Genomic DNA, 275,210 nt, shown 5'->3' on the forward strand with positions numbered 1-275,210 from the left:
TCACTGAATTTCACCCCAAACAACTCCAAAAATCAACTGGGCTCCTAATGACTGCATGGTGCAGAGACTGGATTCTAATGCATGCATATTATTTGAGGGCAAGAGGCAATTAGATATATGGTTATAGTAATTGGGGAAATATATTTTTTGATATTTCGATAGATAAATATAATTATATTAGTCTAGGCCGTATATGTGATTATGGTAATATTGTACCAATTTGCTAATGTCGGAGATAATTGCTGCTGAATTAAGACAACCCATTTATGTAATATCTTTGTACTTTCCATACTAGAACAATCTTTTTCACTGGTCCAAAAAGAAAAAAACCATTTAATGTTTTTAGAAATTAAAGATTAATTGGAAATTTGATATTTCCAATACTATTTTTGATGATTTGGAGCTAACATGCATGTTCTTTATTGCTTTAACCTTTCAATCTTTTTATTATTAAGATTTAGGGTTTCTGATTTCGTCTCATGCTTACAGAAGTAAAAAGGTGAATGCTTATGTGTTTCTTTATCTTTTTCCAGCCACAGTTCAGGCATACTTCAGACTGGAAAAGCCAGTTATTGACCTTGTTCCACACATCAGAAGATTAGAATATGATATCAATGGGGAAATAGGTGTCCCAGGTACAAAGGTACAATTTCAAGCTTTTGCATTATATACCATATCATATTGCTTTCATGCAAAGTGAATCGTCAAACTGAAGTATGCTTATTCTCAACAGGTGGCTATTTTGTCCATGCACCAAAATGATGCATATAACTGGACTGATGTGGTTTTTGGGGTTCTTTCCGATCCAATAAATGCTCCAATGATTCCAGTGTCCTTAAGTGTACTGAGGTCATCTTTCGTTGAGCTGTTCCTTAAGCAAACCAATCTTACGGTGACAACATCAATTTTCGGGCAGCCATCTATGTTTGAGATTCTGAAGTATCCGGCGGGAATCACTGTGATTCCTGGGCAATCTGCTTCGATCTGGCAGATACCCCAGATCCTATTTAATTTTACTCTCAATAATTCTACATCAGACATAGTGGAAAACTTTGTTCAGTTAAAGGAGCAGTTGAGGTTTGGATTGCATCTAAGGTCTTATGAGGTATAACACCACTATTTGAGTAACTTTTCGCACAGTTATTTCCAGGCACCAACTTTTGGGCTTTTGATTTATGAACTTTGGTTCAGCACTATTTCCTAAAACTTTAGCTGTTAGAACATGGGGCAACAGTTTATTTAATATTCTAACATGTTGGAATCATCATTTCAGATCCAAACCTTTCTTATAGCTGCTAAGTTCTGCACCATACATGAGATCTATGCAAGAATTGTTTTCAGTTATGAAATATAAAGCCTAATCTTAACAGTTATGGAAACAAAGACACCAAAAAGGTAGCAACATAGAGTACCGACCTTTCTTCCTGAAGATTTAAAAGGATAATGTGTATACAAGTGTGCATTTTCCAAATCTAAATGTCCATCTGGATTTTCATAGTTGTTAAGGACCCATATTATCAACTTAAACAATCTTGGTACTGGATGATGCTCTCAAGTTTGCATTGTACTTTAGTGATAAATAAGTGCAATTTTTCTCTTCATGCAGAATGTATTTTTGCAAATTACAAACAAATTGGGTTCAACTACAGATGCCCCAGTTGTAGTTCAAGCGTCTCTCATGTCTGAGTTTGGGGGCATTGTGCCACAGAGATTGAAGCAGTTGGCTCAAACAATCACTGGTTCTCCAGCAAAAATCTTGGCCTTGATAATTCAGTCTTTGGCAAAGTTAAAAGTATCAGTTTATCTTCTTACCTTAAGGGTACACTTACTGCAACCCCTCCTACTCCTTCTCCCGCTCCATCTCCAGAGCCAACAATTTCTCCATATCCTGCTTCTCCAGTTCACTCTCCAGCACCCTCACCTGACAGTAATCATCTCCCACCAGCACCATCCAAGGTACCTCCACATCCTCGTCCATGTCCATACCGCGGTTCTGGAATTCCTCCAAGCTCCTCACCAACTTCTCATCCTAACCCTACTGTTCCTCCTACTTATGCACCTAATGGTTCCCCTTACTCGCCTTCTACGAGTCCCTCATCTCAATTGTCTCCCCATGTGTCACCTGCACCTGTAGTGTCCAATGCTCCGAGTCCAGGAAACAAGGGAAGTGCACAAGACTTAATTTCTCCATCACCTTCCCCATCCTTGTCATGTAAGTTACAAGCAGTAAGATTTATATTTTTTTTCCTCCTGTTTTTAGTTGGCATGTATGTTTGGTGACTTAATGCATTATGTTGTTTGTTTTTTATGGTTTTGGCAGTGTTAGTTATTCATATAGAATGCAGGCTCAGAGTTAGAGTTTATAAGAAATTATGATTCTTTGCTGTGTTAATAAGATTTTAAGCATCTTTATTCATAATTTTGTCTTTTGGCAATAGATGTTCTTCTTAATTGAAAATAGGCCCCTCTGTAGTTGAGGTGTTGGTAGTCAGTTTATGTGACTTCTGATCTCATGAGTTTGATAAGAGTAGAAATTGCCCTGCTTTACTAATGCCGGTTACGAGAAGTTAATCCTATAGACCAAAGAAATACTATTTGAGGTTTAGCAAGATTTAATTTTGAATCTGGTTATTTCTGCTAAATCCTTTGATTGGCTTTTCAATGCAATTAGTCATATGGCATACAGTTCATATTCAAATTACATAGGTATTTTATACAAGAATATACATTTGGAATTATATGAACTTGTCTACAAAACAAATATTTGAAGCAGATTTTGGAATCCTTTTGGATAAACAAATATACAAACTGAAATTTGGTGCAACCTTAATGGAGACTTGAGAATAAACTTTGAGTTAAAACTGGTGGGACTAATGTGATATGATGATGAACCGAAATCAGTAATGGAATTTTAATACTGACCTGATCTGTAAAGAGCCAAATGAATGTAATAACTTAGGAATGCTGCAGCCATTTGACAACCAAAACAAATAAGCTAATGTTTTGTTAGATGCATCCATGGACATTGTCTTTTGCTGATTTCATTTACTTTTTGCCTTACTTTGCATGCCAAATTATTTGATATTTACATCTGATATGCAAGTTAATCACATGATGTATGCATTTTGCAGCTTCAGCAGTAGGACCTTTCTACAAGGAGATCCGTTTCTTGGAATTTTCAGGACTCTTGATCTTTTATCTCCTCTGTTGGTTACGTTGATGGTTCGTTTCTCTATGCAAAGGAGAATTTGCAAGGCATACAAAAACACAACAGCACAATGATGTGCCATGCTCAGTTTTGTTTTGGCGAGGATGGTAGAGTGCCCATGTGAAAAGTTTGACACAACAGGTTCTTTATGCAACAACACATATAAAAGTGAATCAGGAGATGATTGCAGGTCAAAGCCAAAAAGGTGGCAGGCCTCTCATCTCTCTTTTACATTTGTAATGTCGCGACTACCGGGCGGTCATTCCTAAGGGAAAACCTCCTAGAGATAGTGTGACCAGTTGAAGAATACCTAGCTTGCAGAATTTTCAAAGAGAACCTTATCTTTCTTGAAATCAATTGTAAAATATGCAGGCTCTTTTTGAGCATTTGCAATGCAAGGCAAAGTAAAAATTGATACACAATTTGTATAGGTTAGTATACTTGTGAAGGGGCGGTGACTACATCTTTATATGAAAAAAAATATATCATGGTGAATCATTGAGTGGCCTGATCCTTTTTGGGTGCCTTGTGTTTTTAATTACAAAGTGAATCAAAAAGCCAAATAGTTCCTCAAAGAGGCCTTGGTATATGCCCTGACCTTGGGATGGGGTAGTCTCCTCTCTCCCTAAACTTTTCTTCTTTAAAAAAAAAAAAAAAAACCAAAATAGTTTTAGTAGTGTTTTTTGAGTTTTTATTTGCACCCACAAAATGCTCATCTCTCCAACTTATCTACACTCAACATGAAAGCTTAAATTTTTTACTTCATCATACGTTCTATAACCTGTAAATTACCCTTAGTAGGTCTACTTTTATTTTCTTGCTTTGGTGGTGGTGACAAATTCTATTTGTTTGGTCTATGTTTTGGCACCAACGCAGGGTTTCAGTTGGCAAATGCCCAAGCGCCAACGTCGACAAAAGAATTAGTGTTGATGTTGACCAAAAAGCTCACGGCCATGTTTACAACCAGAAATTTGTTGGTGTGATTTTTACACATCATGATGCTATCAATCTGCTATCGCTAAGGTGTATTTATTTATTAGGCTTATGTTCAAATACCCAGTGGTTTACAAATTGTCTCATATTACCATCTGACTTTTATATTGGCTCAATTTCCCCCATGAACTTCCATTCCGTTTACTAAGGTTGCCCCATTCTATTAATTTTCAACGAAAAATTGTTAACTCAGCTGATATGACAGGGGTAGTTCAGTAATTTCAAACGCGTGACAAAAATTGATCACCAAGTGGCAACCAAGTGGCATCAATGTGGCTATTAATGGGACCCATGGGAGATTATGTAATATTAGGCTTTTTTTTAATGGAATGTAATACTCGGCTGGCTAGCTAGGGTTTCGAAAATATTAGATTTGGGAAGTGAAGAAATTTGAATGGCTCAGCTGCTCCAGCCAAAGGAATCTTCAATAGAGAGGGTTCTTGGCTTTTAGGTAGCGAATCTTTAAATTGGGTTTAGGAATCGCTTTTATGTGTGTGCATAGTGCTGACTGCTATCATATGCTTTGCAACTGTATTAAGCCTGAAATTGTTACGCCTAATCATGAGAAAGAGAGAGATCAGACAGATCTTCGAAACTTATATTTTATTCAATAATATGTGAAAAATTTGTAAAAAACATGTGTATTAAACATGAAAAATACATACGTACGTGTACAATATGTGTATTGAATGTTTGATTTTTAAAATATATGTATTTTATCGAGTCTTTAAAACGTGTATGGAAAATAGAAGTATTATTGAAAAATATGTACTTACATGTATAATACAAGTATTAAATGGAAAAATGCTAAATTCTTTATATGGGTAATAAGTAAAAAATCAAAAAGGGACAATAGAGACTCGGGTAATGACATAATAGTAATGGATAATACTCTAAATTACTCTTATTGATCAAGGAAAATTAGGGGAAAAAAAGAAGAAGAGTGAAAATATTATTTAAGCAGTACAGCCGCGCGGCTACACTAGTTATTTTTTTAAAAAAATATAGGACCCGCCTAGCCCGCCTAGGCGGCCGATTTTTCAGAAAACTTGAATCGGGTTTTTTTTTTTTTAGATTTCTTTTTTCCTGTCGGGTCTGGCATCTCTGCAAATACTTCAAGCTAGGGTTTTAGCGACTCACTCCTTCTCACCGTTTATGAACAACGTAAAGGTTAGCGCTTCCCAACAATTCACTCATAAATTGAGCGGTGAAGCCATGTCTGAAAGTAATTGTAGTTTCCAATGTGCATGCCACCAAATATCACACTCACCGGAGGAAGGTAAGCGGAGGGATTGATTTGAGAATGTAGTTCAAGAACTGAAGCATCAAGTACGCATATAGTTCCATATACCGTCTGGCCATCACCTTGAGTATGTTGCATGGGAAATGGATGCAGAAAATCTGGAACCCACTGGAAATACAGCACACAAGACTTAAATCATCTGTATCCTCAAACAACATGAGAGACATGGTTAACACATGCTAGTTCTTTTACTTCATATACTGCAAGGTGAGTCTTGTTTATGACAAGGAGTTGCAGCTCATTCTGATGAATTTGGATGTAAGTATCTGACAATGATCTCAACTCCTTCCCATCTGGAATCTGCAACAATTTGCTTCTCTGTTTTTCCCACCCAGCCCCACACAAAAATCTGCATGGCCAAAACGACGTCGATCGTTAAATAACAGAAGTCACATTAGAGTAGAAGCCATGCCTGAAAGTAATATTGTAGTTCCAATATGCATCAGCACCAGAAGAAAATAGTACATACAGAGTGTTCAAGAAGGCATGGCTTGTGACTCTTTTGGCGTGACCCTCAAGCTTCCTTGTAACCTGCAAAATCTGTAAATCAAGGCAATGACAAACTTTTTGGGTTTGCTTCATCACAACATCGAGCATGATTTTTTTTTTTTTACAAGAACAAACAAATTACCTCGTCTGAGTGGAGATTGTATATTACAATGATGGAATTGTTCATGCCAATAGCAACTATACTGTCATCTCGGGGGGAAAAGCAAGACATGTTGCTGCAGGTGGTGGTGGCATGACTTTCTCCATCGTCTGCATTTTTACGCAACAGATTTTTATGAGTACAATGAGTTAGATCATGAGAAATTTGCAAACAGAACCTAAGCATGTTGACAAACAAGATTTGGGAAGTTTTGGCTGGGAAAAGAAAATTTCAAGAACACTATTTGTGTTGGGTTTACCTTAAATCTTGTCATGCCTAAAATGGAGATTCATCCCTCCTGTTGGTGATATGAGATATGAATCATTCTTGGACAAATCAAAAATGGAGATCATCCCTCCTGTTGGTGATACGAGTCCCTCATCTCAATTGTCCCCCCATGTGTCACCTGCACCTGTAGTGTCCAATGCTCCGAGTCCAGGAAACAAGGGAAGTGCACAAGAGTTGATTTCTCCATCACCCTTCCCATCCTTGTCATGTAAGTTACAAGCAGTAGGATTTATATATATTTTTTTCTTTCCTGTTTTTTAGTTGGCATGTATGTTTGGTGACTTAATGCATTATGTTGTTTGTTTTTTATGGTTTTGGCAGTGTTAGTTATTCATATAGAATGCAGGCTCAGAGTTAAGAGTTTATAAAAATTATGATTCTTTGCTGTGTTAATAAGATATTAAGCATCTTTATTCATAATTTTGTCTTCTGGCAATATAGGTTTTTCTTAATTGAAAATAGGTCCCTCTGTAGTTGAGGTGTTGGTAGTCAGTTTATGTGACTTCTGATCTCACGAGTTTGATAAGAGTGGAAATTGCCCTGCTTTACTAATGCCGATTACGAGAAGTTAATCCTATAGACCAAAGAAATACTATTTGAGGTTTAGCAAGATTTAATTTTGAATCTGGTTATATCTGCTAAATCCTTTGATTGGCTTTTCAGTGCAATTAGTCATATGGCATACAGTTCATATTCAAATTACATAGGTATTTTATGCAAGTATATACATTTGGAATTATATACACTTGTCTACAAAACAAATGTTTGAAGCAGATTTTGGGATCCTTTTGGATAAACAAATATACAAACTGATAGTTGGTGCAACCTTAATGGAAACTTGAGAATAAACTTCGAGTTAAAACTGGTGGGACAAATGTGATATGATGATGAACCGAAATCAGTAATGGAATTTTAATACTGACCTGATCTGTAAAGAGCCAAATGAATGTAACATTTGACAACCCAAACAAATAAGCTAATGTTTTGTATGAGTGGAGATTGTACATTACAATGGTGGAATCGTTCATGCTGCCATCTTTTTATTTGGGTGGGGTGGGGTGGTGTGTGAAAAGCAAGACATGTTGCTGCTGGTGGCGGTGGCATGACTTTCTCCATCGTCTGCATTTTTACGCAACAGATTTTTATGAGTACAATGAGTTAGATCATGAGAAATTTGCAAACAGAACCTAAGCATGTTGACAAACAAGATTTGGGAAGTTTTGGCTGGGAAAAGAAAATTTCAAGAACACTATTTGTGTTGGGTTTACATTAAATCTTGTCATGCCTAAAATGGAGATCATCCCTCCTGTTGGTGATATGAGATATGAATCATTCTTGGACAAATCAAAAATGGAGATCATCCCTCCTGTTGGTGATACGAGTCCCTCATCTCAATTGTCCCCCCATGTGTCACCTGCACCTGTAGTGTCCAATGCTCCGAGTCCAGGAAACAAGAGAAGTGACAAGAGTTGATTTCTCCATCACCTTTCCCATCCTTGTCATGTAAGTTACAAGCAGTAGGATTTACCTTTTTTTTTCTTTCCTGTTTTTTAGTTGCATGTATGTTTGGTGACTTAATGCATTATGTTGTTTGTTTTTTATGGTTTTGGCAGTGTTAGTTATTCATATAGAATGCAGGCTCAGAGTTAAGAGTTTTATTCTTTGCTGCGTTAATAAGATATTAAGCATCTTTATTCATAATTTTGTCTTCTGGCAATGTAGGTTTGAGTTAAAACTGGTGGGACTAATGTGATATGATGATGAACCGAAATGATCAGTAATGGAATTTTAATACTGACCTGATCTGTAAAGAGCCAAATGAATGTAATAACTTAGGAATGCTGCAGCCATTTGACAACCAAAACAAATAAGCTAATGTTTTGTTAGATGCATCCATGGACATTGTCTTTTGCTGATTTCATTTACTTTTTGCCTTACTTTGCATGCCAAATTAGTTGATATTTACATCTGATATGCAAGTTAATCACATGATGTATGCATTTTGCAGCTTCAGCAGTAGGACCTTTCTACAAGGAGATCCGTTTCTTGGAATTTTCAGGATTCTTGATCTTTTATCCCCTCTGTTGGTTATGTTCGTGGGTCGTTTTCTTTATGCAAATTGGAGAATTTGCAAGGCACACAAAAACACCACAGCACAATGATGTGCCATGCTTAGTTTTGTTTTGGCGAGGATGGTAGAGTGTCCATGTGAAAAGTTTGACACAACAGGTTCCTTATGCAACAACACATATAAAAGCGATTCAGGAGATGATTGCAGGTCAAAGCCAAAAAGGTGGCAGGCCTATCATCTCTGTTTTACATTTGTGATGTTGTAACTACCGGAAGGTCATTCCAAAGGGAAAACCTCCTAGAGATAGTGTGACCAGTTGAAGAATACTTAGCTTGCAGAATTTTCAAAAAGAACCTTATCTTTTTGAGAATTTGCAATGCAAGGCAAAGTAAAAATTGATACACAATTTGTATAGGTTAGTATCATATACTTGTGAAGGGGCGATGACTACATCTTTGTATGAAAAAAAATAAATTCATGGTGAATCATTGAGTGGCCTCATCCCTTTTTGGGTGCCTTTTGTTTTTAATCAAGTGAAGAATTAAAAAGCCAAATGGTTCCTCAAAGAGGCCTTGGTATGCCCTGACTTTGGGATGGGGTAGCCTCCCCTCCTCCTAAACACATGCTAGAGCTTTCACTTCATATACTGCAAGGTGATTCTTGTTTATGGTAAGGAGGTGCAGCTCATTCTGGTGAATTTGGATGTAAGTATCTGACAATGATCTCAACTCCTTCCCATCTGGAATCTGCAACAATTTGCTTCTCTGTTTTTCCCACACAAAAATCTGCAGGGCCAAAACAACGTCGTTAAATAACAGAAGTCACATTAGAGTAGAAGCCATGTCTGAAAGTAATATTGTAGTTTCCAACATGCATCAGCACCAGAAGAAACTAGTACATTCAGAGTGTTCGAGAAGGCAAGGCTAGTGACTCTTTTGGAGTGACCCTCAAGCTTCCTTGTAACCTGCAAAATATTTAAATCAAGGCAATGACAAACTTTTCGGGTTTGTTTCATCACAACATCGAGCATGATTTGTTTTTTTGCAAGAACAAACAAATTTCCTTGTCTGAGTGGAGATTGTATATTACAATGGTGGAATTTTCCATGCCAATAGCAACTATACCATCATCTCGGGAGTGAAAAGCAAGACATGTTGCCGCAGGTGGCGGTGGCCTGACTTTCTTCTTCGTATGCGTTTTTACGCAACAGATTTTTATGAGTACAATGAGTTAGAGCATGAGAAATTTGCAAACAGAACCTAAGCATATTGACAAACAAGATTTGGGAAGTTTTGGCTGGGAAAAGAAAATTTCAAGAATACTATGTGTTGGGTTTATCTTAAATGTTGTCATGTCAAAAATGGAGATCACCCCTCCTGTTGCTGATATGAGATATTTTTCATTCTTGGACAACTCAAAGCAGGACATAGAGTCTTCAGGGTTGGTGCTGGGAAGGTCATTGTTCATCAACTCTAAGCCACTCCTTGGTTTCCATAAATTAGGGTGAACCTTGGGAGTTGCCTGCGTTCAATCAATATCATTAGAATCAAATGACTGTCGCTTCGGTTTCAATTCGAAAGGAAAGAGAGGAGAAATCTAATAGGAAAGAATTATAAAGCATGTCATTCTTTACCACTCCACTAGAATTAAGGTCCTGTGGCCATTTCCAGAGAAAATGAATGCCATTTGATGCTAACACCAAATGGCATCACCTCCATTTGTGTAGAACAGCCTTGATATAATGAGAACCTACCAAAACATTTTAATGGCGAAATTTGAAACTTAAATATTAGATATTCTCATGTTGATATGCTCCCAATGCATAGGCAGAGAAAAACTATAAATCAGTCTCAGAATTGAGAGACCTCATATTGAATTATTTATTTTTCTTTTTCTGAAAATAGAGTATTTTCAGACAGAATTGCAATTATGAGACTAGTATAGCCGATCGGCTATACTATTTATTTTATTTATAAAAATAAAAATAAAAATAATTATATATATATATATATTTTGTTTTATAAAATGAAACCGCCTAGCCCGCCTAGGCGGCCGATTTTTCAAAACTTGAATTGCATTTTTAAAGATTTCTTTTTGCTCTATTGCAATTATGAAACTTAAATATAGTATAGCTATACTATTTATTTATTTATTTTTAAAAAGAACAGCCCGCCTTTTTTCAAAAACTTGAATGGAGTTTTTTTTCAGATTTCTTTATTCCTGGAGGGTCTAGCATCTCTGCAAGTACATTTTGGCAATTCTCAGTACCATAAGATGGGCAAAAAGAGTAAATCAAAAACTCCCAGAGAGATGCAAGATAATGTAGTCATGGTATCGGTGGCAGCTTCTGGTCCTCTTCAAACAGGTTTAGATGATTCTTTCCATGCATATATTTTGCAGTCTTGTTTACTATTTAGTGTGAGTTTCCTTGTGAAAATGATTAAGATTTTGCAGTCTTGGCTACACGCGGTTTTTAATTTTTTTAAAGAACCTATACCAGGTTTTGCTAGATTTTGCTAATTTTTTATTATAAAGAAATAGTATAGCCGATCGGCTATACAGTTTTGCTATTTTTTTTAAAAGAAATAGTATCGCATACTCGGTTTTTCTAATTTTTTTTTTGAAAGAAATGGCGTCGTTCTCCTCGCCTCCAAGACTTCCTCAAGCGGCTGAGTCTTGTCAATAACAAGACTCCTAACACACCAAACAAATCGAAACCAAGCTCACGATCTTTGTGTGTCTTTCTTGCTCTCTTCTATTTTCATTTTTTTCTTTTTAACCTCATGAAAATTTGTCTCCTTGATTTTGTTCTCTCTCTCTCTCTCTCTCTCTCTCTTTTCTTGAATATGTAATTTTCTGTATTTTATGTTTGCTCACTGAGAAAATTTGATCATAGTTTGTTGATCGAGCACCCAAATAGTTCAGTCCGTTCTTTTCTTTGAACTCGGTCCGCTATAATCCGCTATACTCGGTTTAAGAAATAGTATAGCCGCCTATACTCGGTTTATTATTTTTAAAAGAAATAGTATAGCCGCTATGCAATTTTTATATAAATGGCGCGCTATCTGGTTTTAAATTTTTTAAAGAAATCGTATAGCCGCACGGTTAAACCCAATTTTTTAAAATTAGTCTAGCCGCCCGGCTCTAAGCTGTTTTTAATTTTGTAAAACAAATAGTATAGCCGCGCGGCTATACTTCGGTTTTTCCTTCATTTTTTTTACCTTATTAATCGTATCAAATCCTAATCAATAAACATTTTCTTGAGTTAAACCTAATCATGAGACATTCATTAAATGATGACAAAACTTCACAAACAAAAATCTATATACTCTGAACCATTTAAACTAAGATTCATTCAAACCTACCATAATTCAAAACTAAAACATAGTATGGAGCTCTAAGAAGTCGTGGGAGCCATGCTATATTGTGTAATCACCACCATTACAAAAGCGGCACCAAAACAAGACAATCATTCTTGTGCAGGAAAGCTTTACATTGCTCCTAATCAAACATACTACCCTCAAAGGAAATACTTGTGCAATCTTTGTTGAACAAGCATAAAACAGAAAACTATAGGCACCGCCAAACTTCAGCACATGAGTGTTCTGTAAAAGCTAAGTAACAATTTATAGCTTGTGCAAATATTTCCAACTAAAATAAGTACAGGCACCGCCCATTCTCTTTACAACTTTCTTTTGTGTGGTCTTGTATAATTTATTAATTTTCATTACAGAAGCCCATCATCAGAACTTACATTCAAAATCAATGTAAAGAGACATCGTTGCTACTTACTTTGGATGGTGGCGATGGCAGCTGCTGGTAGTGTTGGCTCATGGCGATGACGATGGCTGCTGCCCTAGGGCTAGGAACATAAAACGATGAAATAGAGAGGGGAAGCAAGAAGGAGCGGCTATGAGAGAGTTATTGACAAATTTTTTAAAGAGTTTGGAGCAGATTTCTAGTTTCCTGATGATACAGAGTCCCACGTCGGTAAAACAAGTGACCACACAAAGGTTATAGGGACTTACATAACACTTCAAATTGCCGAGCCTAGTAGCATAGCCTTGTAACTAAGCAGGGCTTTAAAGCGATTGGTTGCTATGGAAACCTTCTTAGGTGTGAGACATATTGGTCTTGGGCTGTTCACCTTGGCATTAGTGGTGAAGTTGGGCTGTTCACCTTGGCATTATTTTTCTTTTTCTGAAAATAGAGTATTTTCAGACAGAATTGCAATTATGAGACTAGTATAGCCGATCGGCTATACTATTTATTTTATTTATAAAAATAAAAATAAAAATAAAAATAATTATATATATATTTTGTTTTATAAAATGAAACCGCCTAGCCCGCCTAGGCATTTCTCGAAAACTTGAATTGCATTTTTTAAAGATTTCTTTTTCCTGGCGGGTCTATTGCAATTATGAAACTTAAATATAGTATAGCCGGACGGCTATACTATTTATTTATTTATTTTGAAAAAGAACCGCCTAGCCTAGGCGGCCGATTTTTCGAAAACTTGAATTGCATTTTTTTTAAAGATTTCTTTTTTCCTGGCGGGTCTATTGCAATTATGAAACTTAAATATAGTATAGCCGGACGGCTATACTATTTATTTATTTATTTTTAAAAAAGAACCGCCTAGCCCGCCTAGGCGGCCGATTTTTCAAAAACTTGAATGGAGTTTTTTTCAGATTTCTTTATTCCTGGAGGGTCTAGCATCTCTGCAAGTACATTTTGGCAATTCTCAGTACCATAAGATGGGCAAAAAGAGTAAATCAAAAACTCCCAGAGAGATGCAAGATAATGTAGCTGTTGGTATCGGTGGCAGCTTCTCAGGTCCTCTTCAAACAGGTTTAGATGATTCTTTCCATGCATATATTTTGCAGTCTTGTTTACTATTTAGTGTGAGTTTCCTTGTGAAAATGATTAAGCTTTCTTTGGAACACTGGTTTGATTACATTTTGCAGATCCAGAGACTATCGAAACAGCAAGGGGAAGGCAACTGCATTTGTAAGTACTTACGTATCAATTTTTAAGTGATTATTTTCCAGTTCTCTATATCAATGAATTAAGAGCCGGTAAGATGCTAATGGTATGAATCCATGTCTTGAGGCTTTTGAAGTGATTTCCCACTACTGCTGTCAAACATTGCGGATTAGCTTTCTTTTAGCTCCTTCATTTTAGGACCTACCTGATTGGAACAATGAGATTGTCTGTGTTCATGAGTTTATTTCAGTGGCATAGTTCTTGAAGGAGGGATGCATTCATCTGTTAAAGACATGTAGAGAAGCATTTTGTATTTGATACGGCACATAGGATATTAGGACATGGCATGCTTTTGCTTATGCTTTCAAATTTTCTTTGTTTTTTTATTTTTGAAAGCAACCTGTATTCTGTGTGTTTGGTTGTAGTTGTGGTGGTTGAAGAAACATAGCCCCTATATTCAGAGACTATGTTAGATGCATTCTCTGTATAAATATTTGGTTGTAGTCTTGGAAGTTGGGTTAAGGGATCAGATGCGTTCTGTAAAAATCCACTAACATGGCCCATAAAGAGTGGCAGTATTCCATTTCTGATATTTGCAGTTGTGGTAGTTTCGAAGACCTTTACAACAGCTGAAACTATGTTGAATGTTTGAACCCTTAGGGAATGGATTTCATCTTCTCTCGGGTATGCTAGCACTTCTTCAAGCGTATGAACACGTTGTTTCAGTTCAGGATTTTTGCTTAATAATCTTTGGGTTAATTTAAACAAACGTGAATGAGCTTGGGGGTGGGCGGGAATGAATCATATTTGGAATAGCTTAGTAATTTTATAATTGAATAATTTAGTCCTCAAGATGGCATGATGGAGTGAAGGTTTATTATGTCTTTGTAGTTAATCATTGAGTTTGTCAGATAAAATGTAAGTTTTGAAGATCTGCCTGCCCCTCTCTCTTTCTCATGATTGAGCGTAACAATTTCAGGCCTGATGCAGTTGCAAAGCATATGGAATGGTAGCAGTCAGCACTAATCTTACAGTATGGAAATTTCCTTTGTTCTCTTGCCTTTAATTGATTAAACATTCAGATTATCACTAAATTTAATTAACAATATTTCATTATCCGTTGGTAACTCCGAATTTATGTGCTTTTTCATTTCGATGTTGACAGTGATGCTATTTATTGAGTTCATGAGGACGAAGGTTCGAAAGATATCCTTGTTATTTCTATTTCATATTGACATATTGGAGACATCAAATCAGGTTGAGAGGAAAAATGTGAGGGTCATTTTTTGAAGAATTAAACTTAGTTTAACTAGAGTGCAAAATGGTTCTTTTTCATTGCTCATGAGTTTGACTCCAGCTCTTCAGTTAACTGCATCTAGAATATTGGTTTTGATTTTTTTCATCCCTTTCAATCATATTTCAATGGATTCAGATGTTGAAGAAATGTTCAACGAGCATAAAGATCAATTTTCTCCTATATGAGCAGTCGAGTCAGTGCAAAACTATGAGGGACATCAGCCTAAGTTATGCATCTGCAGCGGCAAAGTAAGATGCTTGAAGATGTATTCTCCTTTGAGACATTAAGCAATTTAATTTTCATCAAATTGACTGTAATGTTTAACTCAAGTAAATATGCATTTCATGAACCCTCATAGGGTTCCTCCTGCTACCTTCCGATTTCTTATATAGAGATGAGATCTTATTATGTTCAGGCCTCTATTATCTAGAGATCACACACCAATGGCTTTTTCAAGCTGGGGGGGTGGGGCTTATAGCCGATCGGCTATACTCTTTAAATATATTATTCAAGAAGTGCAGCCGCTCGGCTATACCCTTTCAATGTATGATTTAAAAAGTACGGCCGGGCGGCTATACTATTTATAAATAAGCCTAGCCCGCCTAGGCGGCCGATTTTTCGAAAACTTGAATGGCGTTTTTTTTTTTGGATTTCTTTTTTCCTGGCGGGTTCAGGCATCTCTGCAAATACATTTTTGTCAATTCTGAGTAACGTAATCTGGGTAAAATTCAGCTTTTGGATCCATAAGATGGGCAAAAAGAGTAAATCAAAAACTCCCAGAGAGATGCAAGATAATACAGCTGCTGTAGAAGAGGAAAACCCCTCATTTTCGGCCAAGAAATTGCTGAATCATTGGTTGAGATTCAGTTCAGGTTTACCTAAAAACAAACATAACACTTAATAGTGAGTTTGAGAGGATACTGTTGGACTACTCATGGCAACGTGCCACGCCTGAAACCTTGGAAATTGGCAGAGGTGGGGTTGGCCCATTCGTAACTAGTGTCTTTTTGTGTTGTGTGGTGGGGGGGAGAAGGATTGGGTGAATATAGTGTTTTCTAATTAATGTTGTCTATGCCACAATGCAGGCTGCATCCCTCAAAGAAAAGATTAACCGAATGTTTGGTGGAGAGCATGTACGTTTCAAGTTTATCTTCCTTCGGTCGAGTATTATGTGGATAATACATTTTTTTCAATTCTCAGTAATGTAATATGGGTGAAATGCAGCTTTTGGATCCATAAGATGAGCAAAAAGAGTAAATCAAAACTCCCAGAGAGATGCAAGATAATACAGCTGCTGTAGAAGAGGAAAAACCCTCATCTTCGGCCAAGAAATTGCTGAATCATTGGTTGAGATTCAGTTTAGTTTTACCATGCATATATTTTGGTTTTAATTTATGTTTCAATTACTAGGCATATATATGAAGCCTCATCTGATCCTACTTTCTGCAACAGGAACACTTGGAGAGCAATGAGGGTGATCCTGAAGGATGTCATTGCTGTTGGTATCGGTGGCAGCTTCTTAGGTCCTCTTCAGACAGGTTTAGATGATTCTTTCCATGCATATATTTTGCAGTCTTGTCTACTATATAGTGTGAGTTTCCTTGTGAAAATGATTAAGATTTCTTTGGTATAAACTTTGGGTAGTGTTCACTGGTTTGATTACATTTTGTAGATCCAAAGGCTATCGAAACAGCAAGGGGAAGGCAACTGCATTTGTAAGTACTTACGTATCGATTTTTAAGTGCTTAGGGTTTCTAATTTTCTTTTTGTTTATATTTGAAAGCAATCTGTATTCTGTGTGTTGATTGGAGTTCTGGTGGTTGAAGAAACATAGCCCATATTCAGGATTCAGGGACTATGTTAGATGCATTCTGTGTAAATATTTGGTTCAAGTCTTGGTAGTTGGGTGCGCGTTAAAGGATTATATGCGTATGGATGATTCTGGTCGAAGGGTGTTCTAATAATTTGTTTTACCCTGTGTGCAGTCTTGCAAACGTTGATCCTATTGATGTTGCCAGAAATATTACAGGGTTAAATCCAGAAACTACCCTTGGTAAGCATTAAGTTTACTTACGTGTATAATACAAATATTAAACGGAAAAATACTAAATTCTTTATATGTGTATTATTATTCTTTACTGAAATCTTGTGTTGTTTCATTAAGCTTAAAATTTTGTTATTATATATCCCTTGATGTTAACCCTTATGAAATTTGGTGCCAATGTTTGCACTTGACAGCTTTTCCAGAAGTTGTATCCAAATGAAGAATTCTTTCTCGAGACACCCTCGCCTAAGAATTTGGAGGATGACACTCCGATTAATCTAGAGGACTAATAGTATTAGGCCATTACCTGAGTCTCTGTTGTCTCCCTTTGACTTTTCAATAATAGATCCGTGTTCTGTACACTTCTTAAGACTTGGTAAAATTCACTTTTTAAAAAAAGGCAAACGTGCAATACGCGTATTATACATGTAAGTACATATTTTTGATGTTTAATACATGTATTTGTTTTTAAAATTTTCAATGATACACACAAATTTACGTATTATACATATTATTGAATAAACAAATATATATTAAAAAATGTATATTAATTATATATATTTTTAACAAATAGTATAGCCGGATGGCTACACGCTTTTTAATTTTTTTAAAGAACAGTATAGTTAAGACGGCTATATCGAAGTTTTAAACCAAGATAGCCGCTATACCAGGTTTTGCTAAATTTTTTAAAAAGAAATAGTATTGCCGCTCGGCTATACTCGGTTTTTCTAATTTTTTTTGTTGTTGAAAGAAATGGCGCCGTTCTCCTTGCAAGACTTCCCGGGGCTCAAGCGGCTGAGTCTTGTTGACCGTAACAAGACTCCTAACACCGCCAAACAAATCGAAACCAAGCTCTAGTTCGCCGATCTTCGCCGACAGGTCTTCTTTCTATCTCTCTTCTATTTTTATTTTTTTTTCTTTTTAACCTCATGAAAATTTGTCTCCTTGATTTTGTTCTCTCTCTCTCTCTCTTTTCTTGAATTTGCAATTTTCTGTTTGCTCATTGAGAAAATTTGATCATAGTTTGGTTGATCGAACGACTGAGCTAACCCAAATAGTTCACTCAAGAACCGTTCTTTTCTTTGAACTGGGTCCGGCTATAATCCAGCTATACTCGGTTTAAGAAATAGTATAGCCGCCCGGCTATACTCGGTTCATTATTTTTTTAAAAGAAATAGTATAGCCGCTCTGCTATGCACGGCTTGTTCCTATTTTTACTTTATAAATAGCCGCGCGGCTATACTGGGTTTTGCGAAAAATTTAAAAGAAATCGTATAGCCGCACGGTTAAACCCGAATTGTTTAAATTAGTATAGCCGGCCGGCTCTACGCTGTTTTTAATTTTTTAAAACAAATCGTATAGCCGAGCGGCTATACTTCGGTTTTTGGATCTTTGGCGATGGCAGCTGGTAGCGTTGGCTCGTGGCAATGACGATGGCTGCTGCCCTAGGGCTAGGAACATAAAACGATGAAATAGAGAGGGGAAGCAAGAAGGAGCGGCTATGAGAGAGTTATTGACAAATTTTTTAAAGAGTTTGGAGCAGATTTCTAGTTTCCTGATGATACAGAGTCCCACATCAGTAAAACAAGTGACCACACAAAGGTTATAGGGACTTACATAACACTTCAAATTGCCGAGCCTAGTAGCATGACCTTGTAACTAAGCAGGGCTTTAAAGTGATTGGTTGCTATGGAAACCTCTAGGTGTGAGACATAGTGGTCTTGGGCTGTTCACCTTGGCATTAGTGGTGAAGTTGGGTAGCAACCAAACCAGAAATATATGAGAATTTGATTGGGGGGTTACTTCCCCACACAGACCAAGATTCCGCTTGCCTCAGTGTGCTACCCGGGAATAGAGCCCCTCATCACACAATCACTTTTTGCAGAGACGTTGCATTGCCGTATGGTACAGTTGTCGTGTTTAAAGAGTCATGCCAAACGCCAGCGTCTTGTTAATTTTAAGAACATAACATAAGCCTCAGGTCCCGCTTCCTCCATTCCTTCACAATAAAAATTTATTAAATTAATTAGTGCTTTTTGTTTTATGTTCTCTCTCCCCCTTTGACTAGCTCTCAGCCATCCAACCACCCACCAATTTCTAACGGGAGCCTCTCCTTCAATCTATTCAAACAAGATGTGAAGCCTATCTTATAAATTTGACTTCATATCCAATCTATGACTGTCTAAATCAATCTAGGGCTAAAGAGAGGCTTGAATTGTTTCGATTTATGAGTCAATGACCTCACAATATATATGGATCATATGTTTTACATATTATTAACACACTAATATATTTTTATTTGTAATAATTGAATGTTCAAAAGGTTTACTCCTTGTTTTGCAGATATAAGATACTTTGTTTCAACGCCATGCTTTTCAAAACATTGATACAAGTACTTCTTTTTCTTTTTCTTTTTTTTTGGGGTAAGGAATTTAGGAAGAAGATATGTGACTCAAAGGACATATCATATTTTTGTTGAATAATTAACGGTCACCATCCATTCGGGTTAACCCCAAAGCCTCTTGTTTTTTTTTTTTTTTTTAAAAAAAAAATACAACGGAAGTGTAAACCAAAACAATAGTATAGCTACGTGGCTAGACTCGGTTTTGCCCTTTAAAAAAAATAAAAGAAATAGGCTATACTCGGTTTTGCTAATTTCCTTAAAAGAAATAGTATGGCCGTGGCTAAACTCGGTTTTTTCAAAGAAATAGTATAGCCGCTCGGCTACACTCGATATTAAAAATAGTATAGCCGCGCGGCTATACCATTGTTTTCATATTTAAAAGGTATAGCCGTTCGGCTAGACTATTTATTAAAATAAAAAAAATAAAAAAGAACCCGCCTAGCCCGCCTAGGCGGCCCATTTTTCGAAAACTTGAATGGCGTGTGTTTTTTTTTTAAATTCTTTTTTTCGGGCTTGATAACTCAGTCCTTGGTAAAGTCAAAAGTATCAGTTTATCTTCTTATCCAACAATTTCTCCATATCCTGCTTCTCCAGTTCACTCTCCAGCACGCCATCACCTGAAAGTAATCATCTCCCCCCCAGCACCATCCAAGCTACCTCCACATCCCCGTCCATGTACGTACCGCGGTTCTGGAATTCCTCCAAGCTCCTCACCAACTTCTCATCTTAACCCTACTGTTCCTCCTAGTTATGCACCTAATGGTTCCCCTTACTCGCCTTCTGCGAGTCCTTATACGAGTCCCTCATCTCAATTCCTCCAAGCTGAATCACTGGTTGAGATTCAGTTCAGGTTTACCTAAAACAAACATAACACTTAGTGAGTTTGACGGGATAGTGTTGGACTACTCACGGCAACGTGCCACGCCTGAAACCTTGGAAACTGGCAGAGGTGGGGGAAGGATTGGGTGAATATAGTGTTTTCTAATTAATGTTGTTGTCAATGCCACAATACTGGCTGCATCCCTCAAAGAAAGGATTAACCGAATGTTTGGTGGAGAGCATGTACGTTTCAAGTTTATCTTCCTTTGGTCGAGTATTATGTGCATAAATATGGAATTAAAATGCTAATTTGAACACTTTTTTATCTGCAATTAGCGAGAAGTGTTTCCTATTTTTTTTTTTTTAAAAAAAAAATTCTGATATGGGGAAGCGATTAAAATTTGGGACCTCTTCCAACAAAGGAGAGAGAAGTACAATAGCTAGTTGGTGTCTCCTAGATGCCCAAATTTCTGACCTTTAACTGTCTGAAATCACAAAAACTTATATTTGATAGCTTTATAGGATTTATGGTAAAGATCATGAGACCAGCTTATTTCTGAAACCATTGTCATGTGATCCTTTTGCATTCTGTTTTTCTTTTTCTGGGTGGTGCCTTCTCATAAACAGCACAGAAAATAGATCAGTGCTTCATGTAGCTCTTCATGCTCCAAGGGATGCAGTCTTGTTTACTATTTAGTGTAGTGTTCTCTTGTTTGATTACATTTTGCAGATCCAGAGGCTATCGAAACAGCAAGGGGAAGGCAACTGCATTTGTAAGTACTTACGTATCAATTTTGAAGTGATTATTTTCCAGTTCTCTATATCAATGAATTAAGAGCCGGTAAGATGCTAATGGTATGAATCCATGTCTTGAGGCTTTTGAAGTGATTTCACACTACTGCTGTCAAACATTGCGGATTATCGTTCGTTCATTGCTGAAACTACGTTGAATGTTCGAAGACCTATACTTTTTAAATATATTATTTGGGAAGTACAGCCTCGCGGCTATACCGTGCACATATATTATTTGAGGAGTACAGCCGTTCGGCTATACGTGTTAAATATATTATTTAAAGAGTTTAGCCGCCCGGCTATACTATTTATAAATAATAATAAAAAGGAGCCGCCTAGCCCGCCTAGGCGGCCGATTTTTCGAAAACTTGAATGGCGTATTATTTTTTGGATTTCCTTTTTCCTGGCGGGTCTGGTATCTTTGCAAATACATCAAGCTAGGAAAAATGTGAAGACATCAAATCAGGTTGAGAGGAAAAATGTGAGGGAGAATAAATTTTTTTAGCGACTGCAAAATGGTTTTTTAATTTTCATTGCTCATAACTTCGACTCCAGTTCTTCAGTTAACTGCATCTGGAATATTGGTTTTGATCATTATTTCATGCCTTTCAATCATATTTCAATGCGTTCAGATGCTGAAGAACTGTTCAACGAGCGTAAAGATCAATTTTCTCTGGTATGAGCAGTTGAGTCAGTGCAAAACTATGAGGGATAGCTGCGTAAGTTATGCATCTGCGGCAGCAAAGGTAGATGCTTGAAGATGTATTCTCCTTTGAGACATCCCGCAATTTAATTCTCGTCAAATTGACTGTAATGTTTAACTCAAGTAAATATGCATTTGATGAACCCTCATAGGGTTCCCCTGCTTGTCGATTGACATTAATAATGGATGCCCTCTGATTTCTTATTAGTTGCAGATCAGATCATGTATTGGGTTATCTTTAATTTCTCTTAGAGATTCAATCCCACTCGAGCCTAAACTTGTAACTAATGATCCCGATCAATCGTCTCCACTCTCTTTGTCTTCTATAATTTTTGGCATGGCCGGAATGAAGTTGCGAAAGAGAGATTGGTGAGTTTTGGCTCAAAAATTACTGTTGAAATGTGGTCAAGATCATGAGAGAGAGAGAGAGAGAGAGAGTGCGCAAGAAAGAGTAGTTGAAATTTAAAAGAAATAATGGCTGCAAATTTTCCAAGAAACTTCTGAATTTATTTTGTTGAGGAAACATTAAATTCGCCGACACAGGTCTATGTTAAGTCCAGTTACGTTGTACTAACCCAAGATTGAGATCGAAACATTAATCGTAAAGCCCTAGGTGAAAGTTATGTGACTATCGAAGCCTAATCGAGTCCTACCGTGGGTTTACAATTAAGTTTTGAGGCTTGGGTTAAGGGTTTGGAGGCTAAAATTCATTTTTAGAATACTAAAATAATTTTCTAGTATTTTTAAATAATTGAAACTATTTTTAAAATATAGAAGGAAATTAAAAATAATTTTTAAGTTCACAAAATTATTTAACATAAGTAAATATAACAGCAAATGTTACAATAGTCAAGTGGCCACACCCAAAAAGTTTTCGTTTACAGCAGGACATTGTGTGACTTAGAACGTGGATGCTCTGCCTAATTTGAGGTGAACTTTTAAATTTACAACACCTTAACTTAAAAAAAGAGGTCAAAGTAATTTAAATCTTCTTTATAGTGAGAAACAACATTACACTTGGATGATACAGCCTACCAAAGTAAATTAGGGCTAAGGGCTCTGCTTCCCTACAAAGTCTGTTGATCACAAAAAGTTTAGGGAAGGCAATATGCTTCCATAGGAATAAAAAGTCTAGGATCTCTTCTTTGCGTTGATGAGGTAGAAAATAGGAGCCTTGTCAGAAAAGATTCTCCGACCATCACTGGAGGGAGATTCGTACTTCCATGCAGGACCTAGAAGCCATGATGTGGCAACTCCACCGAGCAAGCCTCCAAACTGAGATTCAAATGTCACACTCAAAACAAAGATGAGGATAACACAAACAAGAAGGAATTTTAGTGCAGACATGGAAGGAACCATATGCAAGCTCGTGTGTTTCAATTCGTCTAACAGATCCAGATAGGTTGCCTCAAATGATTATTTCACCAATACAACGCTATCCATAGAGACTCTTCATATTTGTTACAGTTTTATGGCTAATCTAAAAAAGGCAGAAAAGAAATAATCAAGAAACTCAATCCTTGGCACGAAAATTAAAGATTGTGCTTTACCATGGGACTCAGAATTCAAATGCAACTGAAAGTTGAAAGAGAGAAAAATGAGGTCCAAATGTTCCACAACCCTAATTAGCCACATGTGCATGTATGTGTGTGCACATGCGCAAGTGTGTGCATGTGACAGTGTGGGGAGGGAGCGGAGATGGGAAGAGAGAGATCCACACACACACACTCACACACTAATTAGCCACTTTTCTTTGTCTATTGTCAAAAATTAATCAAGGGATACATAGTGAAGGAGGTTCATTGAAATTCAACGCTCCTAATTTCTAAACAAAGCATTAATTAGGAATGAAAAAGAGAGCAAGCATTCTTGTTCTACTTACATGTCCCCAGTTATCAATGCCTTTGAAGAAAAACCCCATAGCCTGCAAAAACAAAAACAAAAACAAAAAGTTATGTTTATTTATCCATTTATCCAGCCAACATAAATTGGAAGGGGAGCTGATTAAGTTATTAAGATAGATAAAGGACTGAGTTGGGCAAAACTTAAAGACATAGTAACCAGAGAAGGAACATACCATATTTACGGCAATTACATGTGCTATGTGCTGTAGATCTTCTTTGCCACGTCCAACCAGACCTCTATGCCTCATGACGAAGACAGCAAGAGATCCAACCTAAATCAAAGATCAGAGCCAGCGGTTTGATTAATTATAGGAGATGAGAAAGAGCAATACCATGCCAGAATAGCTTGAAAGAAGATTCACTTGGCATTCCATAACACTGAGTAGGTACATAGGCAGATTTTTAAATTTCAATATATGAAGATATGAACTAATCTTCCTTTTCTCAAAGCAGCGTGACACTCACAGAAATGTTCCTTTTTCATTTATACTTATTGTTTCTCTTTTGGCGGAGGAAATCCTGTAAAATGATATTCAGAAGTTGCAGAGGTTTATTTTGAAACAAATTTAATAAGTTTGCAGCTGACAAATTTCATGAAAACTGTAAAAGATGAAGCTATATATTAAATGGTGAAATACAGGAAAAGGAAAACATTAAATCTTCTGAAGACAGATGAATAAGAAATGGGGAAAAAATAAACAAGAAGGTAATAATTGCAGGAATATCAACTTTGCTTGTGTGACTGCATGACAATGAACCTGATTTTACTGGATTCCTCTACTCTATTGCCATAAATGAATTAAACCAAGATTATCTGGCAGGTTATATGGTGCATCTAGGAAATCCAGAAAAAGAGTCCGGCTAAGGAAAAACAATAAAATGTCTTACTAATCCAAAGACTGCCCCTGATGCACCAACTGCAGGTGCCTCACTGAACCAATAACTCATCGCTGAACCTGATTTTCTCGAAACCACTGAATCAGAATACTAGTCGCTAAGCAATTTTTATTGGCTATTGTAGATAGATCATAAAGCTGTTACTTGCAATTGCAGAGGCGAAGTAGAGTGCAAGATATCTATTAGGACCACTGATCTTCTCCATGGTAGGACCAACTGAATTTAAAGAATAACAATTAACCTGAAAACATATGCAGAAACAGACAAAATCAGATTGAAATGCAGACATTAGAATGCCAAGCCGTAAGATTCAAAGCATACCATTAGGTGCCCAACATTTGCATGTAAAAAGGAAGATGTGACCAGCCTCCACAATTGCCCTTTGTTGATGAGCCTATTTATCTACAAATATATCAAAACAACGGAAAAAAAAATCCACTTAGTGCCTGTTTCAATACTGAAAATAATGTGCCCACATTTTGTTTTGCCATCTTACCTTGGCTCCCCATAGGAGTAACTCATCTTGTGTTGCAATTTGTGCAATGTAAACTCTGTTCACGCGATTTAACAAACAATAAGTTGTACAGTGGATTGCTGGATTCAATTCGAAAAAGGTCAAAAATGAGGCACATGTATTCAAGTATCAAATGGAAAAACAAATTTCTTATTGGATTATGTTCATAATAAACTACATATCATTCATCCTTTGTTTTGGAAAGGTGATGAAATGGAACTTACAAGATATTAAGAGCAAGGAGGACATTAGTCCATTGCCTCCCATTGAAGAAGTTTATACTGGACACCTTAGAGTTAGACGTCCCTTCATTTGTGGAGTCGTTGCTAGTTTCTCCCCCATTAAAGAAACTAAAGCAAGGTGAAGCATGACTTGACAATGGCAGAAAATTAATTCCTTTCTTCAATCTATGCAGAGGACTAAGATGAGCAAGCTTCTGATTTCACAACAAACAAGAGATAGAAAACCCATAAACCAAAAATAACAAAAACCCATCTTTTATATTGCCCATTTACATCAAATTAAGACATTTAATCTTCAAGGGCACCATAGAAATTGAAGAAAATTGAATGAAATGATACCTGAAAGTAGGAACGAAAAAGAGAATCAAGGCGGAATTGGTGATGGGCGAGATGGTGGCCCAGGCGGATAGAAGCGGCGGCGGTGATGTGATGAATGGGGGTTGGAGTGGGACCCACTTTGGGTAATGGGAACCACTGCCCCTGAAGCTCAAATGATCTTATCATAATTGCTATTACCTAACCATCAAACCATGAAAATGGAAAAGAGGGCAAAGGCAGAGAGAGGCTCTGTTTGCAATAAGCCAGTTTCCTCTTTGGTCCAAAAGGCTCTGTTTATGTAGCCCATTAAAATCCCTCGATCACAACTGCTTCTCAAAATACATTAACTACCATTTGATAACATTTTTGTTTTTGACTCGTATTAAATTTTTGTTTTGTTTTTTATTCTTGGTTTTTATTTTTAACTGAAGATATATAGAGGGAAAAGAAAATGTAAGTTAAGTTAGTTGATTAAGGCAGTGTGTTCGTTCCTTTGAACTCGAGTTCGATATTCTCTTATCATATATTAGATTAGTTTAAAATATAAAATTTTCAAAATAAAATATATAGAGGGAATAAGAAATGAGATGGTGGTGATGACAAGTTAGATAATACATTTGCCTCCAATGAAAGTTAGCGACACAGAAGAAAATGATCATGGTTATAATATATTTGGTATTTTTTTTTCTCAATATTTTAACCAAAATATCCAAAACCCAAAATATAAAAGTGATGTCAACAAAATGCCATTCTTTTTGGGTTTGCATGATATTCAGATTAAAAGTGTAAAATAAAATAAAATAAAGGAAAAACAGGATAGACATAGAAACAATTTATAAATGAGGCAAGAGATGCCATTCTTTTATTCATGTACAATTCTGTTTGAGGTCGGAACCAACACAATTCCTCAAATTTTTTAATTTTTTTTATTTGTATCGAACCATTGCAATTCTTTGATAAAGAAATCCCATAAAATTAAATTAGGAAGTGCTTCAAAGTGCAGAATTTGTCCTAAAAAGAAACTGCAACAAGCAAAGTAGTTAACTATTAACATTTCTACACATTAAATTATAGGTTAAAGAGAGAATAATAGTCACATAGATTCATACCTGTTGAACTTTAATATCTTCTTTACATTGAGTGCTTGAAAAGCAAGTAATATTCACAAGTTTGTGCAATATGTTTTTACCTCTAAGCTGGCTATAGAAAGATCCAAGAGGTCCACCAGGTTCTGTCTGCAAAAGATCACGATCTGTTCGACAAAAGTTCCCAAAGAAAAAGCTACGACTCGTTATCATTATATCAAATATGTGCAGGTGTTAGAATGTTAATTACCTTGTTGGTTATCAAGGTAACGTTGCCACCAATTAACCAATGCGCGAAATGGCCACAAGCATAGGAATTGATTCCACCACCAATTTATGTTTTCTACGAGATTATTTTCATCACTATAATCCTCAAACTCATTGTTATTGTTGTCACAAGAAGTGCCTTCTTCTTGCAGCTCATAGCGGCAAACTGGACAAGTATTGTGTATGTGAAGCCATGGGAGTATGCAATCAGAATGGTAGAGATGCTTGCATGGCATTTCCCTCACTTCCCCACCAACCGCAAACACTTCCTTGCACACGGGGCAAGTGGGATCGTTCATCACCTGCCCTTCCGTGACTTTCACCAAGGGCAAAGCTCGAATGGCTGAAGCAGGTGCTGGAGGGGGACCTGGGCGGTCATTTTCAACTGTCCAGGTGCCCCCAGTGACATCATTTACCATATCTTCGCTATTATTTGCTAGAGGAACCAGAGGGGGAACAATTTGTCTCGGCGACGAGCGAGGTGGTCTATCAAATTGGAGGGTGATCCAAGACCGTCCATGATCTTCGTTTTCTGTTTGCTCTCGAGCTCTTTGGTGCATTGGATCGAGGATGAGCGACAAGGTTTGCAATAACTGGGCAGCTGGGGACGGTGTAAGGTGATCATTGACAAGCCTAGGGCTCAGTATATCAAGCTCATGATTGAACTCAGTTGAGCAAAATGGGCATAGAATTGCATATGGGTTGGAAGACGCAATCCTTATAGTACGTTGGCAATGTTGGCACCAAAAGTAACGGAAGGTTCTCATTCGTCTTATTCCGTTGACGATAACACGAGGACGATGAGCCTGCAGTGACATTGGTTACAATTTGAATAGGTTTTGGTTTGTCTTTGAAAGAAATAAGAAGAGGGAAGGTTTATTTATACACGTGGGTTTCATGCATGAAGAGATCAAAGGAGAGAAAAGGATGGCTTTGGGTGGTACAGTTGGAGATTCCTTTTTCGAAAACTGTGGTTTGGTTTTCTGCTTTCTTTTCTTCATCACTTTCTCTCTATCTCTACTCTCTCTCTTCTTCTCATCTTGACAAAGCAAAGGATGATTCAAATGTGATGCAAAGTCATAGCGTTTAATTAGTCATTGATTGATTTGGACGAGGGAAATAGACATGAGATTTTGACAAAAATTAGAATTTTTAAATTGACATAAATCAATTCTCACGTTTAGAGAATAAAATAAAGAAATTTAGAAATTCTGCATGGAAAAAAACATGAAATTTAAAGGTCATAATTCCCAACTTTAGATTCTCTTTAAATAGTCATCATTTCTAAAATTCCCAAAGAGATTGAGAATTAAAAACAAATAACTTTACAAATAAACGTTAAATTTCGTGTTTAAATTTGTTAACCAAAAAAGAAACTTACAAATTCTAAAACATTAAATTCCATCATTTATGACTTCATTTGTACTTTTAAATTTCGTGTTGTACTTTTAACACACTGTAAATATTGAAGACAAACTGATGACTCCAGCGAGGAGCCCAAGCCTCTGCAGGGTGTGTTTGGGCCAAAAAGTTTTCAAGAACAAATTGAAGCTTGGGCTCAAGGGGACCTAGCAACTGGCTGGCCCGAGCTCGGCCTGAGTTTTGGTGCTTATGTCAACGAGCTCTGATGCTATGCGCTACTGATCTTTGCCAGTCCACGTGTAGCACTCTGGGCTCTCAATCAGATTTTTTCTCCAATCCAACGGCAGCCAATTTTATGCAATAAAAATGACAAAAAATCAAAATTTTTAAAAAAAAATACCAAAAAAATCACTGAATTTTTTTTTCTTTCTATAAATACCAACAAATACTCTTTACTTTTAACACCAAATCCTCATACATTTTCTTCTCCTTCTACTATTATTCACTTTTTACTCAATATTTTTTTTTCACTTTCAAGTTTTATTTTTCTCTATTATATTATGGCTTCTTCTATTGAAAACAGAGGCGCATGGAGCATGATATCTTATCCGAAAATTTGAAATTTGAAACCAAAAATCTTATCCGAAAATTTTATCCGATTATGAGATAAGAATAGTATTGACACATAAGAACCCAAAAATCTTATTCAAAAATATTATCCAAATTAATTATTAAGGTAAAAATATTTGTGAAAAAAACAAAAAATGAATAGTAATTGCCTTTGCCATGGCAACGGGAGGAAACACAATACAATTTGCAAGGGCAACCACTATTCACGTGAATAATGTCTGCCCTAGCCCCCCTCTATGGCAAGGGGCAAATGAGTGGAGTTGCTCTAACCAAGTCGAAATAGCCCAATAGCTTGACTTTTTAAAAGTTGTTGCCTACATTTCAAAAATGCCTTTACCCAGGTAAAGGCGCGTTTACCCAAATAGAAGCTCAAGCTTGGAAGAAAGGACTGATAGCAAACTTAACCATCCTTTCACCAAGCGTGCGGATTCAACAACCAAGAGGTATATATACTAGCAGAACGCAGCTCCCAAAACACACAACTTTTCTCTCAGAAAAAGACGTAATCAACGTTCAACTTAACCAATCTCTTTTGTATTAAGATATCCAGCTCACAACTCCTGAGTTATCTTTTAAGTTTAGGGTAAACTGCCAAAAAGCACCTTGAACTGTTTCGACTGTCGAACTTCACACCTTGAATATATATATATTACTGATTCAGCCCCCGGGACTATTTTAAATGGTCAATTTAGCACATATTGTCAAGTTTTTACACTTCCATTCAATTTTTTTGTTAATTATAAGAGTTGGTTAGTCATTTTACAAGGACAACAACAAAACGATGATGGCGACAACAATGATCAACAAGTTCTCCATCGACGATTGCAATTTTCCAACAAGTGCATTTCGAATTTTTTTTTTTCAAAGTAAACAAAACCCTACCAACAGCAACGATTCTAGAGTGACTGAAATGAGATCTCGTAAAAGTTTTGTTGGATAAACATAAATCTCACAAGGTTTGGAACATTAAAATAACTTATATTAATTACGATAATAATGACCAAATTACACTATACAAATCGATTTCTTTGAAACCCTAACTTAAATTAGGGGCATATAAATCCTTTTCTTACAAACATTTAACCACAACATTTATTTGAAATTAGAGTTAGAAGGAGAGAGAAAAATGAGATTTTGTATCTTAACCTTGATGAATAATCTGTTGTGCAATTAAGGAAGACACCCTGGAAAGAGTGATCTTGAGAGACACCATAAAGGCAAAAAGAGAGAGAGAGAGAGAGAGAGAGAGAGAGAGAGAGAGAGAGAGAGAGAAGAGAGAGAGAGAAACATAAAAGTGAGAAAAAGATGATAAGGGTGAGATATGATGTAATTAGAGCATCTCCAACCACAAGGGCTAAGTCTAGGGTAAGGGCAAGCAAGGGCTGCCACTATTCACGTGAATAGTGTCAGCCTTGCCATTTGTGGTTCCACCCATGAGGGTTAAGTCTAGGGCAAGTCTAAGGCAATTACTATTCACTTAAATTTATTTTTTATTTTTTATACTTAAACTATTGATTTTGATAAGCTTTTCGGATAAGATTTTCAATTCCCAAGTGTTAAAATTTAGGGAGTTTTACTAAAACACCCAAAATGGGGTCTGAAATTATAAAAAAACCCAAGCACTATTTAAACATATAAACACACCCAAAACCCATCATTACACACACTCAAAACCCATTTATAAACACACCCAAAAAGTTGAATTTGGGGTTGATTTTGGGTGTGTTTCTATGTTTAAATAGTGCTTGGGTTTTTTTATAAATACATGTCTAGGATTGGGTTTATTTATAAATTTGTATTAAATTTATCGTAAAATCCTCACCTAAAAATGAAGATAACATTTTCGAATAAAAGTTTGAAATTAAATTGGTGTGGATAGTGAATAATATTGGTAGGTATGTATAGAAAAAATTTCCAAAATTTTTTGATATTTTTTTCAATTTTTTTTAGCCAAAAATTGGGCAACCGTTGGATTGTGCAAGATTTTTTGATCGGAGGCTCCAAGAGAAGCCACATGGCTTGTAACCATTGGGCAATGTGGGTTGGTGGGTCCAACAATAAAAAAAAAAATTGAAAATCAGCTTGACGTCAACAGCCCGAGGGCAACATCCCAGGCAGGATTAGCCTGTGGGCTTGCCTAGGCTGGTGGGACTCAAACCTTGCCCGGGCTCATTGTTGCGTGCTGGAGGCAGGAATGGGCTGCCAGGAGGGCCTTTTGCCCAGGTTTGGTGCAGCGGTGGACATGCTCTTATAGAGATCATTTTACGAAGTTTTAAGAAAAAGGGTCATTTGAGCAATATTTACTGGAGCCAGGGTCAAAACCGCTAATTTCCCTACCTTTTATTGGTCGTGAAATTCATTTTGTAGTGGATTTGGTGCGCGACTTGAACAATGTGGCAATGACAAATAGACAACTAAATTCCCACGCAAACCGGGCCGGCCGAGTCGACTCATCCAAAAGTCCTAGTCAACTCACCTGGTCTAGGAAAAACCCAAAAAACCGAAAGAAAAGAAAAAGAAAAAAGGAACTTCGCTTTCGGATTGGGTTGTCGTCGTTTAGTCGGCTATCCTCCTCTCAAAACCCCCAATACCCCAACCCCTTGCTCCCCCTCTTTGTTTCTTCACTTCTCTCTCTCCAGAGAGAGAGCCAAGAAAATTCACGAGAAAATCATCACTTGATTTTCTCAGTATCCAAACAGAAATAAAAAACATCAAAAAGAGAGAGAAAAAATGTCGCACGCAGTGTTTCAAACGGCTCAAATCATGCCGATAAACACCCAGCTCCCGACGAAGCCCAAGCTGATGGGTCCCATCCAGCTTCGGATGTCGGAGCGGAGAGGTCTGGTGTTGAAGGCCAATTGCGCGGCTCCGTCTACTTCTGGTTTTGTGGATGGAGACTCCATGGCTTTGTTGGAGAGGTGTTTTGTGGGGCCATCCGTCACTGGCGGTTTTGGTCCGGTTATGAAGGGACAGTATGGTGCGTTAGGTGCGGTTACTCTTGAGAAGGGCAAGCTCGATATGTCTCAGAAGCAATCCAAGTCTAGCCCCGAGGTCAGTTTGAGTCTCTGTCTCTCTCTTTGTTTGGCAATGAAATTTTGATTATTCTTGTTTGCTCAAGTTAATTGAGTTGTTTGGTTAGTGAGAAATTGTGGGAAATAAAAAAGAAACTGAGAGTGGCACACTGACCTGAATTGAGCGTTTAACGAAGTAAAGATAGATAAAGTGCTTCACCTAGGTGCTGGAGACTGCAGTAATTTGGATATCGTAAACAAGATTCCATTTTTAGGTTATTTTATCAAAATCATTAGTGTAATATGGCCGCCTTGCTAATTTACAATTTTCACATGCGCACAATATAAGAAACTTTCAATGTTTACGGTTTGGTAAAATACGATCCTTAAAGTTGTGCTAAGTTGCTAACTGATCGATTGAAATGATTCAATTCTTCCAGTATTCTGGTTTTTTCCTTAGTGTTAGAATTTTTATCTTCTTTCTCATTCTTGTGTGTGAAAATGCATTAGATTTCACACCATATTGATTATGAGAGTAGAAATTTATTAATTTTTTTTACTTCAAAGAAGATATAGAGGATGCATAGGAAAGCTAACTGTGATGAGTTCTCTACAGATATCACCAACAGTGATCTGCCAACATGTGGTTTGTTTGGTTTTGAGAAAAGAACTAGCTCTATTTTAATTTCTTATGATATTGTAATTCATGGGTTGTAATGTTTTTTTAATTAAAAATTTAAGTTGGATGCAAAGATTGAATGTATGCTGAAACTGACATCAAAATTTATGCAGAATTTTTGAAGGGAGTTGAGTGTATATGTATACTTTAGAATCGAGAAAGAACATAGGAGAAAAGAAAACAGAACCAAAATGTATGTTTACTTGAACTTTAGTAACAGACTTTAATCTTATATTCTCAATATCAATAGGTATGGATTGAAGTATCAAGAGTGACCTAGTTATATAGTAATCTGAATAGACAACGAATAAACCATACTTATCTTTTCTGCAACTACACCCAATAGTTACACCGACTGCCAAGATTCCAATTTCTGTATGTGTGAGTGATATTTTCATATTGAATTTTGTAATTTTTAACTTTCAATCTAGCTCATTACTTTCAATAATTGCCGGGGAATTTTGACATCTGAAACTTCAATGTAAATGTCGTATTAGCTACCCATTAGTATTATGATAATAGTTATAAACTGAGGAAAGAAGAAATTTAATTAAGGCAATAAGTCAAAGTTCTTGAATGCAACGGAAAGAAAGAAAGAAAGAAACAGTTAAAAGGCATCAATATTTTTGTCCTTGGTATTGACCATCAAATTAATCTTTGTACCCTAATAATGGTTGTTCTAAGGCATAGGTCTGCAAAATGGAACACTCTTTCTAACCATTCATGTGATACTGCATTAGACAATTGTCTGAGTACTCTGGCCTCTGCTTTCATTAAGCAATTCTGGCCATATAAATTGGAATGTTTCATTTACTTCCCTTCATTCTGTTCAGTATTTTGTGAAAATCCTAATAATTGAAATTGCAGACTGCAATTGGGGGAGGTGGCGGAGATATTGGAAAGAGGATAAATAATGGTGGTGGTGATGGAGGTGACGATGATGGTGATGATGATGATTATTTTGATGACTTCGATGATGGTGATGAGGGTGATGAAGGTGGTCTGTTCAGAAGACGGATGTTTCTTGAAGAGGTTAGGAATTTATGCACATAAACAATATTGCTTATTTGTTGAATTTTTTTTCTTTCTCTTTGCTGATGTTAATTTGTAATGTATAGATGTACTGATGCTTTGTGATATTTTGTCCAGCTGTTTGATCGAAAATTTGTAGATGCAGTATTGAATGAGTGGCAGAAGACAATGATGGATTTACCTGCTGGATTCCGGCAAGCTTATGAAATGGTGCAGTACTTTTGATATCACATTTTGTCTGAAATCTCTAAGCTAGATACTACAAATCCCCCCAAATTATAAAAAAAAAAAAAAAGAAAGAAAAAGAAACACTATTGGCTAATTAACTGAAATATTGCCTCCAGGGACTGATCAGCTCCGCTCAAATGGTTAAATTCTTAGCAACCAATGCCAGGCCAACCACTACTAGGTTTATTTCTCGTGCACTTCCTGATGGAATATCAAGGGCATTCATTGGCAGGTAAGTTTATTTATTTCTCAAGCTATTCCTTAAGTCTCAAGTTTATCCTTTTTGCCAATAAGTAGCTTTTGGACTGTTCTAGGTGATAATATCTTTAGCATTTTTCCTTGTTTGATTAATGTTGGCATGTTAGATTCTCACTGTCGTACCGACTAATGTTTCCATACACAAAGTTGTTGTTTTTTTTTTTGTTTAATGGTAGGAAGGGGTAGTAGAAATGTGCAGAAAAACTTTATTTGCATACCTCAAGACATTGTGATGGCATCAATGCTTGATAGCGTAGAAGTTAGCAGGCTATTAAGAAATCAATTCTCTATGATCCATATAAGTAGGGAATTGTCTTGTTGTATTGTTGAAATAAATCATATTTTTTGGGTGGTGTTTAAGGAAATAGCGACAGGATGAAATACATTAATCATAATTCTTAAAGGGTTTTACTTACATAAATCATGACCCTAAATGGATTTAATAAGGACCAATGCTGATCCCCAAAGCGAACTAGCTATTATCATAGGAAACCAGTGTTCTCATAATCCTAATTATTTTTTTATTCTCCACACTTCAAAATATAAAAGAAACTAAAAACACAAAACAAAAAAGAAAAAGTAAACTGGATTTGTGCTTATGCTGCCTTAAATGCTTTGTCATACCACCTTGAATTTCTCTGTATATGATCTTCAACATGGTCAATACTCCCTTGCAAATTTATCACACATTTTGAGCAGAAGTGTCTAGATTTTGGATTTGGTTTTTTCCCTTGTAAAAACTAGATATATTACCAGTCTGCTTCAATAACTTAGGCATCTACGCCTGGAAATCTGATGGCATCATGTGCCTCAAAAACATGAAGCGATCATGTGTCTTTTTGAAACTCTAAGTTTGATATAAAGTGCTTCCACAATGGGCCTGAAAAAAATATATATATTTCAGAAAACTCTGAAAAAATTTCCCATCATCGATTGCATTTTTCTTAGCATCCCTGCAAAAAATCTCGTCCAAATAACTTGTATTTATATTTTTAGAGCCCATTATGACTCCTCTTACTTTTAAATTTGCGGGCATAAATATAGTGGACCAACAAACTCCTACTCTAACTTGAACAATCAAAACAATTGAATTTAATCTAATTTAGTGACCCAACATGAGTAATCAATGGTCAACTATTAATTAAGGAGCAACCAAACGACATTTAAGTAGCCCAGCATACAAATGTAACCAAAAGAGCAGTTTCAATAAGGTTCTTGTTGAACACTTGCAAGCAAACTGAAACATGCACCAATCCACCAAGAGTTTTTCCTGTGAAGACCACGATTGGGAACACAACAAAAATGAAGAGACAACAGAGGAAGTTAGTAAATAAGTCTGAAAAATAAGATATGAAACGACGAAAGACGAGGAGCCATGGATAGATAAATAAATAGAAAACATAACTTGACTGATTTTATTACGTAATAATTTATATATTTTCGTAATTCAGTGGCAATGCTTTTATATGTCCTCCCTTCCTGTAATGCTTTCTACAAGTGAATGAGGGTTATGTATTGGTGTCCGTTGAATTCTCTAATAAACATAAAATGGTGATTTGTTTCCTTAAATTTGATGTGTAATATAATTTGTTGTGCAGAATGCTTGCAGATCCCGCTTTCTTATATAGGTTTCTTTTAGAGCAGGCTGCAACAATTGGTTCCTCAGTTTGGTGGGAGTTAAAGAATCGTAAGGGCAGGTGTGTTCATGTTATGACAGAAGCATCAAATTTTTTCCGAAGCCTTTTAAATATTGGACTCATTGATGTTTATTTACTTTGAGAATAGGATAAAGCAAGAATGGGATTTGGCGCTTATAAATGTGCTCACAGTAACAGCATGCAATGCTATTGTTGTTTGGTCACTTGCTCCTTGTCGTTCATATGGGAACACATTCAAGTTTGATTTGCAAAATACGTTACAAAAGCTCCCCAACAATATATTTGAGAAGAGCTACCCACTGAGGGAATTTGACTTGCAAAAGAGAGTTCACTCGTTCTTCTACAAGGCTGCTGAGTTGTGTATGGTTGGACTAACAGCTGGAGCTGTGCAAGGTTCTTTATCAAATTTTTTGGCCCATAAAAAAGAGGGAAGGTGAGCAGTGTATTGCTGACATGTTTTTGTTATCCATATTGGGCTTATATTAGAAATGCAGAAGAAGTCAAAGAAGGAATTTGTCTGACTTTTCCGTTAAAGAACCATGAGTACTATCGTTTCTTCATAGAACACTGATTCTTTACCAATTGCTGATAAAGTAATTTATGCCACTTTTACACCCTAAAACTTTGTGTTTGTCTGTCTTTGCTCCTTCTATTTTTATGTTTTGTTTTTTTCCTTAACCAGTACAATTTCTGATGAAATAATTTATACCACTTTAACCCTATTACTTTTTCTTTGGTTGACTTTATCGCTAATTCTTTTGATTTGGCCGTCTTTTCTGCATTTGTTTGTTTTGTTTTTTCTTTTCCATAGCCACTTAAAATAAACAATAAGTCTATACTCTATAAGAAAGTGTAGATAGGTGTTAGCTGTTCACTGGACTGATAATATGCTTGTTAAAGTTACTTCGTTTAATCAGACCAAAAAAGAAGTTACTTCGTTTAATAAGTTTCTTTGCCAATTTATTGAATGACAAGTGAACTTGTAATAAAAATCTCAGTATTTAATTTTTTTTTAATGATTTGGTGACCTTATTAGTTTGGAGTATGTTTTCTTTCTTTGTTATACGTGGTATACTTTGATGTTCTAAGCTATTTCATTAAAGCTATTCATAGCTTTATTATATAGATTATTTGCAATGTATATTTGGATTACATATCCTTATCCATTAATATCATTATTTGTTATAACTTTCTCTCCTCCTTTCCCCTTTCTCCTTTCATACTCTTGCATCTTTCTTAGTGATGTTCTCATCCCCGTAATGAGGTGATATTATTGCAGCAGTAATTTAGGTGTATTACTTTTATGTGTGTTTTTAATTGAGTTCTGTTACATGTATTACTTAACCATTAAATTTAGTATTAATGGATACTGTTCGTAGCAATAGGAATTGAATTTTTGTGGTTTAAGCGTACTTTGTAACTATGATGTAAATACAAGCATTTTTTTTACTTTGAGATATTGAAGTTTTACTGTAATAATAGGTTGGTTTAGTTTTTTTACATTTACCAATAACGGTTCCATACTTGATAGTTACGATTTGGTAGAATGTCTTTGGCCAAAACAAAAATAAAAAATTTACACTCTGTTGAGTCTGTAATCTTTTCTTTTTAGACTAAATGACGTAGTTTGGTTTGTTTTTGTTGTGAATAGTAAAAGGGTTCCACTCAAAGAAAACATTAGTAGGGAGAATGCTTCAACTTCTTTGAGATTAATTTTCACTCCTCCCTCCCCTTATAAAAAAGACAGTTGTTTATTATTAGTCGAACTAATTTAGTAGTTCCTATGCTTGCTCGAAGAATTTAGTTCATATTGAATTTTTAACTTTTCAACAGGTTATCTGTGACGATCCCAAGTGTGAAAGCCAATGCACTTGGTTATGGTGCATTCCTTGGACTTTATGCGAACCTGAGATATCAGCTGTTATGTGGATTTGACAGAGCTGTGATGAACCATTTTGATGTTATTGGAGTGGCACTGTTTCTAAGCACGACACTAAGGTATGCTTTTCATTATATGTGGGGACTTGCATTCAAAGCTTACACTGCTAAATTTCTTGTACAAACGTAACCCCGTGCTAGGGAGGGTTGTCCTTTCATGCTTATGACATTCTTACCGTTTTCTGTTAACCTTTTTGTTGAAGTATTGATGAATGTTACTTTCCACTCTGCCCTTTTCTACCTTCTCAATTTTCTCTGGCCTTATGCATTTATTATTCACTTAAATCTAAGCATTTAATATTTTGAAAACATATATTTTTTCCCATAGTTTTCCTTAATAATCTAAAAGTGTAAATCCATAATGAAAAATGCTTCAGTTCTCTCATCATTGTCTTTACTGGTGCCTGGTGGAGCCAGCATAGTGCTTTTATATATGTTGCTTTGATGTTTTGCATGGGAATTGGTTGAATTCTCATGTATGGATATACCTAGTCAATGTCTTTCCTCCAAGTGCAGAATCGTGGCAATCATTTGTAACTTATTTCCACTGCAACTCCCTTAGGGATTCTGCCTTTCTGTCCCTATTTACTTTGCCCTGTTGTGAGAAACTTGGTAGACTTAAGTTGCAACGGAGATTGTTTGGTTCTGTGATTCTCTCAAGAATTTGTAGATATCTAAATCTGAATCAAATTAGTGGGCGGATCCAAATCCGAATATATGCTGTCATCAAAACATTAATTGCTTGGTTTGAACTTTGAAATGCGTTGTGGTGTGATTTCATCCCGTGACATTTACTTTTGTAGTTACCTCTGCATGTCAGAGATATGGTTCTGTCATAAAACCAAGGCCATCTTGGTCTAACTATACTGGGTTTTTCTTTTTTCTTTTCTATTAAAAAAAACCCTACTGGGATTTTCTTTTTATTGAGAAAATCTTAGGTCTTGCTTTTAAATGGTAATTGCTGCACATATGTCGACTACTGTTAAGATATATTCTTTTGACTCTTAATTGGGAATGTGCACAGGCTTTTGAATGTACAAGTAGGGGAGAGATCAAGGCTGGCTTGGCTTGGGGTGGAGGCTGATCCACTGGTTGACTCTGATGATCTTTTGAAGGTTTACAGTAGGCCTTCTGACAATCTTGAAGGGCCATCTTCAAAATGGTTTATTTCGAAGAATGCCATTGTTTCTGGGCTCGGTCTCCTTGGCATCAAACAGGGGAATGCTGACTCCGTTGCTGATGGGGAATCATCAACCCCTAAGACACGTAGAAAGAGGATTGTCCGGAAGAAGGTGACTGCAAGTTCAGCGTAGTTTAGTCAAATGTAATCACCAACAGAGTCCAATTTTGTTGCCAGGGGAGATACAACCACTAAACAAGAGGAGCTAAGGAGGTGTTGTGCAGAAATTTCTGGCATCTCTTGCGTAGGATTGCTGAATGACAAGATATAAGGAGAAGATTTCTAATTTTTTTTCCTTCTATAGTTTCTCCCTCTTGATCGCAAACCAAGTGTATTGTACTACTGTGCTGATCTTGAAATTTTAGTAAATTAGAAGCTTTCGATTCTTTTATCTACACGTGCATTTTTGAAGAAGACTTAAAAATTCTTGCTGTTTGTAATTACAGCAGCGCTAGTTTGTCATGTTACTGAAAAATTAACGGTTCAGATTATAATATATATCATAAAGTTGTGCGTGAATTATGTCCGACTTATTCTATTTTTTCTCGTCAAAATGGAACTTTGTTATGGCAAAACAAAAGATCCACCACAACAGAGAACCCCCATTTGCTAGGGCACAACAATCATATCTAACTTGGCACCTTTTACGAATGTGTACGGCAATTTCATGTTCCTAGCAAAGATACTGTGCTTCCTTCTGGAAGGCCAGAAATTCCTTGAGATGTACGAGCATGACCAGCATTATAAGTTGTTATACGACAGTGTTTGTGATTTTTTTGTGGAGAACCTCAAGTCTGATATTGAAAAATTGAAGCGGCAGAAATTAAAGCATCCTGATATATACCCTGGTATGGATAATCTCTTCGGCCGGAATATAAGCACGGCCGGATATTCTTATTTTGACTACCCAAACATGTGCCCCATTTCGATGTTCCGAAGCATTGCTTTGAAGCTTTTCCCTCGAGAATCAGACCCGGAATTCCAAGGTCTTGAAGAAGCTGATTACAAGGGTAGAGTTTGGTCACAGCTCTTCGAAGTTTTGGCCCCCTTGGTTCACGCCTGCGGCACTCAATACGAATATCGTGATCCAATAGAGCCGCCTGCTCATAAGACGTATTTGGAGCGCTTGAAAGCAGACAAGTCCAAGCTTCAGGCCGATGCTTTGCTTCCACACCAGATCATAGCTTATGTGCATCACTGGGATTTCGGGAAGGTGGCTGAGCTTCAGTGGAACGCAATGGTGGAGGACATAAAAAAGCAAGGCAATAACGTGATACTCAACAATTGCTTTTGGTTCTATGCGGCGGTGTCGACCCGAAATTCATGTGTGAGGACTCCGTGGAAGTGTCGATTGCTTTGGGACTCTTGGTTTCTCAACTGAGTCAAGAGCCATGGAAAGGGAAGTTGATCAATTACCATGAAGTTCGCCTTAGCTAGAATTGATACAAGGCGGCCACGATCTTAGTACGAGTTTGTGAGTAGGAGGATGATAACATGCAATCATACTGCTTTTAGAGAAATGTTTGATTTGATTCTTGAAGAGGCTGTGAAGAGGAATTTGAAGCCAGAGCAGATGGTCAAGAAGGTGTTTGTGTTCAATCACCCTGGCTTTAAACGTTTTGTGGAAGTCCATGACTGGAAGTATATTTATAATAATATAAAGTCCAAGTTTGAGGACAAGGGGTACGGGAATGTGGTGCCACACTTTGTGCATTGGAATTTGTCAGAGTACAACAAGAATAAGCCGGCGATACCTTATAAAGGACCATGACGGTGTTGACTGGCTTCTCCAACAAATTGCTCGAGTTGTTCCTGGAAAACGATGGAGAATTTGGCCCTGAACATGTCATGGAAGTGGCCATCTCTGGCGACAAGTTTCAAAGCTTGGCTGTAGTGGACTGATCCATGATCCATCATCTCTGTCTCCTTCCATCCTTCTAATAATCTTGTTAACATGTTTCGACATAGATTCTGGTCATGTTCTTTGTTTGTTTAGGTAACTTCATTCAATGATATTTCGAAACAAACATGTTTAGAGAACTCTCCCAAGATCTAATGATACTTCAACCAGGTCAACACTACTTCAAACAGACAGAGAGCATAAACGAATATATGTGTAGAGTGAGTATTTTCTGTTATGAATATTGTGAAAAATCGTTACGAATGGGGGATTTATGGATGAATGATTGCTTGGTTGCATATATTGAGAAACACATTTTTAATAGTATAGCTAATGAGGTTGTTATGCAAAGACTAAAAAGTATGAAAACTCGTCGAGAACAATTATGATTGTAATGAACAGGGAATATGGTTTTTGATGTTTTGAGGTATATAGTCCAACTTCGGCAAGTCTTCTTGCATACATCGATATTCAGAGAGTCTTAATTATTGCAAAAGATAGATGTTCCATATATCTCCCCATTTACAGCCTTTTATTTATTTATTGAATGGAAAGTAAAATTGTTTCGCATACACAACGCACATTTGAGGTCAAGGCCTTGAAGCAGAAAACAAAAGGAACAAGCCAGAAACAAACAGTAAGAGCAAAAGGAATTGGGCTGATTTCACATATTGTTTGCACCACCACCACCCTCTGCTGCTGTTACCGGCGAAACTAAAGTCTCTAGGTAAGTAGTTGCTTGGAATTCATCAGCCTCTTTACCCTTTATAATATTCCTAAATGTCCTAGTCTTGGTATTATATGATACCAAGACCTTTCCTTCATGATCCATCAAAACTTCACCATTCTCTAAAATGCAGACAACCTTCAGCTCAAGTTCATCCACTTCCACGAAAACCTGTTGAGCCAAAATCTCTGATGAAATTTTTATGACTCTAGTCCAAGATTTCTTGACACCATATTCCTTCATAATCCATATGCAAAAATCTGTGTCTTCGGTCGGGTCATTATACAGACAAAGACAATTTAGAGCACTCGTAACTCCCTCGAAGCTATAATCCGTGTTGCCACAATAGGGTAATGGCACAATCTCCTTAAATTCCTCATCTGCTAAATCCAGAGAGGTGATAGTTCCAGACGTTATCCAATGAAGAGCTCCTTTTAAGAAGCACCCCTGCTGATCAGTCGTTCTCAAATCAGCAAGATATTCATAAGTCCTCCATGAATTCCTTTTTAGTGAAAAGACATTCATCATAACTTCAGAAGGCCCCTCAGTGGCCAACATTATCTTGTAATCTCCAGCTAAAGAATCATAACCGAATCCGTAAAACATCTTGTCTTGGAAATGATATGGAGGTTGTGCTAACACCTTGGTTTCTCTAGTACAAGGGTTCCATAATATAATAATGGAGTTGTCGTCGCCGATTTCTAGACATACCAAGCCATTGCAAGAGCCCAAAATACACAAACACACATCTGGGTCCATTACTGCAGGATGGTCAACCTTCTTGATTGCGAGATGACTACCGTCTCCATCCTTGGATCCTTCGCAGTACATCGAAAGAAGAGAGTCATTATGTGAGACCAAGAGGTTCATGTTCATGTTCATGTTGATGCCTGTGACTGTGTTGTTGAGGTGAGTCATAACAAAGCGAGGATCGAAGATGAGACTACGCAATGACTTGCACACACAACCACGTCGTATTAGAGATTCGACGGGTAGCCTTAAGAGTGTGTCGACAATGAGTTCTATGGGGATGCTGAAACACCTACACCAGAAAGAACAAAAAAAAAAAAACTTGGTTCAAAACTTAGTTTTTGCTTGGCTTCAGAAAATAACGTCTGTGTAGATCAAAACTTCAATGAGCAATAAGAAATCTACTCAAAGTATGAAATCCCAAGGAAAGAAAAATAGAAAACAAAACCAATTTGAAATATGAGAGATATCTAATAGGGTTATATAGATTTCTCACTTGGGAAATAATAAACCTCTAATGCTTCTTTTGCGAAGCTTAAATAGTAAATCATTATAGCTCTGTATACCTCTAATCTTTAAATATGGAAATTAGACAATAAATCACTGGTATATATATCTAACACAAGCGTGTCATATGCTTCATGGAGGCTCTTGATGTATATTACCGAACATTTGAAAAAGAACGTTAAAAAATTCCAAATTAAATTACTCATAAGTGCACGAATCAACGGTAGTCACAAGAAATATATACATGAAAGAAAATAATAGAACCTGGAATAACGAATGGTGGTGTGTCTAAAGCTCTCTTCTTCTCTTCAATCTCCACTTGTGTAAGGAGGTCTAGTATAGAGAGCTTAGGCTGGCCTTATATAGTATAATAGAACATAAACTTACTCAAAAAATGTCTGGAAAAACCTACCAAAACAAAACAAAACCCTAAACAACTTAAAGGAAACTAACTGTCTGACAAAAAAAGGAAGCTAACATCTAACTTCCACGCACGTTTTGGGGTTGTTAAACCTTCTAAAAAAATTCTGGAAAAATATGGGAATTGTAGCTCTGTCTCTTAGCTTTCCAGGCATGTATCACACGTCACTTGGAGAAATAGGGGAAGTCTCCAACTCTTGAATCTCCACAGCAGTTGAGTTTTGACGGGAGGCTGTCTTGACTGGAAATTATAGAACAAATGGCTTGATGGAAAATTCTCAAAAATTCACATAATGATATTCAATGTCTTAGTTTTCTTTTTCAATTGGCGTCGCTCTAAAATTCCTCCTAAAAATCAATTTCCGGACAAAAACCTTATAAGTGCACAGAAAAGATGAAAATAAAGAAAGTAAAGTAATAATACTCTTTTTAATCAACTTTGCGTACAAAAAACTAGGTCTAAAGAATATAAAATTATAAGGAGAAGATTTCTAATTTGTTTTCTTTCTATAGTTTCTCTTCTCTTGATCGCAAACGAAGTGTACTACTGTGCTGATCTTGAAATTTAAGTAAATTAGAAGCTTCCATTTTTTTAGCTACAATCATACAATAAAAGCACTTTAGTTGAAAGAACTACAACACTACATACCCCATTTTATAAATTTTTCAAGGAGCCAAATTTCTTGGAATATAAGATTTATTCTAAATTTTTGTATATTAACTGTAAACAGGCTAATGAATGGATTTTCAAAACGATAATTTTAATATCATAGAAAACATTTGTAGTACATGAGACTTTTGTGACTTAAATTACATGTTTGAGTATGTCTTGAAAAGGACAAAGACGAACAACATTCCGGTTTCACACAAGTTTTTCTTCAAAGTTAATATTCTAAAATTAATAATAATAATTACCATTGAATTCGACAGTGGATTTAACTGAGAAAGAAATTACACATCTCATCAAAAGATAAGAAAATATCCAAAAAAAAAGGCATCAAAAGATAAGAAAATATCCCAAAAAAAGGGCTAAAAAGAAGGTTGGTAGCACATAGCCATCGTCAGTACCAATGAGTTTCCCACTCCCTCATCTTATCTTAACTCAGCAGAAGACCCCATAGTTCCCCCTCTCAACTACAAACTACAAACTCAGAACTCACTCCCACTCACTCACGGCAGCGCGTACGATGAACGCTATTTGGTCAACGCTCCAATTCTGGCTGGTCAACCACCCATCCATCCTCCACTTCTCATGGGCTCCAGGCCAAACCCCAGCCTCCACCCCGCTCTTCCTCACTCTCTCTATCCTCTCCTACCTCTCTCTCACCTTCCTCCTCACCCGCCTCCCGCTCTCCCCCATCAACCCTGCCCTCCTCAAACCAATCACAGCCGCCCACAACCTCCTCCTCTTCCTCCTCTCCCTCATCATGGCCGTTGGATGCACCCTCTCGATCCTCTCCCCCGACACCCCAAGCCTAGACTGGATCCTCTGCTTCCCACCCCACATTTCCCCAACTGGGCCCCACTTCTTCTGGGCCTACATCTTCTACCTCTCAAAAATCCTCGAATTCCTCGACACCCTCTTCATCATCCTGAGTGGCTCCATCCAACGGCTGACCTTCCTCCACGTGTACCACCACGCGACCGTGCTGGTCATGTGCTACCTGTGGCTGCGCACGTGCCAGTCCTTGTTCCCGGTGGCGCTCGTGACCAACGCGTCGGTGCACGTGCTCATGTACGGATACTATTTCCTGTGCGCGGTTGGGATCCGACCCAAGTGGAAGCGGGTGGTGACGGACTGCCAGATCGTGCAGTTTTTGTTCAGCTTCGCGGTGTCGGGTCGGATGCTGTACCTGCACTTCTCCGGGTCGGGTTGCTCCGGGATTTGGGGCTGGTGCTTCAATGCGGTCTTCAATGCCTCTCTTTTGGCTCTTTTCGTTGACTTTCACGTCCAGAGTTATGCCAAGAGAAAGAAAATGGGTCAAAAGGATAAAGGGTCCTGATCTTTTTGATCAGAGTGTGGTAGTTGTGGTTGTAAGCTTGTAATGATGCTAATTTTTAATGCCATTTATGTGGACGGCAGCGATTGGTTGGATGCATTTTTCCTTCATTTATTTCTCCCCTTGTATCTTGGCTTCTCATGTACCATTGTTTTCTTTTGTTTTTTCTCGCCCAACCAAAAAAAAAAAAGTGGAACCAAAGCCCGGACATATATTATATATAGATGAGAGAGAGAGAGAGAGAAAGAGAGAGAGAGAGAGAGGGTGGTTGGAAACTGAAGTACATTCCTGGTTACCAACAGAACAATATGGAGAAGCTTAAATGTGGAGCTGCCCAATAACCTTAATTCGTGAACCATATGCGATGGTCAAACATTGAAGACAAGTGAATTCACACATAATGGGCTCCATTCAAATGGATTGTGACCATCACATGCTCCCACTTATATCCTTTAATTGATAAGAGCGTAGACCTAGCTACTCCAAAGCTTCATGGACCGGTGTCTGATTACTAATACGGATATTGTCTCCAATTTAACTATTGTAATCATACAAAATGTGTATCGATGTTATTAATAATTAAACCACTCATGATATGTTTTAGTTTATTTCGTGATGTTTTCGATAAAATTTAAAACCAAACCAACCATATCAACCTCCATTAATTATATATCTATGTATATGATTCAAAGAAAGCAACAGTTTGAAGCTTCAGTAGCTAGCTATATCATCTACTACTGGCATTCAGCTCATGGCTCATGAATGCAAGAATTTAAAGATTTTGACTTGTCAATAGTTTACTCACACACACACACTCAACAAATAAGGAAATCAAACTCATCATCTCAACTTCCACTTCTTAGTAAATTGAATGAAAAGGCCATTTTAGCTCGAAGTGATGAACAATTTTGTCAACAGTTTGAGTTATAAATAAAAATTCGTTTAACAAATTAATTATTCCGTGGAAAGCAGACAATATTACAATTAAGTACTATTTATCAGTTATTAAACATGAAAATGCTAAAAACATTTGAACTTTTGCAGACAAATTTTGATTTTGTATAAAACATTATGCAACGCGGCACTTTGAGCAAAACGAAAAGATACACGTTGAAAAAACTTCAAGCTCTGCTAATTCTAAGAATACTCATAATAAGGAGAGAGTGTAGATTTCCAAGCTTTGTTGATTCTAAGAATATTTTGTGTCCTAGCAAACTCTTCAATTTAATTAATGCAATGTTATGAAAAAGAATATAAAAAAATATGAAAACATGTTTTAAATGTCTATATATTTATTGTTTGAAAAGAAAAATTGCACCTTTTTTTACATTTTCAAGGTAGGTTTTATTTTTCCAAAGTAAAATTAAATGTTTAGAATAGCCAAGATTAACTTACCAGTACTAAAGAAAGAGAGAAAGAAGTTGCAGCTTTGGTGACTGAGTTTGACAAGGCTGTTGAAGAGAGTTTTGATTGATTATGTGGCTCACCTATTTTAGCATTCTAAAGCTATTGAAAAGACCGTTAGAGATGCTCTTAAACTAACAACTATTTATTCATATAAGGAAGATATCCCTAACATTGAACCAAATCCCCTTATTTATTATAGATAACTATATCATGAACCTAGATAATAATCCCAAAATGCACGAACAAGTATTTATTCCAAATGCATGAACACTTTCTTCATGTATGTAGTCTATCCCAATAGCCCAAGTATACCAAAGGACTAATCTGTCTGCATCAAAGCATCTAGATGATTTTTATTGTCATGAATGATCATGAGTCACATATGTTTCTTAGAAGGGTAAACCATTTTTTTGGTGCATGTGTTTTTACTCAAAATTACTTCTAATTTCAAAACACTCAAGGACCATGAAGTTTATTATACTACTCAAAATTACTTTTAACATCATGGTCTTTGTTTGTGTTTTTACTCATATTACTTTTAATTGCATGTGTTTTTAAATATGATATTTTTTACTATTAATTTTTAGTAGAGTCCACATGAGCATAAAAATGATACTCAAATTTGCGTGGTTCGCAGTTAACACCTCACTAAAAGTTTGGTTGACGAGGTGGTTTAAATGCAGGGTTATGAGATAGAAGCTTGTGTATAAGTTTGTCAATCGTCATCTTCCCCAAGCTCTCAAATCTACTCTCACTCTTCTCACACAACAAATCATACACATAATGCTCGGTGGACGGTAGACTTACAGTCTGCTCGGTAGGTTTTAGGCGATGCATCCACTCAAGACAGTGGAGTTGCGCTATTATATATGTTGTTGTGATCTCTAGTATGGTCACCGTTCACGGTGATAGATTTCCCAAATAATTATATACACGGCGATGAATAATCTTTGACTAAATACTCGCCAGGAAACAGAAATTAATGACACTACATACTCGAAGAAGATCCAATACAACTTGATTGCCACCTCTATTCATCCTAGATTATAAACTTTGTCATGCAAAATTGAAGGGCGACGATTGAATCTTGATGGTAAAAAGTACATACATAGATCATCAACCCCCCATATAAATAAATAAAGCGTCGAACTAAGGCTAGAAGTGGAAGATATTGACTTCTGGATTGGAATAAACTTGAGAAGAACACACTGCATGTGATGACACTGACTGACTGGACTTTGTAATGAATTTGTGTTAGTGACTTTGAATTGGTGAGAGTGATAAGATAGATGGGCGGCACAACAGCAATCTGAACTTGAGAAGGACGAAGAAGAAATAGACATCGATGGCTAAAATCAAATTTCACAAAAGTAGAAGTAAATAAAAGGTACGTACGACTATAAATTTACATATAAAAGATGTGCATGAATTTGTATTCATATGTGCAAGTGAGACTCCAAACTGGTTGAAGATGGAAGGTCGATCCATCATTACGCAGAATTTGAAAAAGTCTAGCTACTTCCTCCTCAAGCCCATTTATCTCATACGTGGTAGAAATCTGGTTATATTTTAATTTATCACACAGAAATAAATGGAGATCAGAGATGGGCGTTGGTTCAGGGTTTTACTTCTTTTACTGCAGCCAGCTTGCAGAGCTGCCACCTGCTTTTGTGGGTCCCACTTGACCCAAAGATGGTTAAATTTTGGTTTCTTAGAAATCCCCAACACCAGTCCTATGCTTCCCGCACTTCAACACACACACACACACCATCTCTTCTCTCCCATAGCTTTCACTTAAAAAAATTCTCAAGAATCTCCCTTCCTGTTTGCCCGTTTGCCTGTTTGGCCTTCCGGCGTCGCCTAAACCATTGTTTGACAACCGAGAAACGGCGCCTGAGCCTCCCCGTTCACCATGGACCTCAACATGAACCTCAACATCTCAAATACCTTTCAGTATTGGCTTGTGAAGCACCCAGCCATCCTGCACTTCTCATGGAGCCCTAGTGAAACCCCGGCCTCAAGCCCACTCTTCTTATCCCTAACTATCATCTCCTACCTCACCCTCACTTTCCTCCTCTCCCACCTCCCTCTCCCACTTATCAAACCCCGCCGCCTCAAACCCATCACCGCCGTCCACAACCTCAACCTCCTCCTCCTCTCCCTCATCATGGCCGTTGGTTCCCTGGTCTCCATCTTCTCCTACGCACCTTACCCTTTCTGGATCATCTGCTTCCCACCCAAAACCCCACCAACGGGGCCTCTCTTCTTCTGGGCCTATATCTTCTACCTCTCCAAAATCTACGAGTTTGTGGACACCTTCTTGATCATCCTTAGTGGGTCCTTTCAACGGCTGACATTCCTCCATGTGTACCACCACACAATGGTGCTGGTCATGTGCTACATTTGGCTCCACACCTCACAGTCTCTGTTCCCGGCGGTGATCGTAGCAAACGCCACGGTGCACGTGGTGATGTACACCTACTACTTGCTGGCTGCGCTTGGGGTGAGGCCTAAGTGGAAGAGGAGGGTCACCGAGTTTCAAATATTTCAGTTCATGTCAAGCTTCGTGGGGTTGGTTTGGATGCTCATCTATCACTTTAACGGGTCGGGTTGCTGCGGGATCTGGGGATGGTGGTTCAATATTTTTTTCTATGTTTCTCTTTTGGCTTTGTTCATGGACTTCCATGCTAAGAGTTATGGCAGCTCCAAGAAGGATTTGTGATCAGCATCATGATGATGTGGACAAATCTACCGCTAATTACGATCCATATTTGATCAGTACTCAAGAGATCAAGTAGTTCCCTTGAATGTATTTTGTGTTATTGATTTATAATGCATCAATTAATTGCTTTCTATTAATTTTCATATTTGAGTAATTTTTTTTAGTTAATAGTGAAGTGTTGAATCACAGATCTTCTTCTCTGTTATAAGAATATATTTTAGTATTATTGTTGGCATATTAGTAGTATATATACAGCTGCTATATTTTTTTTTTGTCAGCATCATCTTTGCCATAGTAGTAGTACATAATTAAGAAAGTGGTTAACACCTCATTTTGCTTTTTTATTTATTTATAAAGTTGTTTTTTTTTTGTCCGGTCATAGTTAGGAAGGGGAGGTGGATTTTCTTACACGCTACCAAAGTACTTAGGTGTCATAGGAATTCAAACATGAGATCGCTGATCATTTTTCACCGGATTAGACCTCTTGGCTTGTGTTTTAATTTGTTGAGTTTATATGAAGGTTTGGAAGTCATAAGATGCAAAGAGACATGCATCCCTTTTCTTGGAACGCAGTCCTTTTGTGGTAATAAGTCAAGTGTTAATTGCGCACACAGGGGACAGAGCCAAGCTGGGGCTGCCATACACTTTTTTTTTTGTTCAATACCCCAATGCAATTACTAGTAAGTGGTTAAATGCAAACCCTATAGTCGTCACTTCATAATAATTTTATTAACAATTATATAGTAAATGTTTATTTGAAAATAAAAAGCGAATGTACAGCCATACCAGTCTATTAAAAGCTCCATATTCAAGACCAACGTCCTTTTTTAGTCTATTATTTACTGTTGTAAGATTGAATTTTCCTTTCAAAAATTCTTGTTATTAATTCGGCCCCTCCACACATACAATCCTAGTTCCTTGCATATATGATATCAATTGTTCATACGATGGGTCCTTATAGCCAGCTATATCATTAAACACATGTGATGTGATTGGTGCTTTATATTTCTTTAACCAAAACTGAAAGTTAAACTTGAAATCTTTGCTGGTTGGTATGCAACTATTAGGAATAGTTTTGTGTGGTTTGAAGTGCCTTTGATATTATTTAGGACGTCCTCTCAGAAGAACAATAATCAGAATCAAGTTCATTCATTTATTCGTATCGTCAAATTTATATTAAAACAAATTAAAGGTTAGATTATAAATGTATAATAGTACTACAAGGATAAACATTAAGTAATGCCAAGACATGTAGAGAGGAGCCAAATTCTTTGACTTTATTTTTTCTTTTCTTTTTGAGTTTAATAATTGCTAACTATATACGGTACACCATCACCACTCATTATTCCATGAGTTTATTGGTGGGCAGGGGTCAGAATGTAGGCAATGTCCATTCCCCTCACAAACTCAGAACTTCTTCGAGCTCCATCCCTAATGGATATATAAGGGCGGCTTTGAGGATGTGCAGGTGGTGTTACCACACAAGATCCCCACTTTTTGAGGATTGCACAGAGCATCAGTGAACCCATGAGCAATCATACAACATTAACACTCCTTACCACTAGACCATTCATGTCTTAATGAAAGATAATTTTGTTCATTATACTTATATTGTTTATGACATCAATTCATGGTAGTTTTAGTTTTAATATTTTCATGTTAGATAATGTGAGTGTTCAACTTAAATTTTGCACGTAACTCTCAAAATCGCACTGTTGTCCAACGAATACTTTATGATATATTCTTGTCCCTCAAGAAAATTAATGCTTCAAAATATATAGGTAGAATCCGACACAAAATATAAATTAAGAAAAAGATAGAAGTGCCACCAAATTAATTTTGTAGGGAAAGTTGTAAAAGACTCGAGCGTCAAAGGTTCAGATACTCTCACCATGAGCAAAAACAATGTATCTCACACGTTTGGTTTGTCAGTGATTGCATATATTCATTTGTTTTTCATCTCTTTCAAGCGATTTTTAGCGTAGCAATTTAATTTTGTAATTAAGCAAAAGATATAAATAAAATTAAAATTATATGCATCGCTACACTTTTACCTCTAGCTAAGTCATAAGTTCATAACTGTCACTTATTACCTCTAGCTACCACCATCACTCCAACCTTCTCTCTTACTCATTTACTTTCTGAAGACTGTTCTTTGAAACCAGTATATATACTTTCTGAAGACTGTTCTTTGAAACCAGTATATATATATATATATATATATATATATATATATATGAGAGCTTTCATTCTTCCATTGAGGGAGGGATCCTTCAAATAAACTTATTTGAGGGACATCCTTGTCAGGCCTATTCCGCATTGTATTTCACTTATATATATATATATATATATATATATATATATATATATATGAGAGCTTTCATTCTTCCATTGAGGGAGGGATCCTTCAAATAAACTTATTTGAGGGACACCCTTGTCGGGCCTATTCCGCATTGTATTTCACTAATCCAAACCATCTATACTTTTTAGATAATCATTCAAAGATAATCTCTACCAAAAAAAAAAAAAAAAACTTGAATCTGATATCATTTGACCATTCAATTGAGTTATTGAAATTTTAATACGATGTCGAAATGGTTTCCGATTTGTCTAATTTTTTGCAAGGATTATCTATGAATGTAGACTTTAAAAATAGATAGTTTGGATCGTTGAATTTTTTTTTTGTAGAGGACCCTAAAGGGTATCCCTCAAATAATAGTTGAGGAATTTATCAATAAAAGGAGACTATATATATATATATATATATTAATTTAGACACATTTTTATTTGAATGATGTAATGATAGTACTTGCACTATTTACTATTTAGTAGGTGTTGGGTAAAGAGAAGAAAGACCAGAAGGAAAAACATAAATAGAGTACTTGCAGTATATTTGGTATAGGGATATGGTTATATGTATTAGCTATACACATATATGTAATACATGGCAGAAAAGCACATGCATGCATCAGAGATCCATTTCAAACAACGATTGAATTGAATGATGAGTTGATTATCAATAAAATGGTTTTTTTTTGTTTTTGTTGGATATCTATCAGGCTGCAGTGCAGAGAGGGGTATCGACTTAAATGTTGTTGGTTGGTGATCGAGGAGTAGGCAGCTGCAGCTAATGGCTTTGATGATTTTACGGCCTCATTATCAGTCCTGAACTACATTCCGTTTCTTTTTTGTTTTCCTGCTAACTCCTTTAATAAGTCGTGGAGCTCCATCTACATGCTTGTTTTTAGGCATTAACCAAATGGTCCTGAGTTTTCAAGTCTAGTTGGGGTTAAAAATCGTAAAGATAGCATCTATTAGTTCCACAGTAAGATACTCACAGCAATATTTTTGTTTACAAAAACGATTGGTAGAAGTTGGCTTTAGTTTACGAATCACTCAAATAAGGAATACTCTTATTGGGTCACTTTGCATTCTATTTCAATGATCCGAACTATCTATCTTTTAGGCATTCCTTCCAGGATTTTTATGCAAAAAATCATTTTGAATCCGAAACTATTTGATCACTCAATTAATGATGATTGTCATTTTAGTATTTTATTGTGTTAGTCAATTTTGTTGGTCATAATTAGATGTCTTAATTTGTCTAATCTTTTGCAAGAATAACCTATAAATAAAAACTTAAAAAATAAACGGTTTGGATCGTTAAATTAAAATACGTAATTTGTTTAACTTTCAATAAAATACTATCTTTGCTTTTTTTTTTAAAGGCCTCTGTTTGAACAAGCCTAGTAATTTCTAATTACGAATTATGTGTTACAATTTTGTTGGAAGTTGAAAGAGGACAGCTTCATCATTAATCATACGTTATCTTTGAAATTAAACTAAAAATCTTGACCAATAAAGTTAAGTAGGGCTATTGATCTAGCCGCTTTCTCCTTGTGTGAATCCTAAAGAATAACTTCACAAAGCGGGCAGGAGGAAGAAGCGTCATTGCTCCTCGTCCCCTCCTCTCTCCTTACCTTTTTCTTTTGGGGTAGTGAATAAGTCCACAAGAGTGTCCCTTTAGGTCTACATCATCTTTGACAGAGGTTGCTGCAAATCACCAAATTGTTCTTTTTCAAAATAGTTGTTTTTCGCTTATTTGTTCAGTAGAGGCCACCCACACCCTCTAATAAATTTGACAAGGACAACCCACAATGCCTAGGGCCAGTGTAGCCAGGATTTTGTATTAGTGGGGTATAAAATAATTCGAATAGGGGTGCTCAAGCGCTAACAGGTTAATAAGTTAATACGATACTAACTTACTCGGTTTAGCCCACTTCATAATATCATCTCATATTGATTAATAATTTATCCATTCATTACAATCATAATTGTCCTTTAATTTTATATTATAAAATGGTTGAATATTAATCTCATCATCTACACTATTAAAGACTCAAAAGTTAATAATTTATATTCCAACAAAGAGGAAATACAAAATAAAATAAAATAAAATAAAAAAATAAAAAAATCATAAATCCCTCGTTTGTAAACAAGGGACCAATTCATGCATCCAATGAATATTTGTGTAAACCCCTCGTTTGTACTATAAAAAAACACTAATACCCCTATACATGAAATATTGTGTAATTAGAATACAAATTAAACATCGAGCATGGCAAAATGCATGTGGGGCAAAAACTAAGGTTTATCATGTTCATGATTTGATTATGTTGTCGACCTTTAAATGTATATGAGTGCTCTAATACCACATGCAAGACTAAAACAGAACGGAAAAAGAAGGCTAAACTTGAATTGTAAATGTTTGTTGAGAATATTTAAAGCTTGGTCTGAGTTCAGGCTAACCATCAATAAACCGGTCCAAATAATTGTAAACACTGTACCTATAAATACATGTTCTCTGTACGTATCATAAACACATGAAGGTACATATATATACCTTGTGAAGTCATTGATGAACTCAGCAAAAACCAAAAGCAAAAGTTCTAAGATAGTGTTTACCAAAAACCAATCTTCAAGCCTCAGAAATAGGATAAAGATTAAGTTAAATTGTGAGCGTGCCAATATGAGTAGTGTAAAACCCTAATATACTTGAATGAATAAAATTAACTTATGAGCCAAGAAACTGGATTTCTAATCAAACCATCGTGCATTGAATGGGGAATTGTTTTAATATAGGTTCTTTTCTATGCCTCAAAAGGTCTGCAAAATGTAATAACAATCGGAAAAGAGGGTCAGAACCTGCACTACAAATGAGAACAACACCTTCAAAATGATAAGGATCAATTGGAAATTGATACCAGAGTCGGAACTTGCAGAGCTGTTATCAAACCTTGAAGATTCAAGCCACGGAAGGCTCAAAGTCTAGGAATCAAGCAAGGGATTCTAATGTACGCCTTGAATTCCTTGGAAAACCTATATGTCTTGAGAAAGGAATTAGGGTTTGTGTAGGGCCGGGCCAGGCCAACTGATTGACCCAATCCTTTTATAATTGCCATGGATTAAAATCCTTATACTCACAAGTCATATATAGTTATAGTTAATTGGATATTGTGATTGTTACGTTGTGTAAACTCATCTTTGTCTGGTTGTTATGCCAGTCACAAATTTGCATGATTTAAGAGCATTATTCTAAAGCCTATTTCATGTCAGATGATAATAGAGCTTTTGTTCTAATCCACAACATGCTACAATCAGGGTCGGCTTGACTTTTGGGTGGCCTAGGGGCATAAATTAAAATGAGACCTCTTTTTCTTTGTATATAGTTTAACAAAAGAAAAAAAAAATTATGCAATGTGCACGTATATATATATATTTGGCTTAATTATGGTAACTCTAGTAAACTAAAATAACAAAAGAACATGAATCATAAAACATAAAAAAAATAAAAATAAAAATAAAAATTCATAAAATAGTTGAGAACAAAAAAGTTATCAAACTAGAAGAACTAAACATTTTATTGAAGGGAGTAAACAATCTCCACATGATGTTGTGATTTTTGCTCAACAATATGTGCATGAATTTATTACGGTAAATGACACTCTATTCAAAGTAACTAATCGAGTGTGGGATGCTATTAGATGGGCAACACCATCGTCAAGCCACCTCGAACTCAACCTTGATGGAGCGTTTGATCCTACTTCGGGTAGAGGGGTTGTTTGGGTTGTTGCTAGAGACGCGGATAGAGGTTTTGTGGCTGCAATGGAGAAGTTAGTTGGGGGAAGTGATGTCGGCTGAACATGCATGCGGCTCGTGAAGGGTGGCGCTTGCTCTCTCGAGCATCTCCAGCAGTCGGGCTAGGGAAAGGCTGCCCGCGCGGCCGAGTTCACTCCAGCGAGGGCCCGTAGCCTTTGGTGGCGGGTCCCACGAGCCGAGAAGCCCAAGGGCAAGTCTTGCGGGCTGAAGCCGAGTTGGTGGCGTCGGGCGGCGTCACGCGCGGCCGCGTCGACAGCTCCAACGGCGGGTGCCACGTGGTGCGCGGGGACTCTCCGATAGAATTTTTCCGAAATCCGGCGGTCCTCGTTTTTGGCTAAAAAAATCGAAAAAAATCTGAATTTTTTTTTAAAAAATACCCAAAAATTCTGTATTTTTTCTCTATAAATACCTAACCATTTTATTTACTTTCCACACTAAAATCTTCATACAATTTCTTCTCCATCCCATATTTTTTACTCTTTACTCACATTATTCACTTTCCACACCAATTCTTCATACAAACTTTTCTCCTTCCAATTTTTTTGTTCATCTCCACTCACATTTTTCACTTCCACACCAATTCTCCATACAAACTCTTCTCCTTCAAATATTTTTTACTCTCTTTCTACTACTTTCCATTTGTATAAAAAAAAACAAATGGCATCTTCTATTGAAGTCGGAGGCTCGTGGTCAACGAATGAAGATATTGCGTTGTGTCAATCTTGGGTGAACATTAGTCATGACCCTATCACGGGTAATGAGATGAAGTTTCATCACATGTGGAGCAAAATTCATGGAGAATTTTGTCAAAGATCGGGTTCTATTCGGACCGAAATGGCGTTGTCTAGTAGATGGAAACTTCTTAATAAAGAGTTAGGGAAATGGAGAAATGCCTTGACAAAAGCAAAGGCGAACATTCAAAGCGGTCAAAATTTAACCGATGAGGTAAAATATTTATAATTGCCATTTTAATCAATTCAATGTCACTTTTTTTATTGCATATTCTATTTGTTTTTCTTGCATAATTTCTTTTTCTTGGTGCACCTTTAATTTGTCTATATTTTCTTGCATAATCAATTTTATTTTTGCATTTCAAAATAGTTTATATTTTCTTGCATAATAATTTTTGTTTCTTGCACTTCCAATTATTTATTTTTAATAGATGGTACAAGCACAAATGTGGTTCGGTGCCATGGGGCAAGGCAAAAAAAGTTTCGTGCATTTCCAATGTTGGGAAATTGTGAAGGATTGTTCGAGATTCAAAATTATTCCCACCGGTCCGCCGGTTGTGATGAATGAGACGCCACTCCACGATTCAACATCAACCGATTCTCCATTGGACTCCCCAATGGAAACGGAGTCACCATTTGTGCCACGTCCGCCAAGACCTATTGGGAGAAAGGCGGCAAAGGCCAAGAGAGGGGCCACTTCGACCAATGATTGTGTACAATTATTGGAGCATATAGCTAAGAGCGCCTCACTAAGAATGGAGAGAGACTTGAAAAGAGATGAAATGGACAAGGCACGAGAGGAAGCATTTGTTCTCCAACAACAAATGGCACAAGAAAAAGACATAGAGGATAGAGAGATTAAAATCATGGCTATGGATACGAGCCATATGTCTCCCGAAACAAAGGCTTATTGGAAGCTACGACGAAGAGATGTGATGAGGAAAAAACTTTTCAATGACGACGGACCTAGCAATACGGATTGGTTAAATGATGAAAACCATTAGGAAGCAATTGAAACACCTTTGCCATATGTTGTATTGTTGTATTGTTGTATTATCCTTTAAGTTGTTGTATTGTTGTATTTTCCTTTCATTTGTTGTATTGTTCCCTTATCCTTTAATTTGTTGTATTGTTCCCTTTTTATTCAATCAAAAAAGCATTAAATTAAATGACTATTTATTAAAAACATTTGAGCATCAAAACAAATATTAATTCAAAAAAACCTTCATTGATTGCAAACAACACACAAAACAAACCATACATAAAAGCATAATAATAAAAAGCCTAATTCCAAAAAAAAAACCACACACAAAATGAAGCATAATTAAAAACAAGGCATAATTCCAAACAAAGCACTAATCTTGACTTCATCCATTGTGATTGCCTTTCATCTCCCACAAGTGCTCGATCAAGTCACGTTGACGTATCTCGTGAACATATGAAGATTGCATTTCTTGATACCGATCAATCATGGGGTTGTTGAATTGACCATCCCGAAGTATTGGTTCGGGCTCCAGTGGTAGTCCATTTGGTCCAATCGGCCTTTCATATATTCTTGTCAACGATGTGTTCATTGGATCGGGTTCAAACACCTCTTGAGCATCATAGTCATACTCATCCTCCACAATCATGTTGTGAAGGATGATGCAAGTCATCATAATACTCCGCAGCACCTCCTCATCTAGCATCCGAGCAGCACCTCTAATAATTGCCCAACGAGCTTGCAAGATACCGAAACACCTCTCCACGTCTTTCCTGTAACCTTCTTGAAAGGAAGCAAAGTTTCTTTCCTTCTCGGATTGGGGATTCGGAACTGTTTTCACGAATGTCGTCCACCTAGGATAAATTCCGTCGGAAAGGTAGTACGCACCAGAGTAAACGGTATTGTTGATTTGGTACGTGACCTGGGGGAATGACCTCGCAGATACCTCATCGAACACTGGGGATTGACCAAGGACATTGAGGTCATTCTGAGAACCGGCAACCCCGAAGAAGGCATGCCAAACCCAACAATCGAATGAAGCTACGGCCTCCAAAATTATACTTTTTTGGCCCTTCCGATTCCCGTACTCCCCTTGCCAAGCAGTAGGACAGTTCTTCCACTTGCCAGTGCATACAATCGATGCTTCCAATCATTCCTGGGAAACCTCGGGCCTCGCCTTTTTGTAGAAGCCGTTGCAGGTCTCTTGGCGTTGGTTTGCGAAGGTACTCCCTCGTGTACAAATTTTCCACTGCATCACAAAATCTCACCAAGCACTCTAGGACAGTAGATTTTCCCATCCTTGCAATCTCATCCACCTGCTCTGCAGATGCCCCATAAGCAAGCATCCGCATAAGCATTTTTGCTCGGGATAAGACCTAAAGCTCCAACAGCATCATGCTTTTGAATGAAGTATGTGTCGTAATTACAAATATCATGCATGATTTTTTGGAACAAATGTGGTTGCATTCTATATCTTTCTCGAAACTTAGAAGCAGGATATAACGGATTTGGGATAAAATAATCCTCCATGAGATTCTTACCCCGAGACTCCCTATGTCTGTCCACATTCGGGGCACGAGGACGACGGTTTTGCCTTGATTGATCCATCATACACACCGCTGCTGCAAGCAGTAGTTCCTCTTCTTCATCGGCTTCCCGATCTTCTTCAGCACGTCTACGCCTTGTTTCTTCCCTTTGTTTCTGTTGCCTCTCCAACACCCTCAACAAGTTTGACATTGAGAGTAGAATGTGTTTTCTACAATCTGAGAAATGAAGGAATAGATAAGAGATGGTGTGAGGGGTTTGAAAATCAGGTCTAGTTTATAGACGGATTTAGAAGATTGAGATGACACGTGGCACAATTTGAGAGGATGAAAATCTTATCAAAAATCTGAGATTAAATTTTTAAAAAATATCTGAAAATGTTATCTGACATTTGACACGTGGCACAATTGTAGAGGGTGAAAATCTTATCTAAAATCTGAGATTAAAATTTTTTAAAAATATCTGAAAATGTTATCTAACATTTGACACGTGGCACAATTTTAAAAGGAATTTTCTTTGAATAATTTTTATTAAAATCTAAAATACTGAAAATTAACTACGAAACTTTAAATGCCGTTTTGGAAGGCCAAACGACCTCAAAATGCCAAAATCCATCATACATCACAGCAAAGCTGTGTGTTTGACTCGTGGCGTCGTTCCCTTTCCGAAATGGTATTTTACGTCCTAATCGGAGCTCGGACGACAAATCTGCAAATTCCCACTACGTCCTTTTTCTAACTCAAGCGATAAAATCTGACATTTGTTCTACATCAGACGTGGCACAATTTTAGAGGGTGAAAATCTTATCCGAAAATTTAATTACAAAAGATTATCAAAATTAATGGTTTAAACTATAAAAAAATAGAAAATAAAGTACAATGAATAGTAATTGCCTTAGACTTGCCCTAGACTTTGCCCTTGTGGGTGGAACCACAAATGCAAAGGCTGACACTATTCACGTGAATAGTAACAGCCCTTGCTTGCCCTTGCCCTAGACTTTGCCCTTGTGGGTGGAGATGCTCTCACTTGGGATTGCATCTCCCATCTTTGAAGGAGACACTGTTGTGGTGGTTGCAACCGTAAAGCGAGCAGGACATAATTATTCAAATGTTGGTACCATTGTTGAAGATGTAAAGCATCTACATAAACATATTTCTGGCTTTCTTTTTCAATTTACTCGTAAGGAAGCAAATGGTGTTGCACACCAACTTGCTCGATTTGGTCTTGCGTAATGTGGACAACTTTATTTGGTTTGAAGTGCCCCTTGATTTTATTTAGGACACCCTATTATGTGATTCTTTGAGTAAGGGTCAGGAGTTTTGTCCACCAAATGTAATTCTTCGTTTCATCAATAAAGCTTCCCTGTTCGGTTCTCTTAATAAAAAAAAAATTCTTCACAGAAGTGTTTGGATTAATTGGATGTTTGTTGTTTAAAACAAAAGTAATAATTTTATAATGTTTAAATTGTAAATATGGGCCTTATGTTGTTAAAGATTTAAAGTGATTGTTATTTGGGCCTTTAAACACTCAAATCCTTTTAATATGAGCATGAACTCTACTATATTATATTATATATATTATTTACAGTATATATATATATATATATAAAATGTCGCGGCCCAGGCCCAGGGCCGGCCCTTAAAACAACAATATTTAATAAAATGATATTTTTTTGGATATAGCCAGAGAAATTTTGATCCTAAGACCTGCTCCAAGTTGGCTTTTTCCAATGGAAAAGAAATTTAAAACATAAGGGAAAAACAAGGAACTTGTAACTGAAGTGATTAAAAACATTTACCCTTACACTTGAGGTCCTAGGTTCGATTCCCCCCTCCCTAGTATCGCTTGTATAAAATAAAAGTCAGTATATGGCATTGAGTTGAGGCAAGGTATCATATGACAGAATAAGCAAGCCTTTTGGGCTGTCACTAGTTGGGGATTCACTCTCTTCCACACGTATTCTTTCCTTAGTTCACTTCAAATACAATTGTACTGTCAGTGTCAGTGAGCTAACCAGAGAGGAACTAAAAGATGGCTTACCATCCCAATGCCCTTCTTAGATCCTTGTTCATCACCATTCTAATAGCATGCGGTAATATATATATCCCTTCTCTTGCCTAGTTTAGTTTAGTTTTTTCTTTTGAGTTATTGGTCTTGCTGTATGTTTCAAAATTCACATTTAACTTTGCACTTGCATCATAATAGCATGCAGCATTCTTATGCTTGCATTTCAAAAACAAAATTACAAAAAAGGAAAATTCTTGAGTTGTAATTTTTCAAATGGCAAATTATTGAACTTTTAGGCTTACAAAACTTGTTGGACATTTTGTTGAATTGTGGGTTAGGGGCTAAGTTATATGCAAGTGCAAAGATCTTCACCATAGTAAATGAGTGCAAGGAGACAATATGGCCTGGCATAACACACAGTGAAAACTTCAGTGGCAGTGGTTTTACATTGAATCAAGGCCAGTCTACAGTTTATACAGCTCCAGCTGACTGGAATGGTCGAATATGGGCTCGAACCGGCTGCAGTTTTGACAAGAATGGCAATGGAAAATGCCAAACAGGTAGCTGCGGCACCACCATCAACTGTACAGGCCCCGGCAGCCCACCTGCCTCAATTGCCGAATTTACACTCGGCCAGGAGATTGATTACTATGATGTTAGCCTGGTGGATGGCTTTAATTTGCCTGTAATTGTTAAACCTACTAACAGTGGTAAAGGCAATTGCAGCACTGCTGGTTGTGATAGGGACTTGAGGCAGAGCTGCCCATCAGAGCTCGCGGCTAAGGCCGAAGGAAAAGTCATTGCTTGCCGGAGTGCATGCAACGTGTTCAACACCGATGAATACTGCTGTAGAGGGACATTTGGAAACCCTCAGACATGTCTACCTACTAATTATTCAAGGAGTTTTAAACAAGCGTGCCCTGCAGCATATAGTTTTGCATATGATGACCCTACCAGTGTTATAACATGCTCTGGTGCAGACTTCATTGTCACCTTCTGCGCATCAAGGTAAGATCACATTTAAACCAAATGAACTTTTGGGTTTCTTTGACACACTGACCTTAATGCACTTATCGAATTCTAATCCGGATGAAAATCTAACGGTTAATAGGATTTATCAGATGCATTAACAATTCTAATTAACTTGTCAAAATTGGGCTTAGGAACCAAACGGTGTGCTCTTATCATGATAAGCAGCTTGTTTGCAATGGATCAAAGGAATTAAAAGCACTCTCTCAAAGATGGTGGTCATTGATACTCGCATTCCCCTTGATTCTCAGTTTCTAGTCTATGTTTTAGCAGATTCTTCACAGTTCGTACTTTGTAGCTGTATTTATTTCACATTATTTCCTCCTCCAGTATTTTCTATTGAGCTTACTTCACAAGTGCAAGGAGAATACAAAGTTTTCCAAATGCATGTATGTTACCTTGTTATATTGCTACAACAAATTGGTATACAGAACTTGTCAACACAATGAAAATAAACAAATATACCAAAATCCGACTGGATTTCACAGTTTCCATGGCAAAGCCTAAACAACCAAATGTTCCAAAATTGAAACTAGCAACCATTAACCATGGTTGGGTCCTGAAGCCTGAAAATAAATTATGTTCATGCAAATGCCCTTCCCACTAATTTACACTCTGTCCCAATAACATGTACTACTAGTATGATTTTGTATTATCATGAACTTAAAATTGCAGCCTACATAAATCTAAATAACCAAAAGCTTTGCACATTTGCAACCACATTATGTGAATAAACACAGTTGCAGCCATGACAAACATTTTAAGCATTACCTACCCTAAAAAAAAAGGGTTTCCAATTGAAATGGCAAAACTATGCAAAATGCTTGTGATTTTAGTGGAACCATTCAATTATATGGAAAACCCAGATTCAGTCGTGCTGTCAGGGTGCAAAAGTACAGATGTTGCTACATAGGTCGCTCTTTCTCCACCCATGAACATGTGTTCGTACATGCGCATATGCATGTATGCATGAGAAGGCAAATGCATGATGCACCTCTCTGAACATAACCACATTGCAACTTACCAAACTGGAAACGGAAACAGTGCAAAACAAAATACCTTATACAGGTTTCACCTGGATGAGATCCAAACAAGCTAGAATCTGACAGTTCTCTTAACCTGTATCTACTGGAGCAAACAACCTAAATCCTCCCCAGTGCACTCTCTCTTGTTTCTTTCTTGAATAGGTTCTGGATTGATTTAGTCAGAGCCATTAAGTAATCAAATCAAACAATCCAGTTAAATGAAGAAGGATTACATTGACACTAAATGTGTTTCCAATTTCTGTACAAATAATGGAATCAGAACATTTTGGTCATGTTTTCTTTCTCCATAACTGAGGTATTACTGAATTTCAACCTATGAAACTGCCACATATATGCCAATAAGAATCTAAACAGAACTGCTGCTGCTATGACTTCTTTCTGACTTTGATGCGTCCTTGTTTTCCTTTCTAACAGGTTCTGGTATGGGCTCATCACTTCCAAAAGGTAATACAACTACAGGGGCAGCAGGCACTGTGTCCCAGCGCTCCTTCAAAAAATTCATAAACCTTGTAACCATTTCCCTCCTGAACTCAAGCTCCCGTGTGAACAGATCGAAGATAAGAAAGGCAAGAACATATTTGAATGGGAATATGAGGAGAATCGTTGCAGAAGATAACAACACCAGTGCAACCTCAGTGGTTATCTGATAAATGTTTAAATCAAAATGATTGTTACTGATAAGCCTGAAGTAAAACTGAAAACTGAACTAATTTCATTCTTTTATGTCCCAAATACAATTTATACGTGTATCAGTCCGACTCTGTGCAGGAGGGGTTGAGAAAACCTCACTTCTACTCTGTTTTCTTCAACTTTGATCACATTTATTGACGTGGTTGATTATTTAGGCTGTAAAATCATCATTTACACTAGACTTGAGGTTTCTAGTCTCGGATTGGTTAATCGCTTCGAGTTTAGGTTTTAAGTATCAAGCACAAAATTTGATACTTAAAACCTAAAGTCGAAGCTCTTAACGACCATTCTATACCCTAAATACTGTGTCAATAAATGGGACTGAACTGGAAGAAATTGAGTAGAAGACAGGAAATCCTGCACGGGGAACTTCTGATATGTTTATACATATATATATTGAGTGACAATATGCTTTGTTGAAAGGTCACACTAAACAACATCAAAGCAGCAGAGAGAGATTTAAGGAAACAGGTTACGAGTTTCATAATTGCACATGTAAATAATCAATACATACCTGAGGCTGGCCAGAAAGGATAATTGTATGTATTTTCAGAAGAGTGACATTCAGATTCTGTAAATAACTTTCCACATCACGCATGCCATCTTTTACGGCTATAATTTTTTCAATGGTATTTGAAGGAGGCTGATCACGGATAGTAACTTTTCCAAATGATCGTCCAAGGCGACCTTGCTCCTTTAGCCCCTTCAGTGTCAGCATTACAGCTGCCAAAATCATCAATGCTATTGGGAATGCATATGAGAGTAAATTCCTGGCAAAGCATCTCAAGAGATTAGCTCAAAGTAAAATCAGAGTCTAGAAATTCAGAGGTACCACTTAGAATGCATACAAAACAAGTTGATTTGAGTTCTCTAATAGTCGGTTAGGGAGAAGGAAGAAAGATAAGAGGTAGACTTTAAAAAATACATTTAGGGTTTTATCAACGACTGCCCCTTCACCCATACAATGAATTTATATGATAAGAGATACTACACGATACCAAGTCAAAATTATAGTAAACTCAAAACTAATTGGCAATGGATGAAGGGGTTCAAAACTTATATCTGAGAGGCAAGATTTAGAATGAGTGATGTGGAATTTTACATACTCTAGACGTCTCCTGAAGTGTGGCCACACTAAGCACAACACATGGATAAATTATATTAGGTGACATGGAGCAAGTGTAGCTAAATTGGGCAACATATTAATGAATTGCCCAGCTCAAAAGAGAGAGAAAGCTCTTAGATAGAGAAGACTGCCCTATATATTTTACAAGAAAGCTCTTAGCAGGAAACTCCACACAATATAGTAATATAAATTGTAATAAACATTACCCAAAAACATGCATAGTTGCATAAAAAAAAGGAAAGGGAGACAAAAACATTGCCTTCATATTTCCTAGGATGAGGAATATATGAACAAATTGGTAGTGATCACATTGCCTCTAGAAACAGATTCAGTTCTCAAACATATTTAGAAATAAGCAATTGATCAGTTATATCAATTGTCAGAGGGGAGATATGAACTTGGGCCCCATTTAGAAGAAAACAGTTAAAAAGTTCAAACTGCAATCAAAACCAAATGAAAAGCTCTGAATATCCAAGACACAAGGATATATTTAAGGAAAATTTTACAAAACCATAGTCATCAGACATCCCTTTGCCAAAGGTCATGTAAAGAATATTATCACTCTCTTTTAAAAGCAAGAAAACCATATCCATTTCTCAACTTTTTAGGGGAAACATATACCGTAACTGAAGGAATCAGAACTTCCAACCAAAAACCAATTGGCAATATTATATATTGCAATGCAAGACTTTACAATCCTGATGCGGGATATACTCAAGTTCTCAACACACCCCTAACGTGTGGCATGAGTTGAGCCATACACTTAGACAACCTATATTGGGTATGTGGGAACGCGTGTCTGATGGGCCTAAATGTGGATTGCATGCTCTGATAGATCATCTAACACAAAACCCATTGGTAATGAGTTGAAAGGCCTAGGACATCATATATTGCAACACAAGGATTTACATTCCCAGAGAGGGATCTCTTCTCAACAATAACTCTTCCAGAATTGGACCTACCTGAAAATGACTGTATACGCAAATGCAAGAAAAGAAACAGTCAAGTGCGGCTCCTCCCAGCGCCTAAGTTTTTCAAAATTTGTTGCAGTTATTGTCAGAGGAAGCAGAAGTTCCTGCACAAAAGAAAAGGCAGCACCAACATTGTTTATTTAATTGTTCACTATGCTTCAAACATAAGAATAAGAAACCAAGGGAAATCTCAAGTGAAAGCAAAGCCATTGAACATAAAATATGTTACAGCTTCACAATGTCAATTATCTAATCATGAAGTGAACATAGTTTCCAGCATATTGTTTCCTGTAACTAATGAAACCATGTTAACGAGTTACAATGCAACAATCTTTTGTTAGAGAGGACACCCTCAAAACAATTAGTTGAACGAAATCACATTATAATTCAAACTGTGACATATATTGATGAGATAATTGGTAAACATGGTAGTCTTTGAGTAACAACAAAAGTTCTGTATTCATATAAATACATGGGAGACATATATGTCACACATGCTTATTATTTTGGGTTTCATTTATGAACCCAATTCTTGGAGTTCAATTAATACTGTATACAAGAGTTAATGTCAAGTTAGTCGTTTATTGTAATGAGTTAATAGTTTGACTGAAAATTATATTGAATAATATGAGCTCAAAAATGGAAAACTCTAGTTTTCCAAACAAAAAATAAAATGAAAGGCACGTTAACTGCGCTCATGAATATTCTCAGATATCTTCATCTTCAAATTAATCCCATCAAGGTCCTTACAATCAAGTTTATCTGATAGAGAGAATTACTACTCATTAATCCATAGAACGCAGCGAACGGCTAATTCAAGTGGAAACAAATAACTAGCACTACTAGCTTTCATATCAACTTTAGTCATTGTCAATGGGGAGAACACTACTTCAATTCGTATTTGGTTACTCAAAGAAGATAAATCAGTTTACAATGGGTGAGAAAAATGTTTGGAACAAACTAGAAGATATTTCAAGAGACAAGATCATTGCAAATTATATAAAAACTACGGTGCAACTACATTGACACGCCAGCACAAAAACACAATAATAAGGTGAAAAAGCGAACCCCGGAAGACTTCAGAACAAGAGGAGTCTGACGATTCAAAGGCAAAACAAAACTGCTTCAAGAAAGATGTCCAAACAAAATGATGTTCATTATGCAGTGAATAAAGTAATGGCAAGTAAAGGGTGCTGTCAAAGGAAATAACTACACGTTTAATGCCAGCAGATTGACAGCCGATTATACAGATTTACAGATTTAAATACCAGCAGATTCTTTCCTTAATTAGGATATACTAGCTGTAGGCTATAATTAGATAAATGTATATATGGTAGGTTAGCTGCTTTTAGGGGCTGAAGATCAGCCTGTGTTCTTTCCTAATTAACTTGTATCCTGTCCATATAATGGGTGATTCTCGATGAATAGAGATATACTTTTTCAGAAAGACTCTAAATTGTCAGGTGCAACCATGGAGATGAATCTAAGAACCAACCTTGAATAGATCTATGTTACTGGGTATTCCCTTAAGGGTTGCAGCATCAATTGTGGCTTGAGTGGTTTCAGCTGCCTGCCATTTTTGTTTGCATGTTCTTGTTGCCCTTTCTACAAGAGCCGCATCAGCAACGACAAGATTTTTACTTAATACTAGCCCCTGTCTTGTTGAAGTACTCTTCCAAAAGCTAGCAGAAGCACTTGAAGCCCAACATGGAGATCTTTTCCATTTTTGCAAGTAAACACTGCCATCTATATCAAACACATGATTACTGCTCTCAATCATTTCATTAGATGCCCTTGCTCCTTGAGCTGGTGGGTTGTCCACCTCTAGAAACTTTGATATAAGTGGCCCACCCCAATAGTTCACTGCTAGAGTCTGAGAAACAATATCACCATAGGGTGCATACTGTAAATATGTAAACTGAACGAGTTTGGTGGGATCATCTAGTAACTTCCTCATAAATTGAAGAGCCTGTAGTCTAGCTATACTATTAATGGCACTGGTCATAGCTCTTTCCTTCCCTTTGTGAGCACCATAAACATGAGATATTGATTCATCAACTTCCTCCGGTCCATAGTCACGGATAAACTTGTGTAAAGCAATAATTTCACTAATAAAAGCATGCCACACATCTCGCCTCATTTCTCCACCCAAGTCAACAAACTCAAGCACCCATGCTTCTGATCTGTATTTAAATATTGGTTAGCAAATAAAGAGAGTTTTTTAAGAATACATTGGCTAAACAAAAAAGCATTTGTGGAGAAATTACAAAGGGCTTTTTCTGTAATTGCTTACACAATTACATAAAGTATGAAAGGATCTAACAGGAATTCAAACCTTTAAAGATTCAGAAGGAACCATATCAACTTTTATGATGTCTGGTAATGAAACTAGACTTTTTTAGATCATTCAGTATACATTTCTTTTCTTTCTAACAATAGCATGGTCTCACATTCCAACATAAAGTAGTTAATTTCTTGTGAGCCAATGTGTATTTTCATTTTTATGTCGTTTATAGTTTAACTAATTTTGTTTATAAGCTTAAAATATAAGTATATATTCGATTTTTTTTTTTTGCCACAAGTATACTTTCAATTAATTTTCAACTGAACATTTAACTTTCTCATATCATTATTCCAAAGAACGAATATTTATAAACAAAAGCATTCAGAAATGTTTTCATATTTTATACAAAACTGTTGACAAGATAGCTAAATGTAACTACAGGTAATTACGCACTTTATAGAATAGAAAAACAAGAATGCTGAGTCTCACTCTAAAGAAGCTTACTCACTCGGGACCATATGATATAGAGACCGCAGAGTCGAATAGATCAGAACCAAAAGGTCCAACTTTTGCTTTCTCAACCCGTAATCCATGTTTAGTAAGATCCAATCTTATAGAATCCTTTTGCCCAGATATGCCAACTGCCTGCAACACAGGTGTGTGAAGACCTGTTGATATTTCTGTATCTTAAAAAATCTATAAGGCTTTTGAAGTTTTTATTTTTTGTAAATCAAAACTAACAATGAGAACTCAATACATAGTTTCAAACATAAAGCATGGAAATTTAATTCCAAGTGTGTGCCATAGTGCTTTTTACTAGAAAGCCCTTGCATAATTTACAATCGCTGTTTACAGTGATGAATGTTGATTGATTATAGAGTTTATATTTACCAACAACTTAATGTACTTATATGGAAATGGACATAAAGTAGTCCCTCAATTTCCAATTCAAGAATTTCAGATTAATTGGAAATATAGAATATGGAACTCATAGAAAGATTAATTACCTCAAAATAAATTGCTTTATCAGTTAAAGTAACTTTTCCCGGCCATGCCATATTGTTCTCCCATTTTAGGACAGGCCGCTTCCTACTAGATCCAATGCATAAAATTCTCTCCTCAGAAAGGTCAGGACTTTGTCGAGTCTGATATGATTTTCTACCTTCATGAACCCTACATAAATAAAACTAGTTCAAGGTGAGCTTCCTAGAACCTATCAAGGAGAATTACTCTACATATTTAACAGGAATGCACATAAACATATTATGAAAATGTAATACATGAGACATCCCTACACATGGATGGAAGTTAAAAATATAAAAAAGAAAAATTAGGAAATTAGGAAATTAGGAAATTCATGAACAAATTTGTCTTGATTGAGCCATACGTGGCCATGGCCAAGAACACCAATTATATTTCTGATTCCCATGACCAAACAATTAGGCCACTCCCTAAGGCTTCTAGATTATGACTAAGAAGAGTACTAGGGAATCTTCCCCACTGACAAGGCTAGAGTGATTGGAGGACACAAATTCTCATGGCAAATTAGGTTGTTCATTGTATACATTGTTAGTGATGGGAGGCCACAATCATGGATTCATGAGCTAGAACCTATTCTAAAGCCCAAGTTACAAATCGTTAAAGGAACCTACAACTATGAATCAGTAAAGAATCAACAACTTTCAACTCTTTCTATCGATTTCATTAAAGGCATAGAAGAAAATTGATTCCAAAATCCTAATTGAGGATAATTCATAGAAGCCAGGTGCTTTTGTTCAAGACCTGTTCTAATTAGAGAAAAGAGACCCCTATGTTCTTTCAGCCGACTCTTATGGATTCAGGAAAAGACCAAAAGTCAGTTTATAAATTAACTGAAAGATTTTACAATGGTTATACACATAAAATTATATTTATCTGCAGTTCATGGTCGTGAATACGAAATGGTATCAATTGCTTAAGTTGTCAAAGTTATCAGAAGACTTAATTTAAATAAATAAGGTTAGTAAAAAAACAAAAAATGAAACTTACTTCATAAGTTCATCAACATAAGTCAACCACAAGCTCAAAGAGATGCCCTGTTCATCACCAGCAAGAGCCTTAAATAGGTTATGTGCTGTTGACCTATCAGCCACACCAGAAATAGCAGGAGCCACACGAACAAAAGCCTCTTCTCTCACAAGCTTGCTCTGTAGTGCAGAAAGAAATAAATCTACTTCAACTGACCACTTTCAAAAATGCAATCTAAGAAAATAGAAAGGAAAAAAAATTGTTCAACAAAAAGTCGTTATGTCTACATGTGGTAGAGGAACAAGAAATCTGTCCTTGGAGGGGCCAAACAAAAGTCATTAGGTTCCTTATCGCCAATACATCCTACTTTCCTGAGTATAACTCAAGACCCACTAAATCCTTCATATTGTTACTCAAGACGTGGAAACAGTAAGAGGTAGTTATAAAAATTTGTAATGTTATGGCTATTTCAAACATGCAGTATGTACCTTCTCTTAATGATTAAAGAGAGAAATAGATTGCAATTATTCATGGTCCTCTGCAAACTGTTAGATTGAGTGATCCTCGTAACATAAGTTTGATGAGTTTTAGTTCAATTGGAGCAGAACTTTTTGGTATGTACCTGATGCAGGACGCATATGACCTAGATTTATTAGTTACCTAATGTATTTGTTAGTTTCCTAGATTCTCTAGTTTTCCCAATTCTAGTAGGATTTCTACTTTTCTAGATTTCTAGTTTTAAGTTTCCTATTTTATTTGGGTTAGGATTTCTGTTTAAGCAAGGGATTTTTATCCTGTTATGTCTAGGTTTTAGTTTGTTATAAATACCCCCATGTAGTTCTTTAAATTTCAGATTTGAATGTTGAGTAAACCTTTTCCTAGAACTCTCTGATTTAGTCCCTTCGATCTATATTTCTTCTCCTTGATCTCCGATATTCTTCTTGTTCTACTGTTTCTGTCCTTTATCTCGTCTTTTCGATCTCTACTTCTTCTCCTTGGTCTCTTATATTCTTCTACATTCTATTGTTTGAGTGCTTAATCTAATACCTACGGGCTGTACTACATCAGTACCATTTGAAAATACATCTAGCAAAGGAAAAAGACAAGCATGGAACTGAGCATCAGTTCCACAGAAACCACCTATAAATGAAAAGAAGGGGCAGAGGGAAGGTGGTCCCTAGAATCAAGATTTCAAAACAATTGTAAGGCCCAAGAGAACACCGTTTAGTCTTTTTAGCCAAAGTGCTAACCATCTGTAGACTGCATGACTTGGTCCATGCCTACATACCGTAGTTACTGAACGTCACATAGGCCCAAAAATTATGACTCATCTTAAGAGTTGAGATTAAGATACATCAAAAGACAAAAGAAAAATAAATTGACTGAATTGTCATACAAGACTGATTACCATGCTCATATAGGTTGGGACAAAATAGACCTTAAAAGGCTTGCATAAATTTCTCAACAGAAGGGAATCTTGTTGTGGTTACGAAGAACAATGTGTAGTACAACCAAAGGAATTACAGTAAGAATTTGAAGGATAACATAGATCATAGGGAACAGCTGTCAGTGTTATAGAGTTTGTATAGCAAGATGGAAATCAGAGAGAAGACAAAAATACGAAGCCTTCACAAAGAAACCTTGGCATTTAAAGCCCACCTAGAAGAAATTTAATGGAGCTCATCATTGAAGTCTTCGACAGAAAATATCATCAGTTCCATTGTCTTTCTACAGTTTTGTTTATATAGAAGCAAGATGTAAAACAGTCGGGAAATACTAAAAACCTAATTATAACAGGGAAGACATGTAACATTGCCAGGCAACATAATTAAACCCAAAAAGGAATACAGTAAGAAAAGAGTGATAATTGTAAATGTCTAGCTTCTAATATAAAACAAGAGATTATGGAATCACCAAAACCCCCAATGTCGTACTATGCAGTGTTCTTATATATGATATGAGGTACAACTATATCGGTCCCCTGGAGCACATTCGGTACATGTCACATAGATTTTGAAACTATTGCACCATCAACTTCATCAGATAAACAGCTCTCTAAGCCTCCAAGCAGGTTGATGAACTTTGAAAATGTCATATCGCTCTTTACCTATCCTAACTATCTCATAGAGCGTGATATCATTCACATTTTCCATAATCTAAACAAGGAATGCTAACAAAAGACATATGCAGAATTTTCTCCATACAGAAATTGGCCCAAGCCCGCTATTGCCCCCTAACTCCTGACAGTAATACAAAACTCGCTATGTTCCAAAGGTTGGTTTAAAAAATTTAAATAGATGATCTGAAGAATGAACCTGAAAGGAAGCTTTCTCTGAACCATTAGCAAGATCTTCTCGATATGGATTCTCCCAAGCAAGCATTGTTATAAATATCAGTCTTTGGAACGCAGGTTCCTGTGGATGCACCAACATTGGCCAGAAACAAGAACCAAATTACAAGTTAAGCTAGATACTAATCTTAGAACTGAAATTTTACTGAAGAGAAAAAGAAACTTTTTTGGCTCAACTCAAAATCACTGAACTGAAAAAGTTCAGAAGTACTAAGGACAACATCAGGTTTTAGGTTCAAGACAGAAACAAAAAATAAAAACAAATACACAGACTGTTTACTATTAGCACATTTCTTACAACCACAGATCAAAGATTTGGGCAACATGGTACTCAATAGATAACTATCAGGAAATACTCTACACACAGAAAAATCCAGTTTACACATAACTATAGTACAATCCACGAATTTTGCTTACAGGAAGAAATATGTTCATGGACTGCTTGGACAGATTTGCTAAGAAGTTGAAACAAGGGGACAAAAAATAAAACAAAGGAAAGCAAGTACGATGCGCATAGATAATATTAATCAAGACCACACTATTTCATAACAAAAATTGTAATTTTCTGAAAAGGTTAGAGAATCATAAGCAACTCTTCTGAGCAGGAACCCACTACCAAAGAACACAAATCATCCCATTCACCCTCTACAGACTGAAAAGTGTCTCAAAGTTTGCTGCAATATAGGAAAATCCACATCTCGTATGAGATATTCAAGAAAGCACCTTATGGGTAAACCAATTCTTATTTAGTGCACAAATATATCATGAGATATGAGTTTCACTTGCACTAATACTACGCACCTTGAGGGAAGGATGAATATCAGAATTATCTCTTGACAAAAACCTAAAGCAGCAATACTCAACCAAATTGCGGGCATCATTATATGTAGACTCAGAAACCAGTGCTTTAAATATTCTCTGCATTTTCTGCCCAGTCAATCCATTCATCCTGCAGAGCTTAACTTCAAAGAGTCAAATGATAATTCTTATGTCAGTTTGATAAGTACATAAAACCAAGGAAGCTCTTGCATAGTAATGAAAATTCCAAACAAATGGAATGTTATCCAGCTGCGCGTTAAAAACCTACCTCATTCAGGGCAATATGTGAATAAACCCTATTAGAGTAAATAGAGGCAGGAAAATTGAAAGTACAACTGTGGCTGGCACATATACAAAGTAGAGGCCAGTTTAATGAAGTTTTATGGCTTGATGATGCATTCCAATAGGATATTTCTCGTTCCTTTTTAATTATCTATTCCTTTTCTTGAATAAAAAAAATTCATAATGTGGACAGAAAAAGGTAGTGGTAATATCAAAATAGTGCATCTCAAAGGATAAAATTCATATTGCAACAAGTCACATGGGACAAGAGACAGACGCATAACTCTAAGCCAAAATAACTTAACTGAAAAATGAACTCACCTGCTAAATTGCTCAATAGATATAATAGCAGCTAAAGAGAGAACTCCATTTGGTGTTCTGTTATTAATAGTCTGTTCAGCCATAAATATGTCCTCCATATCCTGCGTCTCCAAAGCATCTCTGGTGACAGGCTTTCTAGTCTGACCAGTTCTTACCAGTGGAGAAGTCACTTCATTTAAAAAGTTTTGAGTCTTCAGTAGCCATGAGTTCAACTTTTCTTGCACTGCATCTGTCAAAATGCAATAGTTATAGATAGCTAGCACTAGAAAAATTTTAAAGAGACTATTTTTTGGCACATGTTTCATAAAATCTAGAGACTGTTATGTAAGCATTAAAAAGTAGTGGTGCACCCAGCTTAGCCAACAAAGAAAGTAACGGTGCATCTCATTCTTATACTTTCATTTTTTCCATATTCTAGACATGTTCTTGTTCCTTTTTTTTTTTTTTTCATACCCTAACATTGTCTAAATTAGCTGATTCTGAGATGATTCGGGAGTCTTATATATTCTGTATTGTATTTTTGAAACCAGAAGGTTCACAAAGTATAGACCAAAATTCATTCTACTTATCTGGTTGGCTTAGACTCAGAAGATTCTGAGCACACACATTGAATCCAAGCTATAATTTATTGAAGATATCTAAATTCTTGTAAAAGAGACATATTTTGGAATTTGCAAGAATAGGAGAACAAAAGATTAAGATGGAGCTTTGCCACAGTGTGATGCAATCCCAATAGAAACCAGGAAAAGAATTGCCCATCATTACGAACCAAAAAATATTAAGATAGCTACCTTTTGCAAGTTTAAGACTTCAGCTTGAAAATACAAACTATAAATTTAAGCGTTCGAAGACACAGAAAACCCATAATATTGGAAAGGTTGTTCCAGAAAATAAAGAGAAATGTTCTTTTAATGAAAAATGTATTGCACAACAAATAAATGCAAAAACAAAGTTAAACTTCGGCTATCCCCCAAACAAAGAAAATTCTTATATATAAAAACAAATAAACCAAAAAGGCACTCACTTGCATCAATTTCGTTTAGCTTCCATCTATCTCCCAAAGACTGCCCCACAATCTTGAACCGAGGCTTATTAAACTGTGAAGAATTCCTTGCACAATATCCAAACCTACGCTGATTCCCATGCCATGAAAATCCAGAAGTCGATGCAGAGGGTGATGCTTTCAAGTGGGTAACTGAGATTTTAGAGAGCATTTCTTCCTTTCTTCTTTTCTGAAAGATTGGAGCTTTGAGTTCGCGGGTCTGTTAATCTTCGCAGAACTTGGAAAGTAGCAGAAACTTTTTCGGCCCAAGGGACTTTGGTTTTAACACCTCACGACTGTACGAGAGCAAAACTTATTTGGCAAGTGGGGTAGACACAGAGGGATAGAAAGCGAGGACGAGCATACCGAGCCGACTTGGTTGCTGCGTCATGGCCTCTTAAAAGTATAAACAATAAGCTCCACGTGCAAAAGATTCGTACAGCTGAATGTGACCGATTAGAACATCCACAATTGCCTCCTTAAATCACTTTTTTGGACAAATTTAGGGAGGAATCGTAAAAATGTAACTTCAACCACCTCCCTATCCACCTCCTAAAATAGAGAGTCCTCTAAAAGCTCTTAAAATAGGGAGTCATCTAAGAGCTCCTACTCCCTATAATTTAATGTTGCTTTATTTAATAAGTATTTCAAACCTTTGTTTAATGCTAACTATTTTTTATTTTATTTTTTAATAGAGATGGACCAATCAAAAAAGAGTTATAGCATTTATGACTCTCCAAATTATAAAGTATAGTTGGAGTTGAAATTTTTTAGAGAGCTTTAAAATAGCTTTATGATAGTTTTAGCTAAATTTTAGCTAAGAAATAGAGAGCATCATTGTGGATGCTCCAAGCTTCAACTTCCAAATAGGATTGGCAATTACGTTCGGTAACTCCCAAAATCCAAACCCAATTGGTTATTTTTCTTGGATTTTTAATGGGTGGTTTTTGAAGAAATTTAATTAAGACATTCAAACGAAAATAAGTAATTTATTGGGATCCTTTTTCTCTTTTAAATATTTTTTCCTGATTTTCGTTTATCGATAAGAGCAGTTTAAGACAACCAGAGTAATTACTCGTACAAAGAATTTAGCACTTTCACATTTAATAGTGCACATGTACGTACGTATTTTTTATGTTTAATACACGTATTTTGAACAAAATTTTCAATAAGACACACAAAATTAATGTATTATACAAATAATTTTCACATATTATTGAATAAAAATAATATATATCAAAAATATTATATAGTGACTTAACTTTGAAGTTGTAAAGAGGTCCTCTTTTCTTTAAATTAAAAAAAAAATCGTATAGCCCCACGGCTATACACGTTTCTTCTGATTTTTTCCTTAAAAATCGTATAGCCTAAGGTGTGCTTTTTTTTTCCTAATTTGTTTTTAAAATAGTATAGTTGGACGGCTATACTTATTTTGACACGTGAGTGCCAAATCGCAAGGGGTTCTTCTTTTTTAACTTGTATAAATAGTATAGCCGCCGGGCTATACTTGGTTTTTATTTTATTTTAAAAATAGTATAACCGCACGGCTGTACAAAATAAGGAAAAAAAACCTCTCACGACAAAATATCGTCGGCATAGGTCTATGCCAGCAAATATTTGCCAGATTAGACATCTCCCGACAAAATTTCGTCCAGAAAGATCTAGTACGGCAACTTTCGCCAAGATAGACATGTGCCAACGAACTTTCATCGGAAGATATTTTGTTTAAAAATAAATATAAACTTAGTATGTTTAGGTTAATTAATTTTTTAAAATTTTATTTTTAGTAATTATATATTATCTTTGCCTTATTTTAATTATTATTTCTTTATTGAATAATTAGTATTAAATATTTTAATTAACTTCATGAATTATATTACTCAGTAAATAGTAATTCCATTTTTCGATTTATAGAGTATAGTCGCGCAACTATACTCTTTAAATATATTTCCACATTGCACCAACAATAAAAATATGAATTTCTCTCTCTCTCTCTCTCTCTCTCTCTCTCTCTCTCTCTCTATATATATATATATATATATATATATACTTCTTTATTTCTTTATTTATTTCACATGCATGGATTCCATGAACCATGTTGCAGTGGAAGGCTGACCATTTAATGTACGTGCAGATTTGCCCCTCACTGCTGATTAAGAAGGATCGTGGGCGCCCTACTAACACAAAGGCAAGACCAAAAGTGTATGGAGAAGTCAACATCCTCAGCAATGTTCCTGGTGTTGAACTGCTAGAAGAGGATGATGGCTGAGGATGGTGATGATGCTGATGAAGCTTCATCAAGCGGCACTGATGATGATCTTGATCACGCTGAGATGGTTGCTTCCAGTGATGATGAAGACAACGAAATAGCTAACAGTGACAGTGGAAGTGAAGAGGATTCTGTAGTAGCTGAAGATGTAGATAGTGATGGTAGTATAGATGACAATGACAGTGATGTCAATGATGAAGAGGATGAGGATGACGAAGAGGAAGATAGTGGAACTGGAGTAAATTACAAAGCAAAAAAGAGGAAGGTTTCTGATTTTGATAAACAACTTAATGATGCTGACGCAAGTCTTCGTGCTTTAAAAAGATTGGCCAAAGAGAACATGGAGCACACTTCATTGGACTCAACAAATGGTTTTCATTCTAATGAGGACTTCCAAAGGATTAAGGAATTAAAGGTTTGTTTTTATTTGTTCGGTTGGACCCAAACTTAAGTTGATGCCAAAGGTGAAACATGTTGTAATCCTGTAACCTCGGGACATGAATAAAATTAATGTTTTTAATCTCTCTTAATCTTTACATTCTGACCTCTTGTAGATGTCATAAGACCGTGTCCATTATTTGATTCTTCATTTTGCCAGGCAAAGAAGGATGCCAGATTTGCTTTGACTCAGCATGGATTGTTGAAAAAGGGTGCAGATCCAAATCACCCAGGATTCATGATTCCCAATTCGGATGAACTGAGCATTAAGTGAGTAGATCCTGCAGATCCATTCTCTCTAAAACAAAAGATAGTTTCTGACTTAACCATCAGAGAGGATTAGGCTGGGATCAACCTTAGTCCGCCCTAATTCTGATATCGTTCGAAGTGTGCAGATCTTCCTTCGGAGGTTATTCATACTCTAAGGCCCAGCACGGGTCCAAGCCCTAGATAAGGCCCAAGTTATCTATACGAGAAGAATACACGGATAACACCTTTAAACCTTTTTGGTTGCTTCTATGAACTAGTAGGGGATCTTATCTTTAGAAAGAAAAAAAAAAAAAAGAGAAAAAAAGAAGTGAATAGTCAGTTCCAATAAGGTCATGCTGCGACATTGAACTTCTATAACATGCATTTTCATTAATGCCAACAGACGGGCGGTATGAGCAATCGGTAGAAGGAACACAAAAAACCCATGCCTTTTGCTGCAAAGAGGGCAAAGATAGCTAAATCTCGTATAGATAAAAAGAAAAAGCAGCAACGAGCTAGCAAACAATTCCAAGGGAAGAAAGCATGGAAATGAAGAACTTCATTAGTTTATCTTTTTCTTTTCTCCCCTTACTTTTTTACTTAAAGTAAATTGTTAGAGTTTGTTATTTATGAACAAGAAGCCATTGTTTTCCTTGATGCCCGTTTTGTAGTTGTGGGGCTGCCTCAATTCTCAAAAGAGCGTTTATAGAGTTCTATATTCAAAAACTTTTATGACATGTTCAAGGCAAGAAGCGAGGCCGCGATGATCTTGAGAACAGGGGTGTGGGAGCAAATTTTCCCACGAGAATATTCGATTGGAAAGATTCTCCTTTCTTCTTCACCGCCTCTTTCTCCCTACAAAATAGAACAAATAAGAGGATCACACCCGGGGGTGTTAGCGAAAGGTCATTCGATGTCTAAATTAGTTCAATTGAATCGTATAGAAAACAATAGCTAATAGGGTACAGAAATATGTTTATGGTGTAAACCAGGCGGCCAGAGCCTTATGTAAAAGAGAGAGAGATGAGGTGGCTAGGATTTGTGAGAGGAATATCTCTACAGAGTTCTAGTAGTAATTCTGACGTACCTCAATCCTTGTGCGTAGCCAAGTATTTATAGAGGGCCTCGACGAGGTTGGTGAGGTTGGTGCATTTAGGGATTTAATTTAATCAAATCCCTAATTAAGGCAAGAATCAAATACACCCAATCTGAATCAAATAACCTCCCAATTAATTCATGTAACTCCCAATTAAGTCAAATAATTCCCAAATTGATTGGCCTAATTATTTGACCTAGGGTGAGATATTTTGCTTCCACACGGGGCAAATCACCAATTAAGCCAAAAGCCAAATAATGGGGATAATTACTGTTCTCGTCAATCTTGATTGTAATATTTTTGCCTGGGTAGCTGCATGAAACCCGGTTTTGAGAGAGAGAGAGAGAGAGAGCTACTTCGTTAGTTTCTAGTCAGCAAAGTTTGTCATAAATTAAGAAACCATAAATTAATATCTACATATATAGATAAAGGAAACCATGTGTTTGTGTTTGTTTCAATTATGCAAGATTAATAACTATTAATCAGAAGGGATACCACCTACTCTGCAAGAAAAAGTACACGAAATTTGAAAATGACTAATTTCTTTCTTCCTCAAAGTTGCTTTCAGTTTTTTTTTTTTTTTGGGTACAGAAGTTGCTTTCAGTTTTTAATTATGCTCTTACCTTCTGTATTCGATATCGACTATTCCAAGGGACAGCAGAGAAACAGCTGCATCAGCAGTTTGAACCATCCGGCCAAAGGCTCGTTTGCTAAGGATGAAGTCTGTGCGGTCACTGGAGCCTTGGTCATGTTTTAACTACAATTACTCCTTTGTCTGAGCAATAGAGGCTGTTGGTGCACCTCACCTAGTGATTAATATTGAAGCAAAAAAATTAATCATCATCACAAGCCCATATTTTCATGCTTTAGGTGTGGATGCTCACCTGGTAACAAGCACCGCATTCGACACCTCCATTGCGATAGAGGTCAGAGGCAGCTCAGACATCCCCTCCATTGATGGTTGCTCCAAATGAACCAAACCCAAAAGCACCTACTGCAGTTCATCAAATATTTGTTAGTACTAAGCATGCACATGAATGCACTGGCACATGCATATAGCATGCCTGCAACATAGAAATCTTCTGCTCATTGTTTTTTCTTTAATTAAAAGTCTCTGACTATCTGTTCCTCGCGCTTCAGAACTCGGAAAATAAGCTGCCTGAGAATGAACAAAACAGTCGCTGCATGTTGCACTTCAGAATTCGGATAATACGCTGCCCGGAAAGGGAAAGTTGAGAACCACAGAGAGAAGCCATTATAGGTCCTCACAAGCAAAATGAAATGAGAGCTAGTTTGCTTGTTAGAATATTATTGCAAGTTGGTGGTACTGCATGAAGCTGTAGCTAAATGGTTATTATATTTGTAGTAAATTTTGAAGTCCAACTTCAATTTGGTAAACCTCACCAACTTTGACATTCGTCTAATTTTTTTTTTTTTCTGAATAAGTGGAGAATTCTGTTACTTGCGTTTGTCGGCTACCTTCCCAGCCAGATTTATGTACTTGATTTAGAATATTATTGTGGAAAGCTAGCTTCTTTCTCTCACCTTACAAATGTGATTGTGATTTTTGTTTCCTTGTCTTAAAAACTATAGCATATGCCATTCACATGATTCAAACTGATAGAAAATGTCACGATGTGACTAATTTGCCCCAAAATAGAGAGTTGGAGTATCATTTAAGCAAATAATTTAGTTGGATGAGCAAAATGTAACTCTGGGAACAAATTCAGAGACTATTCAATCAAAAACCCTCAAAATAAATGTAATTCAGCCTTCTATTTACATTCATACTTCCTTTTTCTATCTTATGTACGACTTTTTTTTACTCCCTTGGCCAAAGTTGGGAAGGGGATAAGAGTTTTCTCACACACACAAATGCTATGAGGGTTTGAATTTGAGACTATTGATCTACAAGTCAAGTCATTTTTCACTAGCCTAAATGACTTTTCTATAGAAGTTTTGTCACGTGGTTCATTATTTGCTACAAAAAGCAAAAGAAATAAGTTTTTAATTTAGTTTTTATTAAACAAATTAGATAAAATAAGGATGCATTAAGAAATGAAAATTTTGTCCAACGAGATAAGGTAGGGATGTGAATAGAACTACAAATTTGAGTTGAGTGACTGCTGCTGCCGACTGATCGAGCATAGAAAATCCCAGTCCATAAGCAGTTTTCCGGCTTTACCCTTTTGCAAACCTTTATAAATTATAATGTTTTTTAGCAGAGTGAGGAGTTGGAAAGACCAAGGAAGCTTATGACCCAAAAAAAAAAGAAGAGAAAAGACCAAGGAAGCATTAGCAGCATGGCCTTATCTTCTTCTCCTCTGTCACCTACGCTCCTCACAACCACCCAATCCTCCTCTTCACCTTCACCCCCCAAACTACTCTTTTCTCATTCTCCACTCACCTCCTTCAGCTTTCCAACCAAACCCACGACCACCCACACCATTCACTTTCACACACTCTCCAGCACTTCAGCCTCTGACAAATGGAGAGCCAAAGTTCCATTCTTTCCTGCATTTTTTAGCAAAGGCAAAGATGCTAAAACTCTCAAGGAGGAGCTTCTTGATGCGATTGCATCGCTTGATCGAGGCGCTGATGCCACTCCAGAGGACCAGCAAACAGTTGATCAGGTTGGTTTGCCGTTTTTGCATTCCCTTGTTTACTTTTTAGCTTTGATTTGTTTTCTGGGCTCTTGTTTTTCTTTGTCTTAAATGCAATCTGAAACTGAAATATCTGATGGGAATTTATTAAAACATTGTTTGGGGTTTGGAAATTAAAAAAACCCAGGTTGTTAAGGAAGAAATGTAGCAAACAGTGTGAAATAATGCTCTAGTATCCTGCACTGGTTAAGGTTCTTACTATAAGATCCTATGCCCTATTTAGCAATTTTAGGAAAATTGTCATTGCAGATGAACAAATACATCAAACCAATCCAGAAAAAAGTTGAGCACAGGAAAAAAAAGAAGATGATTGGGATTTGTTATATTTGCAACTTCATAACCTTGAAAGTTTGTAAGTCCATGATGCTTTAGGTTGATCCTGTATTAGCACGTGCTTTTTGGCTGTGGTTATTTCTAATATGTCATTTTTGTCTCAGTAGAGGGTTGTGAGACATTAGTTTCTGATGTCTATGTGCATCTTTCCATTTTGTTTCTTGCAATTCATTTCTAAATAGATTGCACGCAAACTTGAAGCAGTTAATCCAACAAAGGAGCCACTCAAATCTGATTTACTGAATGGAAAATGGGAGCTTATATACACTACTTCAAAGTCTATTCTGCAAACTCAGGTATAGTGGTTTTTTATATTACTTTCGCCAATTAAAGTTTCCACTTCCGTTGATATTTGATTGTTTATGTCTTTCCAAGACTAGAAGTCTGTCCAAAAGACTAGAAACATATGACAATGTAAAAATGAAATTAGAAAAAAAATAATATCATCCATTTCATAGTGGGCTTTGTTAGAACCCTTGATATCACAATGAGAAATATATATAACTTTGTACCTTAAACAAGTGCCTTCATTTTGATTAGTACTCATGTGCTTCTAAATGCGACTGAGACTGAGAGTTTCCTTTTATTAATAAGAAATGTCCAAACTAACCGGATTTGGTTCATTTTGTTTAGCACTGCAATATATGATGCGATGTTTCTTTCCTTGTTTTTCTAACCTTTTTTTTTAAATCTTAGTAATGTCTTGTATGTATGAAGATACTTTGCTTGCTCTTTTATCATGATATATCTCTACTTTCTCTTTCATTTTATAAGATGTGAAAAATTCGTACTTGAGATTATTTTACAGCTCCTAGAAATTGCACTCACTTGACAAATGTATATCATGACAGAGACCCAAATTTTTGAGATCAAGGGTAAATTACCAAGCAATCAATGCTGACACACTTAGGGCCCAAAATATGGAATCATGGCCAACTTTCAATCAGGTAATATTCAATTCATTCCTTCATTATTTGTTTAACTACGTCTATGAATTTATCATTTACCAAATTTCTGATAGAGAGCTTAACTTGTTTTGAATATCACTTTGTTGCTTTATTAAAAAAAAAAAAAATTGGCAAAAGAAAAAGAAATTGTGGCTTTAACTAAAACAATTGTTAGAATTATGAACCTCTCTACTCCTGCTACCCCTATCCATCCTTATGCCTTTCCAAAACGATACTAGAACCAAAGTTCTTGAAAGGGATTCATGACAAAATATATCACATATAAAAGAAATATAATTACTTCTTGTTTTCATGGACCCATAGTCATGTAGTGGGGGTTGCAATATGTGGAAGATTGGGGAAGGTGGACTTCTGCTTAATGCTTTAGGTTTTTGAACATATTAATCTACCACAATAGCTATTACACACCTTGTCAAGTAGGCTTTAATTAAACATAGGGTCAATTGCACTTTGCATCCCTATAGTTGAGTGAAATTAGCTTACAGAAGATTGTGTTTGCCACCACACCAGCTGGCTGGTGCATTAGCCTTACCCTAATAGGGCTGAGACAAGAAGCATGATCCTTCGATTAGAACGCCATATTTTTTCCTTGATCTTTTAATATGATCAAGTTTCAACCCTACCATTATACATTGTAGTAATGATAACCCTGCATTTACTTTCTACATTAATGCAGACGATTTAGTTACCACAGGGCTATTATTTGTACTAATTTAAAGGTAGAGAGGAATGAAAAATGCGTTTCCCCTAAAACATACATAAATCAGCTAGAAACAGGGGATGCAGCAAAAGTGGGTAATATTCCTCCATGTTTGATCATGCAGCTACTGTGTGCTTTAGGCAGGAATACTTTTTGCATTCCCTTTTCTACCCTTAAGGTTAAATGGTTGCAATGTTGTCACCACCAATCCATCTGTCTTTGTGTGGAAGTTATACTGAAGGTTCACATTGCTATAATGTGCAAATGTTACGGTATAAATTAATCAAATTGAAACTTCAGGACGGACAGATTTTTACTCTCAAACTACAAGGGTGTAGAGTTTAATTGATCCTTCAAAATATGTTCTATGTACAATAAATTTGAATTTCAAGAGGAAACATGGTAATATGTACTAACAGCTTTGAAGGTTCTTTTCTAATTGGATGGAAGCACTTGTGCTTGTATGTTTTATATCACTAAAATCCATTTAGATGTCAGATCAATAATTTATTCTTTTCACGTTAAGAAACAGTGAGTATGTTGTTAAAACCGGACCTGTTATTTTACTGACTTTTTATTATCAATGCTCCATAGGTAACAGCTGATTTGACGCCTTTGAATGCAAGAAAAGTGGCTGTAAAATTTGATTATTTCAAAATTGCAGGTCTGGTAAGTATTCTTGATGTTAAAGTTTGATCATTAAGCTGAAGGTTAAATTCTGATGTTCCTGATTGTGTTATATTAAACCTCTTTTGGATGATATAAATTGTGCAGTTTTCCCATTTTGTTGGAACCTTGGACCTTTTCTATGTTATATAGAAAGTGTTCTCATAATTGGTAGAATAATGAAAGTATCAAAGAAATTTTTTACCTGGAAAAATATTGGACTTGTAATTAACAAAACTACTAACAGTGAAGGGTAGATAAAGTAAGTTTCAGAGATTTTATGACTCTGGTCAGATACAGGGTTGGAGTTGTGTCGCATGTGTTCTTGGTTGGTGCAACCATGTAGGAGAAAATTGTCCTCTATATCTATTAGGTTAGAAGGATGAAAAGTATACCTCACTGCAACTCACACATTACGATCTAGGCTCCATGATGGAGTATTTAGGTCTTTCTTTATTCTGAAGGCTTGAATCTCTTATCTCAACCAAGGGTGAAGAAATTTGTTATTGTGACATTGAATAAATAGACTCAGATTTGCCATAACAGAAATATTAAAGATCAGCTAGCGATCAGATGATGCACAAACCGTTGCTCTAATATAATAACCTAAAGAAATTTTGGATCACCTTTCAGCAACTAGTTATAGCAAATTTCAGCATAACAATACCTTTCTTTGTCTTGTAGCCCCCAGGAAAGATTAAAAAAGAGGGGAAAATGCATTGTTGTGAGCATTTCTGACAGTCTACGTTTTCAAATTTTATATATATTTTATAATCTAGTCTGATCCTATGCTATTCGAGGAGGAAAAAGTAGATATGCTACATATGCTTCACTGAATTATCCAAACTTCTTATGAAGCGTAGTGATGATGCAGTCTCTTATAGAAAAATGAAAAATAAAATAATGATACATTATCAAATTATTTTCCTTTAATAAGTTTTATATTTCAGATACCTGTTAAGGCACCTGGAAGAGCACGCGGAGAACTGGAAATTACATATTTGGATGAAGAACTTCGGTGAGTGTGAGAACCTTATTTTTTGTCTGAATATTTAGGACTACAGACAGAGCTAAACTTGTTGATACGGTTCTCCCTACTGAAGGAAATAATGCATTTATGTTAAGTATATAAGAATGCATGCAATATTGGAGAAACATGTCCGACCTCCAACTGCCTTGGATCGTAGAAAAGGTTGATAAACTTTGGAGGTTGGATAAACCCACTTGTGATTTGTATTAGTCTCATGGAAGCTGTAATTTACATTTGTTATTGAGGGAGTTGATTCTTCATATCCCTTGAAACATAGAAAGCATAAAGCTAGTTGAACTTTTGAAAAAAGTTAATATGAGACCTGCCCCAGGATTTTTTCTTCAAAATTTAACTCACCACGAGTTGAATTTGTTACTAGGATTTCTTTCTCCGTTTCTTAATTTTACCCTGTCCAAAGGCTAATACGAAGATCAGATGCTGTGGTGGATATTATTTAAATTGCTACATTTTCTTGAGGGTTAATTTCATCTACATCTAATAACAACCGTTTCGGTCATTGAACGGCAATTCATAACATTCATGTTTCGTTTCTATTGGCAGTGTCTCAAGGGGTGACAAAGGAAACTTGTTCATCTTGAAAATGGTTGATCCGTCTTATCGAGTTCCTGTCTGATGTGCAATCATATTGCAGAGCATGTAACTATCTGAGCATCACCTTGTTTCTTCTTCTGTTTCTTCTTCTGTTTCATCATGACTATGGACATGCAAGTTTTGCCTAGACACGGCTTCCGCTCGTATTTCTCGTCATATAGGTGTCATATGAAAGATTGTACATGTCACAGTTGCTTTGCCTGCCGTCCTGCCGTCCTGCACGCTAAAGGCGTTTCGTGACCTCTACTTTATAGTTTGTTTTTCTGGAAATATATTGTAAAATGCTTAGTTAAGGTTGTATTATACAGCATAGACATTTCTAAGTTACTTAATTTCAATTTATCCCTAACTCTGAATGTTACATTTCTCCCTTTTCTTTCAAGAACTCCTACGCTGAAGTCATTGCTGTTTGGAAATGGTTGGCCAAGCTAATGAAAATTAAAATGTTTGATTTCTTCTATTCCCACGTTGGAGGGAGCCATTTTCTATGAAAATGTCTTCTTTTTTTTCTTTTTCTTTTTTTCATATAAGCAATAGTATAAACTATTCTAAATTAATCTAATTTATGCGAAAAGGGATTCGAACTTGCTACACACACTTGGTGAATGTCAATAATATTTTTCATGGGGTGCTCTATTAGAGGTTTTGGTTCCTTCTCAATGCTTTGATGGGAAGAATGAAGACTATTTGGTTAGTTGGACAACCAAACAATTATGTGTAGAGGGGAGCGCCTAATCTTCTCAGATAATGTATGTTACTCTTTTTTTATCCTCTTCTCAATAATTTTATCGCTAATTTAATAATAATTTTTTATAAAAAAAAACCTATGAGAAAATTGAGTTTTTATTTCTTATTTCTTTATGCAAGCTAGAGTCTAAAAATTACACTAAATTAACGTGTAGAGAAAATCCAAGCACAACCGCACAGCTATGAATACGGAAAATCGTGAACGACCGCACGATGTAACGAACGGTCCACATGGCTTCAATGTTTTAAGTGGCAAGCGTTCTCAATTTACCCGCTAGAAAAGATATTATACCCGATTGTGATAACGAGACAACCCGTTAGAAATTTCTATTGGATTTTCAATTCTGAGTTTCTAGGGGTTTTTGAGACCCAACTGCGTTTTTGGCTTCGGCTGCAAGCTCAGAAAAAGCTTCACTTTGGAATTCTTGGTCCTTCCTTCGAGCTCCTTAGGGTAAGGTTCTCAAGACTCTGCATTTCTGCTCTTTTGGCTTTGGTTTTTTGGGGTTTTGATAACCTCTCTCTCTCTCACACACACAGTGATTAAGCGCTGTAATTTTTGTGTAAATATTTGACTTAGTATTGGATGCAGAATTGCTCCAACTGCGTTTAATTTAGGCCTTTGGGTTTCAATTCTGATTACCCAGACTTTATCATTAGCTAAAGTTTACGTTTTTGGCAGAACTGAAGGGAGCGTAAGGACCAAAAGAAAAGGGTAAATGATGATGACAATGGAAGGAGTATCTGTAAAACTTCCATCCTATTCATTCCTAATCATACGAAGCCCTGCCCGCTGCGTTACTCGGAACTTCCGACCCTTTTCCATATCCGCTTCAACTCTTAAAGAAGGCCACCATGCGGCCCCATCTGCTCCACCTGCATCCCTTTCGCTTGGTCACTTGACCCGACCCGATTTTCCCATCCTCCATCAGGTCTGTTCATATATAACTGTATTTATTATAATAAAAAATTTGTGTCTGTAATTCTTAGATATTAATTTATTATTTGTTACTTACTAGTACTCATGGCCCCATGAACTTGGCAGGAAGTAAATGGGTCTAGGCTTGTTTACTTGGACAATGCTGCAACTTCCCAAAAGCCTACTGCTGTGATAGGAGCTTTGCAGAATTACTATGAGTCTTACAATTCAAACGTGCATCGTGGGATTCATTACTTAAGGTACAGACTAGAGACTAGAGTAACATTAAAATACCAAACATAACTAATTCTGTCTGAGTCAATATCACTCTGATTCACTTATTAATTAATTCGTTGACAAATGATTTGAAGTTAGAGTTAGTTATGCTTTTAGCCTGCCTATATCTTATTATTTCCTCTTGTTGTCAACTTAGTGCAAGGGCAACAGAAGAATATGAACTGGCGAGAAAGAAGGTTTCCAACTTTATCAATGCATCGGACTCACGAGAAATTGTTTTTACTAGGAATGCTACTGAAGCCATCAATCTGGTTGCTTACACATGGGGACTCCAAAATATAAAACCAGATGATGAGGTAGGTACAACTTCACTATATTTTTTTTCCATTATGTCTTTCATTTATTCATCAGAATCACTTCGTGCCACAACCGTTCATAAAGGAATAAACAATTGCAGTGTTCTTTATATGGTGATCATGTTCTTTTGGTGATGGTGTCTCTTATTTCGTTATCCGAGTTTAGCATTTAATATCTCCACATACTTCCATGATTTCACATACTTCCATGATTTGTTTCAAATAGCTGCACGTGATTTTATGACAACAGCTTTCTGTTCCGTAGATTGCTCTTGATTGAATCTTAAAAGCAACTACCGTTCCTGCTCAATCATTTTTATTTGTATTTTTTTTCCAGATCTTACTTACAGTTGCTGAACATCACAGTGCAATCGTTCCTTGGCAACTTGTAGCTCAAAAGACCGGCGCTGTTTTGAAATTTGTGGAATTAAATGGGGATGAAGTTCCAGATGTGGACAATTTAAAAGATATGCTTTCAAGGAAAACAAAGCTTGTAGTTGTTCATCATGTCTCAAATGTGCTTGGTAAGTTTCTTTGTCTTAAGCCATTTGTATTGTTGAATTTCTTCCCTTATTTTTCCATCAGTTTTTTCTTCCTCTTTACACATTATGTTCGCAATTAGTTTGTATTGGTGATTAAAAACTTGTTGCCAATTATTGAGCATGCTGAACTGGAAATAAACCTGCAATGCCAAGTATTATTTAGTGGCATTACCGTTTACTGAAGCTATTGTGATCCAATTGATTACTGAAGCTATTCTGTTTCAATTGATAAAGAAAGGGTTTTCTGCTTGCCACTTTCAATAATTCTCTATTTAGAAAAGCCCCATTCTGGTATTCTAGTGTTATCTATGTATACTGGCGGCTTCACTAGTAAGAATAAGAAGGATGTGGTTAAACATAGAGACGTCTGATTTGGGTTATACAATTCTGAACGCAGATAGATCAGCTTGGTGTTTATTGATGCTGTGACCTAGCTCTCGTCATATTGATATGCTCCAATGTGTGTAAATGTAATAAAAGTATGTTGGTTTGGTTTACATGGGACATCTTATCTGTATGTGCATTGAAAAGTAAAGTTTCTCTTGTGGTTAGCAGAATATTCTGCGATTGACTTTTGAATGTTGTCTGGGTTGTGCTTCTCTATTTATGTAATACAATAGGTGTCCCTTTATGGATTTTTCGAATTATACTAAAATAAACATGACAAAAAGTCCTTGATTCTGTGGTTTACATTTCAACGTGATTTTTTATAGAGCCTATAGCTTATGTTCCACAATCTTTCCCTGAGGAACATAAGCTATGAACTGTAGAAAAAGTATAGATTTGTAGTCCTTTCCTGCCCCTATTTGTATATTCGTTCTTTATCTAGATTTCATTGATGGTAAGTGCTGCAAGTGAATTCTAGGTTTGCCATGCTAGATGATTCATGAAACTTTCATGTGCATGTGATTCATCTCTGTGCTGCTTTGGTATCAACTTTGCTCAGGCCACAGTTATCTGGTGGAGACAAGTTCCATAGGTCCAGATATATATATATATTAATAATGTTTTCAAATGCATCAAACTGTTACTTGAGTAAATTTCTTCTGTTTTGCTGTTGATTGAATACCGTAGATTTTGTGTCAAAGAAACACATAATAAATAGCATGGCCGTACTGATGCATTTATAATATTTTCATGCAGGTTCTGTTCTTCCTATCAAAGATATCGTGCTTTGTGCTCATGATGTTGGTGCAAAAGTTCTTGTAGATGCTTGTCAGAGTGTTCCACATATGGTGGTTGATGTACAGGATCTGAATGCTGACTTTCTTGTTGCTTCTTCTCACAAGGTTAGGATACTGCCTTATGTACTAAAATATCCTTATGGGCAAGTATATGAAGTAAAGAACAAACATGCCTCAGATGTGTGGGCCCACAGGCGTTGGATTCTTGTATGGAAAGAGTGATCTCTTGTCTGCCATGCCTCCATTTTTAGGTAATTTCTTATTTATAAGTTGTGTTTTGAAAGTTCATTTCGTTTTGTATACCTATATCTAAAAGGGCAATGACTTGCTCGTATAATGTTTTACCTCTTTTTCTAGGTGGTGGAGAAATGATATCTGATGTATTCCTAGATCATTCCACCTATGCAGAACCTCCATCTAGGTTGGTGAATTCGCCTTGTCTTTTGGTAGATATGTCCTTATCCTGTTTCACGTCCTTGATGGAATTTCAGCTTTTCCTTATCCTGTGTAATTTTTAGCTTTTCGTTGAAGCAGATCACCCTTTATGAGTGTGGTTGGACTTAGCCAGAGCATTTTATTTGTGCTCTTATTTTCTCAGGCTTGATTGGTTTTTCCACATTAATTATACACTACTTATCTGCTGATGTCTTTTTGTAATTGTCCTCCATTAACTGAACTAGGTTTGAGGCTGGAACACCAGCAATTGGGGAAGCAATTGGGTTAGGAGTAGCTATTGATTATTTGTCAGGACTTGGTATGCAAAAGATACATGATTATGAGGTAAGTTGAACTCTTCTGCCTTTTGCATTTGTTATTCTTTATAACTGGTTTAGAACTTTCTGTTGGATGAGCTTTTATTTTGGTTTATTGTAGCAAGTACATAGTTGAAGAGAAAAGCTATAAGAGAGTGGAAAAGATATTTGTATTGCATGACTGATCAGTAGAAGACTTGGCTATTTGTCTAGGACACCAATGCATAAATCTGATCTGTAGGTTAGTCTTGAATTAATCACACAAGAGTTAAGCTAATCATACAATAGGCCTGAAATTAAGCTAATTAAACAATTAGACCTTCTTATAACAGTCTTAATTTTGGTCAAATGGCTAATATCAGCCATTGAAATTAAGGTTTTTCATTTGAGGTCAATATATATTTTTAAAGGAATGTGGTTTGGAAATGAGGCTTTGCTTGGGAACTGGCTTTGGAGATTCCCGACAGACAAATTCCCTTTGGTATGCTGTAATCAGAAGTAAAGCTTATCTTAGAATGGCTGGGATCTCAAGATTGTGGCTAGAGGTTTGACTCAATGCCCGTGGACAGATATTTTGAAAGGGATTGCTTGCTTTGCACCTTGTCGTTTTGGGGTGGGTATTGGAAATAGTGAGGTTTTGGGAAGAGAGGGGGGCAGGAGAGAAACAGATTTTCGTTCATTGTATTATCCAAATTTCACAACTATACATTTGCACGAATGTGTGCATAAACACGCGATCTCTATTTTAAGCCAAGATCACGTGTTTATGTAGTCCTCACACAGTAGTCGTTCTTGTTTGCAATTTTTATTTTATTTTATTTTTGCAGATATTTCTTGCTAAATACCTATATGATAGCCTTAGTTCAGTCCCCAATATTCACATTTATGGTCCTGCCCCCTCAAATCATGTCACCCGTGCTGCTCATTGTTCTTTCAACGTCGACAATATTCACCCTACAGATCTGGCAACTTATCTTGACCAACAGGTATGAAAACAAACAGGGCTTTATTTCCTTTGTGATAGAAGTGATAATGAATAAAATAGCTGATGCATTGCCAACTTATGCAATTCCAGCACGGAGTGGCTATCCGATCTGGTCACCATTGTGCCCAACCTCTTCATCGACATTTAGGAGTCAGTGCAAGCGCCCGTGCGAGTCTTCACTTCTACAACACCGTAGAGGATATTGACGACTTTATCCAGGCCCTTAATGACACAGTCAGCTTCTTTAATTCTTTCAAGTAGTGAGCCTTGCTAGCCTCCTGTAAATTGTATAAACTATTCTACTGACTCCGTAAGCTTATATGAATTGAGCATCGTTTGTGCGATTCTTTGTTAAAGACTGGAGAACAATTCTTATTGTCTGATTAGAAACATAACACGGTAGTTGCTAGACTAATAGCTTATCAAGGTTAAATAACACAGTACTTTACAAAGGCGGCAAGCACCTTGCAAAGATGACTAAGCTTTTGAGGATCAATAATTCTATCTCGTATTTGAACCTTCTGGAATCTGAAATAATATATGGGGCATGAGAGATGCTGGTTTGCATAAATACCGTCAGACATAACAAACTCAAGTGTATCTTGCAATTAGCTACATATAATTTTAGAAGATAAATAAACATTATTTACCAAATAGGCTTAATTGTGCCTGTGTCCTCCAATACGAGAAAACTTGTAAAAACCTGTTTCATGAAACAGGCATCCCACATGTGGTTCATGTGCCACTCACGTGATATACCAGGTATGAGACTCTTCCATGAACGGGCGTAGGCAAGCTTCTCCCTCTTGCAGGAGGTAATTCTCGAGTCCTTTAAATAGAACCGTTTTAACCCTTCTGGTATTATTTTTTGTATTAGTTTTGATCCTGGAGTTGTAACCAGAGGGGTGTTCGAACGGTTCAACATGAAAAGTACTACACAAAAACAGAAAATTACACCTCCACTGCTCTTGTTGAAAAATACAAATAATTAGCATCTACTAATCTAAACCAGAGTTTATTAATCTGTGTACATGTGTGTATGACAAATGGGATTTTGGTATCAAAACAAAGATTGAAAGCGATCAGGAATTTCACAACAGGATTGCCAAAAAGGTACATTGACCAATGGAACCTTCCCACTTCTGAGAACTCTAACGCACAACTACTTTCCTCAACCCAAGAGCCAGGGCTGAAGAATGCAAAGCTTGGCATTGAGGAAACAGGCGAGGAGAATTACAAACCATTAGAATCACCATTGCTGCGGAATGAACTACATTTTCCTACTAAGAAAAATTGTCTTTCCAAAGAATACTACTTGAACTATATTTTTCTTCGGAGTGAAGGCAACTGAATGAATCTTTTTCTTCGGCATCCTTTCCCGGGCACAACAAGAAGATATTTGATCAGTACATTATGTTTTCCATATTGAATTTCCACTTAAAATCAACCATGTCCAAAATCCAAACCCAGGCAACCCATATGAACCTGAACAACTTAGAAAGTCCTTGAGTATTTCCTAATTTCATACATGATTGAAGATATCGACACTAGATCCTTGTTAAGCGCAGACCCACCAACAATCCTCTTTATGGAATCTGAGAGCCTAGTATAATAAAGCAACAGCTGAGTCAATGCCGCCCTCAAGATCTCCATACCACACAAGAAGTTGCTGAAAGAAGTTATGACATCTTTGTGCATCAGTTCGATTGCAGCTTTCCATCTACTTCCAAAGTCCTTCACAAGCGGCTCAACCTCCGCAACAGTTATAGGCTTCTCAGAACTAGCACTTGGATCCTCCGCTGATAAGTAAATTGCAAATAATTACATTAATCTAAATAACTAGAAGAAAATAAGATGCCACAGCATTATTAATCAATATACTTACAGGCTCGGGTTTTAACAAACTTGATTAAATCACTAAAGTGCTCTAGTAGTAGTTCTTCCTGCAAGGAGAGAGGTAAAAACTTAAAACAAAAGAAGCAAATCAAAGCTAAATATACCGAAAGGACAGAAGACCCTATACAACCCAGATTGCATTATTTGTCCCATTCTCCTTATACTGAGTAGTGTGCTGGTAATAGATCGCAATTTTGGCACTCCTTATTTAGCAAGCTGCACTCCGAATTGAATATTTAACAATTCTTTGTGCACTCACAGGTAGAGGTGCAGGACAAGTTTTAAAATCACTAGCCTAAAACCAAAATCATTTGATTGTCTGCTTAATTTACTAAACCATATAGACCACAACTAATTAACTTGTCCCCTTAAAGCATATAGTCAAGGAAAGACTGCTGCAAATCATCAACCCGCCCAGTCCAAGTTATGCCAAAATCAATGACAACTTCTCTGAAAATAATAATTTTCATTACTAAACAAGTCAAGCCAATGGTTCGAAGGAGATGGCGTCAGTCTTCCTATCAATGGAAAGAGGACAATCACTAAATAAGCACATTTGACTTTTTAATCAACCTAATTCTTTTTGTTCATATGATTCCATTTATGTTCTTTTTAAAAGCTTATAAAGAATATAAAAGCAGACTGAAAAACAATATCAGAAATGAATTAGGAAAGCATAAAATGTTTAGCTGAAATCTGAACTTCATTTGCAGAATTCCAAGATTAACAAGCACTTTGCAGTTTTCACCAAAACATTTTCTGGAAGACAGGTAGCAGGACCAGGCACTTACAACAAATAATGCTGTGTTGCTTTTGAGAAGTTCCTCAAAGTGCATTTGAATTTTACCACCTTCTGGATCAGCCTCCTATATTCAAATGCCAAAAATTGCAAAATATACGACTGAGCATGTCCAAGAAATTTAGCCATACCCTTAAATTTCACCTTAGTGCTGATAAAGATCATTAATGTTTTTTTTTTTTCAATTTTTTCAAAAGAAACAAGAAACTGAATTTACCTTCAATACAGCAATCGTCATATCATAGTTGTTTATCAGAAACACGGTTTGTAGCTTTGCCCTTGGAAATGATTTAGCAAGCTTGATAAGCAAGTCGTCAATAGCCATTCTCAGTCGTTCCAAATTTAATTCAAGCTGCACATCATGGAAGGATATTTAAGTCCATGAAGTGATCAAGAATCTTAATGAGCAAAAAGTTTTTTTAAGTTTCTATATCTAACCTGCCCATCTCCATATTCCACATTCAGGTGGATAAGTGAAGCTGTGAATTCAGCATAACGCCTCATGACATAGTGAGGATGAACATCATCTTCCCACAATGTCTTTACATTTGCAGTACGCAAGCTGTTTAAATGCAGGTCAAACACCATCTTAAAACGAGGCCATAGAGCGATATTGACCTGTTAATATTTCAAAATCAGACTGCATTGTATTTTCATGTGTTTATGGTATAAAAGACCAAGACAAACTGCAACAAGCTTTGAATATGATCCATTTTGCTAAAACATAAACCAAAAGTACCCTAGATAAAAATCAAAAGTTCCATCAGAATTTATTTCCTTAGTTAAAATTCCAGTCAACAGTTACATATCATCAATTGTCTACGAATACAAGAAAATACATGCAGATAATAAGATAAGCAAACAGACAATCACCTTGTCCAAGTATGAATCCAAGCATGGAATACGCCGCCGAGACATAATAAGCTGCAAAGGATTTTAAAAATAAAATATCAGTAATAGATTATCTTCTAGCAAAGGCACCATATGACACAAGTTGACGGTATCATTAAAATGATAATTGTCCAACGCTTGCCGTGCAATATCTACAGCCAAGTGACATGTGCCACACAGTACATGCACAAGAGGACAATATCATGGGTCTATCTTAAGAATTAATAACAATCACATCAGAAAGAAACCAAGAGAAATAGAAGAGAAACTGAAAATCCAAACTACTTATAAAAAATAATAGCAAATCTCAAACTATATAAGCAATGGGCAAGAAGTCTATTTCTACTGTACATATCAAAACAAAACAAAACAAAACAAAATAAAACAAAAACTGATCAGCCTCATAATTAGACGAGAGAACGATCTAAATGGTAGCTGTCTTCCAATCTAACAAAATGGGAAATAATTTAATGCTCTCATAAAACTAATTAGATTCAAATATTCAACTTGATACGAAAGTCATAGTAAATGTTTTCCCCAAAAACAATTGAGTTCTGTCTTTTAGATCTGCTGCAAGAATAAATACATAATCATATATTGTAAAGTCCCCTTCTTAAATGGGATCTCACCCTTGTTGTTCGAACAGCCAGCCTAAAGGCGTGGCAAATATGGCTAAAAAGGTTCTGTTTAGGGCTTAGGATACATTTCCACTACTACCAGTGGTATTGAAATAACATTGCACTGACATGATATCAGCATGGTTGACATTAATTTTGGAACCCACGTGATTCTTTTGAATATGCTTCTAACTTGGAATCCTCATTAAAAATTGTCACTCCAGAGCAGGATATGCATGTCACACAATATGGAGGTCATGAAACTGTTGACTAGAACATGAGTGAATTGAATACATAAAATACAATCTTAGACGACTGGAATGCTACCTGGTGCTGGTGTATTATACGAATCATAAGCATCACACCAATAGCATCATAACAATTTGGAAGTATTGAGTTGAAGTGTTCATCAATTACAGAAAATGGGCCTGGCATCAAAAAGCATTCAGGAAGTCATCAAAATGAGCCATTTGTTTTTCTTCAAAACAAAACACAATGAGAATCTTCAAAAGAGCAAAAGTGACCATCAGAATCTAACAGTCACCAGTAGAATGCAGTAAAAATTTGCTGCAGACCACAGAAATGAACTTTCTGCTCTTTGTATTTGCAATAAGTAAGCAATTAGAAATAAGTTAACCATAAGCTAATGGATCATATAAAAAAAAAATGTCAGATTTACCCGCAAAAATGTCATAAAATATGGATTCTTCACCAAAGAAATCATCACAGAAATGATACCTGCAGGTAAGAGGGGGAAATTGTGAAAACAAGTTTCCATATGGTCAATCTTTCACTAGAGTCTAGAAAACAATATCAAGGAGCAGAGCAAACTCTATTACTCGGAAGTAGCAGTATCCATAAGCAGCTTGTGCAAGCTCCTGAAGAGGACCTCGTACGGATACTTCATGGAGCTTGCTTCAGCTATATGTGGAATCAATGCAGGTTCCTCAATTTCCTGATAAAAAGAAAATTTTCAAAAATGACATGTTACAAGATAAATAAACAAGATGCCATTATGAGAAAACCAACACTAGTTTCCCATTAGTAAAGCATTTTCTATTACATTTATACTAAATCAATGATCTAAAAGTGGTGTTTAAGACGAAGTATAACAATCCTTATCGAAATGTTTTCTTTACATTTAGACAGTTGATTTTAGAAAGGAAAACCCCCGAGATGATATAACAACCAGAACCAGAAAAACAATTAATATCAAATTCCAGTCAAAAGCTATAAAAGATATGCTCATTCGAAGCTCCCAACAAATTCCTATCTCAAAGACATTCAATATCAATAGTACCCCAAGGCCCAAACAATTTAAAGATGAAGGTATCCTCAATTTCATTATGACAACAGATTTCAACATAGCAGAGCACCTCTTTTGCTTCCCTCCCACCTTGCACTTCTTTTTTTCAATATAGCAGGCTGTTCTAATATCTAATGTTTCATCAAAAAATGAGTAGTAGCAAAATTCATCCAAAACGTTCAGCATTATAAATTACAATGCCATTATGGTTGGTGATAGTTTTACCACGGGCACCAATAAAAATTTGATTAACAGATAAGTTGCAGAGACAACCTTTAAAATTTTTCTCCTCTCTCCAAGAGCAAAGACAGCAGACCGGTTCTTCAGTGGTTCCCTTCCTCTTGAAAAGAGACTAGTGTTTCTTGTCTCAACACCAATTAAATCACTAGATGTTGCAATATCCAACTGTAGTTTCTCGAGTGCCTGAATATAAGCGCGGAAATGTGCACTTAGGACCTGCAAAAACATATAACTTAACTTCAATATACTATATGGTTTATCCTTTATTATTATTATTATTATTTTGGGTTCTTTTTTATCAATGAGGGAAGGGGCATTCGAACCTTGGGCCCTCTTCCTTTGGGAACACAAGTTCCAATGGACTATATGAATTACCCTCATTTTAACAATAATATGCCTAGATAAATTGTCCTACTCCTTTATGAAGGCTACAATAATTGTTAAAAATGAGGTACTTCCTTAGTGCAAGGAATTAAGGGTTTAGGCAACTTTCATGGTGTTTTCAACCAGCTTGTTTATCAACCTCAGAATGATACAGGAAGGGCCAATTCTGTATCTTAACTAACAGTGGGAAAAGACCTTAAACAGTTTATAAAAAGGTAATGTATAAGCATGCAAAAGCAGAACAAAACAAAATATCAGGTTTGAAGTCCGCAAAGGCACTAAGGAACTACTTTGAAGTATCTACAGTGCATTATCTCTATGCCAAAGCCAGATGTTCTAACATTATATCTATCAACTAAGGATGTAGTTTGTGTTCGCTATTTAGGAAAGATCTACAAGAGAGTTTGTTCTCTAATAAGTTCTCTCACAATTATTTGGATGCAGATTCCATCAGTCAACATCCAAACAAACAAATCTGTCTTCTTGCTAGGAGGTGCAAAAACAATAAGTTCACAGTAAACGGATCTTTAGTTGGAGGCATGCATGATTCAGTTGCATATTCTTTCTAAATTTCACATATGGTTAATTTAATATAGCTAATATTATCCTCTCATTTAGTGGGAGGCTAAAATCCAACATTCAAAGTTACAAGTTTTTATTTTGTACTTGGTTAATTATATGCAAAACCAAAAAAGATGAGAAATCCTGAGAATATTTTGTTTTCTTATCATTCTTTAGTATTTTTCATATCCTTGCTCAGTGTAAACTTTTTTGTAATTTCCAAGGGCCATACTAATGCTTTCTTGGTTAGTCTCTAGCTTTCTGCACATAGTTTTGCTTTTGAGTATTTTGCCCTGGTTACCTAGTTTCCAGTCCCTTAACCCTACTTTTACCTAACACATACTTCCCTTTATTCTCCCACACCTTCCTTTGGATTGCACATCATGGTACTGAGTTTCACAGGGCTGCTAAGTGTCAAGTGATATTATCTATCAAACTCTAACCAGAATGAGTTCCACATCCCATGTAAGTAGGTTATTGGAATTTTTGTCCAATGAATTAAAGAAAGAAAGGCAATGAGTAATTTAAATGTCGGATGAAGCAATGAGAAAGGTCTTTTAATATTTCTTGGCTTCCACTTTTAAAAAGAAAATTTTAAGGTCTATAAAGCTTGTAACCAGTACCCAAACAAAAATAAATAAAAAGTGAATAAAGCTTTTTTGATGAAGCAAGATAGAACCTGCAAGTAAAAGGCTCTAAAGCTTGTAACCAGTGCCCACCCTAGCACTAGGGCTTGTCTATTAACAAAGTACTATAAATTAATAAAATACAAAAGTAAATATCACCTAATCCATAAATGAGCTAAATCAGAACAGAAGAAAACAGAGAGCATTTTACGCTAAATGTACAAGGAGCATGTGACGCTGCCTATTTATACATGGTAATAGCAATATTCCAGTTCTTCTATATCATGATTCAAAGATAGATCATCAGTTTTACAGTGTTGACCTTGTTCATTGTGTCAATGTATGCTCCACGAACCTCAATATATACCTCCTTGCCATGTTCCTTCAGGAAGGATACAACATACCTACATTGCCACACTGGAATCAATTAAATAAATAAATAAAAGAACCAAACACAAAAACACAAAACCACAGCAGTAAGCATGGGTGTAACTGCTAGAGTCCGAAAATAATATCTATACACATCTCGTGGAAAAAAAAAGTTGAAGAGATGTGCATCTAATAGATGCATGTACCCCAAATTAATGGCACTGGCACCCTAAACTAACTCGATGTTTAGTTAGTGGCATAAATTACGATACATGACTGAATGCTATATTTATATAAGAAACAATGTGATCATTGAGCTCTTTCTCTTAACAGCTCTAGGATGGCTACAGTCTACAATCATTTAGCACTACACATGATCCAGGAAGACGGGTGCACATAAAAGTGACACTTCAAATGTATGATTCAGTTTCTCCTACTCTCAAACACATAAGACAATCAAACAGTTTCAGAGATCCATGGTCAATTTTCTCAAACCATAAAACTCATAAGTTAATCAGATTGTTTCCCAGAAACACCTTTTTCTTGCCAAATAACATTACTTTTTATACAAACAATAATCTACTTTAATCTAATCTAAACTACAGGAAGGGGGATTCCAACTTGGCTAAGCCCATGTCTGCGCCAAATAACATAGTTGTGGATAAAAGAAAATAATAAGCAACACAACTTTTTCCCAAGCAAATCCTCTAATAGCCTGTCTAAATAGACTTCAAATCCTGAATTGTTTCTGCTACCCTGAATTTCTGCAACAGGGCTGCATTGGCTCAGTGATCTGAATCCAACTTCAATTTGACTCATTTAAGTTTTAACTACCACACAAAGCAGATCCATCCCATTAATTGGATGGAAATCAAGATCAGCTATATTCCATTTGACTAAGATGGAGATCCAATTCCAAGTTCTAATCATCACAAACTTATATTTGTTTAGTAAACAAAAAATGAATGCATTTCAAATTATGTATATAGTTCTAAACCTGTGCTAGGTTAGACAGCAAGCAACTTCCTAGTCAGATGTGAAACATAAGACATACACACTCCAGTGGACCACTTTTAAATCAATCTCGCATACACTCCAATTATTGACGCACAGCTAAGGTAATGGATGAATTTGTATGGAAAAGACCCAACACAAATGATTGTCAATCATTTGCCTAAAATGTGGACTATGCATATTATGATATTAATGAAAACCACTTACAGAAAATTGAGCATGCTATTCAGACTACTCACTTGTACTTCAAAAGAACATTCTGTTGAAGGATCTGGATATTTGTTTTTGGTTTTCTCAATGCATAAAGCTTCTGAACAACAAAGTCAAACACCTGCAAAAAGATATATACAGACAGAAGTACTTTATTAAACATTCAATGGTTCAAAGCTAGTTCTAACCAAAAAAAGACGGAGTTTTAAGACTTCGCAATTTATTAAAATCACATAAGAAATCAACATTATTCAAGACACTGTTACTTAAGACAATACGAACAAAGATGAGTATCTTCTCTTTTAAAAGCACAATATTCAGTATCTGCTGTATGTTATCAGTATGTGTCTGGACTAGACAAACCCACGAACTAAGCAGATACATTTTCAGCATACAGTCTGTCAATACTATGACAGTAATTTTGTTATTTTCCCCTGTCCAGATGTTAACAGTTAATAACTAAGTGACAAGCAATGACTTGTATACATCCTATATTTCTATGAATATCCTGGAATGCAATATGGGTTAAACTTAAAAGCCTTGAAACAAAACCTAGTGGCCCTGAGACTACGAAATCCCTCCATTAAAATAGTTACAAGTTAGTAGACAAACTACTTATTTACAGATTCCTATCCATATAGAAGTGGCAAACTCACATGTGCAAATGTTTAACTGGCTAGGATTACCTTTTTTTGTCCCAGAACCACCAGATTTTACTCCTATATAGCATATGTTAAAGGGCATTTACTGCACTGCTGGCATAGATCAGGTATGATGTACGATATGAAAACATGCAACAAGCAATTAGGTGATCAACATCATCAAGTTTAAGTGGCAACTTTAATAACAACCTTGGAAACTGCTTTCTGTCGAAGTTTTTCAAGCTCGGGCTGAACATCTTTTAGAGCTTTTGAAGTTTTAACCATAAGATCCACTTCTACGAACTTGAGCTTCTTACTAAGAATCTCTAAAGTTCTCATATATTCATCATTCACCTGGATAACAATTACACATTGAACATGTTAACAACAATGGGAGAAAGAGAAAACAAAATATAATATAAATTCAATAAGCCAACTAGAGATCAACATATTACTGGCCATTAAGTTTCACTTAAGAACATATGATACAGCTGAGATTCTGATAAAACATTCTTATCTAAAAAATTATAACGGAACTTCTTATCAAATGCAAAAAGAAACAACCAAACTTAACCATGGAAAAAAGAGGAAATACAACAAAAGAAATTATACGTAATTAACATTGTAACAACTTAAATATATTTTTTCTAGTCAAGCCAGTATAATGAATTAAAAAGTGAACTAGTAAGGCATCTTCTTCTTCTTTTTTCTGAAAACAAGTGTTTCAACTTCATCCAACAAGAAACAACTCATCTTGCAAAATCAGAACATTATAAAAAATGAATTCAATTTGGGTTGATTCATGTAACTAGTACCGTGCGCTGGTTCTAAGTCCAAATTTATAGAACCAACATCAATAACATTGCTAAAGTGATGGTTAATGATGGAAGGAAAAAAAAAATTACAAATCACATTTACAGGGAGAAATGAAGTACTAAAAAGAAAAGGATAAAGATATACCTCGCCATCAACAATTATGTCTACCATCTTTGGAGGGACTATAATGTCTTCAACAAACTTTGCCAATTTTGACTCTGTCATCTGTTAAATTAACATAAACTGATCATTACAAGTAAAATGGATAAGAATTCTTTTCTATAAAAGAACCAAGAACTTTTATGCATAAGAATCAGAAGAAATATTTTTTAAATGCGTCTTCATATGCATAATGTAATAGAAAGCCAAGGAGCCTAATGGACTTGGAAACTAGATCACATTTCTGTCGTCAAAGTCGTTGCAAATGCTGGAATTAGCAATGATTGACATTGAAACAGATTTCAAAAGCCCTTGGAAATCCTTAATGTTGTTCAATTCACTAAAACCCAAAATGAAATAGTTATAGTTAATTAAGCATGCTGTAATGGCATGCTATATTGTAATAGAAGTGTAAATAACAATAAGGACGAAGATAAGAAAGAGTGGAGTGTGGGATAAAGCAGTAAACCATAGGGAAAAAACAAAGAGTTATCAGGTCATCATACTACATAAGGATGAAGATACCAAATGTTACCTTGCGATTCTTCAGCTTTAAACCCATATCCATAGACTTCTCCTGGAGAATTTTGATGTCTGAACTTATTGAACCAATCTCTGCCTGGACAACAATTCTTGAAGTATTAATGGCATTTATATTTTATAGATAGGCACAATCTGAAAACGGAACATTCCATTTGAAGTGGGCAAGAAATCCCCTCACAATTCTACGGTTTTGTTGTATCTATTTTAGATAGAGTGTGGTTGCAGGTTTTGTGCATCGTTTAGACATGTACTCCTTGTTCTCTATTCTTGCACTTTGTTTTAAAATAAATGAAAGTTCTTGTTTCGTTAAAAAAATAATAAAAAATAAAAAAATAAAAGAAAGAAAGAAAAGCCCGATGCAAGAAACTGGAATTAACAAACCAAAGTAAAAGAAACTAGGAAAGAGAATGAATATCATTCGGAAGCATCTAGTTTATGTGCTTTTTAGTTGTATCACAGCTGAAATGATACTAGTATTGTTTCTCGAACACAGTTATGGGACCAAATTAAATTCAGAAACCATAAGTTACTTCAAAATAAATACATACTCCATTGATCCAAAAAAAATTGGGGAAATAAACAAGCACAAGTGGTTATGTAGGTATCTGAGGGAAACTAGTTTGTTATGGCATAAGGTGATTAGAAGTAAAAGCACGTAAATTGTGATGATGATGAAACAACAAAGCAAGGACTAATATACCTGAAATCCACTGAGAAGAGTTTCCATCTGTGACAAGATGCTGTCACAATCACGAATTTGATCATGAAGAGAAACTAGATTATCACTTTCTTTAATATAATCCTGCAGTAATGAAGAAGCAAGATCCCTAACCATCAAACTTATGATCCGCAGAACCCTTGCCATTATCTATATAAAATTAATGCTGGAAACGAGAAGTAATTATTAAACAAGATGTATTGAGAATGTTATAGGTCCCTTTTTCCAATCTCCATCATAAAACAATCAGCTTTACATAGACCACTACAGGTACAGCATCCAAGAAAATATTCCAGTGTAGAAAAAATAGTACATCTTGAAAGCATAGAACTCGTAACAACCAAAGAGAACAGTTAAATACTGCAATCACAAAGCTCAAGGCAGTACATTTTCAACAGGCAGTACATTTGCACAATAAGCACACAAAAAGGGCTACTCAAGTAAAAAAAAATCCTAATTATCACAAAATAAAAACTTCAAACGATGTGCTTTTACAAGTATAGATCTTTGAGACATGAAACAAAGAACTAGAGCACAAGAAAGGTAAAGAGGCTCTCATTGATGAAGAATCTAACCTGAATCGAGTCCAATTCAACTTGCCGTATGTTGTTCTCAACCCCCTTCGTATACTCCCGAAGTTTCGTACCTTTAGACAATATGTTCGCAACTACCTAAAATAGATGATAGATAGTAGAAAGAATATTGTATTTCAGTGATGGCCTCTAGAAGATATATCCAAAACTACACAAATTAGATGATAGATGGGAAAATATTAATGTATTTGAGTAATTCTTTCACAAGTTGGTTAGCAAACTTATAGGCCTAAAATATTAACGTCTCATTGGTTATTGCAATTATCACCCATTTTAAGGAACTTCTGAAACCCAAATCTCACTTCATGACATCCCAGCATTGTCAAAACAAAGCCATGGGAAACCCATTGGGCCACAGAGCCTTCTTACTAAGTAGAAAAACGGCCCTCTTCACCTCCTCATCAGAAGAGTTCTCCAATTTGCTTTTCCCTCACTAATTGGACTTCATTCAATAAATAAATAAATCTTGAATAGAAATATTTTATTTCATGATTTATGGAGATCATGGAATAAAAGTATATCACATTGAATTTGGGTACTGTCATTTAAAAAGGGGACGAATTCTATATATCAAGCTCTATTATGTTTCTCCTTTGTACCATGCAACCAATAATGAATTTTAGCACATTTGAAGAACAAACTTCTTTCAGGACTAGAATTTTCAAAACCTCAAAGCAAAGAGAAGAACCTTTCTTTCTTAGCACAACAAACAAAAAACCAATCAAAAGAAAAACGACATGACCAAGAATTGAAGTATTAAAGAGCATAGAACTTAAACATACTACTTACATCATCATTTTTACATTCTTCCAGTTCTTGTTGTAGTCCTTCTAACGATATATCATCACTGGAATGAAGAAAAAGTTACACTGGAATCACTTGCCAAGATGATAATTCAGACTAATGCAATGCTAGAAAACTTATTCTATTTTCCATTAACATACTCAGCATACCATGTTGAGTTGCACAAGAATTTGAAGTATGCAATTTAATTCGCATCTGCATACATCCCCTCCTAATATCCATACACAAGTTATAGAAATACACAATTGCTGTGCAGGCTTCTTTATCACAGAAAATGAAAACACAGCTCTGCCTACATGCATATTGTGCAGGGAGTACACCACCACATGATTGTCTATGTCATGGTGCATATTTTTCTTCTTCTTTTCTTTTTTCCTTTTTTTTATATTATAAAATGTAGAAATGAGAAAGAAACATACCTGCTTGCATCCTCCTCAACAGTCAAGTCCCCAACAAACGCACCCAAATCAAAAACCATTTTCTGAGCATCATTATTCTCATCATAAGAGTGACCCTGAAAGCAGCCACCAGAGTATTGAATGATTTAACAATAACACAACCTGCCAAGTTGTACTTAACACAATACTTAAATTCGGAAGCAGATCCTAGGCTCTTGTTTCAATATATTGACCAAGGTTACCTCTTTATTGGTTGCAACACGAGCCATGTTGATCAACAGTTTCAAGTGGTTGGCAGATCCAGATCCACCACCTACACCGAAAATTCAATGTGATCCTTGGAATCAGTGGAGACACCAAGATTTCAAATTGAACCTGCATAATCTTTTTTTTTCCCCCTAAATTCAACAATATCATCCAAATTTTGGCAGAGTTTTGTTTGTTCATTTAGGATTTCACAGTTCACAGGTCCATTGGGCACCGAATAAAGATGAAAATTGAAAAATTATCAACGCATTTCACAACCCATACCCAATGTCAACGAAATGCCCAAATATGACAGCTCTAATTTCAACAAAATCGCCAAATCACAGCCCTAATTTCAACTTTAAGCAAAACCTCAATCATCAGTACCAAGCCTTTTTTATTAGTTGAATAAAAGACTGGAGCTAGAGGAGAAGAGCACCTGGGAGATTGTGCTAATTGAAAAGGTCCATGGACATTCGCAGGTCGACTCGCAAGCAGCAGGAGACGAGAGAAGCGAAGAGAAGTGTTTTTCTAACGTGGGAGAGAAGTGTTTTTGATCCGCAGTTTTTTTTTTTTTCGCTCAGTGATCCGCAGTTTTTATTTTTTATTTTTTTCTGACCTTTGTTATTGAGAGGGATATGCTAAACTCATACATACTATATGTTACGATTCGAATCCAAAACTTTATTTAAAAGAGTAAATACTCCAAACCACTGCAGTAGTGGTATTTTACAATCCACAGTTCTGTATACACGGAAGATGTGAAAAAAAATTGCATTAAATTTTCATGTCTTTTTTTTTTTTGAATTAATGACATAAATGGTCCTCCAACTATTGTTCTAGTCTTCACTTGTCTACCAACTAAAATTTTCATTTGAACCGTCCTTCAACTCTTTTTTGTTTTTTTAATCAAGATGGTCATACTGTTAAAGTCTGTCAATTTTATTTTTAAATTGAGGAGTAAAAATGTCTCTATGAATTAAAATAGTAATATATAATTAAAAATTAAAGGAAACTATTATAAAACTTAGAAAATTTTAAAAAATTGAATCTCCCCAGCCACATGGCTTTTTGTTTTCGTGAGACAGACCTAACAATTAATAATAAAAAATTCTCTATTGTTTAAATTAATTAAAATCACATAAATATAATAAAAAAATAACAAATTTGTTAAAAGAGTAAACAATAATTAAAAATTAAAGGAAACTATTATAGGAACTTGTACCTAATTTTAAAATTGAAAAAATTGAATCTCACCACCAACATGGCTTTTTTTTTTTATGACATGGACTTAAAAAGTAATTTTTTTCTCTATTGTTTAAATTAATTGAAAATTTTAAAATAAAATAAATACAAAAATAAATAACAATAAAATTGACGGGTTTTGACGGTAGGACCATCTTGATACAAAAAAAAAAAAGTGGAAGGACGATTCAAATGAAAATTTTAGTTGGTTGACCAAAATGATACTAGAGCAATAATTGAGGGATCATTTCAATCATACCATTAGATAGAGCTTCTCAAAAAGTCGCATATACCCTTCAAAACTCAGTCATGTGGCCATCACGTGATCAGAAGTGACGGAATCATCATGTATGGACCATATTGGTACAAAATAAAAAAGTTTAAGGACGTTTGAAATGAAAATTTTAGTTGGTGGACTAAAATGATACTGGAACAATAGTTGGGGGACCATTTAGGTCATTAACCCTTTTTTATTTTTTGTTAACTAAATTTATTCTTTTTCTTTTTGTAGATGTATGCGGAAATGTAGTAAATGAAAAAAAAAATTAACCTCCTTTTAAAGGTCTCATTGAGAATTTTTTAAAATTTTCACAATTATAAAATTATACATTTGAAACTATATCAAATTAACTTTGACAATAACAAAAACTATATCAAATTAACTAGTATTAGATAAAAGAAAATATTTTTACCCATCATTTTAACTGAAGGTGTACCCTCCTACATGCGTCCATAAACATAATCATAATTACCTATTTACTTTTTATTTGTAAAATCATAGTTATACTTATAGACACGTGTAAAAAGGATAGTGATGCTACACTTTGAGTTAAAGTAGTGGGCAAAAATGTTCCCTTACATAAAATGAAAAAACAACATGAAAGGAAATACGTGTTTGATTTTTGACAAAGAATAGGATATATACAAGATACTTTTGTAACACGCTAAATTGCCAATGCACCCACAACAAAGTTGCACCACACCCATATACATGTTATTTTTTTGTCTTTAAGTTGGGCCTTTCTCACGAGGAGTTTGTAGTTCAAGTAGTTAAGAGCATTCACCCCTACATTCGAATACTTAAGTTTGATTTCCGCCTCTCTCAATATTACTTTGTATAAAAATAAAAATAGAAACAAAAACATGGGCCTTTTTCCTTTCCACTTTTGCTCTGTTGTGGCAGTTGTCTCATTTGTATTCCTTTTGTCGACTGGAGCCTACTAAATGCATATGTAAAGTTAGATGTATAAGTACAACTTTTTTAGCATTTTTCACCCAAATGGATAGCCATCGGAACTTGTGGTATAAAAAGCCTACATCTCTGGTGGGTTTACTTCTCCTCCCACTGGAGACACTCTTACCCCAACTAGCTCTTGGCATTTCTCTTTCAATGTTGGCAGAAAATCTTAAGCTCTTGATTGAACTTTTTGTCATTTTTGAACTGTCATTATATAGAAGAGTAGCTTAAAATACAGAAGCATTGATTGGTGGAGTTGTTTTAGGACCTCTTCTCTCCTCCTCTGCCTCTGTCGTGGCGGCAAATCCACATATCAAACAAGAAGATGGTTCCAAAGAAACAGAGTGAAAATAACTTTTATCTTTTTTAATTTTACAATAATTGATTAAAAAACGAAAGAAAAAATTAAAAAAAAACAATTTGTTACCAGACAAAACGAAACGGGAAAATGATGATGCTTTTCAACAGGAAGCCAAGCGGAGCCTCTCCTTCATCTTCTCCAGTCATGGCTTCTTTCTCGGCTCTCTTCCAACCCCAACTCCACCCCTTCCCTAACCCTAATCTCATCCACAGGTACACCATTCCTCTGCGCACCCAAAACCTAACCACCTCCTCCGTCCCTCACTCAACCCCCAACTCCGAGACCAACCAAACTTCATCCCCCTCCTCGGCCCCTCCTCCTCAATCGCCAGAACCTCCTTCTCCTAAGAAGTCCTTCGCTGTGGCCACGGGTGAGCTCTTCTTGGGTTTGGCGTCTAGGATTATCAAGCGGCCCAATGGAGGCCCAGACGGCAAGGCGGCCTCGTCGGTCGCCATGTTTGAGAGCTCTGGGAAGAATTACTTGGACGAGAGAATTGGCAAGGTGATGGAGGATGAGATTGAGCCAGATGTTGTTTGGGAGCAGCGCGTTAAGGATGTGGAGGCTGAGAAAGAACGGCGTGTGGTTACTAGTCCCGGCTTTAGTTTTTCTGCTGCGGGGCTCCTTTTCCCTTATCATCTAGGCGCTGCTCAGTTCCTTATTCAAAATGGTTATATCAAGGTCAGCTGTTTCTCAATTGTTTTTCTTTCCAATTTAATGTTCCCTTTTCAGTTATACCTGTTTGTATGTTACTCACTTTAATAAAAGGAAGATTTCAATTTGTATATGTGTTGATGTGTATGTTTATGTATTGCATGCACGTTGTTTTGAGTGAACATTTTGAAGACTCTAAATTGATACTTACAGTTCAAATTTTGGGTTATGGTTTGTGTTCTCAAGCTGTGTGCTTTGTTGCCCAAGACTGAATTTGGTATCTAATTGGAATTAGGGTGTCTGAGTTTTATTGAGAATTTGGTAGGAAGATATAGATATTTACATGACACATAGTTGCCAATGTTCATTGATGCGAGGAGGATACATTTGTTACTTGTTCAATGAGGGGTCGAAGAAGCATATTTGATTTACTATAAATAAAGGACCCTTGTTTGTGCTTGCTAAATTTAAAGGTAACTTTGATTCTTTTGTAATATTATTGGATTGAGGTAAGTTTTATTGGGTTTGGAGTGGTTGCTTTGGTTGCATATGCACTAATTGTGGTAATGAATCGTAAAAGTATGCTTCTTTTGTGGTTGTTTCTTATTTTGCAAATATTCAGTTTGTCTTTTGCTTGCCTTTAAGTTGCCTGTTATTCCCTTATGAAGGTGAACAGTCATTATCTTTGGTTCTAGGTATGTATTCAGAAGTAGAATGTGTGTGATTTGTGCAGGAAACCACACCATTAGCTGGTTCCTCTGCAGGTGCCATTGTCTGTGCTGTGATTGCCTCTGGAGCCAGCATGGAAGAGGCCTTACAAGCTACCAAAATACTGGCTGAAGATTGCCGGAACAGAGGGACTGCATTTCGACTTGGGGTATTTCTTTACTCTTGTATCTCAACTCAGTAGTAGTGCATTTTCTTCAGTTGCAGACTTGTGATGCTTCTCGATCAAGTAAATTTAATTTCTTTATTTTTGAGGGTATCAGTGAACTTAAAGAAAATATTATCCCTAATTGCAGCTATATGTCAGGAGCTCATCCTGATAATCTTGATGGTGAAGTTCATTGATTTCATTTTTCTGAATTCATATTGAGATTAAGCATCCAGTTCATACTTTCATTGCCATTTGAAGGATGAGCCATTGCACTTACATATGTTGTGTCTTACTAAGTTACTATGGATGGGCCCCCTAGCACATATATACACCAAGACTTATATAATTAACAAATCATGCCAGATTAATAGTTTCATAACCACGTCATGAGTTTAAGATTTGAAGAAAAACCCTTAATCATCAACATAGTTAAAGTGTATACTGGCTGGAGTTTTAGTTTTACATTGATGCCATTCATTTGTATATTAATGTTAACCATGTGAAATGAATTTAAGAAATATTGGAATAGAGGAAAGGGGGAAATTGCAATTTGAATCAATGTTGACTTATAAACGTTTTTGGGTTATTATTTTATTTTTTTCATTATTCTGGTAGAACATTATTGTTATGTTGCCTATGTACATATATGTCTGGTAATCGGATCTTATTTTGGAATATAGATCTTTCCCTCTTGTTCTATTTATTCTCCTCTCTCTTTCTATTTCTTCCATCTCCTTTCTCTCATTTTCTCCATTTTTCTTTGTTGAAATATTCATGTTTACAGTCTCAGACTGACTCTGATTGAGGAGTTGACTTCCTTATTTGTCTTATTGTTGATTGATTTACTCAATTCCTTAAAACTTAGGATAATTTGTACTGCAGAATTTGTGTCTTGGAGTTCTATATGAACACCTATGAACTCTAGTCACTAGTAATGCAATACAATTATTTTCTACCCTTATATTGTAAGTTTTATTTCAACATTCTTCTATTTCTTTCTGTTTATCATCTTCTTTAATTTTCCCTGTCATGCATTTAGAATATCCAATTTTTATTTGTATAGGCTGTTCTCCGAGATGTTCTTCAAAAGTTTTTGCCCGATGATGCTCATATTAGGTCTAATGGGAGGGTTCGAGGTAAGTGGCTTTTTTGTTCCCTACTCAAAAAGAATGTTTTCTAATTGAGAAATGTATGGATTATTTATTTATTTTTCTTCTTTAGAGTTTGATTTAATTTTTCAAGTCCATATGCAATAAATATTGTTTGTGTAGATGAATAGACAACTTGTAAGTACATGTATTTAGATGTGTATCAATGGGGATCTTTCAAATGTGTGACTATTTGGTGCTGCTTATGATTGGGTAGGATCGGTTCCTGTGATATTTGGGTAGCATCAGTCCTGTGATCTTTTGCTTGTGGAAAAAGTAGGTATGTTTTTTTTTCAAATTGTTGGAATTTGACCTACCACTTTTGAGGTGTTTGAACCGAGGATGTCCTGTCCTATTGAGTTACCACAAATACATTTGGCTGCCATCTCTCTTCACCCGCTAAATCCAAACAAGAATATAAAGTGATCCAAAAAACAGCAATGAATGAAGATATTTTCTTGCACTCCCACCACCCACCCTTCTCTTCCCAAAACTGTAAAATCTTACTTTACCGCCTAACATGAACATTTTGCCTCATTTGTGTAATGACTGACAGATGTTAGGAGTTTGAAAAAGGTATCTGGAGTATAGAAACCTGCCAAAGTTTCAGTTCAATATTCTCTCACAGTGAATATATCTAACTCCTCACATGTGAGCCTCTATCCTCAGCTTATATTGGAAGGTTGCAGTCTTAGGAATTTAAACCCAGGATCTCCAGCTTAGTTAGCGTGATAATATTAGTTGGTTTGCTGCCATTCGCAGTAGTTGTAATAAGATGCGGGTCAATATTATTTTATACTCAATTCATTCATGTTTATATTTTTTTGAATCTCATGGAAAACCTTTTTTTATAACATATAGCGATGATCCATTTCACCACTTGGTTATTTCTGTATCTTCTGAAAGAGATTCTTCTGTGTCTGCAAAAAATAAAAAATAAAAAAAATCCCAAGCTTATAGACTTCTGGATATTTTAGCTATTGAAATTAATATTTTTTAATAAAAAAGAAAAACAGGAATTTTATGCATGTCCTTTGTATTATCAACTGGGTTTTCATTTGCATTCTGCATGCAGCTTCTTTATGATTTCCTTTTTTTTCCCCCACAGTTGCAGTAACACAGCTTCTATGGAGACCGAGGGGTTTATTGGTGGATCAGTTTGACTCTAAGGAGGATCTCATTGATGCAGTTTTTACTTCTTCCTTTATTCCAGGGTGATTATTGTATATACCATTTTGTCTTGCAGTAGTTGCTTCTGTGTTGATTAATGTATGAAGTTTGAACTAAAAGTAGACTGCAGTACAGATATCTTGCACCAAGACCAGCAACAATGTTCCGGAATCGGCTTTGCATTGATGGGGGCTTGACATTATTTATGCCACCAACATCTGCAGCACAGACGGTATTAACTGTTTCTCTTTCCTATGTCTTATTAGCTAGATAACAGGAATGTAATTCAAAACCTAAGTTATTTTAGTACTTTTCCTACCAATGGTTTTTTACCAAATATGTTGCAACTTGTTTGAGGTTTCTGCTAATCCGGGTCCTAGTTACTCTCATGACTATGTGAAGTAAACATGCATTTTAATGGGGTTTCAAACTTTTCCTACCTATTCCTGTGAAACCTCTCCCACATTTATGAGGTCATGTTGTCTATTATGCCTCCAATTCCCATTTCTTTGCCATTTTTTATTCTTGAATCGACTGTACTAATGTAGAAGTAAGAATATCTCTAATATTATCGTCATGTATCTTTTGTTTCCACTTCCCCTTCCCAACCCAAAAAAAAAAAAAAAACATGATGTTCTAGCCTCATTTACTTTGTTATCAATATATGGCAGCCTCCTATTGTTACTTTTGTGGTATGGTTATGCCTTCCTTAAATATTCTAAATTCTCAGATGAGATACTTTTGTATACCCCTAATATTGTTGCTTTGCAGGTACGTGTTTGTGCTTTCCCTGCCAGTCGATTAGGATTGCAAGGAATTGGGATCAGTCCAGACTGTAATCCTGATGATAGGGCTACCCCTCGACAGGTAAATTGGTACCTGCGCATTTGAAAGATAACCTTTCCCTTGAGGATAAGATGACGAACTATTTGTTTCCTTCTACTTCAGCTTTTCAATTGGGCACTTGAGCCAGGAGAAGATGATGTTCTTGATCGGCTCTTTGAGCTCGGATATCAAGATGCAGCTGTATGGGCTAAGGACAACCCGGTTGGCGAAATAGTTGAAGATGACACTTCCTTGGTTGGTAGTGGCATAGATCAGTAGGCTGTCATTAGAGTCTCTCTTTGACCTTGAAGATGCATTAGGTTCTTGGTTACTGTCAGTTACTGAGAATCCTGTTATGTCATTTTCACATACAGGTCAGACAGATTAGCTTTCCTATAGCATATACAGCCCTTGATTATAAAAGGGTGGAACCACATTCTCTTGATATAGTATTGCAATTGTATAGCAAGCTGTAAAATTTGTTGTAAGACCGTATGCGGAATAGGGAAAATAAAAAAAATATAAGGTCATTGAAAATGCATTTACCAATAATGATCAATTCAGATTAGGTCCAGTTTTAGAGACCTTCTATCTCCAGACTTGTTTCTTTTGGTTTTAGTTTTGATTTCATTAGGCGGTACTCGTACTTTTTAAAAATTATGGTGTCGTAGATTTGGGTGTTGTTTATGATTGTAATCTTTCCAATAGAGATGAATATAATCTTTGAGGTTAGGTATCTAACTCACAAGAAAGAAGCTGGATCTGAGAACATTTGATTTGAAGGATATTTCTTAGTTACACAAATCAGTTCCTGGGATACAAGACCCATTGCCTTATCCGTATTCTTAAATATAGTTGGAACAAGGAAAGCACGGGTTATTACATGCTTGTAAATGAACTTTTCTTTTAAACTACATGGACACGAACACGACAAACAGGACTCGTTTGCGAGGAGGTCTAACGTTACCTAAGTTCACTCAAAATTACAGTATTCAATATTATCATGTAACTTTTTCCCCTTCAACTAGCGACTGCTAGTATTTCCCAAACTTTTGATGATGATCCTTAATTATCAAACCTCAGAATACGGAAAATTTGTTTAACTTTCAATTAATGAGTACGGTCCAAAACGAAATGGAACATTTGAAGTTGTCTTGGTCCCACAAGCATGCATGCCCTTAAAGAAGTATTATTAGTGATCTTGATGAAACTATTTGACCCTGTTTTCAGCCATCTCTCAATCCCAAATTTCCTACCAAACCCTACTTTACCAGTACTTAATTATAAAAGTTGTATAAACATGATTCTTAATAAACACAAGTTTGAACCCATGAGTTGGTTGACCAAAGTAACTTGAACCAAAGTGGGAGACAAGGACAGCCCATTTTGCATCCTTTTTTTGCTGCAAAAGTCAAAAAAAGCATACGAGAAGCAAGCGCATGAGACCTCCATAGTAAAAATAAAGTCATACAGATACTGACTACTTTTTCAGTGTAAGATTAAACAGAAAGCACATATTTAAGCTTTGTATGGTTGCACCACAAAATAGCCTGTACAGTAAAATGAAAGGTAAAAATGAAAGGGTAGTCTTGTCATAAAGGTACAACCATAAACATCTGAGAGATCAAAAAGCAAGCACTTGTTGCATTCAATTCCAATTGAAAAATAGATCCAAGGATGAAGAAAAGAAAAGAAACGCCTACATTATGTATGTGTCCACACAGGTCATACAACACCATGCACGCTCATGCACCCACTTTCTAGAAAAAGCCAATCTCATTTCAAAAGAAGTCCTGACCAAAATATATATATACAAAAAGAGTCATTATGTAAATTCCACAACTGATCACCCTCTTATACCTATTTCTTCTTCAAAATCTCTCTCTCTCTCTCTCTCTCTCTCTCTCTCTCTAGGGTTTCTCAGGGGCCTTGTTGCAGAGGCAATTTGGCATTCTGTCCACCTCCATATTCACAAGTGTACATATAGAAGAAGTTTCTTTCTTTTATTTTACAAGCTCTGGAGGTGGCCAGCATGTCAAACTGGCTCTGTAAATTTCTCTCTGAGAAACTCACATAGAACACTGGAAAACCTTGGTAATATTCATGTTCAAAACCCTTGACTTGTGTTGCTCTTGGTGTTTTTATTTTGTACTCTTCTCATGGATTTCTCCTCCCATATATTGCATGGCCCAGGTGAGTTTTGAATAAATCATAATCATTCAGCAAGTCTTCCTTTACATATACATTATTTGTGGTTGGAAAACTAGTAATCATAATGAACTCTTGAATCATATTCCTGATTCACAGCTTTTGGCAGGTTGATTAGACTCGAGCTCCTCACCGTATACATTGTTCTGCCAAGCTCATTGATTTTTCTTACTATCAGTGGTTGTTAATTTGTTGCTCTTATAAATTAAGGCTTAATTTAGAGTAATTAAGGTTTAGTTAGCTTACCATGTACACAAGTTCTTGGTTTGTTCTGTTGGTTTTGACAAACTTCTTTTCTTTTCTTTTTTACTTATTCGAAATATATTCTGGTAAACAACATATATTACGTGTTCTACTAGAGAATATATTAACATAATGGTCTTCTTCTACCAGATAAAAGAAAATGGTTCCAATTGAGAGCTATGGAGTCAAGTGTATGTCGATGGGACTTCTTGTGGCCAAGGATGCCTTACTTGTTTGGAGAGGCCCTATGGAATAATTTTTAAGTCTTTTCTTGCTTAAAGTAGTTTTTTTAATTTTATACAAAGCAATATTAAGTGGAAGGGAAGGGGAGGGGAATCGAACTAGGAAGCTCGGTATATGAATAAATGTTTTCAACCACTTGAGATATAAATCCGTTGCGTATTGTTTTTGTTTGAACGTACACCTATTGTATTAATTTTCTTGTGATTTATATCCTTTGTGCAAGTCAACCATTGACATGCAATTGGAAAAGCATAGAAATATCATTAAGTTATGTGTAGTGCGTGTATTTGTGTCTTTTTGGTAACCCTTTTTTTAACTTTTCTCTGGAAGCAATGATGATGGGATGGTGGGCTTTTCATGTCGAAAGAAACATATTGATGATCTGTGTTAGACAGGTGGTCGATTTTGATTGGCTTGGAGTAGTAGGTTTGTGGTTTCACATAGGATTCCAAGAAGCATATTAATGTTCTAAAAGGATATGCATATGGTACTACTGGAGACTACCATTTTTGGATAGGAACGTTTGCGATAGAGAGGTTAGAGATTTAATTCTTTTCACATCCATGCCACATTCAAATCCGCAGAGTACCCCCCCACTACCACCTCCTACTAATCAGTTGTATACAATCATGTGCTTATCTTTGTTTTTATTAGTTGCTTGATAAATGAGATAGACAAAGTAGTCGTATATAACCAAATTACACATCATAAGTTCTCAACCACTACTTAAAACAAAATTCCTAAGACATGTTAGTCCCTACCTTATTAAGAGTGTAACCACAAGGTCCCTACCATAGCTGCATTAGAAGCAAAATTCATACATGAACCAATACACAATTGCATTTGTAAGCTCGTTTTGTACTAGTGAAAATTATAGTCCTTGTTTCATTCAAGGCAGAGAAAAGAATAAATACTGAGCTAGTTCGAAGCTGCAAGCACAGGGATAACGAGGCAATGCAGAAGAAGAAGCCATGGGAAGTGCCAGCTACTATAACAGAATTGGCAATGGAGCTCAGAAACAAGAATGATGCAGGGCAAGGAGAAATTGAGTACTTCTTTCAATTTCCTTTTCAGCAAAAGGAAATACAAATCCCACACCAAAAGTTTAATTTCTACAGCTTTTATGAGAAAGAAATATGTATGTAAGGTACACAAATTCTGGGAGGGATTGATCAACAAAATGATATTGCATAAAAAAAAATTTGTTAATTATTGAAGACCTTGTAGCATGGCTTATGGTTCTATTTCCATGTCGCAGTCTCCTGGTATATCAACTGTAATCTTGAAACAAAAAACCGTAGAAAAGAATACCACCAGCATGTTTTGTTGAAGAACTAAATTATGATAAATAAAAAATTTAACTTGGAAAAACAGATTTCCTGTGTCTCAGCATTGCATCGCATACCTTTACAGCATCTACGTTATCTCTTACATTATGTACTCTTACAATATTTGCTCCGCCCAGAACTGCAGCAGTGACAGAAGCAACAGTAGCAGGATCTCTCTCAGTTCCAGCGGTGCGACTACAAATTTCACCTAAAAATTTCTTTCTGGAAGGTCCAATCAGTATAGGTGCATGAGACATGGCCAAACTTTCGCTCCCAATCTCTGCTTGAATATTTGGTAATCCCATCAAGATGTCCAAATTGTGATCACAGTTCTTTGAAAATCCAATTCCAGGGTCAATTATCATCCTCCAAGCTGGGATGCCTATTAATTCTGCTTCTCTCACCCTCGAGTATAACTCAGAAGCAACCTGCTTACAAACATTATCATATTTCAGGTTCTCACTATTCTGCATCGTAGATGGATCCCCCCTCATGTGCATTGCTATGTAGGGAACCTTAAGGCCTGCAACAACCCTCAACATGTTAGAGTCCAACAGCCCAGCAGATACATCATTCACAATATGTGCCCCTTTGCTTACTGCTTCTGCAGCAACTTCTGAATAAAATGTATCCACAGATATAATCTTTCCCTCTGCTTCAGGCATCCCAACAACTGCCTCTAAAACAGGGATTAGTCTATCCAATTCTTGTTGAACTGAAATCCTAGAAGCCATTGGCCTCGTTGACTGTGCACCAATATCAATCATATCTGCCCCTTCTGAAATCATTGAGCGAACTTGAGAAATTGCTGCCTCCACAGACTGAAACTTTCCTCCATCGCTAAAACTATCTGGGGTCAGATTAAGGATACCCATGACTGAAGTTTTAGTTGACCAGTCCCACAAGCCTTTTCCAATGGGCAAAACCCTCTTCAGGCCTTCCTTTCCAGTGAGTGTTTCACCACCCAATTTCTCCCAGGCATCAAAAAGCCCACCAGAATGCATTGAGAAAGAATGCCAACAAGCAACTGTATCACTGTCAATAGTTGACCCCAGTAAATCCATTAGTGGGGCTATTACAAACGGTCTTTCCCAAATTCTTTCATGGGGGACTGTAAGAATCTCAGAACTGACTCTTAACTTTCCATAGAACAATATATCCAAGTCAATTGGCCTGGGACCATACCTTATACCGTCAGTACGACCCATTTCTTTTTCAATTTTCTTCAGTGCTCCTAATAACTCATGAGGCCCAAGTTGTGTAACAGCTCTAACAGCAGAGTTGAGAAAATTAGGCTGATCAGTCACATAGGCTGGTGCTGTCTCATATAAACAACCATGTCTTGTGATGTGTATGCCTGATTTTCTCATTAACTGCAAAGCTTCATTGAAATTATGCAGTCTGTCACCCACATTGCTTCCTAAAGCAATCACTACTTCCTGATTTGGAGTATGAACTTCTACTGAGAAGTTTGGGGACGAATGTATGAAGGCAAAATATGATGCTGCATTGAACATGAAAACAAGTATAAGGAACCTAGCTCAGGTTAGTAACGTCCTCTATACTTGGAAAAGTAGTGATAAAAATTCCTACATTTTGCCCCATGGACTGCTTTTGTTGCTATGATACATGATCTCTTCACCATTGAAAAAGCTATAGAACTCTCAATTTACACAACTATCACCAAACCTTTGCATGTATTTTATGACTATAGCTCACAATTTATATGTATTCGATGGGAGACTAACAAAATTTAGGGTAGAATATCAAGTCCCTTCACCCTCACATCTGACTAACATAATTTAGGGTAGCATAGATGAAGTCCAAGTGACACTTGAATGGTGCTAATCCAAACAAGATAAACAAATTAAACAAATAAATACATATGAACTATGAACAAGGTTTTGATACCGCAAAGATTTGCAGGCAATTCAGATTTTAATCCAGATGACACAGCACAAATTCAATCAATGGTTCATTCAAATTTGCAATTTTTCCTTAGCAGGCATCATATTTAACGTTTTTAAATACCATGTATTAACATTATTATAGAATATCAAAACCGAGTGAATAGAAGGATTTACCTCGACAATACTTTGTGAAACCATCCAATTGCCTCATGGTGGGCATGAGGTTCTTGCATATATTCATGGTTGGACTTATGAGTCGCAGATCTTCAAAGCGCAGTTGAAATTATTATTTTGGGAAAATTATACCAATGCAGCATGAACTGTTTCAATCTGCTACCTGAAAAAAATAAATTTGTTCAAATAATATTGAAGCAATTTCCATCGCAACTAAAAATTTGTTGCAATGTGGCACCTACATATAACTCTGTCAAAAATTCTGTTGAAAATAGTCAATGTGCAAGCACATGCCTCATTTCAAAATTCAAAATACCACAAGATCAATTAAAAACAAAGCAAAGAGGAAAAGTATGCACTAATTTACCAAACTGTAAATTCATGTTGCAAGCCACACAACAAAATAACACTTACAAGACCAAAATTCCAAAACCACGTTGGAATATTCAACACTGAACTCTAACCAACTCTGTAATTCTTACCTCATAAACAAGAAGAAAGCCAAAAAAGATCCATATGAAGCCTAATCATAAACTAACATATATATAACAAACTGGGAATCATCAAACAACTATCTCAAGCCAGTGTAAGAAGCATAAAGGAGAACAATGGCGGTACCTGCTCTGCATCAGCAGTGGAGAATTTTCTTATCTTTTGGATTGAGGATGGAGTTGCTCATTTGCACATTTGGGTTCCCATGGTTCCCAAAATCCATAAACCCCTTTATTTCTAAATCGCGAAATTAGAAAGAAATACAGTAAAAAAAAATTAAATTAAAAGGAGAAAAAAAAACCCAAAAACCCAAAAATACAAACACAAACTTTTTCTCTATGAACTTGATAAAACAACAGAATTTAAAGAACTCAGAGGAAATCGAAGAACTTGAGCAAATAAGACCCAAATGTGAGCTGCCTGGGGGAGATACTTAAGCTGAAAAACAGTCAATATAACTCCACACACCAATGAGACCTTTGGGTTGAAAGAAAGAAGATGAGAAGCCACAGAGAGAGAACAGAAATGGCTTTTTGTGTCGCGGCCGTTTGTTTGTATGGCTGGCTGGTACGATATAGCAAGGGAAAGCTGAGCGTTTATTATAGGTAAATGATTTCCCACTTTTATTTTATCCACTTACACTCCTTTTTAGTTATAAAAAAGGAGTGTAAGTGGATAAAATAGGAGAAAAAGGAGTGGGAAAATCACCACTCTTATTATATCATTTAGTTTTATTTTTGAGTTAATTACAATTTAAAACATATTAATCCATATCTTATCAATTTTTACAATAACATACCTCAGTCTTTTAAATTTGTTAAAATATAGTTTCACCATTAGAGCAGTTCCATCGATCACCCTTGCTGGGTAGAGGTAGGGATGGCAACGGGTGGGTAGGGGGTATGACAATACCATCCCGTCCCCGCTCTCCATCCCCGCCTGCCTCCGAACCGATCCTGTTTAATAGGTTTGGGAATCCGTCCCGTCCCATCGGGACTATCCCCATACTCACCCCAAATCCCGATTTTTTTTTTTTTTTGCATAAAAAAAATTTATTATACATTTTAACATTAAGTTTCATATTAATTTATCATCCAACACATCTAAATTAACTATAAAGTTTAACTCAACTATTCAAAATAACTTCAATATGAAATTCCAAAGAAAATCATGAAGAATTAGGAGAGGGAGGTTAACTTAAGGTTAAATATAAATATTATAATTATATATTTATTTATTTAAATATAAACATATCTATTTTTGAGTCGGGTTCGGGGATGGGGACGTCAATACCATCCCCTCCCCATACCCATCGGGAATTTTTCAAGTTCGGGGATCCTCATACCCGATACTCATTTGGCCATAAAATCTCCCCTGTTAGGGTCGGGGACCCGTCCTGCGGGATTTTTGCCATCCCTAGGCAGAGGGCCTAAGCCCTAAAACGTGCTTTCAACATGCCAAAGCTGCCGGGTAGCTTGTGGGTCCTATGAAACTGGGTGGCTTGAGGCGAACGAGCCCATGCTCCAGAGGGCGAGCCGACGTCATGGTGACGCTAGCGACATCAGTGTGGGTTTAAATTTTTTACCTTTGGCCCGTAAAGGTAAAAAATTTAAATTCTGTGCGCTAGGCTAGCGTTAGCCCTTCTTTTCCACCAACGTCTAGAAGCCACGTGGCGGCCTCTGGGCTCTCCGATCCAGTTTTCTCCTCCAATCCAATGACTGCCCTTTTTTTGCACTAAAAATATGAAAAACAATTGAGAAAATATTTTTTCTATAAATACCTACCAATATTGTTTACTGTCAATACTAAATCCTCATACATTTGCTCCTCATTCTACTATTATTCACTTTCTACACAACATTTTATTCACTTTCAAATTTCATTTTTATTCATCATCTTATAGCATCTTCCATCGAAACGGGAGGGGCATGGAGCACCATGGAAGATGTTCTATTGTGTGAGTATTGGGTCCAAGTTGATCATTGTCCGAGATCACGAGCAATGAGATGAAATTCTCTCATATGTGGAGAAAATTTCATGCCGAATTTTGTGAAAGATTGAGTTTGGCTCGTATGGAAATGGCCTTGTTTAGTATATTGAAAATTTTGAATAAATAGTTGGGGAAATGGAGAGATGCATTGGCAAAAGCGAGGGACAACCATCAAAGAGGGGAAAATATTGGCAATAAGATAAATTATTTATAATTTCCGTTTTATTAATTTTAATGTCCTAATTTTTTTTTAAATGTTTCTTGCATTTCCAATATATTTTTGATGTTTCTTGCATTTCCAATATTTTTTTAATGTTTCTTGCATTTCCTTTTTTTTTTAATAGATTATGCAAGCACAAATATGGTTCAGTGCCATTAGGCAAGGCAAAAAATCTTTCAACCATGACCAATGTTGTGAGGTCATGAAAAATTGTGAGAGATTCAGAATTATTCCAACGGGTCCGACCGATGTGTTGAACGAGACACCACTCCATGATTCAATGACATCGGATTCGCCTTTGGATTCCCTGATGAGTTATGACTCACCAATCCAAAAAGAGTCGAGGCCTATTGGTCGAAAGGCGGCAAAGGCAAAGAGCGGGAGTACTTCCATCAATGATACTGCAAAATTTTTGAAGCAAATTGCAAGGAACGGCACCATGAGACTTGAATTAGACATGGAAAAAGATGCGGACAAGAAGGCAATGAATAAAGAATATGCAAGAGAAATGGAGTATATACGCAAACAAGACATTGAGAAGAAGGATCAAGAAACCATGACCATGGATACAAGCCATATGTCTCCCGAAACAAAACAATTTTGAAAGCTAGAACGAAGGGATGTTATGAGAAGAAGAATTTTCCATGACGATGGACCTAGCAACACCGATTGGTTAAATGATCACAACCATTAAGTTAGTTTGCTTGCCTTTTATTTAATTGTATTGCTTTTTTTATATATATTAAATTAGTCATAATTCTTGTCTTTTATTTCATTAGTAGTAATTCTTAATTAGTTGTATTGCTTTTGTTTGAGTGAATAAAGAAATCGTTAAATAAAATACCTTCAACACATTCCATACATCAAACAAAACATAATTAAAAAAACAACCACAACCAAAGCATAATTAAAAAAAAACCACAATCAAAGCATAATTAAAAATAAAACATTAGCATAAAGCAAAATTAAAAACAAAGCAGCTCAACTTTACTTCATTCACCGTTATTACCTCTCACTGCCCATAAATGCTCCATCAAGTCAACTTGACGTCGTTCAGGAATATAAGACGATTGCATCTCCCTATATCGATCAATCATACAGTTCATGAAACAATCGTCATTGACCAACGGTTCATGTTCCAGTGGTTGTCTATTTGGGCCTATGGGCTTTTCATAAATTCTTGTCAAAGTCATGTTCATGGGATCCGGTTCAAACATGTCTGGAGCATCATAATCATACTCATCCTCCACAATCATGTTATGGAGCATGATGCAAGTCATCATAATGCTCCTCAGCTCACCATAATGCTCCTTAGCACCTCCTCATCAAACATAAGCACAACACCCCTAATAATAGCCCACCAAGCTTGGAGGATACCAAAACACCTTTCGATATCTTTCATGTAACCTTCTTGATAGACAGCAAATAATTTTTGCTTCTCAAATCGGGGATGCAGAATTGATTTCACAAATGTGGTCCACCTCGGGTAGATGTCGTCTGCTAGATAATACATATTCCAGTAGATGGTATCGTTGATTTCCTATGTGATATTCGGGGCTTCACCTCTCAAGACATCGTTGAAAATCGGGGATTGACCTATCATGTTCAAGTCATTTTAAGATCCGGCAACTCTGAAGAAGGCATCCCAAACGCATGTATCGAATCCAGCAACGGTTTTGAGGATGATATTTTTTTGCCCTTTCTTATTGCCATAATATCCTTGCCTTGCAGTTGGGCAATTCTTCCTTTGCTAGTACATACAATCGATGCTTCCAATCATGCATGGAAAACCTCGAGCTTTGGCTTTATGTAGAGGCATTTGGAGGTCCCTAAGTGTAGGTTTGCAGAGGTAGTCTTTGGTGTAGAGAGTTTCGATTGCATCACAGAACCTGGTCAAGCTCTCTAAAATTGTGGACTTCCCCATCCTTGCAATCTCATCCACCTGATCAGCAGATGAACCATGCACCAGCATTCGTATCACATCTGTAAGCTTTTGCTTCCGGAAGAAGCCTCAAAACTCCAGTAGCATCACACTTCTAAATGAAGTATGCATTATAATTGCAAACGTCATGTATGACTTTATTGAACAAATGAGTTGCATTCTATATCGCTCTCGAAAATCAACATTAGAGTACACAAAATTTGGGATAAAGTAATCTTCCAAACATTTCTTACCCCAAGAATGCCTATGTTTGTCCACGTTAGGGCCACGACCAACTTGTGAACCACGGTGGCGGCCTTGGCTTGGTAGATCGAGCAAACCCACTGTCATGTCAACTTTTTTATCTTCTTCTTGCTGCACTCTTTTTTCTTTAGCTCTTCTACACATTCTTTCTTTAATTTCTCACTCTTACCTCTCCAAGCATCCCCTCATGGTTGATATTGAGAGTAGAGTATGAAATCTAAAATCTGATAAATGAAAAGATAGAGAAGATCTTGTGTGAGAGGTATGAGCTGACATGTGGTGCGATTTTAGAGGGTTAAAATCTTATCTGAAATCTAAGATTTATATTTTATAATAAATATCGACACGTGACACCCGAGAATCTGATCCTAACATCTTATCTGAAATTTGAAATTTGAAATTTATAATAAATATCGACACGTGGCAATCGAAAATCTTTTCCGAAAATTTTATACAAATTCATTCGAATTATGAGATATGAATTTTATAATAAATATTGATAGTAGGAACCCAAAATCTTATCTGAAAATATTCTCCAAATTAATTGTTTAGGTAATAAAATAACGAAAAGTGAATAATATTTGTCATTTGTCATGGCAATTGGTGGAAACACACATTGCTTTTTGCAAGGGCTGCCACTATTCACATGAATAGCATCTGCCCTTGCCTCCCCTTGCCTATGACAAATGGGTGGAAGTGCTCTTAGGTTTTTGTCAAATCTTAGGTTTTTGTCAAATCTCTTCTTTAGTTGCCTACGTGGCACTATAAGCCCACATTTTAATTTTTTTTAAATATGAATAAAATATGAAATATTTACAAAATAAAACACACACTGACTCACTCACTCACTCTCTCTCTCTCTCTCTCTCTTCCTGCCCTCTTCCTTTATCCGATTTCTTCTCCCCTCATTTCCCAATTACCACCACCCACAAACTCCAACCCCCGAACAACAACAAACAAAACCCAGTTAAGATCTAACCCTAGAAGAATTTAAAGGATTATCAAAAAGTTGAAGGACTTTAAGAGAAGAGGAAGCTCTATGAGTGTTGGAGCTTGATATTTTTCCAATTTGTTGGTTTTTGAACTTGCAGAGAGAGATATATATATATATTTTTAACTTTTTTAATTTTTTTTGTTTGTTTTAATATTTTATTTATATTTTAATCAATTTAAAAATGTAGGACCCACAGTGCCACGTAAGCAACTAACAGAGAGATCTGACGAAAACTGTAACAATGGAATCATATTGTAACAAATTTAAAAGACTGGGGTATGTGATTGTTAAAATTGAGAAGATATGGACTAATGATTGTTAAAATTGAGAAAATAAGGACTAACATGTCTTAAGGGTGTAACCACAAGGTATTAAATTGTAATTAACTATTGTAACAAATTTAAAAGACTGGAGTATGTTATTGTAAAAATTGAAAAGGTAGGGACTAATATGTTTTAAGTGTGTAACTACATGGTACTAAATTGTAATTAACCCAATATGTAATCCAATAAAAAGGAAAAGACATATAAAGAGTTAATTACATACCCCGATCTTATAAATTTGCTACAATGTGGTTCCATCATTAGTTTTCCGTCACATCTCTCCGTTAGTTGTCTACATAACACTATGGATCCCACATTTATCTTCTTTTAATTTTAAATTGATTAAAATATGAATAAAATATTAAAAAACAAATATATACATATATACAGAGAGCTTCGAGAGACCCTTGTAGGACCCACTTTGTATTGTATTTCACTAATTCAAACCGTCTATTTTATAGATACTCATTCAAAGTTCATCTCTTAAAAAAATCATTTGAATCCGATATCATTTGACCATTCAATTAAAATTTTGAAATTTTATTACTTTCTTGAAGCACCGTGTTCATTGATTTTGTAAGACACAATTGGATATCGAAACAGTTCCGATTTGTCTAATTTTTTGCAAGGATAATCTATGAATGTAGACTTAAATAATAGCTGGTTTGGATCGTTTAAAAAAAATTCGTAAGGACCCTAAAGGGTGTCCCTCACAAAAATTCATGTAAATTGAAAATCATTAAGGCATCTAATTGTGACCAACAAAATCAATGAACATGGTGCTTTAAGAAAGTATTTAAATTTCAATAATTTAATTGAGTAGATAAATGATATCGGATTCATTTATTAAATAGACCGACTCTAAATTGAACATTAATGTTGTTGCTAGTTTCAATTGATATACAAGAATTGTGAGTTGGGGTCTATGCATCTCAACAGCTGATGGTAGTGAAAACTACACAACAAACTTCCCAAAATCATCGACGTCCCACACTCAATAGTCATATTACAATTCAGTCATCACCGCCGTCACCCATGTCTGCCTCCCCGTCTCCGTCTCCGTCTCCATAGTCATTGTCATCTCCCTGTGCTTGGTCAGCATCCCCTAAATTGTAGGAACCTGGATCGTTATCCAGCTCATCATTCTGAACTTCCTCCATGGAGGATTCTTTCTTGATTGCCATGGATTCCAGATTCTCATCACTGAAAAATGAAGCATACGGCTTCGAAACCTGCATTAGAAATATACAAATCACCACAAGATGTCATATGATTGAATCACAAATTTATGAATAATATATGTCAAGTATTGGCTGGAAAGCAATTGTCCTAAAAGACGCCTTTGACATATCAAGATAAAAACAAAGTTGAAACAAGAAATTTTGTGCAGTAGACAAATTGGGAGAGAGATGTAGACTTGCGGTTAAATTCTTGACAGACCCATGTTGTAGTCGATAGTATACGATTATAGCCCCAATTTACTTCTCTTGCTTGCTTAAGAGTACAAAAGAAATCTGAAGATTGTAATAACAATGACTCAGGCTTACTATAAGTTGCCAACTCAAAAGAATTAGCAATAGGTCAAGAGAAACTAAAAAGAAAGTGGGGAGACCCAAAAGCTCATAAAAAATTGCATGGTTTAGAATGCTTGACCAACAATGAACCCTCCTATGCGGTTGGCCTAAATCAAACATATCGTCCCTTTGAATTCCATATTCGAAGTTGCGATTGGATCTATTATTAAAAAGAATTCATTCAATACATTGGTGGAACGATGGCAGATTTCGGAACTGAGAGTAACGTAATAGAATGAATGCCGATTTTAGGAGCAGAGCCTACCCAAAGGTTCAGGCCAGATTGTAGGATGTGGGTGATACGTTTTGGTATTAAAATGTGCATGAATTGTGTCTCTTGAAATCAAGTTAAAGTTCTCATGTTGAAGCATTGTTTTGTACTTTTCTTCTCTTATCATGTTAGAGTATCCGACTCAAAACTGTAATTAATAATATTGAAGATGCCCAGGATTTTTCATATTGAGATGCGAAATTTAGAATGTTTGATGTGGGATTTTGTACTCTTAACAAGAATATTCACCTTAAATACAGAGTCTCTCTTTTCAGCACTTTCCACTAGGTTATTCCAATGCTCGTCACCCTTCCTTAATGTTGATGCAGATCCCACTACCTGATACAAAAAAAGCCAATGCGTAAAATGCACATTAGATGAAATCAGTCAGTATATAAAACTTCATTCTTAACTTGAAATTATGACGAACCAAGATAGAAGATTTTGCTCTAGTGATCCCAACATTCATTCGCCGGAAATCAGCCAAAAACCCAATGGCTCCTTTCTCGCTTGCCCTGACACAAGAAAATATTGCAACATCCTTTTCACGTCCCTGAAAGAAACATTAAATATCTTCATATGCAAACTGCCAGAAGCTCAATAGTAGAGAGAGTTGTCAAAATGCTAAAATTCTTTATGTTTCACACCAGCTCCCACTGATGGTTTTTACTCCTCCTAATGAGAAAAACTTCATATCACTAGTTTAATATAATGATGAGAATCAAGCAATATCCTGCATGTCAACAACTCTATACAACAAACACCAAATGAGATATTCTATATTCCATTAAAGAAACGGACCTTGAAAACTTTGGAATCATAAAAAACCTTTGACAAGAAAAAGTTAAATCACCTTATAAACAGAAAACAAATGTCTAGTATTTCAACAATTAGAATGCTGTATCCCAAAAAAAGCATGAGAAGAAAAAGCCATCCTACCTGGCAACCATCAACAGTAGTAATATCCACTACTTTCTCAGACTGCACTCCGAAAGTACTTTTGAAACGTTCTTTCAAGAGGTTTACTTGTGCAGCATAGGGTGATATAATCGCGAACTGATGACTTGATTTAAGCTCTGGATATTTACTGACCAACTTATTGTACAAGAGCATGACAAATTCTACCTCAGCATCATTAGATTTACTTCCTGAGTCCTCCGATTCTTTCGCTTCATGTAAGTCAAAAAAGCAAAAGGGTCCAAAGCAGCGATAGTCATGCCAGGAACGCTTTGTCTGCTCTTTAATATTAGGACCATCCTCCAATGACTCTGAATAAAACTCTCGAGAAGGAAAGCTCCTAATCTGCTCAGGATTTTTTTTCCATACGTTAGGTTATGAAATCTCAGCAGCAGAACCATATTTTACTTTTAAAATGTGAATTTAAGAAAAAAATCGTAACAAAATAAAACAGAGATAGAAAGAGTCCAAACTCAAAACAATACTACAGATAATATAATTAATATGGTTATTGCTTGGGGCCCAGGGGAAGCTCACTTACATATTTCTGTCGTATTTATTCAAGACTAGATTATTACTTACTGTCACATTCAGTTTCATATGTTGTAAGAATTGTAACATCAATTCGGATATGACTGATGACTGCAACCATACAAGAGTAAAGAGTAATTTATATTTCTGCCTATAACGTGAGGTTCTGCCATTTAATGAAATAAGGCATTAGTTAAAATGTTTTCTTCTTGGTCAGAGCATAGGTGAAAAAATGATATGCTCTTCTGAAGGAGTCTTTTGACTCAAACTGTTCACCTTCTTACCCACACCAAACCCCGTTCAACCAAAACGTTATCAGCACACAGAGTATAGTCTGATAAAAGAAACAGGCATGTCATCCCACTCCTGCCAACTAAGAACTTACTGTCACCCAAAACCTCCGATCCAGTTAAAGTTTCGTCTACTTCAACATTTGGGGTGACTTTGGAAGAACTGATAGATACTTCCATTAATGAACTCATTAATGAAGTCAATTTTCCAAAGACATCATCAGAAAAAGTGTAGTTTTGTGAAACAACTGTGTAAACCAGATCGGGGTTGCAACTCTGGTTGAGATTTAGGGATTTTCTTTTCCTCCCTCTTTCTTCAGACAAATTTTCTCCTTATGCTTTTTGTTTTCGAGTTATTTCTACGATTTATCTGGGAATCAGCAATAACAAGCCGATATTCGCTGATATCAGCAATACAGGGGCAGGGGGAAAAAGCATTCCTCCTTTCGGATATGTCCACAGATGAATTGCCGATATCAGCGACATTTTCCTCCATGAATGTACCATAGCTTCTTCTCTCTATAGTTCCCCAAATAATCAATTTTTCTCATTACCTGCTGCATCACATGGCCCAATATCTTTGGTGTGTTTGGTAATGTTTATTGAGATATGTTTGTGCTTATACTATGGAAATCAGCCCAAGGGCATTTTCTGATGTATACTTGTGAAAATTAAAGCCAGAAAGAGAAACCAGATCAGGGTGCTTAGCACAAACTCAACAAAATAATATCAAGTAATTTTCAAGCTACAGATTGGCCACTTATGAACAGTAACTATGGAAATAGCAACAGAATCACCCAAACTGGTTCTTTGTTTGGGACTGGTTTTCCTAATTACTTGTACATATGTCAGTACCAGATAGTTGTTTGATATTTTTGTAATCTTCTAAACATTCCAACATCAGTGAAAAAATAAAATGAATTTTAATTATTTATAGTAGCTTTGGCAATAACAACAAAAATCCCAAACTGTACCATTGTTCAAGACTTGTTTTCCTAATTTTACATGTGTCAATAACAGAGTTGTTAAATAATTTTCAGCCTTCTCCCAAAACATTTCAATATGAGTGAAAAATAAAATGAATCTTGATTCTAGTTTGTAAATCTAGTTATATATCAAATTTAGAAGTATATTATTCCATATCCGCTTCCTCGTAGTAACCATATCCTACTTCTTAGGATTGGCTTACTTGTTCATGCAGTGTCATGTTGTTGTTTGACAGGATATTGTTCCACATTCCAAAGTACCATTAACTTAATTTATATATCTAGATTTTGTTGGTTTAAAACCATTTTTAAAAGCTTAAGAAATTAAGACATGGGCCCAACAACTATTTTACATGACAGTGATATGATTATGAACTGATCAATTTGTTCTGGTACCATAATGAATTCTATTGGTGTACCACAGACCAAAACCTTAAGTTATAAGAGAATATGGGGCATCAATTATTTTGTATTCTAACAATTTTCAGAAAAAGAAAAAATAAACAACGGAAGTCTCTGATCTAACCTCTGGATGCATTCGGTACTGCATCTTCAGCATGGTCACTGGATAACCAGCCCTTTGAAATCTCTCGAACAAACTCATTCCATACCTTCAAACAGAAAACAGAGAGAGAGAGAGAGAGAGAGAGTCAGATGTTTTGACCTACAAATCAATCAAATGACAGAAAAAAATCATAATCATCGTGGTTTACCCAAATTCAGCAGCAATTGGAGAAATTACAGTAGCTGGCAGTTGAACCGGGTCACCAATCTAAATGTTAAAAGATTCAAAATTAATCATGACTTGAAGCATAAATATTTTTTAAAGTGCAAGACCTGGTGCACAGTAGAAATAGTGGTAACACAAACTACTTGCATCAGAAATTTACCAGAAATACTTGTTTGCATCCATTTGTCAATGGAACAAGAATAGCTGGTTCCACCTATATAAAGAATACATAACATGAAGTCAACAAATTTTTATTCCAAATGACGAAACTCAACTACCTTCTATGCAAAACCAAACATAGATATGTGGAGAAATTAATTTATAGTTTATATGTAGTCTTGGAAAGGCACTTCATGGAAAGAAAAAAAACAAATAAGAAAACCACCTATTCAACTATGGTAGTTAAATTTTTATCTTATTTTATTTTATGAGATACCAGAGTAGTTATATAATTGGTTAAAATTGAAAGATATACATAAAATTTACGCACAAAATATTTCACTCACCATCCAAACAGTTTAAAGAAACACTTGCTGATTGAACTCTAAGATTGTCAACCTATTCTCCCATCAAGCACAGGTAACCTAATTCTGAACTAGAACGCCATCCAGCACAGGCAACCTAACTTTCAACTACAGATGACCTCTATATTTTAATGGCTCAATTAGAACCTCATCCCCAATACAAATACATATATAAGTCCTGTTCTATTGAGAGATCCTCAAAGAACACAAATTTGGAGACACCTTTTGGGTCCACTCGTCATTGCATATGATCCGAAACCATCTATTTTTCATTTCTTCATTCATACATAATCCTAAAAAATATTAGACAAATCGTAAACCATATAGACAACTAATTGTGGTAAAACAAATACATGAATACTGGTTCCCAGAAGACAAAAAAGGCTGAAATGAATTCATTTGATTAGATAGTTTATGGTTTGAGCTTTGAGCGAAGACCTAAAAACTTGACAGTTCGGATCATTACACTACAATACAGAGTGAGTCCTACAAAGGTGTCCCTCAAATAAGGTTATTTGAGGGATCTCTCAATTGAAGCTCCCTGAAATATGGGGTCCTCCAAATTTAAGACTTGAAAATTCCAATGTCAAATCAACTAAAAATTAAACAGACAGCTAATTACTAAAATGCCACCCCGCTAGACTTTCAGAACAAAAAAGAAAAAGGAGGCTAGCTCTATGGCCACCATCACTAGCCACCATGGAGCAGCCATCCATAGGGTCTCCAATCCACGGGGAAGCAACTTTTTTTTTTTATAAACAAAAAGATGTAATTGCTAGCTCCATTACTTTTAAAAAACAGCTCACCTTCATTTTTCTTCTTTATTTTATCTTTTTAATTTGAAAGTTTTTTATTTGTCGGCGCGACCATGTAAACACATTATAAATAATAAATTTAAAGACTTTCAAGTTCTAAGGTATGCTTCAGTATATACAAGTTTTTTTCTTGGGTCAACAATATATACAAAGTTAGGAATTAAAGATTCCTAAAATACATTTAAAAAAACCATAATCCAGACACCAACATATTTACAAATGGACGCATTGCTGCAAATGAATCTTACCAAAAAAATCCCTAAAATTCTAATACTCTCCATTATTGTTAACATGCTCTACATGGTCATGGACAGAAAGTCTAAATATAAGTAAGGAAATTGTTACAAACTAAAAATTGTGAAAAAGCAAAAAAAAAACAAAAAACAAAAAAAGAATAAAGGATTGCACAACTTACAGCTTGTGCAGCTTCATCTATTATAACTACATCAAAACCGCGATTGTATTTACTGAAAAGAGGTGAACCACTAAAGCTAAGGGTAGAAAAGACCTGCCAATCATACATCCATTAAAAATTAAATTTAATGTGTAAGCCTTCAGTTAAAACAAAATGCAAATGCAACATACAATAACTGCCTCCTCCAAAATTTCTGCTCGAAACCTATCAGCACCTCCATCTCTGTCTTTACTACCCCCCATGCTTCCTTTCTTTCGTTCTACCTGCAACAGATTCCTTTTGATCAACTTCAAGTAACACATTTAAAAAAACTTTCTGGTCATGTTGAAGTAACACAGATTTTACCACTAGGTGCATCATTTTTATAATCTGGCATCCATAACAGATGAGAGATAGAGATTCATCATTATTACCATATAGTAGATATCTAATAACTATCAAAACAGTGATTTTCTACATGAAAAGTGAACATTCAGATGCAACAAACATAAAATCTGTTCTCTGACTTTTAAATACGACAGAAAAGGCTTTATTCAGACCTTTCAGTCTGAATATTTTCCTCAGACTGAATCTTCAAGCACCCTTCTCTTTTGCATGTGTACAGGTTAATTTTTGGCAGTGCTATTAGAAGAGCTACAAGGGCTTTCAGATAACAAAAATTGCTTCTGGAAGCACTTAGTAGAAAAAAGGTAAAAGTGTTTTTGGGTTATAAAAGAACTTTTTAATGAATCACCCAACAGGGACTTGATTCTACACTTTCAATGAATGGAAACCGTTATGGCACTTGATCTCATTCATATGGGTTGTGATTCTTTCAAGGTCATGTAGAGAATAATGTCAAACTAGCCAGTTGTACGGAATAGAAGTTTTCAAATTGCCAATGCTATAATACAACACTAGCTTGCATTCAAATCCATAAATTAGTCCATGGAAAACACCAATTAGGAAGAATAGGGGGAAAAATATTGGAAAAGATAGCAGTGACAAGAATCGAGCAGTTTATTGGTCTTGACAGATCAGTCATCGCCAATTGCGTTCCAAAGAAGCAAAGAGTCTCTTGAGATTTCAGCACTAGTTATAGAGAGAGGTCTCTTGTCGAGTAGATTCTAGAATTATCTTCTAACAAAATTCAGTGGATAAACATTGGCAAGGCCTGTTGATGATCTAACTAACATTTTATCAACTTTTGATTTTGTTTAATTTGTACACATTCTATGGCACATTTATGTGTACTCTCAGTTAAAGGGTGATAATAATTATAAAGTGAAATTCAATGTTGTGTCATTTATGCCAGATACACACCATCTCATCCATGGAGACTGCTTGGACTGAATGATGAGCCTTAAGACCAATCCGCACAATTTTGGGATTATATGAACGGTCACTTTCATCACGCACACCTGAGAATAACCAGAACAGATTTAGAAAGAAAAAGAACCATTATATTTGGATGGAATCAATAGAACTATGTCCAATAGAAAAGATCATATACAAATGCGAGAAGAATCAAACACCAAGTACCTATAATCAGACATTCAAGTTCTCGAATTTGCAGGCCATGCTTCAAAAATATCTGCTATGGTTTATGCGTCATGCCCTTAATATTTCCCATATTATTTTAACAGGTTGGGTCAGCCTCCATTTTGCACATTAGCAACGGTAACTAAAATCTTAAACAGCCTAAATTTTTTTTATCTATAAATCTTTTTCTTATGACAATAAATCAATATGTTTACTATGTTTTGTTTGGTATATATAATATACATAAATTCTCCTAAGCGGACGTCCAGAAGTTATTATCGTTCGGCCGCCATGTATTTTCTATTGCCCCTCCCTGCTTTCCTCACTGTTTACAACGGCATCCACACGATAATAACATGCAGACATCCGAATGAGAGAATAACTGTATGTATGTATATATATCAGAGAGCTTCCATTGAGGGATCCCTCAAATAATTATTTGAGGGACACCTTTGTAGGGCCCAATCCGTATTGTATTTTACTAATCCAAACCGTCTATTTTGTAGATATTCAAAGATCATCTCTACAAAAAAATTACTTGAATCCGATATCATTTGACCACTCAATTGAATTATTGAAATTTTAGTACTTTCTTGAATCACCATGTTCATTGATTTTGTAGGACAATTGGATATTGAAACGGTTTCCGATTTGTCTAATTTTTTGCAAGGATGATCTATGAATGTATACTTAAAAAATAGATGGTTTTGATCGTTGAAAAAATATTTGTAAGGGACCCTAAACGGTGTCCCTCAAATAATATTATTTGAGGGATTCCTCAATAGAAGGGGACTGATTGAATCAGTTTGGATTTATGTACTTGGACACAATAAGTTAACAAGTCCTGTTTAGGTTTAGAATATTTTCACATCTAAGTGTGCACACATGCACGCACACGCACGCGCGCACACTCCCACACACTACTATTGCATTATACTTTGTCTGGACAGAATAAAAATTATGCAACTTGGAATATTCAATAGGATTTGCCCATTATTTATATAAGGATAATTTCTATGAGCGCGGCTTTTCCTACACAGTAATCAAGCTAAAAAGAGAATTTTTGATCAACATAGAACGTTACAAAGAAACTGAAAATGTACCCAGCAGTGTACCAAAGATCAGGAGCATGAATAATTTAGTGGAAAGAGCCTGGGAAGTGTAAGAGAGAAGAGAATTTTACCACTGTTCAGAACACGCAACACAATCTCATCCAGGGCAGAGTTTGAAGGAGCACACACAAGGACACGTACGCGGTATTTACGACTAGAATTGACTACTTCTGGTTTCTGCAAATTGCATATGGTTAGCACACAGGGCTATTGCAGATTACAATAATTTAATGCAAAGACTTGCACTTACTAACTCATTTCCAGTGGTCGGAAAAAAACCATCATCACCATTAACAGGCATTATTTCCTCTCTAGGATTGCTACCACTAAGCCATGGAGATGCTAATCGCCAATGATGGAATCTGAAAAAGTACAAAATACTACTATAACCCATGGAACATTACATATTAATGCTATGATGTTGAATCAAAGTCCAAACACCTCAACATTTCTTCAGAAAAGATTGCTAGCACCTATGATTTGGATGTACGATTGTTACATAGGATATTTAAATCTCAAATAATGAGGACTAGCCTTCCCATTTTCTATGCCTCAGCTTACTATTTCAAAGTCAGTGAAGGTAACACCTCTATACGCAGCACGTAAATTTGTTATTTGGAGGCAATGAACAATATTTCGAGATTATCCATTTCTTCCGAGTAATTCACAATTCTAAGGTTTGAGGCCTTATTTTCTTTAATAAGGAGCGATTCTTGTTCCTACCACAATGATTCTAGAAATCTAATTCATCTATATTTTCCTTTATCTTCGACCATTTCAGTTGTTTCAGTATCTGTCTTGACTGCTTTCACTTACACACATCCCTCTTAATCCTCCCCTTACTGTTCTACATCATTGTACTTTTCACTCAATCTCAACAAATTATTAATCTAACTTTTCTCACCAAAAAAGCAGCACGAAAAATATATATAAAGATAGCCATTCAAGATAATATATTATAAACGGATAATTCCAAATATCATCATCAAATATGCAAAGAAGAATTCAGTAAATACATACTTCTCCTGAACAGTTAACTTTTGCCGAAGCTTTATGGTTTGTGACCCACTGCTGCAAAAGAAGGAAGCTACATATAAGCTAAAGAAAATTGAGATTTAAAAAGTACAGATGGGTGATACCCAATTCTGCATGTCTCACAACCACAAAAAGAGTCTATTCCTAGGCATAATTTCTTTTCTCCAAGTTCCTAGGATTTTCTTACATGGTTGACAAGAATTATTACAAGCGTTGGAAAGAGGGATAGTTTTAACCTGGAGTGCACTCTTGCTGGTGTTGCATGCAAAATGGCACTAAGAAGCCCAAGGATAGTTTGTGTCTTCCCTGTCCCTGGAGGACCCTAAATGGAAGCTTGAAATCAGCATCCACATACTATAAGTACATGAGAACACAATCTTACACTTATTGAAAGAAAATGAAGTAGATAACTTATCCTCATAATAGCTCTATTCCTTATTCCTTTAGATACAATTAAATAATAAACAAAAGCATCAAGGAAGCCATGAAATTATGTAGATAAGCAACAAGCAAGCTAATTTAAGAGAAAAAAAATGTTAAAAAAAACAGACTAGCATGAATTAAAGAAACATTTTTGTCATCAACGTATATATCCAGCACAAGAAATTAACTTTAACTCAATAACAACATGCATAAAACCTTTAGAGGACAGGCTATACGCTACATCCACAGACACAATGAATACACAAAGGGGATACTTGGTCATACTACCCCATATTTCCTTCTTACAAACTGGCCACGCTATTTAGGACAGAACGGCAATCTGAATTTCATAATAGCCATAAACTTCAGATAATTAAATATGACTAACAGGACTATAACAGACAAATTCATACAATTTCTACAATTTCAGTCCTATGAACAGGAGGGAATTTAGACTTTGTTTGTTTAATTTTTCAGAATGATTTACTTTTATTGTTTGAACTGTAATTGGAGACTTTTTATTATTTTTGGACTTGCTACATAAATATGCCTTCCTTTTTTAAAAAAACAAAAAATTGCCTTATTGTGGTTGGACATTAGTTTTGGCAGGTATATTGAGATTATAGGAATAAAATTGACCCTACTTTTCCCCCTCCCTTCCTCCCCATCCTTTTGCTTCAGTCTTCTTCCACTTCTTCTACATCTTTTTCTTTACCTTTCAAAATTCTTCTACACTCTACATCAATGCACTTGCAGATCTCACTACAAGAAGGAACGTGTAGCGTCCACAATATGTTTTGCTAGGTTTTACCTCTATTTTCTGTTGCAGGATTTGACAAGAGTCGTCAACTAAATCTTTATTTTAATTGATGCCTTCTTTGACTCTTTTTCTTTCTTTATCCAGGAGACAACGCAAATAGACAGATATAGAAGTTATAATTGTACACCATGATCTAATCTATGGAAGCATTGGTTTATACATTCCATTTAGTGTCAACTCTAGCAATAAAAATTACGCTATATTTTATTGAGTACCGCCTAAAATCTCAACTCAATCATGCCCTTAGGCCCTAGGCAATACACATGCTACAATGGTTGGGAAAGGGTCACGAGCCTGCAAGGAATGATCTAACTCCAAAAACCCCTCCTCAGTTCAGATTGTAAGCTGCAATTTGCCTTTATGAAGCCCAAATTGCTAGCAATCTTCTGTCAGCCATACAGCAAATTAGTCCTCACACCTTGGCAAAGGAGAGAAAGACTGAATGAATAAAGCAATCTCACTAATATAGCTATCACACTAATCTATAGTGCAAACTTCTCTTGAGTTGTTTTAGGATATTTGGGAATACTAGAACAAAATGCATAGGCGAACCATAAGTACTAATTTCGCCAACTAATGTATGTTACTCAAAAAGTCACATACTCAAGGAAACCGCACCATACAGTCAAGTTGCTATCCATAAGTTCCCTCAGGCTTTGCTCTTACTTTGCCATTAGCTTCAATTATAATCTTTATTAATTCCTTGGTTTGGGCAGAAGAGCAAGTTACTCGATCATTATCAAACTCACTGCATTATTCACTAAAGCAAACTGATACTCTATTTGATCTAAACATGATTTCAAAATAGCCGTAAAATAATCAACCACAACTATGCCTAGGACAAGGTTAGAGATATTGAATTGGAAAGATGGAATCTTCATCAAGAAACAGTGAGATAGAAAGAAGTAACAAGCTTGTATTATTATATGCATCTAAAATAATTGTCAAAAAGACATAAAGAGAACCTGTATCAGGATAAATGGTTTACGCGATAGACCGGCCTGCAGCAAACATTAATACTCTTTCATTAATATAAGAAGCAAAATCCTTTTACAGAAATTCAACAGAGATAAAGCTCCAAACACAAACACACACACAGAGTTGAAACATCTCAAGGGTTTTTACGAGACTACTATACACAAGAAACATCTTTAACAAGGTCAAAATAACCAAATTCCATACACAATGCCCAAAACATGCCAGGATCATATATGAGAAGTTAGCAACAAAGAAAACTGCAAAACAACGAATACATGGAAAACTTTAGTAGCAACTCACTTGTATGGCGTTTTGTTGTGATTCATTAAGATTGTCTTTTATAAATTCCTCCAGAGGCCTAGAAATTTTCCAGGCTTGGCCTTCTGAATCGATATTTTTCTCAGCAGCTCCAAGAATTATATCCTTAAAGGGCAGAGAGCCAATTGACCATAGAGCTACATATTCACGAGCAATAGTTGATAAACTGCAAATCTGAAATATATATTACATTCACCAAAACCATGTGAGGACTAAACGAGAGAAATTTATGTCTTTAAATAAAAGAGAACATCAATGCCTGAAACAAATACCCAGAACAAGAAAGCAGACAGTTTCAATAGTTCCAAATAAAGTCTGTCTGTTTACCACTATTCCCAGGAACTTAAGCGGCTCAGATATGGACCAACAATTATTTGATGCTGTAACACTACCCCTTACATGTCGGTTTCTCTCCACTAGAGCTTGACATGTAAAATTCAACTTATAATGGAAGATTGCAATTGCATAGATTCAGTTGCAGGATTTATTAACTCTTATTGATAGAGCTTGACCTAATTTAAAATATGTCATCGACAAAATAGTGCAAGAATCGCAAATCCAATAACCAAAGAAATGAAGGCTTCTTTGTTTAATAAGGAAAATGTGAATGTAGGAAAACTAAAAGGCATGAAATTTTCTGAACTTGTAAGATTCTTATTTAAATCCAACAGCTTAACAACTTACAAAAATAAGGATCTCCTAAAAGAACATTCAGGCACAGAATCACCTATATATATATTCAAGTGATTTTTCGCAGATATGATCTTTGAGGGAATAGCTAAAAATTAAAAGGTTCGGATCATTGAAAAACAATGTGTGGTGGGCCCTACAAGGGTGTCCCTCAATAGAAGCTCACTATATATATAGTGAGTTTCTATTGAGCTGTCATCCATATAATATATATATATATATATCAATTTTAAAAACCATGTCATCCACATTACAAGAGCTGTACTCATATATTTTCCAATCTATATAAGCAGAAAGAGATCTGTACAAAAAGAAAAAACATCATGCAGCAAAAGATAAGTACATAATTACTAAAAGCATTACCTTTCGAGTGACAAAAAACCTCTCTCCTTCAATACTAGAAGTAACCAATGACTTTAAGTTTAACAACCTTGGACAAGTTTCGACTGCATCTGTCTTCAAGTTTTTGGCTTCTCCGGCCAAATACATTCTAATCCTAAAAGAACTCGCCTGACGACTTTCTACCAATGCAAAAGCATAGACTGTTGGGAGTTCTTCCTTGTCTTGATGCTGTAATAACAAATTCCACAAAAAGAGTAAGGAACCCTAATATAAATTTATTAATTGTCTTACATGAAGAGTCTTTTTCCAGTAAATGGAACCTACAGTGCAAAACTGAAACCTATCATTCCCACCATAAACCATGTCTTGTTATATAACCAAGCCCAACCACTCAATATTCCACCAACAATAAAAAAAGTGTCCCAAGATTCATTTTCCAGAAATCAAATTTGAAAAACCGTACATAATCAAAATTATTCCAAATTTGTTACGCTAATAGATTACTGAGCCCATAAATATTTTCCTAGTAATGGAACAAAAGAGTATGGTACAGCTTTGGGAACACTATGTGACAAAATGCAAGAGAGACAACAGACAATCAAACACAATCAGATGAAATTTGATTACATTTGGTTTCAAAAGAAGCAAAAGATCATTCTGTGATATTGCTTCCTTGTCATCCATGTCACTCTTCTCATAGGTAAGAGTTGCTAAGTGAAACCCATCAACTTCAGTGCACGCCACAACAAAATTTCTCTTGGGGTTTAGTACTGCAGTGTTCCATACAGAAACAAATTAAGAGTGAGTAAATTCACAAAAAATAGACCTAATCCCAGGCTAAACGTTTAAGACTGTTGAAACTCAAAACCAGCATAAATTGAGTGATAAACAGAATTCTCACAGAAACCACACAGAAAAGGGAAAGACAAAAGAAAATGAATACATTGATTCTCGTCTTTGCTCTGAATAATCTGAGCTTTGACTTCTTCAAAAAGAAGGGGTTCATAAGTAGAGATATAGTCATCCACATCTTTGTAGGTGTCTTTCACTTTTCCCATTCCTAAACCGTCATCTATCTCTCCCTTGTTCTTCTTCTTATTCTTCTTCTCGTTCTTCTTCTCGTTCCCAAAAAAAAATTCAAACGCATCAATTTAATATAAAAATCAATAATATAAATATATATGACTAAGAGAGAAAGAGAATTTACAGTTAACTCTGTGAGGAGGCCGTAATAGTCCCAACCGAGAACAATCTTGTGGAAACGAGCAATGGGAGCGGCTTCCTGAAGCTTGTCTTTGTCCACCGCCATTGACAGAGAGAGTGGTTATAGTAAAGGTGACGGCGAGAAAGGTGAGAGGCTGAGAGCAGACAGATCATAATTATTATCACAATATCAGTACATAAATTTTAAGTACTAATACGAAACTTAAAAAGAAAAAACAGAGGATAACAAGACAGAGTCATGAGCCAGCTGCCACAGAAAATAGACTGGTATTGCAGCAAAACTAGCAGAAACACCACATCAGCCTACGAAACCCATCACTCTCTCCCTCTATCTCTCACTCACTCTCTCTTTCCCTTTCTCTACTCAACCTAAAAGCCGCAAGGAACACAAAGCCCCAATCTCATAGAACGACAGAGAAAAACCCTAATTTCAGAAAATTAGAGAACTTGGAAACCCGAAAATCAGAAATGCAATGAAACTACTTAACTTACTGATGAGTAGCCGATACGTATGCGGATACTATACGGGCTCGATACATGCCAATACGTATCGTATACGGAAATTGGAGTATGCGTTGACTTCTTGAATTGTTGACTCTCCTTTACGGCAGCGGTACACCGTTCATACGCGACGGGTACGGTTGGTGTTGCAGAGGCGGGTGTATGCCTCGCGAAGAAGATGAGCGTGTTTTGGTGCCTGGTACCTATAGTAATAAGACGATAGAACGCATCGTTTGGCCACTCTTCGTGAAACGCCGCGCTTTATGTTCAATATTTTGGAGGGACAGTATTATCGAGCTACTTTTTAAAAGAAAAACTTTTCTTACCGGGCTACAATCTTGTAAAACATTTTCTTATTAGACTGAATGCTCCAAATATTAGGACCATAGGTTTTAGGCCAATTTGGAATTGCTGTCATTTTTAAAAATAAAAAAATTGTTTCTGTTCTACTTTGAAAATAATTACTGTAAAGTAAAGTAGCTTTATTTTTCCACTCTCTTTTTATCCTCTTACACTCTCTTTTATTTTTTAATAGTTTTTACTATAACAAAAAAGGAAGTGTAAGTAAACAAAAGAGGAGTGGGAACATACAATTTCTAACAAAGGGAGTGTAAGTGGATAAAAGAGGAGTGGGAAAATCAGCCATCTATTTTTAAAGTGTTGTTAGTACAAAAACAGTGTCAAATTAGTACAAAAAAGAGTGTCAAAACTGTTTGGTAAATTTTAATATAAAACAATTGTAACTGTAAATAATGACTAAAATAAACATGATGTTGAAAGTATTATGCGTTAATCATGTGGTGGTAGTAGTGGTGATGGTTGAGGTGGTGGTGAAAGAGATGGAGGTGAAGGTGGTGATGGTGGTTATGGTAGTGGTGGTGGTGGAGATGGCGGAGATGGTGGTTGTGAAGGTGGAGGTGGGGGGTGGTGGTAGTGATGGTGATCGTAGAGGTGGTGGAGGTTGAGGATGAGGTGGTGGTGACGATGGCGATGTGGTGGTAGTAGTGGTGGAGGTGATGGTAAAGGTTGAGGAGGTGGTGGAGGTGGCAGTGGCGGTGGTGGCATAGTGGTGGTGGTGTCATTTTTAAAAAGTAATGCTGGTATTTTGGGAATAAAAAAATTTCATTAAAGGATCATCTTTATTTCTTTTGAAATCAACATTGAAAAGCAACCCAAAGCAAACCCATCCACACACACATTTCTCCTCTCATGCAAATACCCTTGGAAGGAACAAACCCAACCCACCTCCATATCAACCTCCCCAAGCCATTGTCCCTCCTCATCCTTTGACCAGCCACAACAACAACCACCCTCACCCCATCTCATAAACCCATCTGCATCCTCCACATATCAACCTTACCCATCCAGCCTCATCCGCCTCCCTACCCACACAGCCCCACCTCAATCTCTCCAACTGCGCACCTCTCCAACCTCAAACCCAATAGCCCTAATGAAACGACCCGACCCAAATTCTACTTTAAAATCCGGCCGAATCTCGATTAAAATCGACACCTAGTGACTGTAAGTCGAAAATACCAAAATACCAAAACAAGAATATAAACCCCGAGCCCTAACTCGTGGTGCGCTGATAATCGTAGGGCCTATGTACCCTTATCGAGGATCAAGCCACACGTAATTCTTTCCTTCGTTCCTCGATCCAGAATCGGTTTGTTTACTAAAACTCGCTCCAAGGCCGACATTTCGGAATATCCAAACTCCATTTTATGATCCGTCAAATGCTATACGATCCTGAAATTACCTAGATCAATATACTTGAAATTGACTGCGATCCAACGGTTCAAACGTATTGAACCCGAAAATCACACGCTAGGCGAGATCCGTTCGGGGTTCAAACGTTATCCGAATTAAGATCCGCGAAATCCTACGTACTCATGGGGACTAGGAGATTATTCTAGGACTGACTGTGGTCCCCACTCTGCTGCTCACACACCGCCCACTCGCCGGCAGCGTGTGGTGCCTAAAGCGATAACACTTCGCCGGAAAATCTCAACATCTCAGCTCAAGACTCCTATCCTAGGTAAAACACCCTATTTGGAACCACTTTTGTTCTTGGACCTACCCTAAAAACTGGCCGGAAGTGACCGGAACAGTGACTCGAAAGTCTGCTGAAACCTAACTTAAAAATCGAACGATCTACGCTTAAAATCTCTGAAATCCTACCCAACCAGCAGCTAGAGCATGGAAAATAGCTAGAAAACCATACATTACTCGTCCGATTTGGTGGCCGGAGGTGTCCGAACGAGCTCCGTGAAATTCCATCAAAAACTGCCCAAACCGTCCTGTTTCGTGGCGGTTTCCGGCTACCATACCGGCAGATCAAGGCTGTGATGGGTTAAGACTGAAAGAGGGGAGTGAGGTGGTTCTTTTGGCACTGGTCTTGCTCAATTTGGAGGTCGGAGCTGAGAGAAACCCTCTCCTAAAGTCGATCTGGTCCAACTGGAGGAGGAGGAAGAAAACTGGGTTTTAAAAACTCAAGTTTGAATTATTTACTTATGCTACTCAACTTCTTTTGATCGTAACTCTTTCGTTACAACTCCGATTTGAGTCCACTACGTGTCTACAGACTTGTTTCGTCGCGCTCTATGTAAAGGTGCAACTAAAATCCCCAAATTCCTTTCCAGTCAAAAAGTCAACTTTTAAACTAATAAAATATTCTAAGGGTATAATGGTCTTTTAATGGAATAAATTAGTAATTAAATATTAATTAAGGACCGGGTGTTACACCTAACCCACCTTAGAGCACCTCTTTGATTGGGGGCGTTGTGAAGAAATTGATGGTGGGAAATTGGTTTGAGATGAGGGAGATAGGAGGAGGAAATGGAAATGGGTTTATGCGTTGTTGGACACATGAGGGTTAGATGTTATGGTTACATGTTGCAGGTGGTCATATGCGGTTTGGAGAAATTTTCAAGTTCTAGGTGTGTGCTGTAGGTTGGGTGATTGGGTGGGGGTTTGGATCGGATTTGTTGTAGGTGGTTATGGTCGTGCATATGCCGTAGATGGGACTAGTCGACGATTGTTTGGTGTTTTTGTTTTTGAGAAGATGGTCGAAGGATGGGGCACGTCTAGAGGGAGGGAGAAAGGAAGAGAATGAGAAAGTAGGGATTTTTTTTCTCTATATTTTTTTAAAAAAATTATTTTTATTTATAAAAGAATTGTTTAATATAGTTTTTTTATGTTTTTATTTTAATTATTAGAACTAGCCCCTTGACACATGCTTGCCAATTGGTTTTCTTTTTTCTTTTTTTATTATTAATTTTATTTTTAGAATTAAGAAAAGATAACATGAGTAGTTAGGCCATCTCCAACCCTTGGACTCAAACCAAAAATATCCCCCCAAACCTCTCACAATCCAAGAAAATGAAGGACCCAAAATTTGGGAAACAAATTTGTACCCAAATATAAGTCCAAGTATTTCTCTGACCCAAATTTTTTCGTGGAGCCCACTTTCATGTCAAACAGCCCCCATGTGCAAAGATTCCTCTGTGGGCCCTACCTTTTTTTTTGGCTAATGCCATCTTGTCTTCCACAAGCACCACTTGTCAAAGCCCCATTGAGTTGCTGTTGGATTTGAAATTATTTGCTGTTTGTTTTTTTTTATTTTATATATATACATATAACTTAAATCAACAATGGAGATTAAATCTAAACTATTTTAACAGTAAAAAAAAAGATCCAACGACTGAAATTTAAATCCAACAGTCAAAATAATATTTTAAATTAATCAAGATTAGATCCAACCCCAAAACTCTATTAATACCCATCCATTTCTCAAATAATCTACTAAAAATATTTTATCCATTTCTCAGTTTATTTTTCCTTTGTCAATCTCATCAATCTCCTTTCATTCTTGTTGAAGATGTCTACAAAATCTCGTTTCATTCTTCTTTTAGAATTATGTTGTGTGTTTTCTTTCGGAACAAAATTATATTTGTGGAATTTTAATTTTTTTAGGTCAAATTGTTCAAAAAAATAAATAATTATGAAGTTATTTAAAAGGATTGAATGAAGAAAAGTTATCCATAAAAAATAAAAAAATAAAAATTAGACTTGAACCATTCTTAAACAATTTAATAAAGTTGTAGACCTAAAATTTGAGTCCGTATGGTTGTGAGAAAAAGCAATTTGAGTCTAAGCAAAACCCAAATAGTCACTTTTTGGAGGGGGAAATTTGGGTTTAGTCCCTCATGGGTTGGAGAAGGCTTTATGTTCCTTAAAAGTATGACCTATTATCTGATTTTATTTTATTTTTTATTTTTTATTAATATGAGAAAATGTGAATTTACCATATTATCCTCATTTAATTAATAATTTCAATTCTTAATGATTGAATTAACCAAGGGCATTTATTAGTATTTTGAATGTTTCACCATTCTCTACATTTTGCTTTATATATATAGATATTTAATTATGTGGAGGTGGGCTCCACTACTATGTCACCAATTTAATTAGTGGATAATAATTCATGTGTACAAAATTACAAAAAATAACTCTATCACGTCATCAAAGTTAACAAACTTGGGCAAAATTGATGGCAATGGGTAAAGTGGGTCACCACACAATCAAGTGAGGTAAGTGGGCCACTTTAAGTATCATGGGACAATGGTGTAAATAAGCCTTTAAAATAATCAAGATATTTTACTTTTATCAAAAACTGGTAAAAAACGATCTGCTTGATTTGGTCTGGTATTTTATTTTTATTTTTTGAAATTCGGTGGATAACCAACCAAACCGGTTTCTCTGAACCATGGTGTAAAAATGTTAGTAATCGAGAATGGTGTAAAAATGTTAATAATTGAGAAAAGTTGAAGGTGGAGGATTTTTTTTTTTTTTTCAAATTTATAAATAAACTCAATCCTAGACATGTATTTATAAAAAAACCCAAACACTATTTAAACATAGAAACACACCCAAAATCAACCTCAAAGTCAACTTTTGGGGTGTGTTTATAAATGGTTTTTGAGTGTGTATAATGATGAGTTTTGGGTGTGTTTATATGTTTAAATAGTGCTTGGGTTTTTTTATAATTTCAGACCCTATTTTAGGTGTTTTAGTGAAACTCCCTTTTTTTTTTTTGGTAAAAAGGTACAGGATTTTCAAACACCCTCTACCTCCCAATTGCAGCGCCAGCTCCAAACCAATGTACGAAGCCACACGGTTGTGACAGCTTTGTATAACCATTATATTTAACGGGGTACAGTTCCACTCTCGTAATTAGATGGCAAACTGTAACCAACCCAACGGCTCCACTCTCCATTGTGCGAGAAATATGAAAATGACAATTCTATCCTCCTGTTAAAAGTTGAACGGACAATCAAGTGAGGGCTATGATCGTCATTGCAGAAGATGGCAAATTCGTAATATAAAAATCTACCAGCAGGTACCACCAAGTTGTTACAACAAGAAATCAAAAGCCCGCCAAAACCATTTCGTCTTCCATCATTCTCTGTTTCTTGAATAACAGCAGCTCTCAGTTTCTTGATTTTGCTTCAATGGCGATCAAATTCCGTACACTCTCACTCACCGTCCTCCTCCTTGTGCTCATCTCCTTGATCATGCTCCCCGACGGCGTTGTTTCCCTCACACCCCGAGAGTACGATTCGATGCAGCGAGTGCTCCGAGGCCACGGCTACAACCTGATGTGCAACGCCATGGCGACGTCAGATCTCCAGTGGATGCTCCTCACGTTCCCGGCGAACGCGTCCTTCACGATCTTCGCTCCCACCGACGCCTCCCTCTTCGCGCTAGACATGATCCAAACCGCGTCGTCCTACACCGACACCCTCCGCTTCCACGTCGTCCCTCTCCGCCTCTCGCTCTCCAACCTCCGCTCGCTCGCCGCTGGCTCCTTCCTCCCCACGCTCCTTCCCTCCAGCGCTCTCCGCCTTGTCTCCCCCCGCCCCCTCTCCGTCTCCGGAGTCGACGTCGTTTTGCCAGGCCTCTTCTACTCCCGCCACCTGGCGGTTCACGGCCTCGGCGGCATTCTCAGCCTCGCCTCTCTCGTTCCCTACGGTTCCTCCCACTCGCCGGTTCCAAAGGTCGAGCCCATGTCCACGTCTGACTTCAACGGTACGGATCTCTCTCCGGTGATCGCACCTTCTTCGGTGAATACTGGATCTCCGTCTATATCACCGGCGTTTGTCTCGGAGGACGAAATTTCTCCAGCGCCGGCTGCACCTTCGCCTTTGTCGGCCAATTCGGTGGCGGAGAGAGCTAGGGTTTTGTTGATGGAGATTAATGCAGACACAGATCATGAGAAATCGAAGTCGATCTCCGACGCCGGTGAGATCTTTGGCAGCGAATCTCCACCGTTGATGATGGAAGCGCGACCTGAGGAAGTTAATACGCTGGAGAAATGTGGAGCGTTGGATGAGATGACCATCGACTGCTTTGTGCCAGAAGGAGCTGCTGGATTGGACCACAGCAGCGTTCATCATGTGGTTCGTGTTTCGACCTGATCGCCACGTGGTCAAATCTTGACGGTCCCTGGCCATGTTGTGCAGACTTTACGTACGTAGGTTCCGAATTGTAATAAAATGTTTTTGTGTCGATTTTTGCTTTTGAAGAAAATGGATCAATTGTTTGCTATGCATTTGCGTTTTAATTGATCAATATTGTTGAATATTCATCAGGGTATTAATTCTTTACAATAATTAGAGAAATTGCATGGTAGTTAAAGTTTAATTGCCATTTTTTCATAAAAGTTTTATAAATAAATAAAAAGTTCAATTAGAATGGCCATGGATAGAGTAGAAATAGAGCACAGAAGTAATGCAATGGGAATATTGGACAAATGGTTTCTCTGCAAGAATGCAAACATTGACGGTTAATTTGATAATTTAGTTTTATTAATTGTAATGCATTGCCTTTTTTTTTTGGTCATTCGCTATTATTTTCCTAATAATCAGTAGTTTTTTTTTTAATGATTTTATTGCATATTGCTTTTTCTTCAAATTGGTTAAAACAATTCATCCTAAGGTTAATATAGCAACTAGAAAAGTTTTGTCATAAATGAATTATCTTTTTGAATAACTGAAATGAAAGTACAACTTTTTTTGGGGTCGTCAATGAATAATTATTTTATTGAAAATCTCAACTGTTAACATTCGGTAAACGATGACAATAGACAATAATGGACATGTTTCCAGTAAAAAATGAAAGTGGCTCGGAAAAAAAAATTCCAATAAATGGAAATAATTCAAAGTAGTAAAAACTTGGAAGAGTTGGCAATATATATCAAGTTTACACCTTGCAAACAAATGAAGAAGTGGAGAACGAGAGTCGAACTTAGGACTATTTGTAAAGAAAGCTCTAATACCATGTACCCTTTCAATAACAAAATCTGTATTTCTCTTTTTAAATTAGTTAAATTAGTTGTTATGTTTTAATTGTTATTTATTTAGAGAATAATTAGTATATTTAAATATTTTATTAAAGAAAAAATTAATATAAAATTAAAAGCTATTTATTAAGTAATATAATTTATGGAGTTAATTAAAATATTTAATACTAATTATTCAATAAATAAATATTAATTACAAATGACCTAAAGATACTAAGTCTATATTTGTTTTGAAAAAAAATCTATCCCAACAAATGTTCGTTGGCATAGTTCTGGCGACATTTGCACGATTAGACCTCCCCCAACGAAAGTTCGTTAGAAGAGATGTTTTTATATATATTTTTAATTTTAAAAATATAAAATTAATTTATTTACATAGAATATCAAAGAACAGCCGGTCGGCTATACTCTTAAAATATACTTTATAAATAGAATTAGTTTATAGTATAGCCGAGCGGCTATACCGTTTAAATAATTTTAAAGTATGGCCGTTCGGCTATACTATTTAAATGGAACATTTTTAAAGTATCGCCGCCTGGCCATACGCTTGGAATAGGTAAAATCTGTATTTCTCTTTTTAATAGCAAAATCTGTATTTCTCTTTTTAAATTACTTTAATTAGTTGTAATGTTTTAATAAGTATTTAAATATTTTATCAAAGAAAAAAAAAACTATTTATTAAGTAATATAATTTATGGAGTTAATTAAAATATTAATTATTAATTATTCACTAAATAAACAATAATTAAAACATAATTACTAATAAAATTAATTAAATAAGGCAAAGATATTATTTAATTACTGAAAAGAAAAATTTCAAAATTTTTTTAATTGACCTAAAGATACTAAGTTTATATTTATTTTGAAAAACATTTTATTACATATACTATTTATGTGTCTAGCCGCTCGGCTATACTCTTAAAACATTTTATTTATGGTGTGTAGCCGAACGGCTATACTACTGATGGCTATTTATGGAGAATAGCCGTTCGGCGATACTATTAAATATACTATTTATGGAGTAGAGCCGCACGGCTAGACTGTTAAAATATACTATTTATCTGTAGTTAATATTCAGGGCTGGGTCATTTTGACAATATCTAGGAATATTTGTGGTCTTTTTGAAAAGTTTATGAAAAATTTGGTAAAAAACGTAAATTTAAACCTTCAACCTGTAAACCCAGCCCTCTTCTCGAGAGAGAGCTAGGTTTTTACATTTTGGTTTCGGCGGCAGAAGGAAAAGAAAGAGAAAAAGAAAAGAAGAAAGAAGAAGAAGAACTAAACCTAACCTTCTCGACTGCATCTGCTCCAAGGAACATCGCGCGCAGCACCAGGTCCAGGTCCAGCGTTTCTTCTTCTTCTCTGCTGTTGCACGAGGTATTTTTATTTTAATTTTTTAAAAAAATTTGATCTGACTTGGTTGCTCCACGAAGTATATTGGATATAAATTCAGTACTTTAGAAATATCCTAATAGAAGAAGAATTATTTTAGTGTTGTCATGTATTTTGTTTCCTTTTAGACTCTAAATCTCTCTCTCTCTCTCTGTTGCAGAAAAGAGAAAAGTTTGTTGATTAACAGTATTGCTTGCAGAGAAGAGAAGATTGTTCAGAATTGAAATATGTCCAGTGGCCCTGGTCTTGAGTCACTTGTTGATCGTATGGAAATTCTACTCGACTTTCCATTATTATTACTTGTATCAAATATCAATGTTGTTGTTGATTACTGTACTGTGCATGAAATAGTTTTTATATCTATCCTATGCCCAAATTTTATACCCCATTTAAGGCAGGGCATGAGCCAGCCTAGGCATTATATATGCTGTGAGCATTTCAAATCTCTCTCTCTCTCTCTCTCTCTCTCTCTCTCTAACTGTTTAAAGCATTTCTATGTTATGTGCAGAAACAATTTCAGTTATCACAAATGATGGACGGAATATTGTGGTATATTATACACTGACATTCTAATGCACCTTTTACATGTTATTAACCGAATTAGTTTAGTTTTATTAACAACTTTTTTTGTTTCCAATTAATTCAGGGAGTCTTGAAAGGCTTCGACCAGGCTACTAATATCATTCTCGATGAATCTCATGAACGTGTTTTCTCTACAAAGGTTTGCGTCGTCTTCACTGTAACAAGCATCATTGCACCTTTGTTTGTTTACTTTTTATGGCTTAAGTAATTGGACAACTAGAAAGGGATTTAGCTAGGAAACTACCTTATGGTAGTTAAGTCAGTATTATTCTCAGTTTTCCAATTTTGGCTAATCCAATGCAATGCTAAATGGCCGCGGCAGGCATTTGTTATTTTCCTCAGGACATTACCCTGCTCATGGGGGTTTATAATACATATGGTTGCCAAAGTAGTATATACAAAACACGTATATATATATATCTATACACATATGGCGCTAGCTGTGGTAACTTCTTGTTATTTCTGGCTGACTGGCAGGAGGGTGTTCAGCAACTCGTGTTGGGGTTGTATATAATCAGAGGTGACAACATGTAAGTGTCAACAACACTTTATTCTATTTTCATTAGTTTAGTTTCCCATTGGAACCGTTGTGGGAAGAAGTGAATTGGACTGATATAATTAGACTTCTTACAAATTTCTTTCTACTTCCCATATATAATGTTCTCTCTATGTATCCTCCAATTCCAATTGTTGCAGAAGCATCGTTGGGGAATTAGATGCAGATCTTGATTCTACTGTTGACTGGTCGAATATGAGAGCTTATCCCCTCAAGCCTGTCATCCACTGACTCAGCATGAAAGCAAAGCCATAGAGCGGTTGGTTGTGGACTCAGAGCATATAAGTGAGATTCAATGAAGCAGAATAGGTATAGAATCTATGAAAATTCGAGTTTGCTTGCTATATTCATGCATAATAGGTGCTTTCAAAAGTGTTTCCTAATATCATTTTCTTAAACACTGATTCAATGAAGCAGAATTATCAGCACCAATCTAGTTATTTGCAACTTTTGAATTCCTTTGATAGCCAATATATATTAACAAGTAAATGATGTTTTTCCGTTTTCTTATCAAGGAGCATATAAGTGAATGGGTTTAGAAAGTGAATGAATGAATAACTTACAATATTCATTTATTTTTCCGACAAAATCACTTTTTTTCTATTTAAAAATGAATGAATGAATATTTTTGTACTAAAGTCTTGATTATCTCTTGAAAGTTGACCGGGTTCGAATGGCATGTACTAAAAATCTTCATTCATTGTTTTGGGCTTTTCATATATAGGTCCATTATAATGACATTTTATATATACAAAAAAAATAAAACCCTTCAAGTCCAATACTTTCAAAAAACTCCATGCTCTATTTCAAGTGAATTATTTTTAGCACATTACGAATTAGTTAGAAAACGATAAGTGGCTGGTTGAGGGCTTTTTTCTTCAAATAGTCTCTCTAGAGATTTTTGTATAAATTAGGTAGTTATGGTGTCTTTTCGAATTTCTTTTATTTTTCCCTTGAAGAAACCGTATACATTCATTATCAACTCTGAAACTGAATTCTAAAATTTAACTGTAAAGGAATCGGTCCATGCTAAGCCAATGCACAAATTAATGGACTTGCAAAACAGAAGCAAAAGGCCATAATATTTAGGAGAATTTCCACCGTATATAATTATTTGACTATATAGGATGTATTTTATATATGTGAGGGTCTAAATGTAGAGACTCGGGATCCCTAGGAAGGACATGATCGCATGCACATGGTTGTTGTAAATTATAGGACTCCATTGGTCCACCACTAAACACAGTTAAACAAAGCTAGCTAACAAAAAAAAGCACAAAGATAGTGAACGAGCTAAACTTGAGGAGCAGTGAAACTGCAGAACCTTCATATTTTCCCTTCCGGCCATAGCGATTTCGTGATAGCTAGCTAACCATTACGACTGATCCCCAACAATGTGCCAAACAAACTTAGGAGCATTACGAATATTAAATCCGGCTATAAATATCTCTCTCCATTCTCGTTCTTTCATATCTGTTAAGAGTTGAAGAGAAAAACCTTGCTGTAGCTATTTCTGTGCATGAGCGAGTTGGAAAGTACATATAATATATAATGGCTCGTTATGGATGCCCCAATGGCAATGCCAATGTCTGGCGCTTTGTTCTGTGCCTTTTGATTGCCATTGCCGGCTTTGCTCCAAACCCGAGTTTCGCTAAGAAAACAAAAGTTGATGGCTTGAAATTGAACGTGATCGATGGTTGCTGGAGATGGAACTCGGATTGGAGAAGTAACCGGCAGGAACTTGCATTATGCTCAGTGGGATTTTCTGGGAAGATGAGCAACAACATAGGAAGAGATGTCATATACTATCAAGTCACGGACCCAAGTGACAATGCGTTGGACCCCAAACCGGGAACTTTGAGATATGGGGTTACCATGATAAAAGGGAAAAAGTGGATCACCTTCCAGAGGGAGATGCACATTAGGCTTGACAAACCACTTCTCATTAGTAGCTTCACTGCCATTGATGGAAGAGGTGCTAATGTTCACATTGCTGGTAATGCATGCTTGCTGGTCTTTCAGGTACGTATATTAATTACATTTATATACACACACATACGTATTTAATTGGCTAGTTAGTGTTCAAACCTAAGACCACTAGTATGTAAGTCAAAACTCTTTTTCATTGGACTAGATGCCGTTGACATTCATAAATATATTTAAGATAATGTAGTAAGTACCAAATTTATATACTTATAATATATTCCTAAGTATATTCAAATTTCAATCTAACACTCGGAGTTTATTGAAAAAGTAATCTTTTGTTCTTATTTAAGGCTGAAAATCTAACCGGCCTATATTGTAACCAAAAAAGAATCTAATTAGCATGTATGGGGTAGTTTGATAACCTAAACCCTTGATTTTCTTTTTCTAAGTGAGGGATAGTTGGGACAGTTTTGAGTGGTATGGTCAAACCGCCACGTGCTATATATTATCTACTGTTATAATATGGGTGAACGACACGTATTATATATATATATATATATATATATCTCATGGAACTAGCTAGGGAATAGTTTTGATTGATAATAATACATGCATTATAAGTAAATTTGTAACACCACATGACAGTCTTGCTATGATTTTTTGGAGATTGAATATAGTAAAGATATCTTGTGTACATTTTCATGCATGTAAACTAATTATATTATTATTTTAAACGTTATCAGGCAAGCAATATAATCATCCATGGCCTTCGAATCCATCATTGCCGACCCCAACCACCAAGCTCAGTTATGGGTCCAGAAGGAAAGATAATACCAATAGGGCAGGTTGATGGAGATGCAATAAGGTTGGTAACAGCATCAAAGGTTTGGATAGACCACAATACACTCTACGAGTGCCAGGACGGTCTTCTCGATGTTACTCGCGGATCTACCCATATCACCATCTCCAACAATTGGTTCAGAGACCAGGACAAGGTTATGCTTCTCGGCCATGATGATGGCTACTTTCGGGACAAGAACATGAGGGTGACCGTTGTGTACAACCATTTTGGACCCAACTGCAACCAAAGAATGCCAAGGTAAAGGCCCCTAGGCTAGCTATATCCATATGTTAATTGAGATCGCTGGCTACCTTTACTTTCAACTCCTCTATTTATTAATATTAGCAAAGTGTGTAGGTAATATAAGTGTGGGACATTTTCACCTTCGTATTCTCAACAGAGAGTGAGTATTATGTTACTTACTATTGCATGCATGCAGGATTCGCTATGGATATGCACATGTCGTGAATAATCTTTACAGAGAATGGTCGCATTATGCCATTGGGGGAAGCATGAACCCTAGTGTTAAGAGTGAAGCCAACCTCTTCATTGCACCAAAATCGGGAAACAAGAAAGAGGTAATTATTAACTCAAATGTATATATATTCAAGTTCAAATGCAATGCCCTTAATTAATTACTTAATGATTTTCCATGTACGCACAGATCACTTGGAGGAAGGACAGCATTGGAGACAAAGAATCCTGGAAGTTTTACTCTGTAGGAGATATCTTCGAAAATGGGGCTTCTTTCGTCGAAACAGGTGCCGGAAGAGCAAAGCCAAACTATAACGGAGAACAAACTTTCCCAGTTGTTAATGCCAAATCTGTCCGCTCATTGACAAGGTCATCTGGTGCTTTGATATGCATCAAAAGATCCAGATGCTAATTAATTAAGGCATAGGCTCATTGGATGCAATGTGGAGATGATTTAATTGCATGTCATATATATATATATATATACACATGCATAGGAAAATCAATTGTATGTCAGCCAAAAAAAGGTGAACAATTGTATAGTGGATATATAAATCTCATCTCCCTCCTATAGTAATGCAAGATATATATATATATATATATATATAGCAGTTTGTGACCAAACAAAATACAATTAATGCCATTACCCAAGACTACACTTATTTTACGATTGATTTTTATTAGTGATCAGGACTGGCACACAGATGAAATCTTCCCCTACAGAGATCAAAATTATGTCATTTATATCTATAGACTCCAAATCCAAATCCTCTCTCCCAAATGGGGCCTTAGAGAATTTGCATCATTTCACCATCTGAGACTGACAACGAAAAAGGAGACATGAACAAACTTTTTGTATAACACTAAGGCATGACCACCTAACAAGATTCCTACATATATACAATGGTACCCTTGCTCAGAATCTCCAACAGCTTCAGACTTATAATGTTGAAATATAACCTTTTCTGCTGATTTTCTGCTCGCTTGATTTTCTCTGTTTTAGCTGATTTAATCCAGTTCACTGATTCGTCCCAGCCTTCTGTCCGAGTTGTTCACTCGATCGCTCTGCTGATTTGTTAGAGCAGAAGTAATTTTCTATTTTTTTGTTGTTCTGTCTATTTTAAATGATGTAATGAGAACCATTAGATCATAGTCTAGGTGGATTCTCTAGCTTAGATTTGGTATGACACGTGTAAGCACCTAATAGGGTGACAGTTGTAATTCTGTTAGAAGAGAATCACATTTCTCTCTACGTCACTCACTATGTAAGCGGAAGAACGTAAGAATTCATATAGAACAGTGCCTTCATCATTTTTCTCTTCATTCTCTCTAGCTGAAATCTCCAGAAAATACATCTATTCCTAAATCTGAAAATACATATATAAACTAAGAACTCTAACATGGTATCGCGAGCCAGGTTCGATTGCTTGAGCTGGGCGTGAATCTGTGATTGAATCGGAGAAATTGGTTTTTGTTTGAGCTAGAACTTGAGCTCATCCGAAGATCGCGATTTCTCAAATCCAATGTCTAATATGGCAGGATCGAGTACCTCTGAGCTGCGAACTCCAATTTTCAATGGAGAAAATTATGAGTTCTGGAGTATCAGAATGAAAACTATTCTGAAATCTCATGGTTTATGGGATCTGGTTGAGAATGGGTTAAGTGACCTAGATCCGAAGAAGGAGAAAGAGGAGGCTGTAGACACCGAGAAGTCTATGATGGTTCTGATGAAGGATGCTCGTGCACTTGGATTGATCCAAAGTGCAGCTTTCAGATCGTTGTTCCCAGATTGTGAATGAGGAGACCTCAAAGGGTGCCTGAGATATTCTGAAGCTGGAATTCAGAGGAGATAAACAGGTACGAAATGTCAAATTGCAAGGGCTACGTAGGGAATTTGAATATACCCGCATGAAGGATAGTGAATCTTTATCTGTATATCTGGTTAAGTTGTTTGATATAGTAAATCATATGAAGAGTTATGGTGAGGAACTATCTAGAGAGAGAATTGTCCAGAAACTATTGTTTAGTTTACCTAAATCTTATGATTCTATCTGCTCTGTAATTGAACACTCTAAGGACCTTGAAACACTTGAGGTTCAAGAGGTTGTTGCTTCACTGAAGAGCTTTGAGCTCAGATTGGATAGACACACTGAGAATTCTACAGAAAAGGCCTTCACTAGTCTGAATGTTGGTAGAAAAACCCTGACCCTAGTCCGAATGTTGGTAGAAAAAACCTTGAAAATGGAATTGCTTCTGCAGATCAAATATCTCAGAGAAATTGGAAATCCAACGATGGAAACAAAATGGCCTGCAAAAATTGTGATAGATTTCATTATGGAAAATGTTGGTATGAAGGAAAACCTAAATGCCATGGTTGTGGGAAGCCTGGACATATGATCAGAGATTGCTATGGACACAAGAATGTGCAGAAAGTGAATTATGCAAATCAGGAGGAAGATTGTGGCACTTTGTTTTATGTGTGTAATGCTGCAACTGATGTGAAGGTAAATCACTCTGGTATATTGACAGTGGTTGTAGTAACCACATGACAGGAGATGAGGGACTTTGGTCAATATTCAAAGGAATTTGAGCTCTAAGGTGAAGATGGGAACTGGAGAAGTGGTCCCAGTTGCTGGAAAAGGAGTTTGGTGATAAAAACTAAGTTAGGCAAGAAGCACATTCATGAAGTAATGCTTGTACCGGCCTTGAAGAAAATCTGCTTAGTGTTGGGCAAATGATGGAACATGGCTATCACCTTGTGTTTGGAGGAAATGAGGTGAGTGTTTATGACAATCAGTCACTAGAAAATCTGATTGTGAAAGTGCAGATGACAAATAATGATGCTTTCCATTGACGATGATGCCTGCGAGTGAGTTGGTTCTCAAAGCAAGTGTCACCCATTGCTTGCAGACATGGCATAAAAGGCTAGGGCATTTAAATGAAAGAAGTATAAAATTGCTTGAGAATCAAGGGATGGTTCATGGCTTACCTCACTTGGAGCAGAAGTCAGTTGTATGTGATGGTTGTATGCTTGGAAAACAGCATAGGGATTCTTTCCCTTTGGAATCCACTTGGAGAGCTTCAAACCCTTTGGAATTGGTTCACACAGACATCTGTGGACCAATGAAAACAGAATCATTATCCGGAAACAGGTACTTTCTACTGTTTACAGATGATTTTACTAGAATGTCATGGGTGTACTTCATCAGAAATAAGTCAAGTGCATTGGAATGTTTTAGAAAATTCAAAGCTATGACTGAGCTGCAAAGTGGGTATAAGATAAAAGGCTTGAGAAGTGACAGGGGTGGAGAGTTTCTATCTGGAGAATTCAACAAGTTTTGTGAGGAATCTGGTATTCAAAGGCAGCTAACTATGGCATATTCTCCACAGCAAAATGGAGTGGCCGAGAGGAAGAACAGGACAGTAGTGGAAATGGCCAAGTCCATGTTGCATGAGAAAGGTGTTCCCTATGAGTTTTGGGCAGAAGCTGTAAATACAGCAGTCTATTTGCTAAATAGATGTCCTACCAAGGCTCTTAACAAGATAACACCATTTGAAGCTTATACTGGCAGAAAACCAGGAATTGCCCATTTAAAAATATTTGGATCACCTTGTCATGTGCTTATTCCTTCAGCATTGAGGCATAAGCTTGAAGAAAACAGTCACAAGTGTATTTTTGTAGGCTATGGTCTCTGTGAAAAGGGATATAGGCTGTTTGATCCAAGTACTAGGAAGATAATTCTGTCCAGAGATGTGCAATTTGATGAAAATGGCTTATGGAAGTGGGAAAATACAAATGAAGAAGAGATGGTAGTCTCCTTTGCCTACTCGAGAATCAAAGCTGTGAACCAAGTCAAAGCTTGGATACATCACTGCAAATGAATGAAGAAGTCACATTACGAGCTGAACCAAGTCAAAGCTTGGATACACAAATTCAAATAGTTGAAGATACCACTCTGCAAGATGAAGGCGGGTGAAAGTTCTCATTTCTTTGATCACACACCAAAGAAATGGAGAAGTGTAAGTGAAATCATGGCTGAATGTAATGTGTGTATTGTGGAACCTGAAAATTATGAAGATGCAACTCAAGATGAGTCATGGAGAAAGGCAATGGAAGCTGAACTGAAATGATAGAAAAAATGACACTTGGAAACTTGTCGAGAGACCATTTGCTAAACCTGTGATTGGTGTTAAGTGGGTCTACAAGACTAAACTGAATCTGGATGGTACTGTGCAGAAAAACAAGGCTCGTTTAGTGGCTAAAGGCTACTCACAAAAGCCCGGTATTGATTACAATGAGACTTTTGCCCCTGTGGCAAGGCTAGACACCATTAGGACTTTGATTGCTCTTGCAGCACAAAAGGAATGGTACCTATTTCAACTGGATGTGAAGTCTGCCTTTCTCAATGGCATTCTAAAGGAGGAAGTTTATGTTGAACAACCTCAAGGATATGTACAAGAGAGCAAGGAAACCAAGGTGTACAGGTTGAACAAGGCTCTATATGGATGAAACAAGCCCCAAGGGCTGGTATGATGAAATAGATGCCTATTTCAACACTGCAGGTTTTAAGAAAAGCTTAAGTGAAGCTACTCTCTATATCAAAACAAGTGACACCTCAGGTATTATCATTGTCTCACTCTATGTAGATGACATTATATATACTGGAAGCTGTCCTAAAATGCTTGAAGAGTTTAAACAAGATATGATGCAACACTATGAGATGACAGACTTGGGTATGTTGCACCATTTTCTTGGCATGGGAGTGGAACAAACTGATAAGCATATTTTCATTCATCAAAAGAAATATGCCATGAAAATTCTTGAGAAGTTTGGAATGAGAGACTGCAAGTCAGTGGCAATTCCATTAGTGGTGAATGAGAAATTGTGTAGAGAAGATGGAAGTGAAGCAGCAGATGAAAATGAATTCAGACAGATTGTAGGAGTCTGATCTGACCGCCACAAGACCAGATGTCATGTTTGCATCTAGCTTGCTTGCTAGGTTTATGCAGAAACCCTCAAAGAAATACATGGGAACTGCTAAAAGGGTGCTGAGATACATACAAGGCACATTAGATTTTGGAATTGAGTTTGAAAAGGGAAAACAGCTACTCTAATTAGGTACTGTGATAGTGACTGGGCTGGGAGTGAGGATGATATGAGGAGCACCTCAGGATATGCCTTCACACTAGGCTCAGGTATGTTCTCTTGGGCTTCCATCAAGCAAAACATAGTTGCTTTATCTACAGCCGAAGATGAGTATGTGAGCGCTGCAGAAGCAACTTCACAAGCTAAGTGGCTTAGATTTGTGCTTGAAGATTTTGGTGAAGAACAGGTAGAAGGGACTCCAATTCTATGTGACAACACCTCTGCAATTGCAATGGCAAGGAATCCAGTTCATCACCAAAAGACAAGGCACATCAGCAGGAAATTTCATTTCATAAGGGAAGCCATTCAAGCAAAAGAAATCGAATTGGTGTACTGCAAGACGTAAGATCGAGATAGCAGTATATTTTGACTAAGGCTCGCCTAAGGATCGGTTTGTGAGGTTGAGAAGCTTGCTTGGAGTGAAATCAGCTAAAGGATTAGATGAGAGTGTTGAAATATAATCCTTTTCTGGCTGATTTTCTACTGCTCGCTGATTTTCTCTGCTCGCTGATTTAATCCACTTCGATTCGTCCCGATTCTGTCCGAGTTGTTCGATTACCTTTGATCGCTGCCTGATTTGTTAGAGCAGAAGTAATTTTCTATTTTTTTGTTGTTCTGTCTATTTTAAATGATGTAATGAGAACCATTAGATCATAGTCTAGGTGGATTCTCTAGCTTAGATTTGGTATGACACGTGTAAGCACCTAATAGGGTGACAGTTGTAATTCTGTTAGAAGAGAATCACATTTCTCTCTACGTCACTACTATGTAAGCGGAAGAACGTAAGAATTCATATAGAACAGTGCCTTCATCATTTTTCTCTTCATTCTCTCTAGCTGAAATCTCCAGAAAATACATCTCTTCCTAAATCTGAAAATACATATATAAACTAAGAACTCTAACATATAGTTCCTACATATATTCATGTGATGTTTCTGTCAATCCTGCGGTATGTGAATGAAAATTGTAATAAATTAACTTCAAGTGAGAATCTAATGATGAGGTTGCATTGCTTGCACTGAATCCAGGCACCAACACTTGTAGTTTGGTCTCGACATTTCATAAAGCTCATTGAGCGTCATCTTGTCAAGTTTGTCAGTTTCCCATGAATCAAAACTTCCGGGGATGTCTTTTGCACGCATAGTAGCAAGTGTTGCCACATTGCCTACTTTCTGTTGATCTAGCCCACGGAACCTTTTGTATAGTCTCATAGCAGACACACAATCTTCATATGGATCATGAAAACCTGACTGGATATCATACCTGTAAAACCAAAGCCTCATGACACTAAATATTCACTGGAGCACTTAAAACTAGAGCCTACTTCTATAAGCAAATAACACAGACACTAAAAAAGTAAAAATCTGAGAAGAAGAATAACTTGCCCTAGATATGTTCTGGTCTGGTACTTGAGCGGGTGGCTAACCTGATTTGTTTTCATCAGTAGATGGTAGCTTGCAGTATCCCTGCATATAGAATAGATAACTGTCAAGCATCTAGAGGCTACAGAGAACAGACTTCTTTGCTCCAAGCTAAGCTTCTAGGAACCTTTGTCAAATAGATGCCATATTAAAGCTGGTCCTTTATGCAAAATTTCATCATGACTAAGACCATAATCTTGACTGGCCTGAATGAAAAGAAGTACAGCCATAAATGCAATTGTCCAAGAAATATTGACACCATCTATCTTACAGATATACAAAGTAGCCCAAACACTATGGCCTATATAATAAGAAGGGAGTGAAGAGAAGAATAAAGAGTGCATATGAGAACCAAAGCATAACATGACATGATAATCCAATCAGATCTAGAAAAATTATAGAAACACTGTGCTCATAATTCACATATCTCAAGAGGATTACAGAAGGGAAAAAAAAAACTCTTATACCTAAGCAGGTAATCAGGACAGTTTATTCTCAAGCAATCCAAATCATTCTCTAAACTATGCCCCACAAGAATCTTGGTCTTTCCATTATACAAAATTTGCAAACTTTATCTTGCACTTTTTGGAGTGGCATGCCATCTCTGAGATGCTCCTGTTAATCCAGTACCTTCATATCTGGAATGGAAACATTGTCAACATGTGGGAATGATCAGAGGCCTATTCACAAAATTCTTGAAAGAAATCAAAGATGAGAAACATCACACACTAGTACCTGTAATGTATGACAGGATCTTGGGGCTGCACATAAGTGTGGAAGAGGATAGTCTCTTCTTCATCAATCAGGCACACCCTTGCACACAGGTAGTGATCCATCACTTCGACCAGCAACCATTTCACAATCCAGAGCAATTGCTTCTGTACCATCTCCAATGTGATTTTCCTTGCTGGAGTTTATATCATATTTAAATTCTTCACATGGCTCCATCATTGTTCCTTGCGACCCTTCGACTTAAAATATAAGTCATGTATGTGCATATCTATATAATGTTGCAGCTAAGAGTATCTTTAATGGGTAAAAAGAGTAAGAGATTCAGAATACTAGAAGATGACAAGTTTCTCAATTCCATACGGTATGTGCATATCTATATACTGTTGCAGCTAAGAGTGTCTTTAATGGGTAAAAAGGGTAAAAGATTCAGAATACTGGAAGATGACAAGTTTCTCAATTCCGTACAGGATGCTTGATGTTCAACTAATCAACTTACCAGAGAAACAGGCGCAGATAGGCGACACATATATTTATGCGAGCTCAGAGAAGTTGGCTATCAAAAAGCTTCAAACATGGATCACAACCTTGTTCAGAGAAAACCCTCTTGCAATATTCTTTTGCCAGTGGTCCTAAATCATAGCAACCAGGGAAAGGAAATTAAACAACAAGCAATCTTAGAGATGAATCAAAATGACTATGCAAAGATCGGATCAATTACAATGCAACATGGAATTACATCTCACTAGTGATATGCTCCCTCTGTGATTCAAAAGATTTGAAGTGCCTTTACACACTCCACATCTAGGCTGATGAACTGAATGGAAAGAGACGTTAATGTGCTCGACAAGATGTTCCTTTTTCTTATACAGCTTGTAGCATACAGCACATTTTGTTAGTGTTTTCAGGTGTGTGTGTGTGTGTGTTCAGAATTTGCAGAAGAAAATGAAAGGAGGAAGAGGCAAGAAGAATTATCAAAATCTGTCTGCTATACGTGTAGCAGCAGAAAGTTTCATTTACTGCTCTGTTCTTCTTACAACCTCACACACATAGTGTGAGGGATATATTCGTTATGCACAGCAGCTGGATCTCTTACATCACAAGATGATCTCAGCCATTCACCTAGGCAACCAATAGGAAGCTTACACTTGTCATGAAGAAAATAAAAAGAAAAACTAATTGAACTAACTCTTAAGTCAGCTTAAGGCTTATAATTCAACACTCCCCTTTAAGTCTTGAGCTGATTTAACTCCAAGCATGCTTCTGAGGTAATTGAATCGATCCTTAGCCAGGGTTTGGTGAAGATGTCAGCTAGTTGTTCCTTAGTAGGACAGTACACCAAGTCAATGATGCCTTCTTGAAGTGCATCCTTGATGAAATGATATCTTCGATCAATATGCTTTGTCTTCTGATGAAACACAAGGTTTTTAGTGATGGCAATTGCAGATGTATTATCACACTGCAGTGAAGTTGCTTCTGTCTGAAGTTCTCCAAAGTCTTCTAACACAAATCTGAGCCAAATGGCCTGTGCAGAGCCTCGATGCACTTATATACTCGCTTCTGCTGTGGACAGCGCCACACAATTTTGCTTGACTGAAGCCCAAGAGAAAACACCGCTGCCAAAGGAGAATGCATATCCAGAAGTGCTTTTGCTGTCATCAATTGATCCTCCCCAGTCACTGTCACAGAAACCAATCAACATTGCATTATTTCCTTTTACATACTCTAGACCATAGTCTAGAGTTCCCTTAACATATCTTAGTACTCGTTTATCAGTTCCATAGTGCTTATTTGTGGGGCAATGCATGAAACGAGCAAGCAGACTAGAAGCATACATAATATCTGGTCTAGTGGCAGTTAGGTACAAGAGGCTACCTACAATGCTTCTATATTTGCTCTTCACTTGCTGCTCCACTTCCATCATCCTTAGCTAGCTTTTCAGTTGCTACAAGGGGTGTAGTTACAGACTTGCACTCATTTAAACCAAATTTGTTCAATAAAGAACCTGCATACTTCTTTTGGTGAATGAATATGCTTGAGTTCGTTTGAACCACTCCCATGCCAAGAAAGTGATGTAGAAGGCCCAAATCTGTCATCTCATATTTCATCATCATCTCTTCCTTGAATTCATCCAACAATTCCGTGCAGCTCCCTGTATACACAATATCATCAACATAAATAGAGACAATGAGAATATCTCTATCTCCCATTGTCTTGGTATACAAAGTTGCTTCACTTAGGCTTTTCTCAAAACCACATTGCATGAAATATGTGTCTATCTCTCCATACCAAGCTCTAGGTGCTTGTTTGAGACCATAAAGAGCTTTGTGCAGCCTATATACTTTATCTTCCTTGCCTTTGATCACATAACCTTCTGGCTGGTCAATATAGACCTCTTCTTGCAATACACCATTTAGGAAGGCTGATTTTACATCAAGTTGGTACAGCTTCCACTCTTTCTGAGCAGCCAGGGCAATGATAGTTCTAATGGTGTCCAATCTAGCCACAGGAGCATAGGTTTCATTGTAATCCAGTCCTGGTTTCTGAGCATACCCTTTGGCAACTAACCTTGCCTTGTTCTTTTGAACTGAACCATCCAAGTTTAGCTTGGTTTTGTAAACCCACTTGACTCCAATAACTGGTTTCTCAGTTGGTCTGTCAACCAATTCCCAAGTACCATTTTTCTCAATCATTTGGAGTTCATCTTCCATAGCTTTTAGCCATGCCTTGTCTTGAGCTGCCTCTGCATATCTTTCGGGTTCAATGATGCAGAGATTGCACTGTGCAAGCACATCATCTAACCTTCTCCACTTCAGTGGTGTGTGGTCATAAGCTTGAGTGTTTCTTTCTTCACTGCTTATGTCACTTGAGATATGTTGTGATGATGCTTGAATAAATGTCTGAGGTGTTAGTGCAGCATTCTCAGCTTTCTCTCCTATAACGAAACCATGCTCACTTAGACTTTCATAAAAAAATGGTGTCACAGCCTTGCCATAGTTTTCTGTCCAGTTTCAAGATCCTTCTTCATCAAAGATGACATCTCTTGACAATATGAGTTTCTTGGAGATTGGATCAAAGATTCTATAAACTTTCTCATAGGTTGCATAACCAACAAACACTCCCTTCACACTTTTAGGTTCCAGTTTGTGTCTTAGTTCATTAGGCACATGAACATAACACAAAGAGCCAAAAACTTTCAGATGAGCAATGCCCGGCTTTCTTCCACTATAAGCCTCAAAAGGTGTGACATTGTTTAAAGCTTTGGTAGGGCATCTATTCAAGATATATACAGCTGTGTGTACAGCCTCTGCCCAAAGAAAATAAGGTATTTCATTCTCATGTAGCATAGACTTAGCCATTTCAACCACTGTCTTGTTTTTCCTTTCTACCACTCCATTTTGCTGAGGAGTATAGGCCATTGTGAGCTGTCTTTGAATCCCATGATCTTCACAAAACTTCGTGAACTCAGAAGATAGAAATTCTCCACCTCTGTCACTCCTCAAGCATTTCACCTTGTGTCTAGATTGCAACTTAGTCATGGATTTAAATTTCTTGAAACAATTGAAAGCTTCAGATTTGTTTCTTAAGAAATAAACCCATACCATTCTTGTAGAGTCATCAATGAACAACATGAAGTACTTGTTTCCTGCAATGAACTCATTTCTCATAGGTTCGCAAAGATCAACATGGATTAACTCAAGAGGAACACTTGCTCTTATAGCTTGGCCTTTTGGGAAACTAATTCTGTGTTGTTTGCCAAGTTGACAACCCTCACACACCACTCTGTTCTTCTAGTTGTGGCAGTCCATGCACCATGTCTTTATCTCTCAACTGTTTTAACCCTTTAAAATGCAAATGTCCTAGCCTTTTGTGCCAAGTCCATGTGCCATGAGTGATACTAGCCTTCAAGACCAATTGGTTTTCAGCTAGAAAAGACAGGGGATAGCATCTGTTTTTCTTCATTTGAACTTTGATAATGAGGCAGTTCATTGAGGAACTATCGAACACCTTGCACATTCCACCTCCAAACACCAGAAAATATCCATGCTCATCCATCTGACCAACACTCAACAGATTCTCTTTTAATCCTGGAAGATACATCACTTCCCTAATGTACTTCCTTCCTTTTGTTGTGTCAATGACCAATGAACCCATGCCAGCCACCTTCACAAGTGCACCAGTTGGCATTTGTACCTGTCCAGCCACATTTGTCCTTACATCAACAAGCAAATCCACATTTCCAGTCATATGGTTGCTGCAGCCACTGTCAATGTACCACTCCCCTTGTGTTTCAGTCTCAAGTGTTGCACAATTAGCATAAAACAAGTTTCCAGACATCTCCATTTTACTTGCACAATTTGCCTTCTGCACAGCCTTCTCTGCAGTGCATTCTCTAGCCAAATGACCAAACCTGTCACAGTTGTAACACTTCGGCTTGCCCTTATACCTGCATTCTCCAAAGTGATACTTGAAGCACACCTTGCATTGGGGTTTTACAGCTTCTTGACCTGTAGATAAGCTGTGAGTTTGTGCAGAATTATTCCATTGAGGCTTGCCTTTCGATTCCCAAGGTTTGCCTTTTGGATTCCAATTTTTCTGAGCCTTGGATGGACCAGAATTAGCTGCATTCTTATTCTGACCTTTTGAACTCACTGTGAATGAGGCAAAAACTTTCTCCAGTTGCATCTGCATTGTGCAACTCAAATCGTTGCTCTTGACTTTTTAGAATAGCAATTACTTCTTGCAATTCCACAGTCTCTAGACTCTTAGTGTTCTCAATCACTAAACAAATGGGATCATATACCTTGCTATGACTAATCAAAACCTTTTGCACAAGCCTCTCATTCGAGAGCACTTCACCATATGTTTTCATTTGATTAATCAGATCATTCAGTCTAGTAAGGTAAGCATATGAAGATTCACTATCATGCATTCTAGTATATTCAAACTCACGTTTGAGAGTTTGAAGTTTTACCGATCTAACATGATCTCCACCATGAAATTCTCCATGTAACAGCTCCCAAGCAGCTTTGGCATAGTCTGCATTTGCAATTCGTGGGAAAATCTGATCTGAGACTGCATTTTGGATAATACCCAGAGCCTTTGCATCCTTCATGAGGATTGCAGCTGTTTTCTCATCATCTTCTTCCTCCGAGGTCTCCTCGTTGCCTTCTTCTTTTTCTTCAATCAAACTGAATTCCCTTCTCTACCAGATTCCAGAGCCCATATGATTTGAATATGGTCACCATCTTAATCTTTCAAAACTCATAATTTTCACCAGAGAAAATTGGGGTTCTCACCTCTGAGCTTCCAGATTCAGCCATGGTTGGTCTCTGATTCTTCAAAAAACGAGTTGTTTTCAGATGTAGAAGAAAAACCCAAATTGCCCGATGATTTTTCCTTTCACAGATTGAACGCCCAGCTCTCTTTAGATAATCGAAGCTGGCTCTGAGGCCATGTTAGTGTTTTCAGGTGTGTGTGTGTGTGTTCAGAATTTGCAGAAGAAAATGAAAGGAGGAAGAGGCAAGAAGAATTATCAAAATCTGTCTGCTATACATGTAGCAACAGAAAGTTTCATTTACTGCTCTGTTCTTCTTACAACCTCACACACATAGTGTGAGGGATATATTCGTTATGCACAGTAGCTGGATCTCTTACATCACAAGATGATCTCAGCCATTCACCTAGGCAACCAATAGGAAGCTTACACTTGTCATGAAGAAAATAAAAAGAAAAACTAATTGAACTAACTCTTAAGTCAGCTTAAGGCTTATAATTCAACACATTTGTACCTGCAAGCCCAGGTCAAGAATCTTTTCAAAACATTTATATATAAAAACCATCACATATCACACTGGAATTTGGGTATATACCTAGTAGTACAGTTTGGCAACTAGTTTTGCATTTGTTCTTAAATATTCAAGTTCAGATACACTACTATAGCAAGACAATTGGGATTAATTAAGTAAACTGATCGCCAAGGAAGATTTGTTTCCAAAATCAAAGGAAATTTATTTCCAAATCAAGAAAAATACTTCAATAAAACTAGAATAAAACAATGCGTAATAAACCATGTCAAATTTTGCAACGCACCTAATTAACTTAGCAGAAAAGTTCAAAAATAAGCCACCCAAACAAAATCTATATTCAATTTCTCAGCAAACATGCAAGTCATTGTGGAAATGTGGAAATAAAGCCATAAACCTCACAAATTGCAGAAGCTGTGAGAGACACAGAGAGAGATGGTTGTGTTTGTGGTTTTTGGAAATTCTGGTTCCAAGTCCATGCAGCCCAGAGCTGCTCTCAGCAAAGCCGTCGACGAGGCTTCAAAATTGGCGGGAAAACAGCAGTACGAGAAACATGCACAAAATGTAGGTGAGCCCAAAGGGGGGAACTTTTTCTGACTTCTCACTGAGAGTCGGACAGAGAGAGGGTTTATTGGGGGTTTTCAGGTTTTTTTTTTTTTTTTGTTGAAAGGGTTTTTCAAGTAATTGTAACATTAATTTCTCTATGCAACCGTCACACCACGCTAACATATTTTCCATGTCACTTGTTACATGTTTGACATGTCGCTTGTTATGTGTTATAATTTGGATGGATTAATGAATGACATATAAAATTTGTCATAATACAACCTTTTTTATTTTAATAATGATAAGTTGCAACAACGGTCACCTCACAATTATATACTGTGTTCTATTTCAATTTCGCTCGTTTGTAAAAAGAAAAACGGCACGAAGATGTATGGTCTTCGAGATCACTTACCTTCAATATCAACTATATGAACATAAAATACAGTTAAATGAAGCACTCGGTTATAGGACTCCATTGCTCCACCACTAAAGACAGTTAAACAAAGCTAGCCAACCAAAAAAAGCACAAAGATAGCGAACGAGCTAAACTTGAGGAGGAGGAGAAGCGAAACTGCAGAACCTTCATATTTTCCCTTCCGTCCGTCCATAGCGATTTCGTGATAGCTAGCTAACCATTACGACTGATCCCCAACAACGTTCTAAACAAACTTAGGAGCAGTACGAATATTAAATCCGGCTATAAATATCTCTCTCCATTCTCGTTCTTTCATATCTGTAAAGAGTTGAAGAGAAAATCCTTGCTGTAGCTATTTCTGTGCATGAGCGAGTTGGAAAGTACATATAACATATAATGGCTTGTCATGGATGCCCCAATGGCAATGCCAATGTCTGGCGCTTTGTTCTGTGCCTTTTGATTGCCATTGCCGGCTTCGCTCCAAACCCGAGTTTCGCTAAGAAAACAAAAGTTGATGGCTTGAAATTGAACGTGATCGATGGTTGCTGGAGATGGAACTCGGATTGGAGAAGTAACCGGCAGGAACTTGCATTATGCTCAGTGGGATTTTCTGGGAAGATGAGCAACAACATAGGAAGAGATGTCATATACTATCAAGTCACGGACCCAAGTGACAATGCGTTGGACCCCAAACCGGGAACTTTGAGATATGGGGTTACCATGATAAAAGGGAAAAAGTGGATCACCTTCCAGAGGGAGATGCACATTAGGCTTGACAAACCACTTCTCATTAGTAGCTTCACTGCCATTGATGGAAGAGGTGCTAATGTTCACATTGCTGGTAATGCATGCTTGCTGGTCTTTCAGGTACGTATATTAATTACATTTATATACACACACATACGTATTTAATTGGCTAGTTAGTGTTCAAACCTAAGACCACTAGTATGTAAGTCAAAACTCTTTTTCATTGGACTAGATGCCGTTGACATTCATAAGTATATTTAAGATAATGTAGTAAGTACCAAATTTATATACTTATAATATATTCCTAAGTATATTCAAATTTCAATCTAACACTCGGAGTTTATTGAAAAAGTAATCTTCTGTTCTTATTTAAGGCTGAAAATCTAACCGGCCTATATTGTAACCAAAAAAGAATCTAATTAGCATGTATGGGGTAGTTTGATAACCTAAACCCTTGATTTTCTTTTTCTAAGTGAGGGATAGTTGGGACAGTTTTGAGTTGTATGGTCAAACCGCCACGTGCTATATATTATCTACTGTTATAATATGGGTGAACGACACGTATTATATATATACATATATCTCATGGAACTAGATAGGGAATAGTTCTGATTGATAATAATACATGCATTATAAGTAAATTTGTAACACCACATGACAGTCTTGCTATGATTTTTTGGAGATTGAATATAGTAAAGATATCTTGTGTACATTTTCATGCATGTAAACTAATTATATTATTATTTTAAACGTTATCAGGCAAGCAATATAATCATCCATGGCCTTCGAATCCATCATTGCCGACCCCAACCACCAAGCTCAGTTATGGGTCCAGAAGGAAAGATAATACCAATAGGGCAGGTTGATGGAGATGCAATAAGGTTGGTAACAGCATCAAAGGTTTGGATAGACCACAATACACTCTACGAGTGCCAGGACGGTCTTCTCGATGTTACTCGCGGATCTACCCATATCACCATCTCCAACAATTGGTTCAGAGACCAGGACAAGGTTATGCTTCTCGGCCATGATGATGGCTACTTTCGGGACAAGAACATGAGGGTGACCGTTGTGTACAACCATTTTGGACCCAACTGCAACCAAAGAATGCCAAGGTAAAGGCCCCTAGGCTAGCTATATCCATATGTTAATTGAGATCGCTGGCTACCTTTACTTTCAACTCCTCTATTTATTAACATTAGCAAAGTGTGTAGGTAATATAAGTGTGGGACATTTTCACCTTTGTATTCTCAACAGAGAGTGAGTATTATATTACTTACTATTGCATGCATGCAGGATTCGCTATGGATATGCACATGTCGTGAATAATCTTTACAGAGAATGGTCGCAGTATGCCATTGGGGGAAGCATGAACCCTAGTGTTAAGAGTGAAGCCAACCTCTTCATTGCACCAAAATCGGGAAACAAGAAAGAGGTAATTATTAACTCAAATGTATATATATATTCAAGTTCAAATGCAATGCCCTTAATTAATTACTTAATGATTTTCCATGTACGCACAGATCACTTGGAGGAAGGACAGCATTGGAGACAAAGAATCCTGGAAGTTTTACTCTGTAGGAGATATCTTCGAAAATGGGGCTTCTTTCGTCGAAACAGGTGCCGGAAGAGCAAAGCCAAACTATAACGGAGAACAAACTTTCCCAGTTGTTAATGCCAAATCTGTCCGCTCATTGACAAGGTCATCTGGCGCTTTGATATGCATCAAAAGATCCAGATGCTAATTAATTAAGGCATAGGCTCATGGGATGCAATGTGGAGATGATTTAATTGCATGTCATATATATATATATATATATATACATGCATAGGAAAATCAATTGTATGTCAGCTAAAAAAAGGTGAACAATTGTATAGTGGATATATAAATCTCATCTCCCTCCTATAGTAATGCAAGATATATATATATATATATATATAATCGGTTATATATAATGCCATTGTTCACCTTTTTTACGATTATTTTACGATTTATTTTTATTAGTGATCAGGACTGGCACTGAAAATGGTCATAAGAACAGTTGATGTAAAAGATTTCAGTTTTATAGTGATGCAGAAGACCAAATCCCAGATGCAATTCCACAAGGGTAAATGACCTAGGCCATTTTTTCTCATAAATAAAATTCATTTTTTATTCTCGCGCAATAGGCTAATAGCTGAAAATCATTAGAATGTGAGGTATCGGAAAGAATTTAAATTCTCATTCCCCAACATCACTTGTATAAATAAAATAATTGAAGAAATAACTCTAGCCCAATTAGCTGAACTGGTATTTTAGCTCTAAACAGTAAAATAATATGACAAAATTGTATATTTAAAGCGTATAGCCGTTCGGCTATACTATCAAATGTTGTTCAGCAATTGAAATCTCCACTGTGATAATCGTTTTTCCATTTAAACAAACAAAAAAAATTGCAAAATCAGAAACATACGTAAATTGCACGCCATGGCAGCCACGGATAGAGACTCGAACTCGTAGTTAGGCGGTCTGGGCGGAGCTAGGCGGCCCCTAGGCGGTCTGGGCGGAACTAGGGGGCCCCTAGGAGGTCTGGGCGGATCTAGGCGGCCCCTAGGCGGTTTGGGCGGAGCTAGGCGGCCCCTAGGCGGTATGGGAGGATCTAGGCGGCCCCTAGGCTGTGTGGGCGGAGCTAGGCGGCCGCTAGGCGGTCTGGGCGGATCTAGGCGGCCGCTAGGAGGTCTGGGCGGATCTAGGCGGCCTGCGCAGGTCTAGGCGGGTCTGCGTTGGTGTTGAGGTCTGCTGCTCTCATAAACCAGAAGTGCCATGTGAAGAACAAGGATATTAGGAAGTTTCTTGATGGGATTTTTGTGAGTGAGAAGAAGAGTGCTTTTTCTGATTTTGATTTTGAGTTTTTCATCTGTACTCTTCTTCTTTTTTAAATCTTGCATGGAAATTTTGATGAGTAAGTTTTACTATATTTTGGGTTTCTGTTGCCAAACATAAATTGTGGAATTCTGGGATTATTTTATGCAGGTTATTGATTTTTAAAGTGAGAAATGTGATGGCCAATCTTTCATTTGCACAATCTTCAGTTTTTAAATGTTTGTCTTTGAGCCAAAATCGGGAAGAACACTTAAAATAATTTCCACTAATAAAAATGCCCCAAAAATGGTTCTTTATAGTTGCACCATCAAGTAAGTTAAACCCTGGAAAAACGTAAGGTGTCATGCCTTTTTAGAATTGCTAAACTGATTGTGAATTCCGCTAAAAAACCAACCCATTAAAACTTGATTCAGTGATCCCAATTAGTCCAAGAAAGTTTCATATCCGTATCAATGGAGGGTTGCTCTTATTACTTGGCAATGGTACTGGATATGGTGGATCAAACATCCTCATAAAATTCTCCCTTGCAGAAGGACTCAATCCAATTGTCTTCGTCGTTTACCGCGGCATGTTATGGCCATGGTTTTGGTAGGACCATTTGCTTATGTACTTGAAAGGTAAGCTATCGATTCTTGCATCTCTTCATATTTCCAGGCAGTAAAAACAGAGAAAACTAATTCTTGAATGGATTTGTAAAGCAGGAAACAAAGGCCTTCACTCTCGTTTTCTGTAGCTGCCAAAATTTTTGTGCTTGCATTATTTGGAACCACCATCCATCTGAATGTGTACTATGCTGGTTTAGCATACACTTCTCCAACAGTTGCATGTGCCTTGAGTAATGTTATTCCCAGCTTGACATTTCTAATGGCAGTTCTACTTGGGTATATTCTCTGTCCTTTCCTTTCCCTTGCTTAATTAGAAAGGGGAATATAAATGTTCTTTTTTCCTGTTCTGCAATTTGCTTGTTCTTACACAGGTTGGAGAAGTTGAAGATTAGAACTGCTAGAGGTCAAGCTAAGGTGGCTGGCACACTTTTGGGCATTGGTGGTTATCTTGTTTTCACTTTCTGGAAAGGAGGATACCTATTTAAAGGTTTCGTAAATATATCTGTTGGTGAGATGAGGCATGTGAAGGAAAACTGGATCAAGGGGCTTTTCTTATTCTGACGAGTCACATTGCATGGAGTGCATGGCTAATCGTCCAGGTGATTTTATAATTGAATTAAGATGACACCCTTTTATGTCACGTAATGTCCAAGTTTAGTTCTTTGTCCAACTTTGGCTCTCTGGTCTCACAGGCTGTGGTCTCCAAAGTCTACACTGTTTGGTTATCGCTAACCACGATGATATGCTTTTTCGCGTCGTTGCAATCTTCTTTTCTTGATCTGTTTTTTGCAAGAAATCCAATTTCATGGAGACTGGAGTGGAACCTGCAACTTTCAACCATCGCCTACTGCGTGAGTGTTCTCTCTCATATCTTATTATTAGGTTCACAACGTTGATTTCAACAATTGATCATGCAAATTCTTATCTGAATCTGTAGTTCGATTTAAAAACCTCACAGCAGAACATGTAGAAGAGAACATTGTCTTGTGTGTGTGTGTGTATAAAGTAAATAAATGGGACATCCTATTTTGTTGTGTCTTATTGGGTATTTTTCTCCTTGTTGGTATAAGATATATTTGAATCTGTCACAAGTTCTGTTCTTCATCCACTCCTTACTTTTGCAATAGGGAGTTGCAATCTCAGCATTAGCCTACTACCTGCAAACATGGTGCATCCGTTACAAGGGACCAGTCTTTGCAGCTATGTTTATTCCACTTCAAGTCATTATAGTGGCATTGTTCTCGGCAATTTCTTTCGCAGAACGACTTCAATTTGGCAGGTAATAACCTGAAGAACACAGACACCTTCTTCCTATTCCATCTTACTACTTCCACATTTGATGGTTTCACTTATCCATTCTATCACGGTAGTTTGTTTGTCATGAAAATTAGTCACAAATTTAATGTGGATTTTGTGTAAGTGGTGATGTGCAGCTTGATCGGAGCGTTTCTCATTATTGTGGGCCTTTACTGTGTGCTGTGGGGAAAGAAGGAAAGACACTCTTGTTGCTGAACAGACAGAGAATGGAAACAGGGTACTTGAAGACATTAAAGTGCTGGAGAATGATATTTCAGTCATAAATCCAGTCACTAGAGAAAGGACATGATCATAAGAGTTCAGTTTCTTTTTACACATTATACAGAAGATCAATCCCAGATAAAATTTCACAGAGGTAAATGCACACCACCTAACTATAAATGATTGCCAAATTGATAATGGTTTGAGCCCTACAATCCAATCCATATGAACTTATTAATACAAATCAACAAGAGAAACCCTTGTTCTCTTTCATGGTGTCATTTCAGGGAGTTTTAAATATCAATCACAAACCGGTATATCACAACACTTTTTAGTAGCCTCTCAATAGCTTCATTTGCAGATTGAATTGGAATTTTTCAATCATTGGATGAATTCCATTTGAAGCAAAGAAATCTATCATTTCTTGGATATCCTTTGTTCCACCTGTTACACTACCAGAAAAGGTTTTCATACCTGCCAAAAGGCCAATGCATGGAGTTCATTATATATACTTGCAATTGCAATAACAGTTGGATATATAAAACTGTCATTTCAATCATTTGAAACATGCCAATGTACCGATATGAAGGTTGGCAGGACTGATTTTGACTTCACTGGGGAATCCCACCATAAGACCAGAACTCCACCAGTTTCAATAGTTCCATGTATTGATCAAAAGGGCGATCACCAGATGCTATATCAATTATAAAGTCTACTGACTTCACCAGGGCCTACATAGCAAACAATAACCGATAAATACTAAACCTATAGGATGAGCCATCATTTCCACTATTTTTTCTATTGTTCATGTGATGAGGTAAGAAACTTTATGTATTTTTACCTTCATCTGATTTCTGTCAGATGAGACCGCAAAGTTATCTGCACCCAGCTGACTTAAAGCTTCCTCTTTCTTGGATATGCTAGCGCTGAAAATTGTTACATTCAAACCAAATGCCTTTTGCCAAACTTCACTGCCATGTGACCTAGGCCACCAAGGCCAATCACCCCTAGAGATTTACCAGGTTGGTTCATCTTATGGCGTACCATCAAAGCATAAACAGTAATTCCAGCACAAAGTAGAGGGGCTGCCGAAGCCAATGGATAGTTTGCCGGTATTAATGTATGATTAGATGCAGCTTGCTTCTTTATCAAACTAGCGTCCTCATGAAAGATTGGATCTCCTACTCTTGCGAGATAGAAGAGAGGTATTGCACTTTTCTCCCCTCTTAACATTGGGAATTTTAGGTGCACGTGGATATGGTATATGTAAGAATGAGATGCTACTTCTCATCTAACACGTTGTTTGAAATCTCATTTAGAATAGTTTGTATATATATATATATATATCTTCGTTGTCTCATTAGAATGTTTTGTATCCAATTTTTCATGTGCAGAGATTATATTGATGCATCTCAAAGCAGAAGAGCAGGTTGTCAAGTGCAATGAGAAAAAGTTTGTCATTGGGTTTAGTTCATAATTACCATGGATACATTTTAGAAAGTAAATTCTTACACTAGCAATTTTATGCTCTGAAATTCAAGATTCTTTTATCCCCAAAATGTTGGTGGATTCCTATTTTTGTTGTTGTTGTATTTATGGGTACCCGTAATATTTCTCATAAATAAAATCCTTTTTTTATTCTTGCCTAATGGACTAATAGTTGGAAATCATTAGAATGGGAGGTACCGGAAAGAATTTAAATTCTCATTCCCCAATATCACTCGTATAAATAAAAAAATTGAAGAAATATCTCTATCCTAATTAGCTAAAGTGGTATTTTAGCCCTAAACCCTAAAATAACATGACAAAATTGTATATTCAAAGAGTATAGCCGGGCGGCTATACGGGTAAAATATATTATTTTAAAGGTATGGCCGGTCGGCTCTACGGTTTGAATATATTGGAATATTTTAAATGTATAGCCGCGCGGCTATACTCTTTAAATTTATTTCCAAACAAACACCAAGCTTGCACTCACAATGACAGCCATTTCGTTTTTCTATAAGCGCTTCCAAGCTTCAAAGACTCGGCAACTAAAGCTTCGAAATTTTTTCTTTCGTTTCGGCTGCTGTGTTGATTGGATTGGATTGGACACTCTCTAATGTCGTTCAGCTATTGAAATCTCCACTAAGATAACAACTCTGATGCTATAAGTAGTTAGGCGGCCTGGGCTGATCTAGGCGGCATCTAGGTGGATCTAGGCGGCCTGGGAGGTTCTAGGCGGCCTGGGCGGGTCTGAGAATCCTTTTTTTTCCAAATGCAGACAGACGAAGCTTGCACTCGCAGAGGAATCTGGTGCGCGAGTGAAATGAAGAGACAGAGAAACGAACACGAAGCTTGCACTCGCAGTCCAATCTTCAAAATTCAAATACTCGGTCTTGAGCCTCTCTCTCAACTCAAGCTTGGATTTTTTTTCTTCGGTTTCGGCTGCTGCATTGATTCGATTTTTTGTGTGCTTTTCTGTTATTGAAGTTGGCAACGTCAGATGAACATCCAAGGCAGTTTCTTAGTATACCAAAAGAAGCCCAGCGGATGGTTCTTTAACCTGAGGCACACCTTGCAGTTTGTCATTGGATTACACCATGCCGGTCTGAATGACAAAGATAGATCTCTGGTTGAGGAACAAGATTCAGGCATTTCTGTTTTACCTCAATAAGCATGAGTCTTTCCTGAAAAACACATTAGGAAAAGAGAATATAAAAAGATCATTTTCTTAGTCAATATACTGATTAGGCATATGTATTAAATTATAGGTATTGGTTTGTACCAGCACGTTGGCATGGGGTGTAAACCTTCTAGGTCATCATCTGGTCATTATTAAGGTAAGGCAAAATTTGTGCGCTATCTTTTTCATTTGGTTCCTATATTCACAAAGGTTTCTAGCAGGAGTATATTGCAGCAGCTGTTCTTCAGAACAAATTTACGTCAGTGTTGATTCTCTTGCAGTTGCAGGGAACAGAATATTATGATGGGAAAACAAAGCGATATGTTGATTTTCCAATATCAATCACAGATATATTGCAAATGATGGTTTTGGTCACACGTGACTATATAGAATAAAAAAGGGAAAGAAATAAATATGTGAATCAGGTTACATGTTTTTCTCCCTTTATAATCAACAGTTGCTCAGATTCTACAAGAAAGATGGGAGTATATGTCCATCACAATCCGCCCGTGCCTAAAGATCAACAAAAACACGAATCATATTACTCTCTGAATCTGAATATTTGCCTCAAATACTAGGAATCAGGTTGTTTGGGGTTTTGAATATCAGAAAATCAAGTAAAGTCAATGGATGAAGTCAAAATCGGGAAGAACACTTAAAATAATTTCCACTAATAAAAATGCCCCAAAAATGGTTCTTTATAGTTGCACCATCAAGTAAGTTAAACCCTGGAAAAACGAAAGGTGTCATGCCTTTTTAGAATTGCTAAACTGATTGTGAATTCCGCTAAAAAAACCAACCCATTAAAACTTGATTCAGTGATCCCAATTAGTCCAAGAAAGTTTCATATCCGTATCAATGGAGGGTTGCTCTTATTACTTGGCAATGGTACTGGTTCAGCTCATATATGGTGGATCAAACATCCTCATAAAATTCTCCCTTGCAGAAGGACTCAATCCAATTGTCTTCGTCGTTTACCACGGCATGTTATGGCCATGGTTTTGGTAGGACCATTTGCTTATGTACTTGAAAGGTAAGCTACCGATTCTTGCATCTCTTCATATTTCCAGGCAGTAAAAACAGAGAAAACTAATTCTTGAATGGATTTGTAAAGCAGGAAACAAAGGCCTTCACTCTCATTTTCTGTAGCTGCCAAAATTTTTGTGCTTGCCTTGTTTGGAACCACCATCCATCTGAATGTGTACTATGCTGGTTTAGCATACACTTCTCCAACAGTTGCATGTGCCTTGAGTAATGTTATTCCCAGCTTGACATTTCTAATGGCAGTTCTACTTGGGTATATTCTCTGTCCTTTCCTTTCCCTTGCTTAATTAGAAAGGGGAATATAAATGTTCTTTTTTCCTGTTCTGCAATTTGCTTGTTCTTACACAGGTTGGAGAAGTTGAAGATTAGAACTGCTAGAGGTCAAGCTAAGGTGGCTGGCACACTTTTCGGCATTGGTGGTTCTCTTGTTTTCACTTTCTGGAAAGGAGGATACCTATTTAAAGGTTTTGTAAAGAGGCCACTGATAAATATATCTGTTGGTTAAGGAAAACTGGATCAAGGGGGCCCGCGCCTAAAGATCAACAAAAAAGGGAAAGAAATAAATATGTGAATCAGGTTACATGTTTTTCTCCCTTTATAATCAACAGTTGCTCAGATTCTACAAGAAAGATGGGAGTATATGTCCATCACAATCCGCCTGCGCCTAAAGATCAACAAAAACACGAATCATATTACTCTCTGAATCTGAATATTTGCCTCAAATACTAGGAATCAGGTTGTTTGGGGTTTTGAATATCAGAAAATCAAATAAAGTCAATGGATGAAGTCTTGCAGTCCTAAATCTAATCAATAAACCATTTTCCTTTTTAATTTTTTCAATACTCTACACCTATCTTTTTTTGCTGTTAAAGTTCAGAACGCCCATCATTTGCATCGTTGCTGTGACAATGATCCTCTTGTACTTAAATGTGGTGAAGACACAAGTTAAAAGCCTTTAAATGTGCCCTTAGTGTGCAGGTATTCTTCTTAGTAGTTACAATTCTGACTTCTTAGTAGTAGTACTTGCCTAGAATAAAAGACGAGTGCTAGTGTGAATTGGGCATTCTGCCTTGTTTATATTATTACATTTGACAGCTAGCATATCAGTTGATTAGTTAGAGATGTTAATCGGGGATGCTGAGCACCCTTGAATGTTGTTAGTCCATGCCTCTTTCCTGTATTGTTTACCTTGTTTTGTTTTGTTTTTTCCTTTGTCCTCCAAGAGAAGCTCTTCTTTTGTGTTTTTCCTTTCCACAGTACATTACCCTAAAAAAATATAGGGCCATTTCAGCAGGACTCAAACCTTCAGCTTCTGGGTATGGTATATTTAATGAGATGCTTCTTCTCATCTAACACGTTGTTTGAAATCTCATTTAGAATAGTTCGTATATATATATATATATATATCAATGCCATATGACCTTTGATAACTTCAATTTATTTCAAAACTCCTCTTCTTTGTCTCATTAGAGTGTTTTGTATCCAATTTTTCATATGCAGAGAATATACTGATGTATCTCAAAGCAGGAGCAGGGTTGTCAAGTGCAATGAGAAAAAGTTGTAATTGGGTTCAGTTCATAATTACGATGGATACATTGTAGAAAGTAAATTCTTATACAAGCAATTTTATACTATGAAATTCAACGTTCTTTGATTCACAAGACGTTGGTGGATCCCTATTTTGGTTGTTGTATTTATGGGTTTAACCAGTATTATTTCTCATAAATAAAATCCGTTTTTTATTCTTTCGCAATGGACTAATAGACAGAAATCATTAGAATGAGAGGTATCGGAAAGAATTTAAATTCTCATTCTCCAAATATCGGTTGTATAAAAAAAATAATTGAAGAAATAACTCTAGCCCAATTAGCTGAAGCGGTATTTTAGCCCTCAACCCTAAAATAATATGACAAAATTGTATATTTAAAGAGTATAGCCGTTCGGCTATACTATCAAATGTCATTCAACTATCGAAATCTCCACTATGATAACAACTCTGGTGCTATAAAATCTTAAAATCCTTAGAAGAAACTCTGTGATAATCGTTTTTCCATTTAAACAAACAAAAAAAAATTGCAAAATCAGAAACATACGTAAATTGCACGCCATGGCAGCCACGGATAGAGACTCAAACTCGTAGTTAGGCGGTCTGGGCGGAGCTAGGCGGCCTCTAGGCAGTCTGGGCTGATCTAGGCGGCCCCTAGGCGGTTTGGGCGGAGCTAGACGGCCCCTAGGCGGTATGGGAGGATCTAGGCGGCCCCTAGGCGGTCTGGGCGGAGCTAGGCGGCCGCTAGGCGGCCTGCACAGGTCTAGGCGGGTCTGCGTTGGTGTTGAGGTATGCTGCTCTCATAAACCAGAAGTGCCATGTGAAGAACAAGGATATTAGGAAGTTTCTTGATGGGATTTTTGTGAGTGAGAAGAGGACGATAGCTGAAGAGGAGTGTGTAGAAATTTAGGAAGGAATAGAAAATTAGGGAATGGCTCACTAATTGTGATGCCTGTATTCATTCATCTTTATATGATATTACAGTTGACGTTGGCCTAAGTATATATGGAAAGCTAAGGTTAATAAGGTAATACAAGATTTACACAATCATAGATTTCAACTATACAAATTTATAGATAAACCCAATCCTAGACATGTATTTATAAAAAAACTCAAGCACTATTTAAACATAGAAACACACCCAAAATCAACCCCAAAGTCAACTTTTTGGGTGTGTTTATAAATGGTTTTGAGTGTGTATAATGATGCGTTTTGGGTGTGTTTATAAAGTGTTTTGGGTGTTGGGTTTTTTTATAATTTCAACCTCCATTTTGGGTGTTTTAGTGAAACTCCCTTTAAACTAATACTAATATTGAGGGAGAGATTGTAGCACGACATCATGAATCCTGATTTGCAGAGGATTGAGCAATCATAGTAGCCGGGGGAGAGATGTGAGGTTGTGATTTGGGCTGATTGACTGATTGACTCTCGTCAGAGTGATTAGATTTTTGGATTTGTGCTTGTTAGAGTGTTTTTTCTGATTTTGAGTTTTTCATCTTTACTCTGTTTTTTTAATCTTGGATGGAAATTTTGATGAGCAAGTGTTACTATATTTTGGGTTTCTATTGCCAAACATAAATTGTGGAATTCCGGGATTATTTTATGCAGGTTATTGGTTTTTAAAGTGAGAAATGTGATGGCAAATCTTTCATTTGCACAATCTTCAGTTTTTAAATGTTTGTCTTTGAGCCAAGATCTGGAAGAACACCTCACTTACACTAAAAATAATTTCCACTAATAAAATGCCCCAAAAATGGTTATTTATAGTTGCACCATCAAGTAAGTTAAACCCTGGAAAAAGTAAGGTGTCATGCCTTTTTAGAATTGGTAAACTGATTGTGAAGTCCACTATAAACCCAACCCATTAAAACTTGAAGCAGTGATCCCGATTTTAAATCAGTCCAAGAGTTTGCTATGCTGATGTAATTTGGACCAGAAAACAACATGGATACTCAAAAGTATCCTGTTGTCCCTGGGTATGTGGACTGATTCTATAACAGATGAATTAAGTAACCCTGAATTTATTCTCGTTCTAATTAAAGTCATCTGTTCTGTTTGTGATTATTTGGAACCAGGCATGAGATTGCAGGCATTGTAAAAGAGGTGGGTTCCAATGTTCAGCGCTTCAAAGTTGGTGACCATATGGGAGTGGGAACTCATGTCAACTCATGCGGAGATTGTGAGTACTGCAACGACAGATTTAACGGTGTTGGTGTTGATGGTACAATCGCAAAAGGAGGATACTCCGGTCATATAGTTGTCCATGAAGGGTATGAATTGAACTACCTTTTTGCCCTCTCCTCAAATTTCACATCTAAATGGCCTGTATTACAGGTACTGCTTCAACATACCAGAAAACTATCCATTGGCTTCGGCAGCTCCTCTACTTTGTGCTGGAATTACTGTTTATGTTTCGATGGTACGCCACAAGATGAACCAACATGGTAAATTCTAGGGTGATTGGCCTTGGTGGCCTAGGTCACATGGCAGTGAAATTTGGCAAAAGGCATTTGGTTTGAATGTAACAATTTTCAGCACTAGCATATCCAAGAAAGAGGAAGCTTTAAGTCAGCTGGGTGCAGATAACTTTGTGGTCTCATCTGACAGAAATCAGATGAAGGTAAAAATACATAAAGTTTCTTACCTCATCACATGAACAATAGAAAAAATAGTGGAAATGATGGCTTATCCTATAGGTTTAGTATTTATCGGTTATTGTTTGCTATGTAGGCCCTGGTGAAGTCAGTAGACTTTATAATTGATATAGCATCTGGTGATCACCCTTTTGATCCATACGTTGAACTATTGAAAACTGGTGGAGTTCTGGTCTTATGGTGGGATTCCCCAGTGCAGTCAAAATCAGTCCTGCCAACCTTAATATCGGTACATTGGCATGTTTCAAATGATTGAAATGACACAGTTTTATGTATCCAACTGTTATTGCAATTGCAAGTATATATAATGAACTCCATGCATTGACCTTTTGGCAGGTATGAAAACCATTTCTGGTAGTGTAACCGGTGGAACAAAGGATATCCAAGAAATGATAGATTTCTGTGCTGCAAATGGAATTCATCCAATGATAGAAATAATTCCAATTCAATCTGCAAATGAAGCTATTGAGAGGCTACTAAAAGTGTTGTGATATACCGGTTTGTGATTGATATTGAAAACTCCCTGAAATGACACCATGAAAGAGAACAAGCAGTGGCGGATTCAAGAATTTGCATTCAGTCAACGTGTAAGGGGTTAAAAAAATTGTACCAAATAGACCCATTGAAATGAAATGATAGTACTCTAATTCATAGTTAATAGATAAAAACCATACAAAATACTCATGTTCATTACTAAAGAGAACTACATCAACTTCAAAAAAATAGACACACATTGCTATACACCAGAAATATATCTAAGAATGTGATAATAAACTAAAAAAATTAGTGCAATCCTCTTCGCCTCCCAAGGCGTCTCGTCCTATTCGACTCCCAAGGCGTCTCATCCTATTTGACATAAAAACCAGCATATATTAGCTCAATCCTGCTCATTTTAAGGTGTTTACTTCATTTTTTTAAGGTCCGTTGTAGTTTTGATTTTGGGCTTTATTTGCATTTTTTTTTTTGGGGTTCTAGCTCTCAAACTTTGGACCTTTGTGAGTACTGTCTTAAGGGGAGCTTATTCAAGCAAATATATTTTCAATACGTAAGAGTTAGGTTATTCTTGTAAAACTCTTTGTGGATTGAACATCTAAGATTTTTTACCTAGATTAACCTTAGGTCCCTTCATGCATTCATATCATACATGAAAAATTGTTTTATGTAAAAATATTGGCTAAGTATGAAAAATGGTTTTACATAATAATCATTTTCTCAAGATAATTTTTGACAGCTTTTATTCCTTACACATCAAATAAGAAAACTTGATTTTATGGGATTTTAGTATGAAGTATATATTGACTTAATGAGACATCATTTTTAGCCTAAATCGTATTTTGCACTAATACCAATTTTTCATATTTTGATTTAGTGGGAATTTGATTTTCAAGTATTTTTATTTGTATCCAAATGGGGGGTACTTCCTTATTTACATTGTAAATTTTAGTAAACGGAGTAACATAAAAATAAATAAAAATAGAAGGAGAAAGAGTAATCTGCCTACTGTGCTAGTGTGTTGCACCCTCTGTTCATCAAGCAGTTTATGGGCAATTTGCAGGCGTCCAATGGTTAATTATGGTTAATTCCGGGGTTGAACCACAGATTCCGATAAGAATTTGCATGATCAATTGCTGAAATTGACGTTGTGAACCTAATAATAAGATATGAGAAAGAGAAAACTCACGCAGTAGACGATAGTTAAAAGTTGCAGGTTCCACTTCAGTCTCCATGAAATTGGATTTCTAGCCAAAAACAGAGCAAGAAAAGAAGATTGCAACAACGCGAAAAAGCATATCATTGTGGTTAATGATAATCGAGCAGTGTAGACTTTGGAGACCACAGCCTGTGAGACCAGAGAGCCGAAGTTCGACAAAGAACTAAACTTGGACATTACATGACATAAAAGGTTGTCATCTAAATCCAATTATAAAATCACCTGGAGGATTAGCCATGCACTCCACGCAATGTGACTCGTCAGAATAAGAAGGGCCCCCTTGATCCAGTTTTCCTTAACCAACAGATATATTTATACAAATTTATAAATAAACCCAATTCTAGACATGTATTTATAAAAAAACCCAAGCACTATTTAAACATAGAAACACACCCAAAATCAACCCCAAAATCAACAATTGTATATTTTTTGGGTGTGTTTATAAATGGGTTTTGAGTGTGTGTAATGATGGGTTTGGGGTGTGTTTATAAAGTGTTTTGGGTGTCGGGTTTTTTATAATTTCAACTCCCATTTTGGGTGTTTTAGTGAAACTCTCATATATTTATCAGTGGCCTCTTTACAAAACCTTTAAATAGGTATCCTCCTTTCCAGAAAGTGAAAACAAGAGAACCACCAATGCCGAAAAGTGTGCCAGCCACCTTAGCTTGACCTCTAGCAGTTCTAATCTTCAACTTCTCCAACCTGTGTAAGAACAAGCAAATTGCAGAACAGGAAAAAAGAACATTTATATTCCCCTTTCTAATTAAGCAAGGGAAAGGAAAGGATAGAGAATATACCCAAGTAGAACTGCCATTAGAAATGTCAAGCTGGGAATAACATTACTCAAGGCACATGCAACTGTTGGAGAAGTGTGTTTACACCATAATCAACCGAGCATATCCAGTCTCAAAACAACTAGCACCAGGCAGACACGCCTTCTCTTTGCCAAGGAAGACACTCTTCCGAGGTGCCAAGCACCTGCCGAAACTCCCACGCCCAAGCTCACAAACTGTTAAACCTAATTCTCATGACACGCGGCACCACCGACTGCACAGAGTCCCACATCGAAATCTACACCAACCTCCCACTTTCACTTCCCTATAAAGGGAACAGTACCTAGTAAGAGGGTAACTACTTTTCTGCCTTTACTATTACTCTGCAAAAGTTACCATTCTTAGGTGACTTAGCATCGGAGAGCCTTCTGCCAGGTGCCCTGAGCTTGACGATCTTCCTATTTTTGTCTTCTGCAGGCTAGCCTTTATTGAAGGCCCGGACCCTTTCCCTGCTGAAGGCAAATCCCTTTTTCTCTAAGTTGACCCTCTCCGAAAAAGAGCATCAACAGTTTGGCGCCGTGCTGTGGGAAGTACGATACTTGAATCCCATTTTTCTCTACCAGCCCAGCTGGCTCCTTCTCCTATCCGGCCCCGTCGCCTCTTCTTCACTCCACACTCAGCTATGCCTACTGAGGATAGCCAGGGGACTCAGCACCATATCCCCCATGGGGGTACCTCCCAGAGAAGACCTTCAGCAGATGCCAATCTCCAGGCAGAACTGGAGAGCCTCCGCGCCAGTGTCACCAGGATGTCTGAGAAATATGACCATCTTCATGCTAAGAACGTCGAGCTCGAACATGACTACCGCACACCGAAGAGTAACTGGGAGATGAATCAGACCCAAGGCTCCCAACGCAGCCCTACCCAGGTACCTGAGCGTACACAGCCAAATCAGCCGGAGCACTCCCACCACAATGTCCCAACCCAGCCTAGGCCCAGCAAGGGTAAGGGCCCCCTCTGTCCGGAAACGACCAAGTCGCGACTTCTCCGCATCTCCCCACCAAGGAACCGGCCTCATGAACCAACAAAGGTCTACAGGGATTGTAGGGACCGTATCCTGGACCGTCAAACGGAACCCCATCTTATCTCTGTTAATCTCCAAGACCCAAAGATGAAACACCTGGGCCCTCCGCCAAAGCCTACCCAACTACCTCTTGGAGAAGGTATAGGGGACTCGGAGAATTGGGGACAGGATTACTCAGACGACTACGAGTCTTATCACACTGAGACGTTCGAAGAATTCTACCCGGCCCATGGCCACCTACACACCGGACCTCCAGCACCCGAGATTCTCCCTCATACCGACCCGGCAATGAGGCTTCTCTTCGAGAAAGTCCGGCGTCTGGAGAGCGAACATCAGCGCAACCACCAACCTCTCTGGGCAAAGCCACGACCTGGGCCCTTTACCGAACGCATCCTTAATTACCACCAGGAGAAGGACATCCAGCCACTCCGCATCGCCTTCTACACTGGCACGGAGGATCCTCTCACCCACATACATTCTTTCCAGTCTGCCCTGGGGTGCAAGGGCCTCACTGACGAAGGCATGTGTCTCATCTTCCCTTCCACTCTCAGCGGCGCGGCCCTGAACTGGTTTTACAGGCTGAACCCTCGCACCATCAACACATTTGACAGTCTGAAGCAGGCCTTCCTGGACCATTTCATGATCCAAACCGATCGCCTCTACTCCGCGGACGACCTATACATGCTTAGACAGGGTGAAGACGAACCCCTTCGGGAGTACGCAGCCAGGTTCAGCCACGAATACTCCCGCTGCCCGGATACTGATGATCGTGCCGCCTTTGGTGCTTTCAAGAGTGGCCTCCGAGAGTCTAACTTCCGGTACCTGGTCCACAGCAACCCTTGGAACACATACGCCGAGCTGATGAAGCAGGCAGCAGTTCATGCCAAGGCTGAGTACTTCAACTCCAAGCGTAGCCCAGCCATCCCGGCACATAATCCTTTTGCTGATCCTCCACCTGCTTCAGTACCCATCCCAGCTCCACCCCAACATTCTGCCCCTGCACCAAGCACCCAGGATGCCCAGCACCCCAAGAGGAAGGATAGCTACCAGCATACCTTCAACAATAACAAACGGGGCAAACATGGGAACCACCACCAGTCTAGTGGAAGCAACCCTTCCAGGACAAGTGACCGGGCCCCACTCCCATTTTCACCCAAACCCAGGTTCGAGGTCTTCACCACCCTCAACACTACCTATGAGAATGTCCTAGTCCACGAGGCACCTATCATACCTCAGCCTCCACCCCGGAGACCAGGCAGCAAGCCTATGCCTAACACAGGAGTCTTCTGTCGCTTTCATCAGTTCGGTGGCCATGATACCGAATCTTGTGTTGCCTTGCGCAACATCATTGAGGGACTTATTCGCGAGGGGAAGCTGGATAAATACGTGCACAACCTCCCACCTAACCCTCACCAACGGCAGATCAACATGATCTCAACCATTAGTGGTGGCCCAACCATGGCTGGCACCTCCAACAACTCCATCAAACATTATGTCCGCTCTACCTATGCGCACCAGGTCTTCAGCACTGAGCAGGGACGCTTGCCGAAGACACAAAAAACAGGCTGGGACTCCATTACCTTCTCCGAGGAGGAGGAGCGCGGCGTTATCCTCCCTCATGATGACCCAATCATTATCCGCGCCGACATATCTAACTTTGACGTTGGGCGCATATTGGTCGACACCGGCAGCTCAGTCAGTGTGATGTTTGCTGATGCCTTCAATGAGCTCCAGGTCCCGTCTCATTTGCTTGACCGAAGCGTCACACCCCTGGTGAGCTTTTCGGGTGATGTGGTCCAGCCTATCGGGAGCATTCATCTCCCTATCTCTATTGGAGCGGCACCCCGGAGGAAGACGGTCACCACTCCCTTCCTTATCATTGACTGCCCTACAGCCTACAACGTTATCCTGGGACGCCCTGCCATGGCCCAGATGAAGGTTTTCATTTCCACACATATGTTACTGTTGAAATTTCCTACCCCTCATGGCACGGGCACTGTGCGCGGTGATCAACTTGGCGCCCGAAGTTGCTATGCTTCGGCAGTAAAGTCTACTAATCGCCAACATAGGGGTGAGGCCCTAGCGGTCACCCAGGCCCTAGCCCCACCTCGAGCTGGCACTGAGCGCCCAGAGGACCCCAGGGAGGAATCTGCCACCCAACAGGCCGAACCTGTGGAGGACCTCGAATTGGTCACTCTCCATGAGAATATCCCGGATCGACAGGTCAGGATCGGCACCTCCCTCTCACAAGAGCTTCGCTCTGATCTTATTGCCTTCCTCCGCCTCAACTCTGAAGTCTTTGCTTGGTCTTACAACGATATGCCGGGCATATCACCTGACGTCATCTCCCATAGGCTAAGCATTAATCCTGCCGTCCGACCCGTTCGGCAGAAGCGGCGTGCTTATGATCCAGAGCGGTATGAGGCCATGAAGGCGGAGGTGGATAAGCTGAACACCATTGGATTCATCAAGGAGGTGGATTATCCCACCTGGCTAGCCAATGTGGTAATGGTACGTAAACCAAGGAAGGGTTGGCGCATGTGCGTAGATTACACAAATCTCAACCGGGCCTGCCCAAAGGATAGTTTTCCCCTACCTCGCATTGACCAGCTAGTTGACGCCACAGCCGGCCAAGCCCTTCTCAGCTTCATGGATGCTTACTCAGGGTACAACCAGATCTTCATGCATCCTGAGGACCAAGCTCATACATCCTTCATCACCGACCGTGGCCTTTACTGCTACAAAGTAATGCCATTCGGCCTCAAGAACGCCGGGGCTACATATCAGCGTCTGGTGAACAGCATCTTCGCTCCACTCATTGGCAACACCATGGAGGTTTATGTTGATGACATGCTGGTCAAGAGTCGCACTGCTGACCAGCACATCCCCAACCTCTCTGCCACGTTCACCATTTTGAAACAGTATAGGATGCGGCTCAACCCCACCAAGTGTGCATTTGGGGTGGCCTCCGGCAAATTCCTTGGCTTCATGATCAGCCAAAGAGGTATTGAGGCCAACCCAGAGAAGATCCAGGCTATCTTGGACATGACGATACCCAAGACGGTCAAGGACATTCAGAGCCTTACCGGACGTGTCGCAGCCCTGACCAGATTTATCTCTAAGGCCACTGATCGTTGCGCCCCATTCTTCAAGGCACTTAAGGGTAGCAAGCGCAACATCACCTGGACTGCAGAATGTGACCAGGCGTTCGGCGAGCTCAAGGCATACATGAGCCGAGCCCCTTTATTGTCAACCCCTGAATCTGGGGACATCCTCACCATCTACCTCTCTGTCTCGGCTACAGCGGTTAGCTCAGTGCTCATTCGACCACATGAAGGTGCTGAGCATCCGGTGCACTATGTGAGCAAAGGATTGCAAGATGCAGAGATTCGATACCCAGACATTGAGAAACTTGCTTTCGCCCTGGTGGTTTCGGCTAGACGCCTCCGGCCATACTTTCAGGCTCACACCATCCATGTCCTAACCAACCAACCACTCAGGCAAGTGTTGCAGAAGCCAGAGACTTCTGGGAGGTTAGTCAAGTGGGCCATTGAACTTGGTGAGTTTGATATCCACTACAAACCCCGCCAAGCTGCAAAGGGCCAAGCCGTGGCTGATTTCATATCCGAGTTCACCGAACCCCATACTCTGGCCAGTCCTCAGATTGCAATCACGCCTACTCCTACCTCGAATCAGGTCCGCGTCGCCAGCAACGGCTCCCTAGACTTAACTCAGCCCTTGTGGACCTTGTATGTGGATGGCTCTTCCAATGCCCAGGGATGTGGAGCTGGCCTCGTTCTCATATCCCCAGACAAGGTTGCCCTTGAGTACGCCCTCCGCTTCAAATTCCACGCCTCCAACAATGAGGCTGAATATGAAGCACTCTTAGCCGGCCTTCGCCTAGCCAAGGAAATGGGCGCCAAGCAAATCCAAATATTCAGCGACTCGCAGCTTGTTGTCCACCAAGTCAACCAGGACTTCACGGCCAAGGACATCTCCATGACAGCCTACCTCCAACATACCCGCCACCTGCTTACAACTTTCAATGCTTATCTCATAGGCCAGGTGCCACGCTCTGAGAACAGCCATGCTGATGCATTAGCAAGGCTAGCCTCGGCGATGGAGCAGGGCATAGGTCGAAACATCCACATCGAGTTCTTGGACCAGCCCAGTACACGGGCACCACTCATTTGTGTCATTGATCAAAGCCCTACATGGATGGACCCCATCACTCAGTTCTTGCAGAACCAGACACTACCTGCTGATCCTGCTGAAGCGCGGCGTGTTCGCTATCGTTCCGCCCGATACTTGATCATCAATGGTGCCCTATACAAGCGCGGCTTCAGCCTCCCCTACCTTCGGTGCTTGACCCCAGAGGAAGGTACCTATGTCCTGAGAGAGATTCATGAAGGTATCTGTGGCAACCACTCTGGCGCTCGCTCCCTAGCACACAAGATCATTCGGCAGGGATACTTTTGGCCATCACTTCACACTGATGCCCAGACCTTCACCCAGAAGTGCGATAAGTGTCAGCGATTTGCCAACATCCCACAACTTCCAGCTGAGCCATTGACAGCCATGGTCAGTCCTTGGCCATTCGCCCAATGGGGACTTGACCTCATTGGACCTATGCCTGAGGGCAAGGGCCAAGTCAAGTATGCAGTTGTAGCTGTGGACTACTTCACCAAGTGGGCTGAAGCTGAGGCCTTAGCCACCATCACTGCAGCCCGCATCGAAACTTTTGTTTGGCAAAACATCGTCTGTCGCTTTGGCATCCCCAACACCATCGTTACAGACAATGGCCGGCAATTTGACAACGCAAAGTTCAAGCAATTTTGTGCCAACCTCAAGATAAAGCTTTGCTTCGCCTCCCCAGCCCATCCTCAATCTAATGGCCAGGTGGAAGCTGTGAACAAGATCATCAAGAAAACTCTAAAAACTAAGCTTGACAAAGCTAAAGGTTGCTGGCCGGAGCTACTCCCAGAAGTTCTCTGGTCTTATCGCACCACCTTCCGGACCTCAACAGGAGAAACACCTTTCTCTCTCTCCTTTGGTACCGAAGCAGTGGCACCAGTGGAGATTGGCCAGCCCACATACCGCACCTCCACCTATGAGGCCGAGGCCAATGACGAGCAGCTAGCCCTGAACCTCGACTTCATTGACGAGCTTCGTGACCAGTCCAACATGCGCAATGTCGCGTACAAACAGCGCATCGCTAAGTACTACGACTCCCGAGTCAAAGCCCGTGCTTTCAAACTTGGGGACTGGGTCATGCGCAAGGTTTCCTTGGCCACCAAGAATCCCACTGAAGGTACCTTGGGCCCAACATGGGAAGGTCCCTATGAGGTTACCAAAGTCTGCCGCCCCGGCACTTATCAGCTTCGTGACACCAAGGGCAAGACCTTGCCTCATCCTTGGAATGCTGATCACCTCAAGTACTACTATAAGTAAAACTACCTAGACTCTAGGCTATTATGTTTTCTTATACTTTGGTCTCGAGCCTTGACTCAACCAACTCTTGTACTTTTTGCCTTCCGGCACATATTTAATGAACGCCCGACCCTGGCTCATTTTCATCAATCACATGGTTCCCATTTTGCTAAGCACAATTGATATCAAATGACAACAAGTCTCATATCATAGCACATCAAAATAACCTTGCCCCAGGCAAGGCAAAATGTTCATACATAACCAAAATAAACATCAAGTGTTTAAACTAAAAAGCTAGAATACATAAAGAAGGCAACGCCTTCAGGACTCAGTCGATGGAGCATCCGTAATGGCTGGCTCCGGCTCTGGCTCTGGAACGGCATCAGTGGTACGACTAGATGAGGGAGGCTCGCCACTCGTGTCAAAGTTAATCTCCACTGAAGGGTTGAACATCGCCACCCTCTCCTCCCAGCCCAGCTGCATCGCCACCATCTGATCCATGATGTAACTCCTCAGCTCATCCGAGCCCCGAAACGACTCGATCGCTTCGACCCGGGCAGCAGCTACCTCCTCGGTCCTCGACCGCTTCAGCTCTTCCACCTCCTTGGCCATCGCCGCTTTCTGCAGCACCAGGGTGTTCTTCTCTTGGATAGCCTCCTGGGCCTCCGCTATCTTATCCTTGGCCATCTCATTGCGCCTCTTCAACCTCTGGATCTCCTTATCCGCCTTAGCCATATTCACGTACATCTCGCCGTAGGCCTGCAACACAAAGCATGATCAGTTAAAGGCAAATTCGAATTATATGAACAATGTCTTAAGGCAAGCCAACTTACATATGCCTGGGTCAGGAGCGTCTTCTGGGCCCGATCTGCATAGGAGGTAGCCGGGGTCCTCGCCAGAACCTCTGGGTCACTCTTCACGCCTTCCAGGAAGACGTTCACCAAGGGAACCTCCTGCCGATGCATGGCCAGGTTCACCTCCTTCTTCTGCCGACGCAGCCCAGAGAAGTCCACCTTCTCTACCCCATCGGCGTAAACATCATCCATACCAAAGGGAAGCTTCGGCGGTGCCTGCGGGTCAAGGGGAGGAAGCCTCGGCCCTGTCCCCATCACGCTCCGGTGAGCTTCCTCCAGCGCTCTCTTCTTTCCCAGCACATCAGAGACTAGGCCCTCATCATCTCTGGGACGCCTCCCAGCAGCCTGTTGGGCACCCCCTTCTCTGCCTTCTTGGCCCGAGACTCCCTCAGCCGTTTCTGCATCTCGGGATCATCCAGATCCATGGCCACCTTCGTGCTCCCCCTTATGATCCCTGCCACTGCACATCAAAAGCCAAGTCAGTTTCAACTACAAAATGAATCATAAGACAAACAACAACAATGACCCAGGTACTTACTCCCTTGCAAGAGTCCGGACTCGTACAGGTTCTTCTGGGTGACTAAGTTTCTACGCTCACGCTGGGTCTCCGACAACAGTGACCTCACTCTCTCCACCTCGTCTTCTCGCTCCTTGGAGATCGGTCCCCACTTCACCGAGCCTGCACCACAGTTCAGATATCAACTTAGCCATTTATGCTTGCACAAGCAAAACAATAAAACATAAATAAAGACCCAAGCGTCAAAACACTACAACACAACTAGTCTTAAAGGATGGGGCTAAGGACCTATCGACTGGAAGTGGGTTGGAATATGTCTGGAGACGGTCTTCCCTGGAGGACACTCCCAATCACCATAGGCCAAGCACCACCTGTTCCGCCAAGACTTCTGCGTACTCGGCTTATGCCCAATAAAGTAACCTCTCTCCTTTGCCTTCCGGCAATTGGCTTGTACCCAGCCAAAGGTCCCCTGTTGCTTGGAGATCGAATACAAGTACATAAACTGCTCAAATGTTGGCTCCCCCAACCCAACCAACCACCAAGCAATGTAAACTCCATGCAGAAGTAGCCAAAAGTTGGGATTGTATTGCCCCGGCGCATACCCCAACTTGGCCAGCATCATCTGTACCCAAGGATGAAACGGTAGTCTGAGACCATGCTGGTACATATCGGTGAATATCATCACTGAACCCTCCGGAGGATATCTCACTACATCCGTGGCACTAGGTAACCTCAGGCCCACATAGGATGGCACACTATAATCTGTCCGAAGCTCAACCAACTTGGCTCCTGTGAGTGTATTCCGATTTCCCAACGGAACACCAACCCGGATGTCCACCCCCTCTGAAGCTGAAACCATGGCTATACCCACAGACTCTGATGGTGATGTCTGATTGCTCGAGCCCACCTCCGGTGTATGTGCCAAGGCTAGAACCCGATCAACACTGGCTTCTAACACTTTATACTTCTTCTGCATCTTCCTATATGCCTCTGACCCAGACTCTACTGATGGCCCAGCCATCTCACCCTCATGAACTCCCATCCTAGCTTCTATAAGCCCTTCTACAAAACTATCTGTCTGGGAACTCTCCTCTTCAGAACAAACATACTCACTGGCCTCTTCACTCTCAGACATCTACAACATGCAGAAACAAGAAAAAGGAACTAATGCACATGCAAAGAGGATCTAAGCACAAAAACACAAAATTGGACAGCCTCTACATGCTTTTTGATCTAGATGCTTACATTCAACATGTTCATACTCATGCTCAAGGTGTTCATCATACTCTTCAACATGTTCATACAAAAAGTTGAATTTCATTTCAAGAATTCAAGAGAAATGAGGTCTAACCTTGTGTGCACCACCACCAAAATCTCACCAGAAATCCTTCTCTCCTTCTCACTTTCTGACAATCCAGGTATGATGCCTACGTCACTCCAAGTTCCTATTTATAAGGCCCTAGGGTTACAAGAGAAACCCTAGCACCCTTTCACCTTCCCTCCCAAACCCTAGGCCCTAGGGTTACAAAAGCACCTACACAGCATTTGCAATTTCACATTAGTCAAAAAAAAAAAAAAAAAAAAAAAACCGGAGGAGGAAGTTGAAGGGACCAGCTAAAGGTTTAGCTCACAATTCAATTTTGCTAAACTACTTTCTAAGCCCAGCCCAGTACATGGCTAAGCCCAAATTTGCCTTGGATAAAAGCCCAAACCGGTCCTAGTCCAGGCCCAAAGTCACGGGCCCAACCCCCACATCCACCCAAATTTGCCCAACCAAATAGCTACAATCTGGGCCAGCTCCAAACCCTGAAAGACCCAGCTCTAATCGGGTCAGCCAGCGAGAATTCACGAACACCCTTGCCGAACGGCAAGGGTTATGTGGAAACAAATTGAGGGGCTGGCGAAATTGTCTTACCTAAAGGTCACCGAAGGCCTAGGCCCCCTTGCCGAAGAGCACAGCTCTCACCTTGCCCAAGTCCTTGTCGAAATCCCCAAATAGCCCAGCTCCCTAAGCCCAGCCTTGCCAAAGGCCTTAGCTCCCAGCCCCTATTTTCAAAACAAAAAATGTAGAAAAGGCCCAGCCCTTTTTCCCAAAGCACCATGCCGAATCCTAGGCCACTTGCCGAACGGCAAGACCCATGAAAAGGCAATATGGGGCTCACAAAATCCTAACTTTGCTCAAACCACCGACCAAATTTCAAGCGGACCTAGCTCCCAGAAACCGGTGATTCAATTCCAAGTTTCTTGCCGAAACAACACAGCCCCAAGCTCTTACCGTGAACAATTCTCGAGCCTGCAAAAAATTGATCAAGACACCAGCACCAACGTTTCAACAACTCACGGACCTAGGCCTCCTTGCTCAGCCTAGCTTGGCCTCAAAATAATACCTTGTTGCCACAAGCCCAGCTCCAAAGCTTGCTGAAACGTGAACACCCTCGATTCACTGACAACAATGACAAAAGACCCAAGTCGAATTGGATCTCTTGCCGAAGCTATGGCGACCCGGTTCCAATTCTTGCCGCAATCCAAGTGTCGGCTCCAAGGACTGACAACAGCAGACGCCCAGCTTTCACACCCCGCTAACACCTGCAACACCGGAGGGATCAGCCAACTTGCCAAAGGACCGGCTCACCAAAATCAACCAAATTGCTGAACGGCAAGCAACATGCGAAATGGAGGCAACCAAAATTCCTTACCTTCACAAAGTTCCCAGCTGTTTCTTCCCGAAAGCCCAGCTCTAAATTTCAGCCCCAGACTTACCTCAAGCAATTTGATCAAGGCACCCAACCTCCCAAGCCCAGGTACCCACTTATCAAATCTGCCCAGCTCCAAGACTCTAGCCGAAAAAAAAAAAAAACAAAGGAATCTCAATTTTCCGATCCACCCTCACAGCTCCAGCTCCAACTCCACGTCCCTCTTCAAAATCAGCCACGGTGCCCGGCCCCTTGTTGACACAACCCTGACGAAGCCAAGCTCCACTCTTGCTGACAGTTCACGAAAATCACAATGCTAAATCACCCACTCCCAGCTCCGATTTACTCAAGACACCCACCAAACACCTAGGCCACTTAGCTTGCCGAACGGCAAGCACCGTTCGGACGGAAAGGGAGACACCCGATCTGCCCAGCTCCGGCTCAACTTGCCGAAGGTTCAGCTCAACACAGCTACTCACCAAGACTTGCCCAGGCACTTGCCGAAGTAACCGGATAGCCCAGCCCCACTTATGCTAGGACACGTGAACCCCAACCCAGCCTCCAATCTCTTATTGTATAATCTGCCAGACAACAAGAACCATTGGTTAAGATCGAAATTACAATTTCCAGCTCAGCACCTATTTTGGCTTCAGCAAGACTTGAGCCCAAAACAAAAACAAACAAAAAAACACCAGCAAAATCAGACCCTGGCTCCCACCCCCAAACCAAACCAAGTCCTCCTTGCCGAACGGCAAGGAGCGTGCAGAAACAATTGGAAGGCTCATCAACATTACGCACCTCAACGGAGAGCCCGGCTCTGAGCCGTGCCACAGTCCCAGCCACAATGGCCCGGCCCCAAGGCTTGACTCAAGGCCAAACTCCTTGCCGGAACGGTGCTCACACCGTAGCCTCCCTTGGAAGATTCGGCCTAGCCTCCCTTCAAGCGCAGCCCGGCTTCCAAATCTGCTCGCAGATGTCTCGAGCCCAGCCTCCTTGCCGAATCAGTGCCGCAGAAGAATCTCGAGCTACCGAACGGCAAGCCCCGTTCAGTTCCAACAGGAGGCCTCTAAAAAACTCCAGTCACCTCTTGCCGTTCGGCAAGGGTTGACCAAAACACATCCGGGCAACTCCCCGACCCAAGCACGAACTCTCACCACAGGGCTGAAGGCTCATTCAGGCTCGGGCCATTCTTCTCTTCTCATCAGTCCCAACTCTTGCTCCTCCCAATCTAGAGTCCCGACACTAGGAATTTTCGAAACTACTTTGGAGGAACCTGCCGACAGTCTGAATGCCTAGCTCAAGACTACCGAAGCTGCGAAAATAAGGGACTTGGCTCTGTTGCCACAGACCCAGCTCCACTTCACCTCCTTGCCGAAGGTCTGAACACTCCAGCTCCACTTTGGTTTTTTCGTTGTTTTTCTGAAAATGGTCCCAGCTACTATTGCCGAACGGCAGGTGTTGAAAAACCTTATTTATTGCCCCCCCTATTTCTAACCCTAGGCCCAGGAACCCAGCCCCTTGTTTTGGCCAAGACACATACATCTCGAGCCAAGCCACAGGTCTAGCTCCAAAAAAAAAAGGGGGGAGAGCCAAACCCTGGCCACATACCCGGGTCCTTGCCCAAAACAAGGACCTTGCCGAAGGCCCAGCCTACCCAAATGGTCCCAGCTCACTCCCCTTGCAAAAAAGGGAATCTGTGGGCCCATGCCCCGGCTACTGCTCACATCGAAACCACTTTCTTTTGCCTCGGCAACCAAGCTCCACAAGCCTCAGCTCACAAGGGAGGTTCATGTGGTTCTCCCTTGCCAAAGCCCACTAGAGCCTTGCTGCCTCAATTCCCAAGCCCAACCTTGACCAACAAAAAGCCCGGTTTTTCTCTTAAAATTCCAAGGCCCCTTTTTGGGTTTTCTTTTGCTGTGAATTTGTGGCCCAAGTCCCTATTTCCTCACCACCTATCCCTTTGGTTATCAAATGAAGGACCCGGGTCATACACACTAGGGCCCACAAATTCTCTTACTGAAGCTTCAAAAACCCAAGTCTATTTTTCTTTTAAAGGTACCCAGCTACCAACAAACACTAAGGCTAACACAGCTTTTCTTATACCTTCCAAGTGTTAACGCCACTTCTAGCTTGACAACTTGGGGGACTAGGGACTGCCCTACGGCTCCCACTGAACCTGGAATGCTCGGTCATGATCACACAAAAGCTCACAAGTTCCCAACCCAGCTCACTGACCGCGAACTCGTGACTATCGTTACACCATAATCAACCGAAAGATATCCAGCCTCAAACAACTAGCACTAAGCAGACACGCCTTCTCTTTGCCAAGGAAGACACTTCCGAGGCCCAAGCTGCCGCCGAACTCCCGACCGCCTGCTCACAAACCGTTAAACCTAATCTCACACACGTGGTCACCACCGCAAGAATTTGCGCGTAGCCCCACATCTAAATCTACACCAACCTCCCACTTTCACTTCTATAAAAAGGGAACAAGACTTAGTAAGAGGGTAACTACTTTTCTCGCTTTTACTATTACTCGCAAAGTTACCATTCTAATGACTTAAGATTTGAGAGCCTTGACTCACACGTGTCTGAGCTTGACGATCGCTTCCTATTTTTGTCTTCTGCAGCTAGCCTTTATTGAAGGCCCAGACTTTCCCTGCTGAAGGCAAATCCCTTTTTCTCTAAGTTGACCCTCTCCGAAAAAGAGCATCAACAAAGTGTATGCTAAACCAGCATAGTACACATTCAGATGGATGGTGGTTCCAAATAATGCAAGCACAAAAATTTTGGCAGCTACAGAAAACGAGAGTGAAGGCCTTTGCTTCCTGCTTTACAAATACATTCAAGAATTAGTTTTCTCTGTTTTTACAGCCTGGAAATATGAAGAGATGCAAGAATCGATAGCTTACCCTTCAAGTACATAAGCAAATGGTCCTACCAAAACCATGGCCATAACATGCCACGAAGACAATTGCGTTGAGTACTTCTGCAAGGGAGAATTTTATGAGGATGTTGGATCCACCATATATGAGCTGAACCAGTACCATTGCCAAGTAATAAGAGCATCCCTCCATTGATATGGATATGAAACTTTCTTGGACTGATTTAAAATCGGGATCACTGCTTCAAGTTTTAATGGGTTGGGTTTTTAGTGGAATTCACAATCAGTTTACCAATTCTAAGAAGGCATGACACCTTACTTTTTTCAGGGTTTAACTTACTTGATGGTGCAACTATAATTAAAGAACCATTTTTGGGGCAATTTTATTAGTGGAAATTATTTTTAGTGCAAGTGAGGTGTTCTTCCAGATTTTGGCTCAAAGACAAACATTTAAAAACTGAAGATTGTGCAAATGAAAGATTTGCCATCACATTTCTCACTTTAAAAACCAATAACCTGCATAAAATAATCCCGGAATTCCACAATTTATGTTTGGCAATAGGAACCCAAAATATAGTAAAACTTACTCATCAAAATTTCCATCCAAGATTCAAAAAAAAATAGAGTAAAGATGAAAAACTCAAAATCAGAACAAACACTCTAACAAGTACAAATCCCAAAAATCTAATCACTTCTCTTCAGCTATGGTCCTCTTCTCACACATAAATCCCATTAAGAAACTTCCTAATATCCTTGTTCTTCACATGACACTTCTAGTTTATGAGAGCAGCAGACCTCGACACCAATGCACTGCCTAGACCCGCCAGCCGCTTAGGCGCCGCCAGATCGCCTGCACCGCTAGGGGCCTCCCAGATCCGCCTGCACCACCTAAGGGGCTGCTTAGATCCGCCTGCACCGCTAACTACGAGTTCGAGTCTCTATCCGTGGCTACCATGGCGTGCAATTTACATATGTTTCTGATTTTGCAATTTTTTTTGTTCGTTTAAATGGAAAAACGATTATCAAAGTTGTCATCATAATGGAGATTTCAATAGTTGAAAGACATTTGATAGTATAGCCGAACGGCTATACTCTTTAAATATACAATTTTGTCATATTATTTTAGGGTTTAGGGCTAAAATACCACTTCAGCTAATTGGGCTAGAGTTATTTCTTCAATTATTTTATTTATACAACCGATATTTGGGGAATGAGAATTTAAATTCTTTCCGATACCTCCCATTTTAATGATTTCCAGCTATTAGTCCATTGCGCAAGAATAAAAAACGGATTTTATTTATGAGAAATAATATCGGTTAAACCCATAAATACAACAACCAAAATAGGGATCCACCAACGTCTTGTGAATCAAAGAATGTTGAATTTCATAGTATAAAATTGCTTGTATAAGAATTTACTTTCTACAATGTATCCATCGTAATTATGAATTGAACCCAATTACAACTTTTTCTCATTGCACTTGACAACCCTGCTCCTGCTTTGAGATACATCAGTATATTCTCTGCATATGAAAAATTGGATACAAAACATTCTAATGAGACAACAAAGAGAAGAGTTTTGAAATAAATTGAAGTTATTAAAGGTCATATGGCATTGATATATACATATATATATATATATGTATATATATACGAACTATTCTAAATGAGATTTCAAATAACGTGTTAGATGAGAAGAAGCATCTCATTAAATATACCATACCCAGAAGCTGAAGGTTTGAGTCCTGCTGAAATGGCCCTATATTTTTTTAGGGTAATGTACTGTGGAAAGGAAAAACACAAAAGAAGAGCTTCTCTTGGAGGACAAAGGAAAAAACAAAACAAAACAAGGTTAACAATACAGGAAAGAGGCATGGACTAACAACATTCAAGGGTGCTCAGCATCCCCGATTAACTTCTCTAACTAATCAACTGATATGCTAGGTCGAATGTAATAATATAAAGAAGGCAGAATGCCCAATTCACACTAGCACTCGTCTTTTATTCTAGGCAAGTACTACTACTAAGAAGTCAGAATTGTAACTACTAAGAAGAATACCTGCACACTAAGGGCACATTTAAAGGCTTTTAACTTGTGTCTTCACCACATTTAAGTACAAGAGGATCATTGTCACAGAAGCGATGCAAATGATGGGCGTTCTGAACTTTAACAGCAAAAAAAGATAGGTGTAGAGTATTGAAAAAATAAAAAGGAAAATGGTTTATTGATTAGATTTAGGACTGCAAGACTTCATCCATTGACTTTATTTGATTTTCTGATATTCAAAACCCCAAACAACCTGATTCCTAGTATTTGAGGCAAATATTCAGATTCAGAGAGTAATATGATTCGTGTTTTTGTTGATCTTTAGGCGCAGGCGGATTGTGTGGACATATACTCCCATCTTTCTTGTAGAATCTGAGCAACTGTTGATTATAAAGGGAGAAAAACATGTAACCCGATTCACATATTTATTTCTTTCCTTTTGTTGATCTTTAGGCGTGGCCCCCTTGATCCAGTTTTCCTTAACCAACAGATATATTTATCAGTGGCCTCTTTACAAAACCTTTAAATAGGTATCCTCCTTTCCAGAAAGTGAAAACAAGAGAACCACCAATGCCAAAAGTGTGCCACCACCTTAGCTTGACCTCTAGCAGTTCTAATCTTCAACTTCTCCAACCTGTAAGAACAAGCAAATTGCAGCAGAAAAAGAACATTTATATTCCCTTTCTAATTAAGCAAGGGAAAGGAAAGGACAGAGAATATACCCAAGTAGAACTCGCCATTAGAAATATCAAGTCGGGAATAACATTACTCAAGGCACATGCAATCATGGACAAGTGTATGCTAAACCAAAGATAGTACACATTCAGATAGATGGTGGTTCCAAACAAGGCAAGCACAAAAATTTTGGCAGCTACAGAAAATGAGAGTGAAGGCCTTTGTGGTGCTTTACAAATCCATTCAAGAATTAGTTTTCTCTGCTTTTACTGCTCGAAATATGAAGAGATGCAAGAATCGATAGCTTACCTTTCAAGTACATAAGCAAATGGTCCTACCAAAACCATGGCCATAACATGCCGCGGTAAACGACGAAGACAATTGGATTGAGTCCTTCTGCAAGGGAGAATTTATGAGGATGTTTGATCCACCATACATGAGCTGAACCAGTACCATTGCCAAGTAATAAGAGTGTTGAAATATAAGTGGTGAGCTGATGAGAGTGTGATTAAAGTCCCTAAGCTGAAATGGTGTATTCACTTAGTCTCTAAAATAGACAAGTGTGAGGAGTCAGTTAGTGTTAAGTGGTATAGCCACGTGTAAAGATCTTAGAAGGCAGTTTTGAATGTAAGGCTGTGATTCTCAAAGTGATGTAAGAGAATCAAGCTATTTCACTAAACGGTTATATAGCACACACTGTGCTTGCCTAAAAGTGATAGAGCAATATACAATACAAAATACAGAGGTTTTCTTTTAAAAGCTTTGCTCTCGGTTTTCTCTTGCATGTTGTTTTCTCTTCTTCTTCAACACCTTTCATAAACTCTAACATGGCCTCAGAGCCAGTTCGATGTCTTAATCTGGCGTAAACCGTGAAGGTCATCGAGCTAAAATCGCTCACCGAGCATCGGAGAAGAGAAGCAAGTCACGAGATTCGCATCAAACGATGGTGGATCCGAAGTTCCGAGGTGCGAACTCCGATCTTTTCCTGAGAACTACGAGTTCGAGGATCAAGATGGTGACAATCTTCAAATCTCTTGGTGTGGTCCGTAGAAAAGGATTCCACTGATTCAAGATGAAGACCAAGATAGTTGAAGCATCATCGGAGGAAGAAGTCAAGGCAGATGTGTGTTGTGCTCATGAAGGATGCAAAGGCACTGGGCATCATACAAAATGTTGTCTCCGACCATCTTCCTCGGATTGCAAATGCCGATTCAAAAAATGGCTTGGACTCGCTCTACAAAGGAATATCATGGAGGTGATCAGTTAGATCTCAGAAACTCGTCAGATCTTAGACGAGAATTTGAGTATATGAGGATGCGTGAAGGTGAACAACTTACTGCATATCTTACTCGATTAAATGAATTGATAAATCAAATGAAAACATTTGGAGAGGTGTTATCAAACGAGAGGCTGGTTCAAAAGGTGTTAATCAGTCTTAGTAGAGTTTATGATCCTATCTGCTTGGTGATTGAAAATACAAAGAGTTTGGAGACCATTGAATTGCAGGAGGTTATTGCAATATTGAAAAGTCAAGAGCAACGCTTTTGACATGCATAATGTGGACATAGCTGAAAGCATTTGGTTCTTTCTCAATTGATCAAAAGGGCGTAACAAGAATAATGCTCACCGGTTCTCGCCAAGTCTCGTAAGAGTTGGAAGCCTCACAACAAACCATGGGAGTCTAGACAGTGGTCACAGAAGTCGGCGCTGACAAATTTCAAATGGATCACATTCTCGGCAAGAAGATGGGTGAAGCCTCAATGCAAGGTCCTCTAAATTTCACTATGGAGAATGCGATATAAGGGTCAATCCAAAGTGCTATAAGTGTGATAGATTTGGACATTGGGCCAGAGACTGCACTTCAAACAAAGGAGGACAGAAGCAAATAATGCAAGCCAAGTAGAAGTAAGAGGGAATTGCTTTTTTGTAAACTGTGCAATTTGTAAAAGGGTGAAAATGGAGAATGGTATGTAGACACAGCAGAACTACATGACTGGGAAGAAGGAGCAGCAATTGACATAAACTCAAAATCATGGCAAGGTGCAAATGCCAACAGGAGCTTGTAAGTATAGCCGGCATGGGCACTTTGGTGCTTGACACAAACTCTGTGCAAAGTATATCGAGAGGTCATGTATCTGCCTGGTTTGAGAGAAAATCTCTTGAGTGTGGGCCAAATGGATGAACATGGTTATTATTTGGTATTTGGGAGCAGCATGTGCAGCATCTATGATAGTTCTTCTCTTGAGAACCTTATTATGAAGGTGGAAATGAGAAAGAATAGATGTTATCCATTATCATTACCCTCAAATGATTTTGTTGCACTAAGAGCTGGTGTAGTCAACTCTACTTGGGTTTGGCATAAAAGAATGGGGCATTTACACTTGAAAGGTCTAAACCAACTCAAGGAAAAAGAGATGGTACATGGGCTGCCACATTTGGAAACTGTAAATGAAGTGTGTGAAGGCTGCCAATTAGGAAAACAACACAGAGAGTGGTTTCCTAAAGATCAAGCATGGAGAGCTAGTACACCTCTTGAACTTATACACATGGACTTGTGTGGACCAATGCAAAATGAATCTCTAGGAGGTAACAAATATTTCATGTTACTCATAGATGATTTTACAAGGATGATTTGGGTCTACTTCTTGAGATACAAGTCGGATGCACTAAATTGTTTTCGAAAATTCAAGTCTATGGTGGAGTTGCAAAGTGGTTACAAAGTGAAATGTGTTCGAAGTGATAGAGGGGGTGAGTTCACTTCTTGTGAATTCAATAAACTATGTGAAGATGCAGGGATTCAAAGACAATTCTCCATGGCTTACACACCCCAGCAAAATGGAGTGGTAGAGAGGAAAAATAGGACTGTGGTAGAGATGGCTAAGGCTATGTTGCATGAGAAGGGCTGCCCTATTATCTATGGGCAGAAGCTGTCCACACAGCAGTGTACATCTTGAATAGATGTCCTACTAAGGCTCTTAGGGACAAGACTCCTTTTGAGGCCTATAGCACCAGAAAACCAGTGTTGCTCATTTAAAAGTGTTTGGCAGTGTGTGCTTTGTGCATAAACCAGAGGAGAATAGACAGAAATTGGATGCCAAAAGCACAAGGGGAGTTTTTGTTGGATATGCAACATGTGAGAAGGGTTATAGAGTGTTTGATCCTATCACTAGAAAACTACTCTTATCAAGGGATGTTGTATTTGATGAAGGAACAAGTCGGAATTGGAAAGAAGTGTCCACGTGGTTATGATGAACTTTGAGGAGCAGCCTAGAATTTCTCAATGGATTCGTTTGAGACACCTATAGGCCTCAAAATTCTGGTTTCCTGAAACTCAGCAGCTTCCTATGGAGAATCAAGCAAGGAAAGCAGAGGTTGGACGATACTCAGACCTTCGATCATACACCATTGAAATGGAGGAAGTTGGATGACATTTTGGCACAATGCAACCTGTGCACAATGGAGCCTGAGAAGTTTGAAGAAGCTGTGAAGGAGGAATCATGGTTGAAGGCAATGAAAGATGAGTTGAATATGATAGAAAAGAATAAGACATGGGAACTTATTGACACCTATGGAAAAACCAGTTATTGGAGTTAAATGGGTGTTTAAAACTAAGCTAAATTTGGATGGCTCAGTGCAGAAGAATAAAGCAAGACTGTGGCCAAGGGATACTCACAAAAACCAGGGGTGGACTACAATGAAACGTTTGCACCAGTGGCTAGATTAGACACTATTCGAACTTTGATTGCCCTTGCAATGAGAAGAGTTGGCAGCTGTACCAATTGGATGTCAAGTCAGCTTTTCTAAATGGTATTTTAGAGGAAGAAGTGTATGTAGACCAGCCGGAAGGTTTTGTAGTAAAAGGAAGTGAAAGCAAGGTTTACAAACTACACAAAGCTCTATATGGTTTGAAACAGCGCCAAGAGCTTGGTATAGTGAAATTGATGGTTATTTTGCTGAGTGTGGATTTACAAAGAGTCAAAGTGAAGCTACACTTTATGTCAAAGCAAGAGGTGCAGAAAATATCCTGATAGTTTCCATTTATGTAGATGATATAGTCTACACTGGAAATGATCATGAAATGCTAGAAGATTTTAAGAAGGACATGAAGGAGAAGTATGAAATGACTGATCTGGGACTCTTGCATCACTTCTTGGGAATGGGAGTGATTCAAACACCCACAAGCATATTCATTCATCAGAAGAAGTATGCAACAACTCATGTTGAGCAGATTTGGCTTGAATGAATGTAAGCCGGTTTCTATTCCTCTAGTCACCTCAGAGAAGCTAAGTAAAGATGATGGGAGTGGCTTGGCAAGTGAAGAACACTACAGAAGGATTGTTGGAAGTCTGCTGTACCTCACAGCCTACTGGACTGACATTATGTTTGCAGCTAGTCTGCTTGCAAGGTTTATGCATTGTCCCACTAGCAAACACCTTGGAACAGCAAAACGTGTCCTTAGATATGTAAAAGGAACCTTGGATTATGGTCTAGAGTATGTGAAAGGAAAAGGGGCAGTTCTAATTGGCTATTGTGACAGCGATTGAGTGGTTCAGTGGATGATAGCAAGAGCACATCCGGATACGCTTTTTCTTTTGGGAGTGGAGTGTTTGCTTGGGCCTCGCCAAGCAAAATTGTGTTGCCCTCTCTACTGCAGAAGCTGAATACATCAGTGCCTCTGAAGCAACAACTCAAGCTATTTGGTTGAGGTTTGTCCTAGAAGACTTTGGAGAACTTCAAACAGAAGCTACACCTCTCCACTGTGACAACATTTCAGCCATTGCCATTACAAGGAATCCTGTGTTTCATCAGAAAACAAAACATATCGATCAAGGTATCATTTTATTAAAGATGCTTTGCAAGAAGGAACTGTGGATCTGATTTATTGTCCCACAAATGAGCAACTAGCAGACATTTTTACTAAGGCATTGGCTAAGGATCGTTTCTGCTATCTCGAGAGAAACTTAGGTGTGAAATCACCACAACTTAAAGGGGAGTGTTGAAATATAAGTGGTGAGTGATGAGAGTGTGATTAAAGTCCCTAAGCTGAATGGTGTATTCACTTAGTCTCTAAAATAGACAAGTGTGAGGAGTCAGTTAGTGTTAAGTGGTATAGCCACGTGTAAAGATCTTAGAAGGCGCTTTTGAATGTAAGGTGTGATTCTCAAAGTGATGTAAGAGAATCAAGCTATTTCACTAAACGGTTATATAGCACACATGTGCTTGCCTAAAAGTGATAGAGCAATATACAATACAAAATACAGAGGTTTTCTTTTAAAAGCTTTGCTCTCGGTTTTCTCTTGCATGTTGTTTTCTCTTCTTCTTCAACACCTTTCATAAACTCTAACAAGAGCAACCCTCCATTGATATGGATATGAAACTTTCTTGGACTAATTGGGATCACTGCATCAAGTTTTAATGGGTTGGTTTTTTAGCGGAATTCACAATCAGTTTAGCAATTCTAAAAAGGCATGACACCTTACGTTTTTCCAAAGAACCATTTTTGGGGCATTTTTATTTGTGGAAATTATTTTAAGTGTTCTTCCCGATTTTGGCTCAAAGACAAACATTTAAAAACTGAAGATTGTGCAAATGAAAGATTGGCCATCACATTTCTCACTTTAAAAATCAATAACCTGCATAAAATAATCCCAGAATTCCACAATTTATGTTTGGCAACAGAAACCCAAAATATAGTAAAACTTACTCATCAAAATTTCCATGCAAGATTTAAAAAAACAAGAAGAGTACAGATGAAAAACTCAAAATCAAAATCAGAAAAAGCACTCTTCTTCTCACTCACAAAAATCCCATCAAGAAACTTCCTAATATCCTTGTTCTTCACATGGCACTTCTGGTTTATGAGAGCAGCAGACCTCAACACCAACGCAGAACAGCCTAGACTCCGCAGGCCGCCTAGATCCGCCTGGATCACGCCTAGCGCCACCTAGATCAGCCTGCACACTAGCGGCCGCTTAGCTCCGCCACACCGCCTAACTACGAGTTCGAGTCTCTATCCGTGGCTGCCATGGCGTGCAATTTACGTATGTTTCTGATTTTGCATTTGTTTGTTTAAATGGAAAAACGATTATCACAGTGGAGATTTCAATTGCTGAACAACATTTGATAGTATAGCCGAACGGCTATACGCTTTAAATATACAATTTTGTCATATTATTTTACGGTTTAGAGCTAAAATACCATTTCAGCTAATTGGGCTAGAGTTATTTCTTCAATTATTTTATTTATACAAGTGATGTTGGGGAATGAGAATTTAAATTCTTTCCGATACCTCACATTCTAATGATTTCCAGCTATTAGCCCATTGCGGAAGAGAATAAAAAATGAATTGTATTTTATTTATGAGAAAAAATGGCCTAGGTCATTTACCCTTGTGGAATTGCATCTGGGATTTGGTCTTCTGCGTCATTATAAAACTGAAATATTTTACATCAACTGTTCTTATAACCATTTTCAGTACCAGTAATGATCACTAATAAAAATAAATCGTAAAATAAGTATAGTCTTGGGTAATGGCATTATATATATATATATATATATATAATTGTAAAAAATGTGAACAATGGCATTATATATAATCGATTATATATATATATACAGTCCTCTTCTATTGAGGGATCCTCAAATAATTTTATTTGAGGGACGCCATTAGGGTACCCTACAATTTTTTTCATAATGATCCAAACCATATATTTTTTAGGTCTTCATTCATAGATCATCCTTATAAAAAAGGGAGTTTCACTAAAACACCCAAAATGGAGGTTGAAATTATAAAAAAACCCAACACCCAAAACACTTTATAAACACACCCAAAACCCATCATTATACACACTTAAAACCCATTTATAAACACACCCAAAAAGTTGACTTTGGGGTTGATTTTGGGTGTGTTTCTATGTTTAAATAGTGCTTGGGTTTTTTTATAAATACATGTCTAGGATTGGGTTTATTTATAAATTTGTATATAAAAAATTAGACAAATCGGAAACCGTTTCGACATCTAATTGTGTCTTACAAAATCAATGAACACGGTGCTTCAAGAAAGTACTAAAATTTCAATAACTCAATTGAGTGGTCAAATGATATCGGATTCAAGTGATTTTTTGTAGAGATAATCTTTGAATGAGTATCTACAAAATAGTCGGTTTGGATTAGTGAAATACAATCCAGAGTGGGGCCTATAAGGGTGTCCTCAAATAAGCGTATTTGAGGATCCTCAATGGAAGCTCTCTATATATATATATATATATATCTTGCATTACTATAGGAGGGAGATGAGATTTTCCTATGCATGTATATATATATATATATATATATATATATGACATGCAATTAAATCATCTCCACATTGCATCCCATGAGCCTATGCCTTAATTAATTAGCATCTCGATCTTTTGATGCATATCAAAGCACCAGATGACCTTGTCAATGAGCGGACAGATTTGGCATTAACAACTGGGAAAGTTTGTTCTCTGTTATAGTTTGGCTTTGCTCTTCCGGCACCTGTTTCGACGAAAGAAGCCCCATTTTCGAAGATATCTCCTACAGAGTAAAACTTCCAGGATTCTTTGTCTCCAATGCTGTCCTTCCTCCAAGTGATCTGTGCGTACATGGAAAATCATTCAGTAATTAATTAAGGGCATTGCATTTGAACTTGAATATATATACATTTGAGTTAATAATTACCTCTTTCTTGTTTCCCCATTTTGGTGCAATGAAGAGGTTGGCTTCACTCTTAACACTAGGGTTCATGCTTCCCCCAATGGCATACTGCGACCATTCTCTGTAAAGATTATTCACGACATGTGCATATCCATAGCGAATCCTGCATGCATGCAATAGTAAGTAATATAATACTCACTCTCTGTTGAGAATACGAAGGTGAAAATGTCCCACACTTATATTACCTACACACTTTGCTAATATTAATAAATAGAGGAGTTGAAAGTAAAGGTAGCCAGCGATCTCAATTAACATATGGATATAGCTAGCCTAGGGGCCTTTACCTTGGCATTCTTTGGTTGCAGTTGGGTCCAAAATGGTTGTACACAACGGTCACCCTCATGTTCTTGTCCCGAAAGTAGCCATCATCATGGCCGAGAAGCATAACCTTGTCCTGGTCTCTGAACCAATTGTTGGAGATGGTGATATGGGTAGATCCACGAGTAACATCGAGAAGACCGTCCTGGCACTCGTAGAGTGTATTGTGGTCTATCCAAACCTTTGATGCTGTTACCAACCTTATTGCATCTCCATCAACCTGCCCTATTGGTATTATCTTTCCTTCTGGACCCATAACTGAGCTTGGTGGTTGGGGTCGGCAATGATGGATTCGAAGGCCATGGATGATTATATTGCTTGCCTGATAAAGTTTAAAATAATAATATAATTAGTTTACATGCATGAAAATGTACACAAGATATCTTTACTATATTCAATCTCCAAAAAATCATAGCAAGACTGTCATGTGGTGTTACAAATTTACTTATAATGCATGTATTATTATCAATCAAAACTATTCCCTAGCTAGTTCCATGAGATATATGTATATATATAATACGTGTCGTTCACCCATATTATAACAGTAGATAATATATAGCACGTGGCGGTTTGACCATACAACTCAAAACTGTCCCAACTATCCCTCACTTAGAAAAAGAAAATCAAGGGTTTAGGTTATCAAACTACCCCATACATGCTAATTAGATTCTTTTTTGGTTACAATATAGGCCGGTTAGATTTTCAGCCTTAAATAAGAACAGAAGATTACTTTTTCAATAAACTCCGAGTGTTAGATTGAAATTTGAATATACTTAGGAATATATTATAAGTATATAAATTTGGTACTTACTACATTATCTTAAATATACTTATGAATGTCAACGGCATCTAGTCCAATGAAAAAGAGTTTTGACTTACATACTAGTGGTCTTGGGTTTGAACACTAACTAGCCAATTAAATACGTATGTGTGCGTATATAAATGTAATTAATATACGTACCTGAAAGACCAGCAAGCATGCATTACCAGCAATGTGAACATTAGCACCTCTTCCATCAATGGCAGTGAAGCTACTAATGAGAAGTGGTTTGTCAAGCCTAATGTGCATCTCCCTCTGGAAGGTGATCCACTTTTTCCCTTTTATCATGGTAACCCCATATCTCAAAGTTCCCGGTTTGGGGTCCAACGCATTGTCACTTGGGTTCGTGACTTCATAGTATATGACATCTCTTCCTATGTTGTTGCTCATCTTCCCAGAAAATCCCACCGAGCATAATGCAAGTTCCTGCCGGTTACTTCTCCAATCCGAGTTCCATCTCCAGCAACCATCGATCACGTTCAATTTCAAGCCATCAACTTTTGTTTTCTTAGCGAAACTCGGGTTTGGAGCGAAGCCGGCAATGGCAATCAAAAGGCACAAAACAAAGCGCCAGACATTGGCATTGCCATTGGGGCATCCATGACAAGCCATTATATATTATATGTACTTTCCAACTCGCTCATGCACAGAAATAGCTACAGCAAGGTTTTTCTCTTCAACTCTTTACAGATATGAAAGAACGAGAATGGAGAGACATATTTATAGCCGGATTTAATATTCGTACTGCTCCTAAGTTTGTTTAGAACGTTGTTAGGGATCAGTCGTAATGGTTAGCTAGCTATCACGAAATCGCTATGGACGGACAGAAGGGAAAATATGAAGGTTCTGCAGTTTCGCTTCTCCTCCACCTCAAGTTTAGCTCGTTCGCTATCTTTGTGCTTTTTTTGGTTGGCTAGCTTTGTTTAACTGTCTTTAGTGGTGGAGCAATGGAGTCCTATAACCGAGTGCTTCATTTAAGTGTATTTTATATTCATATAGTTGATATTGAAGGTAAGTGATCTCGAAGACCATACATCTTCGTGCCGTTTTTCTTTTTACAAACGAGCGAAATTGAAATAGAACACAGTATATAATTGTGAGGTGACCGTTGTTGCAACTTATCATTATTAAAATAAAAAAGGTTGTGTTATGACAAATTTTATATGTCATTCATTAATCCATCCAAATTATAACACATAACAAGCGACATGTCAAACATGTAACAAGTGACATGGAAAATATGTTAGCGTGGTATGACGGTTGCATAGAGAAATTAATGTTACAATTACTTGAAAAACCCTTTCAACAAAAAAGAAAAAAAAAAACTTGAAAACCCCCAATAAACCCTCTCTCTGTCCGACTCTCTGTGAGAAGTCAGAAAAAGTTCCCCCATTTGGGCTCACCTACATTTTGTGCACGTTTCTCGTACTGCTGTTTTCCCGCCAATTTTGAAGCCTCGTCGACGGCTTTGCTGAGAGCAGCTCTGGGCTCCATGGACTTGGAACCAGAATTTCCAAAAACCACAAACACAACCATCTCTCTCTTTGTCTCTCACAGCTTCTGCAATTTGTGAGGTTTATGGCTTTATTTCCACATTTCCACAATGACTTGCATGTTTGCTGAGAAATTGAATATAGATTTTGTTTGGGTGGCTTATTTTTGAACTTTTCTCATCAAAATATAGTAAAACTTACTCATCAAAATTTCCATGCAAGATTTAAAAAAACAAGAAAAAAGAAGAAGAGTACAGATGAAAAACTCAAAATCAAAATCAGAAAAAGCACTCTTCTTCTCACTCACAAAAATCCCATCAAGAAACTTCCTAATATCCTTGTTCTTCACATGGCACTTCTGGTTTATGAGAGCAGCAGACCTCAACACCAACGCAGACCCGCCTAGACCTGCTCAGGCCGCCTAGATCCGCCCAAACCGCCTAGCGGCCGCCTAGCTCCGCCCAGACCGCCTAGGGGCCGCCTAGATCCTCCCATACCGCTTAGGGGCCGCCTAGCTCCGCCCAAACCGCCTAAGGGCCGCCTAGATCCGCCCAGACCTCCTCGGGGCCGCCTAGCTCGGCCCAGACCACCTAACTCCGCCCAGACCGCCTAACTACGAGTTCGAGTCTCTATCCGTGGCTGCCATGGCATGCAATTTACGTATGTTTCTGATTTTGCAATTATTTTTGTTTGTTTAAATGGAAAAACGATTATCACAGAGTTTCTTCTAAGGATTTTAAGATTTTATAGCATCAGAGTTGTCATCACAGTGGAGATTTCAATTGCTGAACGACATTTGATAGTATAGCCGAACGGCTATACGCTTCAAATATACAATTTTGTCATATTATTTTACGGTTTAGAGCTAAAATACCAGTTCAGCTAATTGGGCTAGAGTTATTTCTTCAGTTATTTTATTTATACAAGTGATGTTGGGGAATGAGAATTTAAATTCTTTCCGATACCTCCCATTCTAATTATTTCCTGCTATTAGCCCATTGCGCGAGAATAAAAAATGAATTTTATTTATGAGAAAAAATGGCCTAGGTCATTTACCCTACTGGAATTGCATCTGGGATTTGGTCTTCTGCATCATTATAAAACTGAAATCTTTTACATCAACTGTTCTTATGACCATTTTCTTTCACTAATAACAGGATTCATCACTGAAGGATTTGGTTGCTTGTGAAAATAGGGCAAGAAAAGAAGATTGCAATGATGCACAAAAAGCATATCCTGGTGGTAAAGTGATAACAGAGGCCAGGGTTAAATACATTTATGAATTAGCGGCCCGGCCTCCCAAGAAAGAGAAAACCTTTAATAATCATTTCCAGAAAGTGAAGATAGGAGAACTACTAGTGCAGAATTTTCGCTATGGCACTTGGAAAACAAGAAAAAGATGGAGACAGGCATATACACCAATATAAAAAATGCAAATAATGGCTAAAGGCTTTGCTAGACGGTAGAAAGACAAAAGAAGTGGTTAGATCACGAAAGGCCCGTTTGGTAACGTTTTCAAAGAATATTTTTAAAGAATATTTTCAGAGAATGAAAACGAGAAAACAAATTTTCATTTTCACGGTCTGAAATGCGTTTGATAGATTAATTGATAAACATATTCAGAAAATAAAAATGGTGAAAACGTGTCTAGTAACATAAATAATGAAAATTGTATAATTTAACAAATAAAATAATCTCTAATATTGTTTAAAGACTGAAATTATCATAAATATATATATATTTGAACAAATAAAAAAAAAAAAATCTTGAAAGCAGTCTTTCAGCCAACACCCCCCCCTTCCTTTTTCTTTTTCTCCTCTCTCTCTCTCTCTCTCTCTCTCTCTCCTTGGCAGTTTGCTGAGTAGGTGGGGGTACTTTGATTTGGTACAGGTGGAATTGATGGTTAGGGTTGATTGGGTTCGACTGGGTGGTGAAGCGATTAGCAGGTGGTTGGTCTGTTGTGGTGATTGTGGTTCGATTGGCCTGTAGTGGCTGTTGGGTGGTGTTTGACGATGGTGGCTTCTGCACTGTTTTTTTTCCCAGTGAATCCATATTCTCTGAAAATGAAAACATCATTCTGATGTAACTAAAAGGTTGAAAATGATTTCAAAAATCTCAGTGTTTTCTAAGAATGAAAACGGAAAACGGCCTCCAAAAACACCATGGAATGGGCCTTAGGAAACAGACATACTCTCAAGTGACTGAGAAGTAGAGCAATGCAGATGGATTATATTCAGAATCATTAGACTTAGAATTTATGATATTTTCTATTTAAACCCACACTTATCTTAGTTCACCCCATGTTCTAAGTTCACTCCAACTTTTAACTTAAATTTTCACAATTTCTAAGAAAACCCTACTATCTTCCCAAACTACCCTTAAAAACACCCCAAACTGAAAAAATAAGAACTAAAATAGATTTTCTATTTAAACCCCACAATTTTCTTTGTTCCTAGCAAAAAAAAACACAAAAAAATGAAACCCCAAATCAGAAATTTAATACTTTCTTGAGAAAGAAAACAGTTTTACCTCTCTCCAAGAATTGTAACTAGAATTCTAACACTTGGGTATTGTTGAGAGAGATAGAGAGAGAGTTTGTAAACAGGAAGTTGGAAGGAGGTTTCTAAAACTTAATATGAAGAGTTGTGGGATGTGTGGGGTGTATAGATGTACTAGGGTTAATTATTAAGTTGGATAACCTTTTTTGTCTTTTTACACAAAAATATATAATTTACAGCTTAATGATTTAAGTATTGGGGTAAACAAAGAGAAGTGTGGGGTTTAAATAGAAAATCTCGAATTTATTTAGTCTAAAATATTTTAATTTAATATGTATTATTTAAGACTTAAAGAAGAATTGAACTCGTAGATCATATATTAATGGTATTAAAATGTGAATGTTAAATAATATGTTAAATATAATTTTGATAATGATTATTAAAATATCTTAATTATAAAAAAATGAAGAAAAAAAATTATTTTTAAGAATTCAACCAAACAAGTTTTCAAAATTTGAAGATTCAAAAACACTTTTCAAGTTATATAACAAACAATTTTTTAAGATAATCTTAAAAAATGGATTAAAGAACTCCTATTTTTAAGAATCACCATTTTTGAGTTCCTTCTTGTTTTTATGAAAAATCATCGTTTTTGAGTTCCTACTGGAACAGGGCTTTAACATTTCATCAGAAAAATAAGAGATTTTCTATTTAAACCCCGCACTTCTCTTTATTCACCGTAATACTTAAATCATTAAGCTGTAAGTTTTATTATTGTATAAAAAGACAAAAAAAGGTCATCCAACTTAATAATTAACCCTAGTACATCTATACACACAACCCCACACACCCCACCACTCTTTATATTAAGTTTTAAAAACCTCCTTTGAACTTCCTGTTTACAAACTCTCTCTCTCTCTCTCTCTCTCTCTCAACTCAACAATACCCAAGTGTTAGAATTCCAGTTACCTTTCTTGGAGAAAGGTAAAGTTGTTTTCTTTCTCTAGAAAATATTAAATTTCAGATTTGGGGTTTCATTTGTTTATGTTTTTTTTTTTTACTGAGAACAAAGAAAATTGTGAGATTTAAATAGAAAATCTCTTTTAGTTTTTATTTTTTTAGTTTGGGGTGTATTAAGGGTAGTTTGGGAAGATAGTGAGATTTTCTTAGAAATTTAAAATTTAAATTAAAAGTTGGGGTGAACTTAGGGTGAACTAAGAGAAGTGTGGGGTTTAGATAGAAAATCTCGAAAAATAATACACTGCAACAAAATACAGAGAGCAAAGAAAAGAGAGCAGCCATGGATTTCTCGCTCTTATCAGAGGCCTTGAACTCCAAATCGTATGAAAAGGTCGCCGATATCTGTGACGAACACATGCTTCAGGTTTGATTTGGGTTTCAATCCATAAAGAAAAAGTTCAAAATTTTCAGTTAGTTTCTCATTCGCTGCTCTCTCTCTCCCTCTCTCTCTGATCGTACAGGTCGCAGCCGAGGGCGTTGCTTTTCAGGACGACTGGCCCTACGCCATTCATCTTCTCGGTCACATTTACGCTGGTGATATGTATGTTTTTTTTTTTTTCAGTTTTCTTTAATTTTAAATTTAGGATTTACTATTTTTTAATTCTTCTTGCTCCCAAACCCTATACCTCTATTTTAGCTTAATCTGCTATATATTGCCATTCTGGGTTTTGATTGCATGTTGTATTGCAATTTTGCATTTTATTGTTAATGTTTGTTCGGCTATTTGGGGTATCCTGTGTTAAACTAAATCTGATTTTGTTATTTTTGTTCTACATTTATTTAGAATTTGATCTGTCGGGTGGTGAATATGCAGTAATAGCATGCGGTTTCTTTGGAAATCAATGCCTGCCACAGTCAAAGAGGGCAATCCAGAAGTCATTGCTGCTTGGAAAATTGGCCAGAAATTGTGGGTGCGAGACTATGGGGGTGTGTATGAAGCTATTCGTGGATATGACTGGAGTCAGGAAGCTCAAGGTCTAGTTGCAGCCTTTTCAGGCAAGTTTTACTAGATCACAAAACAGTATTGTCTATGTTTTGTACATGTATGATAATATGGTTTTTTAGATTTATGACAAATTTATCCACTCATGTAAAAAGAGTGATATTGTTCAACTCGCTAACATTATTTAGTTCCTTTTATCCATTATCTAACACTTCGTTAATTGAATTGTCATATGCCAAGCCTTTCTTGTTATCAATGTTACTAGAATTAGTTAGTTGATATCATTGTTGCCTGTTCTAGTTCCTTCTGTAAGGTTCTTTCCAAAGCACAACATTGTTGATGCTTAATATAGTGCTGTCTTCCAAGACGAAGACCTTGATGCTCTCTTCAGTATTTTTAATTATGTCTTTGGGATGATGATTTAGCTGTTCTAGCCATCTGACAGTCAGGATGAGGTTTATTACATTGTGTCTTCTTACAATTCGTTTATTGATCTTGGAGTGGGAAGCGACGATATTTACTCTTGTTTCAGTGGAGAAAGATGTCTTAAGTACTTTCCAATCTGGACACAATTGTCCAGTTCACTATATCATGTTGTGCTTATAAGTTCTATGCAGATGACTTGCATAACATAATTTACACTTGAATATTTAGCTGAATTGAAAATATAAACATCTCTATAGTTTTGTGATAATTGTTGATGAGGGTTTAACTCTGTTTCATTATTTTTCTGGTGTTTAAGGGAGCTTGTAGAGTACTAATTCTTATGTTTTATGCACTTCATGCCATAATTAATTGTCTTCTGAACTTCTTTCAGATCTTTACACAAAGAATATGTTTCAGCTCCTGCAGTCTGCCTATTCTACAATAAGCATCCAAGATACAGCTCTCTTCCTTGGAATGAGCGAGGATGATGCCACAACTTGTAAGCTTCTGTTTTCACAAAAGTATATGTTCCAAATTGCTCCCAGGGTTAAGTTTATTTTCTGAAAAAATGAAAAACAAACATCTTAATGCTTTGTCCAGATAGTAACCCTATTTCGTTGCTGCACATTAAGAACATACGGAATCGCCAAAAAAATCGAAAAACCAAAATCGTTTTTGTCTATGAGAAAAGATAGTAGATATATCATTGGGAAATTAACCATGTAACAGTTGGAGGTATGACCTTTTTGAAGCATATTCGTCCTGAATAAGTAGATTCTCTGTAAAAAGGTTCCGCTGGTTTAGGAGGGGTAATTTTTGAGATTTACATAGGAATATATATATATATATATATATATATATCAAGAATGATAAACCAGTTGAAAAGTCACTAAGAAGCCTCAATGGATGATCGGAAAAAGATTCAATGCAGTGGCAGAGTTGGCTTTGGTGTAATTTTGTTCATACCTAATCATATTGTCTTGAATGAGCCCGAGCTGTCGTATTAGAGTGGCAAGTAAATGTCTATGTTATGGTGGATTTGGGTGTTCTGTCCATACTGTTGATCAAATTAAAATATAAGAAGAAAGGCGTACCTGCCTACATTTTGGAGAATTTTGGATGTAAAATATGGGAGAAGAACTTTAAGAACCTTGATTAACTACAGTTTTTCATTGCTTTTTCTTATATTCCCTTTCAAAACAGTTCTTTTTGCTTTAAAGGCTGCCAAGTCTTCGATGACACTGCTTATCATAAATAACGACTTATTTCCTTAATGTAAAAGAGGATAATATTTTATGATTTTTTCCATTAATTGCATACATATGCTTTTAGGCATGTTATCATTTATGTTGCAAATTCTTGAGATTTGGTTGTCATGTGCAGTTGTACAACAGCAAGGTTGGGCTGTGGACCCTGCATCTCAAATGCTTACTGTGAAGAAGCAGCCCATTGTTACAGAGCAGAAACTGGATGCCAGAAAATTGCAGAACTTGACAGAATATGTATTCCATCTAGAGCATTGAAGGAGCTTTCAAGAACCTGAAGCTGTGAACTGTCTTTTTAATCAGCTGCATACTTAGATCATGGTTTAGAAGAGTAAACAGGATCTCAGATTTTGTATTTACGCAAGACACTTGGTTCCGAAAAAGTAAATTGCACAAACAAGTTGAGAACATCGTCATGCTATCTTTGTGTAGCCAAACCCTGATTGCATTCATCCCTTACAAGTTCAAGTCTTATTGTAGTCTAGAGGGGAGGAAACCTGTTTTAGCAAGTAAAGATATGTTCTTCTAATTGCCTTGTTTTCGTGTAGTATGCTTTCACCTGCCCTCAAATTTACTACTTTTAGACATGTTATCTTTGATTTTGCACGACGGAGACTGAGTTCACCGATTACTCGGATACCTGGGATTGGTACCGAATGGCTAACTTGCACGGTGTTATGCCGTAAAAGAAGTTGGAATTCTTTGAGGAGGAAAATGCGATGCGAGCATTACCATTGTTATGTAAAATTTAACGAAAGCCGAATTCACAGCTTGGTAATAAAATGGATTGGTTCATCCTTTACGCTATTGTATTGCCTTTCGATTCAACACGCCTGCCTGCTTGCTTGGGGAGATTTACAATTCTTTCTAACACGGTTTGATATGAGTCTGCCACATGGCATGTTTTAACTGGATAAAATATCACTCAGGATGCCACGGGACATGTTTAACTGGATAACATATCACTACAATGACAGCTGAGGTTAATTACAATAATAATTAATTAGTCTAACAACAGGAAGTTAAATTGATCAGATGCTCCTCTTCCTCTTTCTCTTATTTTCCTTTGCTGCAACAATAACAAGATTAACAGGCTCTGTCAACTTGTACAGTTCCGAAATTGACCGAAACCCTTTCTTCCTCGGTCCGAAACTCACTTCGTTTTCGTCTTCGTCTTCGGCGAATAATGTAGGAGGAGCTGCATTGCTTTTGCCATTGCAGGACGATGATCCGCTGAGTTGTACGAGAAGCTCTATTGCGTTCACTTCCAACTCTGAGAAGAGATTAATTGAATTTGGGATCATCAATGGCTTCTCTCTGCCCTTGCTGCGGCAGCTTGCGCTTGCTCCTGCTGCTGCTGTTGCCATTTTTAACAATCAATACTAAATATTAATATTTGTTTTTATAATTTGTCTTCTTAATAATAATAATAATAAATTAGTTGATAATCAACGATCGATGAGCGATGAGAAGAAGTTGCAGGTGCCGTGTGCTTTATATAGACGCACACACGCAGAGGCAGAGTCGGTTCGCGTTTATTTGTACCGTTTGAATTAAGATTTCCTACTTGCATAAGGAGAAATGTGAAATGACCATTTTGGCCCTGGGCTATTTCAGTCCATAACACTTATCGGAGGAATCATCATTTGGTCTGCCACCTGCGTGCCAAAGTGGGTAGCCCAAGGTTCGATGGGCCAAAGCCTAGCCTGGTTTAGGTCCACTCGACTCGGCCCGTTTTAAGGTTGGGTAGGACTTAAGTTTAGAATTTAACAACCCGACCCGGCCTGCTCATTGCCTTATATTGCCTTATATTGTCTTATTTTCATTCCAAATATTTAAGTAAATGTCTTGTCTTTTTACTTTAATTTATTTTTATATTACTTCATTTACTTAAGTTTATAATGTAAATATGGAAGTACCCCCATTTGGATTCAATTAAAAAATACTAGAAAATCAAATTTTGAACAAATCAAAATATGAAAATTCAGTTTTAGTATATGATACAATTTATAGCAATATTGATATCTCAATAAGTCAATGTATACTTTATACTAAAATCTCATAACATCGTGTTTAATTATTCAAGATGTAAGAAATATAAACATAAAAAATATCATTGAAAACATTAGTATTTCAAAAGTTCATTTTTCGGACTTAGTTAAATTTTGAAACTTTTAAACTTCGGCCCGAACGGCACAAAAATAAAAAAATTCATGAGACCCAGCCCAAACCCAAACATTTTGGGTCGGCCCTATGACGATCCCTTTATCGGACCAATAATGCCTTGTTCAATCAAAGGTGGTGGTTTGTCTCAAGGCCAAGTTCGTCGGTTAAGAGACGAGAAAATGTTTTTGGGGAATGTTGGGTCAATTCTTACCAGCTGATGCGGGACAACAAAATGTTTCTGTTTTTTGGGAGATAGACAACGTAATGGGGAAATTTTGGAAAGTGCCCGATTTAATGTTAAAAGAGGTTTTGTCCAATTTTTCATATTTTTTCCAACTTGAGGGGACTTTAAACCTTTTTTTTTTTTTTTTTTAGGGCTTCAAGCAATCGAAAGCCCTCGAGAAGGTTCAAGGAAGCATGTCTCGAGTAACTATGTCTCTAAATCTTGAAAAAAGTTGGTTTAAAGTCCTGAAGAGAACTTTCTCAACATATAAGAGAAACAAGAGAGAATCAAAAAAGGAAGACAACCATGAAGGAGGAGGAATGAGGAGTGTTGAAGAAGTTATGGTGTAGCCATATGTAGCAATGAAGAGCGACTCTACATAACATGTGTAAAGGGAAAAGTGTTATCTAAAATATTTATCAATTTAAAATAAATATCACTTATCGCTCAAATCCGAAGACGGGAATAACAATACAATCTCTTGTCTGTTGTCAATCAACAATTTTTAAAATTCGATGATCTCTGCATCCTTTCTTGATTTTCCCTTGAAATATCCTCAGAGTTCAATACCTGATAGGATTTTTAGGATCCCAAATAGAATTCAAATCTATTCGCACACAACGGCCGGAGCTTAATGAAAAACAACGCGTTTTGTTTTTTTGGTGGTTTGTTGGAATCGAGGTAACCTCTATTGGGGCATTTTCAATAATTATTGTTTAAAAAAAAAAAAAGGTTTAATTACTCCCCAAGAAAGGAAGTTGCCTGCTGAAATAGTGACCGTTGAGAGATGTATGATATAAATAAATTTATATAAATATAATAAATAGGTATCATTCGGTTAATTAAATAATTAGTCTAATTACAAAAGCAAAAACCAGTTGGAAGTTGAATTAATTTGACATCATCTTCCTCCTCTTCCTATATGTTTCCTACACAACAATAACAAGTTTAAGAGGCTCTGTCAACTTGTTTGTACAGATCCGAAATTGACCGAAACTTTTTCTTCCTCTGTCCGAAACTCAATACATCTTCCTCTTCGTCTCCATCTTCAGATAATGTTTCGTATTTGAAGGACGACGACGAAGGCCGAGGCCGAGGAGGAGGAGGTGCTCTGCTTTTGCCATCGCTTTCTTCTTCAGTGCTGCGGCCGTTGTAGCACGATGATCCGCCGAGTTGCACGAGAAGCTCTATTGCATTTACTTCCAACTCTGAGAAGAAATTAATTGAATTCGGGATCATCAACGGCTTCTCTCTGCTCTTGCTGCTGGAGCTTGCTCCTCCTGCTTCTCTTGTTTTTGTGATTTCGCCATGTTTAACGATCAATGACAAATATTTGTGTTTTTGTAATTTTATTATGTTGTTCGTGATAATAACTTAGTTGATAATCAACGAGCGACGAGCGACGAGAAGAAGTTGCAGCAGGTGCCCTTTCTTTTATAGAGACAGAGAGAGACACGGTCGGTTTGAATTTGTTTTCTTGCTTGGATTAGGATTTAGTTCTTTCCTTTTCTTTTCGTTAATTACCATGTTGACCCTCAGTTATTTCTGCACATAAGTGCTTACCGGACTAATGCCTTGTCTGTCAAGTTTTGGAAAGTAGCCAAATTGTGAGAAGCTTAAAGACCTTCAGCCCAATTTTTTTGACTTTAGAATTTTAACCACTCGAGCGATGGAAAATTTGGATCCGGATCATCTTCTTAGATTTCTCTGTTATGATCTGTTTGACTTCTTTCTTCAAGATGTCATCTCAATAAAATTTAATCTAATTATCAAAGGGATTAAATATGAAACATCATCCTTAAGCAAAAACCTAATGCTCATAATTTTGAAGGGGGAAAAAATGCCCTAATTAACCTAACATGAAACTTAACCTCTTGGAAGGGAGATTAACGCCATTAAGTTTCACATTAGGTTAAGAGTGCTATTAAACAAACCCTAAAATTAACTGAATACACTCTATTAATAAAGTATTTGTTGAATTAATAATTTACATAATATAAAATGACCAAAAAGGATATATGGAATTATAAAACAAATATAATTTTAATAAGTACAATACACCCTACTCACTATATTCAACCCTAATAAAACGTAGAGAAGTTTTCATATTGCTTGGTGCCAACGACACTGCAACGAGCACTGACGGAGGTGCAAGGTAAGATGATATGATATTTATCGGGTTTCTACAAAATCGCTCTCACAGTCCTCTCCTCTCCTCTCCTCTCCTCTCCTCTCCTCTCCAGACAGGAAAAGGTTCATTTTAAAACTCTTTCAGAAGAGTCAGACACACTTCGAATGTCAGGTTCTCATTAGAAGAAGAGAATCCATATATTGCATATATGCATCTTGTGTTGTCAATGTAACAACCAATCCTTTGGTGTTGCTCTTTGTATTATTTTCTTTTAGAACCTTTATTTTCTTAAGGCTTCTATTGTTTTCCAAGTTTCGAGAGGTTTCTAATTGTATGCTGTATTTTTGTTGAATCCGTTTTGAGTTTTCAATGTGTAAACTTGGGTTGGTTTCAAAAGAGAACAACGCAAGCCAAGTAGTTTCACATATCTCTCGAATCCAGAAACCAGATCAACAACACCATATCCGGAGCTTATTGGAAGTATAACGCGTTTTGTGCTTTTTTAGGAGAGGTATGAAATAAATAAAATAATTAGTCTAATTACAAAAACAACCACTTGGAAGTGGAATTAATTTGACATGATCTTCCTCCTCTTCCTTTGTGTTTCCTTTGCAACAATAAAAAGATTAAGAGGCTCTGTCAACTCGTAAAGTTCCGAAATCGACCGAAATCTTCTCTTCCTCTTTTCGAACCTCTCTTCATCTTCATCTTCTTCAGACACTAATGTTTCGTATTTGGAGAACGACGACGACAACTGATCATCATCATGATGAGGAGGAGCTGCTCTGCTTTTGCTTTCGCTTTCTTCTTCAGTGCTGCCGCCGTTGCAGCACGATGATCCGCTGAGTTGTACGAGAAGCTCTATTGCATTTACTTCCAACTCCGATAATAAATTAACTGAATTTGGGATCGTCATCAATGGCTTCTCTCTGCTCATGCTGCTGCAGCTTGCTCCTCCTGCTGTTGTTCTTGATTTCGCCATTTTTAAGAATCAATGACAAATGTTTGTGTTTTTATAATTTGTTATGGTGTTGGTAATAATAACTTTTTTTTTTTTTTTTGGTGGTCAACGGTAATAATAACTTAGTTGATACTCAACGAGCGACGAGCAATGAGAAGTTGCAGGTCCGTTTGCTTTATATAGACGCAGGCAGAGTCGGTTTCTGATATTATTTATTTATTTATTTATGTGTTTGAATTTGTTTTCCTGCTTGGATTACAAGTTCTTTACTTTTCATTACCTTTCCTACTTGCACAAGGAAATATGGTGGAAGGTGGGACCCGGCTGGTCCTCAATGCTTAATGATCATTTTGACCCTCATCCATTACGGCCCATAAGAGCTTACTGGACCAAGGCCTTGTTCTGTGGCCCACTTACCATCCCAACAACAAAATCTATATACATATACATATATATATATATATTATTATTATATACATAGAACAAGTATAATTCTTTAATATAGGGGCAAATATAAGAATGTGCAAGAAGAACAAACCTCAAATGAAGGTTCTTGCATACAATAAATTTAGAGAACTAAATTCAGCAAGATAGTGAGGGATAAACAGTACAAAATGAAGCCTAGCTGACTCAATGGTACCATATAGAGGATCAAGAAGAGTCCTTGCAGAACTAGTATATCAGAGAGATCATGAGAACAAAATATTTTGTGTGAACAGGGAGCCGAAAGCACCAAAAGTGAAAGGGCCTTATTACTCAACATTCACCTGGCTAAAGAAGGCTACGACACTTCCAGCATCCCACATGATCTCACAGCATCCAGTAATTAAAGATCCATTTAGATCTAGTAATTCCAACTCTACAACATAAATGATCCTGAAAAAACCAGTTCAAAAGAACTAGGGAGAAACAAAACCCGGTTTATTAGCAGCAGGGGTTGGTTCCAGGGGTTGAGGGGTTGCAGGGAAGGAAAACCAAGAAGAAGGGAGAAATTTTGGCAAGCTAAAGGCTTTCAACCCAATTTTTTGGATTTCTAGAATTTTAACCACTCAAGGCGAGCACAACTTCGGGGACTTGTAAAAGGCTTTAAGGGAGGCTTGAATGACTATGTTCTTAAATCTTGAAAAAAGTTTATTTAAAGTCCAAAAATTGCTAGAAAAAAATGTTAGCCTGTAAATATATTACATACTTGTAAGAAAAGATCATGCGTCGAAGATTAAACTCTAAAGAGGAGCTCATTCATGCTTTTGATGAACGTTCTTCTCAAAACATAATTGAAGTGAAGGAAACTTTAAACTTCTTATCGATTCTCTCGTTGAGGTTAATTCAAGCAACTACTTGGTTTTATTTTTTATGTTTGTTTCAGCAACAACAACAACAAAAAAAGACATTAATTCTTCTGCACACTCCTGCTCGTCTTCCTCCTCCTCTTCCTTTTTGTTTCCTTTGCTTCAATAAGAGGCTCGGTCGACTCGTAGAGATCCGAGATTGACCGAAATCTTTTCTTCCTCCGCCACAAACGCATTCTACCTTCTTCATCTTCATCTTCGGACGGAGGAGGAGAAGCTGCTCTGCTTTTTTCATGGCTTTCTTCTGTGCTGTTGCCGCCGTTGGTTTCTCCATTGCTTAGTTGGACGAGAAGCTCCGTTGCGTTTATTTCATGATCCAACTCTGAGAAGAAACAAATTGAATTCGGGATCTTCATCAATGGCTTCTCTCTGCTGCTGCCTGCTGCTGCTGCTCTTCTTGTTTTTAATTTCTCCATTTAATTATAACAACAATCAATAACAAATATAAGTCTTTTGATAATCGACGACGAGCCACGAGAAGAGGTTGCAGGTGCCCTTTGCTTTATATAGACACACACACGGATATAATTTATTTATTTCCTGTTTTAATTTGTTTTCCTATTTGCAGTTGGATTAGGATTTGGTACTTACTAAGCAGGCAGCAGCAAAGAAACCCTATACTTGCTGCACAAACAAGACGAAGAAACCCTACTTACTTTCCAACGAAAACAAAAAGAGAGGAAAAGGAAAAAGGAAACCATGCTGCTGGTCCTCAATCCGAAATTACTATTTTAACCCTCACATATTTGGGCCCATAAGAGTTTATTGGACCAATGCCTCTGTCAATGGCGGTTGTTCTGAGGGCCAAGTCCATGCATACTTGAAAGTATTTTTGGGGCTCATGTTAAGTCAATTTGATAACAAAAATGTTTCTTTTAAATGTTGGAAAATGTTGGATAAGGTGTGCACACGGGGTCTAACCCAATGAACAAAGAGTCAATAATTTTGACTTGCAGATTAAATGTCTCTTTGAATCCCACAACATTATAATTAGAGTCAATAATTTTGACTTGCAGACTAAATGTCTCAGGTTTGAATCACACAACATCATAATTGTATTTATGTGTGTCAATTTCCCCAACCTATAGTTTGCATTCATAAAAAAAGATTCTGAAGGTGTGGCTCTAACTTTTTAGATTATGCTATGGTGGATTTGGGTCATTATGATTGTTCATTTCATATTTGGAACTATCCGTTTTCCGTGCAGTGTGTTTTCTGCTTTTTAATTTTGATGAGTTTAAAGGGGGATTCATGGGCTTAATCAAGGTTTGTCTCTCTCATGCCATCCATGGAGAGGAGTCTAAATTGCGCATTCATAAATTTGTATTACGAATTTGTACTATCATTTGGAATAGTTGGCTAGTTCTCAATTTCACCATGTGATTGGCGAAGCTGTGACAAATTTGCGTCATGTTGAACATTCCTCATGAACATGGAGTTAACTTGTTGTTAATATTTATAATTTCGATGTACAACCTCGATTTTTTTAAGTCTAGAATATAGGTGTTTGGAAGTTCTTTTATAGGCAGCACTTCTTCTCATTAGCGCTTTTAGCAGGAAAAAAAAAATTTATTAGAAGCGTATTTTTAATTAATGTATGTACTTCTAGAAAGGACATTTGGAAGTGCAATATGCTTCTAGTATATTGCATACTGCACAATATTCCCAGGTCTAATTTTGATTATATCAAGGTGTAGCCATCCCATGCAAGCAAAGTAATATAACAAGAATGAGCCACACTTTTCCTTCCCAATTTTTCTTTCTTTATTTAAAATTTAAGAAAGTTTCTTTAAGACACAATTTATGAAACCGCAACCGCGACCGCGACCACGACCACGACCAAGAAGAGATTAGCCAAACCCTAGACTCAAATATTATTTGTATAAACCGAACAATAAAAAAGGAAAAAAGAAAAGAAAAAGTCAAGGAGAAGAATCAAAGCAAAGGAAACACCACGAGGGAAGAGAGGATTATAGCCAAATGGGGCGTGAAAATGCATTATAGAAAGAAAGCGGCAGTTTTTACACTTTACACGCAGTTAGCAGCTTTGCCCTCTCCAAGTTTCCACCAAGTGAAGAAACCAAAACCAGCATCATCATCTAAAACTTGTGCAAAATCTTGGAACCCAAAATTTATAAACTTTTCCTTCCCTCTTTGCTACAACTCTACAACTCCATTCACTTGGGGGCTTTTGTTTACCCCTCTTTTTTTTTCTTTTCTTTTTTTTACCTTTTTACCTTTTCATTTCTCTCCCAATTTGAAGAGTGAAAATTACAAGAAGAAAGAAAAAAACTGTAAAACTTGGGAGAGTGGGAATTTGTTACTGTTAAGTGAAGTGAGAGGGAGGGCTAGACACTCAATCCATCAAATCCACACTGCTTGTAAGTAAGAGACTGCTTCCTTGGACTTATAACAATTGCACAATCCACGGACACCTGCACATCAACTCAAAAGTTTTAGATCCACCGAAAATTATATTAGCCCCAAAAACAAAACACAAGAAAAAAGAAAAGAAAAGGACAAGAAAACAAGCATAAAGAAAAAGGCTGTCTGCACAAGCAAATAATGCCAGCGTTGTGACTGGACCATCATGCACCACCAAATCACATATAATGGAACCCAGCTTAAAAACATCCTTAAACATTCATGTTGTTTAGTTAAATATAAACCTTCTTTCCCTATACACTTATTCTATTTTATGATTTACACTAGAGTTCGTCACACAAAGTCACACCGTGTGTTCTCGATCGTGTTCATTTCACCATAACGCCAATGCTTAATCACAAACATAGGATCAACGTAAACTCACAATGCACAATGAACGCTTGATATCGCGTTAAACTCACAATGCACAATGAACACCGACATCATTTGATTGAAATTTCACCAAACATGACTTTATACTAAATATAAAAAACCTAAATATCAACTCAGATTGGAGAAGCAGCATGTTAAGATTTCTTCTTGCTTAAGTTTGCTTAATGCATGCCACTGGCAAGCACAAATAGTGATATGTAAAGGCTCAATTCTACCTCAGGCTCAGACCCAAAAGAGACAAGGCTGGATCCTATCTGACCTGACCTGACCTGTCACGCAGCTAAAATTTCAAATGAAATTAAAGAGCCTAAAGACCACCCCACCGAACGAAAACCCCAAAAAGTTCAAAGATAATTCTAGATACCTAGATCAGCTTCCAATTGTCCTATTGTGCATCCATTATTATCCACGCCGTTGAAAATGAGCTCACCATGTGGGCCCACCCATGAGGCTCCCACACAAGCCAAAGTCACATGGTGGGGCCGCAAAGCTTTTTTGCTCCCCAGAAAGGCCAATTAATCTTTGCCTTTTTCTTTGGGTCTGCAAAATTAACCATTTTCTTTCCTCTTTTCTGTTCCCCGTTTGGATTTTAATTACTATTCGAAATTTCCAATGTTCACACAGAGTCAAAAGACAGAGTCATAAAGTTAATGTAAAACAATTATGTAAAAATTCCTGCAAGCATACTTATACGTTCTGAATTTTTGTCCCTAGTCAATCATGCACATATGCTGATAACAATAAACAATATCATACAGAAATTAAATATACAAGTCACTGAAGAAAATACCCAAACTTGGAACATGAAATAAATACCAAAAAAACATACACAAATGTCATGGAAAATGAAGGGTAAGAAAAAAATTACTTTTGAAGCACAAAGATGACCATAAAAACACAAAACAAAAAGCTCAAAGCAAGGCAACAGAACAACAAAGGGTTCCATGGTGTAGTGGTTAGCACTCTGGACTTTGAATCCAGCGACCTGGGTTCGACTCCCGGTGGGACCTTTTTTTTTTTTTAACTACAATATTATTCCTTTTTTACTCTTTAAACATCTCTTTCATCCCCATATAAAAATCACAAATAAAATTCCCATAAAAAAAATCGGGAATTAAATAAAAAGAAACCCACCAGAAAACAATGAAAACAAAAAAAATATAAAAAGAACACCGACCCAAATATCCAGGAACATGCTTCACTCAAACTTAAACCAAATGGCACGCCTTAAAGTCTTAATCACATGGACACATTGCCAATTCTCACAAAATTTATACTAATTACTTATAATAATATAGGCAATGATATCCCCGGTATAGGTAAGTTTTTCTCGTGTTGATCCAAAGATGCATGTGACCATTCATAACTCTCAAACAAAACTTATGGTCAAATAAATCTACAATAAGAAAAGGCTCATGGCATCATGTAGCTCTCATATAATTGGTGCGTCCCAAAAAATGGTGCTTAAAAAGAACGCAATTACCACGGCCGTTATTATAAAAGCCCAGCTTTCTTTCATACTCATTCCTCTCTCTAGCCCCCCTTTTCAATATGCTTTTCCAAAAACAACCCACATCCCAGAGTTACTATATTTTGCAGAAGAAGAAAGAAGAAAAAAACAGAAATTCTGGAAACTTCACGCAAAAACACAGAAACCCATCTAAGAAAATTACCAAACTACAAAGCCAACAAAAATGAAAGTGATGATTTGGAACAAAAAAAACAAAGAAGGTAGGAAGGAAACAGTTAAAAATACAGACAAGTGAAAGGGCATTGATGCAAAAACGGAAAGAATATCCGCTTCACAAACAACATCAAATTGCATTTGCACGTTAGCCAAAACAAAAAATTCAACCCAATTTAGAAAAAAAAAAAAAAAAAAAAAAGGAAAAGAAAAGGCAGAGTGAATGGGACAGGAGATAGTGGGCTTCTCAGTGATTTTTTCAACTTAGAGAGAGAGGAGTGAAAAACCCAAAGCCCCATATTTTCTCTCCAGCCAAACAGAATTTAAAGCGAAAATTGGGCATTATGTATTAATCTAAGCACCATTATTAGAAATTTCAGGGACGACAGATGGTGAGAGAGGGAGAGACTGACCTGAACGCCAGGGGAATCGAAGTTCAAGACGCGGATCTTGGCGCCAACGTCACCCAAGACCCTGAGCTCGACGCGGTCGTTGAGCGAAGCGTCTCGGATCAAATCGGCGGCGTCGGCCTGAAGTAAATTGACTCGATCGACGGAGATGGTGGCGATGACTTGCCGTACAGTGTGTGCGTCCTGGAAGAACCCGGGCACGGAGGCCTTGCCCAATGGGATCCCACGGTACATGACGGTGAACCTGGACTCGCCATACCTGATCCCGACCTTGTTAGGGTTCACGGCGGAGAAGAGCATGCGGATGCTGAGCGAGAGGGAGGCGGATGTAGGGTTTTGGTTGGGGTCGGCGGTTGCGGCGGCGGCGGGGGTGGGATTGGGTGAGTTGATGCCCATGTACTGGACACCGACTTGCTGGAGATCGAACTGCGGCTTCTTGGGCTTGACGGCGAGGACAATGACGAGTACGACGGCGAGGACCAGGAGGGCGAGGAATGAGAAGAGTAGGAAGAGGCAGCAACAGCAGCCTTTGAAGGAGGCTGAGTTGGAGGAGGAAGATGACGTCGTTGGGTAGTAGGGGTGGTGGTTGCTGTTATGGGGGTTTGACGACGACGGCGGTGGTCGTGGCGGTGGACCCCGCTGTCTGTGCTCGCCGTTTGCGGTTCCATTGGGGGTCGGGTTCGGGTTGGCTCTTGATGTCATTTTGTTTGGTGGGTTTTTGGAGGGTTTTTTGCTTACTCGGTCACTCGCTCACTCTCCCCTCCTCCCACTCTGTGTGGCCTCTGTTTCTTCTTCTTGTACAGTGTGTGTTTGCTTGATATTGAAGAGAGAGAGGAGAGAGAGGAGAGAGAGGGCGCTTTTGGTGACTTTGCTTGAGAGAGAAATAAAAAGGCGCACATAATTTACTTTGATGATGGGGATTACTGTTGCAGGAGGTACTACACCTTTTGTTTTTTTATTTTATTCTATTGATTTATTTTTGCATTGTTTGTCCAAAAAAATATTTGCAAAGAAAATCCTTTCCAGATTTAACTCTAAAAAAGAATATATCAAAAAACAAAAATATTTTTTACAATTCAAGAACGTCTACAGTTAAAAACCAGTAAATTTTCAAAATTTTACTTTTGTTTTTGCCCCATCATATAGTCCTGCACTAATGATAAGAAAAAGACTGAATTATAATTTTGGTAGTCAATGATTAAGTATGCCTGTTAAGTACTTCATTAAATAAATATTGTGGCTTAGTTGTTTCTCAGCTCACATTTAAAGATATTAAACTTCTGGAGTTTACGAGTTCTATAATTAGTCAAAATTTGGGGAGATGTTTACGATATGTTTAGGGCTCTTATGCAATTTGAAAAAGTATTTAACGATCAAATTGCAATATAAGACTTTAGTTACAGCAACTTGAGCAGAAAAAATCTCTTGTAACGGGGGTAGCAATAATGCAGTTATACTTCAAAAAATTATCCCGCCTATTATTGCGTTATTAATTAGAAATAACAAAAGTGTTATCCATGTTGTATTAAAGTCTCCCTCCAACTTGACACCTCCTGCTTGAGTAGATTAGCACTTAATAAGTCGACACATCATGCTTTTATAGACTAAGTCTTTGTGCTTTTAATTAACACCTCATGCTGGAGTGAATTGCTCATCTCAACCTTCATAAATCAATTTGGATTTGATGTTTACTATTCGTGTGCCACCTCAGTGTCTGAATAAGAACAAGATGAGTCGTGTAACCTCCAAGTCATGCTTCTCTCAGCAAACTATATAACTTGGAGAAACCATAACTTTAAGCTTATTTTGAGAAAGAAAAACACAAGGAAAGTAGCTCTAAGCTTACTAAGAACGCACTTAGATTGGATGGTACTAAAATATATTAGAATTTTCTCATTACTATAGAAACTGCAAGTGTTATGGAAATCATAGTTTTAGACATTTGATGCAGCTGGGTTTCTATTGCTTCTTATTGTATCGAAGAATTCAGATATATTTTTTAAGAGTTGTTAGATCTCGCTTGATCTGTACTAGTTAGTTGTCGTTTCTTTTTGGGTGTTGTTCCCCTTATCTCATCAAAAAAAAAAAAAAAAGAATTTCAGATATATTTCCCTACATTTCATTGTTAAAGGAATTTAAAATTGAATATCAAATAACAATCAAAATTGTGGTTAATTTATGACCGTCTGAATTACGGTGTTTGTGCCCTCATACATTGAAGTAGTTAGGACCTCTGGCCAACTGGCAATAAGGCCCATGCGACCACCATGGCAGTAAAGCATCGTTAGAAACTCTGGTGAGGATTATAAAAGCCATTGTGTTATTGTTGCATAACTATTAATGGTAATTGTTCTTTTATGATTTGTGTACTCTCTACACTTCATTTCAAATATTGTACAGTTGTGATCCTCGCTCTCACCTCTGACCATAAATAGTTGTTTGCTAAGCCTTGTAGCTCACCCTTTTCCATTTCATTTCATATTAGATCGGACTAGAAGTTGACTCACTTTTGACGTTTTGGTTGTGCTATAGAAAATATGGCTGCCATTAGAAGACCTAAAATGTGGTACTTTAGGAAAGATTATGCGCAATCCAACTTCTGTAACTAAGGAACTATTATAGTTTTAACTTTTGGTGTAAATTAGAAGTAATGGAAAAGGAAGTGTTTTTATGCAGACATGACCTTACACCACCCAACCCTCCTCCCGGTTCAGCCTCCATCTCTTCTTGCACTGTCCAAAATGCCACCATTGTGGTGGTGGGGTGGCAAACTGTAGCATGAAAAAAGTTTATTTCTTTACAAATTTGAGATAAAACGATTGTATAGATTGGTATGGAGAGCAAGTTTTTGAGTTCAAATAGAATGTTGAAAGAAGAAAAAAAATTTGTCAGATGTATAAACATTATACAAATTGAGCTTTAAATTGTGGCAAAATTCCGTGTGCACTTCATTCCCATGCAAAATATGCACTAACAAAAACAAATAATCCATCCCCAGTCGCAAGCAACAACTACACTAAAATCTATAAGACCAAATTTTTCCTTCCGAAATACACATGCATGCGAAAGGGAAGAATGAAATATAAGTTAACTCTAAAGCACAATACATAAAGACACACCAATAGAGAAACTGCCTGACAGGAGGCAAGTAAATGAACTACAGAAATAAAATATTCCTAGGAGACTCGACTTACAAAAAGCGGTTCGATGGTTGGTCTACTCAACAGCATCCGCATTTGGACTGGTATTACCTGCTTCTGGTTTAACTATTTCATCAATCCTCCGGCTGTTATCATCAACATCTAGCACATCATCAATCATGTAGTCCTCTGCTACATTGATATCTTCCACATCATCCTCATCTTCATCGTTGTTGCTTCCGTCAGGGATCTTTCTTTTCTTGGGGCCATGCTCAAGCCTATGTGTGTCCAATTCTTTGTCCATTGTTTCCTGTAAGTTCATCACATCATTGTTTGCTTTCCTTGGTTTCCTTGCATTTTGCCACCTCTCCAACTCCTTTTCAGCATTGGCAATACACTGCTCCCCAATCTGCTTCTGGTACTCAGTCAGTTCCTCTCTTCGTGCAGCTTTCCATTCCAGAAACTCCTGATATGCAGTTTTGAATGAGAATAATCAAGTGCAAACTCTAAGCAAAACCATTTGTGCAGCTTTCCATTCTAGAAAGTCCCTATATATATAGAAAAAATTTCTGGCCAAAAATTTCCGTTGTTATCTTATTAGACTGTAAATCAGGATCGCACTAGGGCCACCCTTCATGAACTTCTCATAACTCAAGCACAAAATTGAATTCACTTGCTGAATTCTTACATTTAAGGGCAGATATTAAAATTTCGTGCCAGAGTCACACAATTTCATTTTGAGTGAGAAATCAGAAAACTATTAATAAGCCAGTTCCTGAAAATTGTAAAATAGGACCTGACATTATCCATGTCACAAGAAACTCACCTTTTCTTTTCGCTGCTCAGCTAACGTAGGATCCTCATCCAATGGTTTCTTGGGCAGATAATAAATTGGAGGCTCTGCCTTAGTCCTGAAAAAGAACACATACCAATCAAAATTGAGTAAGAAATTATTATAGAGGAAAGTTCTAATTAATTCTACCTAACAACCCACAATAATGGCAGGAAACACCACCCATCAGGTTGCTTCAACACGACTATTCACATGAATAGAAACTTATCTTTGTCCCAATAAAATGTGAATATGGACACTTTTTGGACCAAAATTAAAAATAACCTGCAAAAGAAAAATAAAATAGTGAGAGAATTAGATTAGAATTTATATTCTTCTTTTTTTATAAGAACATGAAACTCTCAATTGTCAAAGATGGTAAGCAAAGATATGACACATCAAGGAAAACAGCAGCAATGTAAATTGATGTTGGAAACCTTTTTACCTTATAAAATTGCAAAGTTTTTTATTATGCTCACTCCACTGAAGAAAAAGCAGTTCCAATCTCTTTTCTTCCGTCTTGGCATTAACACGTGCCCGCAGAGTCTAGCCAAAAATAAACACAGGCATTAGAGAATAAGGTTCGTTCTTCAAACAGACGTTCATTTTCAGTTTGACTAGTAGAGATCAAAGTATCAGAAATTGTAAACAAACCAGATCTCTCCTCCGCTTTTCCGCAATTTGTTCACGCTCCTGTTGCCTAAGTCTTTCACTCTCTTCACGAGCCCTTTGCTCAGCCTGAATAAAGTAAGACAAGTATTACAAGTTTCATCATTAAACTGAAAATACTTGCTAAATAAAAGGAAAGAGGAAAATGAGGAAAAATAGCTTGAAACGAAACGCACCAACGACAGGTCTAGATATACAAGCACTTCTATATAAAACGGATAATGTACCATAAAATCCATATAATATGCAATTAAACTATAGCAAATTTTCATTTTAAAGTCAGCTATTCACAAAAGAAAGAGAAAAACAAAACTATAGGTTAAGTTCCAAGGAGATCAGAAAATCAGGTGTGTCCTGTACATTCAAGACTGTTCTGAAACTCCAATAAGGAATCAAAAGAAATGATCCCTGTGAGCTGACAGGGTGCATAAAATGGAATGCCTAAGTACCCCAACTGGGACCACCATAGTTCCTTTTTTTTTTTCGTTCGGATATGAAACAAAATAAGTTTACAGAGAAAGAAGAAGTACCCAAAAAAAAAAGGACAAGAACAGAATCCCACGCCAGCAATTTCTAAACACCCAGCTAACTCTACAACCCTTGCTAGGCCAGAAAGTACACACTATTTCTGATTTCAAAATATCCATTTCATGTTTATCAAATTCCCACGTGTACAATCACCTTTCTTTAACTATATTCAGACAGGTTTATCGACTTGGTAACTCCCCAAAAATCCTAGAGACAAGAATCAAGTTAGATACATACGGCCTTCATAAATTGCTACTCACAAGTGTACACATTGTTTATGTTTTAAGAGTGGGCAGGAGTGAATGTGCACATTCAGACTTGCATAACATAATAGATATCCAGACGAGAAACCTGAATACATAATAACAAAAATGCACAATAGCTCATAGTCCTTTTAAGAAAAAAAATTGAAACAATGGAGGTTAACACTTTTTTTTTTTCATATTGCCCCATAGCTCTCACAGCTTTAGTTGAGCATCTTTCTCTCCAAGGCCTTGTCTTCAACACACACAAGAGATTTAAAAAAATATAGAGAGAGGAAAAGGCTTTCCCACCATTACTAATTTGCGAAAATAAAAAGGGAGGATCAATAGTTTGTAAGTGTTAAATGAGTGTGGGGTACTTGCAGGTGAATGGAATGTCAACCTAACACCCAACATGCCAATATTCATAAAGAAAAGTTATTTTTACGGATCATAGATATATAGTTACAACAAACCATTTTCATACTCACAATTTGAAAACAATTTGATGTTTTCAAACCAAAACACAGTTAAATAGAACAAAGTATAATAGAAATTAATTATATACTCACTCTTTGTAATGAATTTGATCTCCGCATGAATGCCTCTGTTCCTGAAAGTTGCATGTCCTCTTTCCTGAATTTCTGCAACAGTTTCACATGCAGGGAGAATATATAAGTATATGCAATTTCAATAAAAGCCAAACAAAATTGACTTTTGATAACTGGTTATGGAAAAAAAAAAAAAATCTGTCAGAAAAATGATGGTTTTTAAATAACAGACAAATTGGTGGCTTCCTCACTTCCTCTGTTCAATATATGGTGACTGTAAAGTGTTGAAGAACATCCCTTATGCGCACTATGAAGTCTTAAGGAAGACCTAAACATATGAACGCTTAAATGCGTAATTGGTGTACATTATTTCATTGGACACCACATCATTGCAAACGACGCCCTGCATCTACCATATATGGAATGCCTATATAATAATAAACATATAAAAGCAGGTAATGGAAACATATGTGATCAATGAAAACTGATGGTTTGTAAACTAAAAAGACCAACTAGTGGCTTCCTCTCCAATCTTCCCTTTCTCATTCACATTGGTGGCCAAGGAGGCGTCGGGAGGGAATAAATTCACAAGTAAATTGGAAGAGGGGTAGCTAACCTAAATATTATTTAGGTATTCCACTAGGTAGTAAATCCATGTGTGGTTAAAGTTTAGACTGGAGAATCTGGTTGTGAAAGATCTTGAACTGGTATATTGTCTCCATTGCCAATATGTTTATAATTCCTTTCCATTGAGTTGGAATTTTGATCTCTGTGGAAATATGCATGATTTGTTAGAAAGTGTAACTTTAAATTCATATAGACCGCAAAGTTGGAATTTGAGTTCTTAGGTTTATTTTTGTGCAAGTCTTCTCTCAGAAGGTTCATTGAAGAGCCATTTCTTTCCTTTTTCAGTCCCTCTTCTATCACTTGAAAGGCTAAAGTGCCTGCGAAGGCATGAACTCTTGCAGGAATTATAGCTTATGAGAGCAATACCTTCTTTTTAATAAATCTATTTAAAGGATGAGACATAGAAGGATCTTTGAAAAGTATGGTCTGGAATGGATGTTTTGCAGACCAAAGTTTGATTACCTCTTTATGGGCTTTGGTTTCTCCTGTATTTTACCTCTTTAGGGGATTTGAGGGTTGATGTCACTCAAGGTTAGCTTAGATATGATTTTTTTTTTTTTTTTTTTTGTGGGTACTCAACTGGACATGGGTTAGATTCAATACCTCTTTATGGGATTAGAGGGCTGATGTCACTAAAGATATTGTATAGCTTAGATATGATGTAATGTAATTGTTTTGTTTTCTTTGCTGGACATGGGTTAGATTTGACAGAACTAAACCTATGGGACTTGAGGAATGAACAAGAGGAACAAAATAACAACTAAATGAAAACAGAGAGAGAGAGAGACTAATTGTTTTATGCGTCAAATAGACTCCCAACTATACGGAAACCACAGACAATATTGGTAAGAACCTGATAACAACTTTTAAGAACAAAAAGCCTAAATGAAGATGTTCTTACTTATAAACCATATTAAAAGTTTGCACTGTAACTAAACAAATTAGTTCAAACACTGGATGCTGATCAAAACCAATAAAACTAACGCACGCATACCTCTAGAGTCCCCAAAAGTTGTCCTAGCATTCTTTTGTTCCTGTTAACCAAGCTGGGATCCTGTTCTTTCGGCAATACTCTTGGAACATGATCTGGTGCTGGAATTTCAAAATCCTAACAACAAAAATAAAACAATGAAAGTAAATAAAGATTTATGGTCCCAGAGCAACACTAATCAGGAGATGAAAAAGACTTGAAAGTTACCTTCTTTGCTGCTCCGTGATTTCCATCCCTCCTTGACCAGCCACTTTGTTGGGAATTGGACAACTTCCTATCACTCTGATCAGCTTTAGCTTCCTCATTTGTATCATTCTTCTTCCCATCCTTGGCCTCTTCAGCAATTTCAGTGATTTCTCCATCCTCCACCTTATTTCCAAATCAGGATTTTTAAAGAATGTTAGGAAGACGAACGAACAAACCCTTTATTTCATACAACATGATTTTTTCTAATTTCCCAAAATTCTAACAGAGAGTAAGATTAGGACTCAATGAGATTAGCTCGAGGGAATATAAACTACAACTACCAAAAGAACATAACTGGATTAATCACCATGCAAGGGGCCTTACCTTGACAACAGCTGATGAAAGCCGGCGTTTTGCAGGAGGTTGATCCTCATCAGGCCTATCTGCCTGAAAAGTCAATTTAAATAAATTTAGAGACAAAACACAAAGCCCAATTAACAACTCTAGATTAAAAATAATGATTATAAACGTTATATGAACCTAACTTTATTGAGACAAAATTCAAAATTTCACAGTAACTAGTTCCCATGGAAACAGAGAGAACAAACGAAATTGAAATTGAAATAAGCAGGTCGGTAAATTACGGGTCGAGTAAAGCCTCGCGGACGAGCACCATTGGCGGCAAAATTGCGAGGACCAGCAGCCGCCAAGCCTCCCTTGCGAAGTCCCCTAGGGTCTCGAAGCCGTTCCGTAATCTGAAGATTTTGAAACAATCACATAGCCATCAAAGTGAAAACAGTAATTTATATATATATATATATATGCTTACATATAGAGAGAGAATTGTAGACAGGAGAAAAGCAGACCTCGCGCTGTTGCCTTTGGAGTTCATCGATCTCCTTACGGAGCTCCTCCTCTGTTTTCTCAACTGCGGCGCTTCCCATGAGTCGAAGAAGAAGAAGCAGAGTTTGTGTTGTGTTTACAGCAAAACCCTTGAGGCGCGTCCAGTTTTGGTTGCCCCAAATTTTGTCACTCAACTGATAATTATGTATTTCTGAAGCTGCTAGGCTCTGTTTGGATTTTGGGTGGTTTCGGTTGTGTCCTTCCTATCCCTACCTACTATTTTTGGGAAATTACCGCCTCTAGTAAATACAGTTACAAGACAAAATTAAAAAATTCATTTATTTGTATACTCATCAATTTTGTTTTTGGAAATTGACTTACACAATCATTGAACCTGAGAGAGGTTTTTTTTTAAATTTTAAATTTTATTTTAGAATTAAAAATAATAATGGGTAGTTGTGTTTCATAAAAATATGATCTATCTGATTTTAATTCTAATTTTGCATTTTTTAAATATGAAAAAGTGTGAATTTACCATATTATCCTCATTTAATTAATAATTTCAATACTTAATACTTGCATTAACCAAGGACATTTTCTGGTATTTTGAATATTTCACAATTCTCTGCCTTTTGCTTTATATATACTTTAGCACAGCGCTGAAAAAAAAAATAAAAATAAATGAGAGGCTTTTTATAAATAAAAAAATTATTTTATTTTAGAATTAAAAAAGATAATGGGTAGTTGTGTTCCATAAAAATAGGATTCATTATCTGATTTTAATTTAATTTTAATTTGTAAAATATGAAAAAGTGTGAATTTACCATATTATCCTCATTTAATTAATAATTTTAATTCTTAATGTTTGGATTAACCAATGACATTTTTTGGTATTTTGAATGTTTCACCATTCTCTGTCTTTTGCTTTATATATATATATATATATATTAACCTTAACTCACTTTTTTTTTTAATACAAGCGATATTGGGGAAAGGGATAATCGAATTTAGGGCTTCGGGTGCATAGTTAAACCAATTGAGCTACATCTTCCTTTTGTCTTGGTGAGCTACATCTTCCCCAAAACAACACCCCTAATGTCATTTTCACTTTGAGGAGGGAGGAAGCCACTATTCTTCCTCCCCTCTCCCCTTCTCTCTTCCTCCCTTCTCCTCTCTTCCCTCATTTTTACAGACAAAAAGTTTCCCTATTTGTCTTCATTTGTTATGATTTTCCTTCACCCATCACAGATGGCTATGTCTCAGCGTCAGATCTCCACCACCATCCATTTTGCATAAGAAAATATTTTTGCTCACCACTCTAACCCAAGTTGTATCATCACCACTCTTCTCAACACTTGACACGTGTCCATGGGCCTAACCATCGTTTGATTTGGATTTGTGGAACCAAGGTTATACTCATGGACACGTGTCAAGTATTGAGAATGGTGGTGATGGTATACCTTGAGTTAAAGTGATAAGCAAAAATGCTCTCTCATGTATAATGTTTGCCCCATTTTCCAATATTATATCAAAATTTAATTGGATGATCGTGTTGTTATTGGTGAATGTAGGGCTTCAGGAAGTTTGTGCAAGAGCTTGGCATTGCATGGCTTTTAGCTAAATATTTTTCTCATTGAACAAATTGAAATTTTGTGTAAAACTCAATAACCAAAACGATATTGAATCCAGTGACTAGTGAGTCACTTAATGAAAAAAATTCAACATAAATCTATAAATTGTAAACGTTGAGTTATTTAGTGACCAATTTGGCTATAATTTTTTCTCGGTGACTAAATTAAAATTTTATATAAAATCAAATGACCAAAAAAGTATTTACCCTTATCGCTTTTAAGTACAATCCTTGAATTCACACCTCAAAATGAACTCTTTGGATATTAATGAATCGCGTTTAGAGATGTATATCAAGATTTGATCGTTTACTTTTCTTTTTCCCCTTCTGTATATTACATATTTATGCTTTGAACTAATTACAATATGCATGGAAAGAATGTGATAATATTTAATTACATGAAAAACTCCATTACATATTATATAGTATTAATTTAATTACGTATAACAGAACCAAATCTAGAAAGAAAATGGCACATATATAGTAGTTCTTGTATATATACCCATAAATTTCTCTTTGCACGAAGGTATTTATTAAGATTACATAAAAACGAAATGATGATAGTATTTATTATTCTAAGCTGCTTTTGCGAATGGGCTTACCATTGGCTGAGAAGGATTGGTGATCAAGGGCCCAATTGTTGCTAGTAGAACTACCATTCTCTCCTCCATCCCTTGGACCAAAAGGATGATTAGCTGTATGATTCTCTTTATTAATGAGGGATGTGATAGCAGCTGCAACAGCAACCCTAAATTTAGGATCTGAAGCAATGGCAGTCACATTCTCAGCCAATGACATATTATTTTCTTCCCCTCTCCAACTTCTCTGATCTTCCACTCCAACTCCTGATGATCTGGAAATAGTGCTGTTAGCCAAAAGATGGCTGGTTATAGAATTAGGGTTTTGATAACTATTTGCAGATCTGCTTGTGCTCATCATCCAGTTACTAAAACCTGGTGGTACTGATGAGTGTGATGAGGAGCTGCCCATGGGAATGTTTTGTGGTGTATTGTTGTGATCATAAAAGTTGTTTGTGAGGTCAAGAACAATTCCTTTGGAAGGGTCATGAGGATTGATGGTTCTAAAGTTTGATGAGGAATGAGATGAAGGGTTCATCCTGTGATCAGGGACATTATAGTAATTAGGGAGGGATGCTTGGGTGTAATTAGAGGGTGTTCCATCTAAAAGATGATGGTTACTTGAATCTAATAACATGAATGAAGCTGCTGCAGAAGCTGTTGAAGCCATGGCTGTTGCACCAACAGGAAGTGGATGGTTATGTGTTCCTTCGTATGTTGTTATGAGTATGGACATGTCCTCTAGGCATCTTTGGACCTACAGTACCAAACAAAACATCCAAAAAGATATTAAAACTTTTTTTTATAGATGTTATTTAAGAAAATCAACTGCTATTTATAGTCTAAAGTGCATATTATATTTTTTTGCACTCACTCGTAGAATGAGTGCAAAAGGATAAACTCGGAGTGAACAACATTTCTTAGAAGAAAGAAAATAAATCGAATGTTCAATGCCAGTAATCTTACTAATTAAATACTTAATTTATATGCAAATTTACCTGTTTCCTAACTGGGCATCCAGGAGCTACTGTGCAACGATAATAAGCTCGTGGGCAAGGGTTTCCTTTTGCAATTTTCTGTCCGTATTTCCTCCATTGACACCCATCATTCATCTGAAATATATATACTTATTTATTATCTTAATTACTACAATAATTATAATTTATATGCATGAAGCTGAAGCTACATATACTCAACGTATATGCATAGAAGAAGTACTAATTATACTCACTGTGGCGGATTCACATCTAGCTCTAACCGAAACCCTAGCTTTTCTGTTGGGTTGGGAAGTAACGTGACTCGAAATTCCGGCCAATTCGGTTCGCTGAAGCTTGTTCTGCAGTAGTGATGATGCAAGACTTGAACTTGTCAAGTCTTCCTTCTTCTTGTTCTCTTCTTTATCATCATCATCTTCTTCTCTTCCGTGTGATTGAATATTGGTAGTAGGGCTGGTTTGTAGCCTCAGTGACAACCCTAGTTGACTCTCTTTCATCATATCTTCACGTGTTGGTGATAATGGAGATCTCTTTGGAATCGTCTTGGGTCCTTGAACAGCATTGGGATCATTACCATCAAGTGATAGAAAGGTTTGAGGATCCTAAATCAATGAAATTCAATTTTATATTAAATAATAAATAAAACAAGGCCAGGCCTGATTTATAATTCATCTCTAAAGGGGGAAAAACAAAAACAAAATTAATAACACAGCATAATTAAAATGGGATTAACTTAAGTATATATACGCACCTTGTTTTGGTTGCTTTGGTGAAGAGCCGTAAATTTCATTTGGAGATCATAATAATCTTTCATGGTTTGCTGCACGCCCTTCCTCAAAACTTTGTTCTCTTCTTTTATGCGGCTCATCTCCATTTGTAAAACGCATAGCTAGTTATGCATTAATTATATACATAATAGTAGTTAGTTAATTTCACCAATTATTAAAAAAATAATTATAATTATAATTATAATTTACAAGGTTGCTATATATGTTTATACATAAAATTCAATCTATACGTACCTCTTGATCCGTCTTCATGTTATTCTCCTCCAAAGATGTTTCTACTACTGAGGCATCATCTTCAACTTCCCCAGCAGCGGCTTCTGCTGCTTTTTGGTTGTTATTCTGTGCTCTTGGTGCTTGCTCATCCTCCTTCTCTTGTTTTGCTCCTCGTTCAATATCATCATCGTCGTTGCGATCTTCCTCTTCCTCTTCCTCTTCCTCTCTCCCTTCCTCTTTCTCTTCCTCTTCGCCTTCGCCTTGGTCTCCGTCTTCTCCTTGCTTTTCTTGTTTAGAATCAATCTTGAGTGAGAGATCAATATCCAAGCCTATCTCCTTCTCTCTCCCCATTGAAGTAAGACAAAGTTGCAGAATCTCTCTCTCTCCCCCTCTCTCTTTCACTTTTAATGCTGCTTTTGAGGCACCGAAGTCAATTCTCCCGTCTCAAAGACGTATTATTAGACACACAAGGACGCATCTAAGCTTTGACTTTAATTGGGCCCTTAATTTCACTTCCATTAATTAAAGACTACAAGAATCCCATTCCATTTTAATATAGCACCACTGACTTGGACACTTCATATATATATATATATATATATATATATTAAACTAGGCGCTCATCAAGGGGCAAAGTCGATTCAACCCCTCCCATCCAAGTCCAAACTATACTCTTTGTTTTTATGAATATAAAATGCTCATTTGCTCCCCTCAAAAACAAAGAAAAGAGGGTCACATTTGCTCTCATTAAATAAATATAAAAAAGAAAGCAAATACTATGTTATGATTTCAGATAGATGAATCTGCAACCCACTATTATCACCGATACTATCATAAACTTAACCGATTCTATAGTCTAGTAAGTGTGTGAAATCATTCAGTTTAGATATTATTTTGTCAAGTTTCCAACGTGAGACTTTACATTCTTCAACAAAATAAGAGTTCATTTTAGTTTATTATTTGGAAAATACTTAGGTCTTTATATTTAAGAAGTCATTCCTCCTTACAAACAAATCATAGTCTCACATGTGTATAGAAGAAGCTTTTCATTTCATAATTTTAATGAGTTATTTTTACATATATATCATACCGTGATTGGTTTGTAAAGAAAAATAACTCTTTAATTTCAAAGCAAAGCCATGAGTGGTAGTCTACTAGTAGATGCAATTAAATAAAGTGCAAAACAAGGACTGAATCATGAATTTTTAATGGTGGACTGGCTAAATTTATTAGCTTAAAAATCTAATAATCATTTTTTTCACTTACAATTTTTAGTCCTTTTAGAAATAAAAGTATACATTAAATCATATAGACCACGCTATAGTTCATAATTCTATTGACTAATTTTCAATAAGGATTTCTTTTTATGCAACGATATTGGGGAGGGGGAATCGAACCTAGAACCTCGAGTACATGGCTAAATGCTAATTTCTAATAAGCTTTATATTAAAATAAGTACATATGAAATGCAACCAATAAACACATATTATCAAAATGAAAATATGTTCAACAACATAATTGAAAGTGTACATATAAATTTTAATGTGTATTTTTATTGATGTTTTGTCCCTAAATTCATAAAGAATTACAATTTTTGGACTTTAATAAGTTACTACATAATTGACTATATTTAAAACAAATTAAATATATAGGTTTGATTTTTACTACAGTCTACTGTGGCCGTTAACCTAGTTGTGCACTTTCAACACGAATGATAAACATGTGCATGCATTGCCCATGGACTTGGAAAACTTTCTAACCTACTTTAGGCAGCCGCCTAACATCTAGTTCATAATAACGCCGTTCTGGCCATGCCTTGCACATAGTACGACACAACAACCCCCGGCACATTATTATTAACTCATGCAAAGCATTTTCTTTAATTATGTTTATTATACGTATTTATACATGTACCAAAATACGTATGATTAATAATATATATGTACATAAATACACGAATGAATACATGGCAATGTATATGAAAGTGATGACCATCTTGGATTGTGTAAGAAGGTTTACTAAATCCTTAAACCAATAAGTTCTTATAAATTATTTGCATAACATTGGTCGTCCATTTTATTTTCATACATCTCTCAGAATTTTTTTAATATTCCTCTAGAATTAATCAGAGACTTATTTTTTTATTTTTTTATTTGGTAGATTAATAGACTGTTCATTTGTTAGATATCATACTTTTAAAATCAAATAAATCGGAAACCATTTAGTAATATATCTAATTATATATGGCCACATATACATATGAGTTTTTCTACGTCAAAGATGACCTTCTGAAAGAGAAAAAAACACACATCCTATCACTACTCAACAATATATTTCCACGATCAGAACGGTCTATATTTTATATAGTCAACCAATCAATTTTCGGTTTTACATGAATAATTGAACCCTATTAAGTGTGGCCCCAAAAATGTGATCCAGTTTGGTTCTTATCAAAATGGATATCTTGAGAAGAGAACTCTGTATATTTCCTCTCAAGAGAGATCACTTTTGGGAAGAAAAAAAGAAAGAAAGAGAGAGATTCCTTTTTGTAAGAACCAAACGGACCGCATGTGAATTTATAACATCAGAGCCTGTTATGAACAACGAAGGAAGTGCCTTCATATATACTTGACAACAAAGTATCCCTAATAGCTATCATTTTCTGGGTAAATATATTGGAACAATTGCTCCTCATATGATAATACACATCCACGAGTCGTTTTTTCTTTTGAGTGATAGGAGATTCTTAATGTGATTTCAACTGCTAGCTATAGTTTGTCATGTAATAAGTTAATATAACGCAAACCATTCGCTTGAGCACTCTATAAGGTAATCATCATGATATGAACCGCTTATTTTAATGTACCGAATCAAGGATTATCGTTGCAAAAAATTCCCTTCAAGGGATTTAGTCAATTTATTATTATCGTGAATATTGTTTATCAAACATATTTCGTCTATTTATTGTTTAGCGAATTTTGCAAAGTTGATCTTTGAAAGAGAACTTCAAAATAAAGAATTTGAATCATAAAAGTACATTGTAAAGTATGCGCCCAAACAGGGATCAACGCCATATCAACTTACTAATTAATTAGCACTTAATCACCGTTGTATATGACTTGCATTTAGTGTTTTTTATACCATAGTAAAATAGCCAACCCAAAAAAACCTAAACTATTGGGTGGAGAAGTTGAACATAGACTGGACCCCAAACCTAATCAATGTGGAAATAGTGCTCAATCAACAAGCAGAAGCTGGTAATTACATGGTGAGACGGAATAGATATACACACCAATCAACGTTAGACTTTTGCTAATTTAGATGGATCAACAAAGTCATTTCACATTGAGAACTAACTACTAATCGTATCGATGGACAAAAGATATAGATATATTAGGGCACCACACTATATAATTATATATTATACGATGCATTTAAAACTAGATCCAATTTGGTATATTTTTATTTTGGAAAACCAAATAAAATAACAATTTTCTGACATCATCTTCCCCGCTGGAATATGAACCTTGTACGAAATCCTATAACAAGAGAAACCTTGGGATCAGATCTTGAATTTGTCAACTAGAAGACCTCCCGCTTCTCCCGATAGACTCGTATGTATGTTTATAATAATAAACTGAGTTATTTATTTATTTCGTTTTAATTATCCTATATCCACCTCCTCCCACGTTAACTATGAAGACTTAAATGGATGACACAATTCATGGTGTGTGCCATTTTATTTGCCTCTTTCTCTGCTATTCACAAAAGTGGATTAACTGACAGTCTTATATTATTAGAAAGAATTTGCAGCTTAAGTGGTTAATAACGTTAATTCATGCGCCTGAGGTTGATGTTGAAATTTCATAGTTGGCTAACTGGTTTATTAAGGTGGTAATTCCTAGCATTTGTTCTACACTTTTCAGGTCTATGAACGACCAATTAGTTTGCTTCGTCTTGGAGGTAGGGATAACAATGGGGCTAATCACAGATGTGTGGCCATTCACATCCCCATTTTCATTAAGTTTCTTCCTCATTACCGTTTGATAACCTTAATATTCAAATCAGTGAGATTAGATTATATTAGAACAAGTTCCCTGCTCCACCCCAATATAAAAACAAGATTAAAAATAATTGTTTGAACGAGAAAACCATAAGTGAGATTATATTATACTAGGTTAACAGACAATACAAAAGGAGAGGATTTGGGTTAGGGATTAGAGTATCATCTCCGCCACACCCAAATATTATACCCAAAAATTTCCTTAGACCCATCCCATACCCAATTTGTATCCTTCATAATGCATTAGGATTGAAACCCTGCAAAGACCCTAACCTGTGGAGAGAATTGTCATCTCTAGTTGGATGGTTGTTGTCGCAATTTCTTATTGCATGGCTCTGTTTTCATCTCTAAAGGTTTGTTTTATTTAATTATTTTTAATACTCACCAAGGGGGAAAATATTTTAAAAATCTCGAGTGCATGGAAAAACACGTGTTTTTCTATAAATTAAATTTAAAACCAACAAAAATAATTATTAGTGCACAAATATGCTTCCTGAATAGCTCGACTTGAACCTTGCCCAGAATTCGACTAACAAATTTAATGAAAAACTGAAGTACAGGTTGGAAAGTTTTCCCAAACTTGTTTCCTAAGCGCCTTGTACATTGGAACTATATAAACTGTCACGTTCCTTAATATTAATATTATTTCGACCTTATAACATTTACTTGCATTTTAAAAGTCAAGTGTGTATAAGAAAAGACTTGGATTTTTGGACCTGCAGCTGTCCAAAGGAGATGATCATGAGAGACCACTGTCAGTGGAGACTGAAGACTCGTGCAATGGCAACAAAAGCCCTAGCCCTCATGATAATTTATTTTATTTTATTTTGGTTTTTGGTAAACTCTAAAAAATTATATTTTATTTGTGTGGAATTTATGACTTGCTACGTTTGTTCCAGTGCACATGTCATAACCATTAAAATTGCTGGGTTTTGAAGAATAATATTATATATTTTTATTGAGTTGTTTTGTACCCCTTCGAAGAGTCAATAGCTTTGTTTGGACATGGGGATTAGTAATCTAGTCATGATTTAAAAGGTCTGGCTTTTGATGCGGAAATCATTCTCCCCTTCGGCCACGTGAAATTAATTAATTTCATCACAATTGAGAATTGAGATGAGATTATATATTTTTGGCCTGAATTAATCCATTAATTTAAGAAAGTTGGAGTTTTGCTTGCAACCTTATTTAAGAAATATCCTTTTTAATTTAAATTTTTCTGTGCAAAAACAAAAGAAATAAATTACTTATTTTTGTGTGGGTGTCTTAATTAATTTTCTCCAAACCTCAAGAGCCCTAAGGCCTAAGTCTTTGATTAATATAATTATTATTAATCAGTGCAAAATCCAAAGCCGAGCCTATAGCTAGGCACATTAGCCCAACTCTCCAAACCATCAAAGTGCTTTGTTCATAAAGGCCTTTATACGAGTGTGAATTTTCGATGTAGGATGTTCACAAAGAGCACCTCACAAGATAAGCCTACAGAGAAATTCATATTTTCTTTGTTGGTAGAGTATAGCCGTGCGGTTGTACTCTAAGAAATAGAATATTTTAAAAATATATCCGCGCGGCTATATTCTTTAAGTGGCATAATATGTATTTCTCTTTTTTAATTACTTTGATTAGTAGTTATGTTTTGGCTAAATTGTAGCAATGATCTTTGGACTAAGCCTCAACTTTACTTTTTGTCCCTCACATTGCTAAATCATACGGTACTTTAATTACGCTCAACTTTCAAAATTGTCCTTACCGTCATCTCAGTTAACTTTTCCGTTAAAAATGAGAGCATATTTGTCTTTTTATTAATTTTAAATTGATTAAAATATTTATATATAAAATAAATTTAAATTAAAAAAAAAAAAATTTTAAAAAAAAAACTCTCTCACTCCCCCACCAATTTCTTCTCCTCTCATTCCCATGACCACCACCCACCCCCATGAACCCAGAACCCAGCACCTCCCACCCTAGCCCGCAACTACAGAAAAGAGAAAACAAAAAAAATTATCCACAGAACTTAGAACCCCAACAACCACAGAATCCCAACAACTACAGGAAGTAGAACAAATTTGGGTGTGGGGGAAAGAACAAATCTGGGTCTGATGTCAAAACCCTATCTTCAACCACCACTAAAATCGCACCCAAATTTGGCAGCACAAATTTCCTCATGAACTTCCCAATCCTCCTCTCCATCCTCACGTATTTCACCCCACTCTCCTTGATCTCTTTATCCCTCCTTCGCTCCCTGCTCAGCACCAAAACATTGTCATTCTCCTCCATCTGCGCTTTAATTTCTCCCGTCTTGATCCCCGCTGAGTACCAAAATCTTAGTATAAGATTTGTAAGATGGTGTTGTGAAGCATGGATTTTTAATTATGCGGGTATTGCGATAAGCTAGAAAGCGTGCATGCTATGCTTTCTGCAGAAAAGGCTCGGAATCATTTGGAGGCTCGGACAAAAACCCAGAGGCTTTCAATGTTTGTTTTCATGGCAGAGAATGGAGGGGTTTGGAAATTAGAGTGAGAGAAATTGATCCCAGATTGATGGCAAGTTGGAAATTCGAGTAAGAGAAATTAATTCTAGATTGATGGCATAATGATATAATCTTTTTGGGGGTGGGGAGGGAATTGGGGATGTGAAGAAATCTGGGTGGATGGGGAAAGAAGGAATTGGGATGGAGGTCGGAAGAGAAAGAGAGATGAGATTTATTTTTTTATTTTTTGTGTGAAAAGACATTTTTGCCCATGCCAAGTATGACTTCTCCATGCTATGTCATCATTTTTAACATAAAAATTGACGAAAATAACGGAAATGACTTTCAAACTTGAGATAATTAAAGTACCAGAATAATTTAACAATGCGAGGGACGAAAAGTAAAGTTGGGGCTTAGTCCAGAACTATTGCTACAATTTTGCCTTATGTTTTAGTTATTACTAGTAAAAGGTGCTCGTGTGATACTGCGGGTTTTAAAACTAAAGGTAGTTTGTATTAAATATATGTCTGAAAATCAACCCAAAAAAGTAAAAAGAGCAAAGGGCAATATGGTCATTTTATTGTGCTGCTGAATAGGACAAAAAAAAACAAAGAACATAAGTAGGGGTAAAATTGTTATTTCACTATTGCGAATGGATAGTCTACAAACAGTGAATTTTGGGATCAAAATCAACCCAAAAAAGTAAAAAGAGAAAGGGCAATAGGGTCATTTTACTATACTGCCGAATAGGACAAAAAATAACAAAGAACATAAGTAAGGGCAAAATCGTCATTTCACTATTGCGAATGAATAGTCTATGAACAGTGAATTTTGGGATTCAGTTTTAGTATATACTAGCCTCTCTGCATACGCTTCCACGCATGGAGGCCTTTTTAAAAGAATTTAATTTTTTTAGAATTAAAAAGATAATGGGTAGTTGTGTTCCGTAAAAATAGGATCCATTATCTGATTTTTCTTTTAATTTTAATTTTTTAAAGTGTGAATTTACCATATTATCCTCATTTAATTAATAATTTCAATTCTTAATATTTGCATTAACCAATGGGCATTTTCTGGTATTTTGAATGTTTCACTATTCTCTGCATTTTGCTTTATATATATATAGATATATATAATTTACTTAGTGAATATTAAAGGGAAAAAAATTTAAAAAAATTGAATTACTAATTATTACATAATATAATTTGTGAAGTTAATTAAAATGTTTAATACTAATTATTTGCTAAAGAAATAATAATTAAAATATAATTACTAATTGAACTAATTAAATAAGACAAATATATTATTTAATTACTAAAATTAAAATTTTGAAAAATTAATTCACCTAAATACCCTAAGTTTATATATATATATATATATATATATATATTTAAATACCTCTCCTACAAAATTTGCTATATTAGACTTCTCCAGTCGAAGTTTCGTCGACAGAGGTAGCTTTCGTCAGGAGAACTCTAATCCGGCAAATATTTGCCGGCATAGACTTGTGCCGACGAAATTTCGTCAGGAGGTGTTTGTGTTTTATTTTATTTTATATTTTATATTTAAAAAAATTTAAATATATAAAATTAATTTCTTTACTTTTGTTTTTTTGGCCAACTTCTTTAATTTAATACATGCAATTAAGTTTTTATTAAAATAAAAAATAATTAAAACAATAGAATAACACATAAAGATTAAAAAAAAAAGTACACTAACTTTATTTTCAGATATAGGCTTGCGTATTGGCAATTTTCAAACCACAACATAAACCGAATTTCATTCAAATTTCAATTGAAAGGATATGTCTTATCCTTTTTAATTTAAATTATGCCATGCAAAAACCAAAAAAATAAATTACTTATTTTCGTGTGAGTGCCTTAATTAATTTTCTCCAATGGCTAATTGTAGGGCTGGAATTTTCACCCGACAAATCAAAAAACCAGCCAACTCGATCTAATTTTTTGGCCCGAAAAATAGTACATTTCATTCTCGGTCGATTATGGGGTGGTTTTTTGGCTTGACCTAACATCCTTGGAGTTGGATTGAGGAGAATAAGATTCCGGATTCCTATTGAAGTTGTTAACTAAATCATATGGAATTAAAGTAGGAGTGGTACTAATTACTAAAATGTACTCATTATTGGGTTAAAGTAGATGGCAAATTTGGAATTTTAAAAATTATGTGATGATATAATAGGTAAAAAAGATGAACTCCTATGGGGTTAGTTCTCCAGGAATTAGAAAACCATCTCCCACCCAAGAATTGAAATTCATTGATGTGAAGTAAACGCAGGAATCCTCCATCGATGGAATTCAATTCCTAATGAGAATTTCAATTCATGATTAGTAAACACATCATAGAAGTTGAAGGCATAAGGTTTGAAACCCTGACCTCTCAAATACTCAACCTCTTATCGCTACACCAACATGGTTCGTTCTTTGAAAATCATATCATTAATATATTTAATCATTACCAATCGAATAGTATTAAAAAAGTATTACATAGTTAGAGTTTCCTAACATCACTCTAACACCACCACTTTAAATTTTAAACCCCAACCATCGTCTTATTCCAGGTAGCTTGCTTGGAATCTCAGTCAAGCATATTCGCAATCCCTGGGCAAAGAGGTAGTTGACTACTCGATCAAAGAAAGATCGTCAAATGGGGCTTATATACGCAACCCACCTTCTCTCTCCCTCATCGTCTTCTCTCACCTCCAGATCTAGTGCACCATCACCATCTCAGCTGCTCAATCTCTCTTTCCATCTCTATCTCGGTTTTTCGTTGCCGAACCGTGCCGATTGAAACCATCGATTTGGCCGACAATCGGCAAACTATTGGAGGCGGCGTCGGTAGCGATTTCATTTTTTACTATACCGACAATGTCGGTCGATACATTGGAAGCTTAGAATCGGGTCGATAACGAACCGATTTCACCTCGAGCTAATTGTGTCAAGCTCATGCTTTTAAATATCATATGCTTCCCAATTGTCTTTCACATTGGCACCCCAATCACAATTTTGTCACTGTTTGAACTTCTTTAGTACAAGTGATAGTTTAAACTGCATGGGAGAGGGGTTTCTCACACATACGCACACAACTATGATGTCTTGGGGGTTCGAACTTGAGCCTTATGGCTTGAAAGTCAAGGCGTTTTTCCACTGGGCTAGACCCGTTGGTGAACCATCTACATTTAAACACTATATTATTGTTGTATTTTTTTTTATGTGAGTGTTTGAGATAGTTTAAAACCCAATTACTCTTTACACCCCATAATTTTTTACACCCCACTAAATTTTAATAAAATTTCAAATTACTCATTAAACCCCTTTTTTTTCCCTAAATTGAGTAAATGCATTGAATTGCAGAACCATCGCCCTTTGCCATCGATCGCAGAACATAGTGGCCATTGCAGCGATGTGGGCATTTTGACTCAGCTTTAAATAGTAAACAGGCAAACCAAGAGCAGATTTGTGAGAACAAGCAAGAATTCAGCTTTAGATAGATGAAATAGACCATAATTTAATAGTTTAGGTAAAGCATGAGAATTTTGTTTTGCATCAATATGACAGGATAGATGCGAGTGAACAACATGTAAAGATTCACCTGGAGGAACATATTGATTGTCTAAGGTAACATGTTAGGATCTCCTATAATGGGTGCTTTACCATTTTTTTCAATTAAAAATTAAAAATTTTAGGACCTTTCCTATTGAGATAGGCGATAGTATACTAAACTCACACACACTACACGAACGCTATGACTTGAACCCAGGACCTTTCTTGAGGGAATAAATACTCCAAACCACTATACTAATGAGTCCTTTGTTGCTTTACCCTTATCTAACATATTGTTGGGATTAAAAGAAGATGATGTCATGAAATAAAACAACACAGATTTGGCCCGAATCTAAAACCAATATGCAGACCCAAGCAACTGAATTTGGATTTAAGGAATGAATTCCAAATCCACACCCCAAACCATCCCTTATCCAAACATGCCCAAAATTAATCAATTCAATAGCAGATGCATCTGTACATTTGTAAGTTCATTTGTTTTTAGAAAAGAGATGTAATGGGTCGAATCGGAGGGTGTATACCATTCTCATCCCCATTCCCGTTTAGCTTTTTCCCCCATTCCCATTATGATAAAATACCAAATCTCCTACATTTGAAATGGAATGTTCATTCCCCCCCTCCCGTAATATTTGCTTGTATCAAAAAAAAAATGAAAAACATATCCCCACATTTAATTCTCATTCAAAATGTAATATCCAAGAATTCATTAGGTTGCCCTATTACTACTCTATATATAGTGTAGGCTATCCTCTTAAGAAAACTCGCAAATGCATTATTTTCTTACTAGTTTGTATTGTTCATTTTATTTTCCCTGAGAGCCATGTCTAGAAAGAAGGTGAAACTAACCTACATCAATAATTACTCAACCAGAGAAACAACATTCAAGAAAATGAACTAGGATCTGATGAAGAAAGTGTGTGAACTCAACAACCTCTATGATGTTCCAGTGTGTGCCCTAATTTATACCCTATCTGATACTCAACATGAGATTTGGCCATCCTCTCTCCAAGTGCAAGGCGTTCTTAAAAAAATTTAAGACCATGCCGGAGATGGAACAGAGCAAAAAGATGGTGAACATGGAGGAGAACAACTGAAGAAACAAAGGAAGGAGAAAAGGGAGAATGAGATGACAATGGTGCTATTCTAGAGTTTGACTGTAAGTCCCTCCACAATTGGAACATGGTTTCTTTGAATGATTTGGGTTGGCTGATTGACCAAAGCTCGAATGGAGAGGCAGGCTTTCAAAACTAACAGTATAGAGACGATGCAGAGGCATCCATGGTTCATGGGCATGAAGAACCCACAAGATCATCATATAGGGGTAGGGATTGGTGGTGTAGATGAGATGATTATGCCATTTTGGGTCAAAATCACATTAATGCTATTTGATCTAATAATGCCTTTTTCCCTTGAATTATTTAGTATTTGTTTCTAGGCAGTCTCTCTGTACTGGCCAAAAGTATAAAGTGATTTCTTTGATAATTTTGAATTCATAATTCAGGCCGAAAGGTCATGAGTCACAAGGACCAATATAAATGCAAATAATTATATAAGGTTAATATAAATATGGAAGCGCAGTAACCACAAGAGATTAATCCAAATATAGAGGAGTTCACTAGCAACAAAAAGCCCATAAGATATACGCCAAATAGTGAAACATTGAAATTACATTGGCATGTAGACCAATAGTCTAGGTTTGAACCCCCTTGGTACCTACCTTCTAAACTTTGGCACCAAGATTTAATATTATGAGGGTAAAAGGGTATGAAACTTAGTATTAAATAAATGAAAACATTAAACAAAACCCACATTCTAAAGTTGGGTAATTACCCTAGGGGTGAACATTTTAACCGAAAACCCGACCGAATCGACCAAACCGGACCGCCGAAGGTGGTTTGGTTCGATTTTTACACTGGAAAAGTCAAGAATCGGGCAAAAAACCGCCGAACCGCCATGAACCGGTTGGACCGGTTTTAATTGGCTGCAAACCGCGAAAACCGGACCGGACCGAGTAAATTTTTTATTATAACAAAAATACGTAATATAGGTGTCAAGTGATGATTCGTCGAGCGAAAACCATTTCCTACTCTATGTTACACGGATTGAGCGAAACCTAAAATCAAACACATTGCTTGATTTTTTCTCCATCTCGCCTCTTCGCCTCTCGACTCTCTTTCTCGCCACGCTCTCTCTGAATCACTCTCGCTCTGCCTCTCTGAATCACTCTCGGTTGTCTTCTCTTCCTTCTCTCACCCTCTCTCTCTCTCTCTCTCTCTCTCTCTCTCTCTCTAACGATTTCTCACCCGATCACTCACTCTTAGTCACTCTATCTCTCACCACTCGACTCGTCTCCTTCCAATTTCGCTCTCTCTCTCTCTCACCCTCTCGATCTCTTAATTGCTTCTCTCAGTCTCTCGTTGTCTCTCAGTTTGTGAGGTATTAATATTTGTAAACCCTAATTAAAAATGTTAGGGATTTGACGATTTTGGTTAATTCTATTTATCTAATCTGACTCTGTTGTGATTTTTGGTGGACAGAATTGAATTTGGGATCATAGGAAACGATTGGCTTGCTCTAGGTAATTTCTCTGATCTGACTTTGTTGTTGTTTGATTTTTTTTTTCTGGTGGTGTTGTAATTTCTAGTAATATATAAGATCATAGAATTGATTTGCCATAGGATATATGAATTTCTTTGATCTGACTCTATTATAGGATATAGGATCATAGTAATATATAGCATCATTCAATAATGTGATTTGGCATATATATTCAATAATGTGATTTGGCAGAAAATTGCATCATTGTAATGTCACTCTATATTTGTATTTTGGTTGCTGTTTTGGTTGATATGAAATATTGATTACATGCTTATTGTTTTTGGTTATTAAAGCACCAAATATTTGTATTTTTGTAGGTTATAATTAATTTAATGGAAGCAGAATCTGAAACCCCTGTTTCTATTAACCCACCACTACCATTAGCCCCTCCACCATTAGCCCCTTCACAATCTGACCCTCCAAAATCAGCTCCTCCAAAATCAACCCCTAGTACTTTAGGAAAAAGAAAGCCTTGTAAGAAAGCATCGGGGGTTTGGGATCATTTCACAAAGATAAAGTGTGAGGATGAAACTAGTGAGTCTAGATGCATATGCAAGTATTGTAAAAAGGACTATGCATGTGATGGTAAAAAGAATGGTACATCTACTTTGTGGCACCATTTGAGAAGTCAATGTAAGAATTCTCCATTGAGACATGAGAAAAGACAAAAAGTCCTTTCATTTGAGGGCCAAGCGAAAGGGGGTAACCTAGTATCACATGCATTTAGTAAAGAGAGATGTAGAATTGCATGTGTCAAGATGATTATTCGGGATGAGCTTCCGTTTAGTCATGTGGAGGGTATTGGGTTTCGTGAATTTTTGAAGGAGGCACAACCTAGATTTGATTTGCCATCTCGTACAACAATTGCTAGAGATGTGTGGGATCTCTATCAAGAGGAGAAAGCTAAAATAAAGAGTGTCTTAACACATAATGCACAAAGAGTCTATCTTACCACCGACACTTGGACATCCATTCAAAATATCAATTATATGGTTCTCACGGCCCACTTTATTGATGATGATTGGGTCTTGCATAAGAGAATTCTTAATTTTTGTGTCATTCCTAATCATAAGGGGGATACAATTGGTAGGCTTGTGGAGGCATGTTTGAATGGATGGGGGATAGAGAAAGTTTTCACCATATCGGTTGATAATGCTTCCTCCAATGATGGATGTATTAGCTACATGAAGAAGAGGTTAGAAAAGTGGAATTCACTCATAGGTGATGGTAGTTTGTTGCATGTGAGGTGTTGTGCACATATTACAAACTTGATTGTAACCGATGGAATGAAAGAAATTCATCAATCCATTGAGAGTATTCGCAATTGTGCTAAGTACATTAGGGGGTCATCCCAACGGTTAGAGAAGTTTAGGGCTTGTTTGGAGATGGAGAAGGTTGATACTAGAACCATGGTTCCTTTAGATGTGTGCACAAGATGGAATTCAACTTACATGATGTTGGAGAGTGCTTTGAAGCTCCAAAAAGGTTTTGAGAGGATGGAGGAGGATGACCCAAACTTTTTGGGGTATTTTGAGGAGTATGAAGCTCATGGTAAGGAAAAGAAGAAAAAAGTTGGACCTCCAACTTCATTGGATTGGGATAATACAAAGGTATTTGTCAAATTTTTGAAGAGGTTTTATGATGCTACTTTGAGGTTTAGTGCATCAAAAACCGTGTCTTCTAATGCCCCACTCCATGAGATATGTTCTTTTTTGGAGGAGATAGACACAATGATGAATGTTGATGATGTTGTTATGTGCAAAATAGCAACAATGATGAAGAGAAAGTTTGATAAATATTGGGGAAATGTGAATAACATCAACAAGTTATTCTTTGTGGCGGTTATTCTAAATCCTCGATACAAGATGGAATATGTGGAATTTTGCTTGGGTGACTTGGTGTCCGATGAAAATGGGGTTAATGACATGTCATTGGAGATTAAGACACTTTTGCACAATTTGTATGATTACTATAAAAAGAAAAATCCAGCTGCTGCCCAAGTTTTTCATGGTAATGTAGAGAGTGAAGGATCATTGCATGTGAACAATGATGTTACTAAATCATCAAGGTTGCAAAAGTTCTTGAAGTCAAGGAGAGATAAGGATGTTGTTGAGATAAGAAATGAGATTGACAAATACCTATTGGAACCTCCCGTGAATCTTACGAATGATGAGTTCAAATTGCTTGATTGGTGGAAGGAGAATGCTACAAAATTTCCAATACTTTCTAGTATTGCAAAAGATGTATTTGCTGTCCAAGCATCAACTGTGGCTTCGGAATGTTCTTTTAGCACGGGAAAAGAGTTGTAGATCCCTTTAGGAGTTCATTAACCCCAAAAACCGTGGAGGCATTGATTTGTTGTAGTGATTGGTTAAGGGCGGAGGAGTTTAGCTACTACAAAGAACCCGCATTGGAGGAGTTAGATTTCTACCAAGCTTTGGAAAAAGTGGAAAAAGGTTTTCTTTCTTTTCTACATTAATCATAATTTCTCTTTGTGTTATTAATTCATATGTTTACTAACTATTTTTTCTTTCTTTGTGCAGAGGTGCAAATTTGATTTGAATATGAAACAACTCATGGGAATTGTATGTGTATATGTAATGGACATTTATTTGTTTTTATTTGGATTTTCGTTTGAACTTTGCAAATATGCAAATTGTGATTGAGATTACTCTCACAATTTGCTATGGACTGTATAATATTAATTTCTGTATTTGGACGTGTGGTGGATGATGATTTGCTATGGTTTTAAGGTTTTTTTGAAGTATTTGAATGATGAAAATGTTAGTTATGTAGAGTTGGAGATTCTGGAAAAACTGTACAGGAACATTCAAAACTGGAAAAAGCGGAAATGTTGAAATCGACCAAAAATAGAATGGGCCTGAAAACTTAAAAAAAAAAAACTCTAAAACGATGCTTTTGTTGGGCCTCGGAAAATACCCGAACCGAACCAACCCGGCCCGACACTATCGGGTTTCGACCAAACTCGAAAATGGGCTTAAAAAGGAGGTCCACGGTTTTGCAATTGGGCCTGCTGACTAAGCTCGGTTCGCGTGCGGTTTGGGCCCATAACCGCCCAACCCGAACCGTGTGCAGCCCTAGTAATTACCCTATGAAGGAAGTTGCCCCACACGTGTGAAGAACTTTCAAGTCTAAGACATGAGAGTACGTGTGGTTGTTGGGTCCAACACGTGAATATATGCTCTAATACTATGAAGGAAGTTGAGGTTCCATCCCAAAATTAATTACAAATAGGGAAAACAGCTCAATTCCATATAATCTCATGCTAGGTATTTTAACAGTTCAATGCTGGACAATACTCTCAACATCCTCACCCCTTCACCCATTTTCCCTTTTTTTAAATATACTTTTTCATTTCTGTTAATAAATCTAAAACAGAAAACACATGCATATGACAAATTATCCTCCACTTCATTAGGGAATGTCCTAAGTACGTATTACTACTTATAATTTTATTTCACGTTCCAATTCATTGTCTGAAAACCCACTTTCATTTAAGTTAATGGTCTGTCTGACCAATAAGTTGAAGGTAACAGTTGCCGTGTATTGTGTACGAAAGGCTCTTCCTCTATTCTCTTCGATCTTCTTCGCCCTAATTTCTTCCCATGCCAACGAAAGAACCCACCCTACCCAACTATTATCTTCAACTGATTGGTTTAATTTGCATCCCTACCCTTATATTGCTGCAAAGCTCTCATTGTTGTCACCGCATACTCAACTCTTGTGCAAAATTATCAATGGTTTCACATACCCAAATCACTTAACCATTTTTTCTTCTCGCTTTCTCCGGTGACTACCGACAATAATGCATGTTGTGCTCAAAGTGGTACTATATGCTAAAAGTAGTACTCCACCAAATTTTGAATTGTTTTTACTGCCTCTCCCCCCAGAGGCGGCCCATGGGGTGTGCGAGGTGTGTGACCACACAGGGCCCCCAAAATTTAGGGGCCTCCAAATTTTTCCAAGTCAACCCATTAAATTAACTAAAACTTGAAAATAAAAATGAAATATTAAATATTACCCCACAATACCACATGCAAGGCACTAAAACCAAAACCAAAATTGAATTGAATATTAATTATCAACAAATTCTACGACTTAGAGAGTAGAGGCCCTAATTTAATTCATTTTCCTCTTCCCAACTCTTACGCTGCAACTCTTCTTTTTATTTATTTATTATGGTTTGAAACCTGTGTTTTCCTCTTCCCAACTCTTAAGCTGCAAAACCATTCTAATATTCTTTTCTCTTTCAGTAAGTCTTTCTCACTCTCCTCCATCAAAATAAAGCCATTTCTCTTCAGTACTAGTGTACCACCCTCTTCCATCAAATTTTGGATTGTAAAAACCCAAGCTTTAGCCATTTCCCCAAAATCACAGTTCTTTTCTCCCTCCTTTATTCACATGAGAATTCACCAAGCATTGAAATTGGAAAATCAATTTATCAGCTATGTGATTTGGAAGGGTGACTAAAGAAATTTTTCTGGAAAACTCTTTCCGAATGTGTTCTTCCCGTGTCAGAAATTTTTGTTTCTATATGAAATTTTTTTTCCTACTTATATATATAGGGCCTCGACATTCATATTTGCACAGGACTTCCAAAATCAATGGACCGGCTCTGTCTCCCCCTCACCTTTGCAAGTTTTTGTGGTTGCTATGCTAAAAGTGGTACATTACCAGATTTTGAATTGTTTTTACTGCATCTCACCAGTTTCTGCTATAGAACATTAGTGAAACTTTGTGCTCAACGTGACAGAACACGAATTTGAATTGTTTTGCTATATTCATCAATACCGTCATGCGGTCATCAATTCACAGCCCTTATAACAATTCAATAGTCATCAATTCAGAGTCTTTCATAGGATAGGCCTCCAAGGTGTGGCCAAGTGTCAACGTTTCAGCTCGTTGTCCGTTTCAACTTGTTCCAACTCTCTTTCTTTGTCTGTATACTGGATAGAAGTAGAACCGCGTACAGCGCCGATGCTATGAGTCTGTATATCAATGTCCACCACATGACACAAGCTAGAAGACAAAGCAACTGTCAAAAGCCACCCGCCTGACTCACCACCAAGCTCCTCTCATTTGAAACTTCAAGCTCGAAACTAAGTAGCCAAACAGAGCAGCACCATGGACGCCAAGCAATCGAAACGCCCGAAACCGAAGCTCGATCGCCGAAACGCCATGAGGAACATAGACTACGACGCCTCAACCTCCTCCTCTTCTTCTCCTTCTCCTTCTTCTTCTTCCTTCGGCCATGGCTCCCCCTCTATCAGAACTCGCTCTCTGGACCACTCACCTCTCTCTGACCACCAACCCAGCTTCCGCGTCAGAGGCATTGAGGGCGAATTCGACCTCATCTGCCGCAGCCTTGGGCTTTCCGGCCCCGAAGACTTCTCCATCCCAATCGCAGCCTGGGAGGCCCAGCGAGCTCGCTCTTCTTCCTCCCACTTCCCACCTCGCTCTCGCCTCCGCCATGAAAGCCATCTTGAATTGCCAGACAGAGCGGAAAGCGGCGCCGTTTTGGAGAAATCCGAAGTTAGGGTTAGGCTAGACAATGAAATTAGAGCTTCGAATTCGGCGAAGTTTGGGGGAAATGCCAGAAAGGGTGGTGGTAGTGGAGGAATTAAAGGTCTGCGCCCGCCTCCGGTTGTATTGAAATTTTTTTCTCCTCAAGACCATATTGGTGTAGCAGATTCGCCCATTCGTGTTGGTGATGTGAGGTATTCGGATGAAGAAGAGGACCTTGTAAATGAAGCAAATGGTGAGAGGGAAGTGATAGATGAAGCGAGTTTTGGAAAGGGCAATGATTTGTCTGATGATTCTTTGTCATCTGGCTTATCTCCATCCAATAATGAAAATGAAAATGAAAGTGTTGGTTTTGATGCTACTTCTAGAGCAAAGCTGGAGCCAATCCATAGTATTTTTTCGCCAAATGGGAAATTCAGACGCAGTGTTTCGTCATCGTGGCAAAAGGGTCACCGTTTGGGAAGTGGTTCGTATGGAACTGTGTACGAAGGCTTTACTGAGTAAGCGATAGTTTCCTGCATCCCTTTACACAAAATATTTTTACTCCAAGTAAAACTTGTGCAAGTGTTGCTCAGTTTTTTTTTGTTTAAATTCTAATTCTTATGCCTGTGTTATTAGTGATTAGCATTATGTTAAATTTGTCTGAATATACCTCATTCTGAACAAGACTTTGAATGTTGAAAAGAAAAACGGGAAAGAAAAGAAATAACTATACTTTGGTAGGGGACTAGGAATCTGTTGAAGAGTTTAATGAATAGAAACGTGGGGCATTATCACTATAACCTTTCTTTTTCTTTTTTTTTCTCTTTTTGGTGCTAGGGAGATAATGACTACCACTTTCGTGAAAAATGGGACAACCATTCATGGCTATATGATTTCATTTCTAATTCTATAGTTTCTCACATTACTGCTCATCCGTTCATGCATTTGTTGTTTCTTAATCATTCATGCATATCCCTGAAAATATTGTTCCATAAAATTAACATGTTGGTCTTAGATAACTTTTTAAGTTCTCGCTCTCTCTGTTTCTCTCATGCTTCATTTATATATTATCTTGCAGTGATGGATTCTTTTTTGCTGTAAAGGAGGTTTCTTTACTGGATCAAGGAAGCCATGGCAAGCAGAGCCTTATCCAACTTGAGCAGGTGTAAAGAAAGAGTCTTATTCTGATTTGTCCTAGTTTAATTACTAAATACTATCTTTTATTCTTTACTTTATTTTATTTATTCTATCTTGGCAAGCTTGGACTCGATATCTGCTGGGACCTCATCTTGGGATGGGCATGGGGCGTTTCACAGTTGGGTTACATTTCTGCAACTCCCCTCTCCCTGCTTCAGAGCAAGCCCCCACTCTCTCGTGCAATCTCACCCCATGTATTTACCCCCTGCTACGCCATACCCTTCCCTGCTCTTTCCTCTTGAGTCTTGGACCATATGTCTTGATCTTAAAATCTATTGAATATTAACCCAAATACCCAATGAAATGTTTTATACACACACACACACACACACATGTTTGTACAGAACCGTTCAGGTGTGGACAGACCATTTCAACAGCAGTTGTTGGCCTCTGCTTTCCCCATCCCATGTCTGTTTCTGAATTTTAAGTTTTTAACCCGTTCCATCCTTCATAAATGGGTCCAAACCAAAGGCACATGTTAATGCTAAATGATTAAAGCTTTACACAGCTGCGTACATTTGTTTTCTCTTTTGTAGATGCTATTGTGGGCATTTTCCTAGATGCCTTAAAATTCTTTCTTCTAATACCCTGATTCTTGGTACAGGAGATTCATCTTTTGAGTCAGTTTGAACATGACAACATAGTTCAATATCTTGGCACAGACAAGGTATGCTACTTCCTTTCTTGGTTTTCATTTCTATTTAGATCTTTATGTAGTTGGAAGCATAACTTTTTACTCATTATGCTTTTTCTTGACTCTTTTATGTCCTTTTGGGAATGAGGACGAGTTTTCATTTAACATTTTTTTTTATATACTGTAGTTAGTACATAGGCATTTATATGTGCATGTGTGTACATATATTTGTAGAACCATAAAACAAACAATTAAAGAAATGCTAGACCAATGCGACTACCCAAGCTGCAATCATGTGACAAAACAGCTTTTAGACTAGCTCGCTGTATTTCAAGGTTAATTTAACATTCATTTATTGGACTCTATTGTTTTGTACACTAATTGGTCAAATTAATATTATTTCAGGATGAAACTAAGCTCTATATCTTCCTTGAGCTTGTAACAAAAGGCTCACTTGCAAATCTCTATGAAAAGTATCTGTTGAGGGATTCTCAAGTTTCTGTGTTCACAAGGCAGATTTTGAGTGGGTTGACATATCTTCATGATCGTAATGTGATTCACAGGGATATCAAATGTGCTAATATATTGGTGGATGCAAGTGGATCTGTGAAACTTGCAGACTTTGGGTTAGCCAAGGTCAAATCTCTAATGCTCTCTCTCTCTCTCTCTCTCTCTCTCTCTCACACACACACACACACACATAGAATTTATATTTTATTTTAATAAAAAAATTCATAGAATTTCTAATGCTAAACCATTATACTCTGGCCTTTTGTTTTCCTAGGCAACCAAATTGAATGACGTGAAATCCTGCAAAGGGACTGCTTATTGGATGGCTCCGGAGGTTTGCCTCCTCTCTTTACAGTAAATATCTTATAGAAACAGATACATTTCTCACTTCAGCTGAATAAAATGTTGATAAGTCTGACCATCGCTACGTGTCCTGCCAAATACATTAAGTAGAGAAACAAATATGTTTTGCCCTTTGTGCAGACTGTTTTCTCCTCATTTGCTACTTCTTATATTTATAATATGTATGTATGTAATCTTTTTCAACTTTTTTATCCTTAGTTTCTTGGACCAATTTTTTACGTTTTTGATGATTCTACAATCTCTTTACTACATTTTTTTAAAAAAAAATATAAAAGAGAAGTTTTATTTCATAAAAAACCATACAAGGTGGACAAGTAATCCACCAATAACAGGAAGAAATAGTAAAACGAGTACAATCTCTCTACTACTTGGTGCTTTTGTTTCGTCGGATGTGTTAGATTTCGTTGAAAAAAAAAAAACAAGTGTATCTGGACAAGTAAAAAAGAAAATTTCGGTTAAACTATCTTTTGGTAGGACAAATTTGTCTTTTACATTATTTTATGATTAGGCTCTTTTGAATTAAAATTAGTATTTATCTGTAATTGTTGCATTACTCTTTTACCTTAATCCACATCATTTGCCTGGTAAAAGAAACTTAATTCACATCTTTTTTTTTTCTTTTTTCTTTTTGTTCTCTGATAAAGTTAATTCTCAGTTGCAATCCTATAATTGGGCATAGGTTAGTCCAAGCATGCTTGTCTGTATAATTGGTTTTGGGTTAACCCGTTAACCAGTAAGCTGTAAATTGTAGGTTGTTAATCAAAAGAATCGTGGCTATGGGCTTGCAGCTGACATATGGAGCCTTGGATGTGCTGTGTTAGAGATGTTAACCCGTCAGCCTCCATACTCTCACCTGGAAGGCGTATGTTCAACACTTCTGTATATAAAATGCTAAGCTTCTACCTTTTCTTAGGATAAGAAACACATACTCGTATTAAATAGAAAGAAAGAAAAGTTAGAAGAAAGATGAACATTTTGACAAAGTTCCCACATCCCCCACCTTATTTTCAGACATGGAATCCAACCCTGCATACCACCCATCGCCCACCATGTGATTTTGTGCAGATCATCTTCACTTGCACTCAACCTCAGCACTGGACCTAACAACATTTTTCACTCTTCCATGCAACTAGATTACCATCAATGAAATCCTACCTCTGAAAGCTGCTACTTTCACCAACTACTATAATCAGATCACAAAGAAGGCCCAATTTCCCCCATGCCTAGAAAATTCCTTAATCGTGACCCCTTTTTCACCCCTTCTAAAACCTGAATCCAGAGGTTTCTTCTCAGCAATCAGTTAGTCTTTAGAAAACCTTATAAAATTGATGACATAATGTTCTAATGCTAGTTGTGGGAAAGAGGAAGTGAAGGGAAGAGAGAAGAGAGGAAAAGTTGCAATGGGAAAATTAGGGTTAATATTCTTAATCAATTTGAAACATTAGAGAAGTCCAAGACATATGTTGAAATTATAAAATAACAACCAAAAATGTCGTACTGATTTGTTAAAATGGTATATTCTAGAAGAAAAAACAGAGTCAGTCATATGAAAGACATGATAGATCCCTAGATTATCCCTTGTGGAGTTGTTTTTGAAATCTGAGAAAAATCATATTCTTGTCTGTTGATTGGCAGATGCAAGCATTATTTCAGATTGGCAGGGGTGAACCTCCTCCAGTTCCTGATTCGCTATCAACGGATGCACGAGATTTCATTTTCAAATGTTTACAAGTTAACCCTTATAATCGACCTACTGCAGCTCAGCTATTGAACCATCCTTTTGTTAAAAGGTCGCCCCAAACTTCCTCTGGCCCTGCTTCTCCTCATGCAACAGCTTACGTTCGTGAACACTTTCGATAACCTTCAGTGCTATGATAAGGTAATATAGAAACTAATCTGGCAAGTTTACTACCCTTCTTACATGCTGACAGCGGTATCCATACATGTCAAGCCATATTGGAACATTAGATTCCACAAAAGTATTTTGGGGAGGAGGGGATATGCTTCCAATATGCTCACGAATATGTGAGAATGGCCATTGATTTACGAATCAAAGGAAAGCATCTCGCGGTCCTGTTTTGTATCTCTGCATTGTAGCGACTTGCTTGCCAGGAAAAAAAAAAAAAAAAAACTCATCTAAGGAACCGATGCCCACATTAGTATTGACTGAACTGGTTGGTCCACATCTACTGCTGTTGATTTTCTTCTTATGCCAGCTTCTGTGATATTGAGACGGTTACTGAATAACATAATGCTTTAATTAGATGACAATGTTGGGCAAACGAAACTGATCCTGAATGTTTGAACGGGATTTATGCGGGGCAGTGAATGTTGCAGGCATATCAATGTTACTTGCAGAATATATGGCCTGTGAATTTGTGAAGAATCAAAGTTGTGCTACAAGATTGTTACCTTGTTTGTGGAGGCGTTGAACGGCATCAAAACGAAACATGGTCAAGCATATTTTCTTGTACATTATTGACTTGCTGTAAATTGGTTTTTTTTATTTTACCAAGCAATAAAATTGTAGGTCCCGTGTTAAGGAAAAGCATTTGGGAAAAAAAAATCAGAAAGGAAATAGAGGTGTATAATGAGTAGGACCGTGGGTGGTGAAGTTCATTCCTTAACCCTGGGAAGAAAGGCCTAGCCGAAGGATATGCTTTTATGTCAGAGGAGGTTATCAAAGATGAGCGTTTACAGCCAGGAGGGCCATAACCTGCTTCAATAGGTCACTGAAAGGTGATATAGAATTTCCCTGTTAAAGGAGTTGGTAGAGAATGAGCAAGTCAAGCAATATTTGCACGGAGCTTCAATGTTGAGGGATTATGATGAGTGTGTTATGTCCAACAGTACAATAATAACTCTGTACTTGATTGGACGGCTTTTAAAGACCCCTCATTATAAACCTCAATATTATCCCTCATTGTAGCCTCCGGGATATTTGCATTTTTGGGCCCAATGGCTTAATCCCATGATTTGATTCTGGCCCATTTTAAAAAGGTAAATAGTACGAAACTGTTAATGGATGTTATTATTTGAAGTGTTACTGTATATACATGTTATAATATAAGTGAATTGGTTATATCACGTGATGATACACAATATAAAAATTACTTAATTGTATACATCTTTTCTCATATAACACATAACTAAATTATTTTTGAAGAACGAACATAACTATCGGACATTTTTTTTAATCAATAAGGAAGGGAATAATTGAAAGTTCGTACGAGCCTCTCAATCATTAACTATTGAATACGTATTGTTGCTCCACATTTATTAAAACCTAGCTAATTCTCATTTTGGTGAGAAATATGTATATGTATGTCAAACATGCATGTTGCTTTTGTGTTTCCTCTCAATATATACGTCACATTTGGAATAAACATCCAGGGAAGCTCCATGTATTGGATGGTGTGGATTGGAATTCTCAAAACTACTCATAACATATTTTGTTAGAGTACAACATATAAGTGAAACCCACTTGAATTTGTTCATAACATTAATCCAGTCATGAAATTGTACAATCGGGATAAAGCTAATTCATAATAAGGGAGCGCACACACAAACACTCTCTCTCTCTCTCTCTCTCTCTCTCTCAATAAAATATTTCATACAACTGCATTATTTGTATCTATATCAACTTTTCAATAGAAATCTAATGCATTATTTTTTCATTTAGAAAACTAGTAGTAGATTAGGTGGTTACAATAAATTTGTAATCTTTTTACACAAGGTATGTCTTCATTTTGAGTTATTTACACTAACACCTCCTGAGATTTTCAGTTTTTTCACAAAACTCCTTGAGGTTTTAGAAATTACAAGAACACTCATTGACGTTTTAAATTGTTTTCACAAAACTCCTTTTTATTGATTTTTCATCAAAATATTGATGATTTTATACAAAAAAAATTCTCCAAATGACAAAGTTGGCCTTTAAGATTAAATTGCATATACTTCATTGAGGTTAATTTTATCATTTGTATAAGTTGTTTTTTTAATAATTAAAATCATCAATTTTTATATAAAAAATCAACGAAAAGAGATTTTGTGAAAACATACCGAAACAAGACTTCTGTTTTTCTTCTTCTTTTTTTCTTTTTCTTTTTTAATTGGACATTGTGCTCGTCTCTTCCCGCTCTTTTCATACCTCTTTCCCCTAAGCTTCTTTGAATTTTCCTGACCTTCAATCTTAGCCGTCCAGCAGATCGCGTAGCCAACAGCCACAGAAAGTGGAGACAGTGACCCCTGGTTTTGGTTAACCTCTGTCTACACACATATTCATCTGCTGGTCAAGGCCAAACCACTCCCCAGAAAAAAATAATTAATTGTGAAATAACTTCTTCTGCTCAAGTCGGATCGGAAGGCCAACTTGTGCATAATTTGTAGTTGGTCTGATCTGAACCAGTATCAATTAATGGATGCCAGGAAAGCCCATAAAGCCTCCTCTTCATCCTCACCATCCTCTTCATCAAAACGTTGGGAGTACCAAGTGTTCTTGAGCTTCAGAGGTGAAGACACACGCAAGGGCTTCACAGGCCACCTCCACGCCGCATTATCTAATGCCGGAATCCGCTCCTTTCTTGACGACAACGAGCTAGAAAGAGCGGAATTTATAAAAACCCAACTGGAGCAGGCAATCGACAAATCCATGATCTCCATAATTGTCTTCTCCCAGCGTTATGCCGATTCCAGTTGGTGTCTTGACGAGCTGGTGAAGATCATGGAGTGTAGAGAACGATTGGGGCAACAGGTAATTCCATTGTTCTATAATGTTGAGGCTTCAGATGTCCGGAAACAGACTGGTAGTTTTGCAGAAGCTTTTGAGAAACATGAAGCGGGCAAACATGAGAAAGAAAAGGTACAGCGATGGAGGAATGCTCTCAGTCAAGCAGCAGATTTGTGTGGGGAAGATCTTAAAAATGCTGACAATGGGTAATTACTAATATCTTGTTCCTTGGATTATCATCTCCTTACTTGACAACCATATGTTTTCTGTCCTTTTTGTTTTTGTTTTTGTTTTTCCAACTATGTTTTCTTTTTTACTTTGAACTTTGGTGTTTGTTTGTTTGGTTTGGTTTGGTTTGATAATGTAAGATCCATTTATCATTTGATGTTAAATCCCAATCTTAATTGTTAATTATATCTTAATTCTAAATTATTAAGTTAGGGATTCAATTTAACCTTGTAGTTTGTTCTGCTTCTGTGTTTAATTGCCAGGCATGAAGCAAAGTTTATCGAGAAAATTCTTGGGGTGGTTAATAACTTGGTGAACAGAAAACACCAATTATACATCGAACACCTTGTTGGAATTACTTCTCGGATGGAGGTTTTGAGTAATCACTTGGATATCAAAAATTCAGGTTCTAAGGATGTTCGCATGATTGGTATTTTGGGGATGGGCGGCATTGGAAAAACAACGCTTGCCAAAGCCATTTATAACAAATTTGTAGGTAGCTTTGAAGGTGGGAGTTTCCTTGCAAACGTGAGGGAAGTCCAACGCAGTAATGGTCTGGTTGGTTTGCAAAAACAACTTCTGAATGATATCTTGAAAAGCGAGGGCATAATGGTTGGTTCTGTTGATGAAGGGATCACTGTGATACAAGAAAGACTTTGCTGTAAAAGAGCACTTGTCATAATTGACGATGCAGATGATCTACAGCAACTAAAAGCAATAGCTGGAGCTCGTGATTGGTTTGGTCCTGGAAGTAGAATTGTCATTACAACAAGAAATAAACATTTGCTAAAGCAAGGTGAAGTGGATAGCACATATATGGCTCAAGAGATGGATGAGGAAGAAGCTCTAGAGCTCTTTAGTAGGCATGCCTTCAAAAGAGATTATCCTGATCAAGAATACCTTGACCTCTCAAAACGTGTAATTCGTTACTGTCAAGGCTTGCCACTAGCACTTCGAGTTGTAGGGTCTTTTCTGATTGAAAGACCCATAGCGGAGTGGAAAAGCCATTTGGAGAAATTGCAAATAAGTCCTCCTGATGGAGAAATTCAAGAAGTACTCAGAATAAGCTTTGATGGGCTACCTGATCGGGAAAAGAGAGAGATATTCCTTGATATATCTTGTTTCTTTATAGGAATGGACAGGGACTATGTAACACAAATATTAGATGGATGTGGCTTTTTTCCAACGATAGGAATCAGTGTCCTCATTGAACGGTGCCTTGTAACTGTTGGTGAGGAAAACGAGCTGATGATGCATGATTTGCTTCGAGACTTGGGAAGAGATATCGTTTATGAAAATGCCCATGGCCGCCCAGAAAAATTTAGTAGATTGTGGAAACGTGAAGAGATAACAAATGTATTGAGCGATGAATCTGTAAGTACTTTCCCAATGCATCATGCAAGAGAAGCATATGTATCCCGTGTCCATAATAAATTAAAATGTCCTTTTCCATTTCTTTATTTTTTTTGTTTAGTACAAGCGCTAAATCAAAATAAAAGAGGGAGTTCTCACACATCCACACTACCAAGGTGTCATATGAATTTGAACCTGAGACTTTAGTCTACAAGTTTAGATCATTTTTCACTTCACTAGACCCCGTTGATCAAAGCTCAATTAGGCATAACCAACAAAAAATATGTGCTTTGATTGCAAACACAAACTATAGGGCGTAACATGGTCCAATACTATTAATTATACCTTTTGGTTAATACATACACGGATTTTCATGTTTGTAAATCATTTTTCTAACTCGGTATCTTTTGTTAACAGGGAACTAAAAAAATTGAAGGAGTTGCTCTAGATGGCTCTTACAGGGCTAGATTCAGTGCACAAGCATTTACCAAGATGAAAAAACTGAGGTTACTCCACCTCAGCGGAGTAGAGCTCACTGGAGAGTACAAAGATTTTCCCAAAAAGTTAATATGGTTGTGCTGGCATTATTTTCATTTAGAGTCCATACCAGATGACTTTCCTGTGCAACCAGAACTAGTTGCTTTAGACCTGCAGTATAGCAACCTCAAAATAGTTTGGAAGGATTGCAAGGTATAATAATCTCAACCTTATATTTTGGTTTAATTCCTTTTGGATTTAAATTTCCGTTCTAATTTTGTTTTTGTGTAACAGTTGCATCAGAATTTGAAAATCCTTAATCTCAGTCATTCCCGTGAGCTAACAAAATCACCAGACTTTTCAAAACTCCCAAATCTCAAGGAATTGATATTGGAAGGCTGTGAGAGTTTGTCTGAGGTTCACTCATCCATCGGGGATCTCGGAAGACTTTCTTTGGTAAATCTTGAAGGCTGCATAAGCCTAGAGGATCTCCCACTGAATTTCTATAAATCCAAGTCTGTTGAAACTCTTATACTTAATGATTGTTCAAGTTTTGAAAAGTTGGCTGAGGGCTTAGGGGACATGGTATCGTTGACAACTCTGAAAGCAGATTACACAGCCATCAGACAAATTCCATCTTCCATATTAAAATTGAAGAAACTGAAAGCTTTATCTTTATGTCGTGTGAATGGGTCGCCATCAACAAATCTTTTGCCTCATTCGTTGCAAAGTTTAAGCTCTTTAAGAGAATTAGGTCTTGCAGACTGGAGTTTAACCGATGATGCATTCCCCAAGGATCTCGGTAGCCTAATTTCCTTAGAAAGGTTAGATCTTGCACGCAATGACTTTTGCAGCCTACCAAGCCTCAGTCGTCTTTCACAGCTTCAAGATTTGTTTTTAAATTGGTGCGAAAATCTTCGTGCAATCCCAGATTTACCAACAAATTTGAAAGTCCTACGAGCAGGTGGCTGCATTGCATTGGAAAAAATGCCAGATTTTTCAGAAATGTCAAATATAAGAGAATTGTATCTAAGTGATTCGGGCAAACTCACTGAAATTCCAGGCCTGGATAAGTCATTAAACTCCATGACAAGGATTCATATGGAAAAGTGCACTAATCTCACTGCCGATTTTAGGAAGAACATCCTCCAGGTCAGTCCTTCTCTATCTCTCTCTCATACATCTTTCTCTTTCTATCTGTTAGTTTAAGAGAAAAGAGGTTTAGAGAATGGTTGGTAGTGTTTATGACAATAGCTTAATTTGGAATGGAAAACTTTTCAAAGACGAACAAGGTAGTTTTTATTCTATTGATTGAGGTAGGAAAGGTTCAAGGCTTTAATACTTGAGTTTGATGATTGCATTAATTGGACAGCTGTAGTTTTCCAGCTTACATTTTTGTATAGGCATCAAGCCTATATATAGGAGACTTAACCGACAGTAGCTTAGTCGGTGAGATTAGCTCTTTGAATATTTTATATTATAGCACACTTTGATCTCTCAGATTTTTTGTATTCACCGACTTTGTTAAGTCGGTTTGCACATTCATTAAAATTCTAGACTTTTCTATATCATTCAAGACTTTTGTATACTATTTAAGGGACAAGTGTGCATTACTTTTTAATATTGTCTCATACAACGCACATGTACACATGCATGCATAAGAATGTATTTCTTATAGAAATTTGGCTCTACATGGTATAGGGATGGACTTCTTGCGGATATGGTGGCATTTTTCTCAGTGGAAATGATATTCCTGATTGGTTCGACTATGTCCATGACGATGATATTGTGTATTTCACTGTGCCTCAAAGTGTTGGTCGTAATTTGGAAGGGTTAACTTTGTCCTTCGCTTACTCTTCAGGCACCTTCAGTACCCGTTGTCATATTAGCATTAAAAACATGACCAAGGGTACGAGCTTGAAGCCGGATCATACCGATTGTGAAACGACGAGGATTGTGTACCCGATTGTGAAACGAGGATTGTGTACCCGATTGTAAACGACGAGATTGTCAATTGAGCTCGTCATTTGGCAGGGACAGTTATCAAATGACGAGCTCAAATTGCAAGAAGGTGATAAAGTCTTGATTGAAATAATAATAGTGGACAAATGGTTGAAGGTGAAGAAAACAGGTGTTAGTCTGGTATGGGACAAATTTATGAACGAAAATATGATTGATTACCATCTTTGTGCATATGAACGACGCCCATTTCTGGTCAATGATGTTGACATCATTGATGTTAACATAACAAAATCACCAGACTTATCAAAATTCCCAAATCTCGAGAAGCTGATATTGAAAGGTTGTGAGTACTTGTATAAGGTTCACTCATTCATCGGGCATCTTGAAAGACTTTCTTTGGTAAATCTTGAAGGCTGCATCGATCTAGTGGATCTCCCACTGAATTTCTATAAATCCAAGTCTATTGAAACTCTTATACTGAATGGTTGTTCAAGATTTGTAAAGTTGGCTGAGGGCTTAGGGGACATGGCATCATTGACAATTTTGAAAGCAGATGACACGTGCATCAGACAAATTCCATCTTCCATAGTAAAATTGAAGAAGTTGAGAATTTTATCTCTATGTGGTGAGAATTTTGAAATTCCATCTTTTACCCCTTTCGTTACATGGCTTAAACTCTTTAATAGAGTTATTATGTCTTGCAGGCTGCTGGTCGTCAACTGAGGATGCAATCCCTAAGGATCTATGTAGCCTAATTTCCTTAGAACATCTGCTTCTTGGAGAAAATGACTTTTGTAGCCTACCAAGTCTCGCTGGTCTTTCAAATCTCAAGGTCCTGTGTTTAAATGCATGCAGAGAACTTCTTGCAATCCCAGATTTACCAACCAATTTGTATGTTCTGAAAGCAAATGGCTGCCCAAAATTGGAAACGATTTCAGATTTTTCAAAAATGTCGAATATGAGAGAATTGTATCTAAGTGATTCGTTCAAACTCACTGAGGTTCCAGGCTTGGATAAGTCATTAAACTCCATGACAAGGATTCATATGGAAGGTTGCACCAATCTGACTGCCGATTTTAGGAACAGAATCCTACAGGTCTCTCTCTCTCTCTCTCTCTCTCTCTCACACACACACACACACAGATACATCTTTCTCTTTCTATCTGTTAGTTTAAGAGAAAAGAGGTTTAGAGAATGGTTGGTAGTGTTTAAGACAATAGCTTAATTTGGAATGGAAAACTTTTCAAAGACGAACAAGGTAGTTTTTATTCTATTGATTGAGGCTTTAATACTTGAGTTTGATGATTGCATTAATTGGACAGCTGTAGTTTTCCAGCTTACATTTTTGTATAGGCATCAAGCCTATATATAGGAGACTTAACCGACAGTAGCTTAGTCGGTGAGATTAGCTCTTTGAATATTTTATATTATAGCACACTTTGATCTCTCAGATTTTTTGTATTCACCGACTTTGTTAAGTCGGTTTGCACATTCATTAAAATTCTAGACTTTTCTATATCATTCAAGACTTTTGTATACTATTTAAGGTACAGGTGTGTATTACTTTTTAATGTTGTCTCATACAACGCACATGTACACATGCATGCATAAGAATGTATTTCTTATAGAAATTTGGCTCTACATGGTATAGGGATGGACTTCTTGCGGATATGGTGGCATTTTTCTTAGTGGAAATGATATTCCTGATTGGTTCCACTGTGTCCATGACGATGATATTGTGTATTTCACTGTGCCTCAAAGTGTTGGTCGTATTTTGAAAGGGTTAACTTTGTCCTTCGGTTTCTTTTCCTCTTCAGAAGAGTACAGTCTTGGTTTTCACATTAGCATTAAAAACATGACCAAGGGTACTGAGATTGAAGCCAGGATCATACCCGATTGTCCAACTGAGGGTTATTATCTTTGGCAGGGACAGTTATCAAATGACAAGCTCGAATTGCAAGACGGTGATAATGTCTTGATTGAAATAATAATAGTGGACAAATGGTTGAAGGTGAAGAAAACAGGTGTTAGTCTGGTATGGGACAAATTTATGAACGAAAATATGATTGATTACCATCTTTGTGAGTATGAACGACACCCATATCAAAATCTGGTCAATGATGATGACATCATTCATGTCGAATGTGATAATCACATAACAAAATCACCAGACTTTTCAAAATTCCCAAATCTTGAGAAGTTGATATTGAAAGGTTGTACGTGGTTGTATAAGATTCACTCATCCATCGGGGATCTTGGAAGACTTTCTTTGGTAAATCTTGAAGGCTGCACCTATCTAGATGATCTCCCACTGAATTTCTATAAATCAAAGTCTATTGAAACTCTTCTACTGAATGGTTGTCGGAGTTTTGAAAACTTGGCTGATGGCTTAGGGGACATGGTATCATTGACAATTTTGGAAGCAGATAAGACAGCCATCAGACAAATTCCATCTTCCATAGTAAAATTGAAGAAGTTGAGAATTTTATCTCTATGTGGTGAGAATTTTGAAATTCCATCTTTTATCCCTTTCGTTACATGCCTTAAACTCTTTAATAGAGTTATTATGTCTTGCAGGCTGCTGGTTAACTGAGCATGCAATCCCTAAGGATCTATGTAGCCTAATTTCCTTAGAAGATCTGCTTCTTGAAGAAAATAATTTTTGTAGCTTGCCAAGCCTCGCTAGTCTTTCAAAGCTCAAGGTCTTGTGTTTAAATGCATGCAGAGAACTTCTTGCAATCCCAGATTTACCAACCAATTTGTATGTTCTGAAAGCAATTGGCTGCCCAGAATTGGAAAAAATTCCAGATTTTTCAAAAATGTGGAATATGAGAGAATTGCATCTACGTGATTCGGTCAAACTCACTGAGGTTCCAGGCTTGGATAAGTCATTAAACTCCATGACAAGGATTCATATGGAAGGCTGCACTAACTGACCGATTTTAGGAACAAAATCCTGTCTCTCTCTCTCTCTCTCTCTCTCACACACACACACACACACACAAACACAAAGGCACAGCTGCAGATGCGGCCCATATATATAATGATATATCCATGCATGTATAAGAATGTCTTGCTTCTGGTGTGCAGAGATGGACTTCTTGCGGATTTGGTGGAATTTATTTGAATGGAATTTATGATATTCCTGAGTGGTTCAAAATCGTCAATGATGTGGACGGTATCTTCTTCTTTGAAGTTCCACAAAAAATCATGGGTCGTGATTTAAAAGGGTTGACTATATGCTTCGTTTACTCTTATTCTGTTTTTGGCCCAAAACTGGAAGATTCTGAAGGTCCTATTGGCATTATCGTTAGAAATCTTACCATAAAATCGCTTTGCGCACTGGATAGCATTTGACTCGGTAGAAACTTGCGGTAAACTGAAGACGATTATCTTTGGCAGGGACAATTGTCAAACGATGTGCTTTGTTTGCAAGGCGGGGACCGAGTCTGCATTCTTGTAAGGCCTGATGATGTTGATTTTGTGAGAGTGAAGAAGACAGGGGTTCATCTAGAATGGGACAAAGTCATGAAGGAAAATATGGATAATCCGGATCCTCATTTGTATGATTTGGAAACAAATCCGGATTTTTTCAGGGGAGTTGATGACTCGTTGGATCCTCATTTGTATGATTTGGGTTTAGGAAATCTACTTCAATGATTTGGTGATGACTCAAAAGAGAGAGCCGCGCAGAGACCACCACCTGTCCCAAGGCCCCACATGTCACATTCTAGTGCACTCTTCACTTTTGTAGGTAGCAGACACGTGTCAACATAAGCAGCAACATGCTTCACACCTCCTTCACACAAAATAAAATACTCATGGATGGATTGTAGAAAATAATTAGGGCAAAAGGTTGTGCCGATATTCTACGATGTGGAGGCTACGGATGTGAG

General features: G+C 37.2%; 28 protein-coding genes, 1 long non-coding RNA gene, 1 other non-coding gene and 7 pseudogenes across 52 annotated transcripts in view; 22 read left to right on the plus strand and 15 right to left on the minus strand.

The window, feature by feature from the left end:
• LOC103319214 (hydroxyproline-rich glycoprotein family protein) overlaps positions 1-3,716 on the plus strand; it is a 7,146-nt gene extending 3,430 nt beyond the window's left edge. Inside the window, 5 exon segments of the mRNA XM_089046245.1 lie at positions 534-643; positions 734-1,105; positions 1,607-1,745; positions 1,748-2,212; positions 3,132-3,716. Of these exon segments, the coding sequence (XP_088902371.1) occupies positions 534-643; positions 734-1,105; positions 1,607-1,745; positions 1,748-2,212; positions 3,132-3,220 (1,175 nt within the window). The 3' untranslated portion in view covers positions 3,221-3,716.
• An 18,695-nt stretch (positions 3,717-22,411) lies between these two features.
• RBL10 (RHOMBOID-like protein 10) lies at positions 22,412-25,830 on the minus strand. Of its 2 annotated transcripts, none has more exons than XM_016791799.2 (9): positions 25,454-25,830; positions 25,097-25,305; positions 24,855-24,909; positions 24,680-24,760; positions 24,503-24,599; positions 24,350-24,417; positions 23,635-23,733; positions 23,440-23,481; positions 22,412-22,832 (listed from the first exon to the last, which is right to left on the minus strand). In XM_016791799.2, exons 1-9 carry the CDS (start codon positions 25,616-25,618, stop codon positions 22,689-22,691), a joined length of 960 nt encoding a protein of 319 aa, XP_016647285.2. In that variant the 5' UTR covers positions 25,619-25,830; the 3' UTR covers positions 22,412-22,688. The 2 variants fall into 2 exon arrangements, with proteins under 2 accessions (XP_016647285.2, XP_008218804.2); XM_008220582.3 differs by having other exon boundaries at positions 22,517-22,832; positions 25,097-25,308; positions 25,454-25,772.
• A 419-nt stretch (positions 25,831-26,249) lies between these two features.
• On the minus strand, positions 26,250-27,630 carry LOC103319216 (putative E3 ubiquitin-protein ligase RHC1A). 2 transcript variants are annotated; one of them, XR_016124455.1, is made up of 3 exons: positions 26,768-27,630; positions 26,542-26,667; positions 26,250-26,454 (listed from the first exon to the last, which is right to left on the minus strand). XR_016124455.1 is itself a non-coding variant. In XM_089046843.1 (2 exons), exons 1-2 carry the CDS (start codon positions 27,600-27,602, stop codon positions 26,633-26,635), a joined length of 870 nt encoding a protein of 289 aa, XP_088902969.1. In that variant the 5' UTR covers positions 27,603-27,630; the 3' UTR covers positions 26,250-26,632. The 2 variants fall into 2 exon arrangements, 1 of the variants encoding a protein (XP_088902969.1); XM_089046843.1 differs by having other exon boundaries at positions 26,250-26,667.
• A 3,670-nt stretch (positions 27,631-31,300) lies between these two features.
• On the plus strand, positions 31,301-39,279 carry LOC103319089 (plant/protein, putative (DUF3411)). Its single transcript, XM_008220584.2, has 8 exons — positions 31,301-31,827; positions 33,334-33,498; positions 33,616-33,708; positions 33,843-33,958; positions 35,583-35,681; positions 35,770-36,075; positions 37,476-37,640; positions 38,605-39,279. Exons 1-8 carry the CDS (start codon positions 31,507-31,509, stop codon positions 38,891-38,893), a joined length of 1,554 nt encoding a protein of 517 aa, XP_008218806.2. The 5' UTR covers positions 31,301-31,506; the 3' UTR covers positions 38,894-39,279.
• Positions 39,280-41,181: 1,902 nt separating this feature from the next.
• On the minus strand, positions 41,182-43,664 carry LOC103319217 (F-box/kelch-repeat protein At3g06240-like). The gene is made up of 2 exons (XM_016791432.2): positions 42,909-43,664; positions 41,182-42,429 (listed from the first exon to the last, which is right to left on the minus strand). The coding sequence occupies exon 2, from the start codon at positions 42,303-42,305 to the stop codon at positions 41,325-41,327; it is 981 nt and encodes a 326-aa protein (XP_016646918.1). The 5' UTR covers positions 42,306-42,429; positions 42,909-43,664; the 3' UTR covers positions 41,182-41,324.
• A 399-nt stretch (positions 43,665-44,063) lies between these two features.
• On the plus strand, positions 44,064-45,178 carry LOC103319090 (fatty acid elongase 3-like). Its single transcript, XM_008220585.3, has one exon. The coding sequence runs from the start codon at positions 44,252-44,254 to the stop codon at positions 45,065-45,067; it is 816 nt and encodes a 271-aa protein (XP_008218807.2). The 5' UTR covers positions 44,064-44,251; the 3' UTR covers positions 45,068-45,178.
• A 3,005-nt stretch (positions 45,179-48,183) lies between these two features.
• Positions 48,184-49,330, plus strand: LOC103319091 (uncharacterized). Its single transcript, XM_008220587.2, has one exon. The coding sequence runs from the start codon at positions 48,384-48,386 to the stop codon at positions 49,191-49,193; it is 810 nt and encodes a 269-aa protein (XP_008218809.1). The 5' UTR covers positions 48,184-48,383; the 3' UTR covers positions 49,194-49,330.
• A 6,346-nt stretch (positions 49,331-55,676) lies between these two features.
• On the plus strand, positions 55,677-57,178 carry LOC148919396 (uncharacterized). Its single transcript, XM_089044950.1, has 2 exons — positions 55,677-56,297; positions 56,515-57,178. The coding sequence occupies exons 1-2, from the start codon at positions 56,010-56,012 to the stop codon at positions 57,085-57,087; spliced, it is 861 nt and encodes a 286-aa protein (XP_088901076.1). The 5' UTR covers positions 55,677-56,009; the 3' UTR covers positions 57,088-57,178.
• A 3,403-nt stretch (positions 57,179-60,581) lies between these two features.
• LOC103319092 (pathogenesis-related thaumatin-like protein 3.5) lies at positions 60,582-61,994 on the plus strand. Its single transcript, XM_008220588.2, has 3 exons — positions 60,582-60,702; positions 60,956-61,625; positions 61,781-61,994. Exons 1-3 carry the CDS (start codon positions 60,642-60,644, stop codon positions 61,902-61,904), a joined length of 855 nt encoding a protein of 284 aa, XP_008218810.2. The 5' UTR covers positions 60,582-60,641; the 3' UTR covers positions 61,905-61,994.
• An 891-nt stretch (positions 61,995-62,885) lies between these two features.
• Positions 62,886-74,943, minus strand: LOC103319093 (chromosome-partitioning protein, putative (DUF639)). The gene is made up of 11 exons (XM_008220589.3): positions 74,567-74,943; positions 73,543-73,771; positions 72,922-73,069; positions 72,086-72,184; positions 69,792-69,949; positions 68,771-68,936; positions 68,272-68,408; positions 66,975-67,662; positions 65,471-65,583; positions 63,897-64,152; positions 62,886-63,335 (listed from the first exon to the last, which is right to left on the minus strand). Exons 1-11 carry the CDS (start codon positions 74,754-74,756, stop codon positions 63,039-63,041), a joined length of 2,481 nt encoding a protein of 826 aa, XP_008218811.2. The 5' UTR covers positions 74,757-74,943; the 3' UTR covers positions 62,886-63,038.
• Positions 74,944-80,837: 5,894 nt separating this feature from the next.
• On the plus strand, positions 80,838-86,068 carry LOC103319094 (putative plastid-lipid-associated protein 4, chloroplastic). Of its 2 annotated transcripts, none has more exons than XR_016124375.1 (6): positions 80,838-81,269; positions 81,815-81,928; positions 82,484-82,579; positions 83,895-83,964; positions 84,917-84,984; positions 85,558-85,639. XR_016124375.1 is itself a non-coding variant. In XM_008220590.3 (6 exons), exons 1-6 carry the CDS (start codon positions 80,892-80,894, stop codon positions 85,628-85,630), a joined length of 804 nt encoding a protein of 267 aa, XP_008218812.1. In that variant the 5' UTR covers positions 80,847-80,891; the 3' UTR covers positions 85,631-86,068. The 2 variants fall into 2 exon arrangements, 1 of the variants encoding a protein (XP_008218812.1); XM_008220590.3 differs by having other exon boundaries at positions 80,847-81,269; positions 83,895-83,969; positions 85,558-86,068.
• A 457-nt stretch (positions 86,069-86,525) lies between these two features.
• CPNIFS (chloroplastic NIFS-like cysteine desulfurase) lies at positions 86,526-91,683 on the plus strand. Its single transcript, XM_089046689.1, has 11 exons — positions 86,526-86,806; positions 87,035-87,284; positions 87,398-87,531; positions 87,705-87,864; positions 88,202-88,388; positions 89,550-89,695; positions 89,769-89,841; positions 89,948-90,011; positions 90,271-90,370; positions 91,170-91,328; positions 91,418-91,683. Exons 2-11 carry the CDS (start codon positions 87,072-87,074, stop codon positions 91,586-91,588), a joined length of 1,407 nt encoding a protein of 468 aa, XP_088902815.1. The 5' UTR covers positions 86,526-86,806; positions 87,035-87,071; the 3' UTR covers positions 91,589-91,683.
• Positions 91,684-92,295: 612 nt separating this feature from the next.
• LOC103319096 (vacuolar protein sorting-associated protein 52 A) lies at positions 92,296-105,813 on the minus strand. The gene is made up of 21 exons (XM_008220592.2): positions 105,598-105,813; positions 105,155-105,225; positions 104,934-105,028; positions 104,500-104,557; positions 103,693-103,788; positions 103,100-103,201; positions 102,392-102,475; positions 101,842-101,922; positions 101,092-101,235; positions 100,270-100,361; positions 98,970-99,051; positions 97,110-97,292; positions 96,370-96,485; positions 96,210-96,268; positions 95,858-95,958; positions 94,896-94,946; positions 94,461-94,640; positions 94,240-94,374; positions 94,015-94,089; positions 93,213-93,270; positions 92,296-93,126 (listed from the first exon to the last, which is right to left on the minus strand). Exons 2-21 carry the CDS (start codon positions 105,179-105,181, stop codon positions 92,822-92,824), a joined length of 2,124 nt encoding a protein of 707 aa, XP_008218814.1. The 5' UTR covers positions 105,182-105,225; positions 105,598-105,813; the 3' UTR covers positions 92,296-92,821.
• Positions 105,814-107,887: 2,074 nt separating this feature from the next.
• On the plus strand, positions 107,888-113,269 carry LOC103344126 (Acyl transferase/acyl hydrolase/lysophospholipase superfamily protein). Its single transcript, XM_089046412.1, has 7 exons — positions 107,888-108,679; positions 109,386-109,529; positions 110,593-110,665; positions 111,786-111,891; positions 111,983-112,079; positions 112,619-112,714; positions 112,796-113,269. Exons 1-7 carry the CDS (start codon positions 108,089-108,091, stop codon positions 112,949-112,951), a joined length of 1,263 nt encoding a protein of 420 aa, XP_088902538.1. The 5' UTR covers positions 107,888-108,088; the 3' UTR covers positions 112,952-113,269.
• Positions 113,270-116,534: 3,265 nt separating this feature from the next.
• Positions 116,535-119,844, minus strand: LOC103319098 (folate synthesis bifunctional protein, mitochondrial-like). The gene is made up of 3 exons (XM_008220594.2): positions 119,397-119,844; positions 118,779-118,941; positions 116,535-118,198 (listed from the first exon to the last, which is right to left on the minus strand). The coding sequence occupies exons 2-3, from the start codon at positions 118,843-118,845 to the stop codon at positions 116,724-116,726; spliced, it is 1,542 nt and encodes a 513-aa protein (XP_008218816.1). The 5' UTR covers positions 118,846-118,941; positions 119,397-119,844; the 3' UTR covers positions 116,535-116,723.
• Positions 119,845-125,762: 5,918 nt separating this feature from the next.
• MAA3 (P-loop containing nucleoside triphosphate hydrolases superfamily protein) lies at positions 125,763-141,274 on the minus strand. 8 transcript variants are annotated; one of them, XR_001677216.2, is made up of 21 exons: positions 141,031-141,274; positions 140,522-140,672; positions 140,258-140,429; positions 139,942-140,084; positions 139,336-139,542; positions 138,265-138,456; positions 137,952-137,987; positions 135,980-136,065; positions 135,729-135,779; positions 134,959-135,070; positions 134,780-134,885; positions 133,378-133,475; positions 132,246-132,338; positions 132,076-132,168; positions 130,482-130,535; positions 130,305-130,363; positions 130,118-130,202; positions 127,767-128,129; positions 127,258-127,380; positions 127,077-127,162; positions 125,763-126,214 (listed from the first exon to the last, which is right to left on the minus strand). XR_001677216.2 is itself a non-coding variant. In XM_008220595.3 (21 exons), the coding sequence occupies exons 2-21, from the start codon at positions 140,621-140,623 to the stop codon at positions 125,996-125,998; spliced, it is 2,484 nt and encodes an 827-aa protein (XP_008218817.2). In that variant the 5' UTR covers positions 140,624-140,672; positions 141,031-141,274; the 3' UTR covers positions 125,763-125,995. The 8 variants fall into 8 exon arrangements, 5 of the variants coding, with proteins under 5 accessions (XP_008218817.2, XP_008218818.2, XP_088901610.1 ...); XM_008220595.3 differs by having other exon boundaries at positions 127,077-127,166; XM_008220596.3 differs by having other exon boundaries at positions 127,077-127,166; positions 135,729-135,776; positions 141,031-141,172.
• Positions 141,275-146,444: 5,170 nt separating this feature from the next.
• Positions 146,445-147,648, plus strand: LOC103319220 (Fasciclin-like arabinogalactan family protein). The gene has a single exon (XM_008220739.3). It carries the CDS (start codon positions 146,553-146,555, stop codon positions 147,516-147,518), a length of 966 nt encoding a protein of 321 aa, XP_008218961.2. The 5' UTR covers positions 146,445-146,552; the 3' UTR covers positions 147,519-147,648.
• Positions 147,649-149,593: 1,945 nt separating this feature from the next.
• LOC103319100 (sm-like protein LSM8) lies at positions 149,594-151,379 on the plus strand. Its single transcript, XM_008220598.2, has 6 exons — positions 149,594-149,779; positions 149,955-150,058; positions 150,303-150,343; positions 150,441-150,515; positions 150,854-150,906; positions 151,073-151,379. Exons 2-6 carry the CDS (start codon positions 150,022-150,024, stop codon positions 151,161-151,163), a joined length of 297 nt encoding a protein of 98 aa, XP_008218820.1. The 5' UTR covers positions 149,594-149,779; positions 149,955-150,021; the 3' UTR covers positions 151,164-151,379.
• A 145-nt stretch (positions 151,380-151,524) lies between these two features.
• LOC148919397 (putative pectate lyase 4) lies at positions 151,525-154,840 on the plus strand. Its single transcript, XM_089046839.1, has 4 exons — positions 151,525-152,954; positions 153,602-153,957; positions 154,139-154,277; positions 154,364-154,840. The coding sequence occupies exons 1-4, from the start codon at positions 152,484-152,486 to the stop codon at positions 154,583-154,585; spliced, it is 1,188 nt and encodes a 395-aa protein (XP_088902965.1). The 5' UTR covers positions 151,525-152,483; the 3' UTR covers positions 154,586-154,840.
• Positions 154,841-160,222: 5,382 nt separating this feature from the next.
• LOC148919398 (uncharacterized) lies at positions 160,223-163,306 on the minus strand (annotated as a pseudogene).
• Positions 163,307-168,666: 5,360 nt separating this feature from the next.
• LOC103319221 (putative pectate lyase 2) lies at positions 168,667-170,853 on the plus strand. The gene is made up of 4 exons (XM_089046317.1): positions 168,667-169,104; positions 169,744-170,099; positions 170,281-170,419; positions 170,508-170,853. The coding sequence occupies exons 1-4, from the start codon at positions 168,856-168,858 to the stop codon at positions 170,727-170,729; spliced, it is 966 nt and encodes a 321-aa protein (XP_088902443.1). The 5' UTR covers positions 168,667-168,855; the 3' UTR covers positions 170,730-170,853.
• Positions 170,854-171,384: 531 nt separating this feature from the next.
• LOC148919399 (uncharacterized) lies at positions 171,385-171,939 on the plus strand. The gene is made up of 2 exons (XR_016123656.1): positions 171,385-171,521; positions 171,552-171,939. It is a non-coding gene; the product is annotated as an uncharacterized LOC148919399 (long non-coding RNA).
• A 205-nt stretch (positions 171,940-172,144) lies between these two features.
• Positions 172,145-175,293, plus strand: LOC103319222 (WAT1-related protein At5g07050-like; annotated as a pseudogene). The gene is made up of 6 exons (XR_016123655.1): positions 172,145-172,464; positions 172,549-172,728; positions 172,824-173,051; positions 173,145-173,303; positions 173,580-173,731; positions 173,886-175,293. The product of XR_016123655.1 is annotated as a WAT1-related protein At5g07050-like (transcript).
• LOC148919400 (putative cinnamyl alcohol dehydrogenase 1 pseudogene) lies at positions 174,582-175,203 on the minus strand (annotated as a pseudogene).
• A 5,996-nt stretch (positions 175,294-181,289) lies between the features above and the next one.
• LOC103319224 (putative cinnamyl alcohol dehydrogenase 1 pseudogene) lies at positions 181,290-182,451 on the plus strand (annotated as a pseudogene).
• Positions 182,452-183,527: 1,076 nt separating this feature from the next.
• On the minus strand, positions 183,528-198,113 carry LOC103319223 (WAT1-related protein At5g07050-like; annotated as a pseudogene).
• Positions 184,827-191,027, plus strand: LOC107880911 (uncharacterized). Its single transcript, XM_016793450.2, has one exon. The coding sequence runs from the start codon at positions 185,046-185,048 to the stop codon at positions 190,896-190,898; it is 5,853 nt and encodes a 1,950-aa protein (XP_016648936.2). The 5' UTR covers positions 184,827-185,045; the 3' UTR covers positions 190,899-191,027.
• LOC148919401 (uncharacterized) lies at positions 191,057-196,470 on the minus strand. 7 transcript variants are annotated; one of them, XR_016124255.1, is made up of 9 exons: positions 195,740-196,470; positions 194,945-195,522; positions 194,164-194,834; positions 193,880-194,054; positions 193,600-193,782; positions 192,537-193,383; positions 192,270-192,410; positions 191,711-192,191; positions 191,057-191,636 (listed from the first exon to the last, which is right to left on the minus strand). XR_016124255.1 is itself a non-coding variant. In XM_089046392.1 (2 exons), exons 1-2 carry the CDS (start codon positions 191,984-191,986, stop codon positions 191,199-191,201), a joined length of 714 nt encoding a protein of 237 aa, XP_088902518.1. In that variant the 5' UTR covers positions 191,987-192,191; the 3' UTR covers positions 191,057-191,198. The 7 variants fall into 7 exon arrangements, 1 of the variants encoding a protein (XP_088902518.1); XR_016124257.1 differs by lacking the exon at positions 193,880-194,054 and having other exon boundaries at positions 194,636-194,834; XR_016124252.1 differs by lacking the exon at positions 193,880-194,054 and having other exon boundaries at positions 194,524-194,834.
• A 9,735-nt stretch (positions 198,114-207,848) lies between the features above and the next one.
• LOC103319227 (putative pectate lyase 2) lies at positions 207,849-209,960 on the minus strand. Its single transcript, XM_008220741.3, has 4 exons — positions 209,566-209,960; positions 208,571-208,926; positions 208,251-208,389; positions 207,849-208,164 (listed from the first exon to the last, which is right to left on the minus strand). Exons 1-4 carry the CDS (start codon positions 209,812-209,814, stop codon positions 207,943-207,945), a joined length of 966 nt encoding a protein of 321 aa, XP_008218963.2. The 5' UTR covers positions 209,815-209,960; the 3' UTR covers positions 207,849-207,942.
• Positions 209,961-214,643: 4,683 nt separating this feature from the next.
• On the plus strand, positions 214,644-217,598 carry LOC103319101 (COP9 signalosome complex subunit 8-like). Its single transcript, XM_008220600.3, has 5 exons — positions 214,644-214,799; positions 214,897-214,976; positions 215,250-215,431; positions 216,196-216,303; positions 217,188-217,598. The coding sequence occupies exons 1-5, from the start codon at positions 214,716-214,718 to the stop codon at positions 217,325-217,327; spliced, it is 594 nt and encodes a 197-aa protein (XP_008218822.2). The 5' UTR covers positions 214,644-214,715; the 3' UTR covers positions 217,328-217,598.
• Positions 217,599-225,869: 8,271 nt separating this feature from the next.
• Positions 225,870-229,667, minus strand: LOC103319102 (Late embryogenesis abundant (LEA) hydroxyproline-rich glycoprotein family). Its single transcript, XM_008220601.3, has 2 exons — positions 228,814-229,667; positions 225,870-226,334 (listed from the first exon to the last, which is right to left on the minus strand). Exons 1-2 carry the CDS (start codon positions 229,510-229,512, stop codon positions 226,248-226,250), a joined length of 786 nt encoding a protein of 261 aa, XP_008218823.2. The 5' UTR covers positions 229,513-229,667; the 3' UTR covers positions 225,870-226,247.
• On the plus strand, positions 227,655-227,726 carry TRNAQ-UUG (transfer RNA glutamine (anticodon UUG)). Its single transcript has one exon. It is a non-coding gene; the product is annotated as a tRNA-Gln (tRNA).
• A 2,067-nt stretch (positions 229,668-231,734) lies between the features above and the next one.
• On the minus strand, positions 231,735-237,664 carry LOC103319104 (protein-protein interaction regulator family protein). Of its 2 annotated transcripts, none has more exons than XM_016792434.2 (10): positions 237,443-237,664; positions 237,221-237,331; positions 236,961-237,023; positions 236,598-236,759; positions 236,394-236,507; positions 234,794-234,865; positions 233,437-233,520; positions 233,228-233,328; positions 232,777-232,861; positions 231,735-232,416 (listed from the first exon to the last, which is right to left on the minus strand). In XM_016792434.2, exons 1-10 carry the CDS (start codon positions 237,518-237,520, stop codon positions 232,027-232,029), a joined length of 1,260 nt encoding a protein of 419 aa, XP_016647920.1. In that variant the 5' UTR covers positions 237,521-237,664; the 3' UTR covers positions 231,735-232,026. The 2 variants fall into 2 exon arrangements, with proteins under 2 accessions (XP_016647920.1, XP_088902107.1); XM_089045981.1 differs by having other exon boundaries at positions 237,406-237,619.
• Positions 237,665-239,416: 1,752 nt separating this feature from the next.
• On the minus strand, positions 239,417-242,010 carry WRKY9 (WRKY DNA-binding protein 9). The gene is made up of 5 exons (XM_008220603.2): positions 241,645-242,010; positions 241,374-241,511; positions 240,859-241,224; positions 240,626-240,739; positions 239,417-240,384 (listed from the first exon to the last, which is right to left on the minus strand). Exons 1-5 carry the CDS (start codon positions 241,972-241,974, stop codon positions 239,620-239,622), a joined length of 1,713 nt encoding a protein of 570 aa, XP_008218825.2. The 5' UTR covers positions 241,975-242,010; the 3' UTR covers positions 239,417-239,619.
• Positions 242,011-252,557: 10,547 nt separating this feature from the next.
• Positions 252,558-253,234, plus strand: LOC148919402 (agamous-like MADS-box protein AGL80 pseudogene; annotated as a pseudogene).
• Positions 253,235-259,238: 6,004 nt separating this feature from the next.
• Positions 259,239-265,113, plus strand: LOC103319106 (mitogen-activated protein kinase kinase kinase 1-like). Of its 4 annotated transcripts, XM_016792436.2 has the most exons (8): positions 259,243-260,379; positions 260,940-261,024; positions 261,663-261,725; positions 262,098-262,328; positions 262,477-262,536; positions 263,317-263,427; positions 264,201-264,444; positions 264,830-265,113. In XM_016792436.2, exons 1-7 carry the CDS (start codon positions 259,481-259,483, stop codon positions 264,423-264,425), a joined length of 1,674 nt encoding a protein of 557 aa, XP_016647922.2. In that variant the 5' UTR covers positions 259,243-259,480; the 3' UTR covers positions 264,426-264,444; positions 264,830-265,113. The 4 variants fall into 4 exon arrangements, with proteins under 4 accessions (XP_088902673.1, XP_088902672.1, XP_016647922.2 ...); XM_089046547.1 differs by lacking the exon at positions 264,830-265,113 and having other exon boundaries at positions 259,239-260,379; positions 262,477-262,556; positions 264,201-264,340; XM_089046545.1 differs by having other exon boundaries at positions 264,201-265,113.
• Positions 265,114-266,696: 1,583 nt separating this feature from the next.
• Positions 266,697-274,250, plus strand: LOC107880239 (disease resistance-like protein DSC1; annotated as a pseudogene). Its single transcript, XR_016124370.1, has 8 exons — positions 266,697-267,500; positions 267,786-268,896; positions 269,293-269,565; positions 269,647-270,504; positions 271,054-271,320; positions 271,372-272,410; positions 272,966-273,812; positions 273,892-274,250. The product of XR_016124370.1 is annotated as a disease resistance-like protein DSC1 (transcript).
• Positions 274,251-275,210: the final 960 nt, after the last annotated feature.

This window comes from Prunus mume, linkage group LG2, assembly GCF_029339155.1.
Source record: "Prunus mume cultivar Tortuosa linkage group LG2, ASM2933915v1, whole genome shotgun sequence".
Taxonomy (NCBI): Eukaryota; Viridiplantae; Streptophyta; class Magnoliopsida; order Rosales; family Rosaceae; genus Prunus; species Prunus mume.

Excerpts from the sequence above, each read along its gene's own strand:
- LOC103319091 (XM_008220587.2), top strand. The coding sequence starts at position 48,384 with ATGGACCTCAACATGAACCTCAACATCTCAAATACCTTTCAGTATTGG.
- LOC103319096 (XM_008220592.2), bottom strand. The coding sequence starts at position 105,181 with ATGGCTCGTGTTGCAACCAATAAAGAG. Across the intron at positions 104,558-104,933 it reads GTTGAGGAGGATGCAAGCAG|TGATGATATATCGTTAGAAG; the intron begins GTATGTTTCTTT and ends TCTTCATTCCAG. Across the intron at positions 96,486-97,109 it reads AGAGGAGAAAAATTTTAAAG|GAAATTGAGGAACCTGCATT; the intron begins GTTGTCTCTGCA and ends TCTTTTTATCAG.
- LOC103319100 (XM_008220598.2), top strand. The coding sequence starts at position 150,022 with ATGTCCAGTGGCCCTGGTCTTGAGTCACTTGTTGATC. Across the intron at positions 150,344-150,440 it reads ATGATGGACGGAATATTGTG|GGAGTCTTGAAAGGCTTCGA; the intron begins GTATATTATACA and ends CAATTAATTCAG. Across the intron at positions 150,907-151,072 it reads ATAATCAGAGGTGACAACAT|AAGCATCGTTGGGGAATTAG; the intron begins GTAAGTGTCAAC and ends CAATTGTTGCAG.
- LOC103319216 (XM_089046843.1), bottom strand. The coding sequence starts at position 27,602 with ATGTCACTGCAGGCTCATCGTCCTCGTGTTATCGTCAACGGAATAAGA. Across the intron at positions 26,668-26,767 it reads TTACCTTGATAACCAACAAG|ACAGAACCTGGTGGACCTCT; the intron begins GTAATTAACATT and ends GATCTTTTGCAG.
- LOC148919396 (XM_089044950.1), top strand. The coding sequence starts at position 56,010 with ATGGCATCTTCTATTGAAGTCGGAGGCTCGTGGTCAACGAATGAAGAT. Across the intron at positions 56,298-56,514 it reads GTCAAAATTTAACCGATGAG|ATGGTACAAGCACAAATGTG; the intron begins GTAAAATATTTA and ends TATTTTTAATAG.
- LOC103319089 (XM_008220584.2), top strand. The coding sequence starts at position 31,507 with ATGTCGCACGCAGTGTTTCAAACGGCTCAAATCATGCCGATAAACACC. Across the intron at positions 35,682-35,769 it reads TTAAAGAATCGTAAGGGCAG|GATAAAGCAAGAATGGGATT; the intron begins GTGTGTTCATGT and ends CTTTGAGAATAG. Across the intron at positions 37,641-38,604 it reads TTTCTAAGCACGACACTAAG|GCTTTTGAATGTACAAGTAG; the intron begins GTATGCTTTTCA and ends GAATGTGCACAG.
- RBL10 (XM_008220582.3), bottom strand. The coding sequence starts at position 25,618 with ATGATAAGATCATTTGAGCTTCAGGGGCAGTGGTTCCCATTACCCAAA. Across the intron at positions 25,309-25,453 it reads TTTTTCGTTCCTACTTTCAG|AAGCTTGCTCATCTTAGTCC; the intron begins GTATCATTTCAT and ends TTGTGAAATCAG. Across the intron at positions 22,833-23,439 it reads GCATTGATAACTGGGGACAT|TTTGGAGGCTTGCTCGGTGG; the intron begins GTAAGTAGAACA and ends TTTGAATCTCAG.
- LOC103319092 (XM_008220588.2), top strand. The coding sequence starts at position 60,642 with ATGGCTTACCATCCCAATGCCCTTCTTAGATCCTTGTTCATCACCATT. Across the intron at positions 60,703-60,955 it reads CACCATTCTAATAGCATGCG|GGGCTAAGTTATATGCAAGT; the intron begins GTAATATATATA and ends ATTGTGGGTTAG. Across the intron at positions 61,626-61,780 it reads GTCACCTTCTGCGCATCAAG|GAACCAAACGGTGTGCTCTT; the intron begins GTAAGATCACAT and ends AATTGGGCTTAG.
- LOC103319101 (XM_008220600.3), top strand. The coding sequence starts at position 214,716 with ATGGATTTCTCGCTCTTATCAGAGGCCTTGAACTCCAAATCGTATGAA. Across the intron at positions 214,800-214,896 it reads GTGACGAACACATGCTTCAG|GTCGCAGCCGAGGGCGTTGC; the intron begins GTTTGATTTGGG and ends CTGATCGTACAG. Across the intron at positions 215,432-216,195 it reads TCTAGTTGCAGCCTTTTCAG|ATCTTTACACAAAGAATATG; the intron begins GCAAGTTTTACT and ends AACTTCTTTCAG.
- LOC103319220 (XM_008220739.3), top strand. The coding sequence starts at position 146,553 with ATGGCGATCAAATTCCGTACACTCTCACTCACCGTCCTCCTCCTTGTG.
- MAA3 (XM_008220595.3), bottom strand. The coding sequence starts at position 140,623 with ATGGCGGTGGACAAAGACAAGCTTCAGGAAGCCGCTCCCATTGCTCGT. Across the intron at positions 140,430-140,521 it reads GCCTCCTCACAGAGTTAACT|AAGAACGAGAAGAAGAATAA; the intron begins GTAAATTCTCTT and ends GGGAACGAGAAG. Across the intron at positions 127,167-127,257 it reads GAGCAAAATCTTCTATCTTG|GTAGTGGGATCTGCATCAAC; the intron begins GTTCGTCATAAT and ends TTTTTGTATCAG.
- LOC103319106 (XM_089046545.1), top strand. The coding sequence starts at position 259,481 with ATGGACGCCAAGCAATCGAAACGCCCGAAACCGAAGCTCGATCGCCGA. Across the intron at positions 261,726-262,097 it reads AATATCTTGGCACAGACAAG|GATGAAACTAAGCTCTATAT; the intron begins GTATGCTACTTC and ends ATATTATTTCAG. Across the intron at positions 262,537-263,316 it reads CTTATTGGATGGCTCCGGAG|GTTGTTAATCAAAAGAATCG; the intron begins GTTTGCCTCCTC and ends TGTAAATTGTAG.
- LOC107880911 (XM_016793450.2), top strand. The coding sequence starts at position 185,046 with ATGCCTACTGAGGATAGCCAGGGGACTCAGCACCATATCCCCCATGGG.
- LOC103319217 (XM_016791432.2), bottom strand. The coding sequence starts at position 42,305 with ATGACTCACCTCAACAACACAGTCACAGGCATCAACATGAACATGAAC.
- LOC103344126 (XM_089046412.1), top strand. The coding sequence starts at position 108,089 with ATGATGATGCTTTTCAACAGGAAGCCAAGCGGAGCCTCTCCTTCATCT. Across the intron at positions 110,666-111,785 it reads GTCTAATGGGAGGGTTCGAG|TTGCAGTAACACAGCTTCTA; the intron begins GTAAGTGGCTTT and ends TTTCCCCCACAG. Across the intron at positions 111,892-111,982 it reads ACTTCTTCCTTTATTCCAGG|ATATCTTGCACCAAGACCAG; the intron begins GTGATTATTGTA and ends ACTGCAGTACAG.
- LOC103319094 (XM_008220590.3), top strand. The coding sequence starts at position 80,892 with ATGACCCAAAAAAAAAAGAAGAGAAAAGACCAAGGAAGCATTAGCAGC. Across the intron at positions 81,929-82,483 it reads AGTCTATTCTGCAAACTCAG|AGACCCAAATTTTTGAGATC; the intron begins GTATAGTGGTTT and ends ATATCATGACAG. Across the intron at positions 84,985-85,557 it reads TATTTGGATGAAGAACTTCG|TGTCTCAAGGGGTGACAAAG; the intron begins GTGAGTGTGAGA and ends TTCTATTGGCAG.
- WRKY9 (XM_008220603.2), bottom strand. The coding sequence starts at position 241,974 with ATGGGGAGAGAGAAGGAGATAGGCTTGGATATTGATCTCTCACTCAAG. Across the intron at positions 241,512-241,644 it reads ACATGAAGACGGATCAAGAG|CTATGCGTTTTACAAATGGA; the intron begins GTACGTATAGAT and ends ATGCATAACTAG. Across the intron at positions 240,385-240,625 it reads GATGCCCAGTTAGGAAACAG|GTCCAAAGATGCCTAGAGGA; the intron begins GTAAATTTGCAT and ends TTGGTACTGTAG.
- LOC103319098 (XM_008220594.2), bottom strand. The coding sequence starts at position 118,845 with ATGAATATATGCAAGAACCTCATGCCCACCATGAGGCAATTGGATGGT. Across the intron at positions 118,199-118,778 it reads TTTCACAAAGTATTGTCGAG|CATCATATTTTGCCTTCATA; the intron begins GTAAATCCTTCT and ends TGTTCAATGCAG.
- LOC103319090 (XM_008220585.3), top strand. The coding sequence starts at position 44,252 with ATGAACGCTATTTGGTCAACGCTCCAATTCTGGCTGGTCAACCACCCA.
- LOC103319227 (XM_008220741.3), bottom strand. The coding sequence starts at position 209,814 with ATGAGCAACAACATAGGAAGAGATGTCATATACTATGAAGTCACGAAC. Across the intron at positions 208,390-208,570 it reads TGCAACCAAAGAATGCCAAG|GATTCGCTATGGATATGCAC; the intron begins GTAAAGGCCCCT and ends GCATGCATGCAG. Across the intron at positions 208,165-208,250 it reads AATGGGGAAACAAGAAAGAG|ATCACTTGGAGGAAGGACAG; the intron begins GTAATTATTAAC and ends ATGTACGCACAG.
- LOC103319093 (XM_008220589.3), bottom strand. The coding sequence starts at position 74,756 with ATGCTCTCTAAAATCTCAGTTACCCACTTGAAAGCATCACCCTCTGCA. Across the intron at positions 72,185-72,921 it reads ATATTCATCCTTCCCTCAAG|GAACCTGCGTTCCAAAGACT; the intron begins GTGCGTAGTATT and ends GTGCATCCACAG. Across the intron at positions 63,336-63,896 it reads TCCTTTCTGGCCAGCCTCAG|ATAACCACTGAGGTTGCACT; the intron begins GTATGTATTGAT and ends AACATTTATCAG.
- LOC148919401 (XM_089046392.1), bottom strand. The coding sequence starts at position 191,986 with ATGGGGACAGGGCCGAGGCTTCCTCCCCTTGACCCGCAGGCACCGCCG. Across the intron at positions 191,637-191,710 it reads CGCTCCTGACCCAGGCATAT|GCCTACGGCGAGATGTACGT; the intron begins GTAAGTTGGCTT and ends TTTGTGTTGCAG.
- LOC103319102 (XM_008220601.3), bottom strand. The coding sequence starts at position 229,512 with ATGACATCAAGAGCCAACCCGAACCCGACCCCCAATGGAACCGCAAAC. Across the intron at positions 226,335-228,813 it reads TCGATTCCCCTGGCGTTCAG|GTGTCCGTGGATTGTGCAAT; the intron begins GTCAGTCTCTCC and ends GTTGATGTGCAG.
- LOC103319221 (XM_089046317.1), top strand. The coding sequence starts at position 168,856 with ATGAGCAACAACATAGGAAGAGATGTCATATACTATCAAGTCACGGAC. Across the intron at positions 169,105-169,743 it reads CATGCTTGCTGGTCTTTCAG|GCAAGCAATATAATCATCCA; the intron begins GTACGTATATTA and ends AAACGTTATCAG. Across the intron at positions 170,100-170,280 it reads TGCAACCAAAGAATGCCAAG|GATTCGCTATGGATATGCAC; the intron begins GTAAAGGCCCCT and ends GCATGCATGCAG.
- CPNIFS (XM_089046689.1), top strand. The coding sequence starts at position 87,072 with ATGATGATGACAATGGAAGGAGTATCTGTAAAACTTCCATCCTATTCA. Across the intron at positions 88,389-89,549 it reads TCATGTCTCAAATGTGCTTG|GTTCTGTTCTTCCTATCAAA; the intron begins GTAAGTTTCTTT and ends ATTTTCATGCAG. Across the intron at positions 89,696-89,768 it reads TTGTTGCTTCTTCTCACAAG|ATGTGTGGGCCCACAGGCGT; the intron begins GTTAGGATACTG and ends AACATGCCTCAG.
- LOC103319104 (XM_016792434.2), bottom strand. The coding sequence starts at position 237,520 with ATGGGAAGCGCCGCAGTTGAGAAAACAGAGGAGGAGCTCCGTAAGGAG. Across the intron at positions 236,760-236,960 it reads TTTCATCAGCTGTTGTCAAG|GTGGAGGATGGAGAAATCAC; the intron begins GTAAGGCCCCTT and ends TTTGGAAATAAG. Across the intron at positions 233,329-233,436 it reads AAAAGCGGAGGAGAGATCTG|ACTCTGCGGGCACGTGTTAA; the intron begins GTTTGTTTACAA and ends ATTTTTGGCTAG.
- LOC148919397 (XM_089046839.1), top strand. The coding sequence starts at position 152,484 with ATGGCTCGTTATGGATGCCCCAATGGCAATGCCAATGTCTGGCGCTTT. Across the intron at positions 152,955-153,601 it reads CATGCTTGCTGGTCTTTCAG|GCAAGCAATATAATCATCCA; the intron begins GTACGTATATTA and ends AAACGTTATCAG. Across the intron at positions 153,958-154,138 it reads TGCAACCAAAGAATGCCAAG|GATTCGCTATGGATATGCAC; the intron begins GTAAAGGCCCCT and ends GCATGCATGCAG.